The following is a 284,976-nucleotide window of genomic DNA, read 5'->3' on the forward strand; positions in this document are numbered from 1 at the left end:
AATACATGTAGGCTAGCTAGACACTAGAGGGAGCACCAGAGACATCACACACACACACTCAACCAATAGATCAATTAGATAGGACACGACCAATGGACATTCACGATACATACACAGGTGACACGACCACAGAAGGGCATTACACCAACCGATATATAAAGGACACCATACACATGATCTGCCTCTTTCCAGTGGAGACAGTCAGTGAGTAGAGACACAGGGTTGATTCAATATCACTCCCACCACGTGGATTGCAGCAAACTGGTTAGTCAGTCTGGGTAGCTATAGTAGGATTAGCAGTAGTGTCGAACCCGAGTAATAGAAGTGTAAATAGTTTAATAAACGTGTTGAAGTTATCTCCACGTCTCAACCTTCCTTTGTCAAGTGTACCAGAAGGAAACCGCTTATGTTACACCTGGAACATAACAAGACAAGGAAGGCAAGCACCATGTTAGCATTCATGTCGAGAGGGCTAGAATACGAGACCAGGGAGGTACTTCTGAGGCTGTATAAGGCTCTGGTCAGACCCCTTTTGGAGTTTTGTGAGTAGTTTTGGGCCCCGTATCTAAGGAAGGATGTGCTGGCCTTGGAAAGGGTCTAGAGGAGGTTCACAAGAATGATCCCTGGAATGAAGAGCTTGTCGTATGAGGAACGGTTGAGGACTCTGGGTCTGTACTCGTTGGAGTTTCGAAGGATATGGGGGGATCTTATCGAAAATTACAGGACACTGCGAGGCCTGGAGAGAGTGGACGTGGAGAGAATGGTTCCACTTGTAGGAAAAACTAGAACCAGAGGACACAATCTCAGACTAAAGGGACGATCTCAGACTGAGGGCAGCACGGTAGCCTTGTGGATAGCACAATTGCTTCACAGCTCCAGGGTCCCAGGTTCGATTCCGGCTTGGGTCACTGTCTGTGCGGAGTCTGCACATCCTCCCCGTGTCTGCATGGGTTTCCTCCGGGTGCTCCGGTTTCCTCCCACAGTCCAAAGATGTGCAGGTTAGGTGGATTGGCCATGATAAATTGCCCTTAGTGTTGGGTGGGGTTACTGGGTTATGGGGATAGGGTGGCGGTGTTGACCTTGGGTAGGGTGCTCTTTCCAAGAGCCGGTGCAGACTTGATGGGCCGAATGGCCTCCTTCTGCACTGTAAATTCTATGATAATGATCCTTTAAAACAGAGATGAGGAGGAATTTCTTCAGCCAGAGTGTGGTGAATCTGTGGAACATTTTGCCGCAGAAGGCTGTGGAGGTCAAAACACTGAGTGTCTTTAAGACAGAGATAGATAGGTTGTTGATTAATTAGGGGATTAATAATGGGGAGAAGGCAGGAGAATGGAGATGAGAAAAATATCAGCCATGATTGAATGGCGGAGCAGATTCGATGGGCCGAGTGGCCTAATTCTGCTCCTTTGTCTTATGGTCTAATAGGAGCGGAAAGAAGGGACAAGGTAGGGAGAGAGATAGTGGGAGAAAGAAGAGGGAAAGGGGAGAAAAAGAGGCGGTAAGGGAAAGAGGAGGGAGGGAGCGGATGCAGGGAAAGGGGAGGCAGGGAGAAGGAGGGGAGGAAGGGAATGGGAGGGAGAGACAGCAGAGAAAGAGAGGGGATTGAGAGGAAGGTTTTCCTTCTGTCAACCATTGTTGACTCAGCCTTCTGGAAGGTTCTATTTTCTGACTACTTCCTGTCAGAGAAGACATGACCAGCGTGAGGTGGAGCATGAGTCAGGCTCTACTTTCTCTGGAACATTCCAGAGCTGCCATTTGACAAGCAGTGCAGCTCAGAAATGTCCTCATTCCCCCTCGCCTGAACGATGCCAGTTTTTGTTGGGGTACTGACACTGCGTACCACCCCCCCACCCCACCCCCATTCCTCGTACTCTGTCTCCCTGTCCAAACAACCACTCTTGGCGCGAGGCCCAGGAGTTGGCATGGCAACTCTTGCCCAATCCTCATTGCCAGGCACTGCAATAGGAACGGCTGGTCATATATGAGGGTGAATTAACTGTCCCCGAGCTTGGGGGTCAGTCAGGGGTCACGACTACTTGGCCCAAATCTCCAGCCTATTTGGGTGCGGGAATTTTCCCCAAGGTGCCAGAAGGTTCTGGTCAAGCAGGCCACTCGGCCCAGCCAGTCTGTACGCTCCACAGTCCAAAATAGGTTCCTTCACCCCTCACCCACTCAATCTAACTGCAAATGTCAACAATAACTTAGTGTCAAATGTGGTTCTTTGAGCACAGAATCCAGGCTTAACTGTGTAGTACTAAGGGAATTGTGGTAATACCAGGTATTGCGGTACCTGAGAGGTTGAGACCCTGGAGTCTACCATTGGCTGTGTGAAGTAGCTCCGCCCTGAAGGCGGGGTATAAGAGATGGTGCTGTCCCAGCAGCCTTCACTTTCTGTTATGAAGCTGCTGGGGGTCAGTTCTAGTGCATTAAAGCCTCAGTTACTGAATACCTTCGCCTCGAGTATATCGATTGCACATCAGGAATGCAGCCTTGTCAGAGGCACCGTCTTTCTGATGGGATTTAAAACCCAGTTCCCACCCAGGTGGAGATAGAAGATCCCATGGCTGCCATTTTGAAGGGGGGTTTCTCCCACCTGTATTTAGTCCACAGAATTAACACGGTGCTGCTTTGGTTAGCACTGTTGCCTCATGGCTCCGTGCTCCGGGTTCGATCCCGGCCCTGGGTCACTGTCTGAGTGGAGTTTGCACATTCTCCCCGTGTCTGCGTGGGTCTCACCCCCACAACCCAAAGATGTGTTTGGTAGGTGAATTGGCCACGCTAAATTGTCCCTTAATTGGAAAAAAAAATAATTGGGTACTCTAATTTAAAAAAATAAATAGAATTCATCTCACAGAATCTTTACAGTGCAGAAGGAGACCATTCGGCCCATTGTGTTTGTACTAGCTCTCCCAAAGAGCACTGTACCTAGTCCCACACCCCTGCCTTATCCCCGTAAGACTGCACATTCTTTCTTTTCACATAGAAATCCAGTTCCCTGTTGAATAGCCCCGCACTGGAGCGGGTCCAGCGGAGATTCACACGGATGATCCCAGGAATCGTAGGCCTAACATACGATGAACGTCTGAGGATCCTGGGATTATATTCATTGGAGTTTAGGAGGTTGAGGGGAGATTTAATAGAAACTTACAAGATAATGAATGGCTTAGATAGGGTGGGTGTAGGGAAGTTGTTTCCATTAGCAGGGGAGACTAGGACCCGGGGGCACAGCCTTAGAATAAAAGGGAGTCACTTTAGAACAGAGATGAGGAGAAATTTCTTCAGCCAGAGAGTGGTGGGTCTGTGGAATTCATTGCCACAGAGGGCGGTGGAGGCCGGGACGTTGAGTGTCTTTAAGACAGAAGTTGATAAATTCTTGATTTCTCGAGGAATTAAGGGCTATGGAGAGAGAGCGGGTAAATGGAGTTGAAATCAGCCATGATTGAATGGTGGAGTGGACTCGATGGGCCGAATGGCCTTACTTCCGCTCCTATGTCTTATGGTCTTATTAAACTTACCTCCGCAGGAAATTCGTTTCAGACCCTAACCACTCTCTGGGTGAAAATAAAAAGTCCTCACCCCAGGTGAGGCACAGTGACACGGTGGTTAGCACTGCTGCCTCACAGCACCAGGGACCCAGGTTCAATTCGGGTGACTGTCCGTGTCTGCGTGGGTTTCCTCCGCGTGCTCCGGTATCCTCCCACAGTCCTAAGACGTGCAGGTTAGGTGGATTGGCCATGGTCAGTGTGTGGGGTTGGGAAGTGGGCCGAGGTAGGACGCTCTTTCAGAGGGCGAGTGCAGACTCCAGAGGCCGAATAGCCTCCTTCTGCATTGCCGGGATTCTACGCTTCTCACATAACTTCTACTACTTCTGCCCAATGTTTTAAATCTGCGCCCCCCATAACTGGGGCTGTTTAGCACAGGGCTAAATCACTGGCTTTGAAAGCAGACCAAGGCAGGCCAGCAGCACGGTTCAATTCCTGTACCAGCCTCCCCGAACAGGTGCCGGAATGTGGCAACTAGGGGCTTTTCACAGTAACTTCATTTGAAGCCTACTTGTGACAATAAGCAATTTTCATTTTCATTTCATTTCAGAAGTCTGAGAACACGCAGGAACAGACTCAAAAACAGCTTCTTCCCCGCTGTTACCAGACTCCTAAACGACCCTCTTATGGACTGACCCCATTAACACTACACCCTGCATGCTTCATCCGATGCCAGTGCTTATGTAGTTGCATTGTGTACCTTGTGTTGCCCTATTATGTATTTTCTTTTATTCCCTTTTCTTCCCATGTACTTAATGATCTGCTCGCAGAAAAATACTTTTCACTGTACCTCGGTACACGTGACAATAAACAAACCCAATCCAATCCAGTCCTCGATGTACCCTTGAGGGGGGGGGGGGACAGTTTTTTTGCACAGTTTATCTCTCAGCCAACATTTTGCAAACCCGACCATTTTAGTCATTTTTTGTTTTCGGTGCGTGTGGGCGCTTCCTGTGCGCAAGTTGTGTTTTCTGCTTTGCAGCAAGTGATGAGGGTTTTGACAGCCTGCAAAGAGCTTTGGATGTCTTGATGGGACAGCGAGGGCGGTAGAATTACTAACCTTTCATTTTCGGCAGAAGTGAAAGTATTGGAGCCTCACGCACAATGTTGCCTCTGACTGTTTCTCTGTTGCGTGCAGTCCTGTTCAGCGGGAATGTTGTTCCCGGGATCCTCTGACGGCACGGCGGGTTAGCACTGCAGCCTCACAGCGCCAGGGATCTGGGTTCAATTCTGGCCTTGGGTGATTGTGGAGTTTGCTCGTTCTCCCCGTGTCTGCATGGGATTCCTCCGGGTGCTCCGGTTTCCTCCCATAGTCCAACAATGTGCAGGCTAAATTGCCCCATGGTGTCCACAGGGATGGGGCGGGGTGTGGGCCAAGGTTGGGGTGTTGGCTTTGAAAGCAGACCAAGGCAGGCCAGCAGCACGGTTCGATTCCCGTACCAGCCTCCCCGAACAGGCGCCGGAATGTGGCGACTAGGGGCTTGTCACAGTAACTTCATTTGAAGCCTACTTGTGACAATAAGCGGTTTTCATTTCATTTCTTTCAAAGGGTCGATACAGACTCGATGGGCCAAGTGTCGTCCTTTTGCATTGTAGGGATTTTACGATTCTGTGGGTCAAGGGGCGGGATCCTCCATTGCCCGACGCTGATATCATAATTGGCGATCGGACGGAGAATCCATTCCGACGCCCAAACCGGGGCCGGGGCCGGTTTGACACCGGTCAGCCATGCTCCACCCCTGCAGAAGTGGCGGAATCACGTCGCGCGTCGCACGCCGTTACAACGTCATCGGAAGACCCGCCTGCAATGCTCCGACCCGGATGTGCTGAGTTCCCGACCGCGCGGTTGACGTGTGGGCCGAGCAGGCGGGAACCCGGCCTGGCGGCTGCGGACTATGTCCAGCGGCGCCACACTCGATCGAGCTCCGTGCCGCTGGACGGGGGAGCTTCCGCGAGGGCTGGGGGGGGGACGACTGGTGGGGACGCGGCCAAGGGTTGGGCAGGGGGCGTCCTGTGGGGTCACGGATGACGGAGAGGGTCCGCGCACGGCCGACTCCGTGTTGTACAGCGCGGCCGCTGGAGGTCGTCGCTGAGCGCATGTGCGGCCAGGGACCGGGCCATTCTCCAGCTGTTTTCGGCGTGGGAGCCGGGAGTTTCACCCGGCATGGCTGCTAGCCCCCTCACTGCTCCTGGAATCGGTGAGGGTCTGGCGCTGATTTTGGCGTTGTAAAACGCCCGCGAATTCTCCGTTTCAGCCGGCACTTAGCCGCTGAAACGGAGAATCCAGCCCAGGGTGTTCATTCCTGCCTTTCTGGTCTACAGAAAGGAACTGGCAGCTCGGGAGTTAAACGCCTCATTACTGCAGAAACAGATTGCCCACCAGCGCAGGCTGCAACTGTCCATAGTTTGTTTTTTAAATTTAATGTGGTAGTCACGACTGTTTGTATATATTGCACATATGAGGTGTATTACGGTAAGGCTCCTGTACTACAGGTACGGGGGTAGATCCCTGCCTGCTGGCTCCGCCCACTAGGTGGAGTATAAATGTGTGTGCTCACCGAGCTGCAGCCATTTCGGCAGCAGCTGCAGGAGGCTACACATCTCTGCGTAATAAAGCCTCGATTACTCTCTACTCTCGTCTCGTTGGAATTGATAGCGCATCATTTAGAGTACCCAATTCTTTTTTTCCAACTAAGGGGCAATTTTAACGTGGCCAATCCACCGACCCTGCGCATCTTTGGGTTGTGGGGGTGAAACCCACGCAGACACGGGGAGAACGTGCAAACTCCGCACGGACAGTGACCCGGGGCCGGGATCGAACCCGGGTCCTCGGCGCCGTGAGGCAGTGGTGCGAACCACTGCGCCAATGTGCCGCCCCATGGGTCATAGTTTGAGGACAAGGGGTAAACCTTTTGGGACTGAGGTGAGGAGAACCCAGAGAGTTGTGAATCTGTGCTGCCACAAAAAGTAGTCAAGGCCGAAATGTTGTGTGATTTCAGGAAGGAAATCTTGGGGTTACAGGGATATGGGGCGGGGGGGAAGCGGGATCACAGAATTGAATTTGATGATCATAATGAATGGCGGAGCAGACTCGAAGGGTCGAATGGCCTCCTCCTGCTTCTATTTTCTACGTATGTACGTTCCTGCTCAGAGGGGATACTGGTCATGGTCCTCTGAGACTAGATGTTCATTCCTGCCTTTCTCTGGAACCGGCACCCCGGGGGTTAAACGCCTCTCTTGCAGCAGAAGCCAGGCTGGAACTGGGTAGGGACCGGCAGCAGGTCAAAGGTTTCACCAGCACAACGGACACAGGCTGACGCCAGGAACCTTCTGTCAATTCAGCTGAGGGGAAACCACACAGGAAATGAAGTCAGCATCGTCTCTGTACCCGGTTATCATGTGAAAGTTTTTTTTTTAAAACGTGGGGAGGGACAGACGTGCTCCGACAAGAGGGTCACGTGGCTGTTCCGGAGACAGCAGATAAAAGGGTTTGGAATTCACGGCTTCCAACAGAGGATTGAGCGAGCGGCCAGGAAGCAGCCAGAGAATCAGAAACCGAAATGGAAAACGGAATGGGAAGCCCGAGAGGAAATGCAGGCTCGACAGACCCAGACAGGTAGGGAGACAGCAGTTAGACAGGATGCTGAAACCCGGCGGCGCGGTGGCGCAGTGGTTAGCACTGCTGCCTCACGGCGCCGAGGTCCCTGGTTCAATCCCAGCTCTGAGTCACTGTCCGTGTGGAGTTTGCACATTCTCCCCGTGTCTGCGTGGGTTTCGCCCCCACAACCCAAAGATGTGCAGGGTAGGTGGATTGGCCACGCTAAATTGCCCCTTAAATTGGGAAACAAAAGAAATGGGTACTCAAAATTTTTAAACAGTTTTTAAGAAAGGTGCTGAAACCCAGACTGAGACCACGGCAATTCCGGCTCTGAACCCGGAGCGGGTCCCGGCTCTGAACCCGGAGCGGGTCCCGGCTCTGAACCCGGAGCGGGTCCTGGCTCTGAACCCGGAGTGGGTCCCGGCTCTGAACCCGGAGCGGGTCCCGGCTCTGAACCCGGAGCGGGTCCCGGCTCTGAACCCGGAGCAGGTCCCTGCTCTGATCCCGGAGCGAGTCCCGGCTCTGAACCCGGAGCGGGTCCCGGCTCTGAACCCGGAGCGAGTCCCGGCTCTGAACCCGGAGCGGGTCCCGGCTCTGAACCCGGAGCGAGTCCCGGCTCTGAACCCGGAGCGGGTCCCGGCTCTGAACCCGGAGCGGGTCCCGGCTCTGAACTCTGAGCGGGTCCCGGCTCTGAACCCGGAGGTAGATCCGGCTCTGAACCCGGAGCGAGTCCCGGCTCTGAACCCGGAGCGAGTCCCGGCTCTGAACCCGGAGCGGGTCCCGGCTCTGAACCCGGAGCGATTCCCGGCTCTGAACCCGGAGCGGGTCCCGGCTCTGAACCCGGAGCGAGTCCCGGCTCTGATCCCGGAGCGGGTCCCGGCTCTGAACCCGGAGCGAATCCCGGCTCTGAACCCGGAGCGAGTCCCGGCTCTGAACCCGGAGCGAGTCCCGGCTCTGAACCCGGAGCGGGTCCCGGCTCTGAACCCGGAGCGGGTCCCGGCTCTGAACCCGGAGCGGGTCCCGGCTCTGAACCCGGAGCGAGTCCCGGCTCTGAATCCGGAGCGGGTCCCGGCTCTGAATCCGGAGCGAGTCCCGGCTCTGAACCCGGAGCGGGTCCCGGCTCTGAACCCGGAGCGGGTCCCGGCTCAGGACCCGGAACGAGTCCCGGCTCTGAACCCGGAGCGAGTCCCGGCTCTGAACCCGGAGCGAGTCCCGGCTCTGAACCCGGAGCAAGTCCCGGCTATGAACCCGGAGCGGGTCCCGGCTCTGAACCCGGAGCGGGTCCCGGCTCTGAACCCGGAGCGGGTCCCGGCTCTGATCCCGGAGCGAGTCCCGGCTCAGAACCCGGAGCGAGTCCCGGCTCTGAACCCGGAGCGAGTCCCGGCTCTGAACCCGGAGCGAGTCCCGGCTCTGAACCCAGAGTGAGTCCCGGCTCTGAACCCAGAGCGGGTCCTGGCTCTGAACCCGGAGCGAATCCCGGCTCTGAACCCGGAGCGAATCCCGGCTCTGAACCCGGAGCGAGTCCCGGCTCTGAACCCGGAGCAAGTCCCGGCTCTGAACCCGGAGCGAGTCCCGGCTCTGAACCCGGAGCGACACCTGACTCCAACCAGATTCTCTCCTCAGTGATTGATGTCCTGGGACTATTCAAGCAATTTATTGTTCCGGTCACAAAGATCACAAATGGATTAAACATTTACAGACGGCAGCTGCAGTCCGCTGCTTAATAGGGAGTGCAGATCAGAGGAAGGTGTTACCATGGCAGCTGCCTTCACTGAGTTATATCCTGGACTGGGATGTGCTGACGTTTGTTCAGAAGATCCAGGGGATTAGGTTTCCGACTCCGAAGCTGTTGTCGGAGTGAATGGTGTCACCCGATCAGAGTGATGATCTCGTATCAACTCCACCCCCCCATCTCCCGCCTGCCCCCTCAGCCGCCCACCTACACCTCCGGGGGGGGGGGGGGGGCGAACCCCTTGACTAACCCCAACCCAGCACAATGCCATATTGCAGCCAACATTACGACCCTGCCACCCTATGAGGTAACCAATCCATGAAGTCACTGAGACTCCATGAGGTCACAGTGACCCTCCGGAAGTCTCCACCCCTCAGGTCTTGGTGGGGGGGAGGGGCAGATGACGGGTGAAGGGTTTGGCTGTGATTGGACTCAGCCGCGATGCACACTACAGATGAATAATGTGCTGAAGTTCAGTGTCCGGTCTCGTATATAAATGGCCACGGGGGTGGAACTGTGAAACTCAACGGGAAACGCCGGTCGCATTGTATTTTTCCCAGTGCTCCGGCCGTGCCCTGTGACCTCTGTCTTGGTGTGATGGCCTCCACGGTTGAATATCCGTTTTTAAAAATAAATTTAGTCTACCCAATTTTTTTTTTTTCCAATTTAAGGGGCAATTTAGCGCGGCCAATCCACCTGCCCTGCACATCTTTGGGTTGTGGGGGCGAAACCCACGCAGACACGGGGGGAATGTGCAAACTCCGCACGGATAGTGACCCAAGGCCGGGTTTCGAACCCGGGGCCTCAGCGCCGCAGTCCCAGTGCTAACCACTGCGCCACATGCCGCCCTCCACGGTTGAATATCCTGACCGCACTTGCTGGTTAGATTCACACATGGACAACTGGGCTGTTGATGCCTTTGCGGGATGAATGTCTGATGACAGCTTCCACTGTTTGGGGGATGGGAGGGGTGGTGTTGGGGGGGGGGGCATGTTGTGTGTGTTGTCTGTCCATGAGCCAGGGACCCAACCCGAGGCTGGGGCCTGACTGAACCGGAGCATAACCCTGTCCTTTGACCCCTTTCACCCAGCATGCCGGCTGACCTATCAGAAGCCCTGAAGCTGGCCACCAAGGAGTCGCACGAACTGGCCGAGAACTCGGAGTTCATGAGAAACTTCCAGAAGGGTCAGGTCACCCGGGACCAGTTCAAGGTAAGGTTCCAATCCCAAGAAATGTCAGCTTTTGAGCAGCAGGGAGCTGGCGATCAAGTCCACCCACTCCTCTTTCGACCTGTATTCGTAATTCCCATAGTCGAACCGGAATATTTTACAGCAAAGAGCATCGTGACTGAGCACTGGCCCTCTGAGGGAGTTGCCCCACTCCCCCCCTCTTTTTCCATTGCCCTGCAAATTTCCCCATCCCCTTCCACACCCAAGGACATTATTGAATCAACTTCCACCTCTCCCTCCCCAATCGCCACCAACAACTCACTACATTGAGATTAAATAAACGGTCAGGAAGCCCAAGAAGGTACGTTAAACACATTTAATTACTTCACATAAAGTAAAGGCTCGAACGCAGCTGACAGCTCAAAGGTCCCAGTTGGGACCCCTGGAAGTGCCGTTCCCCGTCCGGATTCAAAAGGGCGGATTTATGAGCCCCAGTCCGGGAAGACCTCTGCTCACTAGCGGAGAAGCTCGCTTTCTACCAGTCCCACAGGGAGATCGATTGAAGTGCGCTCATGGGTCTCGCGAGGAGGTGGGGGGTGGGGTGGGGTGGGGGGGGGGTGCGATTTAGCTCAGTGGGCTAGACAGCTGGTTCGCGATGCGGAGCGAGGCCAGCAGCGTGGGTGCAATTCCCGTACCGGCTGAGGTTATTGATGAAGGCCCCGCCTTCCCAACCTTGCCCCTCGCCCGAGGTGTCGGTGATCCTCGGGTTAAATCACCACCAGTCAGCTCTCCCCCCTCAAAGGGGAAAGCAGCCTCTGGTCATCTGGGAGCATGGCAACCGCCCCTCCTCATTTCCTGGCTGCTCATTTACTCTATCAAAGTCCTTCATGGATGTGACCCCTGTGGTGATATGCATCACTGTAAATACACAAGGGGTTAATGCAAATACACTAATACTAAATAAACACTAGAGGGAGCACCAGAGACATCATGACACCCAGACATTCAACCAATAGGCCAGTAAGATAGGACACGACCAATGGGCAGTCAAGACACACCCAGAGGTGACACTACCACAAGGGGGCTACCCATATAAAAGGACAGGGCACACAAGCTCTTTCTCTTTCCATAGGCGACACTCAGGGAGACAGGGGCAGATCAGGAAGCATCACACCCACCGCATGGATTAGAGCAGACTGGTTAGTTAGATTGAGTTACAATAGCAAGATCAGCTGGAGAGTCGAACTCAAGTAGGAGAATTGTTAACTGTTCAATAAATGTGATAAACCTATCTCCAAGTCTGGACCTTGCTTTGTCAGAGTACACATCAAGGAAGCAGCTTCTGCTACATGAAGAAGCAGAACCCAACAATGCCCTCAATTTAACTCTCCCCATAGAGCTTCTCTAATCTCGGAGCCCCGAAAGAGAGTCCATTTATGGGTCTCCGCTCCTCAGCGGGGGAGCTCATACTCTGCGAGCCCTACAGGGAGATCAATTGAGTCGTCCCCATTAGTGGGGGTGGTAAGGACTTTTTCGCCTTACTATTCCTGATTTCCACCCAAATGGATTCAACCTTATCCTCCATAGCACCGATGTCATCCCTTACTATTGCCCGGATGTCATCCTTAAATAACAGAGCAACACCACCTCCCTTACCATCCACTCTGTCCTTCCGAAAAGTTTGATACCCTCGGATATTTAACTCCCAGTCGTGACCATCCTTTAACCATGTTTCAGTAATGGCCACTAAATCAGTCATTCACGATGATTTGCGCCATCAACTCATTTACCTTATTCCGAATGCTACGAGCATTCAGGTAAAGTACCCTTATGTTGGCTTTTATACCTCTGTTTTGAATCTTAACACCTCGATCAGTACCTAAGTTATATTTCCTCTTAACTTTTCTCCTAATTTTCCTTGTCGTTGAACCTTCACGTAACAACCTGCGCGTCGCTTACCATTTATGTTTTTACTTCCCGTTTTATTCCTTTTCGTATTACTGGGCCTATACACTGAGCTCCCCTCAGTCACTGTACCTTGTACTGTCGCCCTTTTTGATTTTTGACTATGGCTTCTCTGCCTTACACTTTCCCCCTTACTGCCTTTTGTTTCTGTCCCTGTTTTACTATCTTCTGACTTCCTGCATTGGTTCCCATCCCCCTGCCACATTAGTTTAAACCCTCCCCAACAGCTCTAGCATCTCTCATAGGGCCGTGTGCCTTTGGGACGCACTTCGTGAAAAGGCAGTGGAAGCAGAGTCTGAATATTTTTGAGGCGGAAAGTCACATTCATTCAGCGGAAAATGACAAGTGTCTGCCCCCAAGTATGGGGGTACAGGAATCCCCTCCTCAATCCATTCCTTGCCCTCTGCCCACCACTCCCTGAGGTCACAGCCACATGCTGCCCATCACGAGCACTGGCTACAGGTCCCAAGGCCTGATCGGGCAGCACGGGACCCCCCCACAGATCTAAATCAGCAGGAATCCATTAGGATAACACTTGGGTAAGAAGAGCCCCCTCGCTCAATATTGTCTTTGCCTCAATCAGTAACCGAGAGGAACAGTAAAGAAAGACTTGCATTTCTATAGCGCCTTTTATCACCTCCTGCATCTCAGAAGCCTTTGCGAACAATGAAATGCCTTTGAATTGCAGGCACTGTTGTCAATCTGTGCACAGCAAGATCCCACAAACAGCTGGTACTGACCAATTTATCTGTTTCGAGTTGTTGACCCCACGACAGTGAGAGAACCCTCCTCCTTTTCCAGGCATAGTGGCTGTGGGATCTATTCTGTCCACCAGAGGGAGCCTTGGTTTAACATTTAAATGACGGCACCGCTGAGGCCAGCTATTTCAGATTCGGGCATAAGGGCATCTGTCCATCGGTGGGAACGTCAGCACCAAAATAGGGAAGGGAAGGATCCATAACATTCGAAAGGTTCCTCAAGGATACTGGTAGAACACAGCGCAATGTTCCCTCAGTCCCAGCCCTCCGACAGTGCAGCACCAGTACTGACCCTCTGACAGTGGAACATTCACTCAATTCTGACCCTCCCTGACACAGCAGTGCGAGCTCAATAATGGCCCACCGACAGCGCAGAGCTTCCTCTAACCCTCTGACAGTGCAGCACTCCCTCAGTACTGACCCTCTGACAGTGCAGCACTCCCTCAGTACTGACCCTCTGACAGTGCGGCACTCCCTCAGTACTGACCCTCTGACAGTGCAGCGCTCCCTCAGTACTGACCCTCTGACAGTGCGGCACTCTCTCAATACTGACCCTGTGACAGTGCGGCACTCCCTCAGTACTGACACTCTGACAGTGCGGCACTCCCTCAGTACTGACTCTCTGACAGTGCGGCACTCCCTCAGTACTGACCCTCTGACAGTGCGGCACTCCCTCAGTACTGACCCTCTGACAGTGCGGCGCTCCCTCAGTACTGACCCTCTGGCAGTGCGGCACTCCCTCAGTACTGACCCTCTGACATTGCAGCGCTCCCTCAGTACTGACCCTCTGACAGTGCAGCACTCCCTCAGTACTGACCCTCTGACAGTGCAGCACTCCCTCAGTACTGTACCTCTGACAGTGCGGCACTCCCTCAGTACTGACCCTCTGATAGTGCAGCGCTCCCTCAGTACTGACCCTCTGACAGTGCGGCACTCCCTCAGTGCAGACCCTCTGACAGTGCAGCGCTCCCTCAGTACTGACCCTCTGACAGTGCAGCGCTCCCTCAGTACTGACCCTCTGACAGTGCAGCGCTCCCTCAGTACTGACCCTCTGACAGTGCAGCGCTCCCTCAGTACTGACCCTCTGACAGTGCAGCACTCCCTCAGTACTGACCCTCTGACAGTGCAGCACTCCCTCAGTACTGACCCTCTGACAGTGCAGCACTCCCTCAGTACTGACCCTCTGACAGTGCGGCACTCCCTCAGTACTGACCCTCTGACAGTGCGGCACTCCCTCAGCACTGACCCTCTGACAGTGCGGCACTCCCTCAGTACTGACCCTCTGACAGTGCGGCACTTCCTCAGTACTGACCCTCTGACAGTGCGGCACTCCCTCAGTACTGACCCTCTGACAGTGCAGCACTCCCTCAGTACTGACCCTTTAACAGTGCGGTGCTCGCTCAGTACTGATCCTCTGACAGTGCAGCGCTCCCACAGTACTGACCCTCTGACAGTGCAGCGCTCCCTCAGTACTGACCCTCTGACAGTGCAGCGCTCCCTCAGTACTGACCCTCTGACAGTGCAGCGCTCCCTCAGTACTGACCCTCTGACAGTGCAGCACTCCCTCAGTACTGACCCTCTGACAGTGCAGCACTCCCTCAGTACTGACCCTCTGACAGTGCAGCGCTCCCTCAGTACTGACCCTCTGACAGTGCAGCGCTCCCTCAGTACTGACCCTCTGACAGTGCGGCACTCCCTCAGTGCAGACCCTCTGACAGTGCAGCGCTCCCTCAGTACTGACCCTCTGACAGTGCAGCGCTCCCTCAGTACTGACCCTCTGACAGTGCAGCGCTCCCTCAGTACTGACCCTCTGACAGTGCAGCGTTCCCTCAGTACTGACCCTCTGACAGTGCAGCACTCCCTCAGTACTGACCCTCTGACAGTGCAGCACTCCCTCAGTACTGACCCTCTGACAGTGCAGCACTCCCTCAGTACTGACCCTCTGACAGTGCGGCACTCCCTCAGTACTGACCCTCTGACAGTGCGGCACTCCCTCAGCACTGACCCTCTGACAGTGCGGCACTCCCTCAGTACTGACCCTCTGACAGTGCGGCACTTCCTCAGTACTGACCCTCTGACAGTGCGGCACTCCCTCAGTACTGACCCTCTGACAGTGCAGCACTCCCTCAGTACTGACCCTTTAACAGTGCGGTGCTCGCTCAGTACTGATCCTCTGACAGTGCAGCGCTCCCACAGTACTGACCCTCTGACAGTGCAGCGCTCCCTCAGTACTGACCCTCTGACAGTGCAGCGCTCCCTCAGTACTGACCCTCTGACAGTGCAGCGCTCCCTCAGTACTGACCCTCTGACAGTGCAGCACTCCCTCAGTACTGACCCTCTGACAGTGCAGCACTCCCTCAGTACTGACCCTCTGACAGTGCAGCGCTCCCTCAGTACTGACCCTCTGACAGTGCGGCACTCCCTCAGTACTGACTCTCTGACAGTGCGGCACTCCCTCAGTACTGACCCTCTGACAGTGCGGCACTCCCTCAGTACTGACCCTCTGACAGTGCGGCACTCCCTCAGTACTGACCCTCTGACAGTGCGGCACTTCCTCAGTACTGACCCTCTGACAGTGCGGCACTCCCTCAGTACTGACCCTCTGACAGTGCAGCGCTCCCTCAGTACTGACCCTCTGACAGTGCAGCTCTCCCTCAGTACTGACCCTCTGACAGTGCAGCACTCCCTCAGTACTGACCCTTTAACAGTGCGGTGCTCGCTCAGTACTGACCCTCTGATAGTGCAGCGCTCCCACAGTACTGACCCTCTGATAGTACAGCCCTCCCTCAGTACTGACCCTCTGACAGTGCAGCACTCCCTCAGTACTGACCCTCTGACAGTGCAGCGCTCCCTCAGTACTGACCCTCTGACAGTGCGGCACTCCCTCAGTACTGACTCTCTGACAGTGCGGCACTCCCTCAGTACTGACCCTCTGACAGTGCAGCGCTCCCTCAGTACTGACCCTCTGACAGTGCGGCACTCCCTCAGTACTGACTCTCTGACAGTGCGGCACTCCCTCAGTACTGACCCTCTGACAGTGCGGCACTCCCTCAGTACTGACCCTCTGACAGTGCGGCACTCCCTCAGTACTGACCCTCTGACAGTGCGGCACTTCCTCAGTACTGACCCTCTGACAGTGCGGCACTCCCTCAGTACTGACCCTCTGACAGTGCAGCACTCCCTCAGTACTGACCCTCTGACAGTGCAGCTCTCCCTCAGTACTGACCCTCTGACAGTGCAGCACTCCCTCAGTACTGACCCTTTAACAGTGCGGTGCTCGCTCAGTACTGACCCTCTGATAGTGCAGCGCTCCCACAGTACTGACCCTCTGATAGTACAGCCCTCCCTCAGTACTGACCCTCTGACAGTGCAGCACTCCCTCAGTACTGACCCTCTGACAGTGCAGCGCTCCCTCAGTACTGACCCTCTGACAGTGCGGCACTCCCTCAGTACTGACTCTCTGACAGTGCGGCACTCCCTCAGTACTGACCCTCTGACAGTGCAGCGCTCCCTCAGTACTGACCCTCTGACAGTGCGGCACTCCGTCAGTACTGACTCTCTGACAGTGCGGCACTCCCTCAGTACTGACCCTCTGACAGTGCGGCACTCCCTCAGTACTGACCCTCTGACAGTGCGGCACTCCCTCAGTACTGACCCTCTGACAGTGCGGCACTTCCTCAGTACTGACCCTCTGACAGTGCGGCACTCCCTCAGTACTGACCCTCTGACAGTGCAGCACTCCCTCAGTACTGACCCTCTGACAGTGCAGCTCTCCCTCAGTACTGACCCTCTGACAGTGCAGCACTCCCTCAGTACTGACCCTTTAACAGTGCGGTGCTCGCTCAGTACTGACCCTCTGATAGTGCAGCGCTCCCACAGTACTGACCCTCTGATAGTACAGCCCTCCCTCAGTACTGACCCTCTTACAATGCGGCACACCCTCAGTACTGACCCACTAACAGTCTGGCATTCCCTCAGTACTGACCCTCTGACAGTGCAGGGCTCCACCAGCACTGACCCTCTGACAGAGTTGCTTTCCCTCAGTATTGTTTTGACATCAGGTGGGTCATGCCAATGGTTTACATTCGGTGCCCACAGCACCCTTGCCCTCAATACTTCCGCTATGTTGGCCCTTCTGGCAGTGAGCTGAGCCACACCCTCTTCACAATCCTCTTTCCTTCCCTCCCTCCTCCAGCTGTTACTGGACTCTCTGTACTTCATCTACACGGCGCTGGAAGAGGAGATCGAGAGGAACAAGGATCATCCGGCCTTCGCCCCTCTCTACTTCCCCTCAGAGCTGCACCGCAAAGCGGCCCTGGAGCAGGATCTGGAATATTTCCACGGGCCTGGCTGGAGGAGCCGCATCGAGTGTCCGAGGGCCACAGGGAAATACGTGTCCCAGATCCAGCAGGTGGGGCGCAGGGAACCCGAGCTCCTCGTGGCCCACGCCTACATCAGGTACATGGGAGACCTGTCTGGGGGGCAGGTACTGAAGAAGGTGGCCCAGAAAGCATTGCAGCTGCCCAGCACAGGCGAGGGGCTCGCATTCTTCACCTTCGACCGGGTCACCAACGCCACCAAGTTCAAGCAGCTGTACCGCTCGCGAATGAACACACTGGAAATCGACAGAGAGACAAAGGAAAGGGTCCTGGATGAGGCAAACCGGGCCTTTCACCTAAACGTGGAGGTAAGAGAAAGGCCTTTGTTTCTGACCTTGGTACGGAGGCCGTTCGGTTTGGTTTTCATTTTGAGGTTTGCACGGCCTTCGTTGCTAAGGGTGGCTCGGCCTAGCTCCTCGAGGCCCGCCCAGCCTTGGCCCCGTTTCTGCCTCCACTCTGGGCCCAGTCTCAAATTGCTTTGTGTTTTATTTCCAATGCAGGTCTTTGCAGAGCTGGAGCAGCTGAAAGGTCAGAAGCAGAATCAAGGTGTCAGGTAAGAACGTCATGGTGCCGGATAGGATTTGAATTCTAGACCTGCCCGGACAGAACTTTGTGCCACAACCACATCCATAGATGCAACAATAAAGCACCCTTTAGCTGGTCCATTAAAGTGGCTCAGCCTGATCAGTCCTCCCTCCCTGGAAAGGTACAATAAGTTGGAGAGAGGGGTTACCACCTGAGCTGCTCGGTGTGACCATCTGACCAGGATACTGGGGCGGGATTCTCCGATATCGGCGCGATGTCCGCCGACCGGCGCCAAAAACGGCGCGAATTAGTCCGGCATCGCGCCGCCCCAAAGGTGCGGACGTCTCCGCATCTTGAGCGGCCGAGCCCTCACCTTGAGGGGCTAGGCCCGCGCCGGACTGATTTCCGCCCCGCCAGCTGGCGTGGAAATGACTTTGCCGGGCGGCGCATGCGCGGGAGCGTCAGCGGCCGCTCACGGCATCCCCGCACATGCGCAGTGGAGGGGGTCTCTTCCGCCTCCGCCATGGTGGAGACCGTGGCGAAGGCGGAAGGAAAAGAGCGCCCCCACGGCACAGGCCCGCCCGCGGATCGGTGGGCCCCGATCGCGGGCCAGGCCACCGTGGGGGCACCCCCCGGGGCCAGATCGCCCTGTGCCCCCCCCCCCCCACCAGGACCCCGGAGCCCGCCCGCGCTGCTGTGTCCCAAAGGTGGTTCAATCCACGCCGGCTGGCGTGGGTCGACTGTAGCGGGACTTTGTCCCATCGGGGGCCGGAGAATCGCCGGGGGGGGGGCCTGCCAACCGGCGCGGCGCGATTACTGCCCCCGCCGAATATCCGGTGCCGGAGAATTCGGCAACCGGCGGGGGCGGGATTCACGCCCCTGGTTTCCATCCTGGGGAGAATCGGGGCCTCTGCGGGAGCTTAGTTCCCATTGAGTGTTCCCAATGGCGGTCCGAGGCCATCAGACATCCTGGACGGGAAATATGTGTGGGGGAAAGGGAAGGGGAAGGGACAGGTACCTCCACAAAACTGGCTCCAAATCCACCACTAGGAGGAGTAATCGGAGTGTTAGGATCATGACCAGCGTCAAGGTTAGGGTCAAATTTAGGGTCAGTCTTAAGGTTAATCTTCAGGTTAGGGTCAGATTTAGTCTTAGGGTCAGGGTCACAATCAGTGTTAGGGTCACAGTCAGGGTTAGGGTTAAGGTCAGGATCACAGTCAGGGTTAGGGTTAAGGAGGGATCACAGTCAGGGTTAGGGTTAAGGAAGGGTCACAGTCAGGGTTAGGGTTAAGGCCAGGCTTAGGGTCAGGGTTAGGGTCACAACCAGGAGTAGGGTTAAGGTCAGGGTCACAGGCAGTGTGAAAGCCAGGGTCAGGGTCACAGCCAGGGTCAAGTTCAGGGTTCAGGACACAGCCCGGGTTAGGGTCAAGGTTAGGGTAAAGGTCAGGGTTAGGGCCACAGCCAGTGTCAAGGTTAGGGTTACAGCCAGGGTCAAGGTCAGGGTTAGGGTTACAGCCAGGGTCAAGGTTAGGGTCAGGGTTAGGTCGCTCTGATGATGCTGAATGAAGGGGCAGAGGTTGTCCGCAGAGTGTTGCTGCAGATTGCTGGTGTGAAACTTGACATCAGCTTTACCAGCAAAACCGACCCCCCCCCCCCCCCCCTCCCCCATCCCCCGAGTAGAAGGCAGCTATTAGCTCATCCTGGTGTTGAGGTAGGGATGCGTGTGTGTGCGCGTGTGTGCACGTATGTGTGCACATCTGTGAGCGCGCATGAGTCAGACAGAAGGACACGGGGGTCTGGGAATGAAGCCCCGATGGACCTCAGTGTGACAGTCTCCACAGTCGAAGAGCTTTGCTGAAACACCGTCTGGACTCAGTCACGGGGGGAGTGGCTGCTTAGGGGAGGAGAAGGGAAGCAGCAGGAACAGCTCCCTCTGTGTTTTGGGTGGCAGGGGGTGGGGCTGTGGTCGGATGGGGTGGGCGGGTATGGGGGTGAGTGCCGTGGTGGGGGGAGGAGGATCTGTTTGAATGGTGGACCCGACCAGCTGAATTGGGCCAAGCTAACCCTGTCCTTTGACCTCTGTCACAGCATGCCGGCTGACCTATCAGAAGCCCTGAAGCTGGCCACCAAGGAGTCGCACGAACTGGCCGAAAACTCGGAGTTCATGAGAAACTTCCAGAAGGGTCAAGTCACCCGGGACCAGTTCAAGGTGAAGGAAAGATACTACTAGCTCTTTAAACTATACACTGTTGTCTCCCTCACTGTTTTACTCATGACCTCTCCTCACTGACCCCAGCCCTCCCTCACCCTTCCCTCCTACCCCTTCTCATAGAATCCCTACAATGAGGAAGGAGGCCATTCGGCCCACTCTATAGGAGCACCCTACCTAGGCCCACTCCCCCTGTCCAGGTGGGAGGGGTCTTTGTTTATGCTGCCCGCTTTCCCAAGGCAGCGGGATGTGTAGATGGAGTCAATGGATGGGAGGCAGGTTCGTGTGATGGACTGGGCGGTGTTCACGACTCTCTGAAGTTTCTTGTGGTCCTGGGCCGAGCAGTTGCCATACCAGGCTGTGATGCAGCCCGATAGGATGCTTTCTATGGTGCATCTGTAAAAGTTGGTAAGAGTTCATCTGGACATGCCAAATTTCCTTAGTTTCCTGAGGAAGTATAGGCGCTGTTGTGCTTTCTTGGTGGTAGCCTCGACGTGGGTGGACCAGGACAGAGTTTTGGCGATGTGCACCCCTAGGAATTTGAAACTGCTAACCATCTCCACCTCGGCCCTGTTGATGCTGACAGGGGTGTGTACAGTACTTTGCTTCCTGAAGTCAATGACCAGCTCTTTAGTTTTGCTGGCATTGAGGGAGAGATTGTTGTCGCTACACCACTCAACTAGGTTCTCTATCTCCCACCTGTATTCGGACTCATCGTTATTCGAGATCCGGCCCACTATGGCCGTATCATCAGCAAACGTATAGATGGAGTTGGAACCTAATTTTGCCACGCAGTCGTGTGTGTACAGGGAGTAGAGTAGGGGGCTAAGTACACAGCCTTGCGGGGCCCCAGTATTGAGGACTATTGTGGAGGAGGTGTTGTTGTTTATTCTAACTGATTGTGGTCTGTGGGTTAGAAAGTCGAGGAGTGAGCTGAGCCACACCCTCTTCACAATCCTCTTTCCTTCCCTCCCTCCTCCAGCTGTTACTGGACTCTCTGTACTTCATCTACACGGCACTGGAAGAGGAGATCGAGAGGAACAAGGATCATCCGGCCTTCGCCCCTCTCTACTTCCCCTCAGAGCTGCACCGCAAAGCGGCCCTGGAGCAGGATCTGGAATATTTCCACGGGCCTGGCTGGAGGAGCCGCATCGAGTGTCCGAGGGCCACAGGGAAATACGTGTCCCAGATCCAGCAGGTGGGGTGCAGGGAACCCGAGCTCCTCGTGGCCCACGCCTACATCAGGTACATGGGAGACCTGTCTGGGGGGCAGGTACTGAAGAAGGTGGCCCAGAAAGCATTGCAGCTGCCCAGCACGGGCGAGGGGCTTGCATTCTTCACCTTCGACCGGGTCACCAACGCCACCAAGTTCAAGCAGCTGTACCGCTCGCGAATGAACACACTGGAAATCGACAGAGAGACAAAGGAAAGGGTCCTGGATGAGGCAAACCGGGCCTTTCACCTAAACGTGGAGGTAAGAGAAAGCCTCATAACCATGTAGACTATTGTATCTGTACTCTTCCCTTGTGACTTAGTACGCACCCTCTGACAGTGCCGCACTCCCTCAGTACTGACCCTCTGGCAGTGCCGCACCCCCTCAGTACTGACCCTCTGACAGTGCAGCACTCCCTCAGTACTGACCCTCTGACAGTATCGCACTCCCTCAGCACTGACCCTCTGACAATGTGGCACTCCCTCAGTACTGACCCTCTGACAATGCAGCACTCCCTCAGTACTGACCCTCTGACAGTGCAGCACTCCCACAGTACTGCCCCTCAGACAATGCGGCACTCCCTCAGTACTGCCCCTCAGACAGTGAAACACTCCCTCAGTACTGACCCTCTGACAGTGCAGCTCTGCATCACTAGTACTTTTACAACAGTGCAAAAATTAATAATACTCAAAATAAAGATGTAAACTTGAATCACATGTAGCTTCCTTCAGTCACAGGTGACGCCTGGAACCCTGTAACTGCTCAGGAGGCTGATTCAGGGGGTGACTATTGTCTGAGATTGTGGGGAAATTCTTGTTTTCCTATTCCCCCCCCCCCCCCCGCCCGCTCATGGAGTCAATGGGCTGAATGGCCTACTCCTGTGTGTAGCGGCTCCTCCCTGGTTCGAAAGCAGTGGGGGGCGGGGGGGTCATGGGCTGATGACTGGGCCACAATCCCAACACTCCACCTTTGGCTGTGAGCGTCTCGATGGCAGCTGACTAGGGAGTCAGTCGGATTCAGATGGAGGGTTTTCTGGGGTCCCTCCAACCCCTGCGTTGAGGAGCCAGAGGGGTGTGGGCGCTCCCTCAGGAACTGGGCTTTATTCCCCGATCTGAGCCTCCCCAGATTCGTGTTTTCACTCTTGACGGACTGGGGCCCTGCGAGTTGCAGCTCCCACAGCCTCCTCCCGGCCACACCAGAAGCCATTCAGGATGAAAAACCTTCTCCTCTCGTTTCTTCTGCAGCTTTTCACCGACCTCCAGGCGCTGAGCTCAGGATTGGAGAGGAACGGTGCCGCGCTCAAGAACAGCACAGAGACCAGGAAACGCACCGTTGCACAGGGTAAGGAAGCGTGTGACTGCGTGTCATAGCCATAGAGATTTACAGCACAGAAATAGCCCCTTCGGCCCATCATGCCGGTGCTGACCATCAAGCCTCTATCTATTCTTTTTTTAATCAATATTTTATTGAGGTATTTCTGGTTTTATAACAACGGAAGAAACAATGTACATACAAATACAAACAGAGTGCAAAAGCCGTCTTCCTCCCTCACAGATCCCACCTTTTCTAACCCCCTACTCTAAACTAAACTAAACCCCAACCCCCCCCCCCCCCCTTTCTGCTGACGATTAATTTTCCACGAAGAAGTCGACGAACGGTTGCCACCTCCGGGCGAACCCTAACATTGCCCCTTTCAGGGCGAACTTGATTTTCTCCAAACAGAGAAAGCTAGCCATGTCCGATAGCCAGGTCTCCGACTTCGGGGGCTTTGAGTCCCTCCAGGCTAATAGTATCCGTCTCCGGGCTACCAGGGAGGCAAAGGCCAGAACGTCTGCCTCTTTCTCCTCCTGGATTCCCGGGTCTTCCGACACCCTGAAAATCGCCACCTCTGGACTCAGCGCCACCCTTGTTTTTAACACCGTGGACATGACATCCGCAAACCCCTGCCAAAATCCCGGAAGCTTCGGGCATGTCCACAACATGTGGACATGGTTCGCTGGTCCTCCCGCACATTTTGCACACCTATCTTCTATCCCAAAGAACCTGCTCATCCGGGCCACTGTCATGTGGGCCCGATGAACGACCTTAAACTGTATCAGGCTGAGCCCGGCACGCCTCTATCTATTTTAATCACATTTTCAACACTTGGTCCGTAGCCTTGAATGCCCTGACGTTTCAAGTGCTCATCTTTTTAAAAATAAATTTAGAGTACCCAATTCATTTTTTCCAATTAAGGGGCAATTTAGCGTGGCCAATCCACCTACCCTGCACATCTTTTGGGTTGCGGGGGCGAAACCCATGCAAACTCAGAGAGAATGTGCAAACTCCACATGGACAGTGACCCCAGAGCCGGGATCGAACCTGGGACCTCGGCGCCGTGAGGAAGGAGGGCTAACCCACTGCGCCACCGTGCTGCCCTCAAGTGCTCATCTTAATGTTTCTTAAACATCGTCAGATCTCCCGCCTCCACCACGCTTCCAGGCAGCGGGTTCCAGACTCCCACCACCCTCTGGGTAAAAAGGTTTTCCCTCACATCCCCTCTAAACCCCCTGCCCCTTACCTTAAATCTATGCCCCCTGGTCACTGACACCTCCGCTAAGGGGACATAATCCTTCCTCTCCACCCTATCTATGCCCCTCATTGTTTTATACACCTCAATCAGGTTGCCCCCTCAGCCTTCGCTGCTCTAAGGAAAACAACCCCAGCCTAACCAGCCTCTCTTCATAGCTGAAACGCTCCAGCCCAGGAAACATCCTGGTGCAATCATATCCTTCCTATAGTGTGGCGACCAGAACTGCACCCAGTACTCTAATGGTGGCCTAACGAGCGTTTTATACAGCCCCATCATAACCTCCCTCCTCTTGTAATCTGTGCCTCGAGAGACAGGTATCCCATTCTCAACCACCTTATCTACCTGTCCTGCTACCTTCAGGGATCTATGGACATGCACCCCGAGCTCCCACTGGTCCTCTGTACTTCCCAGCGTCTTGCCGTTCATTGTATAATTCCTTTGCTTGTTAGTTCTCCCAAAAGGCATCACCTCACACCTCCGTGAGTGTGACTGTGGCCAGTAATTGTTGCCACCCCATAATTGCCCTTCAACCTCAGCCATTTCCAGAGGGCAGTTCTAAGAATGAAACGCATTTCTGCTGGCCTGGGGTCAGATGTAGGCCACACCCGATAAGAAGGGTCCTCACTGAACCAGATGAGGTTTTTTTTTGTGACGAGCTTCATATTCCGTATTTATCAATTAGTTGAATTTAAATTGCCACAGCTGCTACGGTGAGATTTGAACCCTTGTCCCCAGAGAATTAGCCTGGGTCTCACGCACCTCCCCCACCAGCAGAAGGAGGGGGCCACTAACAGGTGGAACCCAGTCGCTGTCCATCTGAGAGTGTGTGAATGTACGAGGGGTATCAGTGAGAATCTCACGGAGGTATCAGTGAGAATCTCAGTGTAAACACCAACAGGTGGATCGGTTACAATCTATTGGCCTGTCCCAGTCAATCAATAAGTTTCATCCTTTGCCTTCACAGGACAAGCAATGCCAACAGGAGCCAATCACCATCTGCTGAAGCAGCGACGTGATCCGCTAACGTCCAGCCCAGCCCTGCGATTCGCCCTCCTGCTTGGTTTAGCAGCAGTCTCGCTTGCTATTGGTTGGTACCAGTATCTGTTGTGAGAAGGCCCAACGGCAAGGCGACCAGGGATTTGAACTGATATCTTCTCAATTTCTGGATCCCAGCACTAACCAAATTTAACCAGTTATTTAGCCAAACCTCAGCGGGGGTGGGGGAAATCGCACTCTTTGAGTGGGAAGGTTGTAGGTTTAAGCCCTGCTCCAGAGAGTTGATCAATGAATCCGATCTGACACTCCCCCGGTGCAGCATTGTCAGGGGTGCCATTTTCTTGTCTGGAACGTTAAACTCAGCCCCCATCTGTCTGCTCGGATGACGTATTTCACAGAACAGCGAGGGAATTCTCCAGAGTTTCCTGATTTATCCCTCAATCAAATCACACACACACAAAGAAAAAGATTACCTGGTCAGTATTGCTTTAATTTTTGTGGGAGCTTGCTGTGCACAAATTGGCTGCAAAGATGACATTTCACAAAGCCCTGGATTGGCTGCAAAGTCCTTTGAGGAGCCCTGAGGTGATGAGAAGCTCCAATTAATTGGCTGCATTTTCTCTAAAGCTGCGCAATGTCCATGCGGGACTCACACATTCGGGCTGTGGGGCCGGGACAGCTCTCCGACTGCTCACCTTCCATCAGCCCCTCCATCTTTGCGACGGGGTCAAAGGGGAAACCGGGTTTGAGTGGGTGAGAGGAATCTGCTCCCGCCTGTGGGACTTTCCACTCACTCTTTTTATAACCACTGTGTGCGTGAGAGACACCGGTCTCTGTGAATCAGGTACTGAATATAGAAACTCTCAGGGAAGCCATCATAGGGACAGAGGAGGCCATTTAACACCCCCTCCCGCCGCCCCTGCCCACCGAGCTTGCTCTACCCTTCTACTCGCTCCCCATTTGTGTCTCAAAGTTTAACTGCCTTTTCCCCACGTCCCTCTTAATACTCTGACCTAAAAACATTCGGCAACCACAGTTCCCTTTTGCGTGAAGAACAGTTTCCTTGCTTCACTCCTGGATGGCCCAGGTCTGATTTTAAGGTTCCGGCCCCTTACTGAATCATGGAATTGTCATGGAGGGGGGCCATTTGGCCCATCATGGCTATACTAGCTCCCCTAAGGAGTCACTTCTCTCCCCTCACCCCACTCTCTCCCCACATCCTCGCACATTCCTCTTTTTCGGATATTGAGAATATTTAGAAAGATTTATGACACCAGAGGCCACTCTGTCCATTGTGTGTGCTGCCTGATAAACAGCCCCTCCATTACCCCCACCGCCCCTCAGCCGAATCCCACTCCCCAACGCTTGGCCCATAGCTGTGGAGGTTACGAAACTTCAGGTGCATATCCGGCACCTATGAAGTGAGTTGGGGGCTTCTGCCTCGACTGCCCTTTCAGGCATTGAGTTTCAGACCCCTACCACCCTCTGGATGAAAATAATATTTCCTCATCTCCCCCTCTTATCCTTCTCCCAATCACCATAAATCTTCGTCCCCAGAAACTGACCTCCCATTGCTGAGGGTAATGAGTCCGTCCCATCCACTCTGTCCAGGCCCCTCACAACATCGTACACCTCAATCAAACCCCCCATCACAACATCGTACACCTCAATCAAACCCCCCCTCACAACATCGTACACCTCAATCAAACCCCCCATCACAACATCGTACACCTCAATCAAACCCCCCATCACAACATCGTACACCTCAATCAAACCCCCCATCACAACATCGTACACCTCAATCAAACGCCCCCTCACAACATCGTATACCTCAATCAAACCCCCCGTCACAACATCGTACACCTCAATCAAACGCCCCCTCACAACATCGTCCACCTCAATCAAACCCCCCCCCCCCCACAACATCGTACACCTCAATCAAACCCCCCGTCACAACATCGTACACCTCAATCAAACGCCCCCTCACAACATCGTCCACCTCAATCAAACCCCCCCCTCACATCATACACCTCAATCAAACCCCCCGTCACAACATCGTACACCTCAATCAAACGCCCCCTCACAACATCGTACACCTCAATCAAACGCCCCCTCACAACATCGTACACCTCAATCAAACCCCCCCTCACAACATCGTACACCTCAATCAAACCCCCCCTCACAACATCGTACACCTCAATCAAATCCCCCCTCACAACATCGTACACCTCAATCAAACGCCCCCTCACAACATCGTACACCTCAATCAAACCCCCCGTCACAACATCGTACACCTCAATCAAATCCCCCCTCACAACATCGTACACCTCAATCAAACCCCCCGTCACAACATCGTACACCTCAATCAAACGCCCCCTCACAACATCGTCCACCTCAATCAAACCCCCCCTCACAACATCGTACACCTCAATCAACCCCCCCCCAACATCGTACACCTCAATCAAACCCCCCCTCACAACATTGTACACCTCAATCAACCCCCCCCACATCGTACACCTCAATCAAACCCCCCTCACAACATCGTACACCTCAATCAAACCCCCCCTCACAACATCGTACACCTCAATCAAACCCCCCTCACAACATCGTACACCTCAATCAAACGCCCCCTCACAACATCGTACACCTCAATCAAACGCCCCCTCACAACATCATACACCTCAATCAAACCCCCCTCACAACATCGTACACCTCAATCAAACCCCCCCTCACAACATCGTACACCTCAATCAAACGCCCCCTCACAACACCGTACACCTCAATCAAACCCCCCCTCACAACATCGTACACCTCAATCAAACCCCCCCTCACAACATCATACACCTCAATCAAATCCCCCCTCACAACATCATACACCTCAATCAAACCCCCCCCCCCACAACATCGTACACCTCAATCAAAGCCCCTTTACTCAGTCCCCGTGAACTATGAATTGTATAGATTTCTATAGGTTTGTATAGGTTTCTATAACGTGATTGCGAGATGTTGCTGTTAAAAATCATCACTGTGGTTTCACTGTGGAAACTCCGCTTTATCTTGTGTCCAGCGGTTTTGCGCCGCTCTTTACAAAACAAAAAAATCATCTGATCATGTTCATGTTAGTGGGATCTTGCTGTGAGTAAATCCTCTTCAGTTACAACATTGATCGCACTTCGAAAGTATTTAATTGGCTGTGAAGCACTTTGGGATGTACCAGTGTCACGAAAGGCACGACAGAATTGCAAGTTTTTTTCTATTTTTTTGTTAGAATGTTTGTATATAAATATATATTTGTACAAATTGTTTCTGAGCCATTTCAGTCCAGGTGATTGCATTGGAATAAAAATCTATACCGATTTCAGATTCTGTGTTGTATCTGTTTGAGCCGTGGTCGGGATGGGGGGATCCGGCGAACTGAGTGAACGATCCGGGGAGCGAAACGCACAGATCCACAGAATTCCCTGGTCCTTGCTGATCGTGGTCAGTTCAGGAATAGGACGACAGTTCAGCTCCAAATGCCACTGGATTCAGGAAAGAAGGGGGATGGGGGCAGGTTGGGATATCCACCAGGCCTCCTGCTCGGTGAGCCACGTTGGACATTGCTGGCGGCGCAGCCGGGATCTTCCCTCGGGTGTGATGCCACTCAAGGTCGCAAGGACAACTGGACCAGTTTCTGGAGGGAATCCAAGGCCATCTGTGGGGCCAGCAGGTACAGAACCTGAGGGGCCCAGCACTTCACCCGCCCAGCTTGGAGTTCCAACCTTTATTTTTCCAAGAGATGTGGGCGTCGTTGGCGAGGCCAGCATTTGTTGCCTATCCCTTTTTTAAAAAATTCGGAGTACCCAATTATTTTTTGCCAATTAAGGGGCAATTTCGCGCGGCCAATCCACCTACCCTGCACATCTTTGGGTTGCGGGGGCGAAACCCACGCAAACACGGGGAGAATGTGCAAACTCCACATGGACAGTGACCCAGAGCCGCGATCGAACCTGGGACCTTGGCGGCATGAGGCAGCAGGGCTAACCCACTGTGCCACCGTGCTGCCTGTTGCTCATCCCTAATTGCCCTTGAAGCTTTTAGAGGGTAAATGTCATTATAGCCCCAGAGGGCCCCAATCTGCCCTCCACATTTTTTGAGAGCTGACTGGTGGTGGTTTAATCTGAGGGTCACCACACCTCAGGCGAGTGCGGGAATTGAACCCACGGCGTTGGCATTGCTCCGCTTCAGGAACCAGCCATCCAGCCAACTGAGCTAACCGACCCCTGTTTAGAGGGTAGTTAAGAGTGAACCATATTATCCCAGGCCTGTGGGCTCCGAGACCAGTAACATTACCACGGGCAGACTTTTATGGCCCTGTCGCGGAGAGGGCGGGGATGGAAAATGCTGCAAAGGTGCATTGGGTTTGACGGAAGTGGAAAATCCCGGCAGCATAGAATTCCACCCAACCTCACCACCTTCTCTTCAGCGGCAGAGTCGACACAGCTGGTGTGTCCGAGGCGAGTGGGAGTTTCATAACACCCTGTGGTGGGGGGATGGGGGTTAATATTCATCCTGGCTTCAAAGAGAGTTCGGGGCCTAGAGGGATGAGTGATTTAGGGTGGGAGAGGGTTAAGTTTTGAAGGGAGAGTTTGGGGACTTGAGAGCTAGGTTGCGACTGAGCGCTACCAGAGGTCTGGGTGTGAGAAAGTTGGGTTTTGATGGGAGAGCATCGGGAATTAAAGGAACATATGACTATAGGAACATGATGACGCCATTCAACCGCTTGAGCTTGATCTGTACCCCACTCTAATTCCCCATCCTTGCTCCACATTCCTTGATAGCAACATCGATCTGTCAATCTCAGTCTCGTAAACCTCAATGGGCCCAACAATGAGAGGGCAGCGTTCAAAGAAGAGCTGGTAAAGCTGTGGCTTTCTGGACATTCATCACGTCCGAAAACAGAACTGTGACATTATGGGAATGTTCAGAACACAAAGGGTTAATGTCATATCATAATTAACAACTAGATGGAGCTAGATGCAGAACTATATAAAGCACTGACTCTTGGACTTCTGGGAGAGAGCTGGAGGAGAGCTAGAGAGAGCAGTGATAGAGAGGACCGTACAAGTATAGATAGAGCATAGAGACTAGTGTTAGTTGAGTGTAGATTACTAGATTATTGTTTCCTATAGGAGTAAGTGGTCGAGCTTAATTAAGTAGTGTAAATAAATGTTAGCTTTGTTAATGAACTTTGCTTCTGTGGTCTTTGTGATCATTGCAACATTCAGAGAACAAGAATCACAAAGACCACCACAAGAATAACCTGGTCCTTTGCCCGTGACTGTGGAATCTTGCTGTGCGTGACCTGGCGCCGCAAACCACTCCGGCGCCAGCCTAGCCCCTGAAGGTGCGGAGGATTCCACTCCTGCGTGGCGGAGTTGCCCGCCCCGCCGATTCCCACAGAATCCCGCCCATGAAATGTAGGGTATAAGGGAAAAAGCGGGTTGAGTTACATCAGTGCTGACTGAAATGAAAATCGCTTATTGTCACAAGTAGGCTTCAAATGAAGTTACTGTGAAAAGCCCCTAGTCACCACATTCCGGCGCCTGTTCGGGGAGGCTGGTACGGGAATCGAACCGTGCTGCTGGCCTGCTTTCAAAGCCAGCGATTTAGCCCTGTGCTAAACAGCCCCTGTGACTGGCTGCCTAGTATTGACCTCAGGATATTCTCAAAGGTCCCGCCTCCTCACCTTTGTCCCTCGCCTGAGGTGTGGTGATCCTCAGGTTAAATCATCACCAGTAAGGGCGGCGGGGGGGGGGGGCGCAGTGGTTAGCACTGCTGCCTCATGGCGCCGAGGACCCGGGTTCGATCCCGGCCCCGGGTCACTGTCCGTGTTGAGCTTGCACATTCCCCCCCCCCCCCCCCCCCCCGTGTCTGCGTGGGTCTCACCCCCACAACCCAAAAATGTGTAAGGTAGGTGGATTGGCCACGCTAAATTGCCCCTTAATTGGGGGAAAAAAACTTTTTTAAAAATCACCACCAGTCAGCTCTGCCCCTCAAAGGAGAAAGCAGCTTATGGTCGTCTGGGGCTGTGGCAACTTTATCTTACCTAGTGACTTCAATGGAGTTTATTAATGGGTGCCTATAACCCAACACCCATACATACTAATGGGTGTTGGGGGGGGGGGTTAATTTTCAGTAAGATATAGGGGGAAGATGGTGGGGTAGTGGTAAAGTCACGGGACTCTAATCCAGAGACGCAGGCTGAGTCTCTGCATTTGTGAGTTTGAATCCCACCACAACAGCTGGTGGAATCTAAATTTGATTAGTACAAATCTAGAATTGATGTTCTTCTCAGTAATGTGACCGCGAACCGTCAATGATTGTTGTAAAAACCCATTTGGTTCACTAATGCCCTATGAGGGAAGAAAACCTACCGTCCTTACCTGGTCTTGTCTACGTATGACTCCAGACTCACGGCGATGCGGCCTAGGAAGCCAAGGGCAGTTAGGGATGGCCAGCCAATGCTGGCCTTGTCAGCAACACCCACATCCATGAAGGAAAAAACGTATCTCAATGACATGACAGCCCCATTTTTCCGGCCCAATTCCCGGAGGTTTGCCACTGATTCCTATCGGCTACAACACAGGGCCTTAGGGTATCACTCAGGCCTGACTGTTGGCAGGGCAACGAGTGCCGTCTAGAACAAATCGACAGCACCATGACACCAGTGGCGTCACAGGGAGACACCACAAAGACTTTACAGTTTTCAAATGAAGAGACTGGTGCAGCCAGGGGGCCCGATGCAAAGCAGACCCGGATGGATTTGGGAGTGCGTGTGTGTTTAAATATAGCGAGAATCGGAAGTAAAGCTTGTTGAGCTACAGGCAGAAGTCACTACATGGAACTTTGATATTGCTACACTATGGAGACCTGAAAGAAACGGAAATCTAACATTCCCAGTTTTGATGTATTCAGGATAAATAGGGAAGAGAATGAAGGAATTGAAGATGGGGGGAGGCGTTGGGGAAATGCATTGATCACTGCACCGTGGCATGGTGGTCAGCACTACTGCCTCACAGCGGCAGGGACCCGGGTTGTGGTCGTCACCACTGTTTTTATAATACTTGAATTAGAGGTAATACGGTAAGGCTCCTGAACTACAGGTATGGGGGTGGATCCCTGCCTGCTGGTTCCGCCCAGTAGGCGGAGTATAAATGTGTGTGCACACCGAGCTGCTGCCATTTCTGGTAGCAGCTGCAGGAGGCAACACATCTCTGCTTAATAAAGCCTCGATTACTCTCTACTCTCGTCTCGTCATAATTGATAGTGCATCAATTTATTAAGCAGAGATATTACAGCGATGGAACTACGCATCAAGCCTGATCGCCTGCAGCTGCACCCGCAAGCAGCCAACGCCGCATCAGCCTTCAACCATTGGCTCGCTTGTTTCGAGAGCTACCTCCGATCCGCGACGGACCAACCCTCGGAAGAACAGAAACTCCAGGTCCTTTACTCACAGGTGAGCTCCGATATTTTTCCCCTTATCCGGGATGCGCCTACTTACACGGAAGCAATGGAGCTCCTGAAAGGACATTACATTCGCCCAATCAACAAACTGTACGCCAGGCACCTCCTGTCCACGAGACAGCAACTCCCTGGTGAGACTTTAGACGATTTCTGGCATGCCCTGCACATCCTGGCAAGGAACTGTGATTGCCAGGCAGTTTCGGCAGTCGAACATACTGAACTTTTAATCAGGGACGCTTCTGTTACGGGCATGGGGTCAGCGTACATCCGCCAGCGCCTATTAGAAGGGGGTACCCTCGACCTTGCGGCAACCAGGCAGCTCGCAAACTCACTGACTGTTGCCTCCCATAACGTACAGTCGTACTCCCCCGACCGCACGGCGCCCTTCATGGACATCGTGAGCCACACCAGAGGCCGCCCCCAGCCAACCCCAGGCCTGCGCCGCGCGGCAGCCAGCCAACCCCCGGGGGCGCAAATGGTATTTCTGCGGGCAGACAAAGCACCCCCGGCAGCGCTGCCCGGCGTGGAGCGCAATCTGCAAGGCCTGCGGGAAGAAGGGACATTTCGCTGCGGTGTTCCAGGCCCGGTCGATCGTCGCTGTATCCAGGCCCATTGTTCCTGCAACCCCCCGTGTGCGACCCGTGGGCGCCGCCATTTTCATCACCGCAGTCCACGTGCGGCCCATGGGCGTCGCCATCTTTAACGCCGCCCCCGTGGGCGCGTTCATCTTCGGCACCATTTTGGACGGCGCCTCAAGACCCCTGCTCGTCGGGCACCTCATCTGGCCGCTCATCGCTTGCCACCGCCGCCGACCAGCCCGGGGCCTACCAACACCAGCCGCAGCTCGCCTCCATCACGCTCGACCAGTCCCGGCCGCACAACCTCGTAACCGCGACGACGACGGTTAAAGTCGATGGAAACAAGACATCTTGCCTTCTTGACTCCGGGAGCACGGAAAGCTTCATCCACCCTGCTACGGTAAGGCGCTGCTCCCTCGCGGTACACCCCGTTACCCAGAGAATCTCCCTGGTCTCCGGATCCCATTCCGTCGAAATCCGGGGGTACTGCATCGCCACCCTCATCGTCCAGGGCGTAGAGTTCGGCAACTTCCGACTCTACGTCCTCTCCAACCTCTGCGCTGCCCTGTTACTCGGCCTGGACTTCCAGTGCAACCTCCAGAGCCTAACTCTAAAATTCGGTGGACCCCTACCACCCCTCACCGTATGCGGCCTCACGACCCTTAAGGTCAACCCACCTTCCCTGTTTGCAAACCTCACCCCGGATTGCAAACCCGTCGCCACCAGGAGCAGACGGTACAGTGCCCAGGACAGGACCGTCATCAGGTCGGAGGTACAGCGGTTGCTGCGGGAAGGCATCATTGAGGCCAGCAACAGCCCCTGGAGAGCCCAAGTGGTAGTAGTAAAGACTGGGGAGAAACACAGGATGGTCATTGACTACAGTCAGACCATCATTCGGTACACGCAGCTCGACGCGTACCCCCTCCCACGCATATCTGATATGGTCAATCAGATTGCACAGTACCGGGTCTTTTCTACAGTGGACCTGAAATCTGCCTACCACCAGCTCCCCGGCCGCAAGGCGGACCGCCAATACACTGCGTTCGAAGCGGACGGCCGCCTTTACCACTTCCTTAGGGTTCTTTCGGCGTCACTAACGGGGTCTCGGTCTTCCAACGTGAGATGGACCGAATGGTTGACCGGTACGGGCTGCGGGCCACCTTCCCGTACCTAGATAACGTCACCATCTGCGGCCACGACCAGCAGGCCCACGACGCTAACCTTTTCAAATTTCTCCACACCGCCAAACTCCTGAACCTCACGTACAATAAGGAGACGTGCATGTTCCGCACCAACCGCTTAGCCATCCTTGGCTATGTTGTGGAAAATGGAGTTCTAGGGCCTGACCCTGATCGCATGCGCCTCCTCATGGAACTCCCCCTCCCCCACTGCCCCAAGGCCCTCAAACGATGCCTGGGGTTTTTCTCCTATTATGCCCAGTGGGTCCCTAACTATGTTTGATAAGGTTCCCCACGGTAGGCTATTGCAGAAAATATGGAGGCTGGGGATTGAGGGAGATTTAGAGATGTGGATCAGAAATTGGCTAGCTGAAAGAAGACAGAGGGTGGTGGTTGATGGGAAATGTTCAGAATGGAGTTCAGTTACAAGTGGCGTACCACAAGGATCTGTTCTGGGGCCGTTGCTGTTTGTCATTTTTATCAATGACCTAGAGGAAGGCGCAGAAGGGTGGGTGAGTAAATTTGCAGACGATACTAAAGTTGGTGGTGTTGTCGACAGTGTGGAAGGATGTAGCAGGTTACAGAGGGATATAGATAAGCTGCAGAGCTGGGCTGAGAGGTGGCAAATGGAGTTTAATGTAGAGAAGTGTGAGGTGATTCACTTTGGAAGGAATAACAGGAATGCGGAATATTTGGCTAATGGTAAAGTTCTTGGAAGTGTGGATGAGCAGAGGGATCTAGGTGTCCATGTACATAGATCCCTGAAAGTTGCACCCAGGTTGATAGGGTTGTGAAGAAGGCCTATGGAGTGTTGGCCTTTATTGGTAGAGGGATTGAGTTCCGGAGTCGGGAGGTCATGTTGCAGCTGTACAAAACTCTGGTACGGCCGCATTTGGAGTATTGCGTACAGTTCTGGTCACCGCATTATAGGAAGGACGTGGAGGCTTTGGAGCGGGTGCAGAGGAGATTTACCAGGATGTTGCCTGGTATGGAGGGAAAATCTTATGAGGAAAGGCTGATGGACTTGAGGTTGTTTTCGTTGGAGATAAGAAGGTTAAGAGGAGACTTAATAGAGGCATACAAAATGATCAGGGGGTTAGATAGGGTGGACAGTGAGAGCCTTCTCCCGCGGATGGAAATGGCTGGCACGAGGGGACATAGCTTTAAACTGAGGGGTAATAGATATAGGACAGAGGTCAGAGGTAGGTTCTTTACGCAAAGAGTAGTGAAGCCGTGGAATGCCCTACCTGCAACAGTAGTGAACTCGCCAACATTGAGGGCATTTAAAAGTTTATTGGATAAAACATATGGATGATAATGGCATAGTGTAGGTTAGATGGCTTTTGTTTCGGTGCAACATCGTGGGCCGAAGGGCCTGTACTGCGCTGTATCGTTCTATGCGGACAAGGCCCGCCCACTCATTCACTCCACAGTTTTCCCCCTGATGGCTGAGGCCCGCCAGGCCTTCAACCGTATCAAGGCTGACATCGCCAAGGCCGCAATGCACGCGGTCGACGAGACCCTCCCCTTTCAGGTCGGGGGCGAGGCATCGGACGTCACTCTGGCCGCCACCCTCAACCAGGTAGGCAGACCCGTGGCATTCTTTTCCCGCACCCTCCATGCCTCCGAAATTCGGCACTTCTCTGTCGAAAAGGAGGCCCAAGCCAACGTAGAAGTTGTGCGGAATTGGAGGCATTACCTGGCCGGCAGGAGATTCACTCTCCTCACTGACCAATTGTCGGTTGCCTTCATGTTTAATAATACACAGCGGAGCAAGATCAAAAATGATAAAATCTTAAGGTGGAGGATCGAGCTCTCCACCTACAATTACGAGATTTTGTATCGTCCCGGTAAGCTCAACGAGCCCCCCGATGCCCTATCCCGAGGTACATGTGCCAGCGCACAAGTGGACCGACTCCGGGCCCTACACGATGGTCTCTGTCAGCCAGGTTCTTTCACTTCATAAAGGCCTGCAACCTGCCCTACTCCATTGCAGAGGTCAGGGCTGTCACCAGAGACTGCCAGGTCTGCGCGGAGTGCAAACCGCACTTCTACAGGCCAGACCGAGCACACCTGGTGAAGGCCTCCCGTCCCGTTGAACGCCTCAGCATGGACTTCAAAGGACTCCTCCCCTCCACCGTCCGAAACATGTACTTCCTGAACGTGGTCGATGAATACTCCAGATTCCCCTTCGCCATCCCATGCCCCGCCCGATATGACGTCTGCCACGGTCATTAAAGCACTCAACACCATCTTCGCCCTGTTCGGTTTCCCCGCTTACGTCCACAGCGACCAGGGATCCTCCTTTATGAGTGATGAGCTGCGTCAGTTCCTGCTCAGCAAGGGCATTGCCTCGAGCAGGGCGACCAGCTACAACCCCTGGGGAAACGGGCAGGTGGAGAGGGAGATGGGACGGTCTGGAAGGCCGTCCTGCTGGCCCTGCGGTCTAAAATCTTCCGGTCTCCCCTAGGCAGGAGGTCCTCCCCGACGCGCTCCACTCCATCCGATCGCTACTCTGCACTGCGACTAATGAAACCCCCCATGAACGTCTCCTTGCCTTCCCTATGAAGTCCACCTCCGGGCTTTCACTCCCAACGTGGCTGGCAGCTCCAGGACCTGTCCTCCTCCGCAAACACGTGCGGCTCCACAAGGCGGACCCATTGATCGAAAGGGTACAGCTGCTGCCTGCAAACCCGCAGTACGCCTGGCGTACCCCGACGGCCGCCAGGACACAGTCTCCCTCAGGGACCTGGCACCAGCTGGATCCCCTTCCCTTCCCTTCTTTCCTTCTCCCCTCCCCTCCGATTGCCTCGGTTGTGGGTGAACAGGTTCCCAACGGGGCAACACAGGTACAAAGGGCCGAGTGGTCTCCCTGCACTCTCACTTCCGGCCTGGCCCAGCGATTTCGCGCCAAACATTGGGCAGTGGGCGGGACCCGGGGCGGGGGCGACCAATAGGAGCGGAGTGGGCGGGACACGGGGGTCGGGAACGGCCAATAGGAGCGGAGTGGGCGGAGCAACATTTTGGCGCCAAAGGTCGGGAGGAGAGGAAAACAGAGAGAGACCGTCCCGGATTTCCATCACCGCCGCCCCCCCCCCCTCACTCACGGCCATGTCGGGCTTCGATGACCCCGGTGTGTTTTTCAGCGACAGTTTCGGACCCGAGCCCCCCGGAGATTCGGGGCAGCTCCGCCGCTCCCACATCCAGAAGCGGCTGCGCGATTTCCTCCGCCAATACCGCGTGGGCAGCGACCGCACCGGCTTCACCTTCAATACAGGTCGGCCCGGGAGGTGGGGTGTAGGTGGGGAGGGTGTAGGCGGTGGGAGATGTGTGGTGTGGTGTTGGGGGGGGTGGGGAGATGTTGTGTGGGTGGGGAGATGTGTGTGGGGGGGGGGGGTTGGGAGATGTGTGTGTGGGGGGGGGGGTTGGGAGATGTGTGTGTGTGGTGGGGGGGGGGTGGGGAGGTGTGTGTGTGGTGGGGGGGGGTGGGGAGATGTGTGTGTGGTGGGGGGGGTGGGGAGATGTGTGTGTGGTGGGGGGGGTGGGGAGATGTGTGTGTGGTGGGGGGGGTGGGGAGATGTGTGTGTGGTGGGGGGGGGGTGGGGAGATGTGTGTGTGGTGGGGGGGGGTGGGGAGATGTGTGTGTGTGGTGGGGGGGGTGGGGAGATGTGTGTGTGGTGGGGGGGGGGTGGGGAGATGTGTGTGTGGTGGGGGGGGGGTGGGGAGATGTGTGTGTGGTGGGGGGGGGTGGGGAGATGTGTGTGTGGTGGGGGGGGTGGGGAGATGTGTGTGTGGTGGGGGGGGGTGGGGAGATGTGTGTGTGGTGGGGGGGGGTGGGAGATGTGTGTGTGGTGGGGGGGGTGGGGAGATGTGTGTGTGGTGGGGGGGGGGTGGGGAGATGTGTGTGTGGTGGGGGGGGGGGTGGGAGATGTGTGTGTGGTGGGGGGGGGTGGGGAGATGTGTGTGTGGTGGGGGGGGGTGGGGAGATGTGTGTGTGGTGGGGGGGGTGGGGAGATGTGTGTGTGGTGGGGGGGGGTGGGAGATGTGTGTGTGGTGGGGGGGGGTGGGAGATGTGTGTGTGGTGGGGGGGGGGTGGGAGATGTGTGTGTGGTGGGGGGGGTGGGGAATGTGTGTGTGGTGGGGGGGGGGGGTGGGGAGATGTGTGTGTGGGGGGGGGGGGGGAGTGTGTGTGTGGTGGGGGGGGGTGGGGGATGTGTGTGTGGTGGGGGGGGGGGGTGATGTGTGTGTGGGGGGGGGGGTTGGGGGATGGTGTGTGGGGGGGGGGGGTGGGGAGATGTGTGTGTGGTGGGGGGGGTGGGGAGATGTGTGTGTGGTGGGGGGGGGGGGGGTGATGTGTGTGTGGTGGGGGGGGGGTGGGGTGTTGTGTGTGGTGGGGGGGGGTGGGGTGATGTGTGTGTGGTGGGGGGGGGTGGGGAGATGTGTGGTGTGGTGGGGGGGGTGGGGATGTGTGTGGGGGGGGGGGGGGGGGGTGTGTGTGTGGTGGGGGGGGGTGGGGGATGTGTGTGGGTGGGGGGGGGGTGGGAGATGTGTGTGGTGGTGGGGGGGGGGGGGGTGTGTGTGTGGGGGGGGGTGGGGAGGTGTGTGTGTGGGTGGGGGGGGTGGGGAGATGTGTGTGTGGTGGGGGGGGTGGGGAGATGTGTGTGTGGTGGGGGGGGTAGGAGGGGGTGGGGAGATGTGTGTGTGGTGGGGGGTAGGAGGTGGGGAGATGTGTGTGGGGGGATTAGGTAGGGGGTTAGAGAAATCTTGGAGGGAGGGGTGTGCAAGTATGGAGGGGGCTGCGGAGTTGGGGGCAAATTCACTTTGAAAAGTTTAGTTGGCTGAAACGCACTTTGGGAGATTCTGAGGCTGTGAACAGTGTGGGAAATGCTGGTTTGTTTTGCTCTTTTCCACCTGACGTTTCCCAAGCCCTCTGGGGAAAGGATATTGCTGTGTCCTGCTCTGACTGTAGCCTCCAGCTTGCTGCTGTTCTGGATTTAACTCTTTGTTGTCTCTGCCTAGGGATGAGCTCAAACGTCATTACAACCTGGCTGAATACTGGATGAGGTGTCGCTGGAGGATCTGAGCAGTTTCGATGAGGATTTGGCCGACCACCTACTCAAGCAGCCCTCCGAGCACCTGCCTCTGGTAAGGACCCAGCGCAGTGTCCCCTGCACAGGACAGGAGCCGGGGGAGAGCACAGGAAACCACGTCTACACTGGGTAGGACCACTGACCAGGGCTGGTAGGGAGCCATTTGCCTCAGTACCACTGATGGGCAAGATGATGTTGGATTTTCCTGGCATATTTTGATGTTCGTAGCTCATTGTTTTTTTTTTTTAAAAAAAAGGCCTCCTCATGTTGACTTGGTTGCCAATTTGGTCACGAGAAGGGCAGCACCAGTGGTTAGCACTGCTCTGGGTCACTGTCTGTGTGGAGTTTGCACATTCTCCCCATGTCTGCATGGGTTTCACCCCCACAATCCAAAATATGTGCAGGTTAGGTGGAATGGCCACGCTAAATTGTCCCTTAATTGGGAAAAAAAAATAATTGGGTACTCTAAATGTAAAAAAAAAACTAGGTCACTAGAAATAGTTTCCCTCATTTCCTCTTGCAACATTTCAGAAGTTTGAACATCTTTATCCTTAATCGTCTCAAGCCTTCAGGAGGGAAATCCCGGTCTCCTTGTTTTCACTCTTATCTTTGCCCCCATTATAGTCCCAAAATGGTGTTTTAAAATTTCTTGTGAGGGGTGCAAGTGCAAGGACCTGGTTCTCTTGTATGTGTTGAATTGGTTAATTAGCACCGTGAGTGTGGTTCCAACAGATGAGTGTGTGGCATCGGTACGGTGTGATAATGCCTATTAGCAACCACCTACTTTAATCGGGGAGGTCTCGGGGCGACGTCTACCGCTGTTGTTACATTATTGTCCTCTTCCTGTTTCCCCGCAGCTGGAGGAGGCAGCGCGGGAGGTGGCAGACGAGGTGACCCGCCCGCGGCCGGCTGGTGAGGAGACACTCCAGGAGATCCAGGTCATGCTGTGCTCGGATGCCAACTGTGCCAATATCCGTAGCTTGAAGGTAGGGAGTTTGGGGGGAGTGGGGGGTTGGAATTGTGCTGGTGGCAAGGGCGCCTCAGGTGGAGGTAGGCCGCAGGTGCCCCCGCTAGCTGACAGTGTGAGGATAGATAGGAAAGAAGAGCGTGCAGAGTCTACAAAGGAATATCGAGTGGGGGGGGGGAAATTGGCAAATGGCGTGTAACGGAAAAATGTGAGGTTGTCCACTTTGGCAGGAAGAATAGAAAAGCAGAATGTCAAACTGAAAGAAACTAGTGCAGAGGCAGCTGAGTGTCCTCGTTCATGAATCATTTATGCATTGAAGTTTTAAAGTCCTCGTAATCTTTGCCTAGTGAAACAGGAAGAATAAGGTGTCCGTCGTATTTGAAAATCACCCCATTGACATTGTTGTCATCACCCCGGATGAGATTATCGGACTCTCTGCACGCTTCTTTATCACAAAACGGTGGTATGCAGGCACAGCAAGTAATGGAATGTTGGCCTTTATTGCGAGGGCGATGGAGTAAAAAGTCTTGCTGCAACTGCAGGACATTGGTGAGATCGCACCTAGATCCCTGGGTACAGTTTTGATCGTCTTCCTTGAGGAGCGTTATACCAATATTGGAAGCAGTTCAGAGAAGGTTCACTAGACTGATCCCTGCGATGAAGGGGTTGTCTTAGAAGGGATTATCTCAAGAGTGGGCTGCCGGGATCTCTACCATCGAGAAGGACAAGTGCATCAGATACCTGGGAACCCCACCACTCACCGTCCTGACTTGGAAATATATTGGCTGTTCCTTCACTGTCTCTGGTCAAAATCCTGGAACTCCCTCCCTGACCGCACGGTGAGTCTACCTGCATCACAGGGATCAAGAAGACAGGTCTCCACCTCCAGGGCGATTAGGGAATGGGCAGTAAATGCTGGCCTAGCCAGCAATGCCCACATCATGTGAATTAACTTTTTAAAAAGCTATATATGGGGTGGCGCAGTGGGTTAGCCCTGCTGCCTCGCGGGGCCAAGGACCCAGGTTCGATCCCGGCCCCGGGTCACTGTTCGTGTGAAGTTTGCACATTCTCCCCGCGTCTGCGTGGGTTTCACCCCCACAACCCAAAGATGTGCAGGGTAGGTGGATTGGTCTCGCTAAATTGCCCCTTAATTGGAAAAAATGAGTTCGGTACTCTACATTTAAAAAAAAAAAAATGGAATCAAAGTTTCACTCGCTGGGAACTTTAGCTTCAAGGAGCAAGACCGCGAACGGGTCTGAATTGGAACCCCCCATCCATACAGGTCTTTATACACGCAACGTGGGCGTTGGGCCACAGTGTCTTGAAATGGTAGGGTCACAATCCAGGCAGATCACTGGCTCGAGCTTTGCAAACCGTTTGTTTAGTATTTTTAAAGCGGGTTTTATGGCTTGCCCGGCGCTGCCGGCACAGTTTGATTCGCTTTTTTTCCCTTCTCTCTCAGTCGGACCAGATGTCTCGGTTGGTGAAGATCCCGGGCATCGTCATCTCTGCGAGTTCCGTGCGTGCCAAAGCCACCCGAATCGCCATAGAATGTCGGGGCTGCCGTAACGTCATGAGCAACATTGCTGTCCGTCCTGGGCTGGAAGGATACACCCTCCCGCGCAAATGCAACACGTAAGCCCCGTGCCGTTAACCGCTGTGTTGGGGTTTGGTGAGCCAGCATCATGTGGCATTGTGACTAATCTTGGCACCTGCAGAACATTTGTTTCCTTCCGGACCCTATTTTCTGCTGCACCTGTTGGAGCCAGTGGGTGCAACAGAAAACAAGGCTGAGCGGGAAGCCATATCCATGAGTAAAATATCCGATCCTTCCGTTCCTGAGCTGTGCTGTTTGTTCCTCTGTTTTGTCACATATTGAGCTACATATTGGGTGTCACAGAGTTAGTGCTGCCGCCTCGCAGCACGGGACAAAGAAATTAAATACACTACTCTGACTGTGTGGAGTTTGCGCGTTCTCCCCGTGTCTGCGTGGGTTTCCTCCCACCGTCCAAAGATGGTGCAGGTTGGGTGGATTGGCCACGCTAAATTGCCCGTTCGAGTCCAAAATGTTTATTGAAGGTTAGGCGGTGTAACTGGGTTATGGGGATAGAGTGGATTGAGGTGGGTGCTCTTTCGGAGGGCTGGTGCAGACTGCTCTGTCGGGTTCTGTGATTCTACAGTTATCCTAAGTGGGTTGCCTTATTTACAGCTATGGTGGACATAGCAGAATTAGGCCGCTCGGCCCATCGAGTCTGCTCTGCCATTCAATCATAGCTGATATTTTTTCATTCGCCGTCTCCCCATAACCCCTGATCCCCCAAGAACCTACCTATCTTAAAGACCCTCTATGATTTGACCTCCACAGCCTTCTGCGGCGATTCGGGGGGCCCTGGGTGGTCTGCCCTGTTTTGTTTTAAATGTTAGAGGATTGGGTGGACGCAGAGATGGTGACGCTTTTTACTACTGTTCCACCTGGATTTTAAAAACGTCCTGAGGGTGGGTGTATCTGTCGTGTTATTCTACCTCTGGATCGTGTGCTGCTTGGCTCTCTCGACTAACTGCATCCAGCACATAGGGAGACATCACCGGGTTGTCGATGGCTCTTGTTGCTTTGTGGGAGCTTGTTGTGCGTAAATTGGCTGCCGCATTTCCTGCAGCAGTGACCAAAAATATTGGCGGTGGGCCCAGAGGTCTTGAAAGGCGCTATCAAAATGAAGCCCGTTCTTCTTTATTAACGGATTTATGGAGCCCAGAATGGCAGAGACCATATTGGGCATCCAAGCAACAGGTCAGTGTTGTGGTGGAGGGGGCGCCATTAACCATTAACCCTTGGGGGTGGAGGTTTGTGGGGGGGAGAGGGGGTCGGAGGAATTGCCAAGTTGTCTTTGAGGCAGAGGACTGTGAGCGGAGCTGCCCTGTGTCCTGAATGAGGGAGGAAATGATGGGTGACGGCAGCTTTGTCTATTACAGGGAGCAGGGCCGGACGTCCCAAAATGCCCCATTGACCCGTATTTCATCATCCCGGACAAGTGCAAGTGCGTGGATTTCCAAACCCTGAAACTCCAGGAGTCTCCCGATGCCGTGCCACACGGGGAGATGCCCCGGCACATGCAGGTGTTCTGTGACAGGTACGGAGGTGGGGTGCGCTGGGGGAGGGGTGGAGGTGGCTTCGGTCATCGGGGTACTGCCGCTCGGAGGGGCTATTGGCAACAGAACCTTCTGTGAGCCCAGTGGCTGGAGCTTGCGACTGGTTACTACCGATGATTGGGCAGGGATCGGTGGGTGTCGGTTACTGCCCCGTGTGGGGGCTGTGCTGCAGAGATCAACTGGATTTATATCTCTACTAATTCCTTAACAGGAACGAGAGCGGAGAAAACAGTTACTGAGCTAGTAATCTGAGTAACCGTTCAGTGAATCCCACGGCGATTCTAGTTAGACTCTCGCGCCCTTTGATCTTCTTTGAAAAACCTTCCTTATGGTTGCTGGGGTGGGTGGGGGGGGTAATCGGGGACTTTTCTTGGACTATGATACCTTCCATGGTGCAACAGGTTGTCGGTGTTGGCGGGTCTGGGTTTGTACGGAGAGCTGATGGGGCGAGTGCGGAATTGATGGTCAAAGTGGCTCCCGCTGATCCCTGAGCTCTACCGTCTGTCTCACGGGGAGTGGTCTGCTCTCTTCCGCAGGTACCTGTGCGACAAGGTCGTCCCCGGAAACCGGGTCACCATCATGGGCATCTACTCCATCAAGAAGGCTGGCACGGGCCGCAGCAAAGGCCGGGACCGAGTGGGGGTGGGAATACGCGGCTCCTACATCCGAGTGGTTGGAATCCAGGTGGACACCGAGGGGGACAGGTACGTTCTCCTCCCTTGGGCCTTCCTTTCTCAATAATGCGGTAGCCTGTGCCGAGGGGCAGCGCTCCTGTGGAGCCATTGACTGCGTTCAAGCTCAGTCCTCCAGCTAGCAAGAACCCCGTAAAATGCACAGTGAACTCCCAACCGCACGTGCGTAATCGCATGTCGGCTGAGCTCGGTGGGTAGAACTCTTGCGCCCGGGTCCCGTTCCAAAGACTCGCCCACGTTATCTGGTTGACAGTGCAGTGCTGAGTGTGTGCTGCGCTGTCAGAGGTGCCGTCTTTTGGTTGTGAGGTTAATCAATAGGCTTCGTCGGATCCCCTAGGCGGATGTGGGAGATCTGATGCCCGCTATTTCGCAGCGGAGCAAGGGTGGCATCCCTAGTGCCCTGGCCAACATTTATCCCTCGATTAGCATCACAAAAGCCGATCATCTGATCATTATCATGTAGCGGTTTGTGAGAGCTTGCTGTGTTTATTGCCTGCTGCTTTTCCTGAACTCTGGGTCATTCTGAGGTCTTGAAATGCCAGTCTTTTGTTCATGTCTTATTGTTCCCATACTGCATTAATAGTGAAGTTTTAGACACTTGCTTCATATTTTGTGTCAGTGGATCGTGTGGGGATGGCCCCAGGAATGCTAATTCCGATTTGCCCCTTGAATTGCCTGGTATCCACGGAGACGACTGCAGCTGACCTCTGCCCTCTAAGGGGGGGTGGGGTTAGTTCAGTCTGCGTGGATCCTGAGCTCTGGTGTGGGATCTTCCTGTTCTTTGTGGAGTCCGACCTGATCTAATTGGCAACTCGACCAAGGTTGGGTGTTAATCTATTTTGGGGGACGGGGAGAGTTCCAGTGTGAAGGCCGCAGCTTACTTGGCGGTGGTCTGATCTGGAGTGGTCTCCATGGCAACGGGGCCCTTTTCTAACGGAATCTTTGACCTCAGGACACGGCCTGCCTGGGACGACGGCCCCACAGGATGAGGAGGACTTCCGCCAGCTGGCTGCCATGCCCAACATCTACGAGACGGTCGCCAAGAGCATCGCTCCCTCCATCTATGGCAGTTCGGATATCAAGAAGGCTATTGGCTGTTTGTTGTTTGGGGGCTCCAGGAAGCGGTGAGTGTCTCAGGAAATCCCCGGATATATGGAGTGGGTGGGAGCGTGGAGTCCAAGCCCAAGAGGACGGAGCAGTGGCACAGCAGTTAGCGCTGCTGCCTCACAGCTCCAGGGATCCGGGTTCGATTCCAGCCTCGGGTAGCTGCGTGTGGAGTTTGCACCTTCTCCCTGTGCCTGTGTGGTGTTTCCTCCGGGTGCTCTGGTTTCCTCCCACAGTCCAAAGACGTGCAGGTTAGGTGGATTGGCCATGATAAATTGCCCTTAGTGACCAAAAGGTTAGGAGGGGTTATTAGGTTACGGGTATAGGGTGGAAGTGAGGGCTTAAGTGGGTCGGTGCAGACTCGATGGGCCAAATGGTCTCCTTCTGCACTGTATTGAGAGGGAGAGAGTGGGCCTGCTCAATCTGTTGATAGTTGTCACCTCTGTGTTCTGGTATCATAAGACATAGGAGCAGAATTCGGCCACTCGGCCTTTCAATCATGGCTGTTGTTTTTTCTTATCCCCATTCTCCTGCCTTCTCCCCATATCCCCTTATTAATCAAGAACCTATCTGTTTTTTAAAAAATATGTATTTTATTAATTTTTCAAACAAAATTTTTTCCATTTTTACAACTCAACAAGGGATTATACATTAACTGGTAAATAACATTATTTAAATAATATAGTAAACTTACAACAAAAACTAAAAAGAAAAACAAATATCAAAAACACAGAATAGTGCTCCTCTTTCCTCCCCCCCCCCCCCGGGTTGCTGCTGCTGTCATTTCTATCTTTTCATTATCGTTCCGTGAGATAGTCAAGGAACGGTTGCCACCACCTGGAGAACCCCTGAGCCGATCCCCTCAACGCAAATTTTATTCGTTCCAATCTTATGAACCCTGCCATGTCGTTTATCCAGGCCTCCATGCCTGGGGGTTTCGCTTCCTTCCACATGAGTAGAATCCTACGCCGGGCTACTAGGGACGCAAAGGCCAAAATATCGGCCTCTTTCGCCTCCTGCACTCCCGGCTCTTCTGCAACCCCAAATATAGCTAACCCCCAGCCTGGCTTGACCCGGGCCTTCACCACCTTTGAAATTACCTTGCCACCCCCCCCCCCAGAACTCGTGCAGTGCCGGACACGACCAGAACATGTGTGTGTGGTTCGCTGAGCTTCCCGAGCACCTCCCACACCTGTCCTCCACCCCGAAAAACCTGCTCAGTCTTGCTCCCGTCATATGTGCTCTATGTAGAACCTTAAATTGAATCAGGCTAAGCCTGGCACACGAGGACGAGGAATTTACCCTACTTGGGGCATCCGCCCATAGCCCCTCCTCAATCTCTTCCCCCAGCTCTTCTTCCCATTTTCCCTTCAGCTCCTCTATCATCGCCTCCCCCTCGTCCCTCATCTCCCAGTATATTTCGGACACTTTGCCCTCTCCAACCCATGCCCCCGAAATCACTCTATCTTGGATCCCCTGCGTCGGGAGCTACGGAAATTCCCTCAACTGTTGCCTCGTAAATGCCCTCACTTGCATATATCGGAAGGCGTCCCTGGGGGCAACTTATATTTTTCTTCTAGCGCTCCCAGACTTGCAAACGTCCCGTCTATAAACCGGTCCCTCAGCTTCCTAATTCCTGCTCGTTGCCAACACTGGAACCCCCCATCCATCCTCCCTGGGACAAACCTGTGGTTATTCCTTATCGGGGACCCCACCGAGGCACCCGTCACTCCCCTGTGTCGCCTCCACTGCCCCCCAGATCCTCAAGGTTGCCACCGCCACTGGGTTTGTGGTGTACCTTTTCGGGGAGAACGGCAGCGGCGCCGTCACCAGCGCTTTTAGGCTCGCTCCCTTACAGGACGCCATCTCCAGCTGCTTCCACGCTGCTCCCTCTTCCTCCCTTATCCACTTACAGACCATCGACACATTGGCGGCCCAATAGTAGTCGCTCAAACTCGGCAGCGCCAGTCCCCCTCTGTCCCTACTGCGCTGCAGGAAACCCCTCTTTACTCTCGGGGTCTTTCATGCCCACACACAGCTCGTAATGCTCCTGTCTTTTTTTTTAAAAGGCCTTTGTGATCAGAATGGGGAGGCACTGAAACATGAAAATAAACGTCGGGAGGACCACCATTTTAACTGCCTGCACTCTGCCCGCCAGTGACAGCGGCACCATATCCCACCTCTTAAAGTACTCCTCCATCTGCTCACCAGTCGCGTCAGGTTAAGTCTATGCAGGGTTCCCCAGTTCCTGGCCACCTGGATCCCCAGTCGGAAGTTCCTTACCACTCTCCTCAGCGGCAGAGCATCTATCCCCCTACCCTGTTCCCCGGGGTGCATTACAAAAAGCTCGCTCTTCCCCATATTTAGTTTGTATCCCGAGAACTCTCCAAACTTCCTAAGTTCCTGAGGACATTAACAGTGCGGTAGATAATGGGGAGCCAATGGATGTGGTATATCTGGATTTCCAGAAAGCCTTTGACAAGGTGCCACACAAAAGGTTGTTGCATAAGATAAAGATGCATGGCATTAAGGGTAAAGTAGTAGCATGGATAGAGGATTGGTTAATTAATAGAAAGCAAAGAGTGGGGATTAATGGGTGTTTCTCTGGTTGGCAATCAGTAGCTAGTGGTGTCCCTCAGGGATCAGTGTTGGGCCCACAACTGTTCACAATTTACATAGATGATTTGGAGTTGAGGACCAAGGGCAATGTGTCCAAGTTTGCAGACGACACTAAGATAAGTGGTAAAGCAAAAAGTGCAGAGGATACTGGAAGTCTGCAGAGGGATTTGGATAGGCTAAGTGAATGGGCTAGGGTCTGGCAGATGGAATACAATGTTGACAAATGTGAGGTTATCCATTTTGGTAGGAATAACAGCAAAAGGGATTATTATTTAAATGATAAAATATTAAAACATGCTGCTGCGCAGAGAGACCCGGGTGTGCTAGTGCATGAGTCGCAAAAGGTTGGTTTTCAGGTGCAACAGGTGATTAAGAAGGCAAATGGAATTTTGTCCTTCATTGCTAGAGGGATGGAGTTTAAGACTAGGGAGGTTCTGCTGCAATTGTATAAGGTGTTAGTGAGGCCACACCTGGAGTATTGTGGTCAGTTTTGGTCTCCTTACTTGAGAAAGGACGTACTAGCACTGGAGGGTGTGCAGAGGAGATTCACTAGGTTAATCCCAGAGCTGAAGGGGTTGGATTACGAGGAGAGGTTGAGTAGACTGGGACTGTACTCGTTGGAATTTAGAAGGATGAGGGTGGATCTTATAGAAACATATAAGATTATGAAGGGAATGGATAGGATAGATGCGGGCAGGTTGTTTCCCACTGGCGGGTGAAAGCAGAACTAGGGGGCATAGCCTCAAAATAAGGGGAAGTAGATTTAGGACTGAGTTTAGGAGGAACTTCTTCACCCAAAGGGTTGTGAACCTATGGAATTCCTTGCCCAGTGAAGCAGTAGAGGCTCCTTCATTAAATGTTTTTAAGATAAAGATAGTTTTTTGAAGAATAAAGGGATTAAGGGTTATGGTGTTCGGGCCTGAAAGTGGAGCTGAGTCCAGAAAAGATCAGCCATGATCTCATTGAATGGTGGAGCAGGCTCGAGGGGCCAGATGGCCGACTCCTGCTCCTTGTTCTTATGTTCATATCTGCATTACCTCTGCCATCCCTCTACCGGGTCTGCAACGTAAAACAGTAGATCATCTGCGTAGAGCGACACTCGGTGCTCCTCTCCCCCTCTAAGCACCCCCCTCCACTTCTTAGAATCCCTCAGCGCTATGGCCAGTGGTTCAATTGCCAACGCGAACAGTAACGGGGACAGGGGACACCCTTGTCTTGTACCCCTATGTAGCCGAAAATACCCCGATCTTTGCCGGTTTGTGACTACGCTTGCCATCGGGGCCCCATATAAGAGTCTGACCCATCTAATAAACCCCTCACCGACCCCAAACCTCTTCAGCACCTCCCACAGATAGTCCCACTCCACCCTATCGAATGCATTCTCTGCATCCATCGCTGCCACTATCTCTGCCTCCCCCTCCGGTGGGGGCGTCATCATCACCCCAGCAACCTTCGTACATTAACATTCAGTTGTCTCCCCCTTTACAAACCCTGTCTGATCGTCATGCACCACCCCTGGGACGCAATCCTCTATCCTTGTCGCCAGCAGTTTGGCATCTACATTTAGGAGTGAGATAGGCCTGTATGACCCGCATTGCAGCGGGTCTTTATCTCATTTCAGGATTAGCGATATCGTCGCCTCCGACATTGTCGGGGGTAGCATCCCCCTTTCCTTAGCCTCATTAAAGGTTCTCGCCAAAAGCGGGGCCAACAGATCCATATACTTCCTGTAGAATTCCACTGGAAACCCGTCTGGTCCCGGGGCCTTCCCTGCCTGCATGTTCCCCAGTCCTTTAATCACCTCATCCACCTCGATTGGCGCCCCAGACCTGCCACCTCCTGCCCCTTCACCTTCGGGAACCTTAGCTGGTCCAGAAAGTGTAGCATTCCTTCTTTTCCCCCCGGGGGATGGGACTTATATAGCCTCTCATAAAAGGTCTTGAACACCTCGTTCACTTTCCCTGCTCTGCTCCATATTTCCCGTTTCGTCCCTAACTCCCCCGATCTCTCTCGCCGCCATCCTCTTCCGAAGTCGGTGGACCAACTGCCGGCTCGCCTTTTCCCCATACTCTTATTGCATCCCCTGTGCCTTCCTCCACTGTGCCTCTGCCTTTCCCGTGGTCAGCAGGTCAAACTCTGTCTGTAGTCTTCGTCTTTCCCTGTATAGCCCTTCGTCTGGGGCCTCCGCATATTTTTTATCCACCCCCACTAATCTCTCTCTTTCTTTGCCCTCTTGTTTCCCCTTGTGGGCTCCAATGGAGATCAGCTCTCCTCTAACCACCACCTTCAACGCTTCCCATACTTCCCCCACCTGAACCTCCCCATCGTCGTTGACCTCCAGGTATTGCTGAATACACCCCCTCACCCTTCTGCAGACCCCCTCGTCCGCCAGTAGTCCCATATCTAGTCGCCAGAGTGGGCGCTGCTCCCTTTCCTCTCCTAGTTCCAAATCCACCCAATGCGGGGCGTGGTCTGAAACGGCTATGGCCGAGTACTCCGTTCCTGCCACTTTCGGGATCAGTGCCCTTCCCAAAACGAAAAAGTCTATCCGGAAGTATACCGTACGGACGTGGGAGAAGAAAGAGAACCCTTTAGCCATCGGCCTGGCGAATCTCCACGGATCCACTCCCCCCATTTGTTCCATAAATCCCTTAAGCACCTTGGCCGCTGCCGGCCTTCTCCCGGTCCTGGATCTGGACCGGTCTAGCCCTGGATCCAGCACTGTGTTAAAATCCCCCCCCCCCCCCCATTACCAAATTTCCCACCTCCAGGTCCGGGATACGTCCCAGCATTCGCTTCATAAATCCCGCGTCATCCCAGTTCGGGGCATATACATTCACCAGCACAACCGCCTCTCCCTGCAGTCTGCCACTCGCCATCACATATCTGCCCCCACTGTCCACCACTATATTCTTCGCCTCGAATGCTACAACGTTTCCCCACCAATATTGCCACCCCTCTGTTTTTCGCGTCCAACCCTGAGTGGAATACCTGTCCCACCCATCCTTTTCTTAGTCTAACCTGATCCGCCACCTTCAGGTGCGTCTCCTGGAGCATGACTACGTCCGCCTTCAGTCTCTAAGTGCGCAAACACCCGTGCCCTCTTAATCGGCCCATTTAAGCCTCTCACATTCCACGTGATCAGCCGGATTGGGGGGCCATCCCCCCCCCCCCCCCCCCGTCGACTAACCATCCCCTTTTTTAGGCCATCTCCTCATCCAGGTCCCGCGCACACCGTCCGTCCCCCAGGCAGCGCCTTCCCGCCCCGATCACCTCATCTCTTTCCAGCTCCCCCTTGCACTCAGCAGCAGCAACCCAGTTAATCCCCATCCCATCCCCCTCTAGCTTGGTTACTCCCCCCATATTGCTTCCGGAAGTCAGCTAACTGGCTGACCTCGGCTTCCCCCGTTCACTCTTTGACCTCCCTGCGTGTGGGGCTCCCTTCCTTCCTGCGCCCGTTTTCCCGCTATAATTTCCATAGCGCGGGGAAAATACCCGTGCTTTCCTCTCGGCCCCGCCCCCTATGGCGCAGTTCCCTCATTCCCCTTCCCTGTCCCTTTTCCCACCGGCACCCACATTTCTTCGTGTCTCCCCCCCATCGGGGGGAGAGAAATTCTCCGTCCAACATTGCTGTACAATAGCCCTCCCCTTTCCCCACTTTACATTTCTGTACCACCACCTCGCTGCTTCTCTCCAAACATCAAACTCTCAAGTCTAGTCCAGTTTCTCTTCTTGGATGAATGTCCATGCCTCCTCCGCCGTCTCGAAGTAGTGGTGCTTGCCCTGATGCGTGACCCACAATCGCGCCGGCTGCAGCATCCCAAATGTTATTCTCTTCCTATGGAGCACCGCCTTGGCCCGGTTAAAGCTCGCCACCTCCGCACTCCAGCCCTGATACACACTTATCACCGCATTCTCCCATTAGCTACTCCGTGCCTTCTTAGCCCAGCTCAGGACCATCTCTCTGTCCCTGTAGCGATGGAACTTCACCACTATTGCTCTTGGTGTTTCGCCTGCCTTTGGTCTTCTCACGAGGACCCGGTACGCTCCCTCCACTTCCAGGGGGCCCGTTGGGGCCTCGGCTCCCATTAGTGTGTGGAGCATCGTGCTCACATAAGCCCCAACATCAGCTCCCTCTGCCCCTTCGGGGAGACCTAGAATCCATAGGTTTTTCCTCCTCGAGCTGTTCTCCAGGGCTTCCATCCTTTCTATGCACCTCTTGTGTAGTGCCTCGTGTGTCTCCGTTTTTACCACCAGGCCCTGTATCTCATCTTCATTCTTGGCTGCCTTTGCCTTCACTCCACGGAGCTCCATCGCCTGGACCTTTTGTGTTTCCTTCAGTCCCTCGATTGCCAGTAGCATCGGCGCCAGCACCTCTTTCTTGAGCTCCTCTACACATCGTCGGAGAAACTCCTGCTGGTCTGGGCCCCGCTCCATCCGCCGCCATCTTGCTTCTCTCTTTTCTCTGCCGCTGCTCCAAAGGATCCTTCGCAATCTGGCCACTACCGCCGCTCCTTTCCATACACACCTGGGGGGACTCCTTCCTTCGTCACCGCACACTGGGTTAGGACGGAAAAAAATTCCGTTGGGGCTCCCGATAAGAGCCCAAAAGTCCGTTACAACGAGAGCTGCCGAAACTTGCGGCTTAGCAGTGCATCACCGCAACCGGAAGTCTATCTGTCTCTGTTTTAAAGACACTCAGTGATTTGCCCTCCACAGCCTTCTGTGGGAGTTCCACAGATTCACCACCCTCTGGCTGAAGAAATTCCTTCTCATCTAGAGGCTGATTTAACACGGGGCCAAAGAGCTGGCTTTTAAAGCAGACCCAGGTAGGCCAGCAGCGCAGGTTCAATTCCCGTACCAGCCTCCCCGAATAGGCGCCGGATTGTGGCGACTAGGGGCTTTTCACAGTAACTTCATTTGAAGCCTACTTGTGACAGTAAGCGATTTTCATTTAATTTCATCTCTGTTTTAAAGGCTCGTTTCTTTAGTCTGAGATTGTGTCTTCTGCTTCTAGTTTTTCCTACAAGTGGAAACATCCACTCTATCCAGGCCTCGCAGTATCCTGTCAGTTTCAAAGAGATCTCCCCTCACCCCAACGAGTACAGACCCAGAGTCCTCAACCGTTCCTCATACGACTAGCTCTTCATTCTAGGGGTCATTCTTGTGAACCTCCTCTTGACCATCACCCTTCTAAAGCTCTTCTTGCACCTTCTGCACTGCCCCATCTTGTGATGTAACGACTAGGGTGGCACATGTTGCTGGGTGTCTAACCCGCCTTTGCTTTGGCTCTTCTAGCCTGCCAGACGGACTGACACGGAGAGGCGACATTAACCTGCTGATGCTCGGTGACCCAGGGACAGCCAAATCGCAGCTGCTGAAGTTTGTGGAGAGATGTTCGCCCATCGGGGTGAGTAAGGGTAACCGAAAACAGAAAATACCGGACAGTCTCAGCAGGTCTGACAGCGTCTGTGGAGAGAGAAGGGAAATAACGTTTGGCGTCTGGGTGATTCTTTGTCATCCAGTAAGTAAGGGACACCGTGGGGAGGGCTGCTGATTGATTGGACCGTTTGTTTGCCCCTTGAAGCTGTGTGGTAATGCTGTCCGCTGGTGCTGAGTGCGGACAAACCTCCCCGTTAAATCAGTGACGGCCCTTTGAAAACACCACGCGCCTAGGAAACTGAAGAGCAAGAGAAGTTTGCAAGGTGCTGGTTAAATACAAATCTTCTTGTACTTTCTAGTGGCAATGTTCACAGTGTCATGTAGGGTGCTCCATACACTGGGCACTGTGTCCCATGCCTACACGGGGTTTGTCCCACTTGCCAACTTTTACTGCGCCTACTCCATCCATGCCCAGGTTGACTGAAGCGAGCGTCCATTCTGAGCCACGGCAGACGCTAACTTGGCCCCGGTTAAGGTCCTGGACTAATCGCATTGATCCTTTCTCCTACGGGCACCATGAGGCCTACTATTACAGGCCTTTGACCTTTGGCTGCCCTATGGTGGTGTTCCTGAACCTGTGATCCCGGAGTTCATGGGGAATGGAATTTAATGAGATTGAAAGCTGTTGGGTTGTCCTGCAAACTCTTGGTCCTTCGAGCAGCTTGCCGGGTCTGGCCTAGGTGTGCCTCCGGTCCCTCGCATCACATTTGCCCCTGGGCCGGACAATTGCTCTGGCTTTGCCTGCATGCCAAGGCTGGGGGTGGGAGGGTGATGGTGCCTGTCCTCTGGCGGTTCCCCTGCTGATGGGTGCAAATTGTTTTATTTGTTCCGCTTGTGCAGGTGTACACCTCCGGGAAGGGGAGCAGTGCGGCCGGACTTACCGCTTCCGTCATGCGGGATCCATCCTCCCGGAATTTCATCATGGAGGGGGGAGCCATGGTTCTGGCCGACGGGGGTGTCGTCTGCATTGATGAGTTTGACAAGGTACAAACGAGGGCGAGCTGGCTGAGGCGTGAGGGATCCGAGTCCTGCTCTTGGGATTGAGAGAACTAGTCCACGTGGACTCAAAACAACTTTGTCCCATTTGTCCCAATGCCTTGCTGACTCTAACCTGCTCCGTCTCTTCAGATGCGTGAGGATGATAGGGTGGCGATCCATGAAGCTATGGAGCAGCAGACCATCTCCATTGCCAAGGTGAGGGGGTGGCGTCGGATTGGGGGGGGGGGGGGGGGGGGGGGGCGGTGGAGGGTGGATTTTGCGCTCATCCCTGGCTCAAATGTCGGGGAGAATTTTGCAGTGTGGAACAAGCTGTTCTGAAGAGGCCAGAAAAGATATTTGATTCCAGAGGCGAGATTGGGAGGATCGTGTTGGTGTCTAGAGTGTAGGGAACGTGGAGACTATCCCAGGGGGAAGGAAAGGATGCAGCGACTGGTTGGGCTAGTTCCAGACTTGATGGTCTGAGTTCCCCCTGTGTGGTTACCATTCTATATATAATTCTATTAACAGAAGACGGGATTAATGAGTGGGGGGTATGGAGAGAGGTGAGATTATTATTAATTTGAGTGGATTCCTCTGGACTTGATTGGTCAAATGGCCTTTCAGGTACCTTCAGCTTAATGAAGGCCCCGGCGAGGAGGGTTGCCGTTGGCCACGGCGAGGGCGGTTGCCCCGGCGAAGGGGTTGCTATTGGCCCTGACGAGGGTTGTACCCGGTGTGGGGTTGCTTGGTATGTCCGGGACTTGGGGAATTGACCGGAATATGTTCTTCTTGGCACAGGCTGGGATCACGACCACCTTGAATTCCCGTTGCTCGGTCCTGGCCGCAGCAAACTCGGTCTTCGGGCGCTGGGATGACACGAAAGGAGAGGAGAACATTGACTTCATGCCGACCATCCTGTCGCGATTTGACATGATCTTCATTGTGAAGGACGAGCATAATGAAGAGCGGGACATGGTGAGGAGACGGGGGTGGCGTCCTAAGCGGGCTGGGGGCGGGGAACTGCCCGTGTTCCCTGTAATGTTGAGGACAGGCTGGGTTGCAGTGGCCGAAGTCGCCTGATTCCAATCCCGTCTGTCCCAGAAATCGGCACTTGGAATCCTGGTGTTTATGCTCTTGGCTTCACCTGGGCAGTTCTGTGATGAATCCAGGATGCTGATCATAGAGTTTACAGTGCAGAAGAAGGCCATTTGTTATTAGTGTCATGAGTAGGCTTACATTAACACTGCAGTGAAGTTACTGTGAAAAGCCCTCTGGTCGCCACACTCCGGCTCCTGTGCGGAGAATTCCGAATGTCCAATTCATCTAACAGCACTTCTTTCGGGGCACCAGGAGGAAACCCACGCAGGCGCGGGGAGAATGCACAGACAATGACCCAAGCCGGGAAATGAACCTGGGACCCAGGAGCTGTGAAGCAACTGTGCTAACCACTATGCAAGTCAACATATGGTGGCCTTGCCAACGATGCCCACATCCCATGAACGATACATTTTAAAAAGGGATTCACTGGCCGTGTAATCGGTGTCAGTGTTGCCCACAGCCTGTGTGAATTGTGCCCCTGTTGAAATCCCCGTACCATCTTGGTGTTCAATCCCTCCTGGTTTTATCGAGGTTGATTCTTTGTCTTTCTCTGTCGCAGATTCTGGCCAAACACGTCATGAACGTGCACCTCAGCGCATTGACCCAGACCCACGCGGTCGAGGGGGAGATTGACCTCGGCAAGCTCAAGAAATACATCTCGTACTGTCGCACGTGAGTGAAGGGGGAAGGGGGGGGGGGGGGGGGGGGGGGGTGTCCTGCGGATTGGATTTTAGGGGTGGGTGCATGGGTGATTTGATTGATAGAACAGTACAGCCCTCGATGTTGTGCCGAGCCTTGTCCGATTGATGCCTCGCACTGGACCGGGGTAGTGGCTGTCTGGTAATATCACTGGACTGTAGTCCAGCGACGCAGGGGATTAACACTGAAGATATTTTTTTACTTTTACTAAAAAAAAATAGGGCAGCACAAGTGAAATGAAATGAAAATCGCTTATGGTCACAAGTAGGCTTCAAATTAAGTTACTGTTCACATTTCGGCGCCTGTTCGGGGAGGCTGTTACGGGAATCGAACCGTGCTGCTGTCAAAGCCAGCGATTTAGCCCTGTGCTGAACAGCCCCTGTGCTAAACAACCCACAAGTGGATAGCACTGTGGCTTCACAACGCCAGGGTCCCAGGTTCAATTCCCCGCTGGGTCACTGTCTGTGCGGTGTCTGCACTTTTCCCCCCCCGTGTCTGCGTGGGTTTCCTCCGGGTGCTCCGGTTTCCTCCCACAGTCCAAAGATGTGCAGGTTAGGTGGATTGGCCATGCTAAATTGCCCTTAGTGTCCAAAAAAAAAAGGTTAGGAGGGGTTATTGCGTTATGGGGATAGGGTGACAGTTGGGGCTTAAGTGGGTCGGTGCAGACTCGATGGGCCAAATGGCCTCCTTCTGCACTGTATGTTCTATATTGCAGATGTTGAAAATCTGAAATAAAAAAGCAAAAAATGCTAGAAAACCTCAGGAGATCCGGCAGCATCTGTGGAGAGAGAAACTGAATTAACCCGAGAGTCCAATATGACTTCTTCGGAAGGGAAGTGGAGTAGAAATGTGATCTGTTTGATGCTTTTGATTAATGAGAGGTGCGGATGGAGCAAAATAAAGAGGTACGGAATAGATGGGAGGGCAGGAGCGATGTGGGCAAGTAAATCTGCTGCCCTTACCCGGTGTGGTCGAGATGTGACTCTAGATGTGGTTGCCTCTTAACTGTCCTCTGAAATGGCCTAACGAGGCACTCTGGTCAAAGGCAGTTGGGGTTGGGCAATAACTGCAGGCCCAGCCAATGGCACTCGCATCCCATAAAAACAAAAGCCTCTGGTTTGAGCCTCATCTGTGGAGTACCAGAGTGACGGGTGGGATCTGTGTTGCACCTTGCAGTGGAATAGCCAGGCAGTGCCCAGGGATTTTGGGGGAGGGGCTGAAAGCTTATGTCTGTGTCCTTAACCCTGGACTTGGACTCCAGAGTGACATGGGTGTTGCGATCGGGGGCTGTGTTTCTTTGTGTTTTCCCATGTTTTAATACCTCCTGGGTTTTCTCCCACAGGAAGTGTGGGCCCAGACTGGCTGCGGAGGCTGCAGAGAAGCTGAAGAACCGCTACATCCTGATGCGGTGTGGAGCTCGGGAACACGAACGTGAGAGTGATCGGACCAACAGCATCCCCCATCACAGTCAGGTTAATATCTCTATCTGTGTCTCATTTTTATTTTTAGCACCAGTTCCTGTGCCCAAACCATAACTATATATCTCTCGCTCCCTCACTCTCTCTGGCTCCCACTCTCTCTCGCTCGCTCAACTCTCTCTCTCGCTCCCTCTCTCTCTCTCGCTCCCTCTCTCTCTCATCGCTCCCTCTCTCTCTCTCGCTCCCTCTCTCTCTCTCTCGCCTTCCCACTCTCTCTCTCGCTCCCTCTCTCTCTCTCGCTCCCTCTCTCTCTCTCGCTCCCCTCTCTCTCTCTCGCTCCCTCTCTCTCTCTCGCTCCCTCTCTCTCTCTCGCTCCCTCTCTCTCTCTCGCTCCCTCTCTCTCTCTCGCTCCCTCTCTCTCTCTCGCTCCCTCTCTCTCTCTCGCTCCCTCTCTCTCTCTCGCTCCCTCTCTCTCTCTCGCTCCCTCTCTCTCTCTCGCTCCCTCCTCTCTCTCTCTCGCTCTCCTCTCTCTCTCTCGCTCCCTCTCTCTCTCTCGCTCCCTCTCTCTCTCTCGCTCCCTCTCTCTCCTCGCTCCCTCTCTCTCTCTCGCTCCCTCTCTCTCTCTCGCTCCCTCTCTCTCTCTCGCTCCCTCTCTCTCTCTCGCTCCCTCTCTCTCTCTCGCTCCCTCTCTCTCTCTCTCTCTCGCTCCCTCTCTCTCTCTCTCTCGCTCCCTCTCTCTCTCTCTCTCTCGCTCCCTCTCTCTCTCTCTCTCGCTCCCTCTCTCTCTCTCTCTCGCTCCCTCTCTCTCTCTCTCTCGCTCCCTCTCTCTCTCTCTCTCGCTCCCTCTCCCTCTCTCTCTCGCTCCCTCTCCCTCTCCCTCTCTCTCGCTCCCTCTCTCTCTCTCTCTCTCTCGCTCCCTCTCTCTCTCTCTCTCTCTCGCGCTCTCTCGCGCTCCCGCTCTCTCTCGCTCCCTCCCGCTCCCACCCTTCACAGGCAGTTGGAGGCTGTTATTCGGATCTCTGAATCACTAGCCAAGATGAAGCTTCAACCATTCGCCACGGAGCGCGATGTGGAAGAGGCCCTGCGACTTTTCCAGGTGTCCACATTGGATGCGGCACTGTCAGGAAGTCTGGCCGGTGAGTGTGCGGGTTTCTGCCTTGGGGGCCGGGGGGGGGTAACGAAAGATACAAACACAAATGTAAACATAATTTGGTGCGTAACACACCCCTTCATCTCCCACTGTTCCAGCCTAAGCTAGACAAAGAATAGCCTAACTCCCCCTTACTTCCTAACCCCCCCCCTCTTATTGAATCTGCTCACAGTTTTGTTTTCCCCCGAAGTCGATAAACGGCTGCCACATCCGAATGAACCCTAACATTGATCCTCGCAGGGCGAACTTAATTTTCTCAGGCCTGAGAAACCCAGCCATGTCGCTAACCCACACCCCCGAATTCGGGGGCTTCCAGTCCCCCCTCGATAGTAAGATCCGCCTCCGGGCTACCAAGGAGGCAAAGGCCAAAACGTCAGCCTCTCTCGCCCCCTTGGCTACCAAATCTTCCGACACTCCAAAAATTGCCACCTCTGGACTTGGCGCCACCCCTGTTTTTAGCACCGTGGACATGACCTCCGCAAATCCCTGACAGAATCCCCTGAGCTTCGGACATGCCCAAAACATGGGGACATGATTTGCGGGCCCTCCTGCACACCTCACACACCTGTCCTCCACCCCAAAAAAACATGCTCATCTGGGCTACTGTCATCTGTTCCCGGTGAACCACCTTGAATTGTATCTGGCTGAGCCTGCGCAAGATGACAACATGTTGACAGTACTCCGTACTCCCACAGACCTGCCTCTAACTCCTTTCCCAACTCATCCTACCATTTATGCTTCAGCTCACCTATTTGGATTTCCTCCCACTCCATAAGTTCTTTATAGATTTCCGATACCTTCCCCATCCCCATTCTAGAAACTACCTTGTCCTGTATCCCCTGCAGCGGTAGAAGCGGAAAGGTCAAAATCTGCCGTTGCACAAAAACCCTCGCCTGCAGATGCCGAAACCCATTCCCTCCTGGCAATTCAAACTCCACCTCCAGATCCTCCAAACAGGGAAAGCTCCCATCAATAAACAGGTCCCCCAGCCCCTCAATCCCTGCTCTCTGCCACCTCCGAACCCCCTCATCCATCCTCGCCAGTACAAACCGGTGATTACCACAAACTGGAGCCCACACCGACGCTCCCTCCACTCCCATTTGCTTCCGCCACTGCCCCCGAAACTCTCAGGGCCGCCACTACCACTGGGCTTGTGGAATACCGGGCCGGTGAGAACGGCAGAGGAGCCTTTACCAATGCCCCCAAACCTGTGCCCTTACATGAGACTACCTCCACCTGCTCCCACACTGACCCCTCCCCCACTACCCACTTCCGTTTTACTCGCCCACACAAACCCAGAGATCACTATTCACCTGCTTAAAAAAGGCCTTTGGTATAAAAATAGGCACTGGAAAACAAACAAAAATCTCGAGAGAACTGTCATTTTTACGGTCTGTACCCTCCCCGCCAGTGACGACGGGAGCATGTCCCACCTCCGAAGGTCCTCCATCTGTTCAACTAACCGGGCCAGATTTAATTCGTGTAGCTGCTCCCATCCCCGTGCCACCTGAATACCAAAGTAGCGAAAACTCCCTCCCACCACTTTAAACGGCAACTCCCCAGTCTCCTCTCCTGCCCCCTCGCCTGGATCACAAAAATCTCGCTCTTACCCATATTCAATTTGTACCCCGAGAACCGGCCAAATTCCCCCAAGATCTGCATAAGCTCCATCACTGAGGTTTTGCAGGGAAGGTTACAACCTGTCCCACCCCTGGATGGGAGAATGAGGCTCACAGACCGTGACAGTAAGCGGCTGGGATTAATTTGGTCAGGGGAGTGCCAGTGGTGGAAGGGGCTGGGGGTGGGGCCTGAATGTGGCTGGGGGTGGGGCCCCGCAGTGGGTGGCCAGGGCCTGTGCTCTGGGCTGACTGACCCCGGATTGCCCCGTCTCTCCTAGGTGCGGAAGGCTTCACCACGGCGGAGGATCATGAGATGTTGGCTCGGGTCGAGAAGCAGATGAAGCGCCGCTTCGCCATTGGGTCCCAGGTCTCCGAGCACAGCATCGTCCAGGACTTCCTCAAGCAGGTGGGTGCCCGTCCAGGACTTCCTCAAGCAAGTTGGGCCGACTGGCCTCCTGACTAAAACACTCCAGCCAGGCTCACGGTGACATATGGTTTGTGTCTGTGCCACTCAGCCACAGCAGACTTTACACTGCATCGAGCAAACCCTGCTTGTTTGTACCAGGACTTGCTGCTCCCTGTGGACATGTAGCCCTGGGTTGGGAATTGGTGTTTCCCAGGAGGTGAAGGGAGGATTTTAAACGGTTATGGTATGTGGTTCCTGCTGTTTTCACGTCGGAAAGCCATTCCCCTCCGATTCCAGGGAACCGAGATTCCATTGAAAATCAAATTGGATTCAGTCCTGCTGGAGTGACGCAAAGCATGTTAAAAATGCAGTGCCTTCTGTGGTGGTTGCGTAATGAAACTGAATGGAGATGGTGGTCATATCACCGGACTGGGCCAACACTCGGGGGTCATGGGTTCAAATCCTGGGCTATTATCTGGCGGAATTCAAATTCAAACAAAATCTGGAATACAAAGCTTGTCTCAATAATGGTGACCCCAAAACTATTGATTGTTGTACAAACCCATCTGGTTCACTAATGTCCCTTTAGGGAAGGAAATCTGTCCTTACCCGGTCTGGCCTACATGTGACTCCAGACCCAAAGCAATGTGGTTTAGTCTCCAACAGTGAAGGGAAATACCAAGCAATGCGGAGGATCATTGTGAACCAGAAATTACAAGTTGCCCCCAAATCTGTTATACTCAATAAAAATGCTCTGGGGACGTTTCATTGGCAATTACTTGGTTGCAGTCTGAGTATTATGCCCAGTTCTGGTTGCTACACTTTTTAGGAAGGATATGAGAGGGTTCTTGAAAGGGTGCAGAGAAGATTTACCTGAATGGCTCCTGGGCTGGAGGTAGTTTCAGCTACAAGATTAGGTCAGAAAAGCTGGGCTTTGTATTCCTTGGGGGTGAGATTGAGGAAACATTTGATAAGAGGCGTATAAAATTTGACAGGTTTGGATAAGATTGCCAAAGAAAGGTCCCCATTAGCCGATGAGGATAGACTATTCTGTGAATGTTTTGATGGGAATAGTGTCATGGGCCAGGGTTTCGAAAACTCCAAAGTATATCATGGAGTTCACCTGACCCACGACTTTTAATAGATTTTGATCATGTGAGCACAAGGGTCCACTCTCCAGGTGTGATGCAACAGAGACCGTAAGTATTTTAAAAACGGAACAATGTTTATTCTATGAACCCAGTTAACATTTTATAAACATACAGTAAACATCTTATCAACTACCAACACATGTAACCCCACAGATACAATGCTCTTTTGGTGACCCTTAATATCTTTCCTAGCAACATCTATAAGTTCAACCCTTTTTAACAAAGACAGCAGGTTTAAATTCTCTCAGAATTTGATATTACTTTGAAATCATCAAGTGAGCTGAAGACATTCTTTAGCTAGTAGAGAGAGCGATCCGAACATCTTCTTGCTTTGAATACAGCTCTCCAACACTGAAATTGAAACCAAAAACAGCCACAAAGCAGCTTTACAGCTCAAAACAAAAGTAAAAGACAGAAAGAGTGCCCAGCTCCACCCACACACAGACATCACTGCAGCTATTTGATAAACACCCATTTCGTAAAGGTACATCCACATGACAATAGAGAGGGCCAAGGAGATTTAACAGGGGTGTTTGGTTTATGAATAGGAGGAGCTACAGCTGGTGACTAAAATGTGTCCTGCTGTAAAAAATAGATCCTAACAAAGTTTTTCACCTTGCACTCCTGACCCGCTGCACAAGGCAAACAATGGGAACAACAATTTATATTTCTCAAGAGAGTGGGCAAGTGGACTCCGGTAGTGATGTTCTCTTGGCTCGTTCCTCATGGCGAGGCCTTCAGCAATCAGTCGGCCTGCCTGATTTGAATTTGAAAGAAAGGCGTGGCGGTGCTCACTGCTGCATTCTCCGTGGCAACACCATTACCAATCAGCACTCTTCACATGCAGTATAAATTGTTGTTCCCTTTCCTGGTGGTTTATCCTGTGTGCAAGACCGATAGCATGTGGCTTTAATTCTTCGGCAGTAACCATTTAACGTCAAAGCTGTGACAGCAGTTTAGAATTCACTCCACTCTGAACTGCTTGACGAAAGGTGGTTTGGATGCTTTCCTTCTCTTCTCTTTCCCCCCCCCGGATGTTCGGTTGGGAGCAGAGATTGTTGCAGCTGTTCTGGGAAATTGGAGAAATATTGCGATTGGGAAGGTTAGGGGTGCAAATGGGGAGAGAGCAAGGCAGTGGGATTATTTTGTGATTAAGGCCGGGCTATGGGGGAAGAGTGGGGTAATGGGATTGGTGCGGGTGCAGGCATGTCGGGCTGAATGGCCACCTGTGCTGTCACTCCTCCCCCTGCTGGTTCTGTGTTTCACTCTCGAGTGTCTCCCTTCAACCTGCTTTTGTTTCTAATTCCCCCGCCCACACTGCAGAAATATCCAGAACACGCCATCTACAAGGTCCTGCAGCTGATGAAGCGGCGGGGCGAGATCCAGCATCGAATGCAACGCAAAGTCCTCTACCGCATCAAGTAATGGCGGCCGTGGGGGTGAGGCAGGGGCCTGTGGAGCCGTCCCGCTACGTCCAGTCCCGTCTGTGAGCCTGGCTGCTGTACCAGAGAGGTTACCATGGTAATGTGGCAATTGGTCATCAGGAGGCTGCAGGTGGACACGTGTCTGTACAATGACATTTTTGTCCTGTTTTTAGTAATTGAATCTTGATGAACGAAGTCGTGTCTGCTCTTTTTATTCCTCAATAAAGTTGTGTGCTAGAAATGATTCATGTTCCTGATTGTTGCTACTCGTTGCAACACGAGATGTGATTCGGGCTGTGCTAGCCTTTGCTTCCCCAGGATTTCCTGGCTTCTGACTGCCCCGGCGCCCCCCCCCCCCCCCTCCCTTTTCTAGCACCTTGTGCCAGCGGCCAGATGGAGTTCGGCACTCGGCAATTCAACTGCTGACCGCATCGCAGTTGGGCCTATTTCTCCAATGTGGCATAAGGAAAGGGTTAACCAGACTCACTGTAACTGGGAATTCTATTTCGTGCTGGAGAGAGCTCCTGGACACTGATCGATCCGGCACGCTCCTGTGTAAGAGTCCTTCCATTTTATTTTATTATTTTTGGTCCGTGGACCCAGAATCGGGGAGTGCCCTGTTTAAAAATCGGCCTGCTTGACAGGACACTGTTCTCAGGTTTCAGATTTTGGAGAGAAGAAACCAGACCCTTGGTGCACCGAGTGGATCTTTGGAACCAGCTTTGGAGGGACTCTTGCATTGGTTAACTGGTAGGTTGGCCAGGAACAGTGTTCTGCCTGTCAACAGTCAGGGGGGTTGGCTCCTGCGTGATGCTCTCTTGAAGAACTTGGCAGAATAGACCTTGGACGTGAATTCTCTCCTGCTTGCTGAAGTGAACGAACTGCGCTATTCTGAAAGCAGTGAGTGCTCAGCGCACTGTAAAATGATACTGAGTGTGCAGAGTAAGTAGACCACCTTGCAAGAGAAAAACCATCTCGAGCCTAGAAGGAAGAAGTACTGTAGCCATCTGAGATAGCCACTTCCCGATTACAAAATGGACACTGCAAAGATTGCAGGGAAAATGGACAATACTGAGGAAACAAGCAGGTTCAGGGTTTGTCTGTATATTGGAGCCACATCTCCCAGACGACCAAAACTGCAGGCCCATTAGCATACTAATGGCCCATCTCCAGGAACAAAAGAGTAACATTTGAGTAGCCGATACGAAGGCAGACACCCTGGTGCCAGAGGAGACCGGAACAAAGCAGGCCAACGGCCACCTAGGACATGCCCAGCCATCAGGGCACCCACCCCTTTATTGGCCGAGATCAATATGAATGATCAAGAAACGGCCCAATTGATTGGGGCCAAGTTCAAGGCCCGCCCAAAAGCGTGCGAAGCCCCTTTGGGTATAAGAAGGAGCCCCCAAGAGAGAGTCGCTCTCTTGGACCCGGCTCTCACCGAGGAGAGACCTGTGCACCAGCTGCACCAGAAACAAGTAAGTCCAAGGTCAACGCTCGCTACCAGACAGACGACCGTAGCTGTTCCCCTTTACCAGTTCCACCCCAGCAGCCTCAGAACCGAACAACGGCCATTATTCCTCTGACTGAGTGGGCGCCCGAAGCGAAGTATAGGCTTTAGCAGTAGTGATAGTTTAGTCTGTAGTATTTGTGCATGAGTATATTTAACTGTGTGTGTGTGTGTCAGTAAATAAGCATTTGACTTTGAACCGACTAACTGGTGTATCGAGTCTTTGATCAGTATTCGGTTTTGAACCTTGTGGCGGTATCGAAAGATACCTGGCGACTCTAGAGCAAACGTAATTAGAATTAAGGAAGGCGGCCATATTGACCGCCATATTCAGAGCCAACGAAAGAGAGCGACATCTAGCAACAGTACCGAAACGAAAGCCTGAACTTAAGACTTTGACTGGAGGTCATCCCAGTGCATCAAAGATCCTTATTCTTCTTATTTATATTTTCTTTCCCTTTCTGCCTTTGTGTGTGGTGTATTTTTCTGTCTTGTCTAATTGCAATATTGTACATAATAAAAGATTACTTGTGTTCAAGTTTCATTTCTGGTGACTAGCTTATTGGGGTCAACCAAGGACTTCCGGTAATTAAAATAAAATATAATTTCTCCTGTAGTGAGAGTCCGGGTCAAGTGGGGCTGGTATTGGCCACGCACTAGCTCAGGATGTTGCACCACCTGTTAAAAAGAAAAGCAAATTACAGTGGATGTTGGAATCTGAAACCAAAGGAGAAAATGCTGAAAAATCTCAGGTCTGGCAGCATCCGTAAGGAGAGAAAATAGCTAACGTTTCGAGTCTGGATGACCCTTGTCAAAGTACTGTTGCGATACCTGTCCCTACAGCCCCACCAAATGAGCAGTTTCCTGGTCTTGCTTATTGTTCTCTGGAACCTTTACCCCTCTAAAGAGCACTGGCCCTGTTTTCTTTCTGATATTCATAATTGTTCCATTCTAGAATCTTGTCTTTTGGAAGTAAACAACATGAGCTGACCCATGGGAGCCCAGCACTGCTGTCCCCTTGCCCCCGAACTGTGAGTGCAATGAGCAAACGTTGGAACCTGGGGCTGTGAGCGAGGGGGCGAGTCTTTTTTTTCCCCCTCCCCTAAGGGCCGGGCGCGATGCTGGAGCACTTTCAGAAGATCGATCGGCTGACTGGGACTGTCGATGAAGCGTTTTATACGTGGACTGTCCGAGGCTGCGAGAGGCTCAAGGCCGTCCCTTCCGTCAGGCTGCTGCTGAAGTGTGTCCAGTGCTTGTTTGCTTTCCTGGGAAGGGGGCTGGGCTTCAGAGTGCTGGCCGCCTTTTGGGCCCGTCTGACGGACTGCGTCAATGAACGGGTGGCAGAATTCGAGGCTGTGGCGCAGCTTGATCTGAAGATGCCGCTTGGAGTCTGGGATGTGTGCAGGTAATGAGGGTAAAAGCAAAAAGGAAGGTTTGTGATAGGGTGGGAGATGAAGAAGTTTTATTGCAAGGGTAAAGGGAGTGGTAATGGGGACAAGTCTTCCAGCTGCCAGGCCCTAAGAGGACGTTGGCAATCATGGGCTTCCATTAAAATGGCCTGTGATTATGCTGGATAAAGTTGTGTTGTGGCCTTCTGCAGTCCAGCTGACCCAAGAAACTCTCACCCTCTCTTTTTTAAAAAAAAAAAATTAAGAGTACCCAGTTCATTTTTTCCAATTAAGGGGCAATTTAGCGTGGCCAATCCACCGACCCTGCATATCTTTGGGTTGTGGGGGGGAAACCCATGCAGACACTGGGAGAATGTGCAAACCGCACGGACAGTGACCCGGGGCCGGGATCGAACCTGGGTGCTCAGCGCCTTGAGGCAGCAGTGCTAACCACTGTGCCACCCCCGTGGATCATAGTTTGAGGATCAAAGACGCGAGTTAAAGCAAAACCTGGTCGCCACACTACCAGAAGGATGTGGAGGCTTTAGAGAGGGTTCAGAAGAGATTTACCAGAATGTTGCCTGGTATGGAGGGCATTAGCTCTAAGCGGTTGAATAAACTCGGTTTGTTCTCACTGGAACGAAGGAGGTTGAGGGATGACCTGATAGCGGTCTACAAAATTATGAGGGGCATAGACAAGAGTGGATAGTCAGAGGCTTTTCCCCGGGGTAGCGGGGTCAATTACTAGGGGGCATAGGTTTAGAGTAGATGTACGAGGCAAGTTTTTTACGCAGAGGGTAGTGGGTGCCTGGAACTCGCTACCAGAGGAGGTGGTGGAAGCAGGGACGATAGTGACATTTAAGGGGCATCTTGACAAATACATGAATAGGATGGGAATAGAGGGATACAGACCCAGGAAGTGTAGAAAATTGTAGTTTAGTCGGGCAGCATGGTCGGCACGGGCTTGGAGGGCCTGTTCCTGTGCTGTACATTTCTTTGTTCTTTGGAACTAGACGGGGGTGGAGGTTATTGTCTGAAATTTGTTCTGAAGGCTGTACCTTATCAAACGAGGTGTCGCTCCTTTCACTTCTGATGGGCTTCATTGGAACCGTGCAGGAGATGTTGCTGCTTAAAATAATTTAATAAGGTTGGTCCAAATGACCTTCCCTTGTGCTAAATACCAAAGCTGGATGGGTGACACCAAGCTGAGTGAAAGGGCGAGCTCTGAGGACGATGCAGACATTTCGATGGGGGGGGTTTGCACTTCTTTTCCTGTGTCTGCGTACGTTTCCTCCCTCAGCCCAAAGACGTGCAGGCTATATGGGGTTACGGGAATGGAGTGGGCCTAGGGAAGGTGCCCTTTCGGAGGGTAGGTGCATGGTTGATGGGCCAAATGGCCTTCTGAATTCTATGGTGTGATTTGGACAAGTTGAATGAGTGGCACAGGACTGGCAGATGCAGTATAATGTACATAAATGTGATAGTTAAAAACAGGAAGGCAGGCAGCATGGTGCTAACGTCCCAGGTTCGATCCCAGCTCCGGGTCATTGTCCGTGTGGAGTTTGCACATTCTCCACGTGTTTGCGTTTCGCCTCCACAACAAAAAGATGTGCAGGCTAGGTGGATTGGCCACGCTAAATTGCCCCTTCATTGGAAAAAATGAATTGGGTACTCTTAAATTTAAAAAAAAAAAAATAGGAAGACATAATTATTTGAATGGCTATAAATTGAGGGGAGAATGTGCAATGAGACTTGGGTGTTCTCGTACACCAGTCACTGAAGGTAAGCATGCAGGTGCAGCAGGCGGTAAAGAAGGCTAATGGTATGTTGGCCTCCATAGCGGGAGGAATCGATGACCGGAGCAGGGATGTCTTGCTGCAATTATACAGGACCTTGGTGTGGCCACACCTGGAGTATTGTGTACAGTTTAGTCTCCTTATCTGAGGAAGGGTGTTCTTCATCTAGAAGGAGTGCAACAAAGGTTTGCCAGACTGATTCCTGGGATGGCGGGACTGGCATATGAAGAGAGATTGGTCAGTTAGAATGTTATAGGCTTCTATGCAACATTCCTCCTTCCATTCTTCTGAACTCCGAATATAATCTTAATCCTAACAGGACTAGACAGGCTAGATGCAGGAAGGATGTCCCTAATGGGTGGGGGGGGGGGGGGGGTTCAGAACCAGGGCCCACTCACAGTTTGAGGATACGGGGGAGACCATTTGGGACTGCGATGAGAAATTTCATCACCCAGAGAGTGGTGAGTCTGGAATTTGAGACCGCAGAGAACAGTTGAGGCCAAAACAATGTTTTCAAGAAGGATAAAGCAGTTGGGGTGAAAGGGATTAAAGGATAGGGCAGGAATGCGGGAACAGGCTATTGAGTTGGATGATCAGCCATGAACATACTGAATGGAGCAGGTTCAAAGGGCCGAATGGCCTACTTCTATTTTTATTACTCTACCCACTGCTTTTCAATTTCTAGATCACTTTTTGTTGCATCTTAGGATTGCGTTATCTCCGTTAAAAGCTTGGAGGGGGAGGTGAGGGCAACAGCTCCCTGGTGGTTTTTCCATGGCAAAGCCTAGACCTATGAGTCGAATTGCCAACCAATGTGCACCCTTTTTTCATGCAAAATAAATTGTTCCCTTTGAAATTTGGCGTTTTTGCATCTGACCTGATGGATGCGACAATAAAAGCTTTGACACATGTCTTTTTGTTTTACAGCTATGCTCAAGTTCTACCAAGTGGTTATTAACTAGTTCAGCAATTCTCTTCTCCTCTCCCCCCCACCCCCCTCCCCAATTTCTATCTTAAATACTTTAATATTCCTTTTGGTCTGCTTCTCCATCTTATTAGACTCTGGTATGTACTGAGCCAAAGTAATTGTAAAATATTTATGTCACTGCAATTTAAGACCATAACACAAATGGGCTTTGCATCCTTATTTGCATTGGCACAATTGACGAAACCATACCTCAAGAAATCATCTTTATACTGCTTTGTTCCCGAGTTGTTTCTTCTGGAGCTCTGTACAGAGCTAACACTAGTGCTGCCTTGGATTCTCCTGAGCAGCTTTCTTCAGCAGATTCAGATGTGAGATCCTGGCCTGTAGGTACACTGCCTATTTGTGTCTCTGGCCATCTCTTGTATCAAAATCCTTCATCTTCACAGTGCTTGCTTGCTATTTGCTAGAAAATTGGAGAAACTCCTCTGTGATTTGGCGCCAAAAGCACGTACACCGAGGGCGCTTGCCGTTAAGTATATGTGCAGGGCGTGTGACATGCTTGTTAATGCCGCTATTGGCTGGAAGACTGCACACAACCTTATTTCCTTCTCAATAAAAAAGTGTCCGTGGCCGCCATTCTCAATAGAAATGCCTGTAGCAGCTGTTGGGCGCTTCTCCCGTGATTGGAACCACTGGGATTGCTGCGACGGACTGTACCGCGACCCTCCCAACACCCACCGAGTCCCACCCATGGGTTGCGGCCCACACAATGAAAAACGCTGTTCTATGTGCAGTCTCACCACTGCCCTGTACAGCAGCAAGGCTTCCCCACTTTAATACTCCATCCCCCTCGCAATAAAGGCGAACATTTGATTTGTCTTCCCAAGTATCTGGTGTACCTGCATGTTGTCTTTTTGTGATTCATGTACAAGGACACCCAGATCCCTCTGTAATGCAGTATTCTATACTCTCGCTCTATTTAAATAATGTATCATTTTACTATTCTTCCAGTCAAAGTGGACAACCTCACATTTTCTTTCATTTTCAGACTGACCTCACAATTTGCTTGTCTACCTTTGGCTTGTTAGCAAATTTGGATAAAATTCATCCGAGTTATCCAAGTGTTTCAGCTCCAGCATTGATCCCTGTGGCACTCCACTAGTTAGTTTGCCAACCTGAAACCACCCATTTACCCTGGCTTTCTGTTTCCTGTTATGTAGCCGACCCTCTGTCAATGTTAATCTATCACCCGAACACAGTGAGCCCCTATTATGTGACACCTTATCAAACATTCACCCCTCCCCCATTGGCAGCCGTGTGTACCACCTACAGGATGCACGGCAGCAAATGCGCCATGGCTCTGTTCAACTTTCCAAACCCGCCATCACGACCCAGAAGGACAGGGTCCACAGACAGATGGGAACACCCCCACCTCCAAGCTTCTCTCCTAATCCTATACCATCCTGACTTGGAAATATCTCCCTGTTCCTTCACCGTCAGCTGGGTAAAAATCCTGGAACTCCCTTCCCAACAGCAATGTGAGTGTACCTACACCACACAAAGAACAAAGAAATGTACAGCACAGGAACAGGCCCTTCGGCCCTCCAAGCCTGTGCCGACCATGCTGCCCGACTAAACTACAATCTTCTACACTTCCTGGGTCCGTATCCCTCTATTCCCATCCTATTCATGTATTTGTCAAGATGCCCCTTAAATGTCACTATCGTCCCTGCTTCCACCACCTCCTCCGGTAGCGAGTTCCAGGCACCCACTACCCTCTGCGTAAAAAAACTTGCCTCGTACATCTACTCTAAACCTTGCCCCTCTCACCTTAAAACTATGTCCCCTAGTAATTGACCCCTCTACCCTGGGGAAAAGCCTCTGACTATCCACTCTGTCTATGCCCCTCATAATTTTGTACACCTCTATCAGGTCGCCCCTCAACCTCCGTCGTTCCAGTGAGAACAAACCAAGTTTATTCAACCGCTCCTCATAGCTAATGCCCTCCATACCAGGCAACATTCTGGTAAATCTCTTCTGCACCCTCTCTAAAGCCTCTACATCCTTCTGGTAGTGTGGCGACCAGAATTGAACACTATACTCCAAGTGTGGCCTAACTAAGGTTCTATACAGCTGCAACATGACTTGCCAATTCTTATACTCAATGCCCCGGCCAATGAAGGCAAGCATGCCGTATGCCTTCTTGACTACCTTCTCCACCTGTGTTGCCCCTTTCAGTGACCTGTGGACCTGTACACCTAGATCTCCCTGACTTTCAACACACTTGAGGGTTCTACCATTCACTGTATATTCCCTACCTGCATTAGACCTTCCAAAATGCATTACCTCACATTTGTTCGGATTAAACTCCATCTGCCATCTCTCCACCCAAGTCTCGAAACAATCTAAATCCTGCTGTATCCTCTGACAGTCCTGTATCCACCCTGCCAGCTCACCCCTGATCCCGTGTGACTTCACCTTTTGTACTAGTCTACCATGAGGAACCTTGTCAAAGGCCTTACTGAAGTCCATATAAACAACATCCACTGCCCTACCTGCATCAATCATCTTTGTGACCTCCTCGAAAACCTATCAAGTTAGTGAGACATGACCTCCCCTTCACAAAACCATGCTGCCTCTCACTAATACGTCCATTTGCTTCCAAATGGGAATAGATCCTGTATCGAAGAATTCTCTCCAGTAATTTCCCTACCACTGAAGTAAGGCTGCCTGTAGTTCCCTGGATTATCCTTGCTAACCTTCTTAAACAGAGGAACAACATTGGCTATTCTCCAGTCCTCCGGGACATCACCTGAAGACAGTGAGGATCCAAAGATTTCTGTCAAGGCCTCAGCAATTTCCTCTCTAGCCTCCTTCAGTATTCTGGGGTAGATCCCATCAGCCCCTGGGGACTTTTCTACCTTAATATTTTTTAACACGCCCAACACCTCGTCTTTTTGGATCTCAATGTGACCCAGGCTATCTACACACCCTTCTCCAGACTCAACATCTACCAATTCCTTCTCTTTGGTGAATACTGATGCAAAGTATTCATTTAGTACCTCACCCATTTCCTCTGGCTCCACACATAGATTCCCTTGCCTATCCTTCAGTGGGCCAACCCTTTCCCTGGCTACCCTCTTGCTTTTTATGTACACGTAAGAAGCCTTGGGATTTTCCTTAACCCTATTTGCCAGTGACTTTTCGTGACCCCTTCTAGCCCTTCTGATTCCTTGCTTAAGTTCCTTCCTACTTTCCTTATATTCCATACAGGCTTCATCTGTTCCCAGCCTTTTAGCCCTGACAAATGCCTCCTTTTTCTTTTTGACAAGGCCTACAATATCTCTCGTTATCCAAGGTTCCCGAAAATTGCCGTATTTATCCTTCTTCCTCACAGGAACATGCCAGTCCTGAATTCCTTTCAACTGACACTTGAAAGCCTCCCACATGTCAGATGTTGATTTGCCCTCAAACATCCGCCCCCAATCTAGGTTCTTCAGTTCCCGCCTAATATTGTTATAATAAGCCTTCCCCGAATTTAGCACATTCACCCTAGGACCACTCTTATCCTTGTCCACCAGCACTTTAAAACTTACTGAATTGTGGTCACTGTTCCCGAAATGCTCCCCGACTGAAACTTCTACCACCTGGCCGGGCTCATTTCCCAATACCAGGTCCAGTACCGCCCCTTCCCTAGTTGGACTATCTACATATTGTTTTAAAAAGCCCTCCTGGATGCTCCTTACAAACTCTGCCCCGTCTAAGCCCCTGGCACTAAGTGAGTCCCAGTCAATATTGGGGAAGTTGAAGTCTCCCATCACCACAACCCTGTTGTTTTTACTCTTTTCCAAAATCTGACTACCTATCTGCTCCTCTATCTCCCGCTGGCTGTTGGGAGGCCTGTAGTAAACCCCCAACATTGTGACTGCACCCTTCTTATTCCTGATCTCTACCCATATAGCCTCACTGTCCTCTGAGGTGTCCTCCCATAGTACAGCTGTGATATCCTCCCTAATCAGTAGCGCAACTCCGCCACCCCTTTTACAACCCCCTCTATCCCGCCTGAAACATCTAAATCCTGGAATGTTTAGCTGCCAATCCTGCCCTTCCCTCAACCAGGTCTCTGTAATGGCAACAACATCATAGTTCCAAGTACTAATCCAAGCTCTAAGTTCATCTGCCTTACCCGTAAAACTTCTTGCATTAAAACATATGCACTTCAGGCCACCAGACCCGCTGTGTTCAGCAACTTCTCCCTGTCTGCTCTGCCTCAGAGCCACACTGTCCCTATTCCCTAGTTCTCCCTCAATGCTCTCACCTTCTGACCTATTGCTCCCATGCCCACCCCCCCTGCCATACTAGTTTAAACCCTCCCGTGTGACACTAGCAAACCTCGCGGCCAGGATATTTATGTCTCCAGTTTAGATGCAACCCGTCCTTATATAGATCACACCTGCCCCGGAAGAGCTCCCAGTGGTCCAGATAACAGAAACCCTCCCTCCTACACCAGCTGTTTAGCCACGTGTTTATCTGCTCTATCTTCCTAATTCTAGCCTCACTGGCACGTGGCACAGGGAGTAAACCCGAGATTACAACCCTAGAGGTCCTGTCTTTTAACTTTCTGCCTAGCTCCTTGAACTCCTGCTGCAGGACCTCATGCCCCTTCCTGCCTATGTCGTTAGTATCAATATGTACAATGACCTCTGCCTGTTTGCACTCCCCCGTCAGGATGCCCTCTACCCGTTTGGAGAGTACCAGGGAGGCAACATACCATCCTGGAGTCTCTTTCACGTCCACAGAAGCGCCTATCTGTGCCCCCGACTATAGAATCCCCTATTCCTATTGCTCTTCTGCGCTTTGACCCTCCCTTCTGAACATCAGAGCCAGCCGTGGTGTCACTGCTCTGGCTGCTGCTGTTTTCCCCTGATAGGCTATCCCCCCCGACAGTATCCAAAGGGGTATACCTGTTCGAGAGGGGGACAACCACAGGGGATTCCTGCACTGACTGCCTGCCCTTTCTGGTGGTCACCCATTTCTCTGCCTGCACCTTGGGTGTGACCACATTTATATAACTGCTATCTATGACGCTTTCCGCCACCTGCATGCTCCTAAGTGCATCCAGTTGCTGCTCCAACCGAACCATGCGGTCTGTGAGGAGCTCCAGTTGGGTGCACTTTCTGCAGATTAAGCCATCCGGGACGCTGGAAGCCTCCCGGACCTGCCACATCTCACAGTCAGAGCACTGCACCCCTCTAACTGACATTGTGTCAATTAATTAGTAAATTAAAGTTAAAAGTTTTAAAAAATTTTTTAAAGTTACTGTTAACTATCTGTTTCCTAGCACTAGATTTCTACTATAAATGAGAAAGCTAAATATAGTACTCTCCGATCTCTGGCTTAGATACCCCTCTAAATTATAATTAAGTAATTATGTTTAATTAGTTACCAATGCTTCATTTTTTAAATTTAGTGTAGATTCCCAACCAGCCACTCAGGTCACAGCTTTTCTGTGATGTCACTTCAGCCCCTCCCCCCCACACACACAATTTGATAAGGTAATAAAAGTAAAAATGAGTAAAAATCACTTACTTACCTTCTGAGGGTCTCAGATGTTCTCAGGTTCTCTCCCTGCTGATTAAAAGTTACAGGCCAGAAGAAAGAGAGAGAACAAAACAGTAGGGAAAAAGCACCTTCTCCCACTCTTCACCGAATTACCTCACTGCACCAAATTACCAAGTTTCAAATTCTCACTCTGTCTGTGTCTCACTCACTCAGGCTGTGTCTCCTCGACCAGCGCAACGCTTACTAAGTGCGCTTTCTGTCTGTCTTTTATACAGACTTTAGGATGACTCACACTACTTAAACTTCAAAGAGAAGAATACAATGTGTACCTTTGTGCCCCTAAACAGGCCTTGGGTGACTGCCAGATAACTGCCTCTCAGCAATAAGGGTGGGGGCAGCTTCAGCCAATCAGACACTAATCTACACTGCACTTTTAACTGAAAAACAACAGAATTAGATTGATCACTTACCTTTCCTGGTTACCTCACTGCACCAAATTACCAAGTTTCAAATTCTCACTCTGTCTGTGACTCACTCACTCAGGCTGTGTCTCCTTGACATGCGCAATGCACACGGAGTCCAGCAGTTCAAGAAGGCGGCTACCCAAGGGTAATTAGAGATGGGCAACGAATATTGGCCTCGCCAATGAAGCCCACATTCTTCAACATCCAGTCAGGTTGAGATAAAAAGACCGGTTAAAGATTTGGAGGTTGCACTTTTCAGTATTTATGGTGGGTCAAATGCCCCCCACTCCGTGCAGGAACCAGTCTTGAGAGTCTATTATTCCTGTCTTTTAGCTTTCATTTTGAATTCGTAATGGAGTCTTGTTTTCTCTCCTCAAACTACGCTTTTGTTTCTCTTACTGCCCTTTGCAATCCTGTTTTGGGTTTGTTAAGAACCCTGCGAGAGTGACCCAAAGGATAACTTGAAACACTGGTTCTTAGTGGTGTTTATTTGTTTGGAATAATGTTCAACCCAGTACGGAACCAGTCCAGTCATTGCGTAAACAATAAATAATATTTATTAGAAGTAAAAGAAAAAACACATGACAAAAAGACTAATTTACACTGACACTTGAGTATATTAATAACTAAACACACTGTGTTATTTGAAGTCAACTCTTGTTCCCAAAATATATCCACATTCCCTAAACTCACTGAGACATCTAATGCTAGTAACTTTGCAGGTCAAATCCAGCTAATAGTTACCACACTATTCCGCTCAGGTGACCTGGTCTGAGAAAATGCCTTTTCCTGGTTCAACAAAGGCACAAAACTGCACCTTGTAGAGGAAGATATCTGCAACCGACCATGGCGCCTGTTAGATGGAACAGGCCTCCTTGGCTCAGATCACAAATGGAACTGACCTCTCTGATGGTTAGATGGAGAACTAGCCTCCTTCCCCAATGAGGGTGCTAGCAGCTATACTGTTCAGTCTCTTTGATATTCCGCCCTGGGGATTCGGCTGTCTACACCTCTCAAATCCTTGATTTAGAAGTCATAATTTGTACAGCCCCATGTGGCGCAGTGGTTAGCACCACTGCCTCACAGCGCCGAGGACCCTGGTTTCATCCCTGCCCTGTGACACTGACTGTGTGGTGTTTGCATATTCTCACTGTGTCTGCGTGGGTCCCACCTCCTGAACCCGAAAAGATGTGCAGGGTAGGTGGATTGGCCACGCTAAATTGCCCCTTAATTGGAAACTTTTTTAAAAATTGTACAGCCCCACTGATCTCCGGGAAACAAGGCTTCTGATATGGCCATTTGCACCTCAACGTCTCTAGATGCCTGCTAATCTTGTCACTGGGCAAACCGCATCTCATTATTCCTCTAGATGCCTGTTAATCTTGTTACTTGTCTGTTATTTTGTTTTCATCTCAAGTTCAACTGTTAACCTCGTTAACTTCCCAAATTCCTAATGAGTTTTTAAGGAAGGTCAATTGAGGCATATTGGCGAGGTTGAAGGCTGGATCGGGGAAAGGCAGTGGGCTCTTCGAGAGATTTGCTACGAGGTCCGGTCACCTCACTATCTCTTTCAGCCTCTTCAACTCTCTCCCCGCCTCTTGCCCACCTCCTCCCCACCCGAAACCCCTTCCCCATCTCTCTCTCTCTCTCCTCCCCCCCACCCGAAACCCCTTCCCCATCTCTCTCTCTCTCCTCCCCCCCCCCCCCATCAGCCTCTGCTCAGATGTCCGTTCTGTATTTTAGGACAAAGTACAGTTATCACCAGAACCTACAGAATCAGACGCTGTCCCTGCAATGGCAGCTGAGCAGCCACCTGGAGCAGGAGCTCGCCAGAGCCATGATCCTCAGGAAGTATCGCAATCATCTACTGGATGTGCTGGAGTGGGCCAATCAGATCGCAGAGAAACAGAGGTGGGCAGCCATTGGCTGACATAGAGTCATAGATTTTTACAGCATGAAAACAGGCCCTTCGGCCCAACTTGTCCATACCGCCCAGTTTTTATCACTAAGCTAGCCCCAATTGCCCGCATTTGGCCCATATCCCTCTACACCCTGCTTTCCCAAATAACTGTCTAAATGCTTTTTAAAAGACAAAATTATACCTGTCTCCACTACTGCCTCTGGCAGCTCATTCCAGACACTCACCACCCATTGTGTGAACAAATTGCTCCTCTGGGCCCTTTTGTATCTCCCCCCTCTCACCTCAAACCCTCTAGCTTTTGAGTCCCCAACCTTTCGAAAAAGATATTGACTATCTACACCCCTCATTATTTTATAGACCTCTATAAGATCACCCCCTAAGTCCCAGTCTATCCAGCCTCGCCTTTTAACTCAAAACATCAGGTCCCGGTAGCATCCTCGTAAATCTCTTCTAGTTTAATAATATCCTTTCTACAATAGGGTGACCAAAACTGTACACAGTATTCCAAGTGTGGCCTTACTCATGTCTTGTACAACTTCAGCAAGACGTCCCAACTCCTATGAGGTGGTTGTGGTTTGTGTGGGAGAACTGGGACTGTGTTATTTCTTGTCTAATCCTTTGCTTGGCTATGCCCCCCCACCCCCCTCCCTCCTCTGGCTGAGGTCCAGTGTGCCCGTTCTTGTGTGAGCTTTGGCAGTGAGGGTGAACAAACGGAATTGTATCCGAGGGGCATGTTCCATCAGGAGCCCTGGCTATCCACCTCCCCCCCCCCCCCCCCCCCCCCCCCAACCCTGCCAACTCATCCAGACCCAAGGCCCAAAGAGTCCGCCCTCTCCCTGACTCATGGTAATTGAGGGGAGGGGATGTGTGTGAATGGGCATGGCGCAGAGGAGTGGGATCACACAATGACAGACAAAAACTATCGGATGCTGCCCTTGTTTACTGCAGAATAATAATCCGGGGAGGGGAGCTGTCTAAAAACCTCCAAGCGTTGGAAGACCTGAAGAAAATCTGGCGGCTTCTCATCGAAGAGGAGAAAAGGTTGAGCCGGGAATTGAAGAGGTGCCCGGTGCAGAGTTAGAAGCTGAGCATTCCTGACTAGTGTTGTCCCAATCCCCTCCCCTTCCCCCACCTTCTCCTGCCCATCCCTTCCCTCCTCTCTCCCTGCCTCCGTCTCCCTTTCCCCTCTCACCTTGAGGGCTTGACAACAGTGGATGGACATATTCCTGGAGGTTTTGTCCACCTTCCACCACCTCGCCCAGTACCTCCTGTATTTATGTAATCAAATAATCAATAATTAAAAAAAAGTGTTCAAAGTAAAAACAAGTCAATCATTTGTTTCACTGTTCCCTTGACTGCACAGCAGTCCGGGAGTGTGTGGCGTGCCTCTCCTGGGATCAGTAGGTTAAAAACAAAGCTCAAGATCTGGCCAAATTACATTTACCACGTCAAGACGTCTTAAAATGTTCAGATTTAGCAGCAGTTAAAGATCTAGCAATCTGAGATCTAGCTACCGTTCAGATGAAATGGTAAACTGAAGTCCTGCCTGGTAAATGTACATCGGGTCCGCACCCACCCAATGAAAGACCACCCTACCCCACTTCCCCATAATACCCGAACCCCAACTAACCTGCACATCTGTGGACACCAAGGGGCAATTTATCATGGCCCAATCCACCTAACGAAAATGAAATGAAAATGAAAATCGCTTATTGTCACAAGTAGGCTTCAACGAAGTTACTGTGAAAAGCCCCTAGTCGCCACATTCCGGCGCCTGTTCGGGGAGGCTGGTACGGGAATCGTACCTGCGTATCTTTGGACTGTGGGAGGAAACCGGAGCACCCGGAGGAAACCCACGCAGACACGGGGAGAACGTGCAAACTCCAAACAGACAGTCACAGACAGAATTACACCTGGCGCTGTGAGGCACCAGTGCTAACCACTGTGCCACCGTGTCGCTGGGGTGGTTTTCCTTAGAGCGGAGAAGGCTGAGGCGGGAACCTCACTGTGGTGTATAAAACTATGAGGGGCATAGATAGGGTGGAGAGGAGGGATCATTCCCCCTTAGCGGCGGCGACAATAATCAGGGGGCATAGATTTAAGGTAAGGGGCAGGCGGTTTAGAGGGGATTTGAGGAAAAACGTTTTCATCCAGAGGGTGGCGGGAACCTGGCACTTGCTGTCTGGAAGGGTGGTAGAGGCGGGAATCCTCACAACATTTCAGAAGCATTTAGATGAGCACATGGAACGCCACAAGGCTATGGACCAAGTACTTGAAAATGGGATAACATGCTTGTTGGCTGGCATGGTCATTATGGGCCAAAGGGCCTCCCTGCTGTAAAAAGCTCCGACTTTCTAACTCTGACCCTAACAGTGATCACACTTTGAAGTATTTCATTGTTTGAAAGACACTCTGGGAAGTCTTAACATCCTGAAGGCTTGAATTAAATGCAACTTGATCGAAACCTCGAGGGGTATTGACAGGGTGGACGTCAAGGAATCTAGAACTAGGGGGTTCACTGTTTAAAAGTAAGGGGTTACTCTTTTAAGACACATGAGGAGAAATCTTACCTCTCCGAGGGTCGGTCGTAAGTGTTGTGTTATTCACCCTGGGGTAACACGGACTGCAACAGGATGCAGATGAACTGTAAAGCATACACCAAACGTAGGCATTGGTTCAATACGATTTATTGAACTTCTGTAACAAGGCACACAGCTGGCTGTGGTTGACGCTCTACTACTCTAAGTGTACTAACTCTAACTAACTAGACCAGGCTAGCTCTGATCCACGTGTAGAAGTTGCTGACTGATATATACACCCTGACTGTCACTACAGTTGTCGCCAGTGGAAAGAGGCGGAGTGCTGATGCCTCGTGTGATTTATAGTTGGAAGCCCCCCTCTGGTGTTCTGTCTGGTGATTGGTCGTGTTCTGTCCTGTATGTTGATTGGATCACCTGGGTGTCTGTCACTGCCTGTTTTTACCTCATGATGTGCATGGGTGCATATTCTGACAGTAAGTCTCAGGAACTCTTCCACAAAAGGCTAGATAGATTCTTGATCAGCTAGGGGCTGAAGATTTATCAGGGATGAGCAGGAATGTGGGGTTGAGGTGGAGGACTACAATTGATTGGTGCACTCGGGGGCAAACATGGGCCCCAGTTAGAGTACCTGACATTGAGATTGAGTATCAGGTTCTGAAGTGATGCACTGTGCGGTTGAATAGCACACTGATACAGCAGAAAAGTTGCTCATGGGGATGCACTGCATGACGGATTAAACAACGGATTAAACATAGGAGTAGAATTAAGCCTTCCGGCCCATAATTTCTCCTCTACCATTCAATCATGGCTGATACGTTTCTCATCCCCATTCCTGCCTTCGCCCTGTAACTCCGATCCCCTTATTAATCAAGAAGCTATCTCTCTCTGTCTTAAAGACACTCAGTGATTTGGCCTCCACAGCCTTCTGCGGCAAAGAGATCCACAGATTCACCACCCTCTGGCTGAAGGAATTCCTCCTCATCTCTGTTTTAAAGGATCGTCCCTTCAGTCTGAGGCTGTGGCTTCAGGTTCTTTCCTACTAGTGGAAACATCCTCTCCACGTCCACTCTATCCAGGCCTCGCAGTATCCTGTAAGTTTTAATAAGATCCCCCCCCCCCCCCCCCCCCCTCATCCTTCTAAACTCTTAACGAGTACAGACCCAGAGTCCTCAAACGCTCCTCATACGACAAGCTCTTCATTCCAAGCATCATTCTTGTGAACCTCCTCTGGACCCTTTCCAAGGCCGGCACATCCCTCCTCAGATACGGGGCCCAAATAAAACAACAAAACAATCTTAATTCAACGTTTCTCAACCAGCCTGAGATGCTCCCACGGTGTCTGCAATGGGTTTGGCCTTCAGCACGCTTTGCTGATGCGAGTTTGAGCCTTTGGCTTGCTATCAAAATTTAAAGTAATATTTAAGAATAGCATAAGAAATAGGAGGAGGAGTTCGGCCATTCAGTCCCTCAAGAAGAGTATTTTTTCTCCTTCAGAGGATAGTGAGCCTCTGTAACTCTTCCTCAAAAGGCAGCGAAGCAGTGTTTGAATATTTTTTAACTCAACAACCAGGAACACTACAGACAGTTACCTGCAGATCTGAACAAAGAACACACCCGCCAACTCAACAGACTGATCAAGACCTTGGATCCAGATCTTTAGAGCACCCTACGTGCTCTCATCCTACGCACTCCCTGCGTTGGAGAGCTCTACTGCCTCCCGAAAATACACAAGGCCAACACACCAGGCTGTCCTATTGTATCAGGCAATGGGACCCTGTGTGAGAACCTCTGGCTACATCGAGGACATTTTGAAGCCCATCGTACAAGGAACCCCCAGCTTCTGTCGCTGCACGATAGACTTCTTAAAGAAACCCAGCACCCATGGACAGTTGAACCAAAAACATTCCTCGTCACAATGGACGTCTCAGCACACCAGCATCCCACATGATGACGGTGTTGCTGCAACAGCCTCAGTACTCAACACTGCCAATCTCCAGATGCAAATTCTACAACTCATCCGCTTCATCTTGGATCATAACGTCTTCGCCTTCGACAACAAGTTCTTCATCCAGACACATGGAACAGCCATGGGGTCCAAATTCGCACCTTGTATGCCAACATCTTCATGCACAAGTTCGAACAAGACCTCCTCACCGCACAGGACCTTCAACTGACTCAAGACACCAGATACATCATAGAATTTACAGTGCAGAAGGAGGCCATTCGGCCCATTGAGTCTACTCCGGCCCTTACAAAGAACACCCCACTGAAGCCCACATATCTACCCTATCCCCTTAACCCAGTAACCCCCACTTAACATTTGATGGACACTAAGGGCAATTTAGCATGGCCAATCCACCGAACCTGCACATCTTTGGACTGTGGGAGGAAACCGGAGCACCCGGTGGAAACCCACGTATACACGGGGAGAACGTTCAGACTCCGCAGACAGTGACCCACCTGGGAATCGAACCTGGGACCCTGGAGCCGTGAAGCAACTGTGCTAGCCACTATGCTACCGTGCTGCCCTGTAAAAATACTTTCTTTTTTCTTTGGACCCACGGCGATTCACTGAAACGACTACACGATGACATCAATAAGTTCCATCCCGCCATCAGACTCACCATGGACTACTCGGTTGCATTCTTGGACACGCTCATCTCCATCAAGGAAGGTCAATTCAGCACTTCGCTTTACCGCAAGCCCACGAATAACCTCACGATGCTCCACTTCTCCAGCTTCCACCCTCAACACATTAAAGAAGCCATCCCCTATGGACAAGTCCTCCGATTACACAGGATCTGCTCAGACGAGGAGGAGCGTAGCAGACATCTACAGACGCTGAAAGATGCCCTCGTATGACCGGGATATGGCGCTCGACTTATTGATCGACAGTTCCAACGCACCACAACAAAAAGCCGCACCGACCTCCTCAGAAGACAAACACAAGACACAACCGACAGAGTACCCTTCATCATCCAGTACTTCCCCGGAGTGGAGAAACTACGACATCTTCTTTGCAGCCTTCCACACATCATCGGTGAAGACGAACATCTTGCCAAGGTCATCCCCACTTCCCCACTACTTGCCTTCAAACAATCACGCAACCTCAAACAGACCATTGTTTGCAGCAAAATAGCCAGCCTTCAGAACAGCAACCACAACACCACACAACCCTGTCATGGCAACCTCTGCAAGACGTGCCAGATCATCGCCATGGGTACCAGCATTACATGTGAGAACACCACCCACCAGGTATGCGGTACATACTCGTGCGACTCGGCCAATGTTGTCTACCTCATATGCTTCAGGAAAGGATGTCCCAAGGTGTGGTACATTGGCGAGACCATGCAGACGCTGCGACAACGGATGAACGGACATCACGGGGCAGCACGGTAGCATTGTGGATAGCACAATTGCTTCACAGCTCCAGGGTCCCAGGTTCGATTCCGGCTTGGGTCACTGTCTGTGCGGAGTCTGCACATCCTCCCCGTGTGTGCGTGGGTTTCCTCCGGGTGCTCCGGTTTCCTCCCACAGTCCAAAGATGTGCAGGTTAGGTGGATTGGCCATGCTAAATTGCCCTTTCTGTCAAAATTGCCCTTAGTGTTGGGTGGGGTTACTGGGTTATGGGGATGGGGTGGAGATGTTGACCTTGGGTAAGGTGCTCTTTCCAAGAGCCGGTGCAGACTCGATGGGCCAACGGCCTCCTTCTGCACTGTAAATTCTATGATAATCTATGATAATCACGTGACAATCGGCGGGCAGGAATATTCCCTTCCGGTTGGGGTACACTTCAGCAGTCAGGGCCATTCAGCCTCTGATCTTCAGGGAAGCGAACTCCAAGGTGGCCTTCAGGCTGCGCGACAACGCAGAATCGCCGAGCACAAACTGATAGCCAAGTTCTGCACACATGAGTACAGCCTCAACCAGGACCTTGGATTCATGTCACATTACATTCATCCCACGCTATCTGGCCTGGCTTGAGACAATTCACACAGCTCTGGTCGCCGTATTATAGGAAGGATGTGGAAGCATTGGAAATATTTTATTGTAATCACAGTTCAACAGTTACAAAAAAAACAGTTGCAAGGCACAGGGCTCAATACACTTCAAATTAACAATCTCACAATCACATAACACAAACAGCCACGAGGCACAAGGCCTCAATATAATACGTGGAAGCATTGGAAAGGGTGCAGAGGAGATTTACCAGGATGTTGCCTGGTATGGAGGGAAGATCTTATGAGGAAAGGCTGAGGGATTTGAGGCTGTTTTTGTTAGAGAGAAGAAGGTTAAGAGGTGACTTAATTGAGGCATACAAGATGATCAGAGGATTAGATAGGGTGCCATGATGTGGAGATGCCGGCGTTGGACTGGGGTGAGCACAGTACGAAGTCTTACAACACCAGGTTAAAGTCCAACAGGTTTGTTTCGATGTCACTAGCTTTCGGAGCACTGCTCCTTCCTCAGGTGAATGAAGAGGTCTGTTCCAGAAACACATATATAGACAAATTCAAAGCTGCCAGACAATGCTTGGAATGTGAGCATTAGCAGGTGATTAAATCCTTACAGATCCAGAGATGGGGTAACCTCAGGTTAAAGAGGTGTGAATTGTGTCAAGCCAGGACAGTTGGTAGGATTTTGCAGGCCAGATGGTGGGGGATGAATGTAATGCGACATGAATCCCAGGTCCCGGTTGAGGCCACACTCATGTGTGCGGAACTTGGCTATAAGTTTCTGCTCGGCGATTCTGCGTTGTCGCGCGTCCTGAAGGCCGCCTTGGAGAATGCTTACCCGGAGATCAGAGGCTGAATGCCCTTGATTGCTGAAGTGTTCCCCGACTGGAAGGGAACATTCCTGCCTGGTGATTGTCGCGTGATGTCCGCTCATTCGTTATCGCAGCGTCTGCATGGTCTCGCCAATGTACCACGCTTCGGGACATCCTTTCCTGCAGCGTATGAGGTAGACAACGTTGGCCGAGTCACACGAGTATGTACCACGTACCTGGTGGGTGGTGTTCTCACGTGTAATGGTGGTATCCATGTCGATGATCTGGCACGTCTTGCAGAGATTGCCATGGCAGGGTTGTGTGGTGTCGTGGTCACTGTTAGGGTGTAGGGTGGATAGTGAGAGCCTTTTTTCTCGGATGGTGATGGCTAGCACGACGGGACATAGCTTTAAACTGAGGGGAGATAGATATAGGGCAGATGTCAGAGGTAGGTTCTTTAGTCAGAGAGTAGTAAGGGCGTGGAATGCCCTTCCTGCAACAGTAGTGGACTCGCCAACATTAAGGGCATTTAAATGGTCATTGGATAAACACATGGATGATAAGAGAATAGTGAAGATTGGCTTTAGAGTGGTTTCACAGGTCGGCGCAACATCAAGGGCTGAAAGGCCTGTACTGCGCTGTAATGTTCGATGTTCTTTAACCTGTGATTATCCCTCTTTCCAGTCGCTCCGTCTGGACCTGTAAAGACTTAATTACCTGCAAACGCTCGCACTCAAAGTATCATTTTGCATCATTGTCTTTGTCTATATATGTGGTTGTGGAACCCACCTCTTCATTCACCTGAGGAAGGAGCAGTGCTCCGAAAGCTAGGGATTCAAAACAAACCTGTTGGACTTTTTAAAAAAAAATATTTTATTGAAAATTTTTGGCCAACCATCACAGTACATTGTGTATCCTTTACACAGTAATATAACAATATAAATAACAATGGCCAGTTTTATAAACAAGAAATAAATAATATATAAACAAAAACAAAACTAAATGGCAACTGCCTTGTCCCAGATAAATATTCTCCAAAAATATGTTTTAGCAGTCCAATATACAATTATCTATAACAACAACCTATACATATTATACTAATATATTAACATCCCTGAGAATCCCTCTGGTTCCCCCCCCCCCTCCCCCCCCCCCCCCCCCGGGCTGCTGCTGCTGTCTTCTTCTTTTCCATTCCCTCTATCTTTCTGTGAGGTATTCGACGAATGGTTGCCACCGCCTGGTGAACCCTTGAGCCGATCCCCTTAGGACGAACTTAATCCGTTCCAGCTTTATAAACCCTGCCATGTCATTTATCCAGGTCGCCACACCCGGGGGCTTGGCTTCCTTCCACATCAACAGTATCCTGCGCCGGGCTACTAGGGACGTAAAGGCCAAAACATCAGCCTCTCTCGCCTCCTGCACTCCCGGCTCTTCTGCAACTCCAAATATAGCCAACCCCCAGCTTGGTTCGACCTGGACCCCCACTACCTTCGAAAGCACCTTTGTCACCCCCGCCCAAAACCCCTGTAGTGCCGGACATGACCAGAACATGTGGGTGTGATTCGCTGGGCTTCTCGAGCACCTCGCACACCTATCCTCTACTCCAAAAACTTTGCTAAGCCGTGTTCCAGTCATATGCGCCCTGTGTAACACCTTAAATTGTATCAGGCTTAGCCTGGCACACGGGGACGATGAGTTTACCCTACTTAGGGCATCAGCCCACAGCCCCTCCTCTATCTCCACCCCAGCTCTTCTTCCCATTTCCCTTTCAGCTCATCTACCATAAGCTCCCCCTCGTCCCTCATTTCCCTATATATGTCTGATACCTTACCGTCCCCCACCCATGTCTTTGAGATCACTCTGTCCTGCACCTCCTGCATCGGGAGCTGCGGGAATTCCCTCACCTGTTGCCTCGCAAAAGCCCTCAGTTGCATATACCGGAATGCATTCCCTTGGGGCAACCCATATTTTTCGGTCAGCGCTCCCAGACTTGCAAACGTCCCATCTACAAACAGATCTCTCAATTGTGTTACTCCGACTCTTTGCCATGTTCCAAATCCCCCATCCATTCTCCCCGGAGCAAACCTATGATTATTTCTTATCGGGGACCACACCGAGGCTCCTGTCTTTCCCCTATGCCGTCTCCATTGCCCCCAAATTTTCAGAGTAGCCACCACCACCAGGCTTGTGGTGTATTTCTTCGGTGAGAACGGCAACGGCGCCGTCACCATGGCTTGTAGGCAAGTCCCCATACAGGACGCCTTCTCCAATCTCTTCCACGCCGCTCCATCCTCTTCTCCCATCCACTTACATACCATTGAGATGTTGGCGGCCCAGTAGTACTCACTCAGGCTTGGTAGCGCCAGCCCCCCCCCCCCCTATCCCTACTAAGCTGCAAAAATCCCTTCCTCACTCTCGGGGTCTTCCCGGCCCACACAAAACTCATGATACTCTTCTCAATCCTTTTGAAAAAAGCCTTCGTGATCACCACGGGGAGGCACTGAAACACAAAGAGGAATCTCGGGAGGACCACCATTTTAACCGCTTGTACCCTCCCTGCCAGTGACAGGGATACCATGTCCCATCTCTTGAAGTCCTCCTCCATCTGTTCCACCAACCGCGTTAAGTTTAACCTATGCAATGTACCCCAATTCTTGGCTATCTGGATCCCCAAGTAGCGAAAGTCCCTTGTTACCTTCCTCAGCGGTAAGTCCTCTATTTCTCTGCTCTGCTCCCCTGGATGCACCACAAACAGCTCACTTTTCCCCATGTTCAGCTTATATCCTGAAAATTCTCCAAACTCCCCAAGTATCCGCATTATCTCTGGCATCCCCTCCGCCGGGTCCGCCACATACACCAATAAATCGTCCGCGTAAAGAGATACCCGGTGTTCCTCTCCTCCCCTGAGTACTCCCCTCCACTTCCTGGAACCCCTCAATGCTATTGCCAGGGGCTCAATCGCCAGTGCAAACAATAATGGGGACAGAGGACATCCCTGCCTCGTCCCTCTATGGAGCCAAAAATACGCAGACCCCCGTCCATTCGTGACCACGCTCGCCATCGGGGCCCTATACAGCAGCTGTACCCATCTAATATACTCATCTCCAAAGCCAAATCTCCTCAACACCTCCCACAAATAATCCCACTCTATCAAATGCTTTCTCGGCATCCATCGCCACCACTATCTCCGCTTCCCCCTCTGGTGGGGGCATCATCATTACCCCTAGCAGCCTCCGTATATTCGTATTCAGCTGTCTCCCCTTCACAAACCCAGTTTGGTCCTCCTGGACTACCCCCGGGACACAATCCTCTATCCTCATTGCCATTACCTTGGCCAGAATCTTAGCGTCTACATTTAGGAGGGAAATAGGTCTGTAGGACCCGGATTGCAGCGGGTCTTTTTCCTTCTTTAGGAGAAGCGATATCGTTGCCTCTGACATAGTCGGGGGCAGCTGTCCCCTTTCCTTCGCCTCATTAAAGGTTCTCATCAGTAGCGGGGCGAGCAAGTCCACATATTTCCTATAAAATTCGACTGGAAATCCATCCGGTCCCGGAACCTTCCCCGCCTGCATACTCCTAATTCCTTTCACTACTTCCTCTATCTCGATCTGTGCTCCCAGTCCCTAAAACCTGTTGGACTTTAACCTGGTGTTGTAAGACTTCGTACTGTGCTCACCCCAGTCCAATGGCAGCATCTCTACATCATGAATATTTTTAAGGCAGAGCGGGATAGATTCCTGATTAACGAGGGGCTGAAAAGTTATTGGGGAGTGTGGGCAGGATGAGGCTACATAGAAAGCATCAGCAGAAAGCCATTCGGCCCTTCGAGCCTGATCTTGTTGACTGGAGGAGCAAGCACAAGGGACCGAGTGGCCTCCTCCTGCTCCTAATCCGGTTGTGACCCACTGAGATCTCCAATTCCGGCCTCTTGAAGATCTTCATTGATCCACCTCCAGCTACCTGGATCCTGGGTTCTGACATTCCCTCCCTCAGCTTCCTTGACCACTTTTAAAACCTCCCTCCCTGGGACTGGATGACTGGCATCTCCCTTCCACCAATCACTGGGAAGAAAGGCGGGGCTATCCTTCGATTGACGTTAGCATTCACCAATCAGATAGAAGGAGAGTCGTGGCCGGTGCCAATATCCACCAATCAGTGCGAATAAAGGGCGGGACAGCAGTCGATTGAGGGCGGGCTGACGGCCAGCAGGCGGTGATTGACATGTTCCTCAACCAATAGGTGAAGGGTTGTAGCCGCTGCCGTCGAATCCGGGCCAATCAGCAGACGGGGATTCCTGGCCCCGCCCATCCTCCCCGCTCCCGGGTTCGGGTCAAGATGGCGGCGGCAGGCAGCGCCAAGTTGATGGGTTCGGTCAAGGTGGTGAAGCCTTTACTGTCCCGGAACCAGAGCGAAGCCAAGCGTCGGGTGCGGGAGCTTTACCGGGCCTGGTACCGGGAGGTGCCCAATACCAGTAAGGAGCTGGGGAGAGAGGAGGGGGGAGGGAGAGAGGCCGGAGAGTCGGGCCAGCCGCCGGGGACTGTCCAGCCGGCGGGAGCTGTCTCGGGGCCGGATCCACCCCCCATCCCCGGGCCCTGAGCTGGGGTAACCCGGGCCGGAAACTCCCGGGGGCCTGGCTGCTGACAGACCTGCATTTCTATAGCGCCCTTCACCGCCCTCCAATGAGTGAAACGTCCTTGTGGCGGTCACAGGAGGCCATTCAGCCCCTCCAACCTGTCTCACCGTCAATAGGTTGGCGGCTGCTCCTTGAGCCAAACTCCTCTGCCCCCCCCCCCCCCTTAAAATCCTGGGTCGTCACCAAGGGCATCTTCCGAACCTGCGACCCCTACCGTCTAAAAGGACAAGGGCAGCAGATACCTGGGAACCCCATCACCCAGAGATTCCCCCTCCAAATCACTCACCATCCCAACTCGGAAATATAGTGGCAGTTCCTCTAGTGTCGCTCCCTCTCTAACAGCACTGTGGGTGTACCTACACCACATGGACTGCAGCGGGTTCAAGAACATAGAACATACAGTGCAGAAGGAGGCCATTCGGCCCATCGAGTCTGCACCGACCCACTCAAGCCCTCACTTCTACCCTATCCCCGTAACCCAATAACCCCTCCTAACCTTTTTGGTCACTAAGGGCAATTTATCATAGACAATTCACCTAACCCGCACATATTTGGACTGTGGGAGGAAACCGGAGCACCCGGAGGAAACCCACGCAGACATGGGGAGGATGTGCAGACTCCACACAGACAGTGACCCAGCGGGGAATTGAACCTGGGACCCTGGCGCTGTGAAGCCACAGTGCTATCCACTTGTGCTGCCCAAGGCGGCACACCACCACCTTCTCGAGGTGCAATTAGCGATGGGCAGCAAATGCCGGGTCTAGCCAATGGCACCCCTATTCCAGGAATTAATATATTTTTAAAAATTGCCTCCACAATCTTCCTTTTGGCCCCCAAATTAGTTCTATCTTCTCTTATATCATTTGTCTTTTTTATAAATTTAGAGCACCCAATTCATTTATTCCAATTAAGGAGAATTTAGCGTGGCCAATCCACCTACCCTGCATATCTTTTGGTTCTGGGGGCAAAACCCACGCAAATACTGGGAGAATGTGCAAACTCCAGGTGGGCAGTGACCCAGAGCCGGAATCGAACCTGGGACCTCAGCAATAGATGTGAAATACTAACCAATTTTGTCACAGAGGGCAGTGTGTAGATGAGAAATAGGAGAAGCCACGGATCTGGAAGAGACATCATTGCAAGGGATTCTCCGGCTATGATTAGATAATAGGGCTACACAGTGCCAGGGACCCAGGTGACTGGCTGTGTGGAGTTTGCACGCTCTCCCCGTGTCTGCGTGGGTTTCCTCTGGGTGCTCCGGTTTCATCCCACAGTCCAAAGGTGTGCAGTTTAGGTAGTTTGGCCATGCTAAGTTGCCCCTTAGTGTCTAAAGTTTAGGTGGGGATAAGGCATGAGTGGTGGGAGTGGGTCTGTTTTTGGGTGCTCCTTCGGAGGGTCAGTGCAGACTCGATAGGCCGAATGGCCTTCTGCACTGCAGGGATTCCACAATTGTAAGAATGGAACCCAAAATTTATTTGCAGTGGTCACTCCTAGCAATGCTGTCAATGACGGGTGTATGTGCAACAGGTAGACCGGCGAGATCAAGTAAATTTTCCCCCCTTCTTTTTGGTTCCCTTATCACCTGCTGCAGACCCGATCTATCAGATACCTCCTTCAAGACTCACCCAACTCAATAAATCTGGGAAGTCATTGACCCAGAGTGAAAATTCTATGTCCTTGTTATCCTCGGTTCCTCTTTAACATTATTTGATATTTAACATTGATGATTCATCAGTTAAGGGAGGCTGGTAGGTGGTAGCCAGCAGATTTCCTTGCCTGTCTTTGAATTCATAGAATCCTTAGAATCCCTACAGTGAGGGTGGCTCGGTGGCGCAGTGGTTAGCACTGCTGTCTCACAGCGCTGAGGACCCTGGTTTGATCCTGGCCCCGGGCCACTGTCCGTGTGGAGTTTGCACATTCTCCCTGTATCTGTGTGGGTCTCACTCCACAACCCAAAGATGTGCAGCGTAGGTGGATTGGCCATGCTAAATTGCCCCTTAATTGGAAAAAAAAAAGAATTAGGTACTCTAAATTTATTTTTCTTTAAAGAATCTCTACAGTGCAGAAAGGTGCTAGTTGGCCTATTAGAACATAAGAACTAGGAGCAGGAGTAGGCCATCTGGCCCCTCGAGCCTGCTCCGCCATTCAATGAGATCATGGCTGATCTTTGTGGACTCAGCTTCACTCTCCGGCCCGTACACCATATCCCCAAATCCCTTTATTCTTTAGAAAGGTATCTATCTTTTTCTTAAAAACGTTTAAAGAAGGAGCCTCAACTGCTTCACTGGGCAAGGAATTCCAGAGATTCACAACCCTTTGGGTGAAGAAGTTCCTCCTAAACTCGGTCCTCAATCTACTTCCCCTTATTTTGAGGCTATGCCCCCTTTTCACCCGCCAGTGGAAACAACCTGCCCGCATCTATCCTATCTATTCCCTTCATAATTTTATATGTTTCAATAAGATCCCCCCGCATCCTTCTAAACTCCAATGAGTACAGTCCCAGTCTACTCAACCTCTCGTCATAATCTAATCCCGTCAACTCTGGGATCAACCTAGTGAATCGCCTCTGCACTCCCTCCAGTGCCAATATGTCCTTTCGCAGGTAAGGAGACCAAAACTGAACACAATACTCCAGATGTGGCCTCACCAACACCCTATACAATTGCAGCATAACTTCCCTAGTCTTGAACTCCATCCCTCTAGCAATGAAAGACAAAACTTGATTAGCCTTCTTTATCACCTGTTGCACCTGCACACCAACGTTTTGCGACTCGTGCACCAGCACACCCAGGTCCCTCTGCACAGCATCATGTTTTAACATCTTACCGTTTAAATAATAATCCATTCTGCTGTTATTCCTCCCAAAATGGATAGCCTCACACTTGGCAACATTGAATTCCATCTGCCAGACCCTAGCCCATTCACCTAACCTATCCAAATCCTTCTGCAGACTTCCGGTATCCTCTGCACTTTTTGCTTTACCACTTAGTGTCGTCTGCAAACTTTGACACATTGCACTTGGTCCCCAACTCCAAATCATCTATGTAAATTGTGAACAACTGCAGGCCCAACACTGATCCTTGAAGGACCCCACTAGTTACAGCTTGCCAACCAGAGAAACACCCATTTATCCCCACTCTCTGCTTTCTGTTAGTTAACCAATCCTCTACCCATGCTACCACTTTACCCTCAATGCCATGCATCTTTAGTTTATGCAGCAACCTTTTCTGTGGCACCTTGTCAAAAGCTTTCTGGAAATCCAGATATACCACATCCATTGGCTCCCCTTTATCTACTGCACTGCTAACGTCCTCAAAAAAGTCTATCAAATTAGTCAGACACGACCTACCCTTTATGAACCAATGCTGCGTCTGCCCAATGGGACAATTTCCCTCCAGGTGCCCCGCTATTTCCTCCTTAATGATAGATTCCAGCATTTTCCCTACAACCGAAGTTAAGCTTACCGGCGTATAATTACCCGCTTTCTGCCGACTTCCTTTTTTAAAAAAAAATAATTTTTATTAAAGGTTTTCATAAAATATCAATAACAAAATGAGAAAGAAAAAAGAACCCAACAGGGTTAAGTACAAAACACAATCTAAAAAAGCAACCCCCCAAACCCCTCCCCCCGTACCTAAATAATAAATTAACATTAACACCCCGACTTAACACAACAGGTGTATACACCCCCTCAGACCCTTCCAGTGTAAATAACATAAACAAAAATAAAGTAAACCCCCCCACCCACCCCCCGAGCTGCTGCTGCCATTGACCAATGTCTATCGTTCTGCCAGAAAGTCTAAGAACGGTTGCCACCGCCTAAAGAACCCTTGTACCGACCCTCTCAAGGTGAATTTCACCCTCTCCAATTTAATGAACCCTGCCATATCGCTGATCCAGGATTCCACGCTTGGGGGCCTTGTATCTTTCCACTGAAGGAGAATCCTTTGCCGGGCTACCAGGGACGCAAAGGCCAGAATTCCGGCCTCTTTCACCGACCTCCTTTTTTAAACTGGTGTCACGTTTGCTACTTTCCAATCCTCTGGGACCACCCCAGAGTCTAGTGAATTTTGATAAATTATCACTAGTGCGTTTACAATTTCCCTAGACATCTCTTTTAACACTCTGGGATGCATCCCATTAGGGCCAGGAGACTTGTCTACCTTTAGCCCCATTAGCTTGCCCAATACTGCCTCCTTAGTGATTACAATCATCTCAAGGTCCTCACCTATCATATCTTTATTTCCATCAGTCACTGGCATGTTATTTGTGTCTTCCACTGTGAAGACTGACCCAAAAAAACCTGTTCAGCTCCTCAGCCATTTCCCTGTCTCCTATTATTAAATTTCCCTTCTCATCTTCCAAAGGACCAATATTTACCTTAGCCACTCTTTTTTGTCTTATATATTTGTAGAAGCTTTTACTATCTGCTTTTATGTTCTGAGCAAGTTTACTTTCATAGTCTACCTTACTCTTCTTTATAGCTTTTTTAGTAGCTTTCTATTGTCCCCTAAAGACTTCCCAGTCCTCTAGTCTCCCACTAATTTTTGCCACTTTGTATGTTTTTTCCTTCAATTTGATACTCTCCCTCACCTCCTCAGATACCCACGGTCGATTTTTCCCCTTTCTACCGTCTTTTTTGTCGGTATGAACCTTTCCTGAACACTGTGAAAGATCGCTCGGAAGGTTCTCCACTGTTCCTCAACTGCTTCACCATGAAGTCTTTGCTCCCAGTCTACCTTAGCTAGTTCTTCTCTCATCCCATTGTAATCGCCTTTGTTTAAGCACAAAACACTAGTGTTTGATTTTACCTTATCATCCTCCAACCGTATTTTAAATTCCACCATATTGTGGTCGCTCCTTCCAAGAGGATCCCGAACTATGAGATCATTAATCAATCCTGCCTCATTACACAGGACCAGATCTAGGACCGCTTGTTCCCTTGTAGGTTCCATTACATACTGTTCCAGGAAATTATCCCGGACACATTCTATAAACTCCTCCTCAAGGCTGCCTTTACCAACCTGGTTAAACCAATCGACATGCAGATTAAAATCTCCCGTGATAACCGCTGTACCATTTCTACATGCATCCGTTATTTCTTTGCTTATTGCCTGCCCTACCATCCTGTTACTATTTGGTGGCCTATAGAATACTCCTATCAGTGACCTTTTCGCCTTACTATTCCTGATTTCCACCCAAATTGATTCAACCTTGTCCTCCATAGCACCAATATCATCCCTTACTATTGCCCGGATGCCATCCTTAAACAACAAAGCTACACCACCACCCTTACCGTCCATTCTATCCTTTCGTATAGTCTGATACCCATGGATATTTAACTCCCAGTCGTGACCATCTTTTAACCATGTTTCAGTAATGGCCACTAAATCATAGTCATTCACGATGATTTGCGCCATCAACTCATTCACCTTATTCCGTATACTACGAGCATTCAGGTAAATTACACTTGTGCTGTTTTTTATGTCTTTGTTATGAATCCTAACACCTTGATCAGTAACTTTTCGCAAATTATTTTTCCTCTTACCCTTTCTCCTAATTTTCCTTGTCTTTGAACCCATATCTCTACATAATAACCTGTCACGTAACCTGCTGCCTTGCTCTCCATTAACCATTATACTGTCCATAGCTTTACCCTTCCCTTCCCCCCAACTTGATAGTTTAAAGTCCTTGTGACCAACCTATTTATCCTATTCGCTAGAACATTGGTCCTAGAATGGTTCAGGTGAAGACCGTCCCAACGGTACAGGTCCCTCCTGCCCCAGTACTGATGCCAATGCCCCATGAAATGGAATCCCTCTTTCACGCACCACTCCTTTAGCCACGTGTTAACGTCCCTAATTTTCTCAACCCTATGCCAATTGGCACGTGGCTCGGGTAGTAATCCAGAGATTATTACCCTGGAGGACCTGTTCTTTAATTTAGTCCCTAGTGTTTGATAATCCCCAAACAGGTCCTCTTTCCTAGTCTTACCTATGTTGTTAGTCCCAACGTGGACCACAACAACTGGATCCTCCCCCTCCCTCTCCAAAATCCTTTCAAGCCGATCAAAGATGTCCCTCACCCTGGCACCGGGCAGGCAACATACCATGCGGGACTCTCGATCTGGCTTACAAAGGATGCCATCAATCCCCCTAATTATAGAATCCCCTACAACTACCACTTGTCTTTTTGCTCCCCCCTCTTGAATGGCTTCCTGTACCACAGTGCAGTGGTCAGTCAACGCATCCTCCCTACAGCCCTCTTCCTCAGCCACACAGGGAGCAAGTACCTCCTACCTGTTGGACAAGGTCAAGGGCTGAGGCTCCTCAACTCCTAAACTCAGGATCCCCCTACCTGCCTCCCTTGCAGTCACACCACTCTGTCCCTGACCACTGACCGAATTAACAGTACTTATTCTACCGGGTGTGACTGCCTCCTGAAACAAAGCGTCCAGGTAATGTTCCCCCTCCCTGATGTGCCGCAGTGTGTGCAGCTCGGTCTCCAGCTCATCAATTCTGAGCCGAAGTTCCTCAAGCAGCCAACACTTGCTGCAGATGTGGTCACTGACGGTCTCAATGGGATCCACCAGTTCCATCATCATACAGCAACAGCACATCACCTGTCCAGCCATATTCAACTAGTTAATTTAAATAATTAAAAAAAATTTTTTTTTTTAATATAACCTCAAGGATAAACCCTAACACCGACAAAAACACAGCCCTCTCTCGCCACTCACCCGAACTCAGTCACTCACCTAAACTCAGATGCACTCTGTTCCAATCCCTGACTAAAGGCACTCCTGCCACACCTTTTGTACCCTGCCTGATTTCTAATGAGCCAATAGGCCCGCTCCAGGAACTGAAGTCTCCAACTGCCACTCGACCTGTAAACTAAGCACTTTTAAATATGCACTCCCCTCTCCCAGCAACCCTGCAGCCTGCTCCAGGAACTGAAGTCTCTTTTAAATATGCACTCACCTCACCCAGCAACCCTGCAGCCTGTAGCTGACCCTGACCCTCTGAAAGAGCACTCTACTTAGGCACACTCCCCCACCCTTTCTCTGTAATCTAACCTACTCATCCTTGGACACTAAGGGTCAATTTAGCATGGCTGATCCACTTAACTTGCACATCTTTGACTGTCCAGAGCACCCGGAGGATGCCCGTGCAGACACGGGGAGAATGTGCAAACTCCACACAGATGATCACCCAAGGCAGGAATCGAACCGGGATCACTGGTGCTGTGAGGCAGCAACGCTACCCACTGTGCTGTGACCTGATGCTGTCATATTTCATGGTGCCAGGGCAGCATGGTGGCACAGTGGTTAGCATTGCTGCCTATGGCGCTGAGGACCCAGGTTCGAATCCCGGCCCTGGGCAGCCTGGTAGCACAAGTGGATAGCACTGTGGCTTCACAGCGCCAGGGTCCCAGGTTCAATTCTCGCTGGGTCACTGTAGAAGCCAGGTATTTCGAATACAACTAGTATAGGTAAAAGATAGCTGTTTAAGCATAAATATTAAGCCCTAGTTTTAAATACTCATTTAAAAATGAGAATTTCAGCACACATAAAGTCAGGTCTTCAATAGATACATGAAACAGCAAAAAATTCCATCATAGATTAAAACAGCACAGTTGCAAGACAATTTGACACTGCTTGTGCTAATTGTCAAGGACAAGGACTGAGTTCCATGGCAACGAGGTGGCAGGAGTCCAATGCAGTTTGTAAGAGCATTGAATCATATATATATTTTACTCAATCTTTCTCGATATGAAGTCGCCATTGTTACATTAGCCAAGCTAGCTTAAAACCAGTCTATTGCTGGTAAAGATTAGCAGAATATCACATTCCATAACATGTAGACATGAAACAATTAAAAGCAAATGTTGCACATTGAAGATGGACGGCTTGCCATCAAATCAAATGTGTTTGAGTCTAACCCAAACCAATTAGGATTATATTGGGGGGTGATTAGATGACTTAAGACAGATATGAAAGTGTATAACTGAAAAGTTTCTCCCCGCCATTTTAGAGTTGTCTTTTGGGGGTTCTGTCTTTGATTTTTTGATTGTTAGTCTGTGTCAGTGATGTAGTGTATTTTTGACTTTGAGTTTGAGTTTAGCTGAAGATTAGCTTTCTCTCTCTCTCCATGTTTCATTGCCAGACTTTGACCTTTTAAAAGTTACTTTCGAGCTGTCTGCCTAAGCAAAAAGATAATGTCTGTAATTCTCTGAAAGCTTCGAATTGTCTACGAACTGCCTTTTAAATGACTTTCAAATTGTAATCAATAGAAGACAAATAAAACAATTCTTATTGGCACCTGAGAAGTTTTCACTTAAATTTCTGCTGAGTCCCAGTATTCGCAAAGTGCTACTGGTAACCGAATAGTGGAAATGATATAAATTCCTTCAACTTTACACAGTCGAATAATACTAGGAATCCAACAACTTGGCATAGTCCAGAAATATTACAAATCTTACAAACTTGTCGTATTGCGCCAGGACTTTGATTCATCAACTAAGCTTCCCCCAACTTGGCGTAGTTCGACAGGTTAAGATCCCCTTCAAATTAAAGATTCCAACAGTCACTGTCTGTGCAGAGTCTGCACGTTCTCCCCGTGTCTGCGTGGGTTTCCTCCAGGTGCTCCAGTTTCCTCCCCACAGTCCAAAGACGTGCAGGTTAGGTGGATTGGCCATGATAAATTGCCCTTAGTGACCAAAAAGGTTAGGAGGGGTTATTAGGTTACGGGGATAGGGTGGAAGTGAGGGCTTAAGTGGGTTGGTGCAGACTCGATGAGCTGAATGGCCTCCTTCTGCACTGTATATTCTATGTTCTGGGTCACTGTCCGTGTGGAGTTTGCACATTCTCCCTGTGTCTGCGTGGGTTTCGCCCCCACAACCCAAAAGATGTGTAGGATAGGTGGATTGGCCACACTAAATTGCCCCTTAATTGGGGGGGGGGGGGGGGGGGGGAAATTGGGTACTCTAAATTTATATTTAAAAAAAGATTTCATGGGATCCAAGGTCAGGATCAATGTTGAGGACTCCCAGGGCAGCTCCCTCCTGATTCTATCCCACTCTGCCATTACCTTCATTGGGTATGACCTGCCGGTTGGACAAGATATACTCGGGGACGGTGATGGTGGGGTCTGGAACATTGGCCGTAAGTTATAACTCCGTGAGTATGACTGTGTCAGACTGTTGCCCAACTAAGCTGTGGGACAGCTCTCCCAATTTTGGCATGAGCCTCCGATGTTAGTAAGGAGGCTTTGCAGGGTCGACAGGGCAGATTGTGCATTTGTCATTTCCGGTGCCATCTCTGTTATCCTTGTTGTTGGTCTTGGGTGTTCTGGTCATGGATCTGGATTCACAGATTAAGCTGGCGGCTAGATTGTTGCTAAGCTTTAACCTTTACCGAACATTAGGCTAACCATGTACGATAGGGAAACAAAACACAGAAAATGCTGCAAAGACTCAACAGGTATGGGTGCATCCCTGGAGAGAGAGTTAACATTTCAAGTCTGCTTGCCTCGCCATACAGACACTGCATTAACTCTGAATCTTTCCAGCCTTTTCTACTTTGATTTGAGATTTCCAGCACCTGCAGTATTTTGGTTTTGGTACAATTGAGACTCAGCACGAGACTCTACATAGAACTATCTCTCTGCAATGCTCAGTTATGTGATCTTGCGTCACTGATGATATAGACTATATGTTTACATATTTAACATTAACCCATTATACTACATCTCCCCCCAAATCTCTGCCTTAATCTCGGGTCCACAAAGATGAGCGTTGCGATGTTTGCACCAACTTCATGGATCGCATTCTCATCTTTCTCAGAGGATGTGTCTCGGGTTCTCCATGTTCTCTCTGAAACCCTGCAGAGCAGCGAGTGAATCGTCAGACACTATTGGTTCTCTGTTCAGGTTGCTGTCCTGAGCAGGTGATTTAGTCCATTTTTTATCAGATGTTCTGATGGAGCTAAACCATTCTGGAGTGGTGTGGACAGTGCTAAGTGTATATCATTGTTCATTTTCGACAAAGCTTTGACTGCTCTTGCTCCTCTCTCGGCCGCACCATTTGTTTGTGGCTACCTGGGTGAACTATTGAGGACAGATTCATAGCCTTCTGTAACTTTCACAACCTGTGGACATGTAATCTGAAATGACCAGATCTGGAATGCCATGTGTGGCAATCGTTTCTTTCAGTGAATTAATTGATCGTTGCTTCTGAGGTTGTTCCGTGAAGACGTTTAACCTCAATCCATCTGGAATAATACTCAACAACTATGAGGAATGCCTTCCCCTTAAGCTTGAATAACTCCATTCGGATACGTTCCCAAGGTCTGGATGGAAATGATGCCATCAGTGGATCCTTTTGATCATGGCAATGGATTACAAAGGTGAAAATCATGTCCTGGAGAGATTTTGAGATTCCTGACCACCAAACCGAACGTTGCACCCTAGCATGATGCCTGGCATTGCCCTAGGTGCCCTAGTGTATTCTTTGAAGCATACAAGTGTGTGCTCTCTTGGTATGACCAATCACTCATCATACATTAATAAGTTGTTACAATACTGAGATGTCTGTGATGCTCAAAGTATTGTTTCATGGGACGGTACCGTGGTTAGCACTGTTGCTTCACGGCGCCGAGAACCCGGGTTCGATCCCGATTCTGGGTCACTGTCCGTGTGGGGTTTGTACATTCTCCTCGTGTCTGTGTTGGTCTCACCCCCACAACCCAAAAAGATGTTTAGGGTAGGTGGATTGACCATGCTAAATTGCCCTTTAATTGGAAAAAAAAATTGGGTATTCTAAATTTATTTTTAAAATATTGTTTCAAGATGAGATTGCAACGTATTCAAACGAATACGTTGCAATCTCATCTTGAAACAATATTTTAAAAATAAATTTAGAGGACCCAATTGTTTTTTTTTTTCAATTAAGGGGCAATTTAGCGTGGCCAATCCACCTACCCTGCACATCTTTGGATTGTGGGGGTGAGACCCACGCAGACACCGGGAGAATGTGCAACTCCACACTGACAGTGACCCGGGGCCGGAATCGAACCCAGGTGTCGTGAGGCAGCAGTGCTAACCACTGTGTCGCTGTTTGCAACGTATTCTGCCAATCCATTTTTGCACATCTCAGCATGTTCTTCGTCTGTTTTCTATGCTTGCTGTATTTCACTCAGCCTCGGTGTGGCTGCTGTTGTACATGTTTGTTGGGTCCTTCACCAGCCGTCCCAGGGAAATTGTTTGGTCCCCTCAAAGGTTTTCCAATTCATCTCCTTTAAGTACGAATTGGAGATCTGGGCAAGCTTTCCAACTTAACAGTGAACATTCTTGATTGTGGATCCCGTGCAGAATTTCTGTGATTTTTTTTTTCTCCCTTTATCCTGGAGTTTTCAGCTGAAGGCCTCCTAGACCAGGGGGGCTTATGCTCAATCTCTGGAAGAAGTCTGTTTTTGACCACTGTTTTGTGTCTGAAAGAATTGAAACACCCGCTCCAGTGTCTAACACTCCAATAGTTCCCATTTGACCCTGCAATTTCTCCCAAGAATGGCACTTCTAGTTCTTTTTCTTCAACTTCTTGAATGATCTTTAATTGTGTCTGTTAAGAACTGTTTGCAAACTGATTTAAAAGGCTCTTCTTGTCGGGATTTCACATTTTTGGTGGGGCATTTTTTCATGCAGAAACAGCCTTTTACCACCACAATGAGAAGACGGCTACTGCCCCTCTTTGCCTTTGCTCTGTTTGGGATTAGATGCACTACAATTTCTGTGGTATAAAGTGGACTGTACCAGCCGTAAGATTTATTTTCCGCCTCGAATAAAGATTTGTTTTGCTTCTTCTGCCTGCCTTGTTTCCTGACCGCCTTTGATAGGCTCAAATCTCCCCATACCACTCCCAACAACAATGCAACCCAAAATTAATTTTTCTTGCTGGGCCCCATATTTGCAATTCTCGGCTTATTGATATAACGCATTAATAAAGGATCTCTCGGTTTGGGTGCACCTGTTGAATTGTGCTCGCTAATAGAGTTTTTATTTCAAAGATTGAGATAAGTATCAAAAGCTAGGCTGTTTCAATGGGCAGTTGAGAGTCAACGCATTCCTATGAGGCTGGAGTCACGTGTAGGCCAAACTGGGTAAGGACGGCAGATTTCCTTCCCTAAAGAACATTAGTGAACCCGATGGGGGTTTGACACTCAAGTGGCTCAGTGGTCACAACAACTGACGCTAGATTTTTATTTCGGATTTAGTAATTAATTAAATTTAAATTTCCCCGGCTGTCACGATGATGTCTCTGGGCATTTGTCCAGGCCTCTGAATTGCTCGTCCAGTAACATTACTGTGCGAGCACTCCTTCGATGCCACATGGACTGTAGCAGTTCAAGAAGTCAGCTCATTAGCTTCCCGAGGGAAATTGGGAATGCACGATAAATGCTGACCTTCCCAGTGATAATCTCGTTCTGTGAATTATTTTAAAAAATAAATTATTTTTTTCCAATTAAAGGGTAATTTAGTGTGGCCAATCCACCTACCCTGCACGTCTTTGGGTTGTGGGGACAAAACCCATGCAGACACGGGGAGAATGTGCAAACTCCACACGGTGACCCGGGGCCGGGATTCAACCTGAGACCTCAGCGTTGTGAGGCAGCAGTGCTAACCACTGCGCCACCGTGCCAGACCATCACGCTGATGGGGGTGAGACGAAGAAGCGGGAGGAGGGTCGCAAGGAGGGTAAAGAGTGTGACCCAGTGAGTCTACACTGGACATTTAATGTGACTCGGTACAGATGGTAATGTGTAGAACGGAACTCTGCAATGTTTGATTGACTGTGTCTGCATTCCGTTCTCTCTGCAGTACAGAAATTCCACCTGGACATCTCCGTGAAACAGGGACGGGATAAAGTGCGGGAAATGTTCATGAAAAATGCCCACGTCACCGACCCCCGGATTATTGACTTGCTGGTGATTAAGGTTCGAAAATCTGCGATTGCCGGAATTGTGCAGTGAAACTGACTGTGTGGTTGGAAGTGTGCTGGCTTTGGGAAGTGGGAGTTTATACAATGTCAATGTTATGGTCACAGTACAGCCAGTGATTCCTTCTCTTCTCCCCTTGAAAGTGTGGAGTCTTTGATGGTGCTGGATCCAGGGGCCAATGTAGGTCAGTGAGCACTGGGGTGACGGATGAATCAGACACCGTGTGATTCAGGGGCTCAAACCTGCTATCCTTATCGTGTAACACACAAAGCAATGTCACAACACTTGAGACAGCCCTAACCAACGTGACCAATGGCATTCTCTGTACACCAGCCTTCTCCCAATGACTGTTCTCTATTGGCCAGCTCCGAGTGGAACTGTCCTTGCCTGGTTCCAGTCTCCATTCACAGCCAGGGCATCTTCTCCTCCTGCTTCTGCATCTTTACCTCTGGCATTCCCCCAAGGATCCTTCCTTAGCCACCTTGTCTTCCTTGCCGAGATCTTCCCAAGATGTGGACATAGGGTTGGGCTCTTCACCTCCTGCTGCCTCCGTGGTGTCAAATTTCGGATCTTTGATGATCCGCAGTTTCTTACAGTAAAATATTGTGAAATCCAAAGCCAACATCATTTGGTCCGCGACACAACCTCCCAATTCCATCCCTGGCCCCAGCCTCGGTTTTAGGCTGGACAGGGCTGCTCACAACCGCAGCATCTTACTGAAGCAGCGCTGAGCTTCCATCCCCAATTCCTCTCCACTAATAGGGAAGGAACTCTGCCGTCCTTACCTGCCCTGGCCCTACATGTAACTCCAGACCCACAGCAATCTGGGTCGACTTTTAACTGCCCTCGGAAATGGCACAATTTGTTCAAGGGCAATTAGGGATGGGCAACTAATGGCAGCTTGCCAGTGATTTCCATATCCGTTGAAGATTACAAAAACTGTGAAGTAAGAGAGAGACTGGAGGAAGAGTGGTGCCTGAGTCCTCGGAGATTTGATAATTCAGGGAATTGGTAGTCAAGATCAAGAGTCCAGAGGGGGTATGTTTAGAAAGGATGAGTTAGGAGGATAAAATGGTAGCATTGTTATGTAGAGGTAACAGGGCATTAGGAAGAAAGGGCATAACTAACATTAAGGTAGAAACAGAATTATGAGGATTTACTGCAGACCTAATGGAAGGGAAGTGGAGGAAGAAATAGATAGGAAAATCTCTGAAATGAGTAAAAAGCACAGAATAATAATCATCATTGGAAAATTTCTTAAATAAATTGGAATGAGAAGGACTGGAAAGGAATGGAGTTCTCACAATGTGCGTAGGATTCTTTTCTCACCCAGCCAAGAAGCCCGAGACAATTGCTGAATTCAGTAATGGGAAATGCACCAGTGTCAATGAAGGAAGCATCGGCACTAGTGCTTACAGCATCGCATGATTTTAAAACAATAAATTTAGTGCGTCCAATTTTTTTTTTAACATCTTTTTGTGGGGGTGAGACCCACTCAGACACGAGGAGAATGTGCAAACACCACACGGACAGTGAACCGGGGTCACCCCTAGCATCGCATGATTTAAGATAATTGAGGGAAACAAAACATCAAAGTAATTGGGGGGTGGGGAGGGGGAATTCAAGTGAAATATATTCAGCCAGGATCAAGAACAAATGAGCTAATAATAAAACATGAATAAAGAGAGATGATGATTAAACTGTCTCACGGCGCCAGGGACCCGGGTTCGATTCTGGTCTTAGGTGGCTGCCTGTGTGGTGTTTGCACATTCTCCCCGTGTCTGTGTGGGTTTCTTCTGGGTCCTCCCAGAGTCCAAAGATGTGCAAGTTAGGTGGTTTGGGGCAGCACGGTGGCGCAGTGGGTTAGCCCTGTTGCCTCATGGCGCCAACGTCCCAGGTTCGATCCCGGCTCTGAATCACTGTCTGTGTGGAGTTTGCACATTCTCCCCGTGTTTGCGTAGGTTTCGCCCCCGCAACCCAAAGATGTGCAAGGTAGGTGAATTGGCCATACTAAATTGACCCGTAATTGGAAAGAATTAATTGGGTACTTGAAATTTAAATTTTTTAAAGTTAGGTGGTTTGGCTGTACTCAATTGCCTCTTGGTATCCAAAGGTGTACAGATTAGGTGGGATTACAGGGATGTGGGTTACAGGGACCTAGGTAGGGTGCTCTTTCAGAGGTTTGGGACAAACTCGATGGGCCGAATGGCCTCTGTCTTCGCTGTAGGAATTCTATGATTCTACTAAGTGTATTGACAATTAAGTTGGATAACAAGAGAGAATGAGAGTGTGAAAGACAAAGTAGAAATCCAAGATTAAATTATCACGGAATATCTAAGGAAATAGTTTTGAATTGATGCAAGGCTGGCGGGGGGGGGGGGTGGGGGGGGGGGTGATAGAGATTGAGAAATTAGTTTGGAACTGAGACAGGGCTGTGGAGATAATAATAGGATGAGGTTTGGGTTGAATGGCCTCCTGTTTTGTAAAGTTGCCCGATTCTGTCACTGCTCCTTCCAGCTCGGATCTCTCACCTTGCTGTTTTCCTTTTTCAGGGTAAAATGGATCTTGAAGAAACTATTAAAGTGTGGAAACAGCGGACACATATCATGCGGTACTTCCACGAAACAGAAAGCCCCCGACCCACAGATTTCCTCTCCAGGTTCTATGGCGGCCATGATGTGTAAATAATGCGGGAGAATGGCTATTGTAAAATAAATGTATTCAAAAATAATAAAAATCCTGTTAAGTTAAATATAATGGATTTAATGATCTGGAGCTGGTGGTTGCTTCTGTGTTTCACTATAATGACAGAAAACAGCAGTGGGAAATATTTAACAGGGTGAACGAGAGAAATATATTCAGCCAAAATCCAGAATAAGAAAGCTAATAGTGAAACAAGGATAAATACAGAGAGATGATGGCAAAACTGAAATGGAGGAACAAAGGCAAGCATTAAGTACTGAACTCTAAAGTCTGATTTTAATTATTCTGAAAAGATTCCATATATTTGCTCTATCTAGGTACTGTTGCGAGATCCCACTATAGGGTAATGTTTTCTTGATGGCAGAGGAAGGGGAATAATGGCATCAGCTGTGGCATTGTGGGAGTCAAGTCCCAGTTCAGAGTTTGGAGCCCATTGTCCAGGCTAATAACTTCCATTGCTGTACAGAGGGGATGCTGCACAGTCAGAGATGTCGTCTTTCAGATGAGGCATTAAACTCGGGGGCCCTATGCTCTCAGGTGGATGCAAAAGATCCCATGGCACAATTTGAAGAGCAGGGGCATTCTCATCAATGCTTTATCTCTCAACCAATACCTAAAACATTATCTTGTCATTTTCTCATTGCTGTTTGCGGGAGCTTGCGAGTGTTAAATTTACCACAGTGACTGCACTTTTCAAAAAACACTTAATAGAATCTCTACAGTGCAGGAGGAGGCCTACCTAGGCCCATTTATTGCCCGATCCCCACATAACCTGCACATCTTTGGACTGTGGGAGGAAACCGCAGCTCCCGGAAGGAAAATGTACAAATTCCACTCCGTCACCCAAGGCCCAAATTGAACCAGAGTCCTTGATGCTGTGTGGCAGCTGTGCTAACCACTGTCCCACCATGCTGCCCCTCATTGGTGGTGAAAAGGTATCTTTTAAATGTTGAATATAAACGCTTTTGGGTTATGATACTTTCGAACCATAATAGTTTATTCGCAGCAGCAGGATTTAAAATGTTTTAAAAAATGCACGGCCTGCATTTTATGATTTAACCCACATTAGCGAGGCTTCACTCTGGTTGGCTGTAATTGCATGTGTACCTGGTGCTGATTTGCACAATTGTTTGTATCTGGTAAAGACCCAATTGAATGTGTAACTGGCGAACTCCAGAATTGTGCATGTACCTGCCGCAGAGTCACAATTGTATGTGTACACGATGAAGATCCACTTGTGGAATGTGTGAAGAATCAGTCACCTGTTGCAAATTGCATTACCTTAAGATAACAGAACAGAACGTAAACCTACAGCCATGTCAGATGACCAGATTGTGCTGACAGTCCTTTTTCAACGCTGGTCACCACTGTGCTCTGATACTTAAGATACAAGTTGCTGAATAGTCCCTAAAGGCAGCTGACACGTAACCTTTAGTATTGATATTCACACAGTGCAAATGATTCAGTACTGAGAAGACACTTAAAAGGTGGGTTTAGACAAGGTTTGTGTACTGTAACTGTAATACCTCTGATGTATAAATCTATAATAATAATCTTTATTGTCACAAGTAGGCTTACATTGCAATGAAGTTACTGTGAAAATCCCCTAGTCGCCACATTCTGGCACCTGTTCGTGTACCTGAGGGAGAATTCAGAATGTCCAAATTACCTAATAGCACGTCTTTCGGGACTTGTGGGAGGAAACCAGAAGGCCCGAAGGAAACCCAAGCAGACACGAGGAGAACGTGCAGACTCCGCGCAGACAGCGACCCAAGCTGGGAATCGAACCTGGGACCCTGGCGCTGTGAAGCCACAGTGCTAACCATTGTGCTAGTGTGAAAAATCTGCAATTCTGCATTGTTCAAGTTGCACAAAAGAGCAAATTCCATAGCCTTTTCAGTAATGTGGCAGAAAGACACAAGGAATAGAGTTGGTTTTGACTGGATTTATTGCTATGGGTGACAGACACCGCCACAGATGGTTCTAGCCCCTCACAACACAGGTCCATTCAGACAACATGCTAAGCATATCTTTACAAGAGGCCCATTTAACAAAAGCATTTAACCCTGCAACATTGTGCACTTAATTAAAACATGGAGCCTATAAGAGGCAGAGAGCAGGCACCCAATAAGATACAAATGTGAATAATGACTGGGAGTCAGACGGTGTCCATTCTGCAGCTTATACACACCCCACCACTGCAAATGTCCAAAGATAGTCAAAACCATTACCTATTTGCATTAATGTTGATATTATACAGAATCTCAAAGAGCTCGGATTAATTGGGGTACTGAATGTTTCGGTCCAGTTGGAGCTTCTGAAATTCAAATACTATAGATCAGAACTTGAATGATTGAAAATGTTTGCGACGAGGAAATGCTTTTATCTATTTGGCTGCACTCCAATAATAAGGTTCTGCCATGTCAGATTAAAGCACCCTTTAAGTGAAGCAAAAAATCTGGCTTTGCACCACAAAATGTACTTTCCAGGCTGGGTCGGACACCGTGGCCAGAATCCCGGCCATCACACATTGTAAGAAATGAAATGAAATTTGCTTATTGTCACAAGTAGGCTTCAAATGAAGTTACTGTGAAAAGCCCCTAGTCGCCACATTCTGGCACCTGTTTGGGGAGGCTGTTACGGGAATCGAACCGTGCTGCTGGCCTGCCTTGGTCTGCTTTCAAAGCCAGCAATTTAGCCCAGTGTGCTAAACAGCCCCTAGACGTGAAAGTCACGTCTGCACCAACACGCCTGCTACAAATGCCGGGGATTATAATCGGCTGAGGAAAAAAGAAGCACAGGCACCAACAATATCCCACGAGAACCCCAACCCCAAGGCAATGGTACAGGAAGGGTCGGTGTGCCAGGACTTTGACAGGTCACATTCCAGGCCAAAATCTAGTGTTTTGCACGGCTCGTCCCCACCGCCTTCGGTGGGGCTGAAAGGGCCAGAAAATCCCACCCGACGTCTCTGGGAAAACAGAGCAAGGAAAGGTTTTCACAGAACGTGGCGAGAAAAATAAAAAAAAAACTTTCATCGTGTTAAAGGGAACAAAGTTGAAAATACGTTCTCAATAGGATGCAGACCATAGAAACCATCAGAATGGACACTGGTGTCAAAAATAAGTGCAAATTTTCCCTCCAACACAGTGTGCAACATGTGCAAAATATGGTCACATTTTCTCTTAGTGTTCGTGTTTCTTTGTAACCAGAGAGATCTGGAGGTGGGGTGGCTTCAGATACTGGAATATATACAATTCGCTCCTTTCAATCCAATGACAGCAGCTCACACACACAGCATAAATCTGAAAGACAAAAGTGGTGAGAGTATTTCCCTTTTTCTTTCTAAAGCTTTTAACATCCTTCCAAACCCACGACCATCTAGAAGGACAAGAACAACAGCCACCTGGGAACCCTACCGCCTGGAGATTTCCCTCCAAATTACTCACCACCTGTCGCTGGGTCAAAAGCCTGGAACTCGCTCCCCAACAGCATTGTGGGATACCGACACCTCAGGGACTGCAGCGGTTCAAGAAGGCAGCTCACCACCACCTTCTGAAGAGCAACACGGGATGGGCAATAAATGCTAGCCAGCGATGCCCACATCCCGTAAATGAACACAAGAAAATCTTCCCAATATATTCAGAGTGATGGGACTACAATATCAGCGGCAGACATTAATCCTCAATAGGCAGAGCCGCAGAACACTTGATTGCTAATCGGGGGTATTGTGGTTATGTTACTGCACTTGCACAGCAGAGAATCTGTATGAATAATCCAGCAAAAGATTCAAATACAATCTTGGAAATTTGAGAATTTGTATTTGGCTTTAAAATTGCTGTTATCAGTAAAGGCGGTTGAATAAATCCACCCAATTCATTCATATCCCTTAGGGAAGGAAATTTGCCATTTATACCCATTATGAGGTACAATAATAATAATCTTTATTATTGTCACAAGTAGGCTTACATTAACACTGCAATGACGTTACTGTGAAAACCCGGGACCCTAGCGCTGTGAAGCAACAGTGCTAACCACTGTGCTACCATGCTGCCACCTTCTATTTCACTCTCCTTATGGATCTATGCTATTCACCTCAATTACTCTTAGAACATAGAACATTACAGTGCAGTACAGGCCCTTCGGCCCTCGATGTTGCGCCGACCTGTGAAACCACTAAAGCCCATCTACACTATTCCCTTATCGTCCATATGTCGATCCAATGACCGTTTGAATGCCCTTAGTGTTGGTGAGTCCACTACTGTTGCAGGCAGGGCATTCCATGCCCTTACTACTCTCTTGAGTAAAGAACCTACCTCTGACATCTGTCCTATATCTATCTCCCCTCAATTTAAAGTTATGTCCCCTCGTGCTAGACATCACCATCTGAGGAAAAAGGCTCTCACTGTCCACCCTATCTAATCCCCTGATCATCTTGTATGCCTCAATTAAGTCACCTCTTAACCTTCTTCTCTCTAACGAAAACAGCCTCAAGTCCCTCAGCCTTTCCTCATAAGATCTTCCCTCCATACCAGGAAACATTCTGGTAAATCTCCTCTGCACCCTTTTCAATGCTTCCACATCCTTCCTATAATGCGGCGACCAGAATTGCACGCAATACCAAATGCGGCCGTACCAGAGTTTTGTACAGCTGCAACATGAGCTCATGGCTCCGAAACTCAATCCCTCTACCAATAAAAGCTAACACACCGTACGCCTTCTTAACAACCCTCTCAACCTGGGTGGCAACTTTCAGGAATCTATGTTAATGGACACCGAGATTTCTCTGCTCATCCACACTACCAAGAATCTTACCATTAGCCCAGTGCTCTGTCTTCCTGTTATTCCTTCCAAAATGAATCACTTCACACTTTTCTGCATTAAACTCCATTTGCCACCTCTCAGCCCAGCGCTGCAGCTTATCTATGTCCCTCTGTAACTTGTAATATCCTTCCGCACTGTCACAACTCCACCGACTTTAGTGTCATCTGCAAATTTACTCACCCATCCTTCTACGCCATCCTCCAGGTCATTTATAAAAATGACAAACAGCAATTACTCTTTGTTCCACATTCTTACCACTATTTTGTTGAAGAACCTTCTCTTCAGGCTATGGTGACAGCCCCATTGCCGTTCTCACCAAGGAACTATACCACGAGTCCGGTGGTGGTAGCTACACTGAAGATTTGGGGACAGTGGAGACGACATAGGGGAAAGACCGGAGCACTGGGGGGGTCCCCGATAAGAAACAACCATAGGTTTGCCCCGGGGGGAATGGATGGGGGATATGGAATGTGGCAAAGAGCAGGTATAACGCAATTGAAAGATCTATTTGTGGATGGGAAGTTTGCGAGTCTGGGAGCGCTGACCGAGAAATATGGGTTGCCCCAAGGGAATGCATTCAGGTACATGCAATTGAGGGCTTTTGCGAGGCAGCAGGTGAGGGAATTCCCGCAGCTCCCGACACAAGAGGTGCAGGACAGAGTCATCTCAAAGAAATGGGTGGGGGATGGTAAGGTGTCGGATATATATAGGGAAATGAGAGACGAAGGGGAGACTATGATGGACGAACTAAAAGGGAAATGGGAAGAAGAGCTAGGGGAGGAGATTGAGGAGGGGATGTGGGCAGATGCCCTAAACAGGGTAAACTCGTCGTCCTCGTGCGCCAGGCTAAGCCTGATTCAGTTTAAGGTATTACACAGGGCACATATGACTGGAACACGGCTCAGTAAATTTTTTGGGGTGGAGGATAGGTGTGCGAGGTGCTCGAGAAGCCCAGCGAATCATACCCATATGTTTTGGTCATGCCCGGCACTACAGGGGTTTTGGATGGGGGTGACAAAGGTGCTTTCGAAAGTAGTAGGAGTCCGGGTCGAACCAAGCTGGGGGTTGGCTATATTTGGGGTTGCACAAGAGCCGGGAGTGCAGGAGGCGAAAGAGGCCGATGTTTTGGCCTTTGCGTCCCTAGTAGCCCGGCGCAGAATATTGCTAATGTGGAAAGAAGCCAAGCCCCCGGGGGTGGAGACCTGGATAAATGATATGGCGGGGTTCATAAAGTTAGAGCGGATTAAGTTCGTCCTAAGGGGGTCGGCTCAAGGGTTTACTAGGCGGTGGCAACCGTTCGTCGAATATCTTGCGGAAAGATAGATAGGGGAGAACAAAGAAGGCAGCAGCAGCGGCCCAGGACTTTGGGGGGGGGGGGGGGGGGGGGGATGGGGTGGCCTGAGACAAGGCAGTTGCCAATTAGGGCTAGTTTTTATTTTTTGTTATTTAATATTTATTTATTTGTTGTTGTTTTTGTTTAAATTTTAAAAAGGTCATTATTATCTGTATTGTTACAATGTTGTGCAAAGGATGCACAATGTACTGTGTTGGTTGACCAAAAATTTTCAATAAAATATTATTTAAAAAAAAAAAAGAACCTTCTCTTGAATTTTCTATTGGTTTTAGTAAAAGGTATCCCTCTAGATTTGGATTCTCCACGTTGAAACAATTTCTTCACTTCCACCCTGTCATATTATTAACTTCTAGGGTTACCTCTAACTCTATGACAAAAAAAGTCTGTTCAATTCTTTCTGATAGTTATAACCACTGGTATCACCTTTTGTGATTTTCTTTATCCTTTCTCCACTGTCTCAATATTCATTTCACTAATATGGAAACTGGGACTGTGCACAGTTCTCCTAACTGCGGCCTAACCAAAGTCCTAGAAAAGATGTAATAATCACTTTCCCACTTTTAAACTCTAGCCCTCCAGGAAATATCTTTTTTTTTTAATGTTGCTTCATTCCGTCAAAGACACGTTTCTCATGGTGTTGCCCCAGGATCCCCTTTAGGTCCAGCTCACCCAAACATCTTTGTTGGGTTCCATGAGAAGCGGGTCTTCGATGGAATGACCCTAACCTCCTGTCCCTTGCACATTTCCAACATGTGCATGATACGTTTGCTGTTTTTAAATCCGCAGTGGCATGTAATAATTTTCTTACACATCTTACTGGGATCCATCCTGCTCTCAAATTCACCGTATGAAATGGAGCAGTCAAATGAACTTCCTTTCCTTGATGTGATGGGAGGGGTTCATTACACCATCTATCGCACTCCTACCTTCACTGGTCAATATACGTGTTGAGATTCTTACAGTCCCACATGCTATAAGATTGGCCTTATCGGTAACCTTCTAAATAGGGTCAAAGGCATTCGCTCACCTGGCAAGCTTGCGGGTGAAATAGGAACGCATCAAAGACATCCTGCGGGATAATAGCTACCCTCATCAGAAGATTTCACACTGTGTATCGAGCAAGGGCCATCACTTTCGGCCTTGAAAAAAGTGCGCAGTCTATCTCAGAATACCCAGGAAGGGCAAGGTATCTCAAACGTTTGAGGAACAGGTGAAGCGAGCCGATTCACACTGCTGCCACCCAGTAGGTGGTATTCGCCACTAACAGGATGCTGTGTAATGTGGCTTTAAAAGGGCCTCACAGCTGTTATCTCTTGACCGCACCTCCATGACAGCCATTGAGGCTGTATTCATGCTCCAACAACCCCAATGCAGCGGTAGCTTTTTAATAAATCCCTGAAGATTAAACATGTATCGTACTCACCCCTCCCTCACAGCACCCAATACCACCCTAACCCCCTCACCAATTTCACATGAGCACCACAGCAATTTTCAAGTCTCAGAAAGGGAACAGAGGGCAGCATGGTGGCACAGTGGGTAGCGCTGCTGCCTCACGGCGCCGAGGTCCCAGGTTCGATCCCGGCTCTGGGTCACTGTGCATGTACAGTTTGCACATTCTCCCCGTGTTTGCGTGGGTTTCGCCCCCACAACCCATAGATGTGCAGGGTTAGGCGGATTGGCCGCGCTAAATTGCCGTTAGGTTAGGTGGGGTTACTGGGTTGTGGGGATAGGGATAGGGTGGCGGTGTGGGCTTAATTTTCCAAGAGCCGGTGCAGCCTCGATGGGCCGAATGGCCTCCTTCTGCACTGTAAATTCTATAATATGTACAGGGTAGATGGATTGGCCATGCTAAATTGCTCCTTAATTGGCAAAAAAATAATTGGGTGCTCTAAATTTGTATAAAAAAAGGGAACAGGCTTGGGAAGCATGGTTCTAGAATAGAACCATGTTTGTTCATGGTGCCACAGCGAGTAAAATTATAGAAAAGATTTCTGTACCCATCAGTTAATCATCATCATCATCATCGATTGGGACAAAGATGTCGTGCTCCTCCAGTAGCGAGGCGAAGCTCTTGCTGATCTGAGTGCCCATGTACAGAAACGGGATGACCACAACAAAGATTTTCATGAGGCCAAAGGAAGTCTGCGGAGGAGAAAAATCAAAACTTAGAATGTATCCTCGTGTGGGTGACCCGCACCCACCCAAACCATGCAGGCATCAACTCTGTGCAGCTCCACCCCGATAGTGCATCACAGACGCCAAGGTAATGTTCAGGGCCTATTCGATAGCCGAGCCTGGCCTCACATGACCTTCACGCAGACACAGTGGAGGTGGCAGCTGAGGCTCAGTGGGTAGCACTCTCTCCTCTGAGCGACATGTTTGTGGGTTTGAGTTCAACACCAGAGGCCAGAATCGAGGTTGACGCTCCAGTGCAGCAGTGTGGGTGCAGTGCACTGTTAGAGGTGTCATCTCTCAGATGAGACATCACACAGAGGGCCTGTGTGGCCCCTCTGTGAAGTAGAGTCAGAGTTTTACAGCACAGAAAGAGACCCATCGGCCCATTGTGTCGGCGGCAGCCATCAAACTCCTATCTATTCCAATCCCATTTTCCAGCACTTAGTCTGTAACTTTGTACGCTGTGGCATTTCACGTGCTCATCTAAATGTTTCTTAAATGTTCTGAAGGTTCCCACCTCCATCACGCTTCCAGGCAGCGAGTTCCAGATTCCCACCACCCTCTGATGAAAGAGATTTTCCTCAAATCTCTTCTAAATCTCCTGCCACTGACCTTAGTCTATGCCCCAGGTTATTGACACGTCTATTAAGGGGAAAGATGTCTTCCTATCTACGTGCCTCATAATTTTGTACACCTCGATGAGATTCCCCCCCCATCCCCACTCCAAGGAAAACAACCCCAGACTAACCAGCCTCTCTTCAGAGATAAAATGCTCCAGCCCAGGCAACATCCTGGTGAATCTCCTCTGCACCCTCTCCAGTGCAAACACATCCTTCCTATAGTGTGGAGACCAGAACGGCACTCTAGCTCTAGTACTCTAGGTGTAGCCTAATGAGCATTTTATACAGCTCCATCATAACCTCCCTGCTCTTATATTCTGTGCCTCAGACAATAAAGGCAAGTATCCCATGGGCCTTCTTAACCACCTTATCTACCTGACCTGCTGCCTTCAGGGATCTATGTACATACATCCCAAGGTCCCTCTGGTTTTCTGTACTTCCTAGGGTCCTACCGTTCCATGTGTATTCCTTTGCCTTGTTCGTCCTCCCAAAATGTGTCACCTCACACTTTTCAGGGCTAATTTCCATTTTCTACTGTTCTGCCATCTGGCCAGCCTGGAATAGAGTCATGGGATCTTACATCCAACAGAGGATCAGGGGAGTTCTCTCTTAGGGTCTTAAGCCTCTTGACGTCCCTCAGCCAACATCACAAAAACAGATTATAGGTCTTTATCACATTGTGCTTTGTAATTACAACAGTGTAGACCTCCATGGTTCTACTGTTTGTAAAATAAAGCCTCCTCCATGACTGTCTCTCTTTGTCCTTCACTCTCTAATCCTGCCTGGCTCCTTTCTCAGTTGCTTTCCCCTTTGCACTATTGATTTGCTGCTCATATCTTTGCTCGTCGAGTCTCTGTTTCCATTCTTTCTGCAAGAAAGCTGGTCCAGGCATTCACTTTAACTGAGTTCTCACAAGATTGCAAGCGTCCAGTTAGAACCACTAAGCGGGCAATCGTTAACAAACATTTTTTAAATAAAGTGAATCTGTGCAAAAAAGTACTTCACTCAGCCGCCTTCCTGGACATTTCCCTTCGAGTTATACTAGGGAGTGTGTGATCACTAATCCCTGGGGAAGTGTATCGACCAACACTCTTGTGCAGCGGGGTTCTGTGTGTGTGTGATGAGGAATCACATATTTGTAGCACCTTTATGATCGAGGACATAGACATATAGACATAGGATTTACAGTGCAGTAGGAGACATTCGGCCCATCAATTCTGCACCGACCCTTGGAAAGAGCACCCCAAACCTCCACCCTAAGCCCGTAACCCCACCTAACCTTTTTAAACACTGAGGGGCAATTTAGCATGGCCAATTCACCGAACCTGCACATCTTTGGACTGTGGGAGGAAACCGGAGCATCCGGAGGAAACCCACACAGACACGGGGAGAACGTGCAGACTCCGCACAGACAGTGACCCAAGCCGGGAATTGAACCTGGGACCCTGGAGCTGTGAAGCAACGGTGCTAACCACTGTGCTGTAGTGAATGCAAAAGCATCTAAGTCCCTTCCAAATGGATGGAATTATTAGACTTCACATGGGTAAGAAACATTAGTGTCCCCCGTGTTTACCTTCTATTAGTGTCAATTTGACACAAGTGTGTTCATCCACAAAGTGAGTTCAGCATTTCAGTATTCAATGTAATTAGTGCATGTATTACAGGATGAAATCCACACTAACAGCCCAACACGAGCTTGCTGGATTATGCAAGTTTAAAGAGACAGAAAAGGATTATGGCAGAGCTTTGCAAACTATTTTCCAATGTGACCCCAGTTTAACTCACCATCACCGTCTCAAGGGAAATTAGGAATGGACAACAAACATCTTTCCAGCAATGCCCAAACCTCACTCGAGCATTGCGGCAGCCGTGTGTACCATCTACAAGCTGCACTGCAGCAACTCACCAAGGTTCCTCAGGCAGCACCTTCCAAACCCACAGCCTCTACAAACTAGAAGGACAAGAGCAGCAGATACCTGGGAACCCCACCACCTGGAGGTTCCCCTGCAAGTCACTCACCATCCCGACTTGGAAATATATTGGAAATATATCATTGACTTTGCTGGGTCAAAGTCCTGGAACTCCCTCCCTAACAGCACAGTGGGTGTACCTACACCTCAGGGACTGCAGCGGCTCAAGAAGGCAGCTCACCATCACCTTCTGAAGAGCAACTATGGTCTTTCGGAGGGTCAGACTTGATGGGCCGAATGGCCTCCTTCTGCACTGTGGGGATTCAATGATATTAATTAAATCCATCAGGTTCACTAAAGTCCTTTAGGGAAAGAAATCTGCCATCTTTACCTGGTCTGATCTACATGTGACTCCAGACCCAGATTCTTAACTGCACACTGAAATTGCCTGGCAAATCACTTGGTTCAATGGCAATTCGGGATGGGCATTAAATGCCAGCCTTCCCAGCAGTGCATACTTCTCATGAAAGAATTATTTAAAAAGCTACTGGAATCGGTTTGATTTTATATTGATATATTTAAAGAAATCAGTTACAATGAATCCTAAAGCCTAGATTGAGTTATAGGAGTTCTAGATGTATTCAATTGTGCATGTCTTGATTATGTAGCTGAATGTAACTTTAACAATGTCAGTGTTCAAAGAATCAGTTTCTGTAACTCAATGTAATATAAATTTCCTATCGCCTGTGTCAGCACAAAGGAATGATAACCGGAATGAATAGAGGCTTTCACAGCTGTACGTGGCTGTCCAAACTCCTCACGCCCCAATTAAAATAGGCCAGCAACTGACATCACAGGCTCTAGTCCAACCATCGGGCCAAACGCAGGTGCCTGATGGTCAGAAAGGGTTAAAAAGCCAGAGTTCATAGGACCGGAGGTGGGAAAGGGTGGACTTTGCAAACCAAGAAGCTCCAGCCTGTGGTGTAGCAGAACAAAAGGGTCTTCGGAGCAGAACCAAGAGGAATAAAGTACGTCTAACTGCGTCCGATGCTCAAGAAGGAGGGTGAATTTCTAACGAATTACCAAGTCGCTGCCTTGGTTTGTTAAGTATAAATAACTTTTATTTTGTAATAACATGCCCGGATTTATTATAAAATATCTCCTGAGGACTTATCGGTTTTAGTTTTGTGAACTTGGCTCCTGATTAAGCCATAAAACTCACAAAGACATTCAGTTTCTAATGACTGAAGTTCATACATCATAGAAAATACAAAAGTTGTTTTTTTAAGTACTTTGTGAAAATATTATTTTGGCTGCATTTGGAGTGGGCCGAGGTGGGATGCTCTTTCGGAGGGTCGGTGCAGTCTCGATGGGCTGAATGGCCTCCTCCTGCACTGCAGGGATTCTATGAACGGTTGGTGAGATCATTGCGAACGATGGGGGAGGCAGTGGCCAGGAGCAGAGATGCTCATCAGTTATTAAAGACAGTGATTAAAAAGCTCACCCTCCCAGAATCGGTGGGACGGAGGAGGGGAACAGGATAGGGAGGCTTCAGATACACCCAGTGAGGGACGCAATTACCGATTCCAACCTCCAGATTGGCAGCTTCAGGAATTTGTCCGGTTGGACCTTATTTACATCCTGAAGCTGTTTGCCCAGTTTCTGAGCCCCTGGGCATTCAGGGGGTCAGGGTACAGCCTCGCCACAGTTTCTGAATCTCATACTGAAAAGCCTCTTTTCCCGGAACCCGGGACGGCGCAGGAAGAAGCCCCGAGCAGCGGGATATGGAGGAGGCTGCAATCTGTAATTGCGGTCTTCATCGGGCGGAGAAGCCACCCTCCCTCTCTCCCCATCCGGATCTCCCCCCCCCCTCTCCCCCCCCCCCCCCCCCCCCACAGGGTGTGGACCTGTGTAAGAGTGCACTTTCGGAGGCTTGGTGCTGACTCAATGGGCTGAATGGCCTCCTTCTGCGTAGGGATTCTATGAAATTGATATCTTGCAGAGAGCTAGCGTGGTCACAACGGATTGAATGGTCTCCTGCACTGTAAACATTCTCTGTGTGCCCAAATAACTTTTTGCATAATTTGATAATTTAAATTCTTAGTTCCTCTTTTCCTTCTAAACTTTTTTTGAAACACCTTTCCTGACTTCTTTCTACTTTCTTTTGCCAGCCTCCTTTATTTACTGTAAATGCTTTCTTCTTCAGTTTCCATTATCTTCATTCATCCGTGGTGACATTGTTGACCAACACTGAGATCAATCATTACAGGTCAGAAGTTAGGGCCCATTTTTCCCGACAGCAACTTACGGTGAAAGTTCCCCTTTTCACATTAACATAACCCCTCTAATCCCATTGCTCCTTTGCTTCTTCCATTACCATCTCCTTTTGTCTTGCACCAACAAGGGAGGTTATAATGGAGGCTGCACAAAACGCTGGTTCAGCCACAGCTGGAATACTGTGTGCTGTTCTGGTCGCCACACTATTGGAAGGAAGCGATTGCACTAGAGATGGTGCAGAGGAAATGCACTAGGATATTGCCTGGGCTGGAGCGTTTCAGCTATGAAGAGAGGCTGGCTAGGCTGGGGTTGTTTTTAGATCATTTACTGCAGATGTTGGAATCTGAAACAAAAACAGAAAACGCTGGGTAATCGCAGCAGGTCTGACAGCGTCCGCGGGGAGGGAGAGAGAGAGAGAGAGAAGGGAGCTAACATTTTGAGTCTGGATGACTCTTTCTCAAAGTTGTTTTCCTTAGAGCAGAGGAGGCGGAGGGGGGACCCGACTGAGCTGAACAAAATTACGAGGGATAAAGACAGGGTGGCGAGGAAGGAACTTTTCCCCTTAGTGAGGGGTCAATAACCAGGGGCATAGATTTACAGGAAGGAGCAGGAGATTTAGAGAGGATTTGAACAAAAATGTTTTTACCCAGAGGGTGGTGGGAATCTGGAACTCGCTGCCTGAAAGAGTGGTGGAGGCAGGAACCCTTACAACATTTAAGTATTTATATGAGCACTAGAAACGCCAAGGCTATGGGCCACATGCTGGAAAATTGGATTAGAATAGATAGGTGTTGATGGGGTGGCACAGTGGCAAGTCCCAGGTTCAATTCCAGCCTTGGGTGGAGGTCTGTTTGAAGTCTGCACGTTCTCCCGGTGTGTACGTGGGTTTCCTCCAGGTACTCCGGTTTCATCCCACACTCTAAAGATGTGCAGGTAGGGTGGATTGGCAACACTAAATTGCCCCTTAGCGTCCAGGGATATGGACGTTAGGTTAAGGGATTATTAGGATGGGGCGGGGGGGGTACTCTTTCAGAGGGTCGGTGCAGACTCGATGGGCCGAATGACCACTTTCTGCACTCCAGGGATTCTATGATGGCCGGCACGGATGTGATGGGTCAAATGGCCTCTGTTCGTGCTGCAAAAACTCCACCATTCCTCAGTCTCTCGTCTTCCACAGACTTTCCCTTTTGTTCTTCACCCCTTCCCCTCACTCTCTCCCCCCTTAAAACCAGTGGGGAAACTTGATTCCACCCCCCCTCCCACGTTCTGTCTAAAGATGACCCATCTGAAAGATTAACGTCGTATCTCTCTCACAGAAGCTTCCTGATCAGCTGAATATTTCCAGCATTTTCTGTTTTTAATCCGGATTTTCCACCATCTGTGTGAAGGGGCGGGGAGGGGGGTGATGGGGAAGAGGAGGGAGAAGGGGGGAGAAGGCACTGGAGGGCTCATCCAGTTGACTGCCCGAGGCACCCGCCCACAGACGAGCCCCGCTCCGCCCCGCCCCCCTTTGACAGCCATTGGCGGGCGGAGACGCCGGTCACCGGCGCGGAACCAATCAGCTCTCCCGACGGATGACGCGGCCGGCAAGCTAATGTGCCAGTGGCCGAACCGCACATCAATCACCGCCCCCTCCCCCCCGGGTTGGTCCAAGCGCGCTGTCAATCAAACGGTCATCCCCGCCCCCGCCTGTTACCCGGATGCGGCGCTCCCTTCACTCCCCCCCCCCCCCCCCCCCACCTCACCTTGACGGGCCTGGGTAAAATGGCTCCCGATCTCGTCACCACGAGCCTTCTGGAAGAGTGCAGCTGAGTGTCCGCTTTGACCAGCGGATTCAGGAGGCCCCGGTTTACCTCAGACCGCAGGGCACCAAGCATCCGCCGCCCACCCGCCGCCATGTTTGGGGAGGAGGAAGGACGCGAGCGGCCGACGTCACAGATATTTAAAGGACCCGGATGCCAGGGTCCCACAGCAACCAGTTACCATGGCTGCCACTATCAACATCTCTTCCAGCTACAGACACCCCATTGACATGGTGTCTGTCACATTAATTCAGAGATTTATTTTTGTTTGGTGGAGTTAAGATGGAAGAGGCTTGAGGGGCTGAGGAATGAAGAGGTATCTCTTCATTCACCCGAGGAAGGAGCAGTGCTCCGAAAGCTAGTGTTTGAAACAAACCTGTTGGACTTTAACCTGGTGTTGTTAGACTTCCTACTGTTCAGACCATTAGACATAGGAGCAGAATTAGGCCACACGGCCCATCGAGTCTGCTCTGCAATTCAATCATGGCTGATTTTTGCTCATCCCCATTCTCCTGCCTTCTCTCCATAACCCTTGACCCCCGATCCTCCACCTTCATCCCATAATAATTATAATATTCTTTATTAGGGTCACAAGTCGGCTTACATTAACGTTACATTAACATTGTAATGAAGTTACTGTGAAAAGCCCCTCGTCGCCACATTCCGGCGCCTCTCGGGTACACAGAGGGACAATTCAGAATGTCCAATTCACCTAACAAGCACGTTGCCAATTCAAGGGCTGGTCGCACTGACTCGTGCCTACTGGGTAGGTCCCATATGTTATATGTTTCCTAAAGCATATGCAACCTTTGGGACTCCAGTATAATTGGGAAGGATCAAACAGGGCGGCTGGCGTGTCACATTAAATCTAGGCCACCACCATCCTTTAAACCTATTCATTACGTATCCAGCTGATCTCCAATCTAACATATCCTGATAGCAGGCCCCACTCTGCTATCTCGTTACTGGCGAATGGGATGGGTCGCAAGGGGATGCCCTCCCCCGAGCATCTGGGAATTTGTTGTCAAACCCAATAACTGGATTTATCTACCCTCTCTGCGTATGAGTGGGACGTGTATATTAAGGTGAGACATGTATATTAAGGTGTTAGTGTTCAGTTTACCCTCTCCATGATGTTGGATTAATATGATAATATATAAAAAGATCAATGCCGTCATTCTCTTCAGGTCAGCGTTTCGCTCGTACTCTCAAAGTTCCGTATGATGTAGTTTACACGAGTTGCGTGGATCCCATCTGGCTTTTCTTTTACTTTAACGGCTGTTCAGGTTGTTAGCAGCACTTGGTAGGGTCCATTCCACCTAGGAAAAAAATAATCTTTGTTTAGTGCTTTCACATATACTTGATCTCCATGTTTAAAGGGTGTGTATTTTCCTCTTTTGGATGCATCTGAGCCTGTCGCACCTTTTCATGTTTTTTTCCCCAGCGGTTTCACACATGGCCTGGGCATATTTTAGTGATGCCTCATCTGCCCATATTAAGGCTACTGCCACTGGAGTCATTGGGGGTTTAGTTCCAGTTGTCATGAGACAAAGAACAAAGAAAATTATAGCACAGGAACAGGCCCTTCGGCCCTCCAAGCCCGTGCCAACCATGCTGCCCGACTAAACTACAATTTTCTACACTTCCTGGGTCCGTATCCCTCTATTCCCATCCTATTCATGTATTTGTCAAGATGCCCCTTAAATGTCACTATCGTCCCTGCTTCCACCACCCCCTCCGGCAGCGAGTTCCAGGCACCCACTACCCTCTGTGTAAAAAAACTTGCCTCGTACATCTACTCTAAACCTTGCCCCTCGCACCTTAAACCTATGCCCCCTAGTAATTGACCCCTCTACCCTGGGGAAAAGCCTCTGACTATCCACTCTGTCTATGCCCCTCATAATTTTATAGACCTCTATCAGGTCGCCCCTCAACCTCCGTCGTTCCAGTGAGAACAAACCGAGTTTATTCAACCGCTCCTCATAGCTAATGCCCTCCATACCAGGCAACATTCTGGTATATCTCTTCTGCACCCTCTCTAAAGCCTCCACATCCTTCTGGTAGTGTGGCGACCAGAATTGAACACTATACTCCTAGTGTGGCCTAACTAAGGTTCTATACAGCTGCAACATGACTTGGCAATTCTTATACTCAATGCCCCGGCCAATGAAGGCAAGCATGCCGTATGCCTTCTTGACTACCTTCTCCACCTGTGTTGCCCCTTTCAGTGTCCTGTGGACCTCCACGCACGAGAAAGGAAACCTTTACCTTCCTCGGCATGGTGGGCTATTGCAGGCAGTGGATACCGGACAATAGAGAGATGGATGCAGTACTGCGCAAGGCTACCCTACAGGATGCCCCTTCGGTTGTTACCTGGATCCCAGAGAGGGAGCAAGTATTTCATAACTTGAAACAAGCCATGATTTGCGCCCCTGCCTTGGGACTTCCTAGTTTCACAAAGCCCTTTAATCTTTATTTGAATGAAGCAGGGGGATTTGCAACAGGGGTAGGGGTGCTGGTGCAAGAGCATGGAGGAGGGAAAAGACCCCTTGCCTATTACTCGGTGGCCCTATGTGCTGTGGTAAAGGGTATGCCAAATTGCTTAAGAGCAGTAGCAGCCGCCATAGTAGAAAAATCAGTACCCCTTGTACTTGACCACCCGTGTACAGTAATGGTTCCTCACTCTGTTTTGCTGCTGCTTAATTCATCCGCAACGCAGCATTTTACTGTGGCTCGACGCACTGGATACGAAGTAATCCTCTCTAAAATCAACTTTACCTACAATCGAGTGCCAGCTGTCAACCCTGCTACACTCTTGCCCACACCCTCGGAAGCAGAGCATATGTATGATCATGACTGTTTACAATTGGTTGAAGCCACCATAACCCCTCGACCTGATTTATTGAGTCACCCACTAGAGAATCCAGACATCATCTTTTTCACCGATGGGTCAGCAAACCGACCAAATGATATGACGCTCCTGGCCGGCTATGCAATAGTAACTCCATTCAAGGTAGTGGAAGCTTTTGCTCTGCCTGCAGGGATCGCCTGCTCAAGCGGCCGAATAGTTTGCCCTTACTAAAGCATGTATTCTAGCTAAAAATAAAACAGTCAATATTTATACTGATTCCCGATCCGCTTTGGGGTAGTACATGATTTTGGCCAATTATGGAAAAACGGGATTCATAACTTCCTCCGACCAACCTATTAAACATGAAAATGAAATGAAATGAAAATCGCTTATTGTCACAAGTAGGCTTCAAATGAAATGATTGGAATAAAGTTGCCACATTCCGGAGCCTGTTCGGGGAGGCTGGTACGGGAACTGAACCGTGCTGCTGGCCTGCCTTGGTCTGCTTTCAAAGCCAGCGATTTAGCCCAGTGTGCTAAACCAGCCCCTTCCTTTAGCCCATGCTAAATTGGTTATAAATTTACGAGATGCTGTTCAGCTGCCCAGCAAGATAACCGTTTTAAAGTGTGAAGCGCATACTACCGCAGACGATGAGGTCTCATGCGGCAATAGATTTGCTGATAAAATAGCAAAGGAAGTGGCTCTCAAACAGCAGCCACAACTACAAGCTGCTGCAGTTGAAACTTTGTTTGCTTCACAGAACCAAAGTTAAACCAGGCACAGGAGCAAGCCTCGCTACAGGAGCATCGCTCTTGGCTAAAAGTGGGTTGCTATCAAGACAATCATCAAATCTGGATCCACCCAGATACCTGCGCAGTATGCCCCAGAAGTCTGTTTTTGCCACTATGTCGCCTTGCCCATGGGCAGCTCATGTGGGCAAAGGAGGAATGACACATGCCATATGTCAACAATGGTATGCTCGAGGTATTACGGTAACAATTTAAAAAGTAGCCCACACATGTATGATTTGTCACAGGAATAATCGGTGAAAGTGGACATGTTTTCCCGGTGGGTGGAGGCTTCTCCAACCAAAAGAGATGATGCAAGAACAGTGGTAAATATTCTGTTAAAGGAAATAATACCTAGGTTTGGGATACCAATGGGTATTAACAGTGACAGGGGAACTCATTTCACTAGCAAACTGGCCAAAGCCCGAACAAAAGCCATGGGATTTGATTGGAAATTGCATAAACCATATCAGCTACAATCCTCAGGAATGGTGGAAAAGGCAGATGAATAATTAAAACTGCAGTTACAAATGTGTGTCAACAAAATGGGCTGCTATGGCCAGATGCCATATCCATAGTAATGTATGCCCTGAGAGATCAGAGAAATCGTAATACGGGTTTAACCCCGTATGAGATATTAATGGAAAGTCCAGGAGGGCTTCTTAAAACAATATGTAGACAGTCCAACTGGGGAAGGGGCTGTACTGGACCTGATATTGGGGAATGAGCCCGGCCAGGTGGTAGAAGTTTCAGTAGGGGAGCATTTTGGGAACAGTGACCACAATTCAGTAAGTTTTAAAGTGCCGGTGGACAAGGATAAGAGTGGTCCTAGGGTGAATGTGCTAAATTGGGGGAAGGCTAATTATAACAATATTAGGCGGGAACTGAAGAACCAAGATTGGGGGCAGATGTTTGAGGGTAAATCAACATCTGACATGTGGGAGGCTTTCAAGTGTCAGTTGAAAGGAATTCAGGACCGGCATGTTCCTGTGAGGAAGAAGGATAAATACAGCAATTTTCGGGAACCTTGGATAACGAGAGATATTGTAGGCCTCATCAAAAAGAAAAAGGAGGCAGTTGTCAGGGCTAAAAAGCTGGGAACAGATGAAGCCTGTGTGGAATATAAGGAAAGTAGAAAGGAACTTAAACAAGGAGTCAAGAGGGCTAGAAAGGGTCATGAAAAGTCACTGGCAAATAGGGTTAAGGAAAATCCCAAGGCTTTTTACACGTACATAAAAAGCAAGAGGGTAGCCAGGGAAAGGATTGACCCACTGAAGGATAGGCAAGGGAATCTATGTGTGGAGCCAGAGGAAATGGGCGAGGTACTAAATGAATACTTTGCATCAGTATTCACCAAAGAGAAGGAATTGGTAGATGTTGAGTCTGGAGAAGGGTGTGTAGATAGCCTGGGTCACATTGAGAACCAAAAAGACGAGGTGTTGGGCGTCTTGAAAAATATTAAGGTAGATAAGTCCCCAGGGCCTGATGAGATCTACCCCAGAATACTGAAGGAGGCTAGAGAGGAAATTGCTGAGGCCTTGACAGAAATCTTTGGATCCTCACTGTCTTCAGGTGATGTCCCGGAGGACTGGAGAATAGCCAATGTTGTTCCTCTGTTTAAGAAGGGTAGCAAGGATAATCCAGGGAACTACAGGCCGGTGAGCCTTACGTCAGTGGTAGGGAAATTACTGGAGAGAATTCTTCGAGACAGGATCTACTCCCATTTGGAAGCAAATGGACGTATTAGTGAGAGGCAGCATGGTTTTGTGAAGGGGAGGTCGTGTCTCACTAACTTGATAGAGTTTTTCGAGGAGGTCACAAAGATGATTGATGCAGGTAGGGCAGTGGATGTTGTCTATATGGACTTCAGTAAGGCCTTTGACAAGGTCCCTCATGGTAGACTGGTACAAAAGGTGAAGTCACACGGGATCAGGGGTGAGCTGGCAAGGTGGATACAGAACTGGCTAGGTCATAGAAGGCAGAGAGTAGCAATGGAAGGATGCTTTTCTAATTGGAGGGCTGTGACTGGTGGTGTTCCGCAGGGATCAGTGCTGGAACCTTTGCTGTTTGTAGTATATATAAATGATTTGGAGGAAAATGTAACTGGTCTGATTAGTAAGTTTGCAGACGACACAAAGGTTGGTGGAATTGCGGATAGCGACGAGGACTGTCAGAGGATACAGCAGGATTTAGATTGTTTGGAGACTTGGGCGGAGAGATGGCAGATGGAGTTTAATCCGGACAAATGTGAGGTAATGCATTTTGGAAGGTCTAATGCAGGTAGGGAATATACAGTGAATGGTAGAACCCTCAAGAGTATTGAAAGTCAGAGAGATCTAGGTGTACAGGTCCACAGGTCACTGAAAGGGGCAACACAGGTGGAGAAAGTAGTCGAGAAGGCATACGGCATTCTTGCCTTCATTGGCCGGAAAATTGAGTATAAGAATTGGCAAGTCATGTTGCAGCTGTATAGAACCTTAGTTAGGCCACACTTGGAGTATAGTGTTCAATTCTGGTCGCCACACTACCAGAAGGATGTGGAGGCTTTAGAGAGGGTGCAGAAGAGTTTTGCCAGGATGTTGCCTGGTATGGAGAGCATTAGCTATGAGGAGCGGTTGAATAAACTCGGTTTGTTCTCACTGGAACGACAGAGGTTGAGGGGTAACCTGATAGAGGTCTACAAAATTATGAGGGGCATAGACAGAGTGGATAGTCAGAGGCTTTTCCCCAGGGTAGAGGGGTCAATTACTAGGGGGCATAGGTTTAAGGTGCGAGGGGCAATGTTTAGAGTAGATGTACGAGGCAAGTTTTTTACACAGAGGGTATTGGGTGCCTGGAACTCGCTGCCGGAGGAGGTGGTGGAAGCAGGGATGATAGTGACATTTAAGGGGCATCTTGACAAATACATGAATAGGATGGGAATAGAGGGATACGGACCCAGGAAGTGTAGAAGATTGTAGTTTAGTCGGGCAGCATGGTCGGCATGGGCTTGGAGGGCCGAAGGGCCTGTTCCTGTGCTGTACTTTTCTTTGTTCTTTGTTCTTGGTTGGAACCCTTGCTACAGCCTGTACACTTTCAGACCCAAGCCTCCGCTGTCCTTGCTGGAGCTGAAATCCCAAATACTGAACTGTCTCCTGGCAGAATTGCAGCTTGTCCATTGAGATCCTATGCCCTCTTTCTGCCAGATGTGATAATAACAAAAGGGTATTCTGTTGACAAACTAGCCCTCCCTCTGAGGCTATCAATAAATTGTCATCATATTGAGGGAATGTTGAGCCTGCAGACAACTGGCACTCGTCCAAGTCTTTTTTAATACTGTTGATTCCGATATGTAAAGGCAAATAGATATTGACTTTCCGGGCGCAATGGTATGGAGAAAAAGGCTGAGAAAGTATCCGTTATTGGTGCTATAGAAGACAAAATGACATTTGTGTCCAGCACCAATGGAGCAATAAGGATAATAATTTTATTGACAGCTCTGAGATCTTGCACAAACCACCACTCGTTGGGTCTTCCTACCTTTGGAAAGGGGAGCACAAGGGTGTTACAGGGGCTTTGTGTTCTCTTCAGCACCCCTTGCTATAATAGTGCATTGATCACTCCCTCTATCCGTTCTTCTGCATCCAGTGCCGACCAGTATAGGTTTAAGCAGGGCAGGGCAACGTTCTTCTGTAACTGCACCCTATGCGCTGGGGCAGAATGTACTTTTCCAACATGATTTTTATGCTGGGCCCATAGATGTGCCGGTACCTGGGCCAGGACTGAAGGGAGTAAACTAAAATGATGGCTGTTTCGGGGCGGTTGTTGTCTTTCAAATGTAGCGGGCCATTGTTCCTCTTTCCAGGTCACTCTGCTCTCCTGTCTGCCATAAAACTTTATCAGGCAATTTCGTCCGTCCATTTCAACATCAATCTGATGTATTACTTTTTTTTTTTCTGGCCTCTTTCATCACTTCTCCTATTTGCTATACCTTAGCGGGATGTCTTATGGCCAATGTTAAATGGGGTTCTGAAGTTAAACCCATCCTAAAAAGGTCCCTCTGACTATGGGTCAATTGCACTAACATTCCTAATCCCACAACTCCGAAAAATAAAAAGGAGTGATATGCGTTTGTAAATTGTATGCGTGCTCATCCTGTGACAGTTCTTTTTATTAATAAATTTAGAGTATCCAATTCATTTTTTCCAATTAAGGGGCAATTTAGCATGGTCAATTCACCTAGCTCGCATATTTTTGGTTTGTGGGGGCAAAACCTACGCAAACACGGGGAGAATGTGCAAACTCCACACGGACAGTGACCCTGAGCCGGGATCGAACCTGGAACCTTGGCGCCGTGAGGCCGCAGTGCTAACCCACTGCGCCACCGTGCTGCCCTTATCCTGAGTCAGTTCTATAAACATTCCATTATCAATGCAATGTATTACCACTCCTAATTTGCAGAGTGTCTGTCTGCCTAATAGGGGAAGGTGTCACTAGGTGGGGTACATCCTTCCTGGGGTTCAAATGCTTCGTGGCCCCTTGCATGATAGCCACTTTCCCTCTATTTGCTAACCAGTGTTCGAGGGACTCATTTCCTTCATTCAAATGATTATCATTATTGGGAACCCAGCCCCCATTTATGCCTGGTGGGACTGCAATCCCATTCTTCAAAGCTGGCCAAGATGCACCATAAGAGTATTTTAGAAGCAGCAAAACATCCCCTGGGACGGGGCTATAAATACCACACATTTAAGTCAATTTCCAATGATTGATTTTATAGGAATTAGCTATTCTTAGAGACTTGTATTTTTCTTTGTCAATTCAGAAAAGGTCAACTGTCTGCTGAAATGGTTAATATTTCCTGCAGAACCTAAGGGAGCGGAGAACTTGGAATGATGCCATTTATGTCTTTTCACGTAATCTAAAAACTTATTCATATTCAATTACTTTTATTCGTAAAGGCATTTCTTTCTGATTTTAATTTCCAATGTTTCAGTGCATTCGAGAAACTCACCAAAAATCACTTAAGTTATAATCTCGGACTCAAAATGACAGACGATAAAATATACAACCTACTCAGCTCAGCACTGCATGCTTTGACTAAAATTAATTGGTTAAACAAAACACACAGATTCTCACAGCTCACAAATATCAGTTAACCGGTAACCTTATCTCCCGGCTACAGACAAATCTGAATTCCCTTTTTCTACAGGAACCCATCTGTTAAGCTTTTACTTTAATCTTCTATTTACTTTAACTCCCCTGTTTTTTTGTTTCGAAAGGGGGTCAGCTTCATTAGATTCCTATGCGGGACATATAGGTTTTCTACCTCATTCTGTTGCTTTACGATTATTTCTTTTCATTTTCTTACTCATTTTGACTCCCTTATCTGTCTTCTTTAAGGAATTCACCTTCTTTCTCGATCCGAATGTCTTAACCGAGGCTTCGGAACGACCTGTGAGGGGGCGTCAAGTTTATTGCTCATCGTTCCTTCTGAAAAATACTTTAGAGCATATACATATAACAACAAGGGCCGCGGGAAATTATTAGCAAATACTACATGGAGCGCTCATCGGTGTTAGTCCTTTTGCGACTCTCGAAGCCTGTTGATTGTTCAAAATTTTTTTTTAGTCTCTAAGGCATCTTTGTTCTTCTCATGCAGCTATCATTAATTCATTAATTAAGATAACTCTCCAAGCATGAGTCACTGGCTAGTAATTAAGGCTGCCGAGCCACAGACCCCCCTTTCAGCTGGGGTCGTGCTATGGTTCTCTCCCTTTCAGCTGAGAGAGCCCTGTTTAGAGATTTGTTTTGGGGTTCACTTCCCGTTAAATTAGGGATGCTGCACGACTACGCCAATTTGTCAAAGGAATTATAAGTCAGCACTTCGAGTTTTCGCCAAAGGTCCTTTAATTAAACACCAAGTTTGTGGGGGGGGGGGGGGGAGGGGGGGGGTTGGAGAGACCACAGTCATTCCAATTGTCCCCCCTTTACAGACGTAAATGCAGGCAATTTATATGATACAGTAAGCAATATCTCGGACAGAAAGCATTCTTTAGATTAGCAAAAGACAGAAAACCGAGCAGGCCGGAGTTTGATTTTAATAACAGGTCTTGGGTTCCTTGCCTAAGAAAAATAATAATTGTCTGCAATCAGCAAAACAATGTGCAATGAATGCTTGTTTACATTGTATGACCTTCTGACTGTTTCATACAGAACCTCTTGACCGAAATAAGGCCAAATAGCCATTATGCTTTGCCAAGTGCCTATTTCCATGAAATACAGTTAAGCAGCTGGTTAAAATGAATACAGGGTATTAAGGCAAATAATCCGCCAACTAAAGTGCCCTCTACATTACCGAACAAGCACGTCTTTCGGGACTTGTGGGAGGAAACCGGAGCACCCGGAGGAAACCCACGCAGACACAGGGAGAATGTGCAGACTCCGCACCGGCAGTGACCGAAGCCGGGAATCAAACCTGGGATCCTGGCGTTGTGAAGCAACAGTGCTAACCACTGTGCTCCCGTACTGCCCACGACACCGTCATAATCAACACCCTCAATATCACCGTGAGCTGAGTCACTGGAATTGATTTGAAGTCAGGGCTGAGGTAGACGCCGGAATGAGGCGACGAGGGACTTTTCACAGGAACTTCATTGCAGTGTTAATTATTATAATTATAAGGTTACTTTTCTGTCTGCACCCACAGCAAATAAAGCCTCGACTGACTCACTACCTTCAGGGCTGTGATGATTCCCATCTCAGTGGCAAAACTTCAGCAATGACAAGAAAAAACAGTCTTGCAATTCCTTGACGCCATCCACGCCTTCAGGATGTCCCCAATGTTCCCGTACCAGCCTCCCAGAACAGGCGCCGGAATGTGGCAACTAGGGGCTTTTCACAGTAACTTCATTCGAAGCCTACTTGTGACAATAAGCGATTTTCATTTCATTTCAATTTCTTTAAACCACCAAAAACCCATTGAGGTGTGTGGGCACTGTTGTCATGTAGGAACTTTCATATCTAGGGCGGCTTGGTGGTGCAATGGTTAGCACTACTGCCTCATGGCGGCGAGGACCCGGATTCGGTCACTGTCCGTGTGGATATGCTGGTCTTTTCTTTTAAACAAGACTTTTAGATGACCATTTTCTCTTCCACCTATCTTTTTTTAAATTTTCTTTATTTAAAAATAAATAAATTTAGAGTACCCAATTCATTTTTTCCAATTAAGGGGCAATTTAGCGTGGCCAATCTACCTACCCTGCTCATCTTTGGGTTGTGGGGGTGAAACCCACGCAGACACGGGGAGAATATGCAAAATATGGAGAATTTAGCACGGTAGCACAAGTGATTAGCACTGTGGCTTCACAGCGCCAGGGTCCCAGGTTCGATTCCCCGCTGGGTCACTGTCTGTGCGGAGTTTGCACGTTCTCCCCGTGTCTGCGTGGGTTTCCTCCGGGTGCTCCGGTTTCCTCCCACAGTCCAAAGACGTGCAGGTTAGGTGGATTGGCCATGCTAAATTACCCGTAGTGTCCATAAGGGTTGGGAGGGGTTATTGGGTTGCGGGGATAAGGTGGAAGTGAGGGATTAATGTGGGTCAGTGCAGACTCGATGGGCCGAATGGCCTCCTTCTGCACTGTATGTTCTATGTAATCTATGTCCACACGGACAGTGTTTCTGAGCCGGGATTGAACCTGGGACCTTGGCGCCGTGAGGCTGCAGTGCTATCACTGCGCTACGTGCTGCCCCTTCATCCACCTATTTTAAGGCAGTGTTGGAGCTGTGGGGGGAGGAGAGGGATGTTGGGATTGGTGGGAAGCAGCGATTTCCTCAGATTTCCTGCAATATATTTTCTTCGTTTGCAACACTCATCGTTTTTTTTTTGTAACGTATTTTATTAAGGCATTTGTGATTTTATAACAGTAACCGTAAACCATATACAAACAACTATTAACATAGTGCAAAGACCATCTACCTCCCTCACAGGTCCCACCTTCCTTGAACAGTAACCTAGACCAGTGTTTTTCAAAAAAAATTTCCGGGGACCCATTTTTACCAACCGGCTGACCTTCGCGACCCACGCCAGCCGACCTTCGCGACCCACGCCAGCCGACCTTCGCGACCCACGCCAGCCGACCTTCGCGACCCACGCCGGCCGACCTTCGCGGCACACGCCGGCCGACCTTCGCGACACACGCCGGCCGACCTTCGCGACACACGCCGGCCGACCTTCGCGACACACACAGGCCGACCTTCGCGACACACGCCGGCCGACCTTCGCGACCCACGCCGGCCGACCTTCGCGACACACGCCGGCCGACCTTCGCGACCCACGCCGGCCGACCTTCGCGACCCACGCCGGCCGACCTTCGCGACACACGCCGGCCGACCTTCGCGACACACGCCGGCCGACCTTCGCGACACACGCCGGCCGACCTTCGCGACACACGCCGGCCGACCTTCGCGACACACGCCGGCCGACCTTCGCGACACACGCCGGCCGACCTTCGCGACACACGCCGGCCGACCTTCGCGACACACACAGGCCGACCTTCGCGACACACACAGGCCGACCTTCGCGACACACGCCGGCCGACCTTCGCGACACACGCCGGCCGACCTTCGCGACACACGCCGGCCGACCTTCGCGACCCACGCCGGCCGACCTTCGCGACCCACGCCAGCCGACCTTCGCGACACACGGCGGCCGACCTTCGCGACCCACGCCGGCCGACCTTCGCGACCCACGCCAGCCGACCTTCGCGACCCACCATTTTCTCTTACCTTGTTTGTTGCTGACAAAAAAAATGGAGGAAATGGTTTTGGGTCCCTTTGGCCCCCCCCGAAGTTGAAAAAAAAGGCTGCGACCACATAAAAAAAAATGCGGTCGCACTGCGCATGCGTGCCCGATGCACACCGATGATCCGGCACGCTTGCGCAGTGCGGCCGTATATTTGTTATCTGTTCCTGGCCATTCTGAATGCTGCTCACAGCCGGCATTATTAAAAGACGGCTTCGGCGGCTGTTGCGCGTGGATTTGCGCGACCGGGAGCACCGCGACAGACAGCTCCACGACCCTTCCGACACCCACCCGTGGGTCGCGCCCCCGAGTTTGACAATGCCTGATCTAGACTAACCCCCCCCCCCCACTGACAGTTAATTTTCCCCAAAGAAGTCGACACACGGCTGCGACCTCCGGACGAACCCTAGCATTGACCCCCTTAGGGCGAACTTGATTTTCTCAAGACTGAGAAACCCAGCCCTGTCATTGACCCAGGTTTCTCATTTCGGGGGGTTTCGAGTCCCCCCATGCTAACAGTATCCTTCGCCAGGGTACCAGCGAGGCAAAGGCCAAGACGTCGGTCTCTCTCGCCCCTTGGACTCCTGGGTCCTCCGAAAATCACCACTTCTGGACTCAGTACTGTCATGATATTCAGGTAAACATCATGGTGCAAACACACATACACACTGATGGACAGATCAACGGACCAATCAACACACACTCAACATCACAGCCAATCACCAGTGAGAGCACACGCACTATAAAACGGGGAACACCACAGTTCCCGCTGATTCCAGCAGGAGACAGCTCAGCGCACAGAGCTCACAGCGTGCCACTCAGACATACACCATGTGCTGAGTGCCTCTCTAAGATAGTGTAAGGGCTGGGTCCACAGGTTAACGGGTAAATTACGAACCACAGTCATAAGTTTACAGATGTTGTTATCAAGAGTAATAAAACAGAGTTGTACCATCTACAACCGTGTTGGTTCGTCTGTATACCAGAACACCCAACACGACAGTACCACACTTGTTTTTAACACCGTGGACATAACATCTGCAAACCCCTGCCAGAATCCCCTAAGCTTCGAACATGCCCAAAACATGGGGACATGGTTCGCTGGCCCTCCTGCACACCTGTCTTCTATCCCAAAAAACTTGCTTATCCGGGCCCCGTCATGTGTGCCCGGTGAACGACCTTAAATTGTATCAGGCTAAGCCTGGCGCATGATGTGGATGTGTTGACCTTGCTTAGCGCATCCGCCCAGAGATCTGCCTCTATCTCTCCCCCTAACTCATCCTCCCATTTGTGCTTTAGCTCCTCTGTCCGCGTTTCCTCTGACTCCATGAGTTCTTTATAGATATCTGAGACCTTCCCCTCTCCCAGCCATACTCTAGAAATTACCCTATCTTGTATCCCCCGTGCAACACTCATCGTTATGGAACGGGTTATGTTGCAACTCTCGGGGTTACGAAGCAGGGAAAGAATCGAGTTTCAATTTTCAAATGCATTTAATATCTTGAGCCCGGTTGATCTCGCGTGATTGATTCTAGCTTCAGAGGTTAGCACAGTGTAGGAGCAGGCCGATTCTGTAATATTGTTTGTAAATTAAACATAATTCTGTCACCTTCAGCAGCTCAGCGTCTGCACATTCATCAAACACTACAGCGAGTAATTAAATCTAAACCTGTACTGAGGGAGCACTATTACTCTGTCACACAGCACTGAGGGAGTGCACTGTCTGAGGGGCAGTGATGAGGGAGTGCTGCACTGTCGGGGGGATAGTGCTGAGGGAGTGCTGCAATGTCTGAGGGGCAGTGCTGAGGGAGTGCTGCACTGTCGGAGGGATAGTGCTGAGGGCTGCTGCACTGTTGGAGGAACAGTACTGAGGGAGTGCTGTACTGTCGGAGGAGCAGTACTGAGGGAGTGCTGTACTGTCAGAGGGATAGTGCTGAGGGAGTGCTGCACTGTCAGAGGGTCAGTACTGAGGGAGTGCTGCACTGTCAGATGATAGTGTTGAGGGAGTGCTGCACTGTCAGAGGGTCAGAACTGAGGGAGTGCTGCACTGTTGGAGGGTCAGAACTGAGGGAGTGCCGCACTGTCAGAGGGTCAGTACTGAGGGAGTGCTGCACTGTCAGAGGGTCAGTACTGAGGGAGTGCTGCACTGTCAGAGGATCAGTACTGAGGGAGCATCGCACTGTCAGAGGGTCAGTACTGAGGGAGTGCTGCACTGTCAGAGAGTCAGTACCGAAGGAGTGCTGCACTGTTGGAGGGTCAGAACTGAGGGAGTGATGCACTGTCGGAGGGATAGTGCTGAGGGAGTGCTGCACTGTCGGAGGGATAGTGCTGAGGGAGTGCTGCACTGTCAGAGAGTCAGTACTGAGGGAGCGCTGCACTGTCAGAGAGATAGTGCTGAGGGAGTGCTGCACTGTCAGAGGGATAGTGCTGAGGGAGTGCTGTACTGTCAGAGGGATAGTGCTGAGGGAGTGCTGCACTGTCAGAGGGTCAGTACTGAGGGAGAGCTGCACTGTCAGAGGGACAGTACTGAGGGAGTGCTGCACTGTCAGATGATAGTGTTGAGGGAGTGCTGCACTGTCGGAGGGATAGTGCTGAGGGAGTGCTGCACTGTTGGAGGGTCAGAACTGAGGGAGTGCTGCACTGTCGGAGGGATAGTGCTGAGGGAGTGCTGCACTGTCAGAGAGTCAGTACTGAGGGAGCGCTGCACTGTCAGAGAGATAGTGCTGAGGGAGTGCTGCACTGTCAGAGGGATAGTGCTGAGGGAGTGCTGTACTGTCAGAGGGATAGTGCTGAGGGAGTGCTGCACTGTCAGAGGGTCAGTACTGAGGGAGAGCTGCACTGTCAGAGGGACAGTACTGAGGGAGTGCTGCACTGTCAGATGATAGTGTTGAGGGAGTGCTGCACTGTCGGAGGGATAGTGCTGAGGGAGTGCTGCACTGTTGGAGGGTCAGAACTGAGGGAGTGCTGCACTGTCGGAGGGATAGTGCTGAGGGAGTGCTGCACTGTCAGAGAGTCAGTACTGAGGGAGCGCTGCACTGTCAGAGAGATAGTGCTGAGGGAGTGCTGCACTATCAGAGGGATAGTGCTGAGGGAGTGCTGCACTGTCAGAGGGATAGTGCTGAGGGAGTGCTGCACCGTCAGAGAGATAGTGCTGAGGGAGTGCTGCACTGTCAGAGGGATAGTGCTGAGGGAGAGCTGCACTGTCAGAGGGTCAGTACTGAGGGAGTGCTGCACTGTCAGAGGGTCAGTGCTGAGGGAGTGCTGCAATGTCGGAGGAACAGTACTGAGGGAGTGCTGCACTGTCAGAGGGTCAGTACTGAGGGAGTGCCGAACTGTCAGAGGGTCAGTACTGAGGGAGAGCTGCACTGTCAGAGGGACAGTACTGAGGGAGTGCCGCACTGTCAGAGGGTCAGTACTGAGGAAGTGCTGCACTGTCAGAGGGATAGTGTTGAGGGAGTGCTGCACTGTTGGAGGGATAGTGCTGAGGGAGTGCTGCACTGTCAGAGAGATAGTGCTGAGGGAGTGCTGCACTGTCAGGGGGACAGTACTGAGGGAGTGCTGCACTGTCAGAGGGATAGTGCTGAGGGAATGCTGCACTGTCAGAGGGATAGTGCTGAGGGAGTGCTGCAATGTCGGAGGAACAGTACTGAGGGAGTGCTGCACTGTCAGAGGGTCAGTACTGAGGGAGTGCTGTACTGTCAGAGGGATAGTGCTGAGGGAGTGCTGCACTGTCAGAGGGTCAGTAATGAGGGAGAGCTGCACTGTCAGAGGGACAGTACTGAGGGAGTGCTGCACTGTCAGAGGGATAGTGCTGAGGGAGTGCTGCAATGTCGGAGGAACAGTACTGAGGGAGTGCTGCACTGTCAGAGAGTCAGTACTGAGGGAGTGCTGCACTGTCAGAGGGTCAGTGCTGAGGGAGTGCTGCACCGTCAGAGGGTCAGTAATGAGGGAGAGCTGCACTGTCAGAGGGACAGTACTGAGGGAGTGCTGCACTGTCAGATGATAGTGTTGAGGGAGTGCTGCACTGTTGGAGGGTCAGAACTGAGGAAGTGCTGCACTGTTGGAGGGTCAGAACTGAGGGAGCGCTGCACTGTCAGAGGGTCAGTACTGAGGGAGTGCTGCACTGTCAGAGGGTCATTACTGAGGGAGCATCGCACTGTCAGAGGGTCAGTACTGAGGGAGTGCTGCACTGTTGGAGGGTCAGAACTGAGGAAGTGCTGCACTGTCAGAGGGTCAGTACTGAGGGAGAGCTGCACTGTCAGAGGGACAGTACTGAGGGAGTGCTGCACTGTCGGAGGGATAGTGCTGAGGGAGTGCTGCACTGTTGGAGGGTCAGAACTGAGGGAGTGCTGCACTGTCGGAGGGATAGTGCTGAGGGAGTGCTGCACTGTCAGAGGGATAGTGCTGAGGGAGTGCTGCACTGTCAGAGGGATAGTGCTGAGGGAGTGCTGCACTGTCAGAGAGATAGTGCTGAGGGAGTGCTGCACTGTCAGAGGGATAGTGCTGAGGGAGTGCTGCACTGTCAGAGAGTCAGTACTGAGGGAGCGCTGCACTGTCAGAGAGATAGTGCTGAGGGAGTGCTGCACTGTCAGAGGGATAGTGCTGAGGGAGTGCTGCACTGTCAGAGGGATAGTGCTGAGGGAGTGCTGCACTGTCAGAGAGATAGTGCTGAGGGAGTGCTGCACTGTCAGAGGGTCAGTGCTGAGGGAGTGCTGCAATGTCAGAGGAACAGTACTGAGGGAGTGCCGCACTGTCAGAGGGTCAGTACTGTGGAAGTGCTGCACTGTCAGAGGGATAGTGTTGAGGGAGTGCTGCACTGTCAGAGGGATAGTGCTGAGGGAGTGCTGCACTGTCAGAGGGATAGTGCTGAGGGAGTGCTGCAATGTCGGAGGAACAGTACTGAGGGAGTGCTGCACTGTCAGAGGGTCAGTACTGAGGGAGTGCTGTACTGTCAGAGGGATAGTGCTGAGGGAGTGCTCCACTGTCAGAGGGTCAGTACTGAGGGAGAGCTGCACTGTCAGAGGGACAGTACTGAGGGAGTGCTGCACTGTCAGATGATAGTGTTGAGGGAGTGCTGCACTGTCAGAGGGTCAGTACTGAGGGAGTGCTGCACTGTTGGAGGGTCAGAACTGAGGAAGTGCTGCACTGTTGGAGGGTCAGAACTGAGGGAGCGCTGCACTGTCAGAGGGTCAGTACTGAGGGAGTGCTGCACTGTCAGAGGGTCAGTACTGAGGGAGCATCGCACTGTCAGAGGGTCAGTACTGAGGGAGAGCTGCACTGTCAGAGGGACAGTACTGAGGGAGTGCTGCACTGTCAGAGGGATAGTGCTGAGGGAGTGCTGCACTGTCGGAGGGATAGTGCTGAGGGAGTGCTGCACTGTCGGAGGAACAGTACTGAGGGAGTGCTGCACTGTCAAAGGGATAGTGCTGAGGGAGTGCTGTACTGTCAGAGGGATAGTGCTGAGGGAGTGCTGCACTGTCAGAGGGATAGTGCTGAGGGAGTGCTGCACTGTCGGAGGGATAGTGCTGAGGGAGTGCTGCACTGTCAGAGGGATAGTGCTGAGGGAGTGCTGCACTGTCGGAGGAACAGTACTGAGGGAGTGCTGCACTGTCAGAGGGATAGTGCTGAGGGAGTGCTGCACTGTCAGAGGGTCAGTGCTGAGGGAGTGCTGCAATGTCGGAGGAACAGTACTGAGGGAGTGCTGCACTGTCAGAGGGTCAGTACTGAGGGAGTGCCGAACTGTCAGAGGGTCAGTACTGAGGGAGAGCTGCACTGTCAGAGGGACAGTACTGAGGGAGTGCCGCACTGTCAGAGGGTCAGTACTGAGGAAGTGCTGCACTGTCAGAGGGATAGTGTTGAGGGAGTGCTGCACTGTTGGAGGGATAGTGCTGAGGGAGTGCTGCACTGTCAGAGAGATAGTGCTGAGGGAGTGCTGCACTGTCAGAGGGACAGTACTGAGGGAGTGCTGCACTGTCAGAGGGATAGTGCTGAGGGAGTGCTGCACTGTCAGAGGGATAGTGCTGAGGGAGTGCTGCAATGTCGGAGGAACAGTACTGAGGGAGTGCTGTACTGTCAGAGGGATAGTGCTGAGGGAGTGCTGCACTGTCAGAGGGTCAGTACTGAGGGAGAGCTGCACTGTCAGAGGGACAGTACTGAGGGAGTGCTGCACTGTCAGATGATAGTGTTGAGGGAGTGCTGCACTGTCAGAGGGTCAGTACTGAGGGAGTGCTGCACTGTTGGAGGGTCAGAACTGAGGAAGTGCTGCACTGTTGGAGGGTCAGAACTGAGGGAGCGCTGCACTGTCAGAGGGTCAGTACTGAGGGAGTGCTGCACTGTCAGAGGGTCAGTACTGAGGGAGCATCGCACTGTCAGAGGGTCAGTACTGAGGGAGTGCTGCATTGTTGGAGGGTCAGAACTGAGGAAGTGCTGCACTGTCAGAGGGTCAGTACTGAGGGAGAGCTGCACTGTCAGAGGGACAGTACTGAGGGAGTGCTGCACTGTCAGAGGGATAGTGCTGAGGGAGTGCTGCACTGTCGGAGGGATAGTGCTGAGGGAGTGCTGCACTGTCGGAGGAACAGTACTGAGGGAGTGCTGCACACTCAGAGGGATAGTGCTGACGGAGTGCTGCACTGTCAGAGGGATAGTGCTGAGGGAGTGCTGCACTGTCGGAGGGATAGTGCTGAGGGAGTGCTGCACTGTCGGAGGAACAGTACTGAGGGATAGGTGCACTGTTGGAGGTGCCATCTTCCAGAGGAGATTTAAGAGGTGGCTGTGAAAGACCCCATTACATATTGAAAGAAGAGCAGGCAGTTCTCCTTTTGTCCTTGGAAAGGTTAACTCCAACTACATCCGCGGAAAACATTTTTTGTTTGTAGGACCTTGCTCCAAGTAAGCTGGCTGTCACCGTTGCTATATTACAAGATATGCACCAGGATGAGCTTGATTCAGTTTGAGGTGGTACATAGGGTACACAGTGGGTACACAGTGGGTACACAGTGGGTACACAGTGGGTGCATAGTGGGAGTGTAGGTCAAGCCAGACCCTATGGTGGCAAATGTTGGGGTTTCAGAAGTGGCAGAGTTTCTGGAGGGGCAGTGGGGGGGCGGGGGGGGGGGGGGGAGGGTTCCTGTTAAATTGGAGGGTGGATACGCCGCCGGGGGCAGCGGCTTGGCTGGGGGATCTGTGCGATTTTCTCCGGTTCGAGTTGAGGGGAGTCAGAGGAGGACTTCGAGCTGCTGCTGGGGGGGGGGGGGGGGGGGGGGTGTTCATTTAAAATTAAAATAAAAAATAAAAAATTTTGTGTACCCAATTAATTTTTTCCAATTAAGGGGCAATTTAGCATGGCCAATCCATCTACCCTGCACATCTTTGGGTTGTGGGAGCAAATCCCACGCAGACACAGGGAGAATGTGCAAACTCCACACGGACAGTGACCCAGAGCCGGGATCGAACCTGGGACCTCGGCGCCGTGAGGCAGCAGGGCTAACCCACTGCGCCACCGTGCTGCCCTGTGTATTTTGTATTCTGCTGTTGTTATGTGTGTTTGGAATAAAATACCGTTCAGAACTTTGAAGTGCAGTCTATCCAGTGAAAAAATGCCCAGCTTTTGGGAAAGTGTGCGTGGAGTGTCACAGGCAGATTCATTTTGCTGTGCAATGCCGCACAGTTACGAAAACACCTCCGTTTACAAACGGACGTTTCGTGAATGCAAAGAAAACTGTTCAGAGTATTCGTCAAGATAATAATGCCATACAAATGAGTAAACCTAACACAGTTCCAGAAATGTACAACCTGGAAGATACATTCTTTGTTGAGATTGTAGATAAGACCGAAGACAGTTTAAATTCCTTTTTCACAGGACAACAATTGAAACAAGTCTCCACAGCCCACAACACAGACGGGACAATTCCATTAACAGTGACTGGAACTGACGTTCTATTCAAATTAGACACAGAAGCTCATGCAAATCCCATTCACAGATTGGATTTAGCCAAATTAAGTCAACAACCTACCATTCATAACACTGATTGTAAACTACGTGATTGCAATCAATACATGGTGAAAATGTAATCTAGCAGTGCAACACAAAGGTAAAAGGATACATTTGAATTTTGATATAGTAGGTCCCAAAGAATAGACATGCAGGCATGTGATTAGTGAAAAGAATTAACAATGCTGATCAGATTTCAGTCCGTGCACAGGATGAAGTAGATGTTATCATTGAAAGATTTCTAAATGTCTTTCACTGTATGGGTACACTTCCATTCCAGTATAAGATTCAATTAAAAGAGAATGCCACACTGGTTTTATTTTAAAAAAGGAAGTGATAGAGCCCATTAATTTTTTCCAATTAAGGGGCAATTTAGCGTGGCCAATCCACCTCGCCTGCACATCTTTGGGTTGTGGGGGCGAAACCCACGGAAACACGGGGAAAATGTGCAAACTCCACACGGACAGTGACCCAGGGCCGGGATCGAACCTGGGACCTCAGCGCTGTGAGGCAGCAGTGATAACCACTGCGCCATCGTGCTGCCCTGAAATGTCCAAACCTAAGAATAAAAAAAGCAGTTCTCAGATTGCTTGGCGTCGTTCATTTCCGAGGGAAACTTTTTCCAAACCTTTCATCTAGAACTTCAGCAGCGAGAGAACTCATTAGGAAGAATGTTCTGAACTCATGCACAGATGAACATGTAAACGAATGGTCTGATTTGAAAACAGCATGGACCACTGCACCGGTATTATCATTCTTCAGCCCAATGAAGGACACAGAAATCTCTACCGATGCCGGTAGGGGTGGCATTGGAGCGGTGCTTCCTCAGAGAACCCCTGAGGCGCATTGGCGACCTGTTGCTTACGCTTCCAGAGCGATTATGCCAACAGAACCGAGATCCGCTCAGATAGAGAAGGAATGTTTAAGTCTTCTAAACGAGCATTGAAAAATTCCATGGCTCTGTCTACAGATTACAAACGTTCACAGTAGAAACTGCTCATTGTCCATTAGTACATATCATAAATAAGAATCTAAATGATATGTCACCACGTTTACAGAGGAAACATTAAAACTTCGTTGTTATGATTTCCAGCTTGTATACATACCAGAAAAGGGTCTTATAGTAGCAGATGCACTCTCCAAAGCTACTGATTACAAAATCGACATCGGGCAATGGAGACTCCCACCCCAGGTGTATAGCATAGAGTTCTGTTGTAAGAGATATCGTATTGTTTTACTTAATTACTTATTCCTTGTTGACTGGTTAGAATCTATAATTTAATAATGTAAAATAAATCAGCTTTGTTCAATAACTCAGCTTGATCTTCTTTGTTAACACTACACTCTCTGAGCATTCCGATAGGCCCGACAGAGAACATCACACCGTCCTCTTATTCAACAAAATGGCCACCCCCCTCGACTTTGAATCAAACCCCGAATGAAATACTTGTGGGGTAAACACCACTGGTGGTCTACTGGATGTATTACGGCACTGCCCATATATTACAGGTACGACGGTAAATCCCTGCCTGCTGGCTCCGCCCAGCAGGCGGGGTATAAAAGTGTGTGCTCTCCTGCGCTGCAGCCATTCTGGTTCCAGCTACAGGAGGCACAAAATCTTGTTCAATAAAACCTCGATTATTCCACCATTCTCGTCTCGTGGTAATTGACGGTACATCAACTTGCCCCACCCATCCCTTCCTCAACCTAACCTGATCCTTCACCCAGAGATGCCTCCCCTGTAGGAAAAGCACCTCCGCTTTCAAACCCCTCAGGTTTGCAAAAACCCGAGACCTCTCGATCAGCCCATTTAAGCCCCCGGACGTTCCACGTCACGACTCTGACCAGCGGATTACACCTCCATTCCCCACAACTATCATTCGTCATCAACTCCCATTGGTTCTGCCTCACAATCCCACTCTGAACCAGGCCTATCCAAGATGGCCCCCCTCTCCGCCCACGACCACGCTCAGCCTCCAAATCCGCCGCATCACCCCCCCTCCCAAACTAGACCACCCCTCGCGGCCTCCTCCCCCACCTCACTTCCACTCACTAGCATTGCTTGCTACTGGGGTTTCGGCGCTGGCATCGGGCAGGGATCAGAAGGATGGGGGACCTGTTTATAGATGGGACGTTTGCGAGCCTAGGGACGCTGGAGGAGAAGTTCAGGTTACCCCCGGGAAATGCGTTCAGTTCTATGCAAGTGAGGGCGTTGTGAGGCGGCAGGTGAGGGAATTCCTGTCGCTCCCGGCACAGCGGATTCAGGAAGGGTGATTTTGGGTGTATGGGTCGGAGAAGGCAAGGTTTCGGCGATATATCAGGAGATGAAAGAAGAGGGGGAGGCTTTGGTAGAGGAGCTGAAGGGCAAGTGGGAGGAGGAGTTGGGGGAGGAGATTGAAGAGGGTCTGTGGGCTGATGCCCTGAGTAGGGTTAATTCCTCTACCTCATGTGCCAGGCTCAGCCTGATACAGTTTAAGGTTATTCACAGAGCGCATATAACAGGGGCGAGGCTGAGTAGGTTCTTTGGGGTGGAGGACAGATGTGGGAGGTGCTCGGGAAGCCTGACGAATCACGTCCACATGTTTTGGTCGTGCCTGGCACTGGATGGGTTCTGGAGGGGTTTCGCGAGGACTATGTCCAAGGTGGTGAAAGTCCGGGTCAAGCAGAGTTGGGGGCTGACATTATTTGTGCTGGCGGACGAGCCGGGAGTGCAGGAGGCGAAAGCGGCCGGTATTCTGGCCTTTGCGTCCCTGGTAGCCCGGCGGAGGATCTTGCTATTATGGAAGGACGTGAAGCCCCCCCCAGTGTGGAAGCTTGGATCAATGACATGGCTGGGTTCATTAAGCTGGAGAGGATTAAGTTCGCCTTGAGAGGGTCTGCGCAGGGGTTCTACAGGCGGTGGCAACCGTTCCTAGACTATTTCGCGGAGCGTTAGAGGAAGGTCGGTCAGCAGCAGCAGCAACCCAGGGAGGGGGGGGGGGGGGGGGGGGGGGGGAGGGGGAGTTTTTTTTTCCCAGGGGTATTTGTAAAAAGCATACGGGAGGGTTAATATGTTCTGTATTATGTTTGATTGATATGTTTATATTTTGCTCTGTTCTTTTCTCTTTTTCTTTTTCTTTTCTGTTACGGGGGGGAGGGGGGGGGGGAGGGGGGTTTAATTGGTTGAAAATCTTTGTTGGAAAAACTTTGAATAAACATATTTTTTAAAAAAGCATTGCTTGCTACTATGGCACCTCCCACCCGAAGGCCCCCATTGCACTCCCTCCACACCTCCCCACACCAGTCCCTCCTTAGCCTACTCAATCGGCCCCTAACCCCCTGAATACCGACAAAACCATCAACCCTATCCAAAGGGCCCTGTCACGCAGGCCCCTTACAAGAAAAAGAAAGCATCCAAATGCACAAATTACCTCCTCCCAAAAAACAAGACAAGGGGGGGGGGGGGGGGGGGGGTGAAGAGATTACCAGCCCCCTTTACAAACTTACAACTCCCCCCAAAATTCCCCCCCTTCGGCAACATAAAACAGCCATGACACCAACTTTGGCAGACTCAACCCCTCCATCCTACACCATTCCTTAGTTCTCCCCAATGTATGGTCCCTTATAAAGTCGTTCGCCTTCTCTGGCATCCCAAAATAATACTCCCAGCTGTCAAACGTAACCCAAAGTCTCGCCAGGTACAACACTGCAAAATGAATCTGCCGTCTGTACAACGCGGCCTTGGCCTTGTTGAATCCGCCTCTTTTCCAGCTCTGCGCCAATGTCCTGGTATATTTGGACTCGATTACCCTCCCATTCGCAGACTCGCTTCATCCTGGCCCACCTCAGAATCTTCTCCTTGCCCAAAAATTGGGCAACCACATACTCACCGGGGTGGCTCCCCCGCTCTCGGCTTCTGCCTCAGGGATCTGTGGGCCCGATCCACCTCTAGGGCCTTGTCCAGCACCTTCACCTCCACCAACCCAACCAACATCCCCAAAACGTACTTCGTGACGTTCGTTCCTTCCGCGCCTTCTGGCAGACCCACAATCAGCACGTTCTGCCGGCTGGACCTGTTCTCCTGCTGCTCCAACTTCAACTGCAGCGACTTGCAAAGGTCCCCCAGGGCCCCCACCTCCGCCTCCAAAGGCACAATCCGATCACTCTGGTCGGGCGTCACCTTCTCCACCTCACGTATTGTCGGCCCCCGCGCCTCGAGGCACTTCTCCACCCGGTTCAACGACCCTCACAGAGGCGCTGCGGCTCCCTCAATGGCCTTCGACCAAAAACAAAAATGGTCGCCATGCATCGCCTTCCTTTGCTGGTGAAATTTCCCCCTCATCAACTGCTCCATCTGGGGCTTTCCCATGGCGATGACCCTTCCCCCTCCGCCATTCTCAAAATTGTTACTGCGCCACAGGTCCCCTCCAACCCCTTAGCCAGGTCTTTAACTTGTTCTGCCGGGTCTGGTAGCCAGTAGACATGTCTCCTACACCCTCCGCACCACCTTTCTGCCGCAACTACCCCACTACCGGGTTCAAAAGGACTAAAACCAACGCCTTCCGGCCGGAGCTGCCCTCTCACTCCATGGCCGCCACTGGAAGTCCACTTCAAACGTTCTTCATTGGTATTGAAGCTCTTTGAGACAGAAAGATAAACTTGCATTTGAATAGCGCCTTATACAGTCCCAGGACATCCCAAGTTGCTTTTGGGCAAAAGTACCTTTGAAGTGTAGTCACTCTTCTAAGGTAAGGAACAAGTCAGAGAGATCTAGGTGTACAGGTCCACAGGTCACTGAAAGGGGCAACACAGGTGGAGAAGGTAGTCAAGAAGGCATACGGCATGCTTGCCTTCATTGGCCGGGGCATTGAGTATAAGAATTGGCAAGTCATGTTGCAGCTGTATAGAACCTTAGTTAGGCCACACTTGGAGTACAGTGTTGGAGTATAGACTGGTCGCCACACTACCAGAAGGATGTGGAGGCTTTAGAGAGGGTGCAGAAGAGTTTTGCCAGGATGTTGCCTGGTATGGAGGGCATTAGCTATGAGGAGCGGTTGAATAAACTTGGTTTGTTCTCACTGGAACGACGGAGGTTGAGGGGCGACCTGATAGAGGTCTACAAAATTATGAGGGGCATAGACAGAGTGGATAGTCAGAGGCTTTTTCCCAGGGTAGAGGGGTCAATTACTAGGGGGCATAGGTTTAAGGTGCGAGGGGCAAGGTTTAGAGTAGATGTATGAGGCAAGTTTTTTTACACAGAGGGTAGTGGGTGCCTGGAACTCGCTGCTGGAGGGGGTGGTGGAAGCAGGGACGATAGTGACATTTAAGGGGCATCTTGACAAATACATGAATAGGATGGGAATAGAGGGATACGGACCCAGGAAGTGTAGAAGATTATAATTTAGTCGGGCAGCATGGTCGGCACAGGCTTGGAGGGCCTGTTCCTGTGCTGTACTTTTCTTTGTTCTTTGTTATAACCAATTGGTGCTTGGAAATATCCCACAGTCATGAAATAAAAATCGCTTATTGTCACAAGTAGGCTTCAAATGAAGTTACTGTGAAAAGCCCCTAGTCGCCACATTCCGGCGCCTGTTCGGGGAGGCTGTTACGGGAATCGTGCTGCTGGCCTGCCTTGGTCTGCTTTCAAAGCCAGCGATTTAGCCGAGTGTGCTAAACCAATCCTGTTGTTGTCGGCGTTGGCTGGGGATTAACTGTTGGCCCGGGCACCAGAGAAAATCTCTTCCTTGGATAGAGCCAGGGGACCTTTTACAACGACCTATAAGCGTCAGGGACCTGGGTTCGATTCCGGCCTTGGGTGGCGGCTCTGTGTGGAGTCTGCACGTTCTCCCCGTGTGTGTGCGTGGGGTTTCCTCCGGGCGCTACGGTTTCCTCCCACAGTCCAAAGATGTGCAGGTTAGGTGGATTGGCCGTGATCGACGAGCGGGGTTCCGTGGACAGGGAGGGGAATGGGCCCAGGTTGAGTGCTCTTTCGCGGGGCTGGTGCAGACCCGATGGGCTGTAGAGCCCCTTTCTGGACTGTAAAACGGCGTGACTCTATAATCGGCGAGGCTGGGAAAGGATTAAACATTGCTCAATGCCAGGTGCCGGCTGGAGGTGGCAGTGCCTGTGGAGTTTAAGAGCCTCTCTCGGCCTCTGCCATTTATCTTGTGTTGCTGAAGGAGCTTTGGTTGTGGTTCAGAGGGAGTGGATTTCCCCGGTTCGCCTGCTTACAGGGAGACTTTGATCACAGGTTCAGTGAAGGCAGCGGTGATCATATGACAGCAGTCAGGGGAACGACTACACTGAACTGGGCAGGAAACTGAGGAGATGCTCAAATACTGAACATTGCAAAAACAATCAGGAAGCAGTGAGTATTCACCCCGAGAGAGAGAGCGGGTATTCACCCCCAGAGAGAGAGAGCGGATTCACCCCCAGAGAGAGAGCGGGTATTCACCCCGAGAGACAGCGGATTCACCACGAGACAGCGGGGATTCACCCCGAGAGACAGCGGATTCACCCCGAGAGAGAGAGCTAGTATTCACCCCCAGAGAGAGAGCGGGTATTCACCCTGAGAGAGAGAGCGGGTATTCACCCCCAGAGAGAGAGCGGGTATTCACCCTGAGAGAGAGAGCGGGTATTCACCCCCAGAGAGAGAGCGGGTATTCACCCCCAGAGAGAGAGCGGGTATTCACCCCGAGAGAGAGTGGATTCACCCCGAGAGACAGCGTATTCACCCCGAGACAGCGGGTATTCACCCCGAGAGACAGCGGATTCACCCCGAGACAGCGGGTATTCACCCCGAGAGACAGCGGATTCACCCCGAGACAGCGGGTATTCACCCCGAGAGAGAGAGCGGTTATTCACCCCCAGAGAGAGAGAGCGGATTCACCCCGAGAGACAGCGGATTCACCCCGAGAGACAGCGGATTCACCCCGAGAGAGAGAGCTAGTATTCACCCCCAGAGAGAGAGCGGGGATTCACCCTGAGAGAGAGGGCGGGTATTCACCCCCAGAGAGAGTGGGTATTCACCCTGAGAGAGAGAGCAGGTATTCACCCTGAGAGAGAGAGCGGGGATTCACCCTGAGAGAGAGAGCGGGCATTCACCCCCAGAGAGAGCGGGTATTCACCCCGAGAGAGAGCGGATTCACCCCGAGAGACAGCGGATTCACCCCGAGAGAGAGAGCTAGTATTCACCCCCAGAGAGAGAGCTAGTATTCACCCCCAGAGAGAGAGCGGGTATTCACCCTGAGAGAGAGAGCGGGTATTCACCCTGAGAGAGAGAGCAGGTATTCACCCTGAGAGAGAGAGCGGGTATTCACCCCCAGAGAGAGAGCTAGTATTCACCCCCAGAGAGAGAGCAGGTATTCACCCTGAGAGAGAGAGCGGGTATTCACCCTGAGAGAGAGAGAATGGGTATTCACCCCCAGAGAGAGCGGGTATTCACCCCGAGAGAGAGCGGATTCACCCCGAGAGACAGCGGATTCACCCCGAGAGAGAGAGCTAGTATTCACCCCCAGAGAGAGAGCTAGTATTCACCCCCAGAGAGAGAGCGGGTATTCACCCTGAGAGAGAGAGCGGGTATTCACCCTGAGAGAGAGAGCAGGTATTCACCCTGAGAGAGAGAGCGGGGATTCACCCTGAGAGAGAGAGAATGGGTATTCACCCCCAGAGAGAGCGGGTATTCACCCCGCGAGAGAGCGGATTCACCCCGAGAGACAGCGGATTCACCCCGAGAGAGCGGGTATTCACCCTGAGAGAGAGAGCGGATTCACCTCGAGAGAGAGAGAGCTAGTATTCACCCCCAGAGAGAGAGCGGGTATTCACCCCGAGAGAGAGCGGATTCACCCCGAGAGAGAGAGCGAGTATTCACCCCCAGAGAGAGAGCTAGTATTCACCCCCAGAGAGAGAGCGGGTATTCACCCCCAGAGAGAGAGCGGATTCACCCCGAGAGAGAGAGCTAGTATTCACCCCCAGAGAGAGAGCGGGTATTCACCCCCAGAGAGAGAGAGCGGGTATTCACCCCCAGAGAGAGAGAGCGGGTATTCACCCTGAGAGAGAGAGCGGGTATTCACCCGAGAGACAGCGGATTCACCCGAGAGACAGCGGGGATTCACCCCGAGAGAGAGCGGATTCACCCCGAGAGAGAGAGCTAGTATTCACCCCGAGAGAGAGAGCTAGTATTCACCCCGAGAGAGAGAGCGGGTATTCACCCCGAGAGAGAGAGCGGGTATTCACCCCGAGAGAGAGAGCAGGTATTCACCCGAGAGACAGCGGATTCACCCGAGAGACAGCGGGTATTCACCCTGAGAGAGAGAGAGCAGGTATTCACCCTGAGAGAGAGAGCGGGTATTCACCCTGAGAGAGAGAGAGCGGGTATTCACCCTGAGAGAGAAGAGCGGGTATTCACCCTGAGAGAGAGAGCGGGTATTCACCCTGAGAGAGAGAGCGGGTATTCACCCTGAGAGAGAGAGCGGGTATTCACCCTGAGAGAGAGAGCAGGTATTCACCCTGAGAGAGAGAGCGGGTATTCACCCTGAGAGAGAGAGCGGGTATTCACCCTGAGAGAGAGAGCGGGTATTCACCCTGAGAGAGAGAGCGGGTATTCACCCTGAGAGAGAGAGCGGGTATTCACCCTGAGAGAGAGAGCGGGTATTCACCCCCAGAGAGAGAGAGCGGGTATTCACCCTGAGAGAGAGAGCGGGTATTCACCCGAGAGACAGCGGATTCACCCGAGAGACAGCGGGGATTCACCCCGAGAGAGAGCGGATTCACCCCGAGAGAGAGAGCTAGTATTCACCCCGAGAGAGAGAGCTAGTATTCACCCCGAGAGAGAGAGCGGGTATTCACCCCGAGAGAGAGAGCGGGTATTCACCCCGAGAGAGAGAGCAGGTATTCACCCGAGAGACAGCGGATTCACCCGAGAGACAGCGGGTATTCACCCTGAGAGAGAGAGAGCAGGTATTCACCCTGAGAGAGAGAGCGGGTATTCACCCTGAGAGAGAGAGAGCGGGTATTCACCCTGAGAGAGAAGAGCGGGTATTCACCCTGAGAGAGAGAGCGGGTATTCACCCTGAGAGAGAGAGCGGGTATTCACCCTGAGAGAGAGAGCGGGTATTCACCCTGAGAGAGAGAGCAGGTATTCACCCTGAGAGAGAGAGCGGGTATTCACCCTGAGAGAGAGAGCGGGTATTCACCCTGAGAGAGAGAGCGGGTATTCACCCTGAGAGAGAGAGCGGGTATTCACCCTGAGAGAGAGAGCGGGTATTCACCCCCAGAGAGAGCGGGTATTCACCATGAGAGAGAGAGCGGGTATTCACCCCCAGAGAGAGCGGGTATTCACCCTGAGAGAGAGAGCGGGTATTCACCCCCAGAGAGAGCGGGTATTCACCCTGACAGAGGGAGCGGGTATTCACCCTGAGAGAGAGAGCGGGTATTCACCCTGAGAGAGAGAGAGCGGGTATTCATCCTGAGAGCTAGAATTCACCCTGAGAGAGAGAGCAGGTATTCACCCTGAGAGAGAGAGCGGGTATTCACCCCGAGAGAGAGAGCGGGTATTCACCCTGAGAGAGCGCGGGTATTCACCCTGAGAGAGCGCGGGTATTCACCCTGAGAGAGCGCGGGTATTCACCCTGAGAGAGAGCGTGGGTATTCACCCTGAGAGAGACAGCGGGTATTCACCCTGAGAGAGAGAGCGGGTATTCACCCCCAGAGAGAGCGGGTATTCACCCTGAGAGAGAGCGGGCATTCACCCCAAGAGAGAGCGGGTGTTTACCCCAAGAGAGAGCGGGTTATCACCCCGAGCGAGAGAGCGGGTATTCACCCTGAGAAAGAGAGAGCAGGTATTCACCCTGAGAGAGAGAGCGGGTATTCACCATGAGAGAGCGGGTATTCACACTGAGAGAGAGTGGGTATTCACCCTGAACAGAGAGCGGGTATTCACCCTGAGAGAGAGAGTGGGTATTCACCCCGAGAGAGAGCAGGTATTCACCCCGAGAGAGAGCGGGTATTCAGCCCGAGAGAGAGAGTGGGTATTCACCCCCAGAGAGAGAGCGGGTATTCACCCCGAGAGAGAGTGGATTCACCCCGAGAGACAGCGTATTCACCCCGAGACAGCGGGTATTCACCCCGAGAGACAGCGGATTCACCCCGAGACAGCGGGTATTCACCCCGAGAGAGAGAGCGGTTATTCACCCCCAGAGAGAGAGAGCGGATTCACCCCGAGAGACAGCGGATTCACCCCGAGAGACAGCGGATTCACCCCGAGAGAGAGAGCTAGTATTCACCCCCAGAGAGAGAGCGGGGATTCACCCTGAGAGAGAGGGCGGGTATTCACCCCCAGAGAGAGTGGGTATTCACCCTGAGAGAGAGAGCAGGTATTCACCCTGAGAGAGAGAGCGGGGATTCACCCTGAGAGAGAGAGCGGGCATTCACCCCCAGAGAGAGCGGGTATTCACCCCGAGAGAGAGCGGATTCACCCCGAGAGACAGCGGATTCACCCCGAGAGAGAGAGCTAGTATTCACCCCCAGAGAGAGAGCTAGTATTCACCCCCAGAGAGAGAGCGGGTATTCACCCTGAGAGAGAGAGCGGGTATTCACCCTGAGAGAGAGAGCAGGTATTCACCCTGAGAGAGAGAGCGGGTATTCACCCCCAGAGAGAGAGCTAGTATTCACCCCCAGAGAGAGAGCAGGTATTCACCCTGAGAGAGAGAGCGGGTATTCACCCTGAGAGAGAGAGAATGGGTATTCACCCCCAGAGAGAGCGGGTATTCACCCCGAGAGAGAGCGGATTCACCCCGAGAGACAGCGGATTCACCCCGAGAGAGAGAGCTAGTATTCACCCCCAGAGAGAGAGCTAGTATTCACCCCCAGAGAGAGAGCGGGTATTCACCCTGAGAGAGAGAGCGGGTATTCACCCTGAGAGAGAGAGCAGGTATTCACCCTGAGAGAGAGAGCGGGGATTCACCCTGAGAGAGAGAGAATGGGTATTCACCCCCAGAGAGAGCAGGTATTCACCCCGCGAGAGAGCGGATTCACCCCGAGAGACAGCGGATTCACCCCGAGAGAGCGGGTATTCACCCTGAGAGAGAGAGCGGATTCACCTCGAGAGAGAGAGAGCTAGTATTCACCCCCAGAGAGAGAGCGGGTATTCACCCCGAGAGAGAGCGGATTCACCCCGAGAGAGAGAGCGAGTATTCACCCACAGAGAGAGAGCTAGTATTCACCCCCAGAGAGAGAGCGGGTATTCACCCCCAGAGAGAGAGCGGATTCACCCCGAGAGAGAGAGCTAGTATTCACCCCCAGAGAGAGAGCGGGTATTCACCCCCAGAGAGAGAGAGCGGGTATTCACCCCCAGAGAGAGAGAGCGGGTATTCATCCTGAGAGAGAGAGCGGGTATTCACCCGAGAGACAGCGGATTCACCCGAGAGACAGCGGGGATTCACCCCGAGAGAGAGCGGATTCACCCCGAGAGAGAGAGCTAGTATTCACCCCGAGAGAGAGAGCTAGTATTCACCCCGAGAGAGAGAGCGGGTATTCACCCCGAGAGAGAGAGCGGGTATTCACCCCGAGAGAGAGAGCAGGTATTCACCCGAGAGACAGCGGATTCACCCGAGAGACAGCGGGTATTCACCCTGAGAGAGAGAGAGCAGGTATTCACCCTGAGAGAGAGAGCGGGTATTCACCCTGAGAGAGAGAGAGCGGGTATTCACCCTGAGAGAGAAGAGCGGGTATTCACCCTGAGAGAGAGAGCGGGTATTCACCCTGAGAGAGAGAGCGGGTATTCACCCTGAGAGAGAGAGCGGGTATTCACCCTGAGAGAGAGAGCAGGTATTCACCCTGAGAGAGAGAGCGGGTATTCACCCTGAGAGAGAGAGCGGGTATTCACCCTGAGAGAGAGAGCGGGTATTCACCCTGAGAGAGAGAGCGGGTATTCACCCTGAGAGAGAGAGCGGGTATTCACCCCCAGAGAGAGAGAGCGGGTATTCACCCTGAGAGAGAGAGCGGGTATTCACCCGAGAGACAGCGGATTCACCCGAGAGACAGCGGGGATTCACCCCGAGAGAGAGCGGATTCACCCCGAGAGAGAGAGCTAGTATTCACCCCGAGAGAGAGAGCTAGTATTCACCCCGAGAGAGAGAGCGGGTATTCACCCCGAGAGAGAGAGCGGGTATTCACCCCGAGAGAGAGAGCAGGTATTCACCCGAGAGACAGCGGATTCACCCGAGAGACAGCGGGTATTCACCCTGAGAGAGAGAGAGCAGGTATTCACCCTGAGAGAGAGAGCGGGTATTCACCCTGAGAGAGAGAGAGCGGGTATTCACCCTGAGAGAGAAGAGCGGGTATTCACCCTGAGAGAGAGAGCGGGTATTCACCCTGAGAGAGAGAGCGGGTATTCACCCTGAGAGAGAGAGCGGGTATTCACCCTGAGAGAGAGAGCAGGTATTCACCCTGAGAGAGAGAGCGGGTATTCACCCTGAGAGAGAGAGCGGGTATTCACCCTGAGAGAGAGAGCGGGTATTCACCCTGAGAGAGAGAGCGGGTATTCACCCTGAGAGAGAGAGCGGGTATTCACCCCCAGAGAGAGCGGGTATTCACCCTGAGAGAGAGAGCGGGTATTCACCCCCAGAGAGAGCGGGTATTCACCCTGAGAGAGAGAGCGGGTATTCACCCCCAGAGAGAGCGGGTATTCACCCTGACAGAGGGAGCGGGTATTCACCCTGAGAGAGAGAGCGGGTATTCACCCTGAGAGAGAGAGAGCGGGTATTCATCCTGAGAGCTAGAATTCACCCTGAGAGAGAGAGCAGGTATTCACCCTGAGAGAGAGAGCGGGTATTCACCCCGAGAGAGAGAGCGGGTATTCACCCTGAGAGAGCGCGGGTATTCACCCTGAGAGAGCGCGGGTATTCACCCTGAGAGAGCGCGGGTATTCACCCTGAGAGAGAGCGTGGGTATTCACCCTGAGAGAGACAGCGGGTATTCACCCTGAGAGAGAGAGCGGGTATTCACCCCCAGAGAGAGCGGGTATTCACCCTGAGAGAGAGCGGGCATTCACCCCAAGAGAGAGCGGGTGTTTACCCCAAGAGAGAGCGGGTTATCACCCCGAGCGAGAGAGCGGGTATTCACCCTGAGAAAGAGAGAGCAGGTATTCACCCTGAGAGAGAGAGCGGGTATTCACCATGAGAGAGCGGGTATTCACACTGAGAGAGAGTGGGTATTCACCCTGAACAGAGAGCGGGTATTCACCCTGAGAGAGAGAGTGGGTATTCACCCCGAGAGAGAGCAGGTATTCACCCCGAGAGAGAGCGGGTATTCAGCCCGAGAGAGAGAGTGGGTATTCACCCTGAGAGAGAGAGTGGGTATTCACCCCGAGAGAGAGCGGGTATTCACCCTGAGAGAGGGCGGGCATTCACCCCAAGAGAGAGCGGGTATTTACCCCAAGAGAGAGCGGGTTATCACCCCGAGCGAGAGAGCGGGTATTCACCCTGAGAGAGAGAGAGCAGGTATTCACCCTGAGAGAGAGAGCGGGTATTCACCATGAGAGAGCGGGTATTCACACTGAGAGAGAGTGGGTATTCACCCTGAACAGAGAGCGGGTATTCACCCTGAGAGAGAGTGGGTATTCACCCCGAGAGAGAGCGGGTATTCACCCCGAGAGAGAGCGGGTATTCACCCCGAGAGAGAGCGGGTATTCAGCCCGAGAGAGAGCGGGTATTCACCCCGAGAGAGAGCGGGTATTCACCCTGAGAGAGAGAACGGGTATTCACCCTGAGAGAGAGAGCAGGTATTCACCCTGAGAGAGAGAGCGGGTATTCACCCTGAGAGAGAGAGCAGGTATTCACCCTGAGAGAGAGAACGGGTATTCACCCTGAGAGAGCGGGTATTCACCCTGAGAGAGAGTGGGTATTCACCCCGAGAGAGAGAGCGGGTATTCACCCCGAGAGAGAGCGGGTATTCACCCGGGGAGAGAGAGCGGGTATTCACCCGGGGAGAGAGAGCTGGTATTCACCCTGAGAGAGAGTGGGTATTCACCCTGAGAGAGAGAGAGCAGGTATTCACCCTGAGAGAGAGCGGGGGTATTCACCCTGAGAGAGAGCGGGTATTCACCATGAGAGAGCGGGTATTCACACTGAGAGAGAGCGGGTATTCACACTGAGAGAGAGTGGGTATTCACCCTGAACAGAGAGCGGGTATTCACCCTGAGAGAGAGAGTGGGTATTCACCCCGAGAGAGAGCAGGTATTCACCCCGAGAGAGAGCGGGTATTCACCCCAAGAGAGAGCGGGTATTCAGCCCGAGAGAGAGCGGGTATTCAGCCCGAGAGAGAGCGGGTATTCACCCCGAGAGAGAGCGGGTATTCACCCTGAGAGAGAGAGCGGGTATTCACCCTGAGAGAGAGAACGGGTATTCACCCTGAGAGAGAGAGCGGGTATTCACCCTGAGTGAGAGAGCAGGTATTCACCCTGAGAGAGAGAACGGGTATTCACCCTGAGAGAGCGGGTATTCACCCTGAGAGAGAGTGGGTATTCACCCCGAGAGAGAGAGCGGGTATTCACCCCGAGAGAGAGCGGGTATTCACCCCGAGAGAGAGCGGGTATTCACTCCGAGAGAGAGCGGGTATTCACCCGGGGAGAGAGAGCGGGTATTCACACGGGGAGAGAGAGCGGGTATTCACCCTGAGAGAGAGTGGGTATTCACCCTGAAAGAGAGAGGATATTCACCCTGAAAGAGAGAGGGTATTCACCCTGAAAGAGAGCGGGTATTCACCCTGAGAGAGAGAGCGGGTATTCACCCCGAGAGAGAGCGGGTATTCACCCGGGGAGAGAGCGGGTATTCACCCTGAGAGAGAGAGCGGGTATTCACCCTCAGAGAGCGAGTATTCACCCTGAGAGAGAGCGGGTATTCACCCTGAGAGAGAGCGGGTATTCACCCTGAGAGAGAGCGGGTATTCACCCTGAGAGAGAGAGCGGGTATTCACCCTGAGAGAGCAGGTATACACCCTGAGAGAGAGCGGGTATTCACCCTGAGAGAGCGGGTATTCACCCTGAGAGAGCTGGTATTCACCCTGAGAGAGAGTGGGTATTCACCCTGAGAGAGATAGCGTGTATTCACCCTGAGAGAGATAGCGTGTATTCACCCTGAGAGAGAGAGCAGGTATTCACCCTGAGAGAGAGAGCGGATATTCACCCTGAGAGAGCAGGTATTCACCCTGAGAGAGAGCGGGTATTCACCCTGAGAGAGCGGGTATTCACCCTGAGAGAGCTGGTATTCACCCCGAGAAAGAGCGGGTATTCACCCCGAGAGAGAGCGGGTATTCACCCCGAGAGAGAGCGGGTATTCACCCCGAGAGAGAGCGGGTATTCACACCGAGAGAGAGCGGGTATTCACCCTGAGAGAGAGCGGGCATTCACCCGGAGAGAGAGAGCGGGTATTCACCCTGAGAGGGAGAGCGGGTATTCCCCCGGGGAGAGAGCGGGTATTCACCCTGATAGAGAGCGGGTATTCACCCTGAGAGAGAGCGGGTATTCACCCCGAGAGAGAGAGCGGGTATTCACCCTGAAAGAGAGCGGGTATTCACCCTGAGAGAGAGAGCGGATATTCACCCTGAGAGAGCAGGTATTCACCCTGAGAGAGAGCGGGTATTCACCCTGAGAGAGCGGGTATTCACCCTGAGAGAGCTCGTATTCACCCTGAGAGAGAGTGGGTATTCACCCTGAAGAGAGCGGGTATTCACCCTGAGAGAGAGCGGGTATTCACCCCGAGAGAGAGCGGGTATTCACCCCGAGAGAGAGCGGGTATTCACCCCGAGAGAGAGCGGGTATTCACACCGAGAGAGAGCGGGTATTCACCCTGAGAGAGAGCGGGCATTCACCCGGAGAGAGAGAGCGGGTATTCACCCTGAGAGGGAGAGCGGGTATTCCCCCGGGGAGAGAGCGGGTATTCACCCTGATAGAGAGCGGGTATTCACCCTGAGAGAGAGCGGGTATTCACCCCGAGAGAGAGCAGGTATTCACCCCGAGAGAGAGAGCGGGTATTCACCCCGAGAGAGAGAGCGGGTATTCACCCCGAGAGAGAGAGCAGGTATTCACCCTGAGAGAGCTGGTATTCACCCTGAGAGAGAGTGGGTATTCACCCAGAAAGAGAGCGGGTATTCACCCTGAGAGAGAGAGCGGGTATTCACCCCGAGAGAGAGCGGGTATTCACCCCGAGAGAGAGCGGGTATTCACCCCGAGAGAGAGCGGGTATTCACCCCGAGAGAGAGCGGGTATTCACCCCGAGAGAGAGCGGGTATTCACACCGAGAGAGAGCGGGTATTCACACCGAGAGAGAGCGGGTATTCACCCTGAGAGAGAGCGGGCATTCACCCGGAGAGAGAGAGCGGGTATTCACCCTGAGAGGGAGAGCGGGTATTCCCCCGGGGAGAGAGCGGGTATTCACCCTGATAGAGAGCGGGTATTCACCCTGAGAGAGAGCGGGTATTCACCCCGAGAGAGAGAGCGGGTATTCACCCCGAGAGAGAGCAGGTATTCACCCTGAGAGAGACAGCGGGTATTCACCCTGAGAGAGAGAGAGAGAGTGGGTATTCACCCTGAGAGAGCAGGTGTTCACCCTGAGAGAGAGCGGGTATTCACCCTGAGAGAGTGGGTATTCACCCTGAAAGAGAGCGGGTATTCACCCTGAGAGAGTGTGGGTATTCACCCCGAGAGAGAGAGCGGGTATTCACCCCGAGAGAGAGCGGGTATTCACCCCGAGAGAGAGCGGGTATTCACTCCGAGAGAGAGCGGGTATTCACCCGGGGAGAGAGAGCGGGTATTCACCCGGGGAGAGAGAGCTGGTATTCACCCTGAGAGAGAGTGGGTATTCACCCTGAGAGAGAGAGAGCAGGTATTCACCCTGAGAGAGAGAGCGGGTATTCACCATGAGAGAGAGAGAGAGAGTATTCACCCCCAGAGAGAGCTGATTCACCCCGAGAGAGCGGGTATTCACCCTGAGAGAGAGGGCGTGTATTCACCCTGAGAGAGAGCGGGTATTCACCCTGAGAGAGAGAGAGCGGGTATTCACCCTGATAGAGAGCGCGGGTATTCACCCTGAGAGAGAGCGGGTATTCACCCTGAGAGAGCGTGGGTATTCATCCGGAGAGAGAGAGAGCGGGTATTCACCTTGAGAGAGAGAGCGGGTATTCACCCTGAGAGAGAGAGCAGGTATTCACCCCGAGAGAGATAGCGGGTATTCACCCCGAGAGAGAGAGCAGGTATTCACCCTGAGAGAGAGAGCGGGTATTCACCCTGAGAGAGAGAGCGGGTATTCACCCTGAGAGAGAGAGCAGGTATTCACCCCGAGAGAGATAGCGGGTATTCACCCCGAGAGAGAGAGCAGGTATTCACCCTGAGAGAGAGAGCGGGTATTCACCCTGAGAGAGAGAGCGGGTATTCACCCTGAGAGAGAGAGAGCGGGTACTCACCCCGAGAGAGAGAGCAGGTATTCACCCTGAGAGACAGAGCGGGTATTCACCCTGAGAGAGAGAGCGGGTATTCACCCTGAGAGAGAGAGAGCGGGTACTCACCCTGAGAGAGAGAGCAGGTATTCACCCTAAGAGAGCGCGGGTATTCACCCCGAGAGAGAGCAGCTATTCACCCCGAGAGAGAGAGCGGGTATTCACCCTGAGAGAGAGCAGGTATTCACCCTGAGAGAGCGCGGGTATTCACCCCGAGAGAGAGCAGGTATTCACCCCGAGAGAGACAGCGGGTATTCACCCTGAGAGAGAGAATGGGTATTCACCCTGAGAGAGAGCGGGTATTCACCCCGAGAGAGAGCGGATTCACCCCGAGAGACAGCGGATTCACCCCGAGATAGCGGGTATTCACCCTGAGAGAGAGAGCGGATTCACCTCGAGAGAGAGAGCTAGTATTCACCCCCAGAGAGAGAGCGGGTATTCACCCTGAGAGAGAGAGCGGGTATTCACCCCGAGAGAGAGAGCGGGTATTCACCCTGAGAGAGAGAGCGGGTATTCACCCGAGAGACAGCGGATTTACCCGAGAGACAGCGGGGATTCACGCCGAGAGAGAGCGGATTCACCCCGAGAGAGAGAGCTAGTATTCACCCCCAGAGAGAGAGCGGTTATTCACCCTGAGCGAGAGAGCGGGTATTCACCCCGAGAGAGAGAGCGGGTATTCACCCCGAGAGAGAGAGCGGGTATTCACCCCGAGAGAGAGAGCAGGTATTCACCCGAGAGACAGCGGATTCACCCGAGAGACAGCGGGTATTCACCCCGAGAGAGAGAGCGGGTATTCACCCTGAGAGAGAGAGAGCGGGTATTCACCCTGAGAGAGAAGAGCGGGTATTCACCCTGAGAGAGAAGAGCGGGTATTCACGCTGAGAGAGAAGAGCAGGTATTCACCCTGAGAGAGAGAGCGGGTATTCACCCTGAGAGAGAGAGCGGGTATTCACCCTGAGAGAGAGAGCGGGTATTCACCCTGAGAGAGAGAGCGGGTATTCACCCTGAGAGAGAGAGCGGGTATTCACCCTGAGAGAGAGAGCGGGTATTCACCCTGAGAGAGAGAGCGGGAATTCACCCTGAGAGAGAGAGCGGGTATTCACCCCTAGAGAGAGCGGGTATTCACCCTGAGAGAGAGAGCGGGTATTCACCCCCAGAGAGAGCGGGTATTCACCCTGCGAGAGAGAGAGCGGGTATTCACCCTGAGAGAGAGAGAGCGGGTATTCACCCTGACAGAGGGAGCGGGTATTCACCCTGACAGAGAGAGCAGGTATTCACCCTGAGAGAGAGAAGGGTATTCACCCTGAGAGAGAAAGAGCGGGTATTCACCCTGAGAGCTAGAGCGGGTATTCACCCTTAGAGAGAGCGGGTATTCACCCCGAGAGACAGCGGATTCACCCTGAGAGAGAGAGCGGATTCACCTCGAGTGAGAGAGCTAGTATTCACCCCCAGAGAGAGAGCGGGTATTCACCCCGAGAGAGAGCGGATTCACCCCGAGAGAGAGAGCGAGTATTCACCCCCAGAGAGAGAGCGGGTATTCACCGTGAGAGAGAGAGCGGGTATTCACCCCCAGAGAGAGAGAGCGGGTATTCACCCTGAGAGAGAGAGCGGGTATTCACCCTGAGAGAGAGCGGGTATTCACCCGGGGAGAGAGCGGGTATTCACCCTGATAGAGAGCGGGTATTCACCCTGAGAGAGAGAGCGGGTATTCACCCTGAGAGAGAGAGCGAGTATTCACCCTGAGAGAGAGCGAGTATTCACCCTGAGAGAGAGCAGATTCAACCCGCGAGAGCGGGTATTCACCCTGAGAGAGAGCGCGGGTATTCACCCTGAGAGAGAGAGCGGGTATTCACCCTGAGAGAGAGAGAGAGCGGGTATTCACCCTGAGAGAGAGAACGGGTATTCACCCTAAGAGAGAGTGGGTATTCACCCTGAGAGAGAGAGCGGGTATTCACCCTGAGAGAGAGAGTGGGTATTCACCCTGAGAGAGTGCGGGTATTCACAATGATAGAGAGCGCGGGTATTCACCCTGAGAGAGAGAGCGGGTATTCACCCCGAGAGGGAGAGCGTGTATTCACCCTGAGAGAGAGAGTGGGTATTCACCCTGAAATAGAGCGGGTATTCACCCTGAGAGAGAGAGAGCAGGTATTCACCCTGAGAGAGAGCGGGTATTCACCCTGAGAGAGAGAGAGCAGGTATTCACCCTGAGAGAGAGCGGGTATTCACCCCCTGAGAGTGCGGGTATTCACCCCGAGAGGGAGAGCAGGTATTCACCCTGAGAGAGACAGTGGGTATTCACCCTCAGAGAGAGAGCGCGGGTATTCACCCTGAGAGAGAGAGCAGGTATTCACCCTGAGAGAGAGCGGGTATTCACCATGAGAGAGAGTGGGTATTCACCCTGAAATAGAGCGGGTATTCACCCTGAGAGAGAGAGAGCAGGTATTCACCCTGAGAGAGAGCGGGTATTCACCCTGAGAGAGAGAGAGCAGGTATTCACCCTGAGAGAGAGCGGGTATTCACCCCCTGAGAGAGCGGGTATTCACCCTGAGAGAGCGCGGGTATTCACCCCGAGAGAGAGAGCGGGTATTCACCCCAAGAGAGAGCAGGTATTCACCCTGAGAGAGACAGCGGGTATTCACCCTGAGAGAGAGAGAGAGAGCGGGAATTCACCCTGAGAGAGAGGGTATTCTCCCTGAAAGAGAGCGGGTATTCACCCTGAGAGAGAGAGCGGGTATTCACCCCAAGAGAGAGTGGGTATTCACCCCGAGAGAGAGCAGGCATTCACCCCGAGAGAGAGCAGGCATTCACCCCGCGAGAGAGCGGGTATTCACCCTGAGAGAGAGCGGGTATTCACCCTGAGAGAGAGAGCGGGTATTCACTCTGAGAGAGAGAGCGGGTATTCACCCGGGGAGAGGGTATTCACCCGGGGAGAGAGTGGGTATTCACCCTGAGAGAGAGCGGGTATTCACCCTGAGAGAGAGAGCGAGTATTCACCCTGAGAGAGAGAGCGAGTATTCACCCTGAGATAGAGAGCGGGTATTCACCCTGAGAGAGAGTGGGTATTCATCCGGAGAGAGAGCGCGGGTATTCACCCTGAGAGAGAGAGCGGGTATTCACCCTGAGAGAGAGAGCAGGTATTCACCCTGAGAGAGAGAGCGGGTATTCACCCTGAGAGAGACAGCGGGTATTCACCCTGAGTGAGAGAGCGGGTATTCACCCTGAGAGAGAGAGCGGGTATTCACCCTGAGAGAGAGAGAGCGGGTATTCACCCTGAGAGAGAGAGCAGGAATTCACCCTGAGAGAGAGAGCGGGCATTCACCCTGAGAGAGACAGCGGGTATTCACCCCCAGAGAGCGCGGATATTCACCCCGAGAGAGAGAGCGGGTATTCACCCTGAGAGAGCGGGTATTCACCCCGAGAGAGAGCAGGTATTCACCCTGAGAGAGCGCGGGTATTCACCCCGAGAGAGAGCAGGTATTCACCCTGAGAGAGAGAGCAGGTATTCACCCTGAGAGAGAGAGCGGGTATTCACCCTGAGAGAGAGAGAATGGGTATTCACCCCCAGAGAGAGCGGGTATTCACCCCGAGAGAGAGCGGATTCACCCCGAGAGACAGCGGATTCACCCCGAGAGAGAGAGCTAGTATTCACCCCCAGAGAGAGAGCTAGTATTCACCCCCAGAGAGAGAGCGGGTATTCACCCTGAGAGAGAGAGCGGGTATTCACCCTGAGAGAGAGAGCAGGTATTCACCCTGAGAGAGAGAGCGGGGATTCACCCTGAGAGAGAGAGAATGGGTATTCACCCCCAGAGAGAGCAGGTATTCACCCCGCGAGAGAGCGGATTCACCCCGAGAGACAGCGGATTCACCCCGAGAGAGCGGGTATTCACCCTGAGAGAGAGAGCGGATTCACCTCGAGAGAGAGAGAGCTAGTATTCACCCCCAGAGAGAGAGCGGGTATTCACCCCGAGAGAGAGCGGATTCACCCCGAGAGAGAGAGCGAGTATTCACCCACAGAGAGAGAGCTAGTATTCACCCCCAGAGAGAGAGCGGGTATTCACCCCCAGAGAGAGAGCGGATTCACCCCGAGAGAGAGAGCTAGTATTCACCCCCAGAGAGAGAGCGGGTATTCACCCCCAGAGAGAGAGAGCGGGTATTCACCCCCAGAGAGAGAGAGCGGGTATTCATCCTGAGAGAGAGAGCGGGTATTCACCCGAGAGACAGCGGATTCACCCGAGAGACAGCGGGGATTCACCCCGAGAGAGAGCGGATTCACCCCGAGAGAGAGAGCTAGTATTCACCCCGAGAGAGAGAGCTAGTATTCACCCCGAGAGAGAGAGCGGGTATTCACCCCGAGAGAGAGAGCGGGTATTCACCCCGAGAGAGAGAGCAGGTATTCACCCGAGAGACAGCGGATTCACCCGAGAGACAGCGGGTATTCACCCTGAGAGAGAGAGAGCAGGTATTCACCCTGAGAGAGAGAGCGGGTATTCACCCTGAGAGAGAGAGAGCGGGTATTCACCCTGAGAGAGAAGAGCGGGTATTCACCCTGAGAGAGAGAGCGGGTATTCACCCTGAGAGAGAGAGCGGGTATTCACCCTGAGAGAGAGAGCGGGTATTCACCCTGAGAGAGAGAGCAGGTATTCACCCTGAGAGAGAGAGCGGGTATTCACCCTGAGAGAGAGAGCGGGTATTCACCCTGAGAGAGAGAGCGGGTATTCACCCTGAGAGAGAGAGCGGGTATTCACCCTGAGAGAGAGAGCGGGTATTCACCCCCAGAGAGAGAGAGCGGGTATTCACCCTGAGAGAGAGAGCGGGTATTCACCCGAGAGACAGCGGATTCACCCGAGAGACAGCGGGGATTCACCCCGAGAGAGAGCGGATTCACCCCGAGAGAGAGAGCTAGTATTCACCCCGAGAGAGAGAGCTAGTATTCACCCCGAGAGAGAGAGCGGGTATTCACCCCGAGAGAGAGAGCGGGTATTCACCCCGAGAGAGAGAGCAGGTATTCACCCGAGAGACAGCGGATTCACCCGAGAGACAGCGGGTATTCACCCTGAGAGAGAGAGAGCAGGTATTCACCCTGAGAGAGAGAGCGGGTATTCACCCTGAGAGAGAGAGAGCGGGTATTCACCCTGAGAGAGAAGAGCGGGTATTCACCCTGAGAGAGAGAGCGGGTATTCACCCTGAGAGAGAGAGCGGGTATTCACCCTGAGAGAGAGAGCGGGTATTCACCCTGAGAGAGAGAGCAGGTATTCACCCTGAGAGAGAGAGCGGGTATTCACCCTGAGAGAGAGAGCGGGTATTCACCCTGAGAGAGAGAGCGGGTATTCACCCTGAGAGAGAGAGCGGGTATTCACCCTGAGAGAGAGAGCGGGTATTCACCCCCAGAGAGAGCGGGTATTCACCCTGAGAGAGAGAGCGGGTATTCACCCCCAGAGAGAGCGGGTATTCACCCTGAGAGAGAGAGCGGGTATTCACCCCCAGAGAGAGCGGGTATTCACCCTGACAGAGGGAGCGGGTATTCACCCTGAGAGAGAGAGCGGGTATTCACCCTGAGAGAGAGAGAGCGGGTATTCATCCTGAGAGCTAGAATTCACCCTGAGAGAGAGAGCAGGTATTCACCCTGAGAGAGAGAGCGGGTATTCACCCCGAGAGAGAGAGCGGGTATTCACCCTGAGAGAGCGCGGGTATTCACCCTGAGAGAGCGCGGGTATTCACCCTGAGAGAGCGCGGGTATTCACCCTGAGAGAGAGCGTGGGTATTCACCCTGAGAGAGACAGCGGGTATTCACCCTGAGAGAGAGAGCGGGTATTCACCCCCAGAGAGAGCGGGTATTCACCCTGAGAGAGAGCGGGCATTCACCCCAAGAGAGAGCGGGTGTTTACCCCAAGAGAGAGCGGGTTATCACCCCGAGCGAGAGAGCGGGTATTCACCCTGAGAAAGAGAGAGCAGGTATTCACCCTGAGAGAGAGAGCGGGTATTCACCATGAGAGAGCGGGTATTCACACTGAGAGAGAGTGGGTATTCACCCTGAACAGAGAGCGGGTATTCACCCTGAGAGAGAGAGTGGGTATTCACCCCGAGAGAGAGCAGGTATTCACCCCGAGAGAGAGCGGGTATTCAGCCCGAGAGAGAGAGTGGGTATTCACCCTGAGAGAGAGAGTGGGTATTCACCCCGAGAGAGAGCGGGTATTCACCCTGAGAGAGGGCGGGCATTCACCCCAAGAGAGAGCGGGTATTTACCCCAAGAGAGAGCGGGTTATCACCCCGAGCGAGAGAGCGGGTATTCACCCTGAGAGAGAGAGAGCAGGTATTCACCCTGAGAGAGAGAGCGGGTATTCACCATGAGAGAGCGGGTATTCACACTGAGAGAGAGTGGGTATTCACCCTGAACAGAGAGCGGGTATTCACCCTGAGAGAGAGTGGGTATTCACCCCGAGAGAGAGCGGGTATTCACCCCGAGAGAGAGCGGGTATTCACCCCGAGAGAGAGCGGGTATTCAGCCCGAGAGAGAGCGGGTATTCACCCCGAGAGAGAGCGGGTATTCACCCTGAGAGAGAGAACGGGTATTCACCCTGAGAGAGAGAGCAGGTATTCACCCTGAGAGAGAGAGCGGGTATTCACCCTGAGAGAGAGAGCAGGTATTCACCCTGAGAGAGAGAACGGGTATTCACCCTGAGAGAGCGGGTATTCACCCTGAGAGAGAGTGGGTATTCACCCCGAGAGAGAGAGCGGGTATTCACCCCGAGAGAGAGCGGGTATTCACCCGGGGAGAGAGAGCGGGTATTCACCCGGGGAGAGAGAGCTGGTATTCACCCTGAGAGAGAGTGGGTATTCACCCTGAGAGAGAGAGAGCAGGTATTCACCCTGAGAGAGAGCGGGTATTCACCATGAGAGAGCGGGTATTCACACTGAGAGAGAGCGGGTATTCACACTGAGAGAGAGTGGGTATTCACCCTGAACAGAGAGCGGGTATTCACCCTGAGAGAGAGAGTGGGTATTCACCCCGAGAGAGAGCAGGTATTCACCCCGAGAGAGAGCGGGTATTCACCCCAAGAGAGAGCGGGTATTCAGCCCGAGAGAGAGCGGGTATTCAGCCCGAGAGAGAGCGGGTATTCACCCCGAGAGAGAGCGGGTATTCACCCTGAGAGAGAGAGCGGGTATTCACCCTGAGAGAGAGAACGGGTATTCACCCTGAGAGAGAGAGCGGGTATTCACCCTGAGTGAGAGAGCAGGTATTCACCCTGAGAGAGAGAACGGGTATTCACCCTGAGAGAGCGGGTATTCACCCTGAGAGAGAGTGGGTATTCACCCCGAGAGAGAGAGCGGGTATTCACCCCGAGAGAGAGCGGGTATTCACCCCGAGAGAGAGCGGGTATTCACTCCGAGAGAGAGCGGGTATTCACCCGGGGAGAGAGAGCGGGTATTCACACGGGGAGAGAGAGCGGGTATTCACCCTGAGAGAGAGTGGGTATTCACCCTGAAAGAGAGAGGATATTCACCCTGAAAGAGAGAGGGTATTCACCCTGAAAGAGAGCGGGTATTCACCCTGAGAGAGAGAGCGGGTATTCACCCCGAGAGAGAGCGGGTATTCACCCGGGGAGAGAGCGGGTATTCACCCTGAGAGAGAGAGCGGGTATTCACCCTCAGAGAGCGAGTATTCACCCTGAGAGAGAGCGGGTATTCACCCTGAGAGAGAGCGGGTATTCACCCTGAGAGAGAGCGGGTATTCACCCTGAGAGAGAGAGCGGGTATTCACCCTGAGAGAGCAGGTATACACCCTGAGAGAGAGCGGGTATTCACCCTGAGAGAGCGGGTATTCACCCTGAGAGAGCTGGTATTCACCCTGAGAGAGAGTGGGTATTCACCCTGAGAGAGATAGCGTGTATTCACCCTGAGAGAGATAGCGTGTATTCACCCTGAGAGAGAGAGCAGGTATTCACCCTGAGAGAGAGAGCGGATATTCACCCTGAGAGAGCAGGTATTCACCCTGAGAGAGAGCGGGTATTCACCCTGAGAGAGCGGGTATTCACCCTGAGAGAGCTGGTATTCACCCCGAGAAAGAGCGGGTATTCACCCCGAGAGAGAGCGGGTATTCACCCCGAGAGAGAGCGGGTATTCACCCCGAGAGAGAGCGGGTATTCACACCGAGAGAGAGCGGGTATTCACCCTGAGAGAGAGCGGGCATTCACCCGGAGAGAGAGAGCGGGTATTCACCCTGAGAGGGAGAGCGGGTATTCCCCCGGGGAGAGAGCGGGTATTCACCCTGATAGAGAGCGGGTATTCACCCTGAGAGAGAGCGGGTATTCACCCCGAGAGAGAGAGCGGGTATTCACCCTGAAAGAGAGCGGGTATTCACCCTGAGAGAGAGAGCGGATATTCACCCTGAGAGAGCAGGTATTCACCCTGAGAGAGAGCGGGTATTCACCCTGAGAGAGCGGGTATTCACCCTGAGAGAGCTCGTATTCACCCTGAGAGAGAGTGGGTATTCACCCTGAAGAGAGCGGGTATTCACCCTGAGAGAGAGCGGGTATTCACCCCGAGAGAGAGCGGGTATTCACCCCGAGAGAGAGCGGGTATTCACCCCGAGAGAGAGCGGGTATTCACACCGAGAGAGAGCGGGTATTCACCCTGAGAGAGAGCGGGCATTCACCCGGAGAGAGAGAGCGGGTATTCACCCTGAGAGGGAGAGCGGGTATTCCCCCGGGGAGAGAGCGGGTATTCACCCTGATAGAGAGCGGGTATTCACCCTGAGAGAGAGCGGGTATTCACCCCGAGAGAGAGCAGGTATTCACCCCGAGAGAGAGAGCGGGTATTCACCCCGAGAGAGAGAGCGGGTATTCACCCCGAGAGAGAGAGCAGGTATTCACCCTGAGAGAGCTGGTATTCACCCTGAGAGAGAGTGGGTATTCACCCAGAAAGAGAGCGGGTATTCACCCTGAGAGAGAGAGCGGGTATTCACCCCGAGAGAGAGCGGGTATTCACCCCGAGAGAGAGCGGGTATTCACCCCGAGAGAGAGCGGGTATTCACCCCGAGAGAGAGCGGGTATTCACCCCGAGAGAGAGCGGGTATTCACACCGAGAGAGAGCGGGTATTCACACCGAGAGAGAGCGGGTATTCACCCTGAGAGAGAGCGGGCATTCACCCGGAGAGAGAGAGCGGGTATTCACCCTGAGAGGGAGAGCGGGTATTCCCCCGGGGAGAGAGCGGGTATTCACCCTGATAGAGAGCGGGTATTCACCCTGAGAGAGAGCGGGTATTCACCCCGAGAGAGAGAGCGGGTATTCACCCCGAGAGAGAGCAGGTATTCACCCTGAGAGAGACAGCGGGTATTCACCCTGAGAGAGAGAGAGAGAGTGGGTATTCACCCTGAGAGAGCAGGTGTTCACCCTGAGAGAGAGCGGGTATTCACCCTGAGAGAGTGGGTATTCACCCTGAAAGAGAGCGGGTATTCACCCTGAGAGAGTGTGGGTATTCACCCCGAGAGAGAGAGCGGGTATTCACCCCGAGAGAGAGCGGGTATTCACCCCGAGAGAGAGCGGGTATTCACTCCGAGAGAGAGCGGGTATTCACCCGGGGAGAGAGAGCGGGTATTCACCCGGGGAGAGAGAGCTGGTATTCACCCTGAGAGAGAGTGGGTATTCACCCTGAGAGAGAGAGAGCAGGTATTCACCCTGAGAGAGAGAGCGGGTATTCACCATGAGAGAGAGAGAGAGAGTATTCACCCCCAGAGAGAGCTGATTCACCCCGAGAGAGCGGGTATTCACCCTGAGAGAGAGGGCGTGTATTCACCCTGAGAGAGAGCGGGTATTCACCCTGAGAGAGAGAGAGCGGGTATTCACCCTGATAGAGAGCGCGGGTATTCACCCTGAGAGAGAGCGGGTATTCACCCTGAGAGAGCGTGGGTATTCATCCGGAGAGAGAGAGAGCGGGTATTCACCCTGAGAGAGAGAGCGGGTATTCACCCTGAGAGAGAGAGCAGGTATTCACCCCGAGAGAGATAGCGGGTATTCACCCCGAGAGAGAGAGCAGGTATTCACCCTGAGAGAGAGAGCGGGTATTCACCCTGAGAGAGAGAGCGGGTATTCACCCTGAGAGAGAGAGCAGGTATTCACCCCGAGAGAGATAGCGGGTATTCACCCCGAGAGAGAGAGCAGGTATTCACCCTGAGAGAGAGAGCGGGTATTCACCCTGAGAGAGAGAGCGGGTATTCACCCTGAGAGAGAGAGAGCGGGTACTCACCCCGAGAGAGAGAGCAGGTATTCACCCTGAGAGACAGAGCGGGTATTCACCCTGAGAGAGAGAGCGGGTATTCACCCTGAGAGAGAGAGAGCGGGTACTCACCCTGAGAGAGAGAGCAGGTATTCACCCTAAGAGAGCGCGGGTATTCACCCCGAGAGAGAGCAGCTATTCACCCCGAGAGAGAGAGCGGGTATTCACCCTGAGAGAGAGCAGGTATTCACCCTGAGAGAGCGCGGGTATTCACCCCGAGAGAGAGCAGGTATTCACCCCGAGAGAGACAGCGGGTATTCACCCTGAGAGAGAGAATGGGTATTCACCCTGAGAGAGAGCGGGTATTCACCCCGAGAGAGAGCGGATTCACCCCGAGAGACAGCGGATTCACCCCGAGATAGCGGGTATTCACCCTGAGAGAGAGAGCGGATTCACCTCGAGAGAGAGAGCTAGTATTCACCCCCAGAGAGAGAGCGGGTATTCACCCTGAGAGAGAGAGCGGGTATTCACCCCGAGAGAGAGAGCGGGTATTCACCCTGAGAGAGAGAGCGGGTATTCACCCGAGAGACAGCGGATTTACCCGAGAGACAGCGGGGATTCACGCCGAGAGAGAGCGGATTCACCCCGAGAGAGAGAGCTAGTATTCACCCCCAGAGAGAGAGCGGTTATTCACCCTGAGCGAGAGAGCGGGTATTCACCCCGAGAGAGAGAGCGGGTATTCACCCCGAGAGAGAGAGCGGGTATTCACCCCGAGAGAGAGAGCAGGTATTCACCCGAGAGACAGCGGATTCACCCGAGAGACAGCGGGTATTCACCCCGAGAGAGAGAGCGGGTATTCACCCTGAGAGAGAGAGAGCGGGTATTCACCCTGAGAGAGAAGAGCGGGTATTCACCCTGAGAGAGAAGAGCGGGTATTCACGCTGAGAGAGAAGAGCAGGTATTCACCCTGAGAGAGAGAGCGGGTATTCACCCTGAGAGAGAGAGCGGGTATTCACCCTGAGAGAGAGAGCGGGTATTCACCCTGAGAGAGAGAGCGGGTATTCACCCTGAGAGAGAGAGCGGGTATTCACCCTGAGAGAGAGAGCGGGTATTCACCCTGAGAGAGAGAGCGGGAATTCACCCTGAGAGAGAGAGCGGGTATTCACCCCTAGAGAGAGCGGGTATTCACCCTGAGAGAGAGAGCGGGTATTCACCCCCAGAGAGAGCGGGTATTCACCCTGCGAGAGAGAGAGCGGGTATTCACCCTGAGAGAGAGAGAGCGGGTATTCACCCTGACAGAGGGAGCGGGTATTCACCCTGACAGAGAGAGCAGGTATTCACCCTGAGAGAGAGAAGGGTATTCACCCTGAGAGAGAAAGAGCGGGTATTCACCCTGAGAGCTAGAGCGGGTATTCACCCTTAGAGAGAGCGGGTATTCACCCCGAGAGACAGCGGATTCACCCTGAGAGAGAGAGCGGATTCACCTCGAGTGAGAGAGCTAGTATTCACCCCCAGAGAGAGAGCGGGTATTCACCCCGAGAGAGAGCGGATTCACCCCGAGAGAGAGAGCGAGTATTCACCCCCAGAGAGAGAGCGGGTATTCACCGTGAGAGAGAGAGCGGGTATTCACCCCCAGAGAGAGAGAGCGGGTATTCACCCTGAGAGAGAGAGCGGGTATTCACCCTGAGAGAGAGCGGGTATTCACCCGGGGAGAGAGCGGGTATTCACCCTGATAGAGAGCGGGTATTCACCCTGAGAGAGAGAGCGGGTATTCACCCTGAGAGAGAGAGCGAGTATTCACCCTGAGAGAGAGCGAGTATTCACCCTGAGAGAGAGCAGATTCAACCCGCGAGAGCGGGTATTCACCCTGAGAGAGAGCGCGGGTATTCACCCTGAGAGAGAGAGCGGGTATTCACCCTGAGAGAGAGAGAGAGCGGGTATTCACCCTGAGAGAGAGAACGGGTATTCACCCTAAGAGAGAGTGGGTATTCACCCTGAGAGAGAGAGCGGGTATTCACCCTGAGAGAGAGAGTGGGTATTCACCCTGAGAGAGTGCGGGTATTCACAATGATAGAGAGCGCGGGTATTCACCCTGAGAGAGAGAGCGGGTATTCACCCCGAGAGGGAGAGCGTGTATTCACCCTGAGAGAGAGAGTGGGTATTCACCCTGAAATAGAGCGGGTATTCACCCTGAGAGAGAGAGAGCAGGTATTCACCCTGAGAGAGAGCGGGTATTCACCCTGAGAGAGAGAGAGCAGGTATTCACCCTGAGAGAGAGCGGGTATTCACCCCCTGAGAGTGCGGGTATTCACCCCGAGAGGGAGAGCAGGTATTCACCCTGAGAGAGACAGTGGGTATTCACCCTCAGAGAGAGAGCGCGGGTATTCACCCTGAGAGAGAGAGCAGGTATTCACCCTGAGAGAGAGCGGGTATTCACCATGAGAGAGAGTGGGTATTCACCCTGAAATAGAGCGGGTATTCACCCTGAGAGAGAGAGAGCAGGTATTCACCCTGAGAGAGAGCGGGTATTCACCCTGAGAGAGAGAGAGCAGGTATTCACCCTGAGAGAGAGCGGGTATTCACCCCCTGAGAGAGCGGGTATTCACCCTGAGAGAGCGCGGGTATTCACCCCGAGAGAGAGAGCGGGTATTCACCCCAAGAGAGAGCAGGTATTCACCCTGAGAGAGACAGCGGGTATTCACCCTGAGAGAGAGAGAGAGAGCGGGAATTCACCCTGAGAGAGAGGGTATTCTCCCTGAAAGAGAGCGGGTATTCACCCTGAGAGAGAGAGCGGGTATTCACCCCAAGAGAGAGTGGGTATTCACCCCGAGAGAGAGCAGGCATTCACCCCGAGAGAGAGCAGGCATTCACCCCGCGAGAGAGCGGGTATTCACCCTGAGAGAGAGCGGGTATTCACCCTGAGAGAGAGAGCGGGTATTCACTCTGAGAGAGAGAGCGGGTATTCACCCGGGGAGAGGGTATTCACCCGGGGAGAGAGTGGGTATTCACCCTGAGAGAGAGCGGGTATTCACCCTGAGAGAGAGAGCGAGTATTCACCCTGAGAGAGAGAGCGAGTATTCACCCTGAGATAGAGAGCGGGTATTCACCCTGAGAGAGAGTGGGTATTCATCCGGAGAGAGAGCGCGGGTATTCACCCTGAGAGAGAGAGCGGGTATTCACCCTGAGAGAGAGAGCAGGTATTCACCCTGAGAGAGAGAGCGGGTATTCACCCTGAGAGAGACAGCGGGTATTCACCCTGAGTGAGAGAGCGGGTATTCACCCTGAGAGAGAGAGCGGGTATTCACCCTGAGAGAGAGAGAGCGGGTATTCACCCTGAGAGAGAGAGCAGGAATTCACCCTGAGAGAGAGAGCGGGCATTCACCCTGAGAGAGACAGCGGGTATTCACCCCCAGAGAGCGCGGATATTCACCCCGAGAGAGAGAGCGGGTATTCACCCTGAGAGAGCGGGTATTCACCCCGAGAGAGAGCAGGTATTCACCCTGAGAGAGCGCGGGTATTCACCCCGAGAGAGAGCAGGTATTCACCCTGAGAGAGACAGCGGGTATTCACCCTGAGAGAGAGAGAGCGGGTATTCACCCTGAGAGAGCAGGTGTTCACCCTGAGAGAGCGGGTATTCACCCTGAGAGAGAGTGGGTATTCACCCTGAAAGAGAGCGGGTATTCACCCTGAGAGAGAGAGCGGGTATTCGCCCCGAGAGAGAGCGGATATTCACCCCGAGAGAGCGGGTATTCACCCCGAGAGAGGGCGGGTATTCACCCCGAGAGAGAGCGGGTATTCACCTTGAGAGAGAGCGGGTATTCACCCTGAGAGAGAGAGCGGGTATTCACCCTGAGAGAGAGAGCGGGTATTCACCCGGGGAGAGAGCGGGGATTCATCCTGATAGAGAGAGCGAGTATTCACCCTGAGAGAGAGAGCGGGTTTTCACCCGGGGAGAGAGCGGGTATTCACCCTGAGAGAGAGAGCGAGTATTCACCCTGAGAGAGAGAGCGGGTATTCACCCGGGGAGAGAGCGGGTATTCACCCTGAGAGAGAGAGCGAGTATTCACCCTGAGATAGAGAGCGGGTATTCACCCTGAGAGAGAGCGGGTATTCACCCTGAGAGAGAGCGGGTATTCACCCTGAGAGAGAGAGCGGGTATTCACCCTGAGAGATAGCCTATATTCATCCTGAGAGAGAGAGCAGGTATTCACCCTGAGAGAGGGAGCGGGTATTCACCCTGAGAGAGCAGGTATTCACCCTGAGAGAGAGCGGGTATTCACCCTGAGAGAGCGGGTATTCACCCTGAGAGAGCTGGTATTCACCCTGAGAGAGAGTGGGTATTCACCCTGAAAGAGAGCGGGTATTCACCCTGAGAGAGTGCGGGTATTCACCCCGAGAGAGAGAGCGGGTATTCACCCTGAGAGAGAGCGGGTATTCATCCTGAGAGAGAGCGGGTATTCACCCTGAGAGAGTGCGGGTATTCACCCCGAGAGAGAGAGCGGGTATTCACCCTGAGGGAGAGCAGGCATTCACCCCGAGAGAGAGCATGTATTCACCCTGAGAGAGCGCGGGTATTCACCCCGAGAGAGAGCAGGTATTCACCCCAAGAGAGACAGCGGGTATTCACCCTGAGAGAGAGGGAGCGGGTATTCACCCTGAGAGAGCGGGTATTCACCCCGAGAGAGAGCGGGTATTCACCCCGAGAGAAAGCGGGTATTCACCCCGAGAGAAAGCGGGTATTCACCCCGAGAGAGAGCGGGTATTCACTTTGAGAGAGAGCGGGTATTCACTTTGAGAGAGAGCGGGTATTCACCCTGAGAGAGAGAGCGGGTATTCACCCGCGGAGAGAGCGGGTATTCATTCTGATAGAGAGTGGGTATTCACCCTGAGAGAGGGAGCGAGTATTAACCCTGAGAGAGAGAGCGGGTATTCACCCTCAGAGAGCGAGTATTCACCCTGAGAGAGAGCGGGTATTCACCCTGAGAGAGAGCGGGTATTCACCCTGAGAGAGAGCGGGTATTCACCCTGAGATAGCTCGGGTATTCACCCCGAGAGAGAGCGGATTCACCCCGAGAGAGAGAGCTAGTATTCACCCCCAGAGAGAGAGCGGGTATTCACCCTGCGAGAGAGAGCGGGTATTCACCCCCAGAGAGAGAGAGCGGGTATTCACCCTGAGAGAGAGAGCGGGTATTCACCCTGAGAGAGAGAGCGGGTATTCACCCGGGGAGAGAGCGGGTATTCACCCTGATAGAGAGCGGGTATTCACCCTGAGAGAGAGAGCGGGTATTCACCCTGAGAGAGAGAGCGAGTATTCACCCTGAGAGAGAGCGAGTATTCACCCTGAGAGAGAGCAGATTCACCCCGAGAGAGCGGGTATTCACCCTGAGAGAGAGCGCGGGTATTCACCCTGAGAGAGAGAGAGAGCGGGTATTCACCCTGAGAGAGAGAGAGAGCGGGTATTCACCCTGAGAGAGAGAACGGGTATTCACCCTAAGAGAGAGTGGGTATTCACCCTGAGAGAGAGAGCGGGTATTCACCCTGAGAGAGAGAGTGGGTATTCACCCTGAGAGAGTGCGGGTATTCACAATGATAGAGAGCGCGGGTATTCACCCTGAGAGAGAGCGGGTATTCACCCCGAGAGGGAGAGCGTGTATTCACCCTGAGAGAGAGAGTGGGTATTCACCCTGAGAGAGTGCGGGTATTCACCCCGAGAGGGAGAGCACGTATTCACCCTGAGAGAGACAGTGGGTATTCACCCTCAGAGAGAGAGCGCGGGTATTCACCCTGAGAGAGAGAGCAGGTATTCACCCTGAGAGAGAGCGGGTATTCACCATGAGAGAGAGTGGGTATTCACCCTGAAAGAGAGCGGGTATTCACCCTGAGAGAGAGAGAGCATGTATTCACCCTGAGAGAGAGCGGGTATTCACCCTGAGAGAGAGAGAGCAGGTATTCACCCTGAGAGAGAGCGGGTATTCACCCTGAGAGAGAACACGGGTATTCACCCTGAGAGAGAGCGGGTATTCACCCCCTGAGAGAGCGGGTATTCACCCTGAGAGAGCGCGGGTATTCACCCCGAGAGAGAGAGCGGGTATTCACCCCAAGAGAGAGCAGGTATTCACCCTGAGAGAGACAGCGGGTATTCACCCTGAGAGAGAGAGAGAGAGAGTGGGTATTCACCCTGAGAGAGCAGGTGTTTACCCTGAGAGAGAGCGGGTATTCACCCTGAGAGAGAGAGCGTGTATTCACCCCGAGAGAGAGTGGGTATTCACCCCGAGAGAGAGCAGGCATTCACCCCGAGAGAGAGCAGGCATTCACCCCGCGAGAGAGCGGGTATTCATCCGGAGAGAGAGCGCGGGTATTCACCCTGAGAGAGAGAGCGGGTATTCACCCTGAGAGAGAGAGCAGGTATTCACCCTGAGAGAGAGAGCGGGTATTCACCCTGAGAGAGACAGCGGGTATTCACCCTGAGTGAGAGAGCGGGTATTCACCCTGAGAGAGAGAGCGGGTATTCACCCTGAGAGAGACAGCGGGTATTCACCCTGAGTGAGAGAGCGGGTATTCACCCTGAGTGAGACAGCGGGTATTCACCCCCAGAGAGCGCGGATATTCACCCCGAGAGAGAGAGCGGGTATTCACCCTGAGAGAGCGGGTATTCACCCCGAGAGAGAGCAGGTATTCACCCTGAGAGAGCGCGGGTATTCACCCCGAGAGAGAGCAGGTATTCACCCTGAGAGAGACAGCCGGTATTCAACCTGAGAGAGAGAGAGCGGGTATTCACCCTGAGAGAGCAGGTGTTCACCCTGAGAGAGCGGGTATTCACCCTGAGAGAGAGTGGGTATTCACCCTGAAAGAGAGCGGGTATTCACCCTGAGAGAGAGAGCGGGTATTCGCCCCGAGAGAGAGCGGATATTCACCCCGAGAGAGCGGGTATTCACCCCGAGAGAGGGCGGGTATTCACCCCGAGAGAGAGCGGGTATTCACCTTGAGAGAGAGCGGGTATTCACCCTGAGAGAGAGAGCGGGTATTCACCCTGAGAGAAAGAGCGGGTATTCACCCGGGGAGAGAGCGGGGATTCATCCTGATAGAGAGAGCGAGTATTCACCCTGAGAGAGAGAGCGGGTTTTCACCCGGGGAGAGAGCGGGTATTCACCCTGAGAGAGAGAGCGAGTATTCACCCTGAGAGAGAGAGCGGGTATTCACCCGGGGAGAGAGCGGGTATTCACCCTGAGAGAGAGAGCGAGTATTCACCCTGAGATAGAGAGCGGATATTCACCCTGAGAGAGAGCGGGTATTCACCCTGAGAGAGAGCGGGTATTCACCCTGAGAGAGAGAGCGGGTATTCACCCTGAGAGATAGCCTATATTCATCCTGAGAGAGAGAGCAGGTATTCACCCTGAGAGAGGGAGCGGGTATTCACCCTGAGAGAGCAGGTATTCACCCTGAGAGAGAGCGGGTATTCACCCTGAGAGAGCGGGTATTCACCCTGAGAGAGCTGGTATTCACCCTGAGAGAGAGTGGGTATTCACCCTGAAAGCGAGCGGGTATTCACCCTGAGAGAGAGAGCGGGTATTCACCCCGAGAGAGCGGGTATTCACCCCGCGAGAGAGCGGGTATTCACCCCGAGAGAGAGCGGGTATTCACCCCGAGAGAGAGCAGGTATTCACACCGAGAGAGAGCGGGTATTCACCCTGAGAGAGAGCGGGCATTCACCCGGAGACAGAGAGCGGGTATTCACCCTGAGAGAGAGAGCGGGTATTCCCCCGGGGAGACAGAGCGGGTATTCACCCTGATAGAGAGCGGGTATTCATCCTGAGAGAGAGCGGGTATTCACCCTGAGAGAGTGCGGGTATTCACCCCGAGAGAGAGAGCGGGTATTCACCCTGAGAGAGAGCAGGTATTCACCCCGAGAGAGAGCAGGTATTCACCCTGAGAGAGCGCGGGTATTCACCCCGAGAGAGAGCAGGTATTCACCCCAAGAGAGACAGCGGGTATTCACCCTGAGAGAGAGGGAGCGGGTATTCACCCTGAGAGAGCGGGTATTCACCCCGAGAGAGAGCGGGTATTCACCCCGAGAGAAAGCGGGTATTCACCCCGAGAGAAAGCGGGTATTCACCCCGAGAGAGAGCGGGTATTCACTTTGAGAGAGAGCGGGTATTCACCCTGAGAGAGAGAGCGGGTATTCACCCGCGGAAAGAGCGGGTATTCATTCTGATAGAGAGTGGGTATTCACCCTGAGAGAGGGAGCGAGTATTAACCCTGAGAGAGAGAGCGGGTATTCACCCTCAGAGAGCGAGTATTCACCCTGAGAGAGAGCGGGTATTCACCCTGAGAGAGAGCGGGTATTCACCCTGAGAGAGAGCGGGTATTCACCCTGAGATAGCGCGGGTATTCACCCCGAGAGAGAGCGGATTCACCCCGAGAGAGAGAGCTAGTATTCACCCCCAGAGAGAGAGCGGGTATTCACCCTGCGAGAGAGAGCGGGTATTCACCCCCAGAGAGAGAGAGCGGGTATTCACCCTGAGAGAGAGAGCGGGTATTCACCCTGAGAGAGAGAGCGGGTATTCACCCGGGGAGAGAGCGGGTATTCACCCTGATAGAGAGCGGGTATTCACCCTGAGAGAGAGAGCGGGTATTCACCTTGAGAGAGAGAGCGAGTATTCAGCCTGAGAGAGAGCGAGTATTCACCCTGAGAGAGAGCAGATTCACCCCGAGAGAGCGGGTGTTCACCCTGAGAGAGAGCGCGGGTATTCACCCTGAGAGAGAGAGAGAGCGGGTATTCACCCTGAGAGAGAGAGAGAGCGGGTATTCACCCTGAGAGAGAGAACGGGTATTCACCCTAAGAGAGAGTGGGTATTCACCCTGAGAGAGAGAGCGGGTATTCACCCTGAGAGAGAGAGTGGGTATTCACCCTGAGAGAGTGCGGGTATTCACAATGATAGAGAGCGCGGGTATTCACCCTGAGAGAGAGCGGGTATTCACCCCGAGAGGGAGAGCGTGTATTCACCCTGAGAGAGAGAGTGGGTATTCACCCTGAGAGAGTGCGGGTATTCACCCCGAGAGGGAGAGCACGTATTCACCCTGAGAGAGACAGTGGGTATTCACCCTCAGAGAGAGAGCGCGGGTATTCACCCTGAGAGAGAGAGCAGGTATTCACCCTGAGAGAGAGCGGGTATTCACCATGAGAGAGAGTGGGTATTCACCCTGAAAGAGAGCGGGTATTCACCCTGAGAGAGAGAGAGCATGTATTCACCCTGAGAGAGAGCGGGGATTCACCCTGAGAGAGAGAGAGCAGGTATTCACCCTGAGAGAGAGCGGGTATTCACCCTGAGAGAGAGCACGGGTATTCACCCTGAGAGAGAGCGGGTATTCACCCCCTGAGAGAGCGGGTATTCACCCTGAGAGAGCGCGGGTATTCACCCCGAGAGAGAGAGCGGGTATTCACCCCAAGAGAGAGCAGGTATTCACCCTGAGAGAGACAGCGGGTATTCACCCTGAGAGAGAGAGAGAGAGAGTGGGTATTCGCCCTGAGAGAGCAGGTGTTTACCCTGAGAGAGAGCGGGAATTCACCCTGAGAGAGTGGGTATTCTCCCTGAAAGAGAGCGGGTATTCACCCTGAGAGAGAGAGCGTGTATTCACCCCGAGAGAGAGAGCGGGTATTCACCCCGAGAGAGAGTGGGTATTCACCCCGAGAGAGAGCAGGCATTCACCCCGAGAGAGAGCAGGCATTCACCCCGCGAGAGAGCGGGTATTCACCCTGAGAGAGAGCGGGTAATCACCCTGAGAGAGAGAGCGGGTATTCACCCTGAGAGAGAGAGCGGGTATTCACCCGGGGAGAGAGCGGGTATTCACCCGGGGAGAGAGTGGGTATTCACCCTGAGAGACAGCGGGTATTCACCCTGAGAGAGAGAGCGAGTATTCACCCTGAGAGAGAGCGGGTATTCATCCGGAGAGAGAGAGCGGGTATTCACCCTGAGAGAGAGAGCGGGTATTCACCCTGAGAGAGAGAGCGGGTATTCACCCTGAGAGAGAGAGCAGGTATTCACCCTGAGAGAGAGAGCGGGTATTCACCCTGAGAGAGAGAGCGGGTATTCACCCTGAGAGAGAGAGCGGGTATTCACCCTGAGAGAGAGAGCGGGTATTCACCCTGAGAGAGAGAGAGCGGGTATTCACCCTGAGAGAGAGAGAGCGGGTATTCACCCTGAGAGAGAGAGCAGGAATTCACCCTGAGAGAGAGAGCGGGCATTCACCCTGAGAGAGACAGCGGGTATTCACCCCCAGAGAGCGCGGATATTCACCCCGAGAGAGCGGGTATTCACCCTGAGAGAGAGCGGGTATTCACCCCGAGAGAGAGCAGGTATTCACCCTGAGAGAGCGCGGGTATTCACCCCGAGAGAGAGGAGGTATTCACCCTGAGAGAGACAGCGGGTATTCACCCTGAGAGAGACAGCGGGTATTCACCCTGAGAGAGAGAGAGCGGGTATTCACCCTGAGAGAGCAGGTGTTCACCCTGAGAGAGCGGGTATTCACCCTGAGAGAGAGTGGGTATTCACCCTGAAAGAGAGCGGGTATTCACCCTGAGAGAGAGAGCGGGTATTCGCCCCGAGAGAGAGCGGATATTCACCCCGAGAGGGCGGGTATTCACCCCGAGAGAGAGCGGGTATTCACCCCGAGAGAGAGCGGGTATTCACCTTGAGAGAGAGCGGGTATTCACCCTGAGAGAGAGAGCGGGTATTCACCCGGGGAGAGAGCGGGGATTCATCCTGATAGAGAGAGCGAGTATTCACCCTGAGAGAGAGAGCGGGTTTGCACCCGGGGAGAGAGCGGGTATTCACCCTGAGAGAGAGAGCGAGTATTCATCCTGAGAGAGAGAGCGGGTATTCACCCGGGGAGAGAGCGGGTATTCACCCTGAGAGAGAGAGCGAGTATTCACCCTGAGATAGAGAGCGGGTATTCACCCTGAGAGAGAGCGGGTATTCACCCTGAGAGAGAGCGGGTATTCACCCTGAGAGTGAGAGCGGGTATTCACCCTGAGAGATAGCCTATATTCATCCTGAGAGAGAGAGCAGGTATTTACCCTGAGAGAGGGAGCGGGTATTCACCCTGAGAGAGCAGGTATTCACCCTGAGAGAGAGCGGGTATTCACCCTGAGAGAGCGGGTATTCACCCTGAGAGAGCTGGTATTCACCCTGAGAGAGAGTGGGTATTCACCCTGAAAGAGAGCGGGTATTCACCCTGAGAGAGAGAGCGGGTATTCACCCCGCGAAAGAGCGGGTATTCACCCCGAGAGAGAGCGGGAATTCACCCCGAGAAAGAGCGGGTATTCACACCGAGAGAGAGCGGGTATTCACCCTGAGAGAGAGCGGGCATTCACCCGGAGACAGAGAGCGGGTATTCACCCTGAGAGAGAGAGCGGGTATTCCCCCGGGGAGAGAGAGCGGGTATTCACCCTGAGAGAGAGAGCGGGTATTCCCCCGGGGAGAGAGAGCGGGTATTCACCCTGATAGAGAGCGGGTATTCACCCTAAGAGAGAGCGGGTATTCACCCTGAGAGAGTGCGGGTATTCACCCCGAGAGAGAGAGCGGGTATTCACCCTGAGAGAGAGCAGGTATTCACCCCGAGAGAGAGCAGGTATTCACCCTGAGAGAGCGCGGGTATTCACCCCGAGAGAGAGCAGGTATTCACCCCAAGAGAGACAGCGGGTATTCACCCTGAGAGAGAGGGAGCGGGTATTCACCCTGAGAGAGCAGGTGTTCACCCTGAGAGAGAGCGGGTATTCACCCTGAGAGAGCGGGTATTCACCCTGAGAGAGCGGGTATTCACCCTGAGAGAGAGTGGGTATTCACCCTGAAAGAGAGCGGGTATTCACCCTGAGAGAGAGAGCGGGTATTCACCCCGAGAGAGAGCGGGTATTCACCCCGAGAGAAAGCGGGTATTCACCCCGAGAGAAAGCGGGTATTCACCCCGAGAGAGAGCGGGTATTCACCCGCGGAGAGAGCGGGTATTCATCCTGATAGAGAGTGGGTATTCACCCTGAGAGAGGGAGCGAGTATTAACTCTGAGAGAGAGAGCGGGTATTCATCCTGATAGAGAGTGGGTATTCACCCTGAGAGAGGGAGCGAGTATTAACCCTGAGAGAGAGAGCGGGTATTCACCCTCAGAGAGCGAGTATTCACCCTGAGAGAGAGCGGGTATTCACCCTGAGAGAGAGCGGGTATTCACCCTGAGAGAGAGCGGGTATTCACCCTGAGATAGCGCGGGTATTCACCCCGAGAGAGAGCGGATTCACCCCGAGAGAGAGAGCTCGTATTCACCCCCAGAGAGAGAGCGGGTATGCACCCTGAGAGAGAGAGCGGGTATTCACCCTGAGAGAGAGAGCGGGTATTCACCCGGGGAGAGAGCGGCTATTCACCCTGATAGAGAGCGGGTATTCACCCTGAGAGAGAGAGCGGGTATTCACCCTGAGAGAGAGAGCGGGTATTCACCCTGAGAGAGAGCGAGTATTCACCCTGAGAGAGAGCAGATTCACCCCGAGAGAGCGGTTATTCACCCTGAGAGAGAGCGCGGGTATTCACCCTGAGAGAGAGAGAGCGGGTATTCACCCTGAGAGAGAGAGAGAGCGGGTATTCACCCTGAGAGAGAGAACGGGTATTCACCCTAAGAGAGAGTGGGTATTCACCCTGAGAGAGAGAGCGGGTATTCACCCTGAGAGAGAGAGTGGGTATTCACCCTGAGAGAGTGCGGGTATTCACAATGATAGAGAGCGCGGGTATTCACCCTGAGAGAGAGCGGGTATTCACCCCGAGAGGGAGAGCGTGTATTCACCCTGAGAGAGAGAGTGGGTATTCACCCTGAGAGAGTGCGGGTATTCACCCCGAGAGGGAGAGCACGTATTCACCCTGAGAGAGAGTGGGTATTCACCATGAGAGAGAGTGGGTATTCACCCTGAAAAAGAGCGGGTATTCACCCTGAGAGAGAGAGAGCAGGTATTCACCCTGAGAGAGAGCGGGTATTCACCCTGAGAGAGAGAGAGCAGGTATTCACCCTGAGAGAGAGCGGGTATTCACCCTGAGAGAGAGCACGGGTATTCACCCTGAGAGAGAGCGGGTATTCACCCCCTGAGAGAGCGGGTATTCACCCTGAGAGAGCGCGGGTATTCACCCCGAGAGAGAGAGCGGGTATTCACCCCAAGAGAGAGCAGGTATTCACCCCAAGAGAGAGCAGGTATTCACCCTGAGAGAGACAGCGGGTATTCACCCTGAGAGAGAGAGAGAGAGTGGGTATTCGCCCTGAGAGAGCAGGTGTTTACCCTGAGAGAGAGCGGGAATTCACCCTGAGAGAGTGGGTATTCTCCCTGAAAGAGAGCGGGTATTCACCCTGAGAGAGAGAGCGTGTATTCACCCCGAGAGAGAGTGGGTATTCACCCCGAGAGAGAGCAGGCATTCACCCCGAGAGAGAGCAGGCATTCACTCCGCGAGAGAGCGGGTATTCACCCTGAGAGAGAGCGGGTAATCACCCTGAGAGAGAGAGCGGGTATTCACCCTGAGAGAGAGAGCGGGTATTCACCCGGGGAGAGAGCGGGTATTCACCCGGGGAGAGAGTGGGTATTCACCCTGAGAGACAGCGGGTATTCACCCTGAGAGAGAGAGCGCGAGTATTCACCCTGAGAGAGAGCGGGTATTCACCTTGAGAGAGCGTGGGTATTCATCCGGAGAGAGAGAGCGGGTATTCACCCTGAGAGAGAGAGCGGGTATTCACCCTGAGAGAGAGAGCAGGTATTCACCCTGAGAGAGAGAGCAGGTATTCACCCTGAGAGAGAGAGCGGGTATTCACCCTGAGAGAGACAGCGGGTATTCACCCTGAGAGAGAGAGCGGGTATTCACCCTGAGAGAGAGAGCAGGTATTCACCCTGAGAGAGAGAGAGCGGGTATTCACCCTGAGAGAGAGAGCAGGAATTCACCCTGAGAGAGAGAGCGGGCATTCACCCTGAGAGAGACAGCGGGTATTCACCCCCAGAGAGCGCGGATATTCACCCCGAGAGAGCGGGTATTCACCCTGAGAGAGAGCGGGTATTCACCCCGAGAGAGAGCAGGTATTCACCCTGAGAGAGAGCGAGTATTCACCCTGAGAGAGAGAGCGGGTTTTCACCCGGGGAGAGAGCGGGTATTCACCCTGACACAGAGAGCGAGTATTCATCCTGAGAGAGAGAGCGGGTATTCACCCTGAGAGAGAGAGCGGGTATTCACCCGGGGAGAGAGCGGGTATTCACCCGGGGAGAGAGAGCGAGTATTCACCCTGAGATAGAGAGCGGGTATTCACCCTGAGAGAGAGCGGGTATTCACCCTGAGAGAGAGCGGGTATTCACCCTGAGAGTGAGAGCGGGTATTCACCCTGAGAGGTAGCCTATATTCATCCTGAGAGAGAGAGCAGGTATTTACCCTGAGAGAGGGAGCGGGTATTCACCCTGAGAGAGCAGGTATTCACCCTGAGAGAGAGCGGGTATTCACCCTGAGAGAGCGGGTATTCACCCTGAGAGAGCTGGTATTCACCCTGAGAGAGCTGGTATTCACCCTGAGAGAGAGTGGGTATTCACCCTGAAAGAGAGCGGGTATTCACCCTGAAAGAGAGAGCGGGTATTCACCCCGCGAGAGAGCGGGTATTCACCCCGAGAGAGAGCGGGAATTCACCCCGAGAAAGAGCGGGTATTCACACCGAGAGAGAGCGGGTATTCACCCTGAGAGAGAGCGGGCATTCACCCGGAGACAGAGAGCGGGTATTCACCCTGAGAGAGAGAGCGGGTATTCCCCCGGGTAGAGAGAGCGGGTATTCACCCTGAGAGAGAGAGCGGGTATTCCCCCGGGGAGAGAGAGCGGGTATTCACCCTGATAGAGAGCGGGTATTCACCCTGAGAGAGAGCGGGTATTCACGCTGAGAGAGTGCGGGTATTCACCCCGAGAGAGAGAGCGGGTATTCACCCCGAGAGAGAGCAGGTATTCACCCCGAGAGAGAGCAGGTATTCACCCTGAGAGAGCGCGGGTATTCACCCCGAGAGAGAGCAGGTATTCACCCCAAGAGAGACAGCGGGTATTCACCCTGAGCGAGAGGGAGCGGGTATTCACCCTGAGAGAGCAGGTGTTCACCCTGAGAGAGAGCGGGTATTCACCCTGAGAGAGCGGGTATTCACCCTGAGAGAGCGGGTATTCACCCTGAGAGAGAGTGGGTATTCACCCTGAAAGAGAGCGGGTATTCACCCTGAGAGAGAGAGCGGGTATTCACCCCGAGAGAGAGCGGGTATTCACCCCGAGAGAAAGCGGGTATTCACCCCGAGAGAAAGCGGGTATTCACCCCGAGAGAGAGCGGGTATTCACTTTGAGAGAGAGCGGGTATTCACCCGCGGAGAGAGCGGGTATTCATCCTGATAGAGAGTGGGTATTCACCCTGAGAGAGGGAGCGAGTATTAACCCTGAGAGAGAGAGCGGGTATTCACCCTCAGAGAGCGAGTATTCACCCTGAGAGAGAGCGGGTATTCACCCTGAGAGAGCGCGGGTATTCACCCTGAGAGAGAGCGGGTATTCACCCTGAGAGAGAGCGGGTATTCACCCTGAGATAGCGCGGGTATTCACCCTGAGAGAGAGAGCGGGTATTCACCCTGAGAGAGAGAGCGGGTATTCATCCTGAGAGAGATAGCGTGTATTCACCCTGAGAGAGAGAGCAGGTATTCACCCTGAGAGAGAGAGCGGGTATTCACCCTGAGAGAGCAGGTATTCACCCTGAGAGAGAGCGGGTCTTCACCCTGAGAGAGCGGGTATTCACCCTGAGAGAGCTGGTATTCACCCTGAGAGAGATTGGGTATTCACCCTGAGAGAGAGAGCGGGTATTCACCCTGAGAGAGAGAGCGGGTATTCACCCCGAGAGAGAGCGGGTATTCACCCCGAGAGAGAGCGGGTATTCACCCCGAGAGAGAGCGGGTATTCACACCGAGAGAGAGCGGGTATTCACACCGAGAGAGAGCGGTTATTCACCCTGAGAGAGAGCTGGCATTCACCCGGAGAGAGAGAGCGGGTATTCACCCTGAGAGAGAGAGCGGGTATTCACCCTGATAGAGAGCGGGTATTCACCCTGAGAGAGAGCGGGTATTCACCCCGAGAGAGAGCGGGTATTCACCCCGAGAGAGAGCGGGTATTCACCCCGAGAGAGAGCGGGTATTCACCCCGAGAGAGAGCGGGTATTCACCCCGAGAGAGAGAGCAGGTATTCACCCTGAAAGAGACAGCGGGTATTCACACTGAGAGAGAGGGAGCGGGTATTCACCCCGAGAGAGACAGCGGGTATTCACACTGAGAGAGAGCGGGTATTCACCCCGAGAGAGAGAGCGGGTATTCACCCTGAGAGAGAGAGCGGGTATTCACCCTGAGATAGAGAAGCGGGTATTCACCCTGAGAGAGAGCGCGTATTCACCGTGAGAGAGAGAGCGGGTATTCACCGTGAGAGAGAGAGCGGGTATTCACCCTGAGAGAGAGAGCGGGTATTCACCCCGAGAGAGAGAGTGGGTATTCACTCTGAGAGAGAGCGGGTATTCACCCTGAGAGAGAGAGCGGGTATTCACCCTGAGATAGACAGCGGGTATTCACCCTGAGATAGACAGCGGGTATTCACCCTGAGAGTGAGAGAGCGGGTATTCACCCCGAGAGGGAGAGAGTGAGTATTCACCCCCAGAGAGAGCGGGTATTCACCCTGAGAGAGAGAACGGGTATTCACCCCGAGAGAGAGAGCGGGTATTCACCCCGAGAGAGAGAACGGGTATTCACCCCGAGAGAGAGAGCGGGTATTCACCCCGAGAGAGAGAGCAGGTATTCACCCTGAGAGAGAGCGGATTCACCCTGAGAGAGAGAGCGGGTATTCACCCCGAGAGAGAGAGCGGGTATTCACCCTGAGAGAGAGAGCGGGTATTCACCCTGAGAGAGAGAGCGGGTATTCACCCTGAGAGAGAGAGCGGGTATTCACCCGGGGAGAGAGAGCGGGTATTCACCCTGAGAGAGAGAGCGGGTATTCACCCTGAGAGAGAGAGCGGGTATTCACCCTGAGAGAGAGAGCGGGTATTCACCCTGAGAGAGAGAACGGGTATTCACCCTGAGAGAGAGCGAATTCACCCTGAGAGAGAGCGGGTCCAGATCGGGGCAGTGAAAACCATTACAGTTGGAAAACTCACCTGATGCACCACCTGTCTATTCCTGTCTATTCCTGGGAAGGGAACAGGGTCCGTGTGTCTATCCGCTCAGATCCATGAGCTGTGAGCCATTCATTCATTTTTGCTTGTGGACTGTGATTGACAGCTTCCACAAAGCAGCTGGGAGCCTCGCTCTATTCACCTTCTTGGATGAGTAAGTCTAAGTGCTGAGACCATAATGTTTACAAACAGAAACCACATCAAAGAGAGTTAAGTGCATTCACATCATGCTCCTTCAGCCCTTCAGGCTTGAGTGATTTTGAAGTGCTGAGCTGGAAATTGACAGCACTTAACTTTCCAGGAATGGACAGGTGGAGCTTCCAGGTGAGTGTTACAAATAATGTATTTCACTGCCCCTGTCTGGACTGCTCTCTAGCTTCCTGACAGGGGTCTCTTTTCCCAGGGCGGGGTGGGGGGGTACCTCCAGTTAGGGGGTCTGTAAGAGGTTCCTTTAGTTAGGGGATCCCTGTGAGGGGTCTGTCTAGTTAAGGCATCTCTGGGGGGGATGCCCCTCCAGTTAGGAGGTTCCTGGGGGTGGGGTCCCTCGAGTTAGGGATCTTTTGGGGGGTTCCCTTTAATTAGGGGTCTCGGGCATGGGGGAGTCTCTTTTGTAAGGGGGTCCCTGGGGGCGTGCCTCTATTTAGCGGATCCTGGGGGGTGGGTTCCCTATTCAGGTGTCCCTGACGGGGGGGGTCTTCCTATTTAGAGTCTCTGGCGGGTCTCCCTGTTTAAGGGGTTCCTGGGGGGAGGGGTCTCTCTATTTAGGGGACCCGGCAGCAGGTCGAGTCACCCGAGGACTTGGGAGAAGAGAGTTGGGCTGATTTGAGATGAGGGGGCTGATTTGAGATGAGGGGGCTGATTTGAGATATGGGGGGGCTGATTTGAGATGAGAGGTGGGCTGATTTAAGATGTGGGGGCTGATTTGAGATGAGTGGGGGGACTGATTTGAGACGAGTGGGGGCTGATTTGAGATAAAGGGCTGATTTGAGATGAGGGGGGGCTGATTTGAGATGAGAGGGGGCTGATTTGAGATGAGGGGCTGATTTGAGATATGGGGGGCTGATTTGAGATGGTGGGGGGCTGATTTGAGATGAGGGGGGCTTGATTTGAGATGAGCGGGGGGCTGATTTGAGATATGGAGGGCTGATTTGAGATGAGGGGGGCTGAGTTGGGATGAGGGGGGGCTGATTCGAGATGACGGGGGGCTGATTTGAGATGAGGGGGGACTGATTTGAGATGACGAGGGGCTGATTTGAGATGAGAGGGGGGGGGAGCAGGTGTGAGACTTTACTATCAGAGCACCCGCTCAAAATGGTGGTCCGATAGCGGGAATTCCTCGGGAATCCCTCGTGTTCCTCGCCGAGCACAGATTGGCATTGCGTGGGATACCGAATTGCTTCGTGATCATTAGCAATCCTCCTCTGGTCGGTCTCCCAAATGGGGAATCTTGTCTCACTGGTGCTCTATGTGACTGCAGTTTAACCTCCCTGCTTTGGTAATCAATTCCCTGTCGCAATAAGCAATAACATCCTATTAGCTTTCCCAATTACTTGCTGTACCTACAGACTAACGTTTGGGATCCATGCACAGGAACACTGGTTGCTCTCGGTGTTATTCTGTCCTTGTCTGACTGTGTGTTTCTCATTCTTCACGTTCCAGTTTGTTGAACCCAGTTTCATCCAGAAATGGATCTGCTGCTTGTACCCCTCACGTTGCTGCTTATCAGCCGTGGGCTTTCATTGGACAATGGCTTAATGAGGACCCCGCCTATGGGATGGTTGGCATGGGAACGTTTCCGCTGCAATGTCGACTGCAAATCCGACCCAGGGAACTGCATCAGGTGAGGCTACAAACCGGACCTCGATTCGCAAACCCCCTTAAAGCTAAAAGCTGGACAGAGAATCAAACCGGGTCCCATTCTCCCTGACAATATCGCAGGTTAACACGAGATACCACCATCATATCAGCCATTACCAGACAAACTAATCCAGGGTAAAATCCACACACACTGACTCTCATTGGGGTACGGGTCCCACACACACTGACTCTCACTGGGATACGGGTCCCTCACACACTGACTCTCACTGGGATACGGGTTCCACACACACTGACTCTCACTGGGGTACGGGTCCCACACACACTGACTCTCCCTGGGGTACGGGTCCCACACACACTGACTCTCACTGGGGTACGGGTTCCACACACACTAACTCTCACTGGGGTACAGGTCCCACACACACTGACCCTCACTGGGATACGGGTCCCTCACACACTGACTCTCACTGGGATACGGGTCCCTCACACACTGACTCTCACTGGGATACGGGTTCCACACACACTGACTCTCACTGGGGTACGGGTCCCACACACACTGACTCTCACTGGAGTACGGGTTCCACACACACTGACCCTCACTGGGATACGGGTTCCACACACACTGACTCTCACTGGGGTACGGGTCCCACACACACTGACCCTCACTGGGGTACGGGTCCCACACACACTGACTCTCACTGGGGTACGGGTCCCACACACACTGACCCTCACTGGGATACGGGTTCCACACACACTGACTCTCACTGGGATACGGGTTCCACACACACTGACTCTCACTGGGATACGGGTTCCACACATACTGACTCTCACTGGGATACGGATTCCACACACACTGACTCTCACTGGGATACGGGTTCCACACACACTGACTCTCACTGGGGTACGGGTCCCTCACACACTGACTCTCACTGGGATACGGGTTCCACACACACTGACTCTCACTGGGGTACGGGTCCCACACACACTGACTCTCACTGGAGTATGGGTTCCACACACACTGACCCTCACTGGGATACGGGTTCCACACACACTGACTCTCACTGGGGTACGGGTCCCACACACACTGACCCTCACTGGGGTACGGGTCCCACACACACTGACTCTCACTGGGGTACGGGTCCCACACACACTGACCCTCACTGGGATACGGGTTCCACACACACTGACTCTCACTGGGATACGGGTTCCACACACACTGACTCTCACTGGGATACGGGTTCCACACACACTGACTCTCACTGGGATACGGGTTCCACACACACTGACTCTCACTGGGGTACGGGTCCCACACACACTGACTCTCACTGGGGTATGGGTTCCACACACACTGACTCTCACTGGGGTACGGGTCCCACACACACCGACTCTCACTGGCGTACGGGTCCCTCACACACTGACTCTCACTGGGGCACGGGTCCCTCACACACTGACTCTCACTGGGGTACGGGTCCCTCACACACTGAATCTCACTGGGGTACGGGTTCCACACACACTGACTCTCACTGGGGTACGGGTCCCACACACACACTGACTCTCACTGGGATACGGGTTCCACACACACTGACTCTCACTGGGGTACGGGTCCCACACACACTGACTCTGGCTGGGGTACGGGTTCCACACACACTGACTCTCACTGGGGTACGGGTCCCTCACACACTGACTCTCACTGGGGTACGGGTCCCACACACACTGACCCTCACTGGGATACGGGATCCACACACACTGACTCTCACTGGGATACGGGTTCCACACATACTGACTCTCACTGGGATACGGATTCCACACACACTGACTCTCACTGGGATACGGGTTCCACACACACTGACTCTCACTGGGGTACGGGTCCCACACACACTGACTCTCACTGGGGTATGGGTTCCACACACACTGACTCTCACTGGGGTACGGGTTCCACACACACTGACTCTCACTGGGGTACGGGTTCCACACACACTGACTCTCACTGGGGTACGGGTCCCTCACACACTGACTCTCACTGGGGTACGGGTCCCACACACACTGACTCTGGCTGGGGTACGGGTTCCACACACACTGACTCTCACTGGGGTACGGGTCCCTCACACACTGACTCTCACTGGGATACGGGTTCCACACACACTGACTCTCACTGGGGTACGGGTCCCACACACACTGACTCTCACTGGGGTACGGGTTCCACACACACTGACTCTCACTGGGGTACGGGTCCCTCACACACTGACTCTCACTGGGGGTACGGGTCCCACACACACTGACTCTCACTGGGGTACGGGTTCCACACACACTGACTCTCACTGGGGTACGGGTCCCACACACACACTGACTCTCACTGGGATACGGGTTCCACACACACTGACTCTCACTGGGGTACGGGTCCCTCACACACTGACTCTCACTGGGGTACGGGTTCCACACACACTGACTCTCACTGGGGTACGGGTCCCACACACACACTGACTCTCACTGGGATACGGGTTCCACACACACTGACTCTCACTGGGGTACGGGTTCCACTAATACTGACTCTCACTGGGATACGGGCTCCACACACACTGACTCTCACTGGGGTACGGGTCCCTCACACACTGACTCTCACTGGGATACGGGTTCCACACACACTGACTCCCACTGGGATACACCTCCACAGGCTCCGACTCTCACTGGGGTACACGTCCTGTTCACATTGACCTCATTAGTTTATTTTGGGTCCAGTTCGCTGAGGACCCGGGTTTGATCCTGGCCCCGGGTCACTGTCCGTGTGGAGTTTGCACATTCTCCCCGTGTCTGAGTGGGTCCCACCCCCACAACCCAAAGATGTGCAGGGTAGGTGGATTGGCCGCGCTAAATCGCCCCTTAATTGGAAAAAAATAATTGGGCACTCTAAAGTTATTTAAAAAAAGGTAGGATGCTCTTTGTAAGGGCTGGCGTAGACTCGATGGGCCGAATGGCCTCCTTCTGCACTGTAAATTCTGTAATTCTGTGATCATCAATGTGACCATATGGCAATCTGGATCTTGTGTATCAAATACTGTTGGACCACAGAAGGCATCGCAGAGTCCAACTCTCCTGTCTCATCCCCACTGTCAAGTCAGACTTAAGGAGCAGGGAGCTGAGCGGATCTTTGATTTCCTTCCTCTGCTACCCCAGAAATTCTTCATGTGATAGGGGTGTCACTGACAAGGCCAGCATTTATTGCCCATCCCTAATTGCCCTGGAACTGGGTGGCTGGTAGAGCCATTTTACAGGGTAGTTAAGAGTGAGCTGATTTAACTATCAACTGATGAGCAGAGGCCAGGACACCAGGCTGGGAGTCTTTTTAAAAAAAAAATATTTTTTTTATTCTCCTCCTTTTTCCACATTTTCTCCCAAATTTACACCCAACAATAAACAATAATCGGTAACGAATGTAATGTCAATCCCCAAATCAATAACAACAATCCCATCCTCCCACCAAACCCCCAAACATTAGCCCGCATGTTAACATAAACAAATGACAAAGAGGAATCATCCATAGTCACCATTAACACATACAGCCCCCCTCCCCCAACCCTCCCAGCCTCCTCCCAGCCCCCCCTAATGTTCGATGTAATCCAATTCTCGAAAGTGCATAATGAATAACGCCCATGAATTGTACAACCCCTCCATCCTTCCCCTCAATTCAAATATGACCTTTTCAAGTGTTAAGAATTCCAGCAGGTCCCCCCGCCAGGCCAGGGCACTGGGTGGAGAGGTTGATCTCCACCCTAACAGGATCCGCCTTCGGGCGATCAACGAGGCGAAGGCTACAACATCTGCCTCCGCACCCGTTTCCAACCCCGGCTGGTCCGACTCCCCGAATATGGCCTCCCGAGGCCCCGGGTCCAGTTTCACGTGCACCACTTTAGAGATTACCCTAAAAACCGCCTTCCAGTAATCCTCCAGCTTTGGACAGGACCAAAACATATGAACGTGGTTTGCGCCCCCCCCCCCCCCCCCCCCCCCCCCCCCCCCCCGGCAATGTTCACACACATCTTCTACCCCCTCAAAGAGCCGGCTCATTCTCGCCCTTGTGAGATGCGCCTCTATACACCACCTTCAGCTGTATCAGAAAGCGTTCACCCTCCGGAGCACCTCACACCAGAACCCCTCCTCCATACCCTCTCCCAAATCTTCCTCCCACTTTGCCTTGATCCCTTCCAGCGGCGCCTTCTCCTCCTCCAAAATAGCTCCGTAAACCTCCGATACTACCCCCTTCTCCAGTCCCCCTGTCGTCAGCACCTCCTCCAGCAATGTGGAAGGCGGCTCTATTGGGAAGCCCTGATCTCCTTTCTGGCACAGTCTCGAACCTGCATGTATCTAAATATTTCCCCCTGCTCCAGCCCATACTTCGCTCCCAGCTCCTTCAATCCCGCAAAACGACCTCCAAGAAATAAATCTTTTAGCGTCCTAATTCCTTTCTCCTCCCATCTCCGAAAATTTCCATCCCACTTCCCTGGCTCAAATCTGTGGTTCCCCCGAATCGGCATTTCCCTTGACCCTGCCCCCAACCCGAAGTGCTGTCGAAACTGCCTCCAAATTCTCAATGAAGCTATTACTACCGGACTCCCTGAGTATCTCCCCGGGACCGTCGGGAGCAGCGCTGTCGCTAGCGCCTTCAATCCCGACCCCCTACACAAACTCTCCTCCATTCTGACCCCTCTGACCCAGCTCCGTACCTTCTCCGCATTCGCCGCCCAGTAGTAGTACATCAGGTTCGGAAGACCCAAACCCCCTGCCTGCCTTCCCCTCTGTAGTAGCACCTTTCTAACTCTGGCCACCTTCCCTCCCCATATGAACGAGGTAATCATCCCATCAATCTCTCTAAAATCGGCAGGCATTGAAAAATAAACAGAAATCGCAGCAACACGTTCATTTTAACCACCTGTACCCGACCCGCCAGTGACAGAGGGAGACCATCCCACCTTGCCAGATCGGCTTTCACTCTCCCCACCAAACTAGAAATGTTGTACTTACGGAGCTCCACCCAATCTCGAGCAACCTACACCCCCAGGTATCTATATCTGCCCTACGGAATGGCCCCCACCCCTGCCCCCACCCCCGGCCGAGACACCACAAAATACTCACTCTTGTCTAGATTTAGTTTGTACCCCGAGAAAGAGCCAAACACCCGAAGTATCTCCAGTATTCCCCCTATTGACACACTTGGTTCCGCAACGTATAATAACAAGTCATCGACATATAAGGACATCCTATGCTCTATCCCCCTCCCCGCACTATCCCTTTGCATGTCCTCGACCTTCTTAATGCGATGGCCAACGGCTCAATCGCGAGTGCAAACAGCAGGGGGGACATAGGACATCCCTGCCTAGTCCCACGGTGGAGAGTAAAGTATTCTGAGCTGATGTTGTTTGTGCGGACACTGGCCCTTGGCTCCTTATATAATAGCTTTACGCAGTTCACAAATCTTGGTCCAATCCCAAACCGCTCCAGAACTGCCATCAAGTACCCCCATTCTACCCGGTCAAACGCCTTCTCAGCGTCCAATGCCACAACCACCTCTGTTTCCTTCCCCTCCGCCGGTGCCATAATGACGTTCAATACTCTCCTAATGTTGGAAAAGAGCTGCCTCCCTCTCACAAACCTCATCTGATCTTCACCTATCACCTTTGGGAGGCACTCCTTCAGCCTACCCGCCAGTACCTTCGCCAATATCTTTGAGTCCATGTTTAAAAGTGATATGGGCCGATACAACCCACACTCCGTCGGATCCTTATCTTTCTCAAGTAACAGGGAAATCGATGCCTGCCCCAAAGTTTGTGGTAACACCCCCATCCCGATCACCTCCTCAAACATCCCCACCATCAGCGGTACCAGCTTATTTTTGAATTTTTTATAATACTCCACCGGAAACCCATCCCCGACTGCATCCTCCCAATCGCATTATTTATCTCCTGCTCCACTATCGCTCCCTCTAATGTAGCCCTTTCCCCCTCCCTTAACCTCGGGTACTCCAGCCCGTCTAGAAATTCCTGCATCTCCCGGCTTCCCCCAGGTGGCTCTGACCTGTACAACCTCTCATAGAATTCCTTAAAGACCTTGTTAACCTGATCTGGAGCTACCACCAACTTCCCTGCCCTGTCCCACACCTGGACAATTTCCCTTGCCGCAGCCTCCCTCTGGAGCTGACCCGCCAACATTCAGCCTTCCTTCTCTCCATGCTCATAAACTGCCCCCCTTGCTCGCCTCAATTGGCGTACCGCCTTCCTGGTAGATAGTCGGTCAAAGCTCGCCTGGAGTTCCTTCCTCTTTTCCAACTGCTGGGTCGCTATCTTCTGCATAACTCCTGTCTACCTCCAGCATCCCATCTATTACTCTCTGACTTTCCAAACTCTCCTCTTTGTCTAGCCTAGCCTTGAATGAGATCACCTCACCCCTCACCACCGCCTTTAAAGCCTCCCAGCCAACCGCCTTTGACACCTCACCCATGCAGTTAAAACCTACATATTCCTCGATTACTTTTTCAATTTTGTCACAGAAGCCTCGGTCCCCCAACAGTCCCACATCTAACTTCCACCCTGGTCTCTGTACCATCCCCTTCTCCGGCACCATATCAAAGAACAAAAAAACAAAGAAAAGTACAGCACAGGAACAGGCCCTTCGGCCCTCCAAGCCTGCGTCGACCATGCTGCCCGTCTGAACTAAAATCTTCTACACTTCCGGGGTCCGTATATCTCTATTCCCATCCTATTCATGTATTTGTCAAGATGCCCCTTAAATGTCACTATCGTCCCTGCTTCCACCACCTCCTCCGGCAGCGAGTTCCAGGCACCCACTACCCTCTGTGTAAAAGACTTGCCTCGTATATCTACTCTAAACCTTGCCCCTCGCACCTTAAAACTCTGCCCCCTAATAATTGACCCCTCTACCCTGGGGAAAAGCCTCTGACTATCCACTCTGTCTATGCCCCTCATAATTTTGTAGACCTCTATCAGGTCACCCCTCAACCTCCATCGTTCCAGTGAGAACAAACCGAGTTTATTCAACCGCTCCTCATAGCTAATGCCCTCCATAACCAGGCAACATCCTGGTAAATCTCTTCTGCACCCTCTCTAAAGCCTCCACATCCTTCTGGTAGTGTGGCGACCAGAATTGAACACTATACTCCAAGTGTGGCCTAACTAAGGTTCTATACAGCTGCAACATGACTTGCCAATTCTTATACTCAATGCCCCGGCCAATGAAGGCAAGCATGCCGTATGCCTTCTTGACTACCTTCTCCACCTGTGTTGCCCCTTTCAGTGACCTGTGGACCTGTACACCTAGATCTCTCTGACTGTCAATACTCTTGAGGGTTCCACCATTCACTGTATATTCCCTACCTGCATTAGACCTTCCAAAATGCATTACCTCACATTTGTCCGGATTAAACTCCATCTGCCATCTCTCCGCCCAAGTCTCCAAACAATCTAAATCCTGCTGTATCCTCCGACAGTCCTCATCGCTATCCGCAATTCCACCAGCCTTGGTGTCGTCCGCAAACTTACTAATCAGACCAGTTACATTTTCCTCCAAATCATTTATATATACTACAAACAGCAAAGGTCCCAGCACTGATCCCTGCGGAACACCACCAGTCACAGCCTCCAATTAGAAAAGCATCCTTCCATTGCTACTCTCTGCCTTCTATGATCTAGCCAGTTCTGTATCCATCTTGCCAGCTCACCCCATATCCCGTGTGACTTCACCTTTTGTACTAGTCTACCATGAGGGACCTTGTCAAAGGCCTTACTGAAGTCCATATAGCCAACATATATTGCCCTACCTGCATCAATCATCTTTGTGACCTCCTCGAAAAACTCTATCAAGTTAGTGAGACACAACCTCCCCTTCACAAAACCGTGCTGCCTCTCACTAATACGTCCATTTGCTTCCAAATGGGAGTAGATCCTGTCTCAAAGAATTCTCTCCAGTAATTTCCCTACCACTGACTTAAGGCTCACCGGCCTGTAGTTCCCTGGATTATCCTTGCTACCCTTCTTAAACAAAGGAACAACACTGGCTATTCTCCAGTCCACCGGGACATCACCTGAAGACAGTGAGGATCCAAAGATTTCTGTCAAGGCCTCAGCAATTTCTTCTCTGGCCTCCTTCAGTATTCTGGGGTAGATCCCATCAGGCCCTGGGGACTTATCTACCTTAATATTTTTCAAGATATTAAGATATTTTTCAAGCCCAACACTTTGTCTTTTTGGATCTCAATGTGACCCAGGCTATCTACACACCCTTCTCCAGACTCCACATCCACCAAATCCTTCTCTTCGGTGAATACTGATGAAAAGTATTCATTTAGTACCTCGCCCATTTCCTCTGGCTCCACACATAGATTCCCTTGGTTATCCTTCAGTGGGCCAACCCTTTCCTTGTCTACCCTCTTGCTTTTTATATACACGTGTAAAAAGCCTTGGGATTTTCCTTAGCTCTTTTTGCCAATTACTATTCATAACCCCTTTTAGCCCTCCTGACTCCTTGCTTAAGCTCCTTCCTACTTTCCTTATATTCCACACAGGCTTTGTCTGTTCCCAGCCTTCTAGCCCTGACAAACGCCTCCTTTTTCTTTTTGACGCGGCCTACAATATCTCTCGTTATCCAGGGTTCCTGAAATTTGCCATATTTATCCTTCTTCCTCACAGGAACATGCTGGTCCTGAATTCCTTTCAACTGACATTTGAAAGACTCCTACATGTCGAACATCTGCCCCCAATCTAGGTTCTTCAGTTCCCGCCTAACACTGTTATAATTAGTTAGTCTTCCCCCAATTTAGCACATTCACTCTAAGACTACTCTTATCCTTGTCCACCAGCACTTTAAAACTTACTGAATTGTGGTCACTGTTCCCGTCATGCTCCCCTACTGAAACTTGTACCACCTGGCCGGGCTCATTCCTCAATACCAGGTCCAGTACAGCCCCCTCCCTCGTTGGACTATCTACATATTGTTTTAAGAAGCCCTCCTGGATGCTCCTTACAAACTCTGCCCCGTCCAAGCCCCTAGCGCTAAGTAAGTCCCAGTTAATATTGGGGGAAGTTAAAGTCTCCCATCACAACAACCCTGTTGCTTTTATTCCTTTCCAAAATCTGTCTACCTATCTGCTCCCCTATCTCCCGCTGGCTGTTGGGAGGCCTGTAGTAAACCCCCAACATTGTGACTGCACCCTTCTTATTCCTGATCGCTACCCATATAGCCCCACTGCCCTCTGAGGTGTCCTCCCACAGTACAGCTTTGATATTTTCCCTAACCAGTAGCACAACTCCTCCAACCCTTTTACATCCCCCTCTATCCCGCCTGGAACGTTTAGCTGCCAATCCTGTCCTTCCTTCAACCAGGTCGCTGTAATGGCAACAACATCATAGTTCCAAGTACTAATCCAAGCTCTTAAGTTCATCGGCCTTATCGTAATACTTCTTGCATTAAAACATCTGCACTTCAGGCCACCAGACCCGCTGTTTTCAGCAACATCTCCCTGTCTGCTCCTCCTCAGAGACATACTGGCCCTATTCCCTAGTTCTCCCTCAATTGTTTCACCTTCCGACCTATTGCTCCGGTACCCACCCCCCTGCCATACTAGTTTAAACCCTCCCAATGCGGAGCAAGATCTGATATTGCAATTGCCGAATACTCCGACCCTTTAACCCCAGCCAGCAGCGCCATGAAAACGTTAATCCACGAGGACACATTATGGACCGCTGAGAAAAACGAGTACTCCCGCGCCGTCAGGCGCAGAAACCTCCAAGGGTCCACTCCTCCCATTTCCACCATTAGCCCAGCCAGCGCCTTCGGCCCCCCTGACGGGACTAGCGAGCGCAGCCGTGACCTGTCCAATTTTGGCTCCTACACCCAGTTCCAGTCCCGCCCCCCCCCCCACTATCAGTTTGTGTGTATCCAAGTCGGGGGTGGCCCCACACACCCTCTTCGCGAATCCCACATCGTCCCAATTTGGACCGTATACACTTACCAGCGCCACTAGCCTCCCCTCCAGCGCCCCTGTCACAATCATATACCTACCCCCGTGATCTGCAACCACCTTCTCCATCTGGAACCGTACCCTTTTGCTGACCATTACCGCTACCCCTCGAGCTCCTCCGTCAAATCCAGAATGAAACACCTGACTAACCCAGTCCTTTTTAAATCTCACCTGGTCCTTCACCCTCAGGTGAGTCTCCTGCAGCATTGCTACTTCGGCCTTCAAACTTTTAAGATGTGCCAGCATCCTGACCTCTTGACTGGGCCTCCCAGCCCCCTCATGTGACTATCCGAACTGGGGGTCTCTTAACGCCCCCCCCCCCTCCCCGCTGCTTCATATCCACCATCATCATACCACCGGGCCCTGCCCCATGAGCCTGACCTGTCCCTATCCATTATAACATCGAACCCCCTCCTCTCCTCCCAGAATCTCCCCCCCCCCCCTGCACTTCCCCCTCGAAAAAATCTCACCCAGTATCGATCCCCCCCCCACTTGCTCACCTCGTAGGCCCATCAAAACCTACTACCCAGGCTCCAATGTTCTCACCTCACCTCCGTTCACTAGCCGACTTTAGTTAGCTAGCGCGGGTAGTTCCCCTCTCCCCCAAAAAGCGTACCGTCCCCTCCCACCCAGTCCCAGAAGAAAAACAATCTAACCCATGCAATTCAATGAAATAACATATAACTGTTGCAACAAACAAAAAAGTAGCAAAAATGCCGATCAAACCAAACAAAAACTTTAACTCTATGACAATGTGAAGTTAAGTAAGTTACAATACAGGTCCATGAAAAGAAAGTTGTAGCATTTATACATTTTCCAGCTCCCCAATCACGGTCCACAGTCTCTTCCAGTTCCACTCCTCACTTCTGTCCCAAGCCTTCTGCCTTCATGAACGCCTCAGCCGCCTCCACCATTTCAAAATAAAAATCTTTGGCGTTGCACGTCACCCTCCGCTTCGCCGGGTACACCACACCAAATCGCAGTCCCTTGTTGTACCAAGCCGTCTTCACTCGGCTGAACGCCGCTCGTCTTTTTGCCAACTCCACCGTCAAGTCCTGGTAGATCCGAACTCCAGCACCATCCCGCTGCACCTCCCGCTTCTGCTTCGCCCAGCGTGACACCTTCTCCTTCATGTGGTACTTATGGAAGCAGATAATTACTGCTCTTGGCGGCTCGTTTACTTCGGATTTCGGCCTTAACAACCGATGAGCTCGGTCCAGTTCATACCGAGAGGGGTCTTCATCCTCCCCCATCAACTCCGCCAGCCTCTTTATCATAGAATTTACAGTGCAGAAGGAGGCCATTCAGCCCATCGAGTCTGTGCCGGCTCTTGGAAAGAGCTCCCGACCCAAGGTCAACACCTCCACCCTATCCCCGTAACCCAGTAACCCCACCCAACACCAAGGACAATTTAACATGGCCAATCCACCTAACCTGCACATCTTTGGACTGTGGGAGGAAACCGGAGCACCCAGAGGAAACCCACGCACACACGGGAAGAACGTGCAGACTCCACACAGACAGTGACCCAAGCCGGGAATCGAACCTGAGACCCTGGAGCTGTGAAGCAATTGTGCTAATCACCATGCTACCGTGCTGCCCCTTTTTTTTATATCAGTACAGTACTTAGCGAAGTACTCAGTTGGCCTTGAGCCCTCTGCCCCTTCGGGGAAGCCCACAATTCTCAGATTGTGTCGCCTCGAGCGGTTCTCCAAGTCCTCGAGCTTTGCTCGGAGTCCTCTGTTGACCTCCACCACCCTCTGTAGTTCGTCTCCCATCGAGGTGAACTGGTCGCTGTGCTGCGACACGGCCTCCTCCACTTCCTTCATTGTCTCGCCCTGCTCTCTCACCTCGGCCGATGTCTTTGCCACATCCACTGTCACCGGGGCGATTGCCTCCTCTCCCAATGACTTCAATGCGACCGCCATCTCCTTCCTCAACACCTCCATGTGCCTCGCAAACTGCTTGTCCAGCTCCACAGCCATCACCTATGTCATCCTTTCCACTGTAAGTAGTGCGGCCCCACCACGCGGTCTGGCATCCGCCATCTTGTCAGCACTTTTACTGGTCCTCTCATTCGACCGGGGGTGGGGGGGGGGGGGGGGGGGTCACCCGATGTGCGCTGCTCCCCCTTTACATCTGTGCTGGATTCAAGCCTCGCCTCAAGCCACGCTCCTCCCCCTCCGCTTGCTTCGGGCTTGATGCTCCTGCTCCTCCAGTCACGGGCGTCCCCACAGGCTCCAAACCTGCTCGACCTGGTGCCCATCCCTCAGGCCCCAACGGACAAAGAAATTGCAACCGGCGAAACCACGGGGAAACCCCCGGAAAACACTGAAATGCCGCCGACCGGCGGGAGCCTCTCTCCAGCCCGACCGCTCCGCTCGCGCACACCACTGAACACATTGAGCTACATTGACGCCTTGGGGACACTTGTAAATAAACCTTCCAACTCTGGCCTCTGTCTGGGATCAGCAGTTTGTTGGCTGGCAGGCTTGGGCCTTGCGTATGGGGCTGGGCCTCGCACTTGGGCCTGAGCTTTGAACTGGGGCCTGGGCCTTGCGCCTGGGGCTGGGCCTCACACTTGGGCCTGGGCTTTGACCTGTGGCCTGGGCCTTGCGCCTGGGGCTGGACCTCACACTTGGGCCTGGGCTTTGACCTGAGGCCTGAGCCGTGCACTCGGGGCCCTTGCTGGCAGTGCCCTGCCCTAGGACTGATGGGCAAGAAATCTAACTCTCTCCTTTTTTACCTGTTTGCAAACAGTGAGCGCCTGTTCATAGAGATGGCTGACCGGTTGGCGGAGGACGGTTGGAAGGAGCTCGGCTATGAATACGTGAACATAGACGACTGTTGGGCAGCAAAGAAGAGGGATTCGCACGGGCAGCTGGTTGCTGATCCCGATCGATTTCCCAGTGGAATTAAAGCTTTGGCTCAATACGTGAGTCAAGATTTTATCCCTTGTTACCCTTTGTGTGTGTGTGTGTGTGTGTGTGTGTGTGTGTGTGTGTGACCCTGACTATACCTTGGGGTGGCTTGATCATGTAGCTGCTGACTGACCTGGATGGGGTGAATGAGCGGCAATCTCCTTCTGCCAGAGAGAATTCCGTCAGTTCAGTAATAAAAGCAAAATACTGCGAGCCTGGAAATCTGAAATAAAAACAGGAACTCTGGGAAAACCCAGCCGGTCTGGCAACGCCTGTAGAGTGAGAAACAGAGTGAACGTTTCGAGTCTGTATGACCCTTCTTCAGAGTTCTGTCATTGTTTGTAGAATCATAGGCCGGGATTCCAACTCTGGCCTCTGCCTGGGGCCAGCGGTTTGTTGTCTGGCAGGCTTGGGCCTTGCACATGGGGTCGGGCCTCATGCTTGGGTCTGGACTTTGAACAGGGGCTGGGCCTTGCTCTGGTGCTGGGCCTTGCATTTGGGCCTGGGCTTTGGGGCCTGGGCCTTGTGCTGTGGCTGGGCCTCACACTTGGGCCTGAGCTTTGGGGCCTGAGCCTGGACTTTGAGCTGAGGCTGGGGCTTGCTCTGGGGCCTAGCCCTCACATTTGGGTCTAAGCCTTGAGCGGAGGCCTGGGCTGGAAAATGAATGAAATGAAAATGAAATGAAAATCACTTATTGTCACAAGTAGGCTTCAAATGAAGTTACTGTGAAAAGCCCCTAGTCGCCACATTCCGGCACCTGTTCGGGGAGGCTGGTACGGGAATTGAACCATGCTGCTGGCCTGCTTTGGCCTGCTTTAAAAGCCAGCTATTTAGCCCAGTGTGCTACACCAGCCCTAGATGGCACCCCTAGAGAACCTGCGGCATGGCAGGAGCCCATTCAGCCCTCTGAATCTATGCTAGCTCTCTGTAGAGCAATCCAGCCAGTCACATACACCCTCGCCTCCCCTCCCAGTCCCCAGCTCTATCCCCAAAATCCAGCAACTTTGTTTCCCTCAAGTGCCCATCCAGTTTCCCATTGAAACAATTTCTGCTACCACCACCCTCGTGGGAAATAGGTTTCAGGTCATAACCACCGGGCTGTGTAAAGAAAGTTCTTCCTCACACACCACCTGTATGTTTTGCTCCAAACCTTAAATCTGTGTCTCCGAGTCCCTGTATCATCGGCTGGCGGGAGCAGCTTTCCGTTCTCTACCTTGTGTAAACCTGTCGTAATCTTGATCTAACAGTTCAAAACTTTAGGCTCTTTTTGTGAGGGCCACGAAGAATCCAGCACGAGTTTCAAGGATACAAAGAAATAACATATATACACGCACACAACAGCAGCAACCTCGCTTGCTGCTTACTCCTTCCTGCTGGTTCCAAACTGGCCAGCTTTATTTATACAGGGAATCTGCTAATGATTTCTCCGCCCCCCTCATTGGGGAAGCTCATACTCCCACGGGATTGTGGGATTGTCATTAGTCCCCAGCCAATGGTAAGCAGGCAGGTTATAACATCCCTCCCCCCCCCCAAAGTCCAAGGAATCCACCGAAGACCCTGGCGAAGGAGGGCGTCGGAGTCGTTTTGCCGCAGGCCGGACACCATTTGCACGCGGCGCTGGAGCGGGGGGCGTGTAACGAGACTGAGACCGGCGCTTCCATGATGAACGGCGTAACGGTTGTACATCCACAGTCCGTGGGCCCAAGGATTCCACCTCTGATGCGTCCTGTGTCTCCATCTCGGAGTCAGAGTCTGCTGCCTCTGTCATCTCGGCGTCTCTATCTCCGCGCGGTTCTGTAACGACCTGCACAGGCTTTGAGTGAGGCACCAGAGGAAGATTGTGAGGACTACTTTCCACTGTGTCTGGTCTCTGCGGCTGTAGAAATGAGCTCCGGGGGCGGGGAATCTTTGGAAGGGATAATCTTCTGGACCGAACGTGGTCTACATGTTTGCGCTGGAGACGACCCTGGGCTTGCACCTGGTAAGATATAGGGCCCGTTTGGCGAAAGATTACCCCAGGGACCCACTGGGCATCACCAGCAAAATTGCGAACGAACACTGGGTCACCGGGCGCAAACTGCCGAATCGGCCGATGCCGAGAAAAACCCTGTCCCTACCGTTCTTGTGTGCGGCGTACTTTTGTGCCAATGTCCGGGAAAACCGTACTAAGGCGGGTGCGAAGTCTCCGGCCCATTAGGAGTTCTGCGGGAGCTACCCCAGTCACCGCATGGGGGGGTGGTCCTATATGAAAACAAAAAGCGAGCCAGTCTCGTGTCCATTGACCCAAAGACTGCTTCTTTAGGCCTTGTTTGAATGTCTGCACTGCGCGCTCCGCCAACCCATTGGAAGCCGGGTGGTAAGGAACGGTGCGGATATGGCGTATGCCGTTCATCTTCATGAACCTCGCAAACTCCTCACTGGTGAATGGAGTGCCGTTATCCGTGACCAGCACCTCGGGGAGGCCATGTGTACTAAAAGACAAACGCATCTTCTCAATTGTTGCGCAGGACGTTGTGCCAAGCATCTTATGCACCTCTAGCCATTTAGACTGGGCGTCGATTAATAAAAGGAACATGGATCCTTGAAAAGGGCCTGCGAAATCTGCATGTAAGCGCGCCCAAGGCCGCCCTGGCCATTCCCAGTGATGTAGGGGCGCGGCCGGCGGAAGCTTCTGATGCTCCTGACAAATGGAGCAGTTTTGGGCCACCTTCTCAATGTCGGCGTCGAGGCCTGGCCACCAAACAACTCCGGGCCAACATTTTCATTTTGGTCACACCTGGATGCCCATTGTGCAAGTCTCTTAGTATCAGCTCCTGTCCTTTTTCCGGGACAATCACACGCGTCCCCCACAAGAGGATGCCGTCTTCCACGCTGAATTCTGACAGCTTGGAGGAAAATGCCCGCAACTCGCCTGGGAGCTGTCTATGCTGCCCTCCATAAGGACTATGTGCCGAACCTTTGAGAGGACTGGCTCCGTCTGGGTCCACTCACGGATCTGTGATGCCGTGACAGGCAAGGTGTCCATAAAATTTAGGGTTGCAACCACCTCACCGGTCATGGGGGTCGACATGGGGCCGGTTGATAAAGGCAATCGGCTCAGTGCATCGGCATTCGCTATCTGCGTTCCTGGTTTGTGCTCCAGAGAATACTCGTATGCAGCAAGCAACAAAGCCCAGCGCTGGATCCGTGCGGAAGCAATGGGCGGTATTGGCTTATCCTCTCTGAAAAGTCCCAGCAGAGGCTTAAAGTCACGATAGTGAAATGGTGGCCGTACACGTACTGGTGGAAACGTTTCACCGCAAAAACCACTGCCAAGCCCTCCTTCTCGATCTGCGCGTACTTTTTCTCCGCTGCAGTCAATGTGCGGGAGGCGAAAGCTATCGGTCGCTCGGCCCCGTTCTCCATCTTGTGGGACAGGACGGCCCCAATACCATACGGGGATGCATCACATGTGACGAGCAAAGGCTTTCCAGGATCATAGTGGGTTAGTAACCTAGACGACAACAATTGCTGTTTTACCCGCTGGAAAGCGGTTTCTTGCGGCTGACCCCAAACCCAGGTGTGATTTTTCTTTAGCAGAAGTTGCAAAGGGGCCAGCGTAGTTGCCAGATTGGGGAGGAACTTCCCGTAATGGTTTACGAGGCCGAGAAAAGAACAAAGATGCGAAGTGTCAGTCGGGGCGGGGGCCTGTTGAATCGCACGCACCTTCTCTGCGACGGGGTGCAAACCTTCGCGGTCCACCCGATAACCCAGGTAGACTACTTCCTTCGCCTGAAAGACGCACTTTGTGCGATGTAAACGGACTCCAGCCTCCGAAAAGCGTCTAAGGACAGCCTCCAGATTTTCCAAATGTTCCTGCTCCGACGTCCCTGTGATCAAAACGTCATCTAAGTCACACAGCAACACATGGTAAACCTCTCAAAATGCCCTCCATAACACGCTGAAAAATAGCGCAGGCAGAGGATACTCCAAAGGGCAAACATGTATATTCATACAGGCCCCGGTGTGTAATAATCGTTATATATGGTCGGGAGGCAAGGTCCAGCTCCAACTGCAGGTAGGCGTGACTCGTATCTAATTTTATGAACGAGAGTCCGCCTGCAAGCTTCGCGTAGAGATCCTCTATGCGAGGCATTGGATATCGGTCGAGTCGGGAAGCCGTATTCACTGTAAGTTTATAGTCGCCACTCAAGCGAACTGTGGCATCTGGCTTCATTACAGGTACAATTGGTGCTGCCCAGTCAGCGAAGCGAACAGGCCTGATAATACCCAAACTCTCCAAACGAGTGAGCTCCCCTTCTACCTTCTCGAGCAAGGTGTAAGGCACCGGGCGCGCCCGGAAATAGCGCAGTGTGGCTCCTGGTTCGACTTGGATACGGGCTACGGCCCCTTTTATTTTCCCCAAACCGGGCTGGAATACATCTGGGTATCATCTTAGCACCTCAGTCAACCCTCCAGAAACTGTTCGGAGGATGTGCTGCCATTGCAACCGCAAATGGCGCAACCAGTCCCGACCCAACAGGCTGGGCCCATGGCTGCGCACCACGATAAGTGGGAAATGCCCCTCCTGGCGTCCATAAACAACAGGGGTTATCATAGTTCCTGCAATATCCAATGGTTCCCCCGTGTAGGTGGCCAACCTGGCCTGTGTCGGTTAATGTAAGGGTCTGTATACCCTGCTTGATGTGGTCGAATGTCCTCTGGGCGATCACGGAGACCGCTGCGCCAGTGTCCAACTCCATCTCAAGCGGGTGGCTATTGACCCGTACTGTCACCTTAATGGGGGCCACACGGGGAGCTGCCACACAATGCAGCTGCAGGCAGTCGTCCTCCGCCTCCACATCCTCAGGAGTAGTCGCCGCAGGTTCATCCACATGGAAGATACAGCCCCTGGGCTGGTCACAGTTCCGGTCGGAACGACGGCGCCTCTGGCGCCCCCAGGACCGGCGTCCGCGACGGGGTTGGCACCTACAAGTCTGACACGGACATGGCTCCTCATCCATTGGTTCTGGAGAAGGCTCGCTTCGGGGAGGAATGTCCGACGGCCACTGGCGTCGATCCGGACGTCGTCTCGCCAAAGGTATCGCAGGAGTGCGGGGGGGACGTTTTCGGACAGAAGGGGTTGCGCCCCAAGGCATGCACTTCCATTCCCTGTATTCCTGCACTCCTCGTTCTGCGCTCTCTCGGGACAACGCTATTTGAATGGCCTGTTGAAAAGTCAATGTTGGTTTAGCAACAACTTTCTCTGGGTGGCCGCATTGTTAATACCGCAAACCAAACGGTCGCGTAACATTTCTGACAAGGTCTCACCATAGTCACAGTATTCCGCAATCCTGCGTAGCCTGGATAGAAAGTCGGCAAGGGATTCCACTGGGGTCCTCTCAGCGGTATTAAACCGGTAACGTTGGACTATCGTGGACGGGGTTGGGTTAAAATGCTACCCCACTAAATTCACAAGTTCATCAAACGTTTTGGTGTGCGGCGCAGCTGGGTACATAAGGCTCCTAATCACCCCAAACGTATGCGGGCCACAGGCGATGAGCAATATGACCACCTGGCGCTCGTTTTCAGTGATACTGTTTGCCCGGAAATAGTAACGCATCCGTTGTGCGTACTGGTTCCAGCTTTCCAGCGCAGCATCAAAAACATCCAAACGTCCGTACAGAGGCATGGTATAATAGAAAACAACTTCCAACCTGTATCCAACAAAAATCCAGGGAGGTGGCTTCAGCAGTGTAGACAGCTATTTACTTTAACCCTCGTCGCCAGTTTTGTGAGGGCCACAAAGAATCCAGCACGAGTTTCAAGGATACAAAGAAATAACATTTATTTACAATAGCAACCTCGCTTACTCCTTCCTGCTGGTTCCAAACTGGCCAGCTTTATTTATACAGGGAGTCTGCTAATGATTTCTCCGCCTCCCACCCCCCCCCTCATTGGGGAAGCTCATACTCCCACAGGATTGTGGGATTGTCATTAGTCCCCAGCCAATGGTAAGCAGGCAGGTTTTCACAGCTCTTAAAAAGAAACTTTCCAAATTAGTAGCACTTCCCCAACCCTTTTCCCACAATGCAGTAAGTGTTCATCTCTGTGCCTTTATCCAGATCCCTTTTGAAAGTTGCCACTGACCCTGCGTCCGTCGCCATTTCGGGCAGTGTCTTCCAGATCATCACAACTTGCCGTGTCTAAAAGAATTCTCCTGACTTTGCCAAGGACTTTAGTAAGTCTGTGTCCTCTGGCAACTGGCTATGAGACCATAAAATGTAGGAGTAGGAGTAGGCCATTCGGCCCATCAGGTCTGCTCCACCATTCAATGAGATCATGGCTGATCTTTATTTTATTCATTTTTTAATAAATGTACGCTATCTAATTATTTTTTTTCAATTAAGGGGCAAATTAGTGTGGCCAATCCATCTACCCTGACAATCTTTGGGTTGTGGGGATGAGACCCACGCAGACACGGGGAGAATGAAACTCCACACGGACAGTGACCCGGGATCGAACCTGGGACCTCGGTGCCGTGAGGCAGCAGTGCTAACCACTGCGCCACCATGCCGCCCCAGATCATGGCTGATCTGATATAATCCTCAACTCCACTTCTGTCTATCTCAGCCTTGAACATACTTTTTTTTTTTATTAAATATTTTATTGAAAATTTTTGGTCAACCAACACAGTACATTGTGCATCCTTTACACAACATTATAACAACACAAATAACAATGACCTATTTTATAAACAAAAAATGAATAAATAATAAATAACAAAAATGAAAACTAGCCCTAATTGGCAACTGCCTTATCACAAGTAACACTCTCCAAAAATATAATTTAACAGTCCAATATATAATTATCTGTAGCAACGACCTATACAGTATATATTAACAACCCTGAGAGTCCTTCTGGTTCCCCCCCCCCCCCCCCCCCCACCCCCGATCCTGGGCTGCTGCTGCTGCCTTTTTTCCATTCCGTCTATCTTTCTGCGAGGTATTCGACGAACGGTTGCCACCGCCTGGTGAACCCTTGAGCCGACCCCCTTAGGACGAACTTAATCCGCTCTAGCTTTATAAACCCCGCCATGTCATTTATCCAGGTCTCCACCCCGGGGGGCTTGGCTTCTTTCCACATTAGCAATATCCTACCCCGGGCTACTAGGGACGCAAAGGCCAAAACATCGGCCTCTCTCGCCTCCTGCACTCCCGGCTCTTGTGCAACCCCAAATATAGCCAACCCCCAGCTTGGTTCGACCCGGACTCCTACTACTTTTGAAAGCACCTTTGTCACCCCCATCCAAAACCCCTGTAGTGCCGGGCATGACCAAAACATATAGGTATGATTCGCTGGGCTTCTCGAGCACCTCGCACACCTATCCTCCACCCCAAACAATTTACTGAGCTGTGCTCCAGTCATATGTGCCCTGTGTAATACCTTAAACTGAATCAGGCTTAGCCTGGCACACGAGGACGACGAGTTTACCCTGCTTAGGGCATCTGCCCACAGCCCCTCCTCGATCTCCTCCCCCAGCTCTTCTTCCCATTTCCCTTTTAGTTCATCTACCATAGTCTCCCCTTCGTCCCTCATTTCCCTATATATATATCTGACACCTTACCATCCCCCACCCATGTCTTTGAGATCACTCTGTCCTGCACCTCTTGTGTCGGGAGCTGCAGGAATTCCCTCACCTGTTGCCTCGCAAAAGCCCTCAGTTGCATATACCTGAATGCATTCCCTTGGGGCAACTCATATTTCTCGGTCAGCGCTCCCAGACTCGCGAACTTCCCATCCACAAACAGATCTTTCAGTTGCGTTATTCCTGCTCTTTGCCACATTCCATATCCCCCATCCATTCCCCCCGGGGCAAACCTATGGTTGTTTCTTATCGGGGACCCCCCCAAGGCTCCAGTCTTTCCCCTATGCCGTCTCCACTGTCCCCAAATCTTCAGTGTAGCCACCACCACCGGGCTTGTGGTGTAGCTCCTCGGTGAGAACGGCAATGGGGCTGTCACCATAGCCTGTAGGCTAGTCCCCCTACAGGACACCCTCTCTAATCTCTTCCACGCCGCTCCCTCCTCCTCTCCCATCCACTTACTCACCATTGAAATATTAGCGGCCCAATAATACTTACTTAGGCTCGGTAGTGCCAGCCCCCCCTATCCCTGCTACGCTGTAAGAATCCCTTCCTCACTCTCGGGGTCTTCCCGGCCCACACAAAACCCATGATGCTCTTTTCAATCCTTTTAAAAAAAAGCCTTCGTGATCACCACCGGGAGGCACTGAAACACAAAGAGGAATCTCGGGAGGACCACCATCTTAACCGCCTGCACCCTCCCTGCCATTGACAGGGATACCATATCCCATCTCTTGAAATCCTCCTCCATCTGTTCCACCAACCGTGTTAAATTTAACCTATGCAATGTGCCCCAATTCTTAGCTATCTGGATCCCCAGGTAACGAAAGTCCCTTGTTACCTTCCTCAACGGTAGGTCCTCTATTTCTCTACTCTGCTCCCCTGGATGCACCACAAACAACTCACTTTTCCCCATGTTCAATTTATACCCTGAAAAATCCCCAAACTCCCCAAGTATCCGCATTATTTCTGGCATCCCCTCCGCCGGGTCCGCTGCGTATAGTAGCAAATCGTCCGCATACAAAGATACCCGGTGCTCTTCTCCTCCCCTAAGTACTCCCCTCCACTTCTTGGAACCCCTCAACGCTATCGCCAGGGGCTCAATCGCCAGTGCAAACAATAATGGGGACAGAGGGCATCCCTGCCTTGTCCCTCTATGGAGCCGAAAATATGCAGATCCCCGTCCATTCGTGACCACACTCGCCACTGGGGCCCTATACAACAGCTGCACCCATCTAACATACCCCTCTCCAAAACCAAATCTCCTCAACACTTCCCACAAATAATTCCACTCCACTCTATCAAATGCTTTCTCGGCATCCATCGCCACTACTATCTCCGTTTCTCCCTCTGGTGGGGCCATCATCATTACCCCTAACAACCTCCGTATATTCGTGTTCAGCTGTCTCCCCTTCACAAACCCAGTTTGGTCCTCGTGGACCACCCCCGGGACACATTCCTCTATTCTTATTGCCATTACCTTGGCCAGGACCTTGGCATCTACATTTAGGAGGGAAATAGGTCTATAGGACCCGCATTGTAGCGGGTCCTTTTCCTTCTTTAAGAGTAGTGATATCGTTGCTTCAGACATAGTCGGGGGCAGTTGTCCCCTTTCCTTTGCCTCATTAAAGGTCCTCGTCAGTACCGGGGCGAGCAAGTCCACATATTTTCTATAGAATTCGACTGGGAATCCATCCGGTCCCGGGGCCTTTCCCGCCTGCATGCTCCTAATTCCTTTCACCACTTCTTCTACCTCGATCTGTGCTCCCAGTCCCACCCTTTCCTGCTCTTCCACCTTGGGAAATTCCAGCTGATCCAAGAAGCCCATCATTCTCTCCCTCCCATCCGGGGGTTGAGCTTCATATAATTTTTTATAAAATGTCTTGAACTCTCCATTCACTCTCTCCGCTCCCCGCTCCATCTCTCCTTCCTCATCCCTCACTCCCCCTATTTCCCTCGCTGCTCCCCTTTTCCTCAATTGGTATGCCAGCAACCTGCTCGCCTTCTCCCCATATTCGTACTGTACACCCTGTGCCTTCCTCCATTGTGCCTCTGCAGTGCCTGTAGTCAGCAAGTCAAATTCTACATGTAGCCTTTGCCTTTCCCTGTACAGTCCCTCCTCCGGTGCTTCCGCATATTGTCTGTCCACCCTCAAAAGTTCTTGCAGCAACCGCTCCCGTTCCTTACTCTCCTGCTTCCCTTTATGTGCCCTTATTGATATCAGCTCCCCTCTAACCACCGCCTTCAACGCCTCCCAGACCACTCCCACCTGGACCTCCCATTATCATTGAGTTCCAAGTACTTTTCAATGCACCCCCTCACCCTTAGACACACCCCCTCATCTGCCATTAGTCCCATGTCCATTCTCCAGGGTGGGCGCCCTCCTGTTTCCTCCCCTATCTCCAAGTCCACCCAGTGTGGAGCGTGATCCGAAATGGCTATAGCCGTATACTCCGTTCCCCTCACCTTCGGGATCAATGCCCTACCCAGCACAAAAAAGTCTATTCGCGAGTAGACTTTATGGACATAGGAGAAAAACAAGAACTCCTTACTCCTAGGTCTGCTAAATCTCCACGGGTCTACACCTCCCATCTGCTCCATAAAATCTTTAAGTACCTTGGCTGCTGCCGGCCTCCTTCCAGTCCTGGACTTCGACCTATCCAGCCCTGGTTCCAACACCGTATTAAAATCTCCCCCCATTATCAGCTTTCCCATCTCTAGGTCCGGAATGCGTCCTAGCATCCGCCTCATAAAATTGGCATCATCCCAGTTCGGGGCATATCCGTTTACCAAAACCACCGTCTCCCCCTGTAGTTTGCCACTCACCATCACGTCTCTGCCCCCGTTATCCGCCACTATAGTCTTTGCCTCGAACATTACCCGCTTCCCCACTAATATAGCCACCCCCCTGTTTTTCGCATCTAGCCCCGAATGGAACACCTGCCCCACCCATCCTTTGCGTAGCCTAACCTGGTCTATCAGTTTCAGGTGCGTTTCCTGTAACATAACCACATCTGCCTTAAGTTTCTTAAGGTGTGCGAGTACCCGTGCCCTCTTTATCGGCCCGTTCAGCCCTCTCACGTTCCACGTGATCAGCCGAGTTGGGGGGCTTCCTACCCCACCCCCCCCTTGTCGATTAGCCATCCCCTTTTTCCAGCTCCTCACCCGGTTCCCACGCAGCTGTATCTCCCCCAGGCGGTGCCCCCCCGCCCATCCTCTCCCATACCAGCTCCCCCCTCTCCCCAGCAGCAGCAACCCAGTAATTCCCCCCTCCCACCCCCCCCGCTAGATCCCCCGCTAGCGTAATTACTCCCCCCATGTTGCTCCCAGAAGTCAGCAAACTCTGGCTGACCTCGGCTTCCCCCCGTGACCTCGGCTTGCACCGTGCGACGCCCCCTCCTTCCTGCTTCTCTATTCCCGCCATGATTATCATAGCGCGGGAACCAAGCCCGCGCTTCTCCCTTGGCCCCGCCCCCAATGGCCAACGCCCCATCTCCTTCACCTCCCCTCCTCCCCCCATCACCACCTGTGGGAGAGAGAAAAGTTACCACATCGCAGGATTAGTACATAAAACCCCTCTTTGCCCCCCACATTCGCCCCACCACTTTGTTCGAACGTTCTTTTTAATAACCCGCTCATTCCAGTTTTTCTTCCACAATAAAAGTCCACGCTTCATCCGCCGTCTCAAAGTAGTGGTGCCTCCCTCTATATGTGACCCACAGTCTTGCCGGGTGCAGCATTCCAAATTTTATCTTCTTTTTATGAAGCACCGCCTTGGCCCGATTAAAGCTCGCCCTCCTTCTCGCCACCTCCGCACTCCAGTCTTGATAAACGCGGATCACCGCGTTCTCCCATTTACTGCTCCGAGTTTTCTTCGCCCATCTAAGGACCATTTCTCTATCCTTAAAACGGAGGAATCTCACCACTATGGCTCTGGGAATTTCTCCTGCTCTCGGTCCTCGCGCCATCACTCGGTATGCTCCCTCCACCTCCAACGGACCTGCCGGGGCCTCCGCTCCCATTAACGAGTGCAGCATCGTGCTCACATATGCCCCGATGTCCGCTCCCTCCACACCTTCAGGAAGACCAAGAATCCTCAGGTTGTTCCTCCTTGCGTTGTTTTCCAGTGCCTCCAACCTTTCCACACATCGTTTCTGATGTGCCTCCTGCGTCTCCGTCTTCACCACCAGGCCCTGTATATCGTCCTCATTCTCGGCTGCCTTTGCCTTCACGACCCGAAGCTCCCGCTCCTGGGTCTTTTGTTCCTCCTTTAGCCCTTCGATCGCCTGTAGTATCGGGGCCAACAGCTCTTTCTTCATTTCCTTTTTGATCTCTTCCACACAGCATTTCAAGAACTCTTGTTGTTCAGGGCCCCATGTTAAACTGCCACCTTCCGACGCCATCTTGGTTTTTGCTTGCCTTCCTTGCCGCTGTTCTAAAGGATCCACTGCAATCTGGCCACTCTCTCCTCCTTTTTCCATCCGTATCCAGGGGGGATTCCCTTCTGGTTTACCGCACAGTGTTTTTAGCCGTCAAAATTGCCGTTGGGGCTCCTATCAAGAGCCCAAAAGTCCGTTTCACAGGGAGCTGCCGAAACGTGCGACTCAGCTGGTCATCGCCGCACCCGGAAGTCGCCTTGAACATACTTAACGACCCAGCCCCTATATTTCTCTGCGGTAAAGCATTCCACCGATTCACTAGGCTCTGAGCAAAGACATTTCTCCTTATCTATGTCTTAAATGGGTGACTCCGTTGCCCTGAGATTCTGCCCTCTGGTCCTAGACTCCCCACAAGAGGAAACAACCTCTCAGAATCGACCCTGTCAAACCCCCTGCGATCCGATATGTCTCAATAAGGCCGCCTCTCGTTCTTCTAAACTCCAATGAGCACAGACCCAACCCACTCAACCTCTCCTCATAAGAACATCCCTCCGTACCTGAGATTAACCGAGTGATTGTTTTCCTTGGAGCAGAGGACACTGAGGGGGGACATGATTGAGATGTATGGAGCATAGATAAAGTAGACAGGAAGAAACGTTTCCCCTTGGTGGAGGGATCAATGACCAGGGGGCCGAGATTTAAGGTTAGGGGCAGGAGGTTTCGAGGGGATGTGAGGAAAAACCTTTTCACCCAGAGGGTAGTGGGAGTCTGGAACTCGCTGCCTGAAAGGGTAACGGAGGAGACCCTCATAACATTGTTAATAAGAAGTATTTAGATGTGCACTTGCGATGCCAAGGCTACGGGCCAAGTGATGGAAATGGGATTGGAGTAGTTAGCTAGTTGTTTTGACCGGCGCCGACGCAATGGGCCGACGGGCCTTTTCTGTACTGTAGGCCTCTATGCGTCTATGAACCTTCTCTGGACTGCCTCCGATGCCAGTATATCTTTCCTTCGCTAAGGGAACCAGACCTGTTCACACTACTTCCTGTGGTAAACGACTGTGTCCCTATATTAAGGGTTGTACGGTAGAACCTGCACTACAGGTTCACATGGGCCCCTGCGTGCTAGCTCCGCCCAGGAGCCGGGTTATAAATATGCGTGGTCTCCAGCTCGCAGCCATTTCGTCAGCTGCTGTGGGAGGCCACACATCCGATACTAATAAAGCCTCAGTTTGAATTCAACTTCGTCTCCAGCCAAATTGATCGTGCCTCACTTCCCTCTTCCAAAAACAAACAGTCTCCCAGGATCTTGACCACCTCTATGAAATGTTCCCATTCTCTGTCTTGTGGAGCGCAGTTTGGTCTCTCCAGTCTCAGTATTCTCTCGAACCAGAGAATTCCGACAGCACCGAGAAAGCTATTCTGCAATTCAAAAATGAATTTGGGGCGGGGTTCTCCCTGCTGACGGCAGAGTGTTGACGCCGTGGTAAAAACTGAAGAGTTTAACGACGGTGAAATTTAACCGCTATGTGTAGCGATCCTCTGCCCTACTGGAGGCCAGCACGGCACTGGAGCGACCCACGCCGCTCCAGCCTGCCGATACCGGCGTCAAATGGGCGCTGCGGGCCTGCACATGCCCACTGCGACCGGCGCGCATGCGCGGTAGGTTCCTTCTCCGCGCCGGCCCCGACGCAACATGGCGCTGGGCTACAGGGGCCGGCGCGGAGTAAAAGAGGCCCCCGCCAGGAGAGGCCAGCCCGCCGATCGGTAGGTCCTGATCTCGGACCAGGCCACGGTGGAGGCCCCCCCAACCCCCAGGGGTCGGAACCCCCCCCTCCCCACCACCCCAACCAGGCCGCCCCTGACAGGATGGACACCAAGGTCCCGCCGGATAAGACCAGGTGTGAACGGCGTCGGTTGAACTTGGGCTTTTTTTGGCAGACACTCGGCCCATCCTGGGCGGAGAATCGTCGGGGGGGGGGGTCACCGGAGAATCGGCGGCCCAGCGTCGCGCAAATCGTGTCCGGCCCGGCGATTCTCCGAACCGGCGTGAGCTGAGAGAATCCCGCCCAAGCTACTCCAAATTTATATGAAAAAAAAGAAAAGATTTGCAGGATTACGAGGGAAGGGCCGGGGCTGGGACGAGGTGAGAGGCTCTTGCAGAGTGCCGACACGCACACGATGGGCTGAATGGCCTCCTTTTATTCTGAAAACATTGTACCATTCCATCATTTCCTATTTGTGAGCTCCACAGAGGTTTCCCAATGCGCTTGAAATCGTGAGCCCCAGTCAAGGGGTTTGTGGGAAGCTTGTTTGTTCCCTCAGCAAACCAAGCCACAGGAATGTCGAGCAAACAATTAAACGGGCTCCCAACTTCTATCTCACTTCTGCTTCAGTGGGGGCCGCGTCCTCGAGTTTCCGACTGTTCATGTGCCTTGCGCACCTTCTGTTCCTCAGTGACTGAACGTTGGCTGGGGGCCATTTAACCAATCAGCAGCCCTTTGAGGCCTGCACTGACTGCTTCCTTCACTGGGCTCCGCTGTGCGTTGCTTCATCACTGACCTTTCAGGGGCCGCACGGTGGCGCAGTGGGTTAGCCCTGCTGTCGAGGTCCCAGGTTCGATCCCGGCTCTGGGTCACTGTCCGTGTGGAGTTTGCACATTCTCCCCATGTTTGCGTGGGTTTCGCCCCCACAACCCAAAGATGTACAGGCTAGGTGGATTGGCCACGCTAAATTGCCCCTTAATTGGAAAAAAAAATGAATTAGGTACTCTAAATTTATATTTAAAAAAACACTCACCTTTCACCTCTCGGGCCTAGCTTTGACCCAGCCCACACTGATGGGGTTCGCATCGCCAGCCCTTGTTACTGTCGGGAAGCAGGACTCTGAGACAAAATAGGATTTGACGCTGCTGTGCGGGAGGGTGGGGAAGGGGAGAAGATTTCCGGCCACCATTTTGATCGGTCAATTTGCCCATTTTCGGTGTTGAGGCAGATACTGGAATCCAAGATGGCTGCCGATAAACCTCAGAACAGGAGGCAGCCAGTCGGGCCTGCTCAAAAAATGAGTCATGACTGCTCTGTATCATAGTTCTGTTGACATGTAAGCCTTTAATATCCTTGCCCAACAAATTTTAAAAAAATGTTTCCCTGTGTCTTGTTGCGCAGGTCCATTCAAAAGGCTTGAAGCTCGGCATTTATGGAGACCTGGGTACCTACACCTGTGGTGGATATCCAGGCACCACGCTGGACCAGATTAAGTTAGATGCTCAAACCTTTGCTTCTTGGGAAGTGGACATGTTGAAACTGGACGGCTGCTACTCCAACTCCTCCACCAAGGCTGTGGGTGAGTACAGGAGTCACTGGCCAAGACCAGCACCGCACCAAGAGAGTAAATATTCCCAGAGCTTTCCTGGCATGGAGTCTGGCTGCACGAGATCTGGGGAATCGCCGCAGAGAAAGGGGTTCCCGACTCAAGGCACGGAGGTCAGATAATGATACAGCACACAATGAAGCCATTCAGCCCACCATGCCTGTAGCAGCTCGCCAGTAGATCTATCCAATTGGTCCCACTCCCCTGCTCTTCCCCCTCCATGGCTCGAGAAATGCATCCCTTCCAGTTCTCTTCGGAAGTTATTATAGAATCTGTTCCGGCAGCACATTCTAGATCATCGCCGCTCCTTATGTGATTAAAATTTCTCCTCACCTCTAATTGGCTCCTTTTGGCCATTACATTAAAAAAAAAAAATTTAGAGTCCCCAAATTTTTTTTCCCAATTAAGGGGTGATTTAGCGTGGCCAAGCCACCTAAACCTGCACATCTTTGGGTTGTGGGGGTGAGACTCACGCAGACACAGGGAGAATGTGCAAACTCCACACGGACCGTGACCCAGGGCCGGGATTCGAACCGGGGTCCTCAGCACCGCAGCCCCAGTGCTAACCACTGCGCCACGTGCCGCCCCACCTTTTGGCGATTACACGGCTTATTTACTTTAGTTATCGTGGTATGGGGCGCAGCGGTTAGCACTGCTGCCTCACTGCACCAAGGACCCGGGTTCAATCCCGGCTCTGGGTCACTGTCCGTGTGGAGTTTGCACATTCTCCCCGTGTCTGCGTGGGTCTCACCCCTGTCATTATATGCAAACATGCAGCTAATGAACAGATAGAATAGGACACGACCAATGAGCAGTCAGGACACTCAGGGGTGGTATCTCACTATAAAAGGGATGAGGCACTCACACCCTGCCTCTTTCCACAGACCAACATCTACAGAGTGAGACAGGGTGTATCCTCAGCATCACCCCCCAGCACGTGGCTTAGAGCAAGGCTGGTTCAGTTAGACCGAGTTACTACATTTAGATTAGCAGAGAGTCGAACTCATTGAGAACTGTGCTAATAGTTCAATGAAACACATTGAACTCACTTCAAAGTCTGGAGCATCTTTTACTCAAAACTGCATCAAGTGGCAGCTTGTGTTATTCCAAATTACATAACACAACAACCCCCACAATCCAACGGTCTGCAGGCTAGGTGGATTGGCCACACTAAATTGCCCATTAATTGAGGGGAAAAAAAAAATTGGTACTCTAATTTAACGACGGTATATTAATAGCCAAACGTTGCTTCGACCAGCTTGATCTGGGTGTTCTGTAGCCCAGGAGGAGTGCCTCAGGAAGTTCAGTGGACAGCACTCCTGTTTCAGAGTCAGAAGGTCATAGGTTCTGAGCCCTATGCCACCCCTCCCCCTCCCCCCACCCCCAAACCCACTCCGGACCCATTATCCAAACTCTGCTTCCAGTGATCTGATGGACTGTTGCACTGTCAGAACTACAGCCTTTCAGGCGCGACATTAAATGGAGGCCCTGGGCGCAATTCTTCCATCGGGAGACTAAGTCCCGACGCAGGAGTAAAAACCGGAGTGTTTCACTCCGGCATCGGAGGCCGCTCCCAGCCCCCTATTCTCCCGCCCCCGGGGGGCTAGGAGCGGCGTCGCGTCACTTACGCACGCCGGGCCTTGGCGCCGCGTAAAGGCGGCTCCGCGTAAATGACGTCATGCGCGGGTTGGGCAGCGCCAACCCACGCATGCGCGGTTGCCGTCCTCCCCGCAAGAAGATGTCGGATGGGTCTTGCGGGGCGGCGGAGGAAAGGAGGTCCTCCTTCAGAGAGGCCGGCCCGCCGATCGGTGGGCACCGATCACGGGCCAGACCCCTTTTGAGGCCGTCCCTGGTGCAGGAACCCCCCTCCCACCCCACAGGCCGCCCCGCCCCCCCCCAGCGTTCCCACGCTGTTCCCGCCGGCAGCGACCAGGTGTGCATGGCGCCGGCGGGAAGCCGTCGTGTTGGGGGGGGCCGCTCGGCCCATCCCAGCCGGAGAATCGCCGCTCACCCGTTACAAACGGCGTGCGCCGATTCTCCCAGCAGCCAGCTGTGATTCTCGCCGTGCCGGTTTGGGAGAATCGCGTGCGGGCACCGGGGCGGCCTGGCGGGACTCGCGCGGCGCCCCGGCGATTCTCCCACCCGGCGTGGGGAGGGAGAATTCTGCCCCCTATCTATCCCCTCAGATGGATGTAAGCGATTCCTTGGCATTATTCCGAACAAGTACAGGGGAGTTCTCCATGGTGCCATTTCTCCAAGGGTAGCACAGTGGTTAGCGCTGCTGCCTCACGGCGCCAGGGTCCCGGGTCGATTCCGCCCTCGCTCCATCGGCCTACCCCGACCCTCTGAAAGAGCACCCTGTCTGTGTGGGTTTCCTTCGGTTTCCTCCCACAGTCCAAAGATGTGCAGGTTAGGTGGATTGGCATTGCTGCATTTCCCCTAGGTGGGTGTTGGGCCTAGGCAGGGTGCTCTTTCAGATGGGCGGAGCAGATTCGATGGGTCAAATGGCCTCCTTCAGCACTTTAAGGATTCTATGATTCTATGGCCCCGGGTCCATATTAATCCCTCAACCAACATGGGGAGGGCTGGGGAGAGAGACAGGTTGTTTGGTCATTATTCCATTGCCGCTTGTGGAATCCTGCTGTGCACAAATTGACTGCCACCAAGAAATTCAATAGGGGAGTCAGAGAAAGTCTCTTTTGTCATTGGACAGAGAAGGAACTGCTCCTGATCACCAACTAGTGGCCACTGCCTGTATTTGCCTCGATACCTGATTCAATAAAATTTTGATTCAAAGACCGATCACGTTGCTTGCGAAGCGACTTGGGTAATCTTCCCCAAGTTAAAGGAGCTGTAAACTATTCGACTGCGGGTGGCATCGTGCCGAAGCCCAATCAAACAGTGGACTGAAATCCACTTCCACAGGCCCTTCTAGCAGAAACCCTCCCCTGTGCCCCCAAACCCAGCGATCCTAACAAATGGCGATGCTCATATTGGCGTCCTGCTTCAGCACAGATCTCGGTGCAGAGGAGGCTGGCCGACAATGACAACAGTGGAAACATTTAACTTCCTGGTCAGTAGCGTTCGCTTGTTTTCTGGTTAAACTCGCGCAGACCCAGAAAGCTGTGGAGCGCTGGATTTTTAACTCTCTCTTTTGTTTTATAAAAACAGGGTATCCGTTGATGTCGAAGGCGCTGAATGCGACAGGCCGACAGATTGCCTTCTCTTGTAGCTGGCCAGCCTATGAGGGAGGGCTGCCCCCCAAGGTAAGGCGGTCGAACACCGCGTGCCTCTCTCTTACCGGCAGAGAGGGCGAGGCAGTGCGGTTTGTCCACCGTGTGGGGAACAGGAGGGACCCACTCGCACAGAATCATATCAGATGCACAGCTTGTGAGCAGCTAATAAAGAATCGTCGCCATTGGCGCCGGCGAGGTTGGCGCGGCACCGGTCGCGGGCTGCTCTCCGCGGCCTGCCCGCCGATTCCCGGCCCGGGATGGGCCGTCGTGGAAACGGCGAGACCCGCCGGCGCCGTCCGCACCTGCTCTCAGCCGGCGGGAACTCAGCGTTGAAGGGTCGGGGGGGGGGGGGGGGGTAGGTGGGGGGGGTGGTCCCGACCACGGGGGGGGGCAGGTCGGTGGGCCCCGATTGCGGGCCAGGCCTCTCTGTCTCCCGGCCTCCTTTCTTTCGCGCCGGCTCCTGTACTCCTGCGCCCTGTTGCATCGGGGTCGGCGCGGCAAAGGGGCGCACCGCGCATGCGCGGAGATCGCGCCGGTGGGATTGCGCATGCGCTGGTTCGCGCCGGACCCACTGCGCATGCGCGCGTCCCCCGGCGCCCATTCCACGGCCAGAGCGTGAACCGCTCCGGCGCCATGCTGGCCCCCTGTAGAGACCAGGATTGCTGATCCCGGGGCCGCGTCGACGCCGCCGGGAAACGAGACGGCGTTTCCGACGGCGCCGACACTTAGCCTCCGGATCAGAGAATCCCGCCCAAGATATGGGAAAACAGGTCACTGCTGATCATTATTGATCAAATAATCAAAGCACAATCATAGCTGGATTACGGTCAATGTCTACCGAGTGAGATTAAGTACAATGTGATTTGAAATGAAAGCTTAAAATCAAAGCAGAAATAAAACGCAAAATACAGAATTGCGAAAATTAGCGACTACAGGGCTCAGGCCCGCACCCGCTTTGTTTATCTAACTTCCCCTTTAACGTATCGAGACTATTCACCTCAACTTCTCCCCTTGGGAGCGAGTTCCACATTCTAACCAGCTCTCTGAGCAAAGAGGTTTCTCTTGTTGGATTTATTAGTAATTGTCTGGTACGTATCACCCCCTTAGTTTCAGATTCAACTCCAAGGGGAAACGGACATTAAAGACTTTCTCCTTTCCCTTCGATTCCAAATATTAAAAGACCAAGTAATACATTAATGTTTTATCCAACTCTTTAAAGAGCTTTATTTGTCTGAGACACAAGATTTTAACTAGACAGTGGCTTCCCGTACAGATTTATCATTTCTAGTGAGTACAGTATGGGCTGATCAAGTCCTTCATTGCGAGAGGATTTGAGGACAAGGATATCTTACGGCGCGTAGGTCAGACCACGGGCGGGATTCTCCGTTCTGACGGCAGAGTGATGACGCCATCGTAAAAACTGGAGAGTTTAACGACGGCGTCATCGGACCGCTAAATGTAGCGATCCTCTGCGCTACAGGAGGCCAGCACGGCACTGGAGCGACCCACGCCGCTCCAGCTGACGATACTGGCGTCCAACGGGCACCGCGGGTCTGCGCAAGCGGAGGAGGGGGTGGTCGGTGGACCGACGTCGCGCGAATCGCGCCCGGCCTGGCGATTCTCCAAACCGGCGTGGGCCGAGAGAATCCCGCCCCACAGCTGGAGCATTGTGGCCAGTTTTGGTCTCCTTATCTAAGAAAGGATGTGCTTGCCATTGAGGGAGCGCAGCGAAGGTTCACCAGACTAATTCCTGCGATGGCAGGATGGTCGCATGAGGAGAGATTGGCTCGACCGGGCTTGTATTCACTAGAGTTAGAAGAATGAGAGTGGACCTAATTGAAGCGCATAAAATTCTGACAGGGTTGTACAGACAGGGTGCTGGGATGTTGTTTCCTCTGGCTGGGGGGCGGGGGGGGTGGGGTCTAGAACAAGGGGTCACAGTCTCAGGATACGGGGTGGCCCATTGAAGACGGAGATGAGGAGAAATTTCTTCACTCAGAGGGTGGGGAACCTGTGGAATTCTCTAGGAGGCCAAGTCACTGAATATATTTGAGAGGTAATCGATGAGGTTTCTAAACTCTAAAGGTGTTGAGGGGTACGGAGAAAGCGCTGGAGTGTGGTGTTTTGAGGATCAGCCATGATCATATTGAATGGTGGAGCAGGCTCGAAGGGCCGAATGGCCTAATCCTGTTCCTATTTTCTGTGTTTCCAATCTGAGGTCCCGCAGTGTCCTCCCATTTTTTGTGGATTCCTTGTCTTTCTTTAAATAAATTTAGAGTACCCAATTCAGTTTTTCCAATTAAGGGGCAATTTAGCGCGGCCAATCCACCTACCCTGCACATCTTTGGGTTGTGGGGGCGAAACCCACGCAGACACGGGGAGAATGTGCAAACTCCACACGGACAGTGACCCAGATCCGGGATCGAACCTGGGACCTCGGCGCCGTGAGGCTGCAGTGCTAACCCACTGCGCCACCGTGCTGCCCGTGTGGATTCCTTGTCTTGTCAGAACTCCTAAAATGGGTTTCTGTCTCTTTCAACTCCCTCCTCCTGGATTCAACATATTCAACCTTACCCTCTGCTGATCTTTTTTTTAATCGCTTATTGTCACAAGTCGGTGTGGTAAACCACTGTATTGTATTGTTACATGCATGGGCTTGACCCTGCTGGCTCTGCCTGTGGCCCCTCCCCTCGGGCTCATGTATAAAGGTGGCTGGTCTCCGCCTCTGATCCAGTTCGAGCACAGACAGCTTCATTCACCCAGATACGGTGAGGCGCTGCTCCCTCCCAATCTTACCCACGACCCAGAAAATCTCCCTGGCTTCCAGATCACATGCAGTAGAAATCCGGGGGGTACTGTGTTGCGACCCTTACTGTACAAGGCGTAGAGTACACTAACTTCAAACTCTACGTCCTTCCACATCTCTGTGCTGTCCTATTACTGGGGCTCGACTTCCAGTGCCACCTCCAAAGCCTTACTTTAAAGTTCGGTGGACCCCTGCCACCCCTCACCTTCTGTAGCCTCGCGACCCTTAAGGTCGCCCCACCCTCACTCTTCACTAACCTCACCCCGGACTGTAAGCCCGTCGCTAATAGGAGCAGGCGATACAGTGCCCGGGATAGGACCTTTATCAGGTCGGAGGTCCAGCGACTCCTACAAGAGGGGATCGTTGAGGCTAGCACCAGCCCCTGGAGAGCCCAAGTGGTGGTCATCAAGACTGGGGAGAAGCACCAGATGGTCATCGATTACAGCCAGGGTACACGCAGCTCGATGCGTACCCCATTCCCTGCATATCTGACATGGTCGACCAGATTGCGCAGTATCGAGTCTTCTCCACAGTTGACTTGAAGTCCGTGTACCACCAGCTCCCTATCCGCCCGGAGGACCGCCAATACACTGCCTTCGAGGCAGATGGCCGCCTCTACCACTTCCTCAGGGTTCCCTTCGGCGTCACCAATGGGGTCTCGGTCTTCCTACGGGAAATGGACCGAATGGTTGACCAGTACGGGTTGCGGGCCACGTTCCCGTACTTATATAATGTCACCACCTGCGGCCATGACCAGCAGGACCATGGCGAAAACCTCCGGCATTTCCTCCAAACCGCCAACCCCCTGAACCTCACTTACAATAAGGAAAAATGTGTTTTCCGCACAACCCGCCTGGCCATCCTCGGCTACGTTGAGGAAAACAGAGTCCTGGGACTCCCCCTCCCTCACTGCCGCAAGGCCCTGAAGAGATGCCTGGGGTTCTTCTCCTACTATGCCCGGTGGATCCCCAATTATGCGGACAAGGCCCGTCCGCTTATTAAATCCACCGTTTTTCCTCTGCCGGCTGAGGCCCGACTGGCCTTCATCCGCATCAAGGCAGGTATTGCCAAAGCCGCGATGCACGCTGTGGACGAGTCCATTCCGCTCCAGGTGGAGAGTGATGCGTCGGACTTTGCTCTGGCCGCTACCCTCAACCATGTGGGCAGGCCCGAGGCTTTCTTCTCCCGTAACCTCCATGCCTCCGAGATTCGACACTCCTCCGGCGAAAAGCCCAAGCCATTGTAGAAGCTGTGCGACATTGGAGGCATTACCTGGCCGGCAGGCGATTCACTCTCCTCACTGACCAACGGTCGGTTGCCTTCATGTTCAATAACACACAGCGGGGCAAGATTAAGAATGACAAGATTTTGAGGTGGAGGATCGAGCTCTCCACCTACAGCTACGATATCTTGTATCGACCCGGGAAGCTCAATGAGCCCCCAGATGCCCTATCCCGCGGTACATGTGCCAGCGCACAGGTAGACCGACTCCGGGCCCTCCACAATGACCTCTGTCACCCGGGGGTCACCCGTTTTTTTCACTTTATCAAGGCTCGCAACCTGCCCTACTCCATCGAGGAGGTCAGGACCGTGACCAGGGACTGCCAGGTCTGAGTGGAGTGCAAGCCGCACTTCTATCGGCCAGACAGAGCATATCTGGTAAAGGTCTCTCGCCCTTTTGAGCGCCTCAGCGTCGATTTCAGAGGGCCCCTCCACTGATTGTAACGTATACTTCCTCAACATTGTCGACGAGTACTCAAGATTCCCCTTCGCCATCCCGTGCCCTGACATGACCCCTGCCACTGTCATCAAGGCCCTGCACAGTCTCTTCACCTTGTTCTGGTTCCCCACCTATATCCATAGCGATCGGGGTTCCTCCTTTATGAGCGACAAGTTGCGTCAGTTCCTGCTCAGCAAGGGCATCGCCTCCAGCAGGACGACCAGCTACAACCCCTGGGGCAACGGACAGGTGAAGAGGGAGAACGCGACGGTCTGGAAGGCCGTCCTCCTGGCCCTACGGTCTAGAAGTCTCCCAGTCTCCTGCTGGCAGGAGGTCCTCCCCAATGCGCTCCACTCCATCCGGTCGTTCCTGTGTACCGCCACCAACGAGACTCCTCACGAGCGTATGTTTGCCTTCCCCAGGAAGTCCACCTCCGGGGTCTCGCTCCTGTCCTGGCCGGCAGTCCCAGGGCCCGTCCTCCGGAAGCATGCGAGGAGTCATAAATCCCCCTCGTCGAGAAGGTCCTGCTCCTCCATGCAAACCCACAATATGCCTACGTGGCACACCAGGACGGGCGGCAGGACACAGTTTCCCTTTGGGATTTGGCACCTGCAGGTTCCCCAGCGACCATCACCACCACCCCGACCCTACACCGTCTTCCCCCACCTCTACCCACCTACCTCAAGAACTGGCACCCGCAGGCCCACCAGCGATCATCACCACCACCTGCGCCCATTCACCGCCCCCCCCCTCCACTGACTCAACAACTGGGTGAAGAAGAGGACAACACGGTCCCGGACGCGCAGGTCTCGACACCGGTGCCCACACCACAGCCGGGGCTGAGGCGATCACGGCGGAAGGTCAAGGCCCCCGACAGACTTGATCTTCGAGCCCATTTCACCCCCGCTGGACTCTTTTTTTAACAGGGGGCGAATGTGGTAAACCACTGTATTGTATTGTTACAAGCCTGGGCTTGACCCTGCTGGCTCTGCCTGTGACTCCTCCCCTTGGGCTCATGTATAAAGGTGGCTGGTCTCCGCCTCTGATCCAGTTCGGGACCAGAGGCCAGGAGGCTTTCTGTTTAGTGTATTAAAGCCTCAGTTACGTTCACCACTCGTTCTGTATTCATTGATGGCATATCAGTAGGCTTCAATGAAGTGACTGTGAAAAGCCCCTCTGATTTCCCTCTGATCTTTCTAAGACGGCCTCAACCACCTTTTGAGGAAGAGAATTCTAAAGTCTCACGACCCTCTGAGAGAAATTCATTCCCCTCATCTCCATCTTAAATGCGTAACCCCTTATTTTTAAACAGTGACCCCCCCCCCCCCCCCCCCCCCAGTTCTAGATTCTCCCACAAGAATAAAGAACACTACAGCACAGGAACAGGCCCTTCGGCCCTCCACATCTGTGCCGGCCATGCTTCCTGTCTAACCTAAAACCTCCTACATTTCCGGGCTCCGTATCCCTCTATTCCCATCCTATTCATGTATTTGTCAAGATGCTCCTTAAACGTCCCTGCTTCCACCACCTCCTCCGGCAGCGAGTTCCAGGCACCCACTACCCTCTGTGTAAAAAAACATCCCTTGCACATCTCCTCTAAACTTTGCCCCTCGCGCCTTAAACTTATGTCCCCTAGTAATTGACTCTTCCACCCTGGGAAAAGCTTCTTCCGGGACCGTGTTGTCCTCTTCTTCACCCAGTTGTTGAGTCGGTGGAGGGGGGGGGGGGGGGGGGGGGGGGGCGGGGCGGTGAAAAGCTTCTATCCACTCTGTCTGTGCCCCTCATCATTTTGTAGACTTCCATCAGGTCGCCCTTCAACCTCCAACATTCCAGTGAGAACAAACCAAGTTTATCCAACCTCTCCTCATAGTTAATGCCCTCCAGACCAGGCAACATCCTGGTAAACCTCTTCTGTCCCTTCTCTAAAGCCTCCACATCCTTCTGGTAGCGTGACGACCAGAATTGAACACCATATTCCAAGTGCGGCCTAGCAAGAGGCCCTGTCAATACCCCTCAGGATCTTAAAGGCTTCGATCAAGTTGCCTCATACTCTTCTGAACTCCAGCAGATACAAGCAGAGCCTGTGCATCACCTTGGCTCTATTAAGGTTATTCCCCTGTTGATCGAATCCTGTGATAATCTTAAACAATTTTCTAACTTAAAAAAAAAAATCATTTTTTTCCAATTAAGGGGCAGTTTAGCGTGGCCAATCCACCTACCCTGCACATCTTTGGATTGTGGGGGCGAAATCCACGCAAACACGGGGAGAATGTGCAAACTCCACACGGACAGTGACCCAGAGCCGGGATCGAACCTGGGACCTTGGCGCCGTGAGGCCGCAGGGCTAACCCACTGCGCCACCGTGATAATTTTCTAACTTTAATCGAATATGCGCCCAGGCTGGGATCCTCAAGTTCCGCCGAAGACGATGGATATTTGTTTGGCTCACCACATTGTGGTGGGGCTGGAAAGCCCCGGGCCTAGTCTGTGCAGCCTGTCCTCAAAATTGAACCCTTTGAACTACGGTATAATTCTGGTGGATCTGCATTGTACCCCCTCCAAGCCCTTACTGGGTTACGATCCCCTCAACCTGAGTTTGAAGGGTTTTGAACAAGACCCTCCGTTGCTGAAGCCAAATTTCCTCCCTATTGTGTTTTGGCCACCTGAAATAAAGGCCTGTGTTGTGTACAAGACCATCGTAATCGGTTTGCTCCTCCTCATGACATCGTAACAACTCCCTCAAAATGGCCCAAACTCACTTTGGGATGTCCTGGGGGTTGTGAAGGCGATAGAAATGTACTTTGTGCTCCCTTCCTCTCTCTCTCTCACTGACTAACCCTCCTCTCTCTCTCTCTCATTGACCCAATGGGCTGTTTGCAGGTGAACTACACGTTCCTGGGCGAGATTTGCAATCTGTGGAGGAACTACGACGACATTGATGATTCATGGGAGAGTGTTCGAGGAATCATTGACTGGTATTCGAGTCACCAGGAGGTGTTGCAGCTTGAGGCTGGCCCAGGGAGATGGAACGACCCAGACATGGTACCCTGCCTAACTTTACACCCCTGCTCTCCATGCTGCACGGCCACGAATGAAAGTCCTTGCATATTTTCAATATCCATAGTGTCAATATAAGTTGCCAGTTACCAGTTGGAAGTTTGTGGGATCAAGACCCGTTCCAGCCCATAATCCAGGCCAACAGATCCAGCAGAGAGCAGTAGAGCGGAGCTGCTGATTGGCTGTTGCGGCAAAAATTTGCATCAGTGCATTGCGGTCACTGCATCCAGAAAGTGTACCTGAGCAAGACACCCTAGGTGTTCAAGTGAAGGCAAGCATCCAGCAGAGGGCAGTAGAGCGGAACTGCTGATTGGCTGTTGCGGGGAAAATTTGCATCAGTGCATTGCGGTCACTGCATTCAGAAAGTGTACCTGAGCAAGACACACTAGGTGTTCAAGTGAAGGCAAGCATCCAGCAGAGGGCAGTAGAGCGGAGCTGCTGATTGGCTGTTGCGGGGAAAATTTACATCAGGGCATTGCGGTCACTGCATCCAGAAAGTGTACCTGAGCAAGACACCCTAGGTGTTCAAGTGAAGGCAAGCATCTAGCAGAGGGCAGTAGAGTGGAGCTGCTGATTGGCTGTTGCGGGGAAAATTTGCATCAGTGCATTGCGGTCACCGTGTCTTGAAGGTGTTTTGTGGAGGAGCTGTTGTCAAGTGACAGTTAAACTTGAAACACTTCTTCAGTGTTCCCCTCCCTACCTCCTCCTCTAACCAAAAAAAAAGACAATCACTGTAAGGATCCCAGCTGAGTAAAGATCAAGAGGGAGACCCGAGGGCAGGTAGAAGTAGAAAGAAGTTGAACCGTGATGTCACAGCCTGCAGGTAAGTGATTGGCTGGTGATTGGTAAGTAGTTTTTCTTTTCCCTGAGGTGTTATCGTGCGGGGCGCAGTGATTGTTGAGTGAGTGCTTGCTGAGAAGAGGAGTAAATGTTTAAAAAAAAACTTACTGTCGGGAGTTTCCAGCTGAATCCGGTCAGAGTGAGGATGGAGTGACTGCTGGGTAAGTAGTAAAGATTTAAATTGTTTGCGCAGACCCATAACAGCTGATTGCTGTTCTTGTGCGGGGCGCAGTGGTTGCTGTTTAAGTGTTTTATTTTTACCTGCATTTAAGTTGAGCAGTTTCTAAACCCTAGACACTACACTTGTAGTGTCCCCCACCCTTCCACCTCCTTTAACCTAAGGGGTAGAGTGAATAACAGGTAAGCTCTTTCTTTCTTTTTCTTTTTTTATCTAGAGGGGATATCAGGGAAGGCAGTGCACTGTTCCTCCTGCAGAATGTTTGAGATGAGGGACGCCATCAGTGTCCCTGCTGATTTCACCTGTGGGAAGTGCACCCATCTCCAGCTCCTCAGAAACCGCGTTAGGGAACTGGAGCTGGAGCTGGATGAACTTCGTACCATTCGGGAGGCAAAGGTGGTCACAGATAGTAGCTTCAGGGATGTAGTTACTCCGAACAATCAAGATAGATGGGTGACGGTGAGAGGGGCTGGGAGGAAGCAGTCAGTGCAGGGATCCTCTGTGGCCGTTCCCCTTAGTAACAAGTATACCGCTTTGGATACTGTTGAGGGGGACGACCTAGCAGGGGTAAGCCACGGTGAACGGATCTCCAGCACTGAGTCCGTCCCTGTGGCTCAGAAGGGAAGGAGGGGGAGCAGGAGAGCAATAGTTATTGGGGCCTCGATAGTTAGAGGGACAGATAGACGGTTCTGTGGCAGTGAAAGAGACTCACGGATGGTATGTTGCCTCCCGGGTGCCAGGGTCCGTGACGTCTCGGACCGTGTTTTCAGAATCCTTAAAGGGGAGGGGGAGCAGTCACAAGTTGTGGTACACATCGGTACCAATGACATAGGTAAGAGAAGGGACGGGAATTTAGAACAGGAATTTAGGGAGCTAGGGTGGAAGCTGAGAGCCAGGACAAACCATGTTATCATCTCTGGTTTGTTGCCGGTGCCACGTGCTAGCGAGTTGAGGAACAGGGAGAGAGTGCAGATAAACACGTGTCTGCAGTGATGGTGTAGGAGGGAGGGTTTCAGGTACGTGGATAATTGGAGCACATTCTGGGGAAGGTGGGACCTGTGACAGGACGGTTTGCACCTGAACCAAAGGGGCACCAATATCCTGGGAGGGAAATTTGCTGCGGCTCTTCGGGGGGGGGGGTTTAAACTAATTTGTCAGGGGGCGGGGAAAACGAGCTGTAGTCCAGAAGCCAGTGTTGAGAGTAGTGAGATACTGAGGAGGGTATCAAGGTCGCAGGAGGGTACCGGCAGACAGAAAGGTGGGTTGTAGTGTGTCTACTTCAATGCAAGGAGCATCCGGAATAAGGTAGATGAACTTGGAGCGTGGATTGGTACTTGGGACTACGATGTTGTGGGCATTACAGAGACATGGTTAGAACAGGGACAGGAATGGTTGTTGGAAGTTCCGGGGTATAGATGTTTCAGTACGAGTAGGGAAGGTGGTAAAAGAGGTGGAGGAGTAGCATTGTTAATCAAGGATAGTTTAACGGCTACAGAAAAACAGTTTGAAGGGGATCTGCCTACTGAGGTAATGTGGGCCGAAGTTGGAAATAGGAAAGGAGTGGTCACATTGTAAGGAGTTTTCTATAGGCCCCCAAATAGTAATAGAGATGTGGAGGAAGAAATTGCAAAACAGATTATGGATAGGTGTGGAGGTCTCAGGGTAGTTGTCATGGGTGACTTTAACTTTCCAAATATTGATTGGAACCTCTATAGGTCGAACAGTTCGGATGGGGCAGTTTTTGTACAGTGTGTGCAGGAGGGTTTCCTGACACGATATGTGGATAGGCCGACAAGAGGGGGGCCCACATTGGATTTGGTACTGGGTAATGAACCGGGCCAAGTGTTAGATTTCTTAGTGGGAGAGCACGTTGGAGATAGTGACCACAATTCGGTGTCTTTCACTATTGCAATGGAGAGTGATAGGGCCATACGGCAGGGGAAGGTTTATAATTGGGGGAGGGGTAATAATGATGCGATTAGGCAAGAATTAGGGAGCATAAGATGGGAACAGAAACTGTCAGGGAAAGGCACAAATGAAAAGTGGAGCTTGTTCAAGGAACAAATACTGCGTGTCCTTGATAGGCATATCCCTGTCAGGCAGGGAGGAAATGGCCGTGTGAGGGAACCATGGTTCACAAAAGAGGGTGAATGTCTTGTCAAGAGGAAAAAGGAAGAGTATGTAAGGATGAGGAAACAAGGTTCAGTAGGGTCGCTTGAGGGTCACAAGGTACCAAGGAATGAGCTGAAAAAAGGGCTGAGGAGAGCTAGGAGGGGGCATGAGAAGTCCTTGGTGGGTCGGATCAAGGAAAACCCCAAGGCTTTTATGTGAGAAATAAAAGAATGACCAGGGTGAGGGTAGGGCCGGTGAAAGACAGTAATGGGAATTTGTGCATGAAGTCAGAAGAAATAGGAGAGGCGTTGAATGAATACTTTTCTTCAGTGTTCACAAAGGAGAGGGGCCATGTTTTTGAGGATGAGAGTGTGATACAGGCGGGTAGGCTGGAGGAAGTAGATGTTCTGAGGAAGGATGTATTAGCAATTTTGAAAAACCTGAGGGTCGACAAGTCCCCTGGGCCAGATGGGATGTACTCAAGGATTCTTTGGGAGGCAAGGGATGAGATTGCAGAGCCTTTGGCTTTGATCTTTGGGTCCTCGCTGTCCACGGGGATAGTGCCAGAGGACTGGAGAATGGTGAATGTTGTTCCTCTGTTCAAGAAAGGGAATAGGAATGACCCTGGTAATTATAGGCCAGTTAGTCTTACTTCGGTGGTCGGGAAGATAATGGAAAAGTCCTGAAGGATAGGATTTATGACCATTTGGAAAGATGCAGCTTAATCCGGGATAGTCAACACAGATTCGTGAAGGGTAGGTCTTGCCTCACAAATTTGATTGAATTCTTTGAGGAGGTAACTAAGTGTGTCGATGAAGGTAGAGCATTTGATGTTGTATACATGGATTTCAGTAAGGCGTTTGATAAGGTTCCCCATGGTCGGCTCATGAAGAAAGTAAGGAGGTGTGGGATAGAGGGAAATTTGGCCAATTGGATAAGTAACTGGCTATCACATAGAAGACAGAGGGTGGTGGTGGATGGAAAATTTTCAGACTGGAGACCAGTTACCAGCGGTGTACCTCGGGGATCAGTGCTGGGTCCTCTGCTATTTGTGATTTTTATCAATGACTTGGAGGAGGAGGCTGAAGGGTGGGTCAGTAAATTTGCTGATGACACCAAGATTGGTGGAGTAGTGGATGAGGTGGAGGGCTGTTGCAGGCTGCAAAGAGACATTGATAGGATGCAGAGCTGGGCCGAAAAATGGCAGATGGAGTTTAACCCTGATAAGTGCGAGGTGATTCATTTTGGTAGAAAATATTTGAATGCGGATTACAGGGTCAATGACAGGGTTCTGAGGAATGGGGAGGAACAGCGAGATCTTGAGGTTCATGTCCACAGATCTCTGAAGGTTGTCACTCAAGTGGATAGAGCCGTGAAGAAGGCTTATAGTGTGTTAGCGTTTATTAAGCTTGAGTTTAAGAGCCGCGGGGTTATGCTGCAACTATGCATGACCCTGGTGAGACCACATTTGGAGTATTGTGTGCAGTTTTGGTCACCTCACTATAGGAAGGATGTGGAAGCGTTGGAAAGGGTGCAAAGGAGATTTACCAGGATGCTGCCTGGTTTGCAAGATAGGTCTTATGAGGAAAGGTTGAGGGAGCTAGGGCTTTTCTCTTTGGAGCGGAGGAGGATGAGAGGTGACTTAATAGAGCTTAATAAGATAATGAGGGGGACAGATGGAGTGGACGTTCAGAGACTATTTCCTCGGGTGGATGTAGCTGTTACAACTGTAAGATTCAGGGTGGGAAATATAGGAGGGATGTCCGAGGTAGGTTCTTTACTCAGAGAGTGGTTAGGGTGTGGAATGGACTGTCTGCTGTGATAGTGGAGTCGGACACTTTCGGAACTTTCAAGCGGTTATTGGATAGGCACATGGAGCACACCAGAATGACAGGGAGTGCGATAGCTTGATCTTGGTTTCGGACAATGCTCGGCACAACATCGAAGGCCAAAGGGCCTGTTCTGAGCTGTACTGTTCTATGTTCTATGTTAACACTCTGAGCGCAGCACTGAGGGACTGCTGCACAGTCAGAGTAGCTGCCTTTTGGATGGGATGTTAAACCGAGGACTTTCACTCCCTATGACTGGGACGTAAAGCATTCCCGTGTGGCACTAATCGAAGGAGAGTTGTCCCTGGTGCCCTGAGCAATGTCCGTCCCTCCACCAACGCCATTAAATCCAGATTGCCCTGGTCGTTATTATCTCGCTGCTATCTCTGTGATCTTGCTGTGCCAATAAATCAGACATAGCACTTGCAACTTTACAACTGGGGCTACACTTCCAAAGCACTTTGTTGGCTGTAATAGAGACGGAGACAGACAGAGACACATTTACGATTATTCCCATTGGCAGGAGGATCATTTCTCCTGGAGTGTTGGCAGGAGTCCAGGACAATCCCAGCTGAATTCCAAGGTACTTTCGGGGTGACGTAACGCCAGTTTGTGTGAAGTTCCTTCAAGGGAACATTGACCAGGTGGAATAATGTGTTGCAAAAACAGAGAATACCGGACAATCTCAGCAGGTCGGTCAGCATCTGTGAGGAGAGAACGGAGCGAACGTTTCGAGTCTGGATAATGTGTTGAGTGTTCTTATCCCAATGAGCAATGAAATCTCCAACAGCTGTCTCTCTCTGTTCCCATAGAATTTACAGTGCAGAAGGAGGCCATTCGGCCCATCAAGTCTGCACCGGCCCTTGGAAAGACCACCTTATTTAAGCCCATGCCTCCACCCTACCCCCATGAAACCCAGTAACCCAACCTAACCTTTTGGTCACTAAGGACAATTTATCATGGCCAATCCACCTTACCTGCACATCTTTGGACTGTGGGAGGAAACCGGAGCACCCGGAGAAAACCTACGCACTCATGGGGAGAACGTGCAGACTCCGCACAGACAGATACCTGAGGCCGGAATTGAACTCGGGTCCCTGGAACTGTGAGGCATCAGTGCTAACCACTGTGCCACCCTCCCTGTTACCAATTCTGTCCTTTCCCTGTGTTACTACCTGAGATGCGTATGACGTCCTATTAGACCCTGAGCTGAGCTTCTAACCCTATATTCTCTCCATCGCAAACACCACCTACGTCTACCTCTATGCCTTTGCCTGACTCCATCCCTGAATCAACTTATCAGCTGCTGAAACACTCCACCATGGTTCTGTTACCCCCAGACTCGGCTATTCCAATGCACACCTGGCCGGTCGCTCGCTATGTTCATTCCATAAGCTTCCGCTCCTCTTAAACGTTATTGTCTAACTCACGCCAAGTCCTTTTCACCCATCACCTTTGATCTCACTGACTAACGCTGGCTCCTGAAACCCCAATGTCCAAATTCGCACCCTCGTTTACAAATTCTTCCCTTGTCCCTGTAGCCTGCTCCAATCCCACAATCCTCACGGATAACGGCTCTCCTCCAAATCTCTCCCACACCTCCCTCTCTTCCTGACTGGTGGACTATGCCTGGGCCTTCAGCTGTGGAATACTCACCCTAAACTACTCCCGATTTCCATCTCGTTCCCCCCCCCCTCTCCTCAAAACCGCCTTCACCTGATCTTCACGTCGGTTTGGGGTCAAACTTTGCCCGGTTGCTCGACTGTGACGTTTTGTTGCATCCTCGGTGCTATATAAATGCAGGTTATATTTGCGGTGCAGTCAGTCGCTGCCTCCGTCCCTCTCATACCCTTTGGTTTTTTTTTCTCTCCAGTTGATTATCGGGAACTTTGGCCTGAGTTACGAGCAGTCCAAATCACAGATGGCTCTCTGGGCCATTCTAGCCGCTCCCCTCTTTATGTCGAATGACCTGCGGTCTATCTCCACCGAGGCCTCGTCCATCCTACAGAATAAACTGCTGATCAGGATTAACCAAGACCCGCTGGGGCTGCAGGGCCGAATGTTACTGAAGGTGAGGAGCGAGGGAGGGGATCGGGCCCAGGATCAAAGTGCACGATGGGAATGAAGAAACGTGGGGTTGTGGTGGTGGCGAGGGGAGTGAAAGCACCACTAAACTACGTGGACCGAAAGGTCACAGGTCGCTGGTGCCTCGAATGACTTAATCATTCTCGGGACAAATTGAGGCACTGGAGTTGGCACGTGCTCACGTGCACGCGTGTTGCATGCGTATTGAAGAAATTGTAAGTCAGCACTTCGAGTTTTTGCCAAAGGTCCTTTATTTAACACGAAGTTCGTGGGGGGATTAGAGACACCACAGTCATTCCAAATGTCCCCACTTTACAAAAGTAAGGCAAGTCATTTATATTTATCAGGGCAGCATGGCAGCATTGGGGATAGCACAATTGCTTCACAGCTCCAGGGTCCCAGGTTCGAATCCCGGCTTGGGTCACTGTCTGTGCGGAGTCTGCACATTCTCCCCGTGTGTGCGTGGGTTTCCTCCGGGTGCTCCGGTTTCCTCCCACAGTCCAAAGATGTGCAGGTTAGGTGGATTGGCCATGATAAATTGCCCTTAGTGTCCAAAATTGCCCTTAGTGTTGGGTGGGGTTTACTGGGTTATGGGGATTGGGTGGAGGTGTGGACCTTGGGTCGGGTGCTCTTTCCAAGAGCCGGTGCAGACTCGATGGGCCGAATGGCCTCCTTCTGCACTGTAAATTCTATGATATGATACAGTAAGTAATATCTAGGACAAAAGGCATTCTTTAGATTAGCAAAAAGACAGGAAAGCGAGCAGGCCGGAGTTAGAGTTTAATAACAGGCCATGAGTTCCTTGCCTAAGAAAAATAATAATTGTCTGCAATCAGCAAAACAATGTGCAATGAATGCTTGTTTACATTGTATGACCTTCTGACTGTTTCATACAGAACTTCTTGACTTAAAATAAGGCTAAATATTCATCATGCTTTGCCAAGTGCCTATTTCCATGACATATAGTCAAGCAGCCGGTTAAAATGAATACAGAGTATTAAGGCAAATAATCCGCCAACTAAAGTCCCTTCTACAATGCGGATGTGGGCGTGTGACATCTCTTACCTCTTTCAGTGACCATGGAGTTGACAGCCCTAACCTTGGTTCCCAGTAGAGGGTGGGGGATGGGCGGCCACAGTTGGCAGCAGGGTTTGGGGTCATTGGCAAAGTGTTGCTTAGTGGCCATATTGGGAGCCCCCCGCTGGAATGAAGCAACTAATTTGAAAGAGGTGCAGAACAAAGGGGTCAATGTATGGTCGCTGGTCAAATATCGAACCTTCCCTGACCGCTATAGTTACACAGTGAGACAAGACGTTCTGGAATGGAGCATCTCCTGTTGTGCCATTAGTTCAGTTTTGTTCCTCCAAAGTGAAGGTTGAGAAATATTGCTGGGAGTGTGAGCAGTAACAGAGGAGGCGAGAGTAACCGGGCATCTGGGAGCTTCATGAATGGTGGGACCAACAACAATTCTCCTTAACTAGTGAGAACGGAGGAGTGAATAGAGGAAAGGCTGAGAAGGGGTTTGAATCAGAGTCAAATCAACAAGTTCATGGGAAAGATAAAACATTTGAACCGTTTAATCTCATTCCTTCAGGTGGTCAATTGTTGTTGGAGATTTTTTAGAAAAGAAAATGTTGGGTTGTGGGGGTAAAACCCAGGGGAGAATGTGCAAATTCCACACGGACAGTCACCCAGATTCGGGATCGAACCTGGGACCTGGGCGGCGTGAGGCAGCAGTGCTAACCACTGTGCTGCGTGCCGTCCCGGAATAAGGGTTTCTTACAGTATGTGTAAGGGGGCAGCACGGTGGCACAGTGGTTAGCACTGCTGCCTCACGGCGCCGAGGACCCGAGTTCGATCCCGGCTCTGGGTCACTGTCTATGTGGGGTTTGCACATTCTCCCCGTGTTTGCGTGGGTCTCACCCCCACAACCCAAAGATGTGCAGGTTAGGTGGATTGGCCACGCTAAATTGCCCGTTAATTGGAGAAAAAAAAGAATTCGGCACAACATCGTGGGCCGAAGGGCCTGTTCTGTGCTGTATTTTCTATGTTCTATAATTGGGTACTCTAAATTTATTTTAAAAACGGTATGCATAAGGAAGTGAGCTCTCTGTGGTTGCGAAATTCAGCCTCGTTAAAATCTCTAGCAACAATTAACTGCCTGAAGGAATGAGATTGGAGAGGTTAAATTGTTACTTTTCGGACCATGGAGGTTGGTTGGGATTCATTAACAATATTCATGTTGTTATGAAGAAAATTTAACTTCCTGCAGTGAGTTTAATGGTCAATTAATGCACAGATCCAGCTGAACATGCAACGATAACGGCAGAGTAGAGAAAGCCAGGTTCTCGCGATTTGAGACCCATGACAAATTCCTTAATTGCACTAACTTGTCGGCCAATTTACACATTAATATCGGTGTGTGGCATTAACATGCCTCTACCTTTCCAGGAAGTTATGGCTTCAGTTGTACAGGGCATCTGGAGTACTCTACAGCATTAGTCACCTTGTTTAAGGAAGCATTGGAAGCAGTTCAGCGAAGATACCAGACTAATACCAGGAATGGACAGGTTGTGTTCTGAGGAAAGGTTGAACACATTAGACTTGTATCGCAGGAATCTGGAAGAGTAAGAGGCGACTTGATTGAAACATATGCGACCCTGAGGGGAATTGACAGGGTGGATGTGGAGAGGATGTTTGTGGGAGAATGTAGAATTGGCAATTGTGCTATCCACAATGCTACCGTGCTGGCCCTTAGAATCCATAGAATTACTACAGTTCAGAAGGAGGCCATTTGGCCCATCACGTCTGCACTGACCCTCTGAAAGAGCACACTACCCAGGCCCACTCCCCGCCCTATCCCTGTAACCCCGCACATCGGTCATGACCAATTCACCTGACCTGCACATCTTTGGACACTAAGGGCAATTTAGCATGGCCACTCCAGCTAACATGTGCCTCGTTGGAGTGTGGGAGGAAACCGGAGCACCCGGAGGAAACCCTCGCAGACACGGGGAGAAAGTGCAAACTCCACACAGGCAGTCACCCAAGGCCGGAATTGAGCCCGGGTCCCTGGCGGCGTGAGGCAGCAGTGCTAACCACTGTGCCACCGTGCCTCGCAGTTATAACGGAGATGAGACAATTTTTTTTCCTGTGAGGGTCATGAATCTTTGTCACCTCTTCCTGAAAAGGTAGTGGAAACAGAGCCTTTAAATATTTTTAAGACCGAGGTGGATAGATTCTTGGTAAGCAAGGGGGTGAAAGGTTATTGGGGGGAGTAGGCAGGATGCAGATTTGATGTTGCAATCAGATTAGCCTTGGTCTTATTAAATGGTGGAGCAGGCTCAAATGGACTATGACTGCTCCTTGTTTGTATGATATATTTTCAATATCTGTTCATTTTTCCTGTTCCCCTCTCTCACCCCCAGGGTAAAAACAAGATCGAAGTTTGGATGAAAGAACTTTCTTTGTCAACCATGGCACTGGCCTTTTTCAGTCAGCGAACAGACATGCCTTACCACTACACCACATCTCTGAGCCAACTCAACATCACCGTCCCTGAGGTGTTCTCGGTGAGTATGGGTTCCCTTTTGTCATCTGCGCAGGACAGAGAGGCATTAGAAAGAGTGTAAACCAGGAGGATAATAGCAGAACGGCGAGGTTATGAGTATCAAGGCGAGGCACAGCAGCACAGTGGTTAGCACAGTTGCTTCACAGCGCCAGGGACCCGGGTTCGATTCCCGGCTTGGGTCACTGTCAGTGCGGAGTCTGCACGTTCTCCCCGTGTCTGCGTGGGTTTCCTCCGGGTGCTCCGGTTTCCCACAAGCCCCGAAAGACGTGCTTGTTGTGTTATGTACTCCGGGATATCACAGGCTGCAACTCAATGCAGCCTTGACCAAAAGATACTCCAGACTTTGAAGTAAGTTCAATGTGATTTATTGAACCATTAGCACAGTTCTCTATGAGTTCGACTCTCCTGCTAATCTTGCTACAGTAACTCAGTCTAACTAACCAGTCTGCTCTAAGCCACGTGGTGGGTGTGATGCTTCTGATCTGCCCCTGTAATTCTGAATTCTCCCTCTGTGTACCCGAACAAGCGCCAGAGTGTGGTGACTGGGGGATTTTCACAGTAACTTCACTGCAGTGTTAATGTAAGCCTCCTTGTGACACTAATAAAGATTATTATTGTGACAATCCCGGACGTCTGAACAGGCTGGGGCCTTTTTTCTCTCTCTGGTGAACTGGGATAGAGGTGTCTAAAATTGTGAATGGGTTTGATAAGGTAGATGGAAGTAAGCAAATTTCCAGGAATTCCAGGAACATTTTGAAATTTAAATGTTTCCAATTAAGGGACAATTTAGCGTGTCCAATCCACCTCCCCTTTCCATCTTTAGGTTGTGGGCATGATAAACCATCAGTAATACACGACGAGTTGATAAAGTTAACTGAGGCTTTAATACACTAAACAGCAAGCCTCCAGCCTCTGGACCCGAAGTGGGGCTGGAGGCGGAGATTTGCCACTTTTATACCGAAGCCCCGAGGGGAGGAGCCGGAGGCGGAGCCAACTTGGACAAGCCCAGGCATGTATGGAACAGTACAGACCAGACAATACTGTCACGTGGTTTACCACAGGGCGTGAGATCCATACAGACACAGGGAGAATGTGCAAACTCCACATGAATGTTGACCCGGGGCCTGGACTGAACCCGGGTCCTCGGCGCCGTGAGGCAGCAGTGCTAACCACTGCGCCACCATGCCGCCTGGTTTCCAGGAATTTATGATGAATTTATGATGGGCAGCAGGCAGCATTGTGGATAGCACAATTGCTTCACAGCTCCAGGGTCTCAGGTTCGAATCCCGGCTTGGGTCACTGTCTGTGCGGAGTCTGCACATCCTCCCCGTGTGTGCGTGGGTTTCCTCCGGGTGCCCCGGTTTCCTCCCACAGTCCAAAGATGTGCGGGTTAAGTGGATTGGCCATGCTAAATTGCCCTTGATGTCCAAAACAAAACGGTTAAGTGGGGTTACGGGGATAGGGTGGAGGTGTGGGCTTGAGTAGGGCGCTCTTTCCAAGAGCCGGTGCAGACTCGATGGGCCGAATGGCCTCCTCCTGCACTGTAAATTCTGTGATTTATGATTGGGCCAGGCGCTAGAAAAATTAGATTAGTGTCGTCAGATCTGTGGTCGATGGGCTGAATGGCCTCTTTCAGTGCTGTAACATCTATGAATTTAGGAGGAACCTCTTTACCAGGGCAGGGAGCGGGAATGTGGAATTCACTTCCCCAGGGGCGGCACGGTAGCACAGTGGTTAGCACAATTGCTTCACAGCTTTAGGGTCCCAGGTTCGATTCCCGGCTTGGGTCACTGTCTGTGCGGAGTCTGCACATCCTCCCCGTGTGTGCGTGGGTTTCCTCCGGGTGCTCCGGTTTCCTCCCACAGTCCAAAGATGTGCAGGTTAGGTGGATTGGCCATGATAAATTGCCCTTAGTGTCCAAAATTGCCCATTGTGTTGGCTGGGGTTACTGGGTTATGGGGATAGGGTGGAGATCTGGGCTTGGGTCTTTCAAAGAGCCGGTGCAGACTCGATGGGCCGAATGGCCTCCCTCTGCACTGTAAATTCTATGTAAAAATCACGGTGCCAGGGACCCGGGTTCAATTCCGGTCTTAGGTAATAATAATAATATTTACCAGTGTCACAAGTAGGTTTACATTAACGCTGCAGTGAAGTTACTGTGAAAATCCCCCAGTCGCCACATTCCGGCACCTGTTCGGGTACACAGAGGGAGAATTCAGAATGTCCAATTCACCTAACAGCATGTCTTTCAAGACTTGTGGGAGGAAACCGGAGCACCCGGAGGAAACCCACGCAGACATGGGGAGAACGTGCAGACTCCGCACAGACAGTGACGCAAGCCGGGAATCGAATGCGCTGTGAAGCAACAGTGCTATCCACTGTGCTACCGTGCCGTGTCTGTGACGAGTTTGCACTTTCTCCCTGTATCTGTGTAGTGTTACGACACCCTAGTCTAGTGTGTGATTAATTCCAGCCCCAAAGTCCAACGCAATTGAATTTTTAAAAAAATGTAGAGTATCCAATGTTTTTTTCCAATTAAGGGGCAATTTAGCGTGGCCAATCCACCTATCCTGCACATTCGAGGGTTGTGGGGGTGAAACCCCCGCAGACACGGGGAGAATGTGCAAAACTCCTCACGGACAGTGACCCAGAGCCGGGATCGAACCTGGGGCCTCGGCCCCGAGAGGCAGCAGTGCTAACCCACCGCCCCACCGTGCTGCCCACTTTTTTAAAAGAAAAATTAAAGGTGAAGTCCATCTTAAAGGCACAGGTCCCATTAATTGTCTGGGTACATAAATGTAAATGTAGGGGCTGGTTTAGCGAGGGGCTGGTTTAGCATAGTGGGCTAAACAGCTGGCTTGTAATGCGGAACAATGCCTGCAGCGCGGGTTCAATTCCCATACTGGCCTCCCAAACAGGCGCCAGAATGTGGCGGCTAGGGGCTTTTCACAGTAACTTCATTGAAGCCTACTTGTGACAATAAGCGATTATTATTATTATTAAATAGCAGAACAATAGAAATTAAAAGGACAGACAGGGATTAACAGGAGGATCCCTACAGGAACTCTGCGAGCAGTTTTCAGGTTCGTCGCCAGGCTTGTGAGGGAGCGCAACGGCGATGGGGTTCATCTCATTTTGTTTTGTTTTCCTTCCGGATTTAGGCTCAGGATGTGTACACGGGCTGGGTCCAGCGCGGCCTGGAGACCGACACCAAGTTCACCGTCACCGTCAATCCTTCCGGAGTGGTGATGCTGTTCCTGTATCCTGAAAGAAAGCTCATAATGAACGAAGGGAAGAGTAGGCCTGAAGCAGGCCCATTGCAGCCTTTGTCACCATAGTGACAGCTATAGTCTTTGACGTTACTCTCGGGCGTATCGACACCTGAATGTCCATTTTGCTCCTGAATTAAGTCTATAATTTGAAAGCAACGAGCAGCAGATTTATCCTCCAACAGGACATCTTTCAGGGATTTCCTGGCACTTTGTCCTGCCTGATTTCATTCACGTTCTTCCTTGGGTTATGGGATCGCCGGGATGCGAGGGGTTAAATCTGGATGCCCTCTGCCCTGTCACATCCATGTGAACTCCACACTAATCCCAACCCACCACCAACCCTGTCTGTCACCCTCTCAGCAACCCGCCACCTCTCTCTTTCTATCAGCCTCTCACGCTCTATCCCCCCCCCCCCCCCCCCCATCTCTCTCATAATCTCCGACTGTCACTCCCAAATTTATCATGAAACACAATCATGGTGAATGGCCGGAGCCACTGGCCCTGTACCTCAGAAAGGAGCAGCCCCGACTTTGAGAAAGGATCCCTGTTTATGGAAAAACGCAGCATGATCTTCCAATTTGAAGTTGCCATTTAAAGTTTCAAGTACGGGCTGACTGGTTGATTGGATTGGATTTGTTTATTGTCACGTGTACCGAGGTACAGTGAAAAGTATTTTTCTGCGTGAAGCTCAGACAGATCATTTCGTACATGAAAAGAAAATACATAATATGGCAAACATAAAATACACAATGTAAATACATAGACACAGGCATCGGGTGAAGCATACGGAGTATTGTCATATTACTCAGTGGAGAAGATGTATGAAGAGATCAGATCAGACCATAAGAGGGTCGTTTAGGAGTCTGGTAACAGTGGGGAAGAAGCTGTTTTTGAGTCTGTTCGTGCGTGTTCTCAGACTTTTATATCTCCTGCCCGCTGGAAGAAGTTGGAAGAGTGAGTAAGCCGGGTAGGAGGGGTCTTTGATTATGCTGCCCGCTTTCCCCAGGCAGCGGGAGATGTAGATGGAGTCAACGGATGGGAGGCAGGTTCGTGTGATGGACTGGGCGGTGTTCACGACTCTCTGAAGTTTCTTACGATCTTGGGCTGAGCAGTTGCCATACCAGGCTGTGATGCAGCCAGATAGGATGTTTTCTAAGGTGTATCTGTAAAGGTTGATAAGAGTGAATGTGGACATGCTGAATTTCCTTGGTTCCCCGAGGAAATATAAGCGCTGTTGTGCTTTCTTGGTGGTAGCGTCGATGTGGGTGGACCAGGACAGATTGTTGGTTTACCCACCCTCCCCGATGTAGTGAGATAATACAAAGGTGACTACAGCATATGTAGAATCTACAACACAGGAACATTTTGCTCCGCATCTCCACAGGGGCAGCACGGTGGCACAATAGTTAGCACTGCTGCCTCACAACGCCACGGACCTGGGTTCGGTTCCAGCCTTGGGTGATTGTCTGTGTGGAGTTTGTACGCTCTCCCGTGTCTGTGTGGGTTTCCTCCGGGTGCTCCGGTTTCCTCCCACATTCCAAAGATGTGCAGGTGAGGTGGATTGGCCATGCCAAATTGCCCCTTAGTGTCCAAAGAAGTGCAGGTTAAGTTAGGTTGTAGGGTTGTGGAGTGGGCCTAGGTAGAATGCCCTTTCAGAGGGTCGGTGCAGACTCGATGGGCCGAATGGCCTCCTCCTGCACTGGAAGGATACTATGATAATCTCTCTTTTCACCAGTTGCCCAGTTTGATCGACCATATAACTCTGTGAAGTGGCTTAGAAAATAGTATACAAGTTGTTGATAAAATCCAAATCTGTTCATCTGAGAGTTTCAAACTTCAACCACCCTTTTGTGTGTGTGTGGAAGTGTCTCCCCACTTCATTCATGAAAGGTTTGCTCCCTAGTCCTAGATTCCCCAACCCATGACAGTCGTAAATCCAATAGGATAGATAGAGAGAAACTTCCTATCACTCCGATACTGAGGAAGAGCGATAACTTTACTGAAAGAGCAGGAGAATTAATGAATTTAATGTTAATCAGTTTCCTGGTCGTTAAAAACAAAACTAACAATTGTCAAGCAAATTGCTACTACTTTGACTTATCTATTTAAAATTAAAGCTTTATCAAAATGCTTCTGCTGTATTTTTTTTCAGAACCCCAAAATGTATCATGGAGTTCAACCAACCTCTCCCTTTAATGGATTTGTTGCTTTTCTGAGCACACGGCTTGTTCCCGAGGTGTGGGATTACAATTATGGACACGTGGGTTTTTAAACACAAAACACTGTTTATTCCATGAACTCAACTTAACATCTTCAATAAACATTGGATCTCATAACACCCCTTACTTCAAAGATAACTCAGAAAATATTGCAACAGTAAATAATTCCTTAAACTGTTCCTTCAAACTTCCAAGAGACTTAACACCTTTAAACAAAATCACATCAGGTTAAAGGTTATATATATTTTCTGTAGAATGGCAGAGATATATTAGCTTGGGTGACTTCAGCTCCAGCACCTTGCTTTCTTCATACAGCTCTCTGGAAACCCACAGACACATCCACGCTGCTTTCTCAAACCTGGCTTTCTCCCTTCAAGCAAATCACAGCAAACCAGAACTTCTCAAGCTGCTGCCTCAAACTGGCTTTCTACTTTCAAACTGCTCTCAGCAAAACCAGCCAGGCACTTTTTAAACTGCATAACCAAACTGCAAAATGGTTGAACTGAGCTGAGCTCCACCCACTCTATGATATCTCTGTTTTCTTAAAGGTACATTGCTTAAACATCCGGTTCTTGAAGGCACTCTTCGCATGACAATATAAAGAATAAAGTTGAGTTTGAGTTTAAGGAATCCGTCAGGGATTTGGGGGATCGCGATGGGAGAGGAGTGGGATATGAGCCAGTCTCTGCCACCGAGAGAATCTCGCACCTGATGACCAGATTCCATAAATGTTATGCAGAGGGAACGTCACTCCCACAAGCTCTGCTTCACCTTGGCTGTACGTTTCCCTCAGTTTGTGGCCCACTAGAGGTGATGGCACAGGCCTCAGTCGGGATGGAGCCGCCCTGGGAATTCTCAACATCGACTCTGGACGCCTTGAAGTCTCATGGCATCATGTCAAACACTGGCAAGGAAACCTGTTGCCTACCACCCCCCCCCCCCCCATCCCCATACCTGATGAATCAGCGCTCCTCCAGGTTGAACACTACTTGGAGGAAGCACTGAGGGTGGCAAAGGCACAGAATGTACTCTGGGTGGCGGACTTCAGTGTCCATCACCCAGAGTGGCTCGGTATCACCAGTGCTGATCGAGCTGGCCGGGTCCTAAAGGACAGAGCTGCTAGACTGAGTCTGCAGCAGGTGGTGAGGGAACCAAGCAGGTTAGAACTACATGACATCCTCACCAAGCTTTTTTCGTGGTTGGAAAAGTATACTTTGTTTGTAAAACATCTGAAAGAATATAACAAATATTACAAAATGGCCGTCACCCAAAGTGCAATAATATTCCAGTTTTCCAGATTGCTCAAGTTGCTCTCTGAGGTGCTTCAATACAATTGTTACACATGTAATATATATATATATTTAAATTTAGAGTACCCAATTCATTTTTTCCAATTAAGGGGCAATTTAGTGTGGCCAATCCACCTACCCTGCACATCTTTGTGTTGTGGGGGCGAAACCCACACAAACACCGGGAGAATGTGCAAACTCCACACGGACAGTGACCCAGAGCCAGTATCGAACCTGGAACCTCAGTGCAGAAGGAGGCCATTTGGCCCATCGAGTCTGCACCAGCCCTTGGAAACAGCACCCTAGATAAGCCCACGCCTCCATCCTATCCTCGTAACCCCACCTAACCTTCTGGACACTAAGGGGCAATTTAGCATAACCAATCTACCTAACCTGCACATCTCTGGACTGTGGGAGGAAACTGGAGCACCCGGAGGAAACCCACGCACACACGGGGAGAACGTGCAGACTCCGCACAGACAGTGACCCAAGCCGGGGAACTTGGGACCCTGGAGCTGTGAAGCAGCAATGCTAGCCACTGTGCTACTGCCTTTCATTCAATGTGAGTGATACAGTCTGAGGGGGTTCTTTGCAATTTCCTTCCCCTCGGTTCCCTATGGCTAAGTCAGTGACCTTCTGTCATACGTCTCTGTGGCGGCTGCCCCAAGCTTTAGTGCGTCCCTCAGCACATAGTCCTGGACTTCGGAATGTGCCCGTCTGCAACACTCAGTCAGGGACAACTCTTTGTGCTGGAAAACCAAAATGTTTCGGGCAGAACAAAGAGTGTCTTTCACCGAATTGATGACCCTCCACTAGCAGTTGTCCTGTGTCACAGAGCTTCTCGGGATGAACCTTGACAAATACCACTGCATCTCTCTCCAGACCTTCTTTGCAAAGGCACATTCCACAAGGAGGTGGGCGACCGTCTCATTTCCCCCACAGCCACTCTTCCTTTATCTGGAGGTCTGTACATCACGTCCCTTTCGAACGAGGTCCATTATTGACCCCCAGGTGAAGTGGAAAATGGTAATCGCCACAGCGCAGGAGTGACGAACGCGCCAATCTGCGCCATATACAGTAACATCGAGAGTGCCTCGCACCTGATGACCAGATTCTTACCTGCAATGAAGAGGGAGTGTCGCTCCCACGTACCCAGTTTTTGGTTCATTATACTACTCGCTCCTTCCAGTTTCTAATTCATGCCCTGGTCCCTCCAAACCAGATGGGTTTTTGCAACAATCAATGATAGTTGGATGATGACCATTCTGGAGACTAGGGCCAGAATGTAGCCCGATCGGGCACGCGGCTGACCCGAACTCACATGAAATTGCATGTCCCAACGGCATGGAGCCGTCACGCAATATTACGGTCAACGTGTGCGGGAGTCGGGAGCACTCCTGCTGACAACTAAAAGGGCGGTTACGCCAATGAAACATGCAATTGTCCTTGTTTTATGTCGCACCAGCCATTTTACACTTGCTGCATGGGCCAATCGGTCAGATGACGATCAAGTCTTTTCACCATCCTCGATCCAGGATAAAAGGCCTGAATGTGTTTGAGGTTTGATGGATGATGGCTGTTGCTGTCAGTTGTTCGTTGACTCATCATTTATCATTTGGGGCAATTTTTGTATGCTGATATCCTTCCGAAAGTTCTGTAGCCCCCTGGGGAATCTTTTAATAATAATCTTTATTGTCACAAGCATGCAATGAAGTTACTGTTAAAATCCCCTCATCGCCACACTCCGGCGCCTGTTCGGGTACACAGAGGGTGAATTCAGAATGGTCAATTCACCTAACAAGCACGTCTTTCGGGACTTGTGGGAGGAAACCGGAACACCCGGAGGAAACGCACGCAGACACGGGGAGAACATGCAGACTCTGCACAGACAGTGACCCAAGCCGGGAATCAAACCCGGGTCGCTGGCGCTGTGAAGCAACAGTGCTAGCCACTGTGCTACAGTTGTCAGCCTTCAGGGAGTTTGTGTGATACGCCCGCCCACCCATAGCCTCACTGGTCATGGCACCCATAATTCTCCCCCCACACCCCACTTCACACCTGCTAGTCAGTAAATTATTGTTGTAGGGAGCTGAGGGAGGGTAAGAGGGTAAGAGGCGGTTCACTGTAACCCTTGTTATTGTTGTTGAACCGTATTGATTATTGCTTTATTCAAAAGAGCATACCTACCTGACTTGCAGTCACACCCTCTTGCCCGTGACCATTGACCGAGTTTAAAGTTCTCCCTTAGCTAAGGGGTGCGGCTGCTTGCTGCCTGAGCTGGAGTTACTCAAGTTGCAGACACTTGCTGCAGTAATGGTAGCCCGGGGGCAGCACGGTGACGCAGTGGGTTAGCACTGTGGCCTCACGGCACTGAGGTCCAAGGTTCGATCCCGGCTCTGGGTCACTGTCCGTGTGGAGTTTGCACATTCTCCCCGTGTTTGCATGCGTTTTGCCTCCACAACCCAAAGATGTGCAGGCTAGGTGGATTGGCCACGCTGAATTGACTCTTAATTGGAAAAAATGAATTGTGTACTCTAAATTTTTTTAAAAAGTAATGGTAGCCCGGGACTGCAATTCCCCCCACCGACTCCCACGTGGTGTAGTCACAGCACACCGTCATCCCTGCCGTCTTCGTCTAATCCTATTTATTTATTTGATTTCTTAACTAAGTTAACTGACACCCAAGTTACAACAGTTAAAAACACAGTCGGTTTCTGTTGATTTTGATTTGATTTTGATTTGATTTGATTTATTGTCACATGTACCGAAGTACAGCGAAAAGTATTTTTCTGCGGCCAATGGAACGTACACAGTACGTACATAGTAGACACAAGAATAATCAACAGAGAACATTGACAAATGGTACATCGACAAACAGTGATTGGTTACAGTGTGGAACAAGGGGCCAAACAAAGCAAATACATGAGCAAGAGCAGCTTAGGGCGTAGTGAATAGTGTTCTTACAGGGAACAGATCAGTCCGAGGGGGAGTCGTTGAGGAGTCTTGTAGCTGTGGGGAAGAAGCTGTTCCTATGTCTGGATGAGCGAGTCTTCAGACCTGTAGCTTCTGCCTGATGGATGGGTCTGGAAGAAGGCAATGCCTGGGTGGGAGGGGTCTCTGATAATGCTGTCTGTCTTCCTGAGGCAGTGAGAGGTGTAGACAGAATCAATGTGGGGGTGGCAAAATTGTGTGATGCGTTGGGCTGAGTTCACCACAGTCTGCAGTTTCTTGCGATCTTGGACCGAGCAGTTGCCAGACCAAGCTGTGATGCAGCCGGATGGGATGCTCTCTATCGCACATCTGTTGAAGTTTGTGAGAGTTGATGCAGACATGCCAAATTTCTTTAGCTTCTGTAGGAAGTAGAGACGTTGTTGGGCTTCCTTGACTGTTGAATCAACGCGGGTGGACCAGGACAGACTGTTGGTGGCGGTGACCCCTAGGTCTCTTAGTAAGCTCACAGTTTTGTTTGCAGTTTAAAAGTTAGAACTTTTCTAACGTTCTAACAGGGTTCGATTCCAGCCTCGGGTCACTGTCTGTGCGGAGTCTGCGCATTCTCCCCGTGTCTGTGTGGGTTTCCTCCGGGTGCTCCGGTTTCCTCCCACAGTCCAAAGATGTGCAGGTTAGGTGGGGTTACGTGGATGTGGTGGGGGGAATGGGCCTAGGTAGGGTGCTCTTTCAGAGGGTCGGTGCGGACTCGATGGGCCGAATGGCCTCCTTCGGCACTGTAGGAATTCTATGGTTCTTGATTACAACTGTTAAACTACGTTGGTAGCTCGAGAGATATTTGCAAGGGAGATCTCACGTGTACTGAATTCCCCGATGTGGCATTCAATTCCCCACACACCTACGGCACTATTTGAAAAAGGGCAAGAGCACTTGCCTTCGTTTCCTGGACAGCGTTGATCCTTCCGTTCATGTGACATGAGCGTCCGCTGGCTGGGCCAACATTTATTGTCCATCCCTAGTTGCCTTTGAGAGGCCAGTTGAGTCAACCACATTACTATGGATCTGGAGTCACACGTAGGCCAGGCCACGTAAGGCCGGCAGATCTCCTTCCCTAAAGGGGCATTAATTAACTAGATGGGGTTTTATCGTTCACGGCGCCGAGGTCCCAGGTTCGATCCCGGCTCTGGGTCACTGTCCGTGTGGAGTTTGCACATTCTCCCCGTGTCTGTGTGGGTCTCGCCCCCACAACCCAAAAGGCGTGCAGGTTAGGTGGATTGGCCACGCTAAATTGCCCCTTAATTGGGAAAAAAAATAACTAGGTACTCTAAAATTTAAAAAAAAGACTGGGCCACCAGACGTAGCTCCTGATGAGCCTTTTACAGCTTTGAGATCCCAGGGTAGCCATTATGTAGCTCCAATAGGATTGGGCGTCCCCCAGAGTAGGGGTGATACCCGGGACACCCCAAAGACTGATACTGTCCTCAACGCGAAGTTCATCTTTCTTGGTCAGATTAGATTTCAGTTCATGGAGGGTTGTCCTCGGCTTCGCTGTTCAGGATCATGTGCCTACATTTTGACAGTGATGGTTCCTTTTGTGTCCAGATCTTGATCTGATTTGCAGACACTGACAATCACAGAATCATAGAATCATAGAATTTGCAGTGGAAAAGGGGGCCATTCGGCCCATCGAGTCTGCACCAGCCCTTACAAAGAGCACCCTACTCAAGCCCACGTATCTACCCTATCCTGTAACCCAGTAACCCCCACTTAACCTTTTTAGAGTTCACCACAGTCTGCAGTTTCTTGCGATTAACATGGCCAATCCACCTAACCTGCACATCTTTGGACTGTGGGAGGAAACCGGAGCACCCGGAGGAAACCCACGCACACACGGGGAGGATGTGCAGACTCTGCACAGACAGTGACCCAAGCTGAGAACCGAACTTGGGACCCTGGAGCTGTGAAGCAACTGTGCTAACCACTGTGCTGCCCAACAATGTCTCCAACTATTCAGGGGCATTGCGACCTCTTCTAATACATGATGTGGAGATGCCGGCGTTGGACTGGGGTGAGCACAGTACGAAGTCTTACAATACCAGGTTAAAGTCCAACAGGTTTGTTTCGATGTCACTAGCTTTCGGAGCGCTGCTCCTTCCTCAGGTGAATGAAGAGGTCTGTTCCAGAAACACATATATAGACAAATTCAAAGATGCCAAACAATGCTAGTAATCAGTCCAAAGATGTGCAGGTTAGGTGGATTAGCCGTGCTAAATTGCCCTTAGTGTCCTAAAAGATTGGGTTGGGTTACTAGGATAGGGTGGGTGTGTGGGCTTAGGTAGGTGCTCTTTCCAAGAGCCAGTGATGACTCGATGAGCTCAGTAGCCTCCTTCTGCACTGTAAATTCTATGAAATGCCTCCTGACATTTTCAACTCCAAGGAAATTTCCTGTTCTTTTCCAGAAGTTCAGTCAGTGGATCAACCACACCGCTAAAATGTGGCAGAAACTTTCTGTTGAAACCACTCATGCCCAGAAATCTCAAGACTTCTCCTCTCGTTGATCATATTGGGAACTCCTCAAGAGCGTTTGGTTCTACATTCCATGGGGCCATCTGACCAGGTCCAATATATGGTCTAAAAATGTGATTTGGGCTCTCGCAAATTCACTTTTAGCCAAGTTTCCCACCAAACCAGTCTCCTGTAGTCGATCAAACAATTCCTTTAAATGTTCCAAATGATTCTTCCATATCTGACTGAACACCACCAGATCGTCTATGTACATTGAGCAATTGTTTAGTCCAGAAATGACCTTATTGGTTAGTCTTTGGAATGTTGTTGGGGCATTCTTCATTCCAAAAGGCATAACTTTAAACCGGTACAGATCACTTGGCATTATAAAAGCCAAAACTTCCTGAGCCCTTTCCGATAAAGGTACTTGCCAGTATCCCTTTAGTAAGTCATGTTTGGTAATGAAATCTGCTTGTCCCACCTTTTCAATACAGTCTTCCAAACAAGGAGTAGGATACAAATCTGACTTTGTTACTGCATTGACTTTCCTATAGTCCACACACAATTGTTGCCTTCATTACGATTTTGATACCATCACAATAGGTGAGCTCCAACCACTGCAACTCACTTCAATGATATCATTCTTAAGCATACTTTCAATCTCCTTTTGAACCTGTGCCAACTTTAGTGGATTCAGTCTGTATGGATGCTGTTTAATTAGAACAGAACTACCCACATCTACATCATGTATAATTACCTATGTACTTCTTAGTTTGTTCCCACATATAGCTTTATGTGACTCCTCAGGTCACTCCGATTTTCCTCCGGAAGGTAACTCAGTAATTTATCCAAATTTCTTGTCACTTCCTCATTGTACAATCTAATTTGAGGAATGTCAAATTCAGATTCATCTGGATTTATCACTTCTCACTGAGTTATAATGATTAAAACATCCTCCTTCTTTCCTTCCCTATCAAAATACCTTTTGAGCATATTAACATGGCACATTCTGTGAGTTTTCCTTCTTTCTGGTGTTCTTATCAAATAATTCACCTCACTGAATTTCCTTTCAATTTGATAAGGCGCCCTAAATCTTGCTTTTAATGGTTCACATACCACTGGTAATACACTAATAATGTCTCCCCACTAAAAAAACTATGAGTTTTTGTTTTCTTATCCGCCTCTTTTCTCATCACATGCTGTGACAATATGAAATGCTTTCTAGCCAACTCACCAGCCTTATTTAATCTCTCCTAAAGTTTGACACATAGGATGGGATTCTCCGGCCGCATCCACCCAGCGGCTGGAAATTCCTGCCCGAGGTCAATGGACCATTACATGGTCGCTTCCCGCCCGTGGGGATCTTGTGGTGGGTGGTTGGAAGAATCCAACAATTTTGGTTGAGTTAAATTGCTTTAGCCCTAATCTAATCATAACTTCCCTGAATAACCTCAACATAAAATGTGTTCCTTGGTCTGATTGGATTTCCTTTGGTAGCCCATATCTGTTTTTTAAAAAATTGGTTAACTCCTCTACAACATGCTTCGGAATGGAATGGCCTCCAGAAATTTAGTAGACACATCCATTATGGTCAACAAATACTGAATCCCAGGTGTCCCACACAATCAATTAGGACCCTTGTAAAAGGCTACTCACAAGCCGGAATGGGTGCTGGCTTGATTACTGCTTGACTGTTTCCCTATCACCTGATGTGTGACATGTATGACATAATTTAATTCCATCCTTATGTGACCCAGGCCAATAAAAAGTGTCTTTGTATTTTCACTTGCGTTTTCCTTACCCCTAAATGCCCCCCCCCTCCACCCCCCCCCCCCCCCCCGACTGGAACCTCATGCACCACCCGCAAAACCTCCTTTCTATAACTTGATAAACGTCTGCCCATTTCATATCTGCCTGAATATGTAAATGTCTCCGCTTTCTCATTAATACCTTATTTTTGAATGTAATAACACTCCGGTACACACTCAGATTCTATTTCTGTATATGCTTTCTGATACAACTGCTTTATCTCTGAATCTTTCTGTTGCAATTCAACCAAAATTGTTGGATTCTTCCACCCACCCACCGTAATTTCAGATATATTCTGTCTCTGGCGAAGTCTTAACTTGTTTCAGTTCTGTAATTGTGTTACTCATGGTTTCAGTATCTGCTCGCAGCTTAGAAAGCTCTATGGCTTTTCCTTTAAACGCTTCCCCCGTCTCTTCAGTTCTTCAGCCTCTTTCTTGTACCTCTTTACTTCCTCCTGGAATATTGAACATTGCTGCCAAATGGTTCTTCAATTCAGTCAGAGTGTCATTAAATTCATTTTGTTTCTCTCATAATTTTGCAAAGGAACAAACTTTGATTGAGGGATCCTTGTAACGTGTGAAGGTCCTTCAGCAGGTTTTTCGTTCCTATGCATAGTTCAATTGCCTCACCTTGAATTTCCTTGTAATTCAACAGAATCTCCTCAAGTTCCTTCTGCTGTTCTTCCATTCTGCTGTTCAAGGCAACTTGATATCTTCAGCTGCTGAAGGGTTTTGTACTCCTTCTGAATTTGATCTTAAAATACAATCAGCTGTTCTTCCAACTGTTTATTTTCTTGTTGACCTCTTGCCAACTCATGCTGGTCTTCTGTGCATTGCTTTGTCGCTACTGATAGTGTCAAAGCAGCTTTTGCTGAAGTAGTATTCAACGTCTTTCCTCATGCTTTTCCGTGGGCACATATTGATGCTTCAAGGGGCAGTAACTTCTTTGAGCATCTCTTCTGCCTGTCATTATGTCTGTCTGTACTGCTGGTTAAGTTCTTCCAACTCAGGTTTGATACTCAGAAAGAGCTTCACTTTCATTTCTTTCTTTTGGATAACCTCAGATAGCTTCCCTTCACTCACAGCCAGCTGCTGTGCACTACTGCCTGCTACTGCAGTTTGGGTAATGTGTCAGCATTTTCAATAAGCTCTATGTTTTGGACTTTCAGCTGCTCCTGAGCCTCTTCCTTCTGCACTGAACTCTCCAGTTTGTGCACTTTATTGCACTGATGTGGTCTGTGACCATTAGTTTGCTTAGGATCTGTCTCCCTCACTCTGGGCTCTTCTGTCTCTTGCTCTAGGCTCTCCTATCTCCCTTTGTGGTTCAGTGGGGTGTTCTAAACCTTCTTTTAAGGTCTGCACTCTCCACAACATGGTGTATAAAATACTTGTCAAAGGCTTTTATACCTCATTAAATGTGGCTGAGGATTCATCTATGCCTCATATAGGGCTACTTCATCCAGAAAGACATGTATTTTTGCTGATTTCTTCCTAAATCTTGATGTACTCCTGTAATCTAAAATCTTTCTTCTCCAAGACTCCCAGTTTTGGCCCTTGCATTGCCTAAACTGGTCGGTTCATTTTAATTTACTATCTAGGGCCATTCTTCATAATAGGTGTGTGTGGTGAATGTATAATTACTGATAATTCATTGAGCACCTCTCCTATCTCCTCGGACTCCAAGCACAACTTCCCACTGCTGTCCTTGACTGGCCCTACTCTTACCCTAGTCATTCTTTTATTCCTGACATATCTGTAGAAAGCTTTAGGGTTATCCTTGATCCTACCTGCCAAAGACTTCTCATGTCCCCTCCTGGCTCTTCTTAGCTCTCTCTTTAGGTCCTTCCGAGCTAACTTGTAACTCTCGAGCGCCCTTACTGAACCTTCATGTCTCATCTTTTCATAAGCCTCCTCCTTCCTCTTGACAAGTGTTTCGACTGCCTTAGTGAACCACGGTTCCCTTGCTCGACCACTTCCTCCCTGCCTGACAGGTACGTACTTATCAAGGACACGCAGTAGCTGTTCCTTGAACAAGCTCCACATTTCCATTGTGCCCATCCCCTGCAGTTTTCCTCTCCATCTGATGCATCCTAAGTCTTGCCTCATCGCATCATAATTGCCGTTCCCCCAGATATATCTCTTGCCCTGCGGTATATACCTATCCCTTTCCATCACTAAAGTAAACGTAATCGAATTGTGGTCACGATCACCAAAGTGCTCACCTACCTCCAAATCTAACACCTGTCCTGGTTCATTACCCAGTACCAAATCCAATACGGCCTGGCCCTCGTTGGCCTATCGACATACTGTGTCAGGAAACCCTCCTGCATCCGAGACGTTTACGTGGCGGGGGTCCGGTCTAACTATGTGAGACAGCGCTTGCTCGAAAAAGGGGGCCCAGGATCTGGACGACACAGTAAATCTAGTTACCTCTTTGGAGGACCCTTATCAGAGCCTTACTGCGTTCCCGGCCGACCACGCGGCCCCTCAAGGACCCCCGACCAGAGACCAATGTGGCAGCGTGTCTGCCGTCTCTGCCTCCGCACAACCCGTGCGACTCATGGGGGCCGCCATGTTGGCCATCCTCCCCCACGTTGCCGGCCACGTGCGATCCATAGGGGCCGCCACCTTGACCGCCATCTACTACGCCGCTCGACGCGTACGACCTACACGGACAGCCATTGCGGGGCTGCCCCAGCACCTCCGATCACGCCGCTGGCTACCCACAACTCAGTGCGGTCACCTGGACCAGTCGCGACCCAAGCACCTCCGGAGCTCCATGATGGCCGTCCGGGTTAACGGGTACGAGACACCTTGCCTTTCCGACTCCGGGAGCACAGAGAGCTTCATTCACCCGGACATGGTAAGACGCTGCTCGCTCCCAATATTCCCGACGCAACAAACCATCTCCCTCGCCTCTGGGTCGCACTCGGTGCAAATCCAAGTGAGCACTAGTGATACAGGGCGCTGAGTACGCTAATTTTCAACTATATGTGCTCCCAGACCTCTGTGCTCCTCTCCTTTTGGGACTTGACTTCCAATGTAACCTCAGGAGCCTAACTCTTAAGTTCGGGGGGCCCCTGCCCCCCGCTCACCATATGCAGCCTCGCGACCCTAAAAATCCCCCCCCCCCCCCCCCCCTCTTCGCAAACCCCACCGCCGATTGCAAGCCAGTAGCCACCAGAAGCAGGCGGTATAGCATGCAGGACAGGACGTTCATTAGGTCCGAGGTCCAGCCTCTCTTGCAGGAGGGAGTCATAGAGGCCAGCAATAGCCCCTGGTGGTCGTCAAGACCGGGGAAAAGTTCCGGATGGTGGTTGATTACAGCCAGACCATTAACCGGTATACGCAACTCGATGCGTACCCCCTTCCCCGGATTGCAAACATGGTAAATCAGATCGCACACTACCGCGTGTTCTCCACGGTGGATCTGAAGTCTGCATACCACCAGCTCCCAATCCGCCCGGAGGACCGCCACGACACGGCTTTTGAGGCAGACGGCCGCCTTTTCCATTTCCTCCGGGTCCCCTTCGGCGTCACAAATGGGGTTTTGATGTTCCAACGAGCAATGGACCGAATGGTGGACCAGTACGGGTTGCGGGCCACATTTCCTTACTTGGATAATGTCACCATCTGCGGCCATGATCAGCAGGACCACGACGCCAACCTCCACCAATTTCTCCAAACCGCCCAGAAACTCAACCTCATCTACAACAAAGAGAAATGCTTTTTCCGCACAACCAGGCTAGCCATCCACGGCTACGTCGTGGAAAACGGGGTCCTAGGGCCTGACCCTGACTGTACAACTCCCTCTCCCTCACTGTCCCAAGGCCCTGAAGAGGTGCCTTGGATTTTTCTCCTATTACGCCCAGTGGGTCCCCCAGTATGCGGACAAAGCCCGCCCACTATTTAAGGCCACCCTCTTTCCACTGGCAGCCGAGGCCCGCCAGGCCTTCATCATCTAGGCGGACATCGCCAAAGCCACGGTGCGTACGGTGGACGAGTCCGTCCCCTTCCAGGTGGAGAGCGACGCCTCAGAGGTCGCTCTCGCCGCCACCCTCAACCAAGCAGGCAGACCGGTAGCGTTCTTTTCACGCACCCTCACCACCCCTGAAATTCGACACTCCTCAGTCGAAAAAGAAGCCCAAGCCATCGTGGAAGCCGTGCGGCACTGGAGGCACTACCTCGCTGGTAGGAGGTTTACCCTTGTCACCGACCAACGATTGGTTGCCTTCATGTTTGACAATACGCAGCGGGGCAAGATCAAAAATGATAAGATCTTGAGGTGGAGGATCGAACTTTCCACCTATAACTACGTTATAGTATATCGTCCTGGGAAGCTCAACGAGCCCCCAGATGCCCTGTCCCGCGGCACATGCGCCAGCACGCAAGATGACCGACTACAGGCTATCCACGATTACCTCTGCCACCCGGGGGTCACCTGGCTCGGCCATTACATCAAGGCTCGCAACCTGCCCTACTCCACCGAGGAGGTCAGAGCTATAACCAGAGACTGCCAAATCTGTGCGGAGTGTAAACCGCACTTCTATCGACCGGATAAGGCCCACCTGGTAAAGGCATCCCGGCCCTTTTAACGCCTCAGTATCGATTTCAAAGGGCCCCTCCCCTCCAATAACCACAACACGTACTTCCTTAACATCATAGATGAGTTCTCCCGCTTCCCGTTTGCCATCCCCTGCCCCGATATGCCAACCCCCACTGTCATTAAAGTCCTGCATAGTGTCTTAACCCTGTTTGGTTTCCCCAGTTATGTCCACAGCGACAGGGGTTCATCGTTCATGAGCGACGAACTGCATCAGTACCTGCTCAGTAAGGGCATCCCCTCGAGCAGGACTACCAGTTATAACCCCAGGGGAAACGGGCAGGTGGAGAGGGAGAACGCGACTGTCTGGAAGACCGTCCTACTGACCCTACGGTCCAGGAATCTCCCAGTTTCTCACTGGCAGGAGTTCCTCCCCGATGCGCTCCACGCTATTAGGTCCCTCCTTTGCAGGGCCACAAACCAGATTCCTCACGACCGCTTGTTTGTTTTCCCTAGGGGAGCTACCTCCGGGGTCTCGCTTCCGTCCTGGCTAATGACACCGGGTCCAGTCCTCCTCCGAAAACACGTTCGGAGCCATAGGACCGACCCGCTGGTAGAGAGGGTCCAGCTCCTGCACTCCAACCCACACTATGCGTACGTCGAACACCCCGATGGCCGGCAAGATACCGTCTCCCTCTGGGATCTGGCACCCGCAGGCTCCACCACCACTACCACTACTGCATCCCCCACACTATGTCCCGTCCAACCTCCCATGTTCAAGCGCCCCCACCCCATATGGTTCCCGCGCTCCCTCCCACCCGCCGCACTGGTCCACAGGAATGAAGCTCCGGAAGAGCCGCTCCCGGAATCCATGCCTGTGCCTGCTCCGGACCCACTACCACAGCCACCCGAAGTGGATGCAACACCAGTGCTTCGGCGGTCGCAACGTACGATCCAGGCACCGGACCGACTGAATCTATGAGCCCGTCACCCCCGCCGGACTTTATTTTTTTAACAGGGGGTGAATGTGGTGAAGGTATAATTACTGATAATTCACCAGTGCACTGTATTATGTTATGTTATGTTATGAACCCAGTGGGCTCCACCTATGGGCCATTGTGTGGCTTCACCCACAGGGGGATATGTTGGTGCATGTATGGGCTCCGCTCATGGCTCCTCCCCTTTATTTTTTTTTAAAATAATATTTTATTGAAAATTTTTGGTCAACCAACACAGTACATTGTGCATCCTTTACACAACATTGTAACAATACAGATAATAATGACCTTTTTTATTTAAACAAAAACAACAACAAATAAATAAATATTAAATAACAAAAAATAGAAACTAGCCCTAATTGGCAACTGCCTTGTCTCAGGCCACACCCCCCCCACCCCCCCCCCATCCCCCCCCCCCCCCCCCAAATCCTGGGCCGCTGCTGCTGCCTTCATTGTTTTCCCCCATCTATCTTTCCGCAAGATATTCGACGAACGGTTGCCACCGCCTAGTAAACCCTTGAGCCGACCCCCTTAGGACAAACTTAATCCGCTCTAACTTTATGAACCCCGCCATATCATTTATCCAGGTCTCCACCCCCGGGGGCTTGGCTTCTTTCCACATTAGTAATATTCTGCGCCGGGCTACTAGGGACGCAAAGGCCAAAACATCGGCCTCTTTCGCCTCCTGCACTCCCGGCTCTTGTGCAACCCCAAATATAGCCAACCCCCAGTTTGGTTCGACCCGGACTCCTACTACTTTCGAAAGCACCTTTGTCACCCCCATCCAAAACCCCTGTAGTGCCGGGCATGACCAAAACATATGGGTATGATTCGCTGGGCTTCTCGAGCACCTCGCACACCTATCCTCCACCCCAAAAAATTTACTGAGCCGTGTTCCAGTCATATGTGCCCTGTGTAATACCTTAAACTGAATCAGGCTTAGCCTGGTGCACGAGGACGACGAGTTTACCCTGTTTAGGGCATCTGCCCACATCCCCTCCTCGATCTCCTCCCCTAGCTCTTCTTCCCATTTCCCTTTTAGTTCGTCCATCATAGTCTCCCCTTCGTCTCTCATTTCCCTATATATATCCGACACCTTACCGTCCCCCACCCATTTCTTTGAGATGACTCTGTCCTGCACCTCTTGTGTCGGGAGCTGCGGGAATTCCCTCACCTGTTGCCTCGCAAAAGCCCTCAGTTGCATATACCTGAATGCATTCCCTTGGGGCAACCCATATTTCTCGGTCAGCGCTCCCAGACTCGCAAACTTCCCATCCACAAATAGATCTTTCAATTGCGTTATACCTGCTCTTTGCCACATTCCATATCCCCCATCCATTCCCCCCGGGGCAAACCTATGGTTGTTTCTTATCGGGGACCCCCCCAGTGCTCCGGTCTTTCCCCTATGTCGTCTCCACTGTCCCCAAATCTTCAGTGTAGCTACCACCACCGGACTCGTGGTATAGTTCCTTGGTGAGAACGGCAATGGGGCTGTCACCATAGCCTGCAGGCTGGTCCCCCTACAGGACGCCCTCTCTAATCTCTTCCACGCCGCTCCTTCCTCCTCTCCCATCCACTTACTCACCATTGAAATATTAGCGGCCCAATAATATTCACTTAGGCTCGGTAGTGCCAGCCCCCCCCTATCCCTACTACGCTGTAAGAATCCCTTCCTCACTCTCGGAGTCTTCCCGGCCCAAACAAAACCCATGATACTCTTTTCTATCCTTTTGAAAAAAGCCTTCGTGATCACCACCGGGAGGCACTGAAACACAAAGAGGAATCTCGGGAGGACCACCATCTTAACCGCCTGCACCCTCCCTGCCATTGACAATGCTACCATATCCCATCTCTTGAAATCTTCCTCCATCTGTTCCACCAACCGCGTCAAATTTAGCCTGTGCAATGTGCCCCAATTCTTAGCTATCTGGATCCCCAGGTAACGAAAGTCTCTTGTTACCTTCCTCAACGGTAGGTCTTCTATTTCTCTACTCTGCTCCCCTGGATGCACCACAAACAGCTCACTCTTCCCCATGTTCAATTTATACCCTGAAAAATCCCCAAATTCCCCAAGTATCCGCATTATTTCTGGCATCCCCTCCGCTGGATCCGCCACATATAGTAGCAAGTCATCCGCATATAAAGATATCCGGTGTTCTTCTCCTCTCCTAGTATTCCCCTCCATCTCCTGGAGCCTCTCAGCGCTATCGCCAGGGGCTCAATCGCCAGTGCAAACAGTAATGGGGACAGAGGACATCCCTGCCTTGTCCCTCTATGGAGCCGAAAATATGCCGATCCCCGTCTATTCGTGACCACACTCGCCACTGGGGCCCTATACAACAGCTGCACCCATCTAACATACCCCTCTCCGAACCCAAATCTCCTCAACACCTCCCACAGATAATCCCATTCCACTCTATCAAATGCTTTCTCGGCATCCATCGCCACTACTATCTCCGTTTCACCCTCTGGTGGGGCCATCATCATTACCCCTAACAACCTCCGTATATTCGTGTTCAGCTGTCTCCCCTTCACAAACCCAGTTTGGTCCTCATGAACCACCCCCGGGACACATTCCTCTATTCTCATTGCCATTACCTTGGCCAGGACCTTGGCATCCACATTGAGGAGGGAAATTGGTCTGTAGGACCCGCATTGTAGCGGATCCTTTTCCTTCTTTAAAAGAAGCGATATCATTGCTTCTGACATAGTCGGGGGCAGTTGTCCCCTTTCCTTTGCCTCGTTAAAGGTCCTTGTCAGTAGCGGGGCGAGCAAATCCAAATATTTTCTGTAAAATTCAACTGGGAATCCGTCCGGACCCGGGGCCTTTCCCGTCTGCATGTTCCTAATTCCTTTCACCACTTCTTCTACCGTGATCTGTGCTCCCAATCCCATCCTTTCCTGCTCTTCCACCTTGGGAATTTCCAGCCGATCCAAAAAATCCATCATTCTCTCCCTCCCATCCGGGGGTTGAGCTTCATACAATCTTTTATAAAATGTCTTGAACACTTCATTCACTCTCTCCGCTCTCCGCTCCGTCTCTCCATCTTCATCTCTCACCCCCCCTATTTCCCTCGCTGCTCCCCTTTTCCTCAATTGGTGTGCCAGCAATCTGCTCGCCTTCTCTCCATATTCATACTGTACACCCTGCGCCTTCCTCCATTGTGCCTCTGCAGTGCCTGTGGTCAGCAAGTCAAATTCCACATGCAGCCTTTGCCTTTCCCTATACAGTCCCTCCTCCGGTGCTTCCGCATATTGTCTGTCCACCCTCAAAAGTTCTTGAAGCAACCGCTCCCGTTCCTTACTCTCCTGCTTCCCTTTATGTGTCCTTATTGATATCAGCTCCCCCCTAACCACCGCCTTCAACGCCTCCCAGACTACTCCCACCTGAACCTCCCCATTGTCATTGAGTTCCAAGTACTTTTCAATGCATCCCCTCACCCTTAGGCACACCCCCTCATCCGCCATTAGTCCCATGTCCATTCTCCAGGGTGGACGCCCTCGTTTCCTCCCCTATCTCCAAGTCTACCCAGTGTGGGGCATGATCCGAAATGGCTATAGCCGTATATTCCGTTCCCCTCACCCTCGGGATCAATGCCCTACCCAACACAAAAAAGTCTATGCGTGAATAGACTTTATGGACATAGGAGAAAAACGAGAACTCCTTACTCCTAGGTCTACTGAATCTCCACGGGTCCACCCCTCCCATCTGCTCCATAAAATCCTTAAGCACCTTGGCTGCTGCCGGCCTCCTACCAGTCCTGGACTTCGACCTATCCAGCCTTGGTTCCAACACCATGTTAAAGTCTCCCCCCATTATCAGCTTTCCGGTCTCTAGGTCTGGGATGCGTCCTAGCATTCGCCTCATAAAATTGGCATCGTCCCAATTCGGGGCATACACGTTTACCAACACCACCATCTCTCCCTGTAATTTGCCACTCACCATCACGTATCTGCCCCCGTTATCCGCCACTATAGTCTTTGCCTCGAACATTACCCGCTTCCCCACTAATATAGCCACCCCCCTGTTTTTCGCATCCAGCCCCGAATGGAACACCTGCCCTACCCATCCTTTGCGCAACCTAACCTGGTCTATCAGTTTCAGGTGCGTTTCCTGTAACATAACCACATCTGCTTTAAGTTTCTTAAGGTGTGCGAGTACTCGTGCCCTCTTTATCGGCCCGTTAAGCCGCCTCACGTTCCACGTGATCAGCCGAGTTGGGGGGCTTCCCACCCCCCCCCCCCCCCCCCCCCTTGCCGGTTAGCCATCATCTTTTTCCAGCTTCTCTCCCAGTTCCCACGCAGCTGTATTTCTCCCAGACGGTGCCCCCCCGCCCATCCTTTCCCGTACCCACTCCCCCCTTTCCCCAGCAGCAGCAACCCAGTAATTCCCCCCTCCCCCCCCGCCCCGCTAGACCCCCCGCTAGCGTAATTACTCCCCCCATGTTGCTCCCAGAAGTCAGCAAACTCTGGCTGACCTCGGCTTCCCCCCGTGATCACGGCTCGCCCCGTGCGGCGCCCCCTCCTTCCTGCTTCTCTATTCCCACCATAATTATCATAGCGCGGGAACCAAGCCCGCGCCTCTCCCTCGGCCCCGCCTCCCATGGCCAACGCCCCATCTCCTCTCCCTCCCCACCTCCCCCCATCACCACCTGTGGGAGAAAGAAAAGTTACCATACCGCAGGATTAATCATACAATACAATCCCTCCTCGCCCCCCCCCCCCCCCACTCGTCCCACCACTTTGTCCAAACGTTCATTTTCGTAGTCCAATCATTCCAATTTTTCTTCTACAATAAAAGTCCACGCTTCATCCGCCGTCTCAAAGTAGTGGTGCCTCCCTTGATATGTGACCCACAGTCTTGCCGGTTGCAGCATTCCAAATTTTATCTTCTTTTTGTGAAGTACCGCTTTGGCCCGATTAAAGCTCGCCCTCCTTCTCGCCACCTCCGCACTCCAATCTTGATAGACGCGGATCACCGCGTTCTCCCATTTACTACACCGAGTTTTCTTCGCCCATCTAAGGACCATTTCTCTATCCTTAAAACGGAGAAATCTCACCACTATGGCTCTGGGAGCTTCTCCTGCTCTCGATCCTCGCACCATAACTCGGTATGCTCCCTCCACCTCCAACGGACCCGTCGGGGCCTCCACTCCCATTAACGAGTGCAGCATCGTGCTCACATATGCCCCGACGTCCGCCCCCTCCACACCTTCAGGAAGGCCAAGAATCCTCAAGTTGTTCCTCCTTGCGTTGTTTTCCAGTGCCTCCAACCTCTCCACAGATCGTTTCTGGTGTGCCTCCTGTATCTCCGACTTCACCACCAGGCCCTGTATATCGTTTTCATTCTCTGCTGCTTTCGCCTTCACGACCCGAAGCTCCTGCTCCTGGGTCTTTTGTTCCTCTTTCAGCCCTTCAATCGCCTGTAATATCGGGGCCAACAACTCTTTCTTCATTTCCTTTTTTATCTCCTCCACGCAGCGTTTCAAAAACTCTTGTTGTTCAGGGCCCCATATGAAACTGCCACCTTCCGACGCCATCTTGGTTTCTGCTTGCCTTCCTTGCCGTTGTTCCAAAGGATCCGCTGCAATCCGGCCACTTTCCTCTCCTTTTTCCATCCGTGTCCAGGGGGAACACCCTTCTGGTTTACCGCACGGTGTTTTTAGCCGTTAAAATTGCCGTTGGGGCTCCTATCAAGAGCCCAAAAGTCCGTTCCACCGGGAGCTGCCGAAACGTGCGACTTAGCTGGTCATCGCCGCACCCGGAAGTCGGCTCCTCCCCTTTAGAGGAAGTATAAGAGCAGCTGACCTGCGGGGCCGCCTTCAGTATTGTACCGGTCACAGGCAGGCACAGTTCTAAGCTGATTAAAACCATGGTTTACTTCTCTACGTTTCTTCGAGTGAATTGATGGTCGCATCAGTGGATACCTTTTTAATTTTATTCTTGACACAATAGCTCTGCAACTGCCATTTTTTTCTCTTCCGTTTGATCTTCCTGTGTTGTGTCGGGTTTTAATTGGCTCTGACTGCACAAACAAATTTTCCAGGAAATAAGCCACATCAGCCAGCTACCTCCCCAGCCAAGCCTGGAGAGCAACTGGAAAGGTTTTTTTTCCAAAAATATACTTTATTCATAAAATCTATCATAAACATTACAGAACATTTCGAATTATCTTGACTGTACATTTCCATCAGAGTTACACATTCCCTTGACTTTCTTCCATTCAATTTGATAACCTTACACATATCGCTCTTTACGTTACAATTCCTTCTTAAATATTTACATTGTCATGTTTCTTTTATATATTGGAGTGTTGGTGGCCCAGACCGAGGGGGGTTTACACTGTTACCCGCCCCTCGGTGTACATTTGCTGGAAAGACCTTACACAGGGGTCTTTCCCCATTGCGCCTTGGTGGCAGCTGCCCCAAGCTTGAGTGCGGCCCTCAGCACGTAGTCCTGGACCTTGGAATGTGCCAGTCTGCAACACTCGGTCGAGGGCAGCTCTTTGCACTGGAAGATCAGCAAGTTTCGGGCTGACCAAAGAGCGTCTTTCACCGAGTTGATGACCTTCCAGCAGCAGTTGATGTTTGTCTCGGTGTGTGTCCCTGGAAACAGTCCGTAGAGCACAGAGTCCTGTCTCACATAGCTGCTCGGGATGAACCTTGACAAATACCACTGCATCTCTCTCCAGACCTTCTTTGCAAAAGCACATTCCACAAGGAGGTGAGTGACCGTCTCATTTCCCCCACAGCCACTCCGAGGGCAGCGTGCAACGGCGCTGAGCCTTCGGGCGTACATGAAGAATCTGACGGGGAGGGCTCTTCTCACCACCAGCCAAGCTAGGTCTTGGTGCTTGTTTGTAAGTTCTGGTGATGTGGCGTTCTGCCAGATGACTCTGGCAGTCTGCTCAGGGAACCATCCAACGCCTTCCACAGTCTCCTTTTCCCTGAGGGCCTCGAGGACATTACGTGCTGACCACTGCTTCATTGCCTTGTGGTCAAAGGTGTTTTTCTTCAAAAGCTTTTCCACGAGGGACAGGTGGTATGGCACGGTCCAACTACTTGGAGCGTCCCACGGCAATGAGGCCAGGCCCATCCTTCGTATCACCGGGGACAGGTAGAACCTCAGTATGTAGTGACACTTGGTGTTTGCATACCGGGGGTCCACGCACAGCTTGATGCAGCTGCACACAAAGGTGGCCAACAGGATGAGGGAGGCATTGGGTACGTTCCGCCCTCCCTTCTCCAGAGGTTTGTACATAGATACACATCCCTTCGGACACAGTCCATCTTGGATCTCCAGATAAATTTGAAGATTGGATTGGATTGGATTTGTTTATTGTCACGTGTACCGAGGTACAGAGAAAAGTATTTTTCTGCGAGCAGCTCAACAGATCATTAAGTGCATGAGAAGAAAAGGGAATAAAAGAAAATACATAATAGGGCAACACAACATATACAATGTAACTACATAAGCACTGGCATCGGATGAAGCATACAGGGTGTAGTGTTAATGAAATCAGTCCATAAGAGGGTCATTTAGGAGTCTGGTGACAGCGGGGAAGAAGCTGTTTTTGAGTCTGTTCCTGCGTATTCTCAGACTTCTGTATCTCCTGCCCGATGGAAGAAGTTGGAAGAGTGAGTAAGCCGGGTGGGAGGGATCTTTGATTATACTGCCCGCTTTCCCCAGGCAGCGGGAGGTGTAGATGGAGTCAATGGATGGGAGGCAGGTTCGTGTGATGGACTGGACGGTGTTCACGACTCTGAAGTTTCTTGCGGTCCTGGGCCGAGCAGTTGTCGTACCAGGCTGCCTGCTGTGGCGTAGGGTCGGGTAATGGGCCAGACCTGCGCCACGTACAGTAACACCGAGTGTACCTCACACCTGATGACCAGGGTTTTGCCCGCAATGGAGAGGGAGCGTTGCTCCTCCAGCCCAGTTTCTGTCTTACCTTGGCGACACGCTCCTCCCAGTTTTTGGTGCACGCCCCAGCCGCTCCGAACCATATCCCCAGCATCTTCAGGTAATCTGACCTGACAGTGAAGGGGACAAAGGACCGGTCGGCCCAGTTCCCAAAGAACATGGCCTCGCTCTTGCCGCGGTTTACCTTGGCTCCCGAGGCCAGTTCAAACTGGTCGCAGGCATTCAAGAGCCTGCGTACAGACGCGGGATCCGAGCAGAAGACGGCAACGTCGTCCATGTACAGGGAGGCTTGATTTGCACACCTCCGCTGCCTGGGATCGTCACTTCTCTTATACCCGGATCCTTCCTGATGAACTCGGCAAAAGGTTCTATGCAGCACACAAACAGGGCCGAGGAGAGAGGGCAGCCCTGCCTGACTCCAGATTTGATCTGGAACTTTTCTGATTCCCACCCATTGATTGAAACTGCGCTATAGATGTTTGTGTGGAGCAGTTTGATCCAATTGCGAATTCCCTCCCCAAACCCCATTTTGGAGAGCATATCCATCATGTAGGTGTGCGATATTCTGCCAAAAGCCTTCTCCTGGTCAAAGCTGATGGGGCAGGTGTCCACCCTCCTGGCCTGCACGTAGGCGATCGTATCCCTGAGTAGTGTGAGGCTATCAGAGATCTTCCTGCCGGGTACAGCACAGGTCTGGTCAGGGTGGATCACCGACTCCAGAGCAGACTTGACCCGATTGGCGATGACCTTGGCTAGAATTTTATAATCCACATTCAACAGTGAAATGGGTCGCAAATTTCGATTTCTTCCTGTTCCCCCTTCTGCTTGTAGATGAGGGTGATGATGCCTTTCCTCATGGATTCTGACATGCTGCCGTCCAGAAGCATACTCTCGTACACTCCCAGCAGGCCTGGGCCCATCCAGTCCCACAGAGCCAAATACAACTCAACCGGCAAGCCGTCGCTTCCGGGAGTTTTACTCGTCTCAAAGGACCTGACGGCCTTTGTCAGCTCATCCAGAGTTAGCGGTTTTTCCAGGTTTTCCGGCTCGCTGTCGCCTAAGACCTCCGTGATAGATGACAGGAGGTCTGGGAAACAGTGCTATCTGTTGGCTTCAGGTCATATAGTCCGGCATAAAAGGATTGGCTGATCCTCAGGATGTCAGATGCGATGACTTTACAGAGCCATCTTCTTCCTTCAGGCTGCTGATCACAGAGGTCTCTCTGTGCACCTTTTGGAAGAAGAAGCGTGAGCACTTTTCGTCCTGCTCCACGGAGCGGACTCTGCAACGGAAGATAACCTTGGAGGCCTCCGAGGTGTAGAGCGAGGATTGCTGGCTCTGTATGGATGTTGTTTGATAGGAACAGCATTTCCCACATCTATATCATGTGTAGCCATTTTAGTACTTCCCAACTTATCTCCACAAACTTGCCCATGTGATATCAATAACTCTTTCAGGTCAGTCTGTTTTTCCTCTGGAAGGTAACTCAACAATTTATCCCAATTTTTAAGAACATCCTCGTTTTCCAATTTAATTTGAGGTATGTCAAATTCACAGTCATCTGGATTTGGTTTGTCACTTTGAGTTAGAGTCATTAAAACCTCCTCCTTTTTCTCTCCTTCCCTTTCAAAGTATCTTTTAAGCATATTCATATGACACACTCGATGAGTCTTCCTTCTATCTGGTGTTTGTACCACATAATTCACTTCACTTAATTTTCTTTCAATCTGATAAGGTCCACAAAACATTGCTTTTAAAGGTTCACCTACCACTGGTAACAACACTGAAACTTTATCTCCAATGGCAAAACTACGAACTTTGGATTTCTTGTCTGCTACCCGTTTCATCACATTTTGTACAACTTTTAAATGTTGCCTAGCCAATTCACCTGCTCTGTTTAATCATTCCCTAAAATTTGTCACGTAATCCAATAATGTAATTTCCGATTTCTCACTCACCAATTTTTCCTTAATCAATTTAAGTGGTCCTCTTACCTCATGACCAAAAATTAGTTCAAAAGGACTGAATTTGGTTGACTCATTAGGTGCATTCCTAATTGCAAACAGTACGAATGGAATTCCTTTATCCCAATCCTTTGGATAATCTTGACAATAAGCCCTCAACATTGTCTTTAATGTCTGATGCCACCTTTCTAACACTCCTTGTGATTCTGGATGGTACGCAGTTGATTTAAATTGTTTTATTCCTAAGCTATCCATAACTTCTTTGAATAACCTTGAGGTAAAATTTGATTCTTGATCCGATTGTATTTCTGCGGGTAGTCCATATCTAGTAAAGAATTTGAGTAACTCCTCCACAATCTTTTTAGCTGTAATATTACATACTGGAATGGCCTCTGGAAACCTAGTAGACACATCCATTATAGTCAAAAGATATTGATTCCCACTTTTTGTTTTAGGAAGCGGTCCTACGCAATCAATTAGGACCCTTGTAAAAGGTTCCTCAAATGCTGGAATGGGTATTAAGGGTGCTGGTTTTATCACTGCTTGAAGTTTCCCTATAACTTGACATGTGTGACATGATTGACAAAATTTAGCTACATCTTTATGTAGTCCAGGCCAATAAAAATGTTATTGTATTTTAGCTTGAGTTTTCCTTATTCCCAAATGACCTCCGACTGGTACCTCATGTGCAACTAGCAACATCTCCTTTCTATATCCTACTAGCAATACTACTTGATGAACCTCTGCCCACTTTTCATCCGCCTGCATATGTAGATATCTCCATTTTCTCATCAAGACATTACCTTTACATTCTGGTATACACGCAGATTCCTCTTCCGTGTATGCTTTCTGATACATCTGATTTATTTATTTCTGTTGTAACTCCGCCAATTTTCCTGAACTAAAAATATTTGCCTCATCCTCCACCTGTTCTTGTGGATAGCACAATTGCTTCACAGCTCCAGGGTCCCAGGTTCGATTCCGGCTTGGGTCACTGTCTGTGCGGAGTCTGCACATCCTCCCCGTGTGGGCGTGGGTTTCCTCCAGGTGCTCCGGTTTCCTCCCACAGTCCAAAGATGTGCAGGTTAGGTGGATTGGCCATGATAAATTGCCCTTAGTGTCCAAAATTGCCCTTAGTGTTGAGTGGGGTTACTGGGTTATGGGGATAGGGTGGCGGTGTTGACCTTGGGTAGGGTGCTCTTTCCAAGAGCCGGTGCAGACTCGATGGGCCGAATGGCCTCCTTCTGCACTGTAAATTCTATGATAATCTATGAAAAATCATTTCTGACAACTGCACTTCAACTTCATCTTAACTCTTTGATTTCTCCTCTTGTCTTAACCTGTGACTTTGCGACCTTGTTACTACACAATCCGGAAAAATCCCAGGATATTCGTCCTTCAACACTTCAGTTGTCTGATTTTCCACTGGCTTATCAACCACAGTAGGCATCACTCCCACCTGCGATCCAGCTCTATCATTACCCAAGATAAACTGTATTCCTGGACAAGATAGTTTCTCTATTACTCCTACTACCGCTTCACCACTCTTCACTGGACTTTCCAACCTTACCTTATATAATGGAACACTACTCCTCTCACCCTGAATTCCACATATCACCACCTTTTCTGGCAACATTCTTCCCAAACTACATAACTCCTCAGCTGAAGCTGGATGAACTTCGGATCATCCGGGAGGCAGAGGGGGTGATTGAGAAGAGTTACAGGGAGGTAACCACACCCAAGGTACAGGACAAGAATAGCTGGGTTACAGTCAGGGGGAAAAAAACAAACAGGCAGACAGTGCAGGGATCCCTCGTGGCCATTCCCCTTCAAAACAAGTATACCGTTTTGGATGCTGTTGGGAGGGATGACCTACCGGGGGAAGGCCCTAGCGGCCAGGTCTCTGGCACTGAGTCTGGCTCTGGGGCTCAGAAGGGAAGGGGGGAGAATAGAAAAGCAATAGTTGTAGGAGATTCAATGGTTAGGGGAATAGATAGGAGATTCTGTGGTCGCGAGCGAGACTCCCGGAAGGTATGTTGCCTCCCGGGTGCCAGGGCCAGGGATGTCTCGGATCGTGTCTTCAGGATCCTTAAGGGGGAGGGGGAGCAGCCAGAAGTCGTGGTGCACATTGGTACCAACGACATAGGTAGGAAAAGGGGTGTGGAGGTAATAAACAAGTTTAGGGAGTTAGGCTGGAAGTTGAAAGTCAGGACAGACAGAGTTGTCATCTCTGGTTTGTTGCCGGTGCCACGTGATAGCGAGGCTAGGAATAGGGAGAGAGTGCAGTTGAACACGTGGCTGCAGGAATGGTGTAGGAGGGAGGGCTTCAGGTATTTGGATAATTGGAGCGCATTCTGGGGAAGGTGGGACCTGTACAAGCAGGACGGGTTGCATCTGAACCAGAGGGGCACCAATATCCTGGGAGGGAGGTTTGCTAGTACTCTTCGGGAGGGTTTAAACTAATTTGGCAGGGGAATGGGAACCGGATTTGTAGTCCAGCAACTAAGGTAGCCGATATTCAGGACGCCAAAGCATGTAATGAGGCAGTGGGGAAGGGAACACTGACAAAGGAGAGTATTTGCAGGCACGGAGATGGGTTGAAGTGTGTATACTTCAACGCAAGAAGCATCAGGAATAAGGTGGGTGAACTTAAGGCATGGATCGGTACTTGGGACTACGATGTGGTGGCCATCACGGAAACTTGGATAGAAGAGGGGCAGAAATGGTTGTTGGAGGTCCCTGGTTATAGATGTTTCAATAAGATTAGGGAGGGTGGTAAAAGAGGTGGGGGGGTGGCATTATTAATTCGAGATAGTATAACAGCTGCAGAAAGGCAGTTCGAGGAGTATCACCCTATTGAGGTAGTATGGGTTGAAGTCAGAAATAGGAAAGGAGCAGTCACCTTGTTAGGAGTTTTCTATAGGCCCCCCAATAGTAGCAGAGATGTAGAGGAACAGATTGGGAAACAGATTTTGGAAAGGTGCAGAAGTCATAGGGTGGTAGTCATGGGTGACTTTAACTTCCCAAATATTGAGTGGAAACTCTTTAGATCAAATAGTTTGGATAGGGTGGTGTTTGTGCAGTGTGTCCAGGAAGCTTTTCTAACACAGTATGTAGATTGTCCAACCAGAGGAGGGGCAATATTGGATTTAGTACTGGGTAATGAACCAGGGCAAGTGATAGATTTGTTAGTGGGGGAGCATTTTGGAGATAGTGACCACAATTCTGTGACTTTCACTTTAGTAATGGAGAGGGATAGGTACGTGCAACAGGGCAAGGTTTACAATTGTGGGAAGGGTAAATACGATGTTGTCAGACAAGAATTGAAGTGCATAAGTTGGGAACATAGGCTGGCAGGGAAGGACACAAGTGAAATGTGGAACTTGTTCAAGGAACAGGTGCTACGTGTCCTTGATATGTATGTCCCTGTCAGGCAGGGAAGAGATGGTCGAGTGAGGGAACCATGGTTGACAAGAGAGGTTGAATGTCTTGTTAAGAGGAAAAAGGTGACTTATGTAAGGCTGAGGAAACAAGGTTCAGACAGGGCATTGGAGGGATACAAGATAGCCAGGAGGGAACTGAAGAAAGGGATTAGGAGAGCTAAGAGAGGGCATGAACAATCTTTGGCGGGTAGGATCAAGGAAAACCCCAAGGCCTTTTACACATATGTGAGAAATATGAGAATGACTAGAGCGAGGGTAGGTCCGATCAAGGACAGTAGCGGGAGATTGTGTATTGAGTCTGAAGAGATAGGCGAGGTCTTGAATGAGTACTTTTCTTCTGTATTTACAAATGAGAGGGGCGATATTGTTGGAGAGGACAGTGTGAAACAGATTGGTAAGCTCGAGGAAATACTTGTTAGGAAGGAAGATGTGTTGGGCATTTTGAAAAACTTGAGGATAGACAAGTCCCCCGGGCCTGACGGGTTATATCCAAGGATTCTATGGGAAGCAAGAGATGAAATTGCAGAGCCGTTGGCAATTATCTTTTCGTCCTCACTGTCAACAGGGGTGGTACCAGGGGATTGGAGAGTGGCGAATGTCGTGCCCCTGTTCAAAAAAGGGACTAGGGATAACCCTGGGAATTACAGGCCAGTTAGTCTTACTTCGGTGGTAGGCAAAGTAATGGAAAGGGTACTGAAGGATAGGATTTCTGAGCATCTGGAAAGACACTGCTTGATTAGGGATAGTCAGCACGGATTTGTGAGGGGTAGGTCTTGCCTTACAAATCTTATTGAATTCTTTGAGGAGGTGACCAAGCATGTGGATGAAGGTAAAGCAGTGGATGTAGTGTACATGGATTTTAGTAAGGCATTTGATAAAGTTCCCCATGGTAGGCTTCTGCACAAAGTAAGGAGGCATGGGATAGTGGGAAATTTGGCCAGTTGGATAACGAACTGGCTAACCGATAGAAGTCAGAGAGTGGTGGTGGATGGCAAATATTCAGCCTGGATCCCAGTTACCAGTGGTGTACCGCAGGGATCAGTTCTGGGTCCTCTGCTGTTTGTGATTTTCATTAATGACTTGGATGAGGGAGTTGAAGGGTGGGTCAGTAAATTTGCAGACGATACGAAGATTGGTGGAGTTGTGGATAGTAAGGAGGGCTGTTGTCGGCTGCAAAGAGACATAGATAGGATGCAGAGCTGGGCTGAGAAGTGGCAGATGGAGTTTAACCCTGAAAAGTGTGAGGTTGTCCATTTTGGAAGGACAAATATGAATGCGGAATACAGGGTTAACGGTAGAGTTCTTGGCATTGTGGAGGAGCAGAGAGACCTTGGGGTCTATGTTCATACATCTTTGAAAGTTGCCACTCAAGTGGATAGAGCTGTTAAGAAGGCCTATGGTGTGCTCGCGTTCATTAACAGAGGGATTGAATTTAAGAGCCGTGAGGTGATGATGCAGCTGTACAAAACTTTGGTAAGGCCACATTTGGAGTACTGTGTACAGTTCTGGTCGCCTCATTTTAGGAAGGATGTGGAAGCTCTGGAAAAGGTGCAAAGAAGATTTACCAGGATGTTGCCTGGAATGGAGAGTAGGTCTTACGAGGAAAGGTTGAGGGTGCTAGGCCTTTTCTCATTAGAGCGGAGAAGGATGAGGGGCGACTTGATAGAGGTTTATAAGATGATCAGGGGAATAGATAGAGTAGACAGTCAGAGACTTTTTCCCCAGGTGGAACACACCATTACAAGGGGACATAAATTTAAGGTGAAAGGTGGAAGATATAGGAGGGATATCAGAGGTAGGTTCTTTACCCAGAGAGTAGTGGGGGCATGGAATGCACTGCCTGTGGAAGTAGTTGAGTCGGAAACATTAGTGACCTTCAAGCAGCTGTTGGATAGATACATGGATTACGGGAAAATGATATAGTGTAGATTTATTTGTTCTTAAGGGCAGCACGGTAGCATTGTGGATAGCACAATTGCTTCACAGATCCATGGTCCCAGGTTCGATTTCGGCTTGGGTCATTGTCTGTGCGGAGTCTGCACGTCCTCCCCGTGTCTGCGTGGGTTTCCTCCGGGTGCTCCGGTTTCCTCCCACAGTCCAAAGATGTGCGGGTTAGGTGAATTGGCCAATGATAAATTGCCCTTAATGTCCAAATTGCCCTTGGTGTTGGGTGGAGGTGTTGAGTTTGGGTAGGGTGCTCTTTTCAAGAGCTGGTGCAGACTCAGTGGGGCCGAATGGCCTCCTTCTGCACTGTAGATTCAATGATAATCTATGATTAATCTAGGACAAAGGTTCGGCACAACATCGTGGGCCGAAGGGCCTGTTCTGTGCTGTATGTTCTATGTTCTATGTTCTTACCATTAAAGATTGACTAGCTCCCGTATCTCTTAAAATTGTGACTTATTTACCTGCTCCTCCTGATACACATGATAAACGTTACCCACACAAGTAAATTCTTTAAAGTGATCTGGCACGTTCTTATCACTCACCTCTTGATCTGGCTGTACAATCTTTTGCACCTCCATCGCTTCACTTGGGCTTTCCTTTACCACTTTAACAAACCACACTGTCTTATCCTGTTTTACCACAACATCCTTCCCAGTGCTTTTCTTCAACCACCAACACTGACTTTACATGGCCTAGTTTATTACAGTGAAAACATTTAAAACTTTTCATTTCTTTTCCACTGTCCTGGATTTCTTTTTTAGTCTGAGGTACACTCTCCTTATTTTCTCCCATCAGATCACCTTTACCACTTGAGTATTTCTCATGCCCCCAGTTTCTATCCCTCACAGGCTGAAACTGATGTCGGAAACCAACCTTCGATTTATGAACTAATTCATAATCTTCTGCCATTTCTGCTGCTAATCTCGTAGTTTTAACCCTCTGCTCTTCCACATGAGTTCTCACTACATCAGGAATTGAATTTTTAAACTCCTCCAAAAGTATAATTTCTCTGAGAGCTTCATATGTTTGTCTATTTTCAAAGCCCTTATCCACCTATCAAAATTATTCTGTTTGATCCTTTCAAACTCCATGTATGTTTGACCAAATTCTTTCCTTAAATTTCTAAACCTTTGGCTGTAGGCTTCAGGCACCAGTTCATATGCACCTAAGATGGATTTTTTCACCTCCTGATACAACTCAGATACCTCCTCCGGTAGTAATGCAAACACTTCACTAGCCCTACCTACCAGCTTTGTTTGAATCAGTAATACACACATGTCCTGTGGCCATTTCATTTTAGCTACCTTCTCAAATGAAATGAAAAAGGCTTCTACCTCCTTCTTATCAAACCTTGGCAATGCTTGGACATATTTAAATAGATCTCCACCAAGCCTTCAACTATGACGCTCTTTCTCACTATCCTCATCACTATTATCCAACTGTACGTTTCCCTTTATGCCTGCCAATTTTAACTGACTGTTATGTTTGATGGCCATTTTCTGAAGTTCAAACTCTCACTCTTTATCTTTTTCCCTGCTCTGTATCTCCCTTTCTCTTTCTTTTTCCTCTCTATCTCTTTCGTATTCAAGCTGCTTTAATTCATTCTCCTGTTCCATTTGTTTAATTTGTAACTGAATTTTTGCCACCTCCAATGAGTCAAACTGTATCTCAGGCAACTTTAAATGCTTAGCCACCGCCATAATTACCACATCTTTTCGCATTTTGTCAGATAATGTTAACTGCGATGTTTTTGCCAAATCTAACAGTCTGCTTTTAGTCTCTGTCCATAAGGTACTGCGTGTGACCGTCTCCACCCCCAAAAACTTAGGAGCCTCTGAAAGAGCCATTGTCCACAACACACTCCCTACTTAAACTAAAATACCACACCTGAAAAGCAACCACAATATGTTCACCCCTCACTGTCTTTAAGTTCACTAAGCCAATCCAACAGATAGACTTTTATCCCGGACGAGCCCCCAATTTGTTATGGGCCAGGGATTAGAGAACCCCAAAGTGCATCATGGAGTTCACCTGACCCACAACTTTTAATAGACTGTGGTATGGGGAGCACACGGCCCACTCTACAGGTGTGGTACAGCAGAAATGGAAAAGTATTTTTTAAAAGCAAAACAATGTTTATTCTATGAACTCACGTTAACCTTTTTAGAACATAGTGACCATTTTAGCAGCCATCAATTCAAATACAACCCCCAAAGAATACAACACTAAGTAATGCTTACGCTGTCCTTTTAGCATCCAGAAGACTTACAAAAAACATAACCTTTAACAGAAGCACATCAGGTTAAAGTCACTACTGAAAAGTCACTACTATGTCAGGAATAAGCGAATGACTAGGGAAAGAGTAGGACCAGTCAAGGACAGGGATGGGAAATTGTGTGTGGAGTCTGAAGAGATAGGCGAGATACTAAATGAATATTTTTCGTCAGTATTCACTCAGGAAAAAGATAATGTTGTGGAGGAGAATGCTGAGCCCCAGGCTAATAGAATAGATGGCATTGAGGTACGTAGGGAAGAGGTGTTGGCAATTCTGGACAGGCTGAAAATAGATAAGTCCCCGGGACCTGATGGGATTTATCCTAGGATTCTCTGGTAGGCCAGGGAAGAGATTGCTGGACCTTTGGCTTTGATTTTTATGTCATCATTGGCTACAGGAATAGTGCCAGAGGACAGCAAATGTGGTCCCTTTGTTCAAAAAGGGGAGCAGAGACAACCCCGGCAACTATAGACCGGTGAGCCTCACGTCTGTAGTGGGTAAAGTCTTGGAGGGGATTATAAGAGACAAGATTTATAATCATCTAGATAGGAATAATATGATCAGGGATAGTCAGCATGGCTTTGTGAAGGGTAGGTCATGCCTCACAAACCTTATTGAGTCCTTTGAGAAGGTGACTGAACAGGTAGGCGAGGGTAGAGCAGTTGATGTGGTGTATATGGATTTCAGCAAAGCGTTTGATAAGGTTCCCCACGGTAGGCTATTGCAAAAAATACGGAGGCTGGGGATTGAGGGTGATTTAGAGATGTGGATCAGAAATTGGCTAGCTGAAAGAAGACAGAGGGTGGTGGTTGATGGGAAATGTTCAGAATGGAGTACAGTCACAAGTGGAGTACCACAAGGATCTGTTCTGGGGCCGTTGCTGTTTGTCATTTTTATCAATGACCTAGAGGAAGGCGCAGAAGGGTGGGTGAGTAAATTTGCAGACGACACTAAAGTCGGTGGTGTTGTCGATAGTGTGGAAGGATGTAGCAGGTTACAGAGGGATATAGATAAGCTTCAGATCTGGGCTGAGAGGTGGCAAATGAAGTTTAATGTAGAGAAGTGTGAGGTGATTCACTTTGGAAGGAATAACAGGAATGCGGAATATTTGGCTAATGGTAAAATTCTTGAAAGTGTGGCGGGATCTAGGTGTCCATGTACATAGATCCCTGAAAGTTGCCACCCAGGTTGATAGGGTTGTGAAGAAGGCCTATGGAGTGTTGGCCTTTATTGGTAGAGGGATTGAGTTCCGGAGTCGGGAGGTCATGTTGCAGCTGTACAGAACTCTGGTACGGCCGCATTTGGAGTATTGCGTACAGTTCTGGTCATCGCATTATAGGAAGGACGTGGAGGCTTTGGAGCGGGTGCAGAGGAGATTTACCAGGATGTTGCCTGGTATGGAGGGAAAATCTTATGAGGAAAGGCTGATGGACTTGAGGTTGTTTTCGTTGGAGAGAAGAAGGTTAAGAGGAGACTTAATAGAGGCATACAAAATGATCAGGGGGTTGGATAGGGTGGACAGTGAGAGTCTTCTCCCGCGGTTGGATATGGCTGGCACGAGGGGACATAACTTTAAACTGAGGGGTAATAGATATAGGACAGAGGTCAGAGGTAGGTTCTTTACGCAAAGAGTAGTGAGGCCGTGGAATGCCCTACCTGCTACAATAGTGAACTCGCCAACATTGAGGGCATTTAAAAGTTTATTGGATAAACATATGGATGATAATGGCATAGTGTAGGTTAGATGGCTTTTGTTTCGGTGCAACATTGTGGGCCGAAGGGCCTGTACTGCGCTGTATTGTTCTATGTTCTATGTTCTATGAAAACATTTATAATTCTGAATTCACCAAATGATCAAGAGAAAGTCTTTTCATGGCAGAGAGAACAGCAGTACACCTGCTTTGTCTGGCTTCAGCTCCAACACACTGAAAAACGAAACAAAAAAAACAGACACACCCAAGCTTTTCTCAAAGTGAAACTAAAAAGATGAGCCAGAGCTCCGCTCTACCCACACTTTTAAAAATTTATTTTTTAATTTTAAAAATAAATTTAGAGTACCCAATTCATTTTTTCCAATTAAGGGGCAATTTAGCATGGCCAATCCACCTACCCAGCACATCTTTGGGTTGTGGGGGTGAAACCCACGCAGACACGGGGAGAATGTGCAAACTCCACACGGCCAGTGACCCAGAGCCGGGATCGAACCTGGGACCTCCGCACCGTGAGACTGCAGTGCTAACCCACTGCGCCACCGCTACCCACACTTTGACATCACTGCAGTAACATGAGCAGCCAAACATTTCTTAAAGTGACATTCTCATGACAATAGATTGGGGAGGGAAGAAAATACAGAAAAAGGGTTTGTCGCAACTATAATCTGATCACCCCTACTTTATAGCATCTAGTCCAACAACATTTTGATTGTCAAATTCTCACTCTTGGGACAGCACGGTGGCGCAGTGGTTAGCATTGCTGCCTCACGGCGCTGAGGTCCCAGTCACCCAAGGCAGGAATTGAGCCTGGGTTTCTGGCGCTGTGAGGCAACAGTGCTAACCACTGTGCCACTGAAGAAACTTGACACCATCTGGAACAAAGCAGCCCTGCTTGATTGGCAGCCAATCCACCACCTTCAACATTCACTCCCCTCCACCACCGACGCACATTGGCAGTGGTGTGTACAGTTTACAAGATGCACTGCAGCAACTTACCAAGCCTCTTGTAACAGCACCTCCCAAACTCTCCTGCTTAAGGAAAAATTAGGGAAGTGCAGCAAATACTGGCCTAACCAACGGTACCCACATCCTTGGAAAGATAAGAAAATACAACAATGGATTACGGTTCAAATCAGAAGTTGATCAGACCTTGGAAAATCTCCTGACAAGATTCTGTCAAGTTACCTCCCCGCTCTCCCCCCCCCCCCCCCCCCCCCCCGAAATAGACTTACATTAGGTGACTTTTCTGGCTCTGGACTACCCTACAAGGGGCACATTGTGTCTTTTGTTACTCTGTCTGAAATCACCACTTTCTATTTTGTGTCCGTTTCCTGTATTTTATGAGCAGCAGACAATAATCTGAGGTTTGTCCTGACTTTTAAAAAGGCGCAGTAAGAAGTCTAACAACACCAGGTTAAAGTCCAACAGGGTTGTTTCGAATCACTAGCTTTCAGAGCACTGCTCCTTCCTCGGGTGAAAGGCTGTTAAACAAGTTTTTATTTTATTTTCCAAGAGTCAAATGTCATCTAAAAGGACCCAAAGCAATCTTGTTTCCTACCATAAAGCGTAGCAGAGAGTAGATCATTTCGCCCATCGAGTCTGCTCCGCCATTCAATGAGATCACGACCGATCTGATTTGGTGATCCTCAACTTCACTTTCCCGCCTAATCCCCATAATCCTCGATTCCTTTCCTGATTAAAAATCTGTCTATCTCAACCTTGAGCGTGCCCAAGATCTACAGAGGAATCAAAACCACCGCGGACATAGTGATTGAGCCAATCGATGAAGGTTCAGAGATGCGAGAGGGATGCGAGAGGAGAGAAACTGAACTGTATTAGACAAGATGTGATAACACTTTCACTATCTCAGTCAAAAGACTGGAGGTTACGTGGGTACACCCCCCTGTAACTCCAGGTTTAAACTAAAAACATGTGATATAAAATGTGACCAATAAAAATATTTGTCAAAGACTGGAGGTTCAAGCCCCATTCCACATATTTGGTCAGCTAATCCAGGCTGACACTCCAGTGTGGTACTAAGGAAATGCTGCACTGTCGGAGGTGCCGAATTTTAAGTCAGACATTAAGCTAACTATATTCTGTCTCAGCTGATGTGAAATATCCCAAGGTCCTGTTTGAATAAGAGCAGGCTGTTCTCCCCAGTATCCTGGCCAACGTTTATCATTAAAATCGATGTAACTAAAGGAGATAATAATAATCACTTATGACACAAGTAGGCTTCAATGAAGTTACTATGAAAAGCCCCTTTTCACAGATAATCTGGTCATCATCACATAATAATCTTTATTAGTGTCACAAGTAGGCTTACATTAACACTGCAATGAGGTTACTGTGAAAATCCCCGAGTAGTTGCCACACTCCGGCACCTGTTCGGCTACACAGAGGGAGAATTCAGAATGTCCAATTCACCTAATAAGCGCGTCTTTCGGGACTTGTGGCAGGAAACCGGAGCACCCGGAGGAAACCCACGCAGACACAGGGAGAATGTGCAGACTCCGCACAGACAGTGACCCAAGCCGGGAATCGAACCCGTGTCCCTGGCGCTGTGAAGCAACAGCGCTAACCACTCTGAGATTGTTGTTTGTGGGACTTCGCTCTGTGTAAATTAGCTGCTGTGTTTCCTCCACGACATTGGAAGTGAAGCAGAATAAGACAGTTGGTGAGTAAAGCTATTTCATTGATATAATCGTCAATCTATTTCCCCTTGGCTCCGACTCCACGTCCCAGGCACTTGTCTTGGCTTGAACCAGAGCAGCTAAGAGCCTTGGCGTTCTCAACCTCGAACTGAGGTTCTCATCCCATGTTCCTCCCATCACAAGAAATATTATCACCATTGCAACATCATCTATCTCGGTTCCTGACTTAATGGGTCAATTTATTGATAAAACCGGACCATTTGAATATTTAATTTTTTCCATCCATTCATGGTTCAAAATGGATGACCTCACTTACCTGCATTGCATTTCATCTTTTTATTCTTTCATGGGCTGTGAGGCCAGCGTGTGTGGCTCATTCCTAATTACCCCCAGCGTGGTAAGCTGTCTTTGCCCCCAGCGTGGTGGTGAGCTGTCTTTGTCACAATTTCACTCTCACTTCATCCTGCAATATCTCTCATTTTATATCCTTCAATGTTTCCTTTTGGAGAACATGTTGAATTCTGTTTCGCAAGTTCCCTCTCTTACATCCAGGATGTCCCACATCCGGTCTACTTCATAGAAACCCGACAGTGCAGAAGGCGGCCATTTAGCCCATTGAGCCTGTGTGGTGATCCACTGTATTAGGAGATGTAAGGTAGGACCTGCACTACAGGTTCGCCGGTAGCTCCTGCCGGCTGGCTCCGCCCAGGGAGAACTGTATAAATATGCATGACCTCCAGTGCCCTGCCATTTCGCCAGCGGCAGCAGGAGGCCACGCATCTGACTGTAATAAAGCCACAGTTGTACCCAACTTTAGTCTTTGTGCAATTGATCGTGCATCAGCTGCATCAACACTCCGAAAGAGCACCCTACGTAGGCGCACTCCGCCATTCTATCCCCGTAACCCCATCTAACCGTGACACCAAGGCCAATCCACCTAACCTGCACATCTTTGGACTGTGGAAGGAAACCGGAGCACCCGGAGGAAACTCATGCGGCATGGTGGCACAGTGGTTAGCACAGTTGCTTCACAGCTCCAGGGTCCCAGGTTCGATTCCGGCTTGGGTCACTGTCTGTGCGGAGTCTGCACATCCTCCCCGTGTGTGCGTGGGTTTCCTCCGGGTGCTCCAGTTTCCTCCCAGTCCAAAGGTGTGCAGGTTAGGTGGATTGGCCTTGGTGTACAAAAAAGGTTAGGTGAGGTTACTGGGTTACGGGGAGGTGAAGGTGTGAGTTTAGGTAGGGTGCCCTTTCCAAGAGCCGGTGCAGACTTGATGGGCCGAATAGCCTCCTTGTGCACTGTAAATTCTATGATTCTGTGACACGGGGAGAAAGTGAAAACTCCGCAGTCACCGAAGGTTGGAATTGAACCTGGATCCCTGGTGCTGAGGCAGCAGTGCTAACCACTGTGCCACCTTTGCATCTGCATTTCAGTTGGCGCATTCCGGACCATAACAACTCGCTGATGGATAATAAGTACCAGCCTTGCCAGTGATGTCCCACATCCTGAGAAAAAAAAAAATCTCATTGTTTGCCTTAAACCTGTATCCTCTGCTCGCCTGTCGGAGGAACACGTTTCTCCTTATTTACACGATCTAAACCTTCACGACTTTCAACACCTTGATAAGAGTTTCCCTTAACTCTCTGAACAGACTTCAATGACGGTGATCACACTTCAGAAGGACTGCATGTTAAAACAGGGGACGGTAACAGTCATGTCACTGGACTCTCAATCCAAAGACCGGAATTAATGATTGGCAGAAATGGCCGACTTCTTCTCCTGTATCTTCTGGTCTTATAGGTTGTAGCGCACAAAGACTCCCGAGAGACGAATAGAGGTGAAGTCGATGAGGCTTTATTAAGCGTGACTCGTTCCCCGCAGTTCAGCAACAGACTGGAGCTGCGGGGAGAATTTCTGGTTCTTATACTCCGCCTTCAGGGCGGAGCTAGAGATCAACAGCCAACCAGGACCCGGGATCTGTCAGCCAATGACATCACGGCTTCACAGTCCCACATGACCCCTAATGCATACTACCACATTCACCCCTTGTTAAAAATGAACCCGGCGGGGTGGTGCTTCGCATGGTGGTAGGGGTTTACAAGGCTGGTCCTGGGAGGAAAAAAACTTTTGCATGTCATTACAGTGCCCTACACTGGGCTATGTACAGGGTTTTTTGTTTTGAACTATTTACAGTATTCGTAAGAGGGAAAAGGAAAAAAAACAAAAAACATTCTCGTTAAAGTCCACAACATTCTAGTGTTACACCGATGCCACGAGTCGGGCGGGCGGTCTGGTCGTCCTTGTCGATCGCCTCAGCCCCGGTGGTGGTGGTGCTTGTTCCAGTGTTGTCGCCTCCGGGAGCTTTACGGTTTCTGCTTCAGCTTCACTTCTGGTCGGACCTGGGAGGAGGACCGATCCTCCCGGGAAGGGGGTTGTCGCGGGGTGCGCCGGTGGCAGGGAGGGGGTGATTGGTGTCGAGGGGGTGTGTGTGTTGCCGGCGGGCGCCAGATCTCGCAGGGAGACTGTGTCCCGTCGGCCGTCGGGGTACTCCACGTAGGCGTACTGCGGGTTCGCGTGGAGGAGGTGAACCCTCTCGACCAACGGGTCCGACTTGTGCGCCCGCACATGTTTCCGGAGCAAGATGGGTCCTGGGGCCGCCAGCCAGGTCGGCAGCGACGTTCCAGAGGAGGACTTCCTGGGGAAGATAAGGAGGCGCTCATGAGGCGTTTGGTTAGTGGTGGTACACAGTAGCGACCGGATGGAGTGGAGGGCGTCCGGGAGGACCTCCTGCCAACATGAAACTGGGAGATCCCTGGACCGTAGGGCCAGTAGGACGGTCTTCCAGACCGTGCCGTTCTCCCTCTCTACTTGCCCATTCCCCCGGGGGTTGTAGCTGGTCGTCCTGCTCGAGGCTATACCCTTGCTGAGCAGGAACTGGCGCAGCTCGTCACTCATGAAGGAGGACCCCCTGTCGCTATGGACGTATGCGGGGCAACCGAACAGTGTGAATATGGTGCTAAGGGCTTTAATGACTGTGGCCGCTGTCATGTCAGGGCAGGGGATGGCGAAGGGGAAACGGGAGTAATCGTCCACCACGTTCAGGAAGTATGTGTTGCGGTCGGTGGAGGAGAGGGGCCCTTTGAAATCCAGACTGAGGACTTCCGGGTGCGGCGATGACCAGCTGAGTCGCACGTTTCGGCAGCTCCCGGTGAAACGGACTTTTGGGCTCTTGATAGGAGCCCCAACGGCAATTTTGACGGCTAAAAACACTGTGCGGTAAACCAGAAGGGAATCCCCCCTGGATACGGATGAAAAAAGGAGGAGAAAGTGGCCGGATTGCAGTGGATCCTTTAGAACAGCGGCAAGGAAGGCAAGCAAAAACCAAGATGGCGTCGGAAGGTGGCAGTTTAACATGGGGCCCTGAACAACAAGAGTTCTTGAAATGCTGTGTGGAAGAGCTCAAAAAGGAAATGAAGAAAGAGCTGTTGGCCCCGATACTACAGGCGATCGAAGGGCTAAAGGAGGAACAAAAGACCCAGGAGCAGGAGCTTCGGGTCGTGAAGGCAAAGGCAGCCGAGAATGAGGACGACATACAGGGCCTGGTGGTGAAAACGGAGACGCATGAGGCACATCAGAAACGATGTGTGGAAAGGTTGGAGGCACTGGAGAACAACGCAAGGAGGAACAACCTGAGGATTCTTGGTCTTCCTGAAGGTGCGGAGGGAGCGGACGTCGGGGCATATGTGAGCACGATGCTGCACTCGTTAATGGGAGCGGAGGCCCCGGCGGGTCCGTTGGAGGTGGAGGGAGCATACCGAGTGATGGCGCGAGGACCGAGAGCAGGAGAAATTCCAGAGCCATAGTGGTGAGATTCCTCCGTTTTAAGGATAGAGAAATGGTCCTTAGATGGGCAAAGAAAACTCGGAGCAGTAAATGGGAGAACGCGGTGATCCGCGTTTATCAAGACTGGAGTGCGGAGGTGGCGAGAAGGAGGGCGAGCTTTAATCGGGCCAAGGCGGTGCTTCATAAAAAGAAGATAAAATTTGGAATGCTGCAACCGGCAAGACTGTGGGTCACATATCGAGGGAGGCACCACTACTTTGAGACGGCGGATGAAGCGTGGACTTTTATTGTGGAAGAAAAACTGGAATGAGCGGGTTATTAAAAAGAACATTTGAACAAAGTGGTGGGGCGAATGTGGGGGGCGAAGAGGGGGGTTAAAAAGGGGGGAAAGAGGAGTTTTATGTACTAATCCTGCGATGTGGTAACTTTTCTCTCTTCCACAGGTGGTGATGGGGGGAGGAGGGGAGGTGGAGGAGATGGGGCGTTGGCCATTGGGGGCGGGGCCAAGGGAGAAGCGCGGGCTTGGTTCCCGCGCTATGATAATCATGGCGGGAATAGAGAAGCAGGAAGGAGGGGGCGTCGCACGGTGCGAGCCGAGGTCACGGGGGGAAGCCGAGGTCGGCCAGAGTTTGCTGACTTCTGGGAGCAACATGGGGGGAGTAATTACGCTAGCGGGGGATCTAGCGGGGGGGGTGGGAGGGGGGAATTACTGGGTTGCTGCTGCTGGGGAGAGGGGGGAGCTGGTATGGGAGGGGATGGGCGGGGGGGGCACCGCCTGGGGGAGATACAGCTGCGTGGAAACCGGGTGAGGAGCTGGAAAAAGGGGATGGCTAATCGACAAGGGGGGGGGGGGGGGGGGGGTAGGAAGCCCCCCCAACCCGGCTGATCACGTGGAACGTGAGAGGGCTGAACGGGCCGATAAAGAGGGCACATGTACTCGCACACCTTAAGAAACTTAAGGCAGATGTGGTTATGTTACAGGAAACGCACCTGAAACTGATAGACCAGGTTAGGCTACGCAAAGGATGGGTGGGGCAGGCTTTCCATTCGGGGCTAGATGCGAAAAACAGGGGGGTGGCTATATTAGTGGGGAAGCGGGTAATGTTCGAGGCAAAGACTATAGTGGCGGATAACGGGGGCAGATACGTGATGGTGAGTGGCAAACTACAGGGGGAGACGGTGGTTTTGGTAAACATATATGCCCCGAACTGGGATGATGCCAATTTTATGAGGCGGATGCTAGGACGCATTCCGGACCGAGAGATGGGAAAGCTGATAATGGGGGGGGGTTTTAATACGGTGTTGGAACCAGGGCTGGATAGGTCGAAGTCCAGGACTGGAAGGAGGCCGGCAGCAGCCAAGGTACTTAAAGATTTTATGGAGCAGATGGGAGGTGTAGACCCGTGGAGATTTAGCAGACCTAGGAGTAAGGAGTTCTCGTTTTTCTCCTATGTCCATAAAGTCTACTCGCAAATAGACTTTTTTGTGCTGGGAAGGGCGTTGATCCCGAAGGTGAGGGGAACGGAGTATACGGCTATAGCCATTTCGGATCACGCTCCACACTGGGTAGACTTGGAGATAGGGGAGGAAACAGGAGGGCGCCCACCCTGGAGAATGGACATGGGGACTAATGGCAGATGAGGGTGTGTGTCTAAGGGTGAGGGGGTGCATTGAAAAGTACTTGGAACTCAATGATAATGGGGAGGTCCAGGTGGGAGTGGTCTGGGAGGCGTTGAAGGCGGTGGTTAGAGGGGAGCTGATATCAATAAGGGCACATAAAGGGAAGCAAGAGAGTAAGGAACGGGAGCGGTTGCTGCAAGAACTTTTGAGGGTGGACAGACAATATGCGGAAGCACCGGAGGAGGGACTGCACAGGGAAAGGCAAAGGCTACATGTAGAATTTGACTTGCTGACTACGGGCACTGCAGAGGCACAATGGAGGAAGGCACAGGGTGTACAGTACGAATATGGGGAGAAGGCGAGCAGGTTGCTGGCACACCAATTGAGGAAAAGGGGAGCAGCGAGGGAAATAGGGGGAGTGAGGGATGAGGAAGGAGAGATGGAGCGGGGAGCGGAGAGAGTGAATGGAGTGTTCAAGACATTTTATTAAAAATTATATGAAGCGCAACCCCCGGATGGGAGGGAGAGAATGATGGGCTTTTTGGATCGGCTGGAATTTCCCAAGGTGGAAGAGCAGGAAAGGGTGGGACTGGGATCGCACAGATCGAGGTAGAAGAAGTGGTGAAAGGAATTAGGAGCATGCAGGTGGGAAAGGCCCCGGGACCGGATGGGTTCCCAGTCGAATTCTATAGAAAATATGTGGACTTGCTCGCCCCGGTATTGACGAGGACCTTTAATGAGGCAAAGGAAAGGGGACAACTGCCCCCGACTATGTCTGAAGCAACGATATCGCTTCTCTTAAAGAAGGAAAAGGACCCGCTACAATGCGGGTCCTATAGACCTATTTCCCTCCTAAATGTAGATGCCAAGATCCTGGCCAAGGTAATGGCAATGAGAATAGAGGAATGTGTCCCGGGGGTGGTCCATGAGGACCAAACTGGGTTTGTGAAGGGGAGACAGCTGAACACGAATATACGGAGGCTGTTAGGGGTAATGATGATGGCCCCACCAGAGGGGGAAACTGAGATAGTAGTGGCGATGGATGCTGAGAAAGCATTTGATAGAGTGGAGTGGGATTATTTGTGGGAGGTGTTGAGGAGATTTGGTTTTGGAGAGGGGTATGTTAGATGGGTGCAGCTGTTGTATAGGGCCCCGATGGTGAGCGTGGTCACGAATGGACGGGGATCTGCATATTTTCGGCTCCATAGAGGGACAAGGCAGGGATGCCCTCTGTCCCCATTATTGTTTGCACTGGCGATTGAGCCCCTGGCGATAGCGTTGAGGGGTTCCAAGAAGTGGAGGGGAGTACTTAGAGGAGGAGAAGAACACCGGGTATCTTTGTATGTGGACGATTTGCTACTATACGTGGCAGACCCGGCGGAGGGGATGCCAGAAATAATGCGGATACTTGGGGAGTTTGGGGAGTTTTCAGGGTATAAATTGAACATGGGGAAAAGTGAGTTGTTTGTGGTGCATCCAGGGGAGCAGAGTAGAGAAATAGAGGACCTACCGTTGAGGAAGGTAACAAGGGACTTTCGTTACCTGGGGATCCAGATAGCCAAGAATTGGGGCACATTGCATAGGTTAAATTTAACGGTTGGTGGAACAAATGGAGGAGGATTTCAAGAGATGGGATATGGTATCCCTGTCACTGGCAGGGAGGGTGCAGGCGGTTAAGATGGTGGTCCTCCCGAGATTCCTCTTTGTGTTTCAGTGCCTCCTGGTGGTGATCACGAAGGCTTTTTTTAAAAGGATTGAAAAGAGCATCATGGGTTTTGTGTGGGCCGGGAAGACCCCGAGAGTGAGGAAGGGATTCTTACAGCGTAGCAGGGATAGCGGGGGGCTGGCACTACCGAGCCTAAGTGAGTATTATTGGGCCGCTAATATTTCAATGGTAAGTAAGTGGATGGGAGAGGAGGAGTGAGCGGCGTGGAAGAGATTAGAGAGGGCGTCCTGTAGGGGGACTAGCCTACAGGCTCTGGTGACAGCCCCATTGCCGTTCTCACCAAGGAACTACACCACAAGCCCGGTGGTGGTGGC

At 51.4% G+C, this 284,976-nt stretch overlaps 5 protein-coding genes across 7 annotated transcripts; 4 read left to right on the plus strand and 1 right to left on the minus strand.

Moving 5' to 3' along the window:
• The first annotated feature begins 7,031 nt into the window (after positions 1 to 7,031).
• hmox1a (heme oxygenase 1a) lies at positions 7,032 to 28,022 on the plus strand. The gene is made up of 8 exons (XM_072492060.1): positions 7,032 to 7,161; positions 9,966 to 10,086; positions 16,963 to 17,454; positions 17,647 to 17,699; positions 19,760 to 19,880; positions 20,863 to 21,354; positions 22,338 to 22,434; positions 24,630 to 28,022. The coding sequence occupies exons 1-8, from the start codon at positions 7,106 to 7,108 to the stop codon at positions 24,773 to 24,775; spliced, it is 1,578 nt and encodes a 525-aa protein (XP_072348161.1). The 5' UTR covers positions 7,032 to 7,105; the 3' UTR covers positions 24,776 to 28,022.
• Positions 28,023 to 36,942: 8,920 nt separating this feature from the next.
• mcm5 (minichromosome maintenance complex component 5) lies at positions 36,943 to 63,174 on the plus strand. Its single transcript, XM_072492069.1, is given in 19 exon segments — positions 36,943 to 37,216; positions 38,946 to 38,983; positions 38,986 to 39,071; positions 39,874 to 40,002; positions 41,446 to 41,618; positions 42,426 to 42,430; positions 42,961 to 43,111; positions 43,667 to 43,830; positions 44,772 to 44,946; positions 52,844 to 52,955; positions 53,828 to 53,971; positions 54,116 to 54,181; positions 54,764 to 54,940; positions 55,623 to 55,735; positions 57,105 to 57,219; positions 57,221 to 57,234; positions 58,174 to 58,316; positions 60,228 to 60,355; positions 62,830 to 63,174. Coding segments are annotated over 19 exon segments (2,214 nt in total). The 5' UTR covers positions 36,943 to 37,037; the 3' UTR covers positions 62,932 to 63,174.
• Positions 63,175 to 88,104: 24,930 nt separating this feature from the next.
• Positions 88,105 to 104,188, plus strand: ndufa6 (NADH:ubiquinone oxidoreductase subunit A6). The gene is made up of 3 exons (XM_072492065.1): positions 88,105 to 88,278; positions 101,313 to 101,428; positions 103,984 to 104,188. The coding sequence occupies exons 1-3, from the start codon at positions 88,143 to 88,145 to the stop codon at positions 104,113 to 104,115; spliced, it is 384 nt and encodes a 127-aa protein (XP_072348166.1). The 5' UTR covers positions 88,105 to 88,142; the 3' UTR covers positions 104,116 to 104,188.
• Positions 104,189 to 106,059: 1,871 nt separating this feature from the next.
• Positions 106,060 to 119,222, minus strand: smdt1a (single-pass membrane protein with aspartate-rich tail 1a). Its single transcript, XM_072492064.1, has 3 exons — positions 119,040 to 119,222; positions 112,310 to 112,454; positions 106,060 to 107,439 (listed from the first exon to the last, which is right to left on the minus strand). Exons 1-2 carry the CDS (start codon positions 119,190 to 119,192, stop codon positions 112,317 to 112,319), a joined length of 291 nt encoding a protein of 96 aa, XP_072348165.1. The 5' UTR covers positions 119,193 to 119,222; the 3' UTR covers positions 106,060 to 107,439; positions 112,310 to 112,316.
• Positions 116,067 to 241,379, plus strand: naga (N-acetylgalactosaminidase, alpha). Of its 3 annotated transcripts, none has more exons than XM_072492062.1 (9): positions 116,067 to 116,115; positions 186,069 to 186,249; positions 199,009 to 199,183; positions 214,339 to 214,516; positions 217,715 to 217,809; positions 225,186 to 225,347; positions 232,195 to 232,392; positions 235,835 to 235,978; positions 239,139 to 241,379. In XM_072492062.1, the coding sequence occupies exons 2-9, from the start codon at positions 186,095 to 186,097 to the stop codon at positions 239,313 to 239,315; spliced, it is 1,284 nt and encodes a 427-aa protein (XP_072348163.1). In that variant the 5' UTR covers positions 116,067 to 116,115; positions 186,069 to 186,094; the 3' UTR covers positions 239,316 to 241,379. The 3 variants fall into 3 exon arrangements, with proteins under 3 accessions (XP_072348163.1, XP_072348162.1, XP_072348164.1); XM_072492061.1 differs by lacking the exon at positions 116,067 to 116,115 and adding an exon at positions 145,664 to 145,850; XM_072492063.1 differs by lacking the exon at positions 116,067 to 116,115 and adding an exon at positions 184,715 to 184,733.
• The last annotated feature ends 43,597 nt before the right edge of the window (positions 241,380 to 284,976 follow it).

The sequence above is a fragment of the Scyliorhinus torazame genome, chromosome 29, assembly GCF_047496885.1.
Source record: "Scyliorhinus torazame isolate Kashiwa2021f chromosome 29, sScyTor2.1, whole genome shotgun sequence".
Taxonomy (NCBI): Eukaryota; Metazoa; Chordata; class Chondrichthyes; order Carcharhiniformes; family Scyliorhinidae; genus Scyliorhinus; species Scyliorhinus torazame.

Coding starts and splice junctions, on each gene's coding strand:
- ndufa6 (XM_072492065.1), top strand. CDS start 88,143: ATGGCGGCGGCAGGCAGCGCCAAGTTGATGGGTTCGGTCAAGGTGGTG. Junction 88,279..101,312: donor CCGGGAGGTGCCCAATACCA/GTAAGGAGCTGG, acceptor TTCTCTCTGCAG/TACAGAAATTCCACCTGGAC. Junction 101,429..103,983: donor TTGACTTGCTGGTGATTAAG/GTTCGAAAATCT, acceptor TTCCTTTTTCAG/GGTAAAATGGATCTTGAAGA.
- smdt1a (XM_072492064.1), bottom strand. CDS start 119,192: ATGGCGGCGGGTGGGCGGCGGATGCTTGGTGCCCTGCGGTCTGAGGTA. Junction 112,455..119,039: donor TTTTACCCAGGCCCGTCAAG/GTGAGGTGGGGG, acceptor TCTCCTCCGCAG/ACTTCCTTTGGCCTCATGAA.
- naga (XM_072492062.1), top strand. CDS start 186,095: ATGGATCTGCTGCTTGTACCCCTCACGTTGCTGCTTATCAGCCGTGGG. Junction 214,517..217,714: donor CTCCTCCACCAAGGCTGTGG/GTGAGTACAGGA, acceptor TTATAAAAACAG/GGTATCCGTTGATGTCGAAG. Junction 232,393..235,834: donor AGGGCCGAATGTTACTGAAG/GTGAGGAGCGAG, acceptor TCTCACCCCCAG/GGTAAAAACAAGATCGAAGT.
- hmox1a (XM_072492060.1), top strand. CDS start 7,106: ATGGAAAACGGAATGGGAAGCCCGAGAGGAAATGCAGGCTCGACAGAC. Junction 17,455..17,646: donor CCTTTCACCTAAACGTGGAG/GTAAGAGAAAGG, acceptor TTTCCAATGCAG/GTCTTTGCAGAGCTGGAGCA. Junction 21,355..22,337: donor CCTTTCACCTAAACGTGGAG/GTAAGAGAAAGC, acceptor TTTCTTCTGCAG/CTTTTCACCGACCTCCAGGC.